The 287565-nt window shown below is 48.8% G+C and overlaps 11 protein-coding genes across 21 annotated transcripts in view; 5 read left to right on the forward strand and 6 right to left on the reverse strand.

Annotated features, from left to right (window-relative positions):
* The window catches only part of LOC133339052 (zinc finger protein 16-like), an 8512-nt gene extending 5426 nt beyond the window's left edge, over positions 1-3086 (reverse strand). The window contains exons 1-3 of one of the 2 annotated variants that reach the window (XM_061547182.1): positions 2897-3086; positions 938-1395; positions 635-712 (exon numbers count right to left, since the gene is read on the reverse strand). In XM_061547182.1, the coding sequence (XP_061403166.1) occupies positions 635-712; positions 938-1388 (529 nt within the window). In that variant the 5' untranslated portion in view covers positions 1389-1395; positions 2897-3086. Of the gene's footprint in view, positions 1-634; positions 713-931; positions 1396-2896 lie in introns of both variants that reach the window. The other variant, XM_061547175.1, reaches the window with a different exon arrangement.
* A 14628-nt stretch (positions 3087-17714) lies between these two features.
* On the reverse strand, positions 17715-27546 carry C8H10orf88 (chromosome 8 C10orf88 homolog). Of its 2 annotated transcripts, none has more exons than XM_061577859.1 (7): positions 27000-27546; positions 25349-25576; positions 24497-24566; positions 21875-22084; positions 21184-21409; positions 19984-20158; positions 17715-18951 (listed from the first exon to the last, which is right to left on the reverse strand). In XM_061577859.1, the coding sequence occupies exons 1-7, from the start codon at positions 27134-27136 to the stop codon at positions 18504-18506; spliced, it is 1494 nt and encodes a 497-aa protein (XP_061433843.1). In that variant the 5' UTR covers positions 27137-27546; the 3' UTR covers positions 17715-18503. The 2 variants fall into 2 exon arrangements, with proteins under 2 accessions (XP_061433843.1, XP_061433852.1); XM_061577868.1 differs by having other exon boundaries at positions 17716-18948; positions 27000-27544.
* Positions 27547-27598: 52 nt separating this feature from the next.
* LOC133361658 (uncharacterized) lies at positions 27599-38606 on the forward strand. Its single transcript, XM_061580640.1, has 5 exons — positions 27599-29344; positions 32220-32346; positions 33790-33927; positions 37326-38535; positions 38589-38606. Exons 4-5 carry the CDS (start codon positions 37453-37455, stop codon positions 38604-38606), a joined length of 1101 nt encoding a protein of 366 aa, XP_061436624.1. The 5' UTR covers positions 27599-29344; positions 32220-32346; positions 33790-33927; positions 37326-37452.
* Positions 38551-54281, forward strand: LOC133359460 (coiled-coil domain-containing protein R3HCC1L-like). Of its 3 annotated transcripts, XM_061577880.1 has the most exons (7): positions 38564-38685; positions 39647-39837; positions 42563-42744; positions 44075-44145; positions 46415-46510; positions 48946-49086; positions 52389-54281. In XM_061577880.1, exons 2-7 carry the CDS (start codon positions 39754-39756, stop codon positions 52442-52444), a joined length of 630 nt encoding a protein of 209 aa, XP_061433864.1. In that variant the 5' UTR covers positions 38564-38685; positions 39647-39753; the 3' UTR covers positions 52445-54281. The 3 variants fall into 3 exon arrangements, with proteins under 3 accessions (XP_061433871.1, XP_061433864.1, XP_061433875.1); XM_061577887.1 differs by lacking the exon at positions 39647-39837 and having other exon boundaries at positions 38551-38685; XM_061577891.1 differs by lacking the exons at positions 38564-38685; positions 39647-39837 and adding an exon at positions 42070-42339.
* Positions 54282-63417: 9136 nt separating this feature from the next.
* On the reverse strand, positions 63418-80469 carry GOLGA7 (golgin A7). Of its 2 annotated transcripts, none has more exons than XM_061577900.1 (5): positions 80379-80469; positions 74775-74900; positions 73462-73614; positions 65084-65185; positions 63418-63825 (listed from the first exon to the last, which is right to left on the reverse strand). In XM_061577900.1, exons 1-5 carry the CDS (start codon positions 80385-80387, stop codon positions 63775-63777), a joined length of 441 nt encoding a protein of 146 aa, XP_061433884.1. In that variant the 5' UTR covers positions 80388-80469; the 3' UTR covers positions 63418-63774. The 2 variants fall into 2 exon arrangements, with proteins under 2 accessions (XP_061433884.1, XP_061433889.1); XM_061577905.1 differs by having other exon boundaries at positions 80365-80418.
* Positions 80470-97316: 16847 nt separating this feature from the next.
* NUSAP1 (nucleolar and spindle associated protein 1) lies at positions 97317-114821 on the reverse strand. 2 transcript variants are annotated; one of them, XM_061577921.1, is made up of 11 exons: positions 114644-114821; positions 111677-111718; positions 110012-110227; positions 109708-109903; positions 109413-109511; positions 108663-108784; positions 105143-105510; positions 104626-104777; positions 101482-101592; positions 100795-100891; positions 97317-99270 (listed from the first exon to the last, which is right to left on the reverse strand). In XM_061577921.1, exons 1-11 carry the CDS (start codon positions 114743-114745, stop codon positions 99183-99185), a joined length of 1593 nt encoding a protein of 530 aa, XP_061433905.1. In that variant the 5' UTR covers positions 114746-114821; the 3' UTR covers positions 97317-99182. The 2 variants fall into 2 exon arrangements, with proteins under 2 accessions (XP_061433905.1, XP_061433898.1); XM_061577914.1 differs by having other exon boundaries at positions 109708-110227; positions 114644-114820.
* A 5283-nt stretch (positions 114822-120104) lies between these two features.
* PALS1 (protein associated with LIN7 1, MAGUK p55 family member) lies at positions 120105-159167 on the forward strand. 2 transcript variants are annotated; one of them, XM_061577943.1, is made up of 15 exons: positions 120105-120227; positions 126466-126724; positions 127835-128010; positions 129900-130108; positions 137555-137632; positions 138565-138711; positions 140183-140344; positions 141075-141152; positions 143440-143623; positions 145469-145540; positions 145816-145866; positions 147370-147537; positions 150062-150264; positions 151054-151164; positions 151737-159167. In XM_061577943.1, exons 2-15 carry the CDS (start codon positions 126531-126533, stop codon positions 151911-151913), a joined length of 2010 nt encoding a protein of 669 aa, XP_061433927.1. In that variant the 5' UTR covers positions 120105-120227; positions 126466-126530; the 3' UTR covers positions 151914-159167. The 2 variants fall into 2 exon arrangements, with proteins under 2 accessions (XP_061433927.1, XP_061433935.1); XM_061577951.1 differs by having other exon boundaries at positions 120215-120235.
* LOC133359512 (plasminogen-like) lies at positions 159153-222789 on the reverse strand. Its single transcript, XM_061577931.1, has 19 exons — positions 222677-222789; positions 221443-221578; positions 221220-221326; positions 219379-219493; positions 215969-216129; positions 215343-215463; positions 214225-214343; positions 204836-205007; positions 203228-203700; positions 201772-201898; positions 175716-175834; positions 173381-173543; positions 172152-172309; positions 170531-170777; positions 166091-166165; positions 164190-164324; positions 162989-163095; positions 162271-162416; positions 159153-160946 (listed from the first exon to the last, which is right to left on the reverse strand). Exons 1-19 carry the CDS (start codon positions 222741-222743, stop codon positions 160788-160790), a joined length of 2907 nt encoding a protein of 968 aa, XP_061433915.1. The 5' UTR covers positions 222744-222789; the 3' UTR covers positions 159153-160787.
* Positions 222790-234134: 11345 nt separating this feature from the next.
* On the forward strand, positions 234135-247136 carry PBLD (phenazine biosynthesis like protein domain containing). 4 transcript variants are annotated; one of them, XM_061578015.1, is made up of 9 exons: positions 234135-234428; positions 236920-237019; positions 239625-239720; positions 241164-241276; positions 241674-241703; positions 242715-242803; positions 245222-245438; positions 246257-246319; positions 246578-247136. In XM_061578015.1, exons 1-8 carry the CDS (start codon positions 234345-234347, stop codon positions 246314-246316), a joined length of 789 nt encoding a protein of 262 aa, XP_061433999.1. In that variant the 5' UTR covers positions 234135-234344; the 3' UTR covers positions 246317-246319; positions 246578-247136. The 4 variants fall into 4 exon arrangements, with proteins under 4 accessions (XP_061433999.1, XP_061434006.1, XP_061434014.1 ...); XM_061578022.1 differs by having other exon boundaries at positions 247024-247136; XM_061578030.1 differs by having other exon boundaries at positions 234137-234428; positions 245222-245400; positions 247024-247136.
* Positions 247137-248495: 1359 nt separating this feature from the next.
* COMMD8 (COMM domain containing 8) lies at positions 248496-257570 on the reverse strand. The gene is made up of 5 exons (XM_061578043.1): positions 257425-257570; positions 252451-252606; positions 250988-251119; positions 250102-250293; positions 248496-249568 (listed from the first exon to the last, which is right to left on the reverse strand). The coding sequence occupies exons 1-5, from the start codon at positions 257464-257466 to the stop codon at positions 249548-249550; spliced, it is 543 nt and encodes a 180-aa protein (XP_061434027.1). The 5' UTR covers positions 257467-257570; the 3' UTR covers positions 248496-249547.
* A 437-nt stretch (positions 257571-258007) lies between these two features.
* DNTTIP1 (deoxynucleotidyltransferase terminal interacting protein 1) lies at positions 258008-285700 on the forward strand. The gene is made up of 13 exons (XM_061577963.1): positions 258008-258502; positions 258630-258700; positions 273398-273494; positions 274290-274388; positions 276011-276088; positions 277770-277829; positions 278021-278082; positions 278713-278758; positions 280669-280727; positions 281589-281649; positions 282546-282617; positions 283048-283103; positions 284091-285700. The coding sequence occupies exons 1-13, from the start codon at positions 258449-258451 to the stop codon at positions 284197-284199; spliced, it is 924 nt and encodes a 307-aa protein (XP_061433947.1). The 5' UTR covers positions 258008-258448; the 3' UTR covers positions 284200-285700.
* The last annotated feature ends 1865 nt before the right edge of the window (positions 285701-287565 follow it).

A 287565-nucleotide genomic window follows, 5' to 3' on the forward strand; every position in this document is an offset into this window, starting at 1 on the left:
CAGTTGTATTTGGGAGTATTCAATATTTCTCTGATGTTCTTGCGTCTTGTGCTGATCATTCGTCCTGTTTGCCCAACATAACATTTACCACACGTGCAGTTAATCCTGTACACACCTTCTGTTGATAGCTTCAGTAATAAATATTTAGTACCAGATATTAATTTCTGTATTTTATGTACCATGCTAAATCTGACATGGATGTTTTGTTTTTCCAAACATCTGGCTAGTTTATCAGTTACTCCCACAATGCACGGTATTTTTTATCATTTTAATTACTTTGGCAGTTTCAATGCTCATATTATTTGATTTGGTATTGGCATTCAATGCCCTGTTGATTTGTGCTATACGGTAACAGAGTGTGGAGCTTCTTCGTGTTCAGCCGCTCATGTAAACATTCATCTTCCAACTGCTTCGAAATCACGAGAACTGATTTTGACACACCACCACCCAGCAAGATTTTCTGACCGGGGTTGCGAATTGCGGGAAAATAAATAATCATTGGAAATTTTTGTTATTTTTACTGCACACCATCAACGGTGTACCACCAATACGTTAAAATAAGCTCCAACCATACACGACGCGCCGCAGTGATTTACACTGCCTCGATAGAAATCCACCAATGGGTGCCGCTTACCCGGGTTGGTCCAGTCAGGAGCTTCGAAAGCCTGCGCCGATGAGGGGGGTTCAAAGTTTCCAAACTCTGCGCAGTTAACTGAGAAAGAGAAACCAACAATGCCCTTACAGTTGAAGTCTGTTCGGAAACCCACAGCACATTTCCCCAACCTCATATTAGCACGGTTGGTCACATTGGGGTGCGAAAGAAGTTTAACGCACACATATACATACATACAGAGAAACCAGAAACAGGCGCCAAATATCAATTTCCAATACTGGAACAGGACTCCGGGTGGACATGATAAAAACAGCTCACTGTTACTTGAAAGTTCACGCTCGTCCGCTTCACAGCGGTTATCCTCCGTCGTGGTGCTCCTCAACCTCTCCGTCTGCGGGGTCGTCCGGCCGCCGTCCAACTCCCCCAGCTTCTGCGCGGAGAGCAACAGCTCCCGGCCGAGTCCGCCGAATAGCACCACCAGTACGTCCAGCAGGTCGCCCAGCGCCGTCTCTGACCGCGGCCCCTCGGCCTCCGGCAGGTGCAGCGAGCGCACGACCTGGCGCAGCACGGCGTAGAAGCCGAAGGGTAGGCGGTCGCGCGCCGCAGCCAGAAGCTCGGCGCGGACGTGGCCGTCGCCCACGCAGGCGCGCAGGACTCCGTAGTCGCGGATGCCGAGCTCAGAGTCTATGGCCCGGGCTACCTCGGCATTCACGCCCTGTGCCTTCAGCCACGCCGAGAAGTCCACGCACGAGTCCACGGCCAGCGTGGAGGCCATCGGCTCACTGTGAGATGAGATGGTGCACGCACTCTGTGTATGTGGCATGTTACCTAATGGGCCATCTGACCAACAAGATTCCAATACAGCCCGCCCAGGTAGGTGGCTCAGCGGTAGAGCCAACGGCTCCCAATAGAAAAAGTTGCCAGTTCAAGTCCTGGTTAATGGTTGACTCAGCCCATCTTCCGTCCCTCCTGGGTTCATAAAACGAGTACCACTTTGTGGGGAAGTGAACAGTGGTTGTCCTTTTGGATAGACTCACCCCGCTATAGGAACATGAACTTTCCACCGCTGGCTCAAAGCTGTAAACAGGAGATGAGCACCAATGCCTCAACGCACATTTGAGCAGCAGGAGTTCACCCTGACCATCCCACCAGCAAGATAGTGACAGGCGGACTGGAGAACTACACAATATCTGCAGCGCCGATTCCAGAATTTGTGTCTTTGTCGACTCAACCGATTCCTGGAACTCACTCTGCGATATCAGCGTTGTCTGTTAGCCTCCATCACCACCTGGAGGGCCGTCCATCTCATTGGGCTCCCATGTTCAAGATCACACAATCAAGCTGCGTATGTGTGAATGCCTTTTTGGCGGTAGTGTCGCGGTCAGTGCTCTACTCTACGAACCTGGCGACCTGAGTTCGATTCGTGCTCTTGGTCAACACCAGTGACGATTATCTGAACTGGTTATGGGTCAATTCAGCCTCAAATGAGTACCTGGTACAATGTGTAAATACCGCCACTTGGGTGATAAAGACGTCCGGGCCTGGTGCTGGCCACCCACCCCCTCGTGTGCTGCACCAGTATTCATAGACGCTCGCTAAACGCACTTGATCCAAAAGTCCGTTAAGCCTATATGGCGGATCTGTCTTTTAACAAAGCATTCACTGCGGGTATAATGACGTATTGCTGTTGTGTAATAGAACCCAGTGGAGGACTCTGCGTATTTGTCCAAAGGAATGCCTCTGCACGCCTGTGGAATACCCATTCCACGCCACCCCTGGCGGGTCTGACTCTGTACAAGAATGCAAGGCCATGCACACACACGCCTCTCTCCCTAGCCTGCGTACAGGCTTCAGAAAGCAGTCCGTGCAGTGGCAGTGATTACGGTGACAATACAATAAGCACGTGACAACGATTGGGGCAACGCTAACACGTGGCACTGCTTGAAAAAATTCAAGCAAGTGACAGTTATTGTGACAATTCAAGCACGTGACAATTCTTCTCACAATTCAAGAATGTTACAGTTATTGTGACAATCCTAACACGTGATAGTTCTTGTGACAATCCTTGTGACAAGAACGTAACGGTTGTGATAATACAATTACGGGACAGTTCGTGTGACAATCCTAACACGTGAGACAGTTGTGACAATACAAACTCCTGACAGTTGAGACAAACCAATCACGTGAAGTTTATGTGACAAGCACGTGAGAGTGATTATGACGACACCAGCACGTGACAGCTGCTGTGACAATACAAGAGTCGAGTGCACGCGACCGACTCACTGAGACACTGGCGCGGAAGAGACAAAGACGGACGCTGCTCTGCGACCTGGAGGCTGCGGGAAGGAGTGGAGGCGCCTCTCTGCGACACGCGAGAGAGAGCAGGGGGAGTGCAGGGAGACAGACGAGGGAGTGTGCAGAGAAGATGGACCGTGAAGCTGTGCAGATGCCGGAGAGTAGCAGTAGAGAGAGTGGTGCGTTGAGTAGAGAGGAGTGTGTAGAGTAGAGACGGGTGTAAGAGTGGTGAGGAGTGTGTGGGGCAGAGGAGAGGGGAGATGAGTGTGTAGCGTATGTAGAGGCTGTAATGCGGCGTGTAGAATAAGAGAGTCGGATGTCGAGTCGACAGGAGAGCAGTGTGCAGTGGGAAGAGTAGATATATGTGTGTAGCGTAGTATGTGGAGGAGATAGTAGGGTGTAGAGTAGAGTGTTACGGTAGAGTGTGTAGAATAGAGGGTGTAGAGAGAATACAGTGGAGAGAGTAGAGAGTGCAGTGTAGACAGTGTAGAGAGAGTAGTGTAGAGTAGGGAGAGTACAGTAAAGAGAGTATATAGTGTAGAGAGTGTAGAGTAGCGAGCGGTGTGTGTGGTGCAGAGTGTGCAGAGTGGTGCGGATACTGTCGCGAGTACAGTAGAGCGAGTACAGTGCGCGTGGTCTCCGCCTCCGTCGCGGCGAATCCGCGCCCCGCGCTAAGGGGTCGCGGCGAATCCGTGCCCCGCGCTAAGGGGTCGCGGCGAATCCGCGCCCCGCGCTAAGGGGTCGCGGCGAATCCGTGCCCCGCGCGCAGCCCCCAAGAGGAGGCAGCGAGCCGCGGGTGCCGAGGGGGTCCCCTCCCTGGGTGGTGGTGGCCTCAGGTGGCACTGAGCCCAGGGCCGACTCACCCTCCCACAGGGGCCGTGTTATCCCATAGGCCATGTTTTTGTTGATTGTATGATAAAAAGTAATATTAAACCAAGATATATAATTAAATAACTTTTTTTATATCGCAAGGATTGGCACAGCGTTTTTTTTAAAGAGGGAGAGTCGTGACAATGTCAATCGGTTTTTGTTCATAACGTTAAATAAATTAACACCGGAGATGAACTTTTCGAGATTTGTTTCCTTGCAAAATTAGCAACAGCAGCAGCATTACCGCTGTTGCAGCTGCAGCTGGATGATTACTACTTCTGCCGCAACATTACTATTGCGGAAGCAGCATGATTACTACTGCAGCAGTGGTGTCCACTTGCTCTCTTCTCAGCTAGAGGCGCTGAGCTCCAGGCTGCCTCGAGCTCCAGGCTGCCTCCCTCGAGCTCCAGGTGGACTGTCTCGAGCTCCAGGCTGACTGCTTTGAGCTCCAGGTGGACTGTCTCGAGCTGCAGGCTGACTGCCTCGAGCTCCAGGCTGACTGACTGGAGCTCCAGGCTGACTGACTGGAGCTCCAGGCTGACTGACTGGAGCTGCAGGCTGACTGACTGGAGCTCCAGGCTGACTGACTGGAGCTCCAGGCTGACTGCCTCGAGCTCCAGGCTGACTGCTTTGAGCTCCAGGCTGACTGCTTTGAGCTCCAGGCTGACTGCCTCGAGCTCCAGGTGGACTGCCTCGAGCTCCAGGCTGACTGACTGGAGCTCCAGGCTGACTGACTGGAGCTCCAGGCTGACTGACTGGAGCTCCAGGCTGACTGCCTCGAGCTCCAGGCTGACTGCTTTGAGCTCCAGGCTGACTGCTTTGAGCTCCAGGCTGACTGCCTCGAGCTCCAGGCTGACTGACTCGAGCTCCAGGCTGACTGACTGGAGCTCCAGGCTGACTGACTGGAGCTCCAGGCTGACTGACTGGAGCTCCAGGCTGACTGCCTCGAGCTCCAGGCTGACTGCTTTGAGCTCCAGGCTGACTGCTTTGAGCTCCAGGCTGACTGCCTCGAGCTCCAGGTTGGACTGCCTCGAGCTCCAGGCTGACTGCCTGGAGCTTCAGGCTGACTGCCTGGAGCTTCAGGCTGACTGGAGCTCCAGGCTGACTGGAGCTCCAGGTGGACTGCTTTGTGAGTTTTCGTGCGGTGCGAGTGGCGTCCTCTGAAACGAAGCGAGGCTTAGCGGCGGCGGCAGCAGCAGCTGGTGCCACATAATGAAGGGGAGACGCACATGCCCGGGATTGTTTGTCGTATTCATGATTGTACAGGGAACCCTTCATATATTAGCGGGTTTCACGTACTCGCGACGAAATTTTTCTACGGTAAGTCCTCGCTTAACGCGTGTTCACGCTATAACTCGTTTCTGCTATAACGCGGGTTCACCATTAGGTGACACTTTTTGCACAACGCAAAGCAAAGACACAGACCCCCCCCCCCCCCGTGTAGTCTCCGTGCACTCTCCCCGCTCTCTCCTCTCCACAGGAGGTTCCTTCCAGTCTCGTGTCTCACAGGGGGAGAGCGAGAGACGAGAGAGCGCGTCTGCGTACGTCTTTGTCTCTCCCCGTGTCTCAGCCGCTCCGGTGTCACCAACAAAGTGAGGTGCCACCGGCTGCTGAAGAGTCACAGGGAAACTCCGAAGATCCCCCGTGTATCGTTCCCCGCGTATCGTCTAAACCAGGGGTGTCCAAACTTTTTGCAAAGAGGGCCAAATTTGATAAAGTGAAGATGCCCGGGGGCCAATAGTTCCTTCTGACATTTTATTCACCACAAAAGTTACGTGAAAATACACACTTATAAAAAAAATGCATTGTCACAATTACCGTTATTTTTCAAATGACAATGTAACCAAATATAAGCCACTCAGGCAGACGTGAACAACTCTAAAAACACAATTCTGCCTTTCATTTAGTCAGATAACATTGAACAAACTGTATAGAATACCTTACATTTCCATGAGTTAAATATCTTTGCCTCATGAACATTTTAAACAGGAGTTATGTGATGCCGCCGCCACGAAGCCGCTCGGCGGGCGTCCCATCCCCGACCTCGCCACCACCAAGTGAAGGAGCCGACCCCCGCGTCCCCCCACCTCACCTCACATGAACACACCCGCACGCATTTCCCCCCCCCTCCCCCCATAGAGCTCCGAGGGGAAGTCACCTGGCCGACCGGTTTTAATCCGAGAAACCCTTATCGGGATAACTTTCACGGTTTCCGGTGACCAGGGAATTGGACGACCTCCCCCGATGCTACTTCGCGGCGCTGCGACCGGCATTAAGATTGCAAGGTCGCAGCGAGGGGCCACTCGGCCACCGCGGGTGAAACGCACCCCACACACCCCACACACGCACGTATCGACGGGGCAGGCAGAGGGGCATAAGCATTGTGATGGAGAAGCATAATTATAATAAGCACCGCGCATAAGCATTGTTATGGAGGAGCATAATTAGAATAAACGCCGCAACTCGCAGTGCATCTGATTAGCATAGCAAAGACGCCCGGAACCGCCGCACGCGCCCTAACGGGCGCGCGCCCATTGTTAAAGAAAAACTGGGAGGGGACCACCACAGGCGGAGCAGCATCCCTTTGATGTAGGGACGATAAAAAGGGGGCGAAAACGGGAGATCTTTCTCTCTTGCTCCAGCATCAGGCCACGAAACGCTCTCCAGCCCAGCGACCCGGACGTCCGTGCGACGCATCGAGGTACGCTGCGAGCACGGGATCAACGGACCGTCGTGGGCACCTAACCGTGAGTAAGAAGGTGAATTAGGATCATAAGCAGATAAATCGGGAATAGGCATAAAGGTATCAGCGTAGGCCAGCCTCGTCGATTCATACTGACTCAACAACAAGTCCCAGGTAGCAGACAATAAATCATTAATAGCTGATCGTGGCCTCGTGTGATCTCGCTGAGAAGTGTGAACGCGTGTGGTGCTGTGTATACAGCGGCTCACCACGTGGGAGCGCTGCGCAGAGCGGCGCAAGAGTGGGTGTCGCGTGTGGAGCTGCGTGTGTGCGCGTATGTTCACTACGTAAAGGATACAGGTGCGCGATTGGTAACGTGGTTATCCGGCGTGGAGGCGAGTACTGCTCAGGGCTGTAGACGGGCATACGTATACTCGTAGCGAGTGAGTGCTGCGCGAAGCTGCGTGAGGGGGAGTATGGGGTTTGATTGATGATGCTGTGCGTACGTATGCTCGCAGCGTGGGAGCGTTGCGTGAGGCTGTAACAGTAGGGGCGTCGCGTTCGAATGCCGGCAAAACCCTAGCGGGTATTAGGGTGGTGCGGTAACGCAACCGGAATAGGGGATAGAGGCGGGGGCGACCCCGGGGGCCAACGGCCCCCACAGTTATAAGTAATGCAAAGTGGTCTGTTATCATTAAACTTTAAAACAAGTGAATTTTGCCCTTGTCTTTTACAAAATCTTTCAGAAAGCAATAGTTTGTGTCACATCTACAGGTACATAACATCAACAGTTATAACCAAATCTTATTCAAAAGTTTAATTAAACAAGTGCCATAAGTCCAAGTGTATTAGTGTGCTTTAGGCTTTTCACTGTTAATAGTGACCGATGTTACCGTTCAAAACACTCAATTTGAGATTGATCAAGGAACAGATAACTTGCTGACACTAATGAGAAGGGTGATACTGAGATCTAGATTTCAGTAAAGAGACCAGGTCTGGCTTGAGGGCAGTGGTTGAGATGCGTAAAATGTCACGCAAGTGGGAGTCACTCATCCTTGACCTCAATCGGTTCTTGTTTAAGTTCATGACTGAGAATGTTTGCTCACACAAATATGTGGAGCCGAATAAGCTCAGCATTTTCTTAGCGAATGACCGCATTTCTGGAAACTTGCTTTTGTCCAGCTGCCGGTAAAAGTCAACAAGAGAACACTGCTGGTGTTTTCCGCGGCACTCATCGTCACATTGCAGCTCAATGAGCTCTAGCTGCAGCTGTGGAGGAGCATCATCAGGGTCCACGGAGAAGGGAGAAGAGAAAAGCAATATGTCCTTTTCAATAACTGCAAAGTCCCGAAAGCTTTTGTTAAATTCCACAGAAAGAGATACGATAGCTGTTGCATAACTCTTCATTTGGGCACCGATGTCCTGTGGAAAACTGTCAATGACCTCTTTCAAAGCTAGGAAGTGTGCGGTGCAGGGCTCTGTTTGGGACAAGTGTCTTTGGAAAAGTTGCAGTTTGGTTCCAAAGGCCTTGATGTGAGCGTACAGCTGGCTCACCACTGCAACTTTTCCTTGAAGATTAACTTTCAGCGCATTCAGATGCTTCGTTATGTCAACCAAAAAAGCCAGATTTGCCAGCCATACAGGATCGGACAGTTCTTCCTTTGGTTGTCCCTTCTCACCCAAAAAATCTCCAATTTCCTCTTTGAGAGAGAAAAATCGCTGCAGTGAGGACCCCGACTTAGCCACCTCACATCGTTGTGATATATTACGTCACTGTATTCAGCCTGGATGTCACGCAAGAAGTGCTGAAACTGTCGGTGGTATAGAGCTTTAGAGCGAATAGAATTGATTTCCTTTGCCACTGGTTTCATAACATCGTCAAATTTGAGATGTTTGGCACAGAGAGCCTGCTGGTGAATGATACAGTGAAGTTTAATATCGTTTCCTGCTTCTTCGCTGACTTTATTGCAGATCAGTGTGGACAATCCACTTCGCTCACCATCCATGGCAGGCGCACCATCGGTAATGATCCCAGAAACTTTACTCCATGGTAGTTTCATATAATCAACAGCTTCACAAACAGAAACGAATACATCTGTTCCTCTGGTTTGCCCTTTAAGGCTTTTGAGGTCAAGCAACTCCTCTGTCACGTTCATGTTGTCATCAACTCCTCTTTAAAAAATAAGTAGTTGTATATTAAATTTCGATTTAAAGCTTTCGTGACTGCAGGGATTCATCTTCTTGGTTCTTTCGGTAAAGTCACGTAGAAGGGAAGTAATAAAATAATAAAAATAAAACATAATAAAATAATTCTCACGACGTTTCGGCCACAACGCAAGCAGCCGTCCTCAGGTGAAAACCAGGTCCGTCGAGGCGACAGAGTCGAGGCGACAGAGTCTCTGTCTCTGTCGCCTCGATGGACCTGGTTTTCACCTGAGGACGGCTGCTTGCGTTGTGGCCGAAACGTCGTGAGAATTATTTTATTATGTTTTATTTTTATTAGTTGTATATTGTCAGATGCATCGGTGCTTTCATCGCAGGCTAATGAGAAATAATCAAAAGCCACTCCCCTGTTCCCCAGTTGTCTCTGAATATCTGACGATATGTCCTCAACTCTCCGTGCCACAGTTTTGCGTGCCAGGCAAACATTCATAAATTCTTGCTTCTTCTCGGGGCAAATGTTCTCCACCATTTTCATGACACAGTCTTTGATAAACGCACCTTCAGTAAAAGGTTTGCCATGTTTAGCTATTAACATCGCCACTTCGTAGCTGGCTTTGGTGATGTTTTCCTTCGACTCACAGGCTAGCGTGAAGAATCGCTGTTGCGATGCCAGAACAGCTTGGAGTTGCTTCACTTTTTCAGCGCGGTCACTCCCTGTTAGCTTGTCGTATGTTGTAGCATGTTTAGTCTCGTAGTGTCTCTTTACGTTGAAATCCTTAAATAAGGCAACCGTCTCTTTACAAATTAGACAAACACAATTGCCTCGATTTTCAGTGAAGAAGTATTGTAATTCCCACCGCTCCTGAAAGCGGCGGCCCTCACTGTCAACTTTTCTCTTTTTTTTTGCAGTCGCCATGGCAGAAATTATTCGAGAAGGGTTCGCGGCACGGATGCAGAGCCAGATAGCATTACAATGGTGCTGCCATCGTGTGGTGAAAGGAGGAATTACATCTTTAAAGTTTTATGATTTATTTATTCTGACAGAGCTAGCGAGCCATAAATAACACATTATAAGACCGAAGCTGCGGGCCGTATGAAATCTGACTGCGGGCCGTGATTGGCCCGCGGGCCGGACTTTGGACATGCCTGGTCTAAACAGACTGCGGGACACGTGCTGCTGGCGAGTAGCAGCACCATGGAGGCCGGCACGGCCTGGCACACGAGGGGTGGTGGCCGGCACCACGCCCCATCATTAAACACGAAGCTCCGTCTCGCGGCTCGTGCAATGTGAGACGCGACATTTATACTTTGGGTTGGGCCACAGGATGTTTGTTTTTTGTCGTGAAACGATCAACCACACGACGTAGCCAAACAGATGGAATTGTCACGCGTGTGCACGTCTGTTTTAATAATGCCAACATTTCTTGGTTCCAGCTCGACTCGTTCGTTAGCGGTTCTCACCGCGACGTTTTACTTGCAACTGCGTCGAGAGGCCACGAAAGCCGGAATGTGGCTGCTGCATCACGACGTGTCCATCAAAATTCGCTCGAGAATCGTCCCAACACGGGCTGCAGAAATGCTGCGTGGCCGGTGGATTTCAGACCTCGCAGCGAGCACTGAAGGCAATGCACAGGGCCGCATTGGGCAGAGCAGGAATCCACAGCGCCTCTGGTCATCACGAGCGCCACTCGGTTACGTGATTGCCAGTAGAACCGCGCACACGAACACACGAGCTTGTCTGTGAGCTTGTCTGTGTATGTGGGGAGCGGTAGTGCAGTGGTTAGCGCGTGGCACTCCGAACCCAGCGACCCCGCTTCTGATTTCCGCTCACGACCAATATCTGTGGCGAATATTTGAAGTGGTGAAATGAGAGGCTGGTGCGGCGTGAAAAAACATCGGCACTGAGGAGACAAAAGGCGGCCGGCCAGGGCCGTGGTGTTCCACATCCACCGCCCTCCCCCGTGTGCCACGGTGCCGGCTGCCCTTCGTGCGTGATCGCTAACAGCACATGACCCCCGACAGTCTGCGATGGCCCATGCGGAGACATGGCGGGGGAGGAACGCGCCACTGCGGGTCGCATGGACCGTCACGTAGTGCAGGTCACAGTGGACTCTCAAAGAGCGGGGAGCCGTGCGCGCAATGGTGAAGCCAGGATTTTCAGGTAGGGGGGGGCAACCCCTCCAGCAATGAAGGGATGATGGGCCTGAGCCAACCACCTCCAACCAGGGTTTGAACTCCCCCTTTTCCATTGCGAGCTGCTCGCTTTACCGAATTTTTGTAAAATGATTACATAATTATCAGACAGTTTAGGCTGCGAAATTTTAAAATGATTTCCGAATAACGTTATTGGCAAATTACCGCTCCCTACTGCGAAAACTTGGCAGGACGCTTTTAAAAAAAAAAAATTCCAGACTGGGCAAGCCTCTCAACTTGGTCAAGACGGATGCTATAAATTATTATTATAATAACAAAGCAGTACCGACACATTAAGCATCTCATCTCTGCCCAAGAGGTAGTACAGGGCGATCCATGTACATATGCGCCAGTAAATACGGGGTAGAGAAATCATGGAGAAAACTAAATTTATCCCACCAATCTCAATAACCTCATTACACCTCTAAACTCTCCCCTCCGCAATATAGGGAGCCATCGCTTTCGCGCCATTCACTCAAAACCTGAATCAGAATATTTATTTATACTGCAGGAGGAATCCGATGAGCTATAAAGCTCTTTTTTTACAGACGTTCAGTCTGAGCACGGGGTAAGAACGTTACAACAACAAACAGTACAAAAACATGACAGTAGTGCAGAGTACAAGAAAGGTAAACAAATCACCCAAACACATGCAAATGAAACTAAACCATCCCCATCCTACTAGGCAAAGCCCACTGAGGTATTAACTTTTTTTTCAGAAGCGACCTGGCCCCAAATTATAGCTCAACAAAATGGCCAATAATATGGACATTTATAGCAGCTAAATAATGTAAATAATCTCGAGAGAGACATGCAAACTCTAAATACACAGGAGGAATCAGGGTCGGAATAGAACCCACCACCTCCTGCAACTTGGTGGGGATCACGACTCACAAGGAACATTCTCTCCCGATTTCAACCAAAATCGGTGCATTCATAGTTGCACGGTTATGGAACGGGATGGGTGAAATTCCATGGCCTCTTTCATGTGTAGCAATAGAGGAAGTACCCCTGAACCCTTCACGTTCACATCTCTTCACACACCACGTGTTGTTCAGCTGGTGCTGTTCTGTTTTTAAACCGTTTTTACAATTTTCACTTTACCAGGCAAGGCCAACTGAGCTATTTAGCTCTATTTCAGAAGAGACCCGGTCACAAATGATAGCTCAATAAAGTGGCTCATCATCACGTGGACAGTTATAGCAGCTAAATACTCTAAACCCATGTTGATTCTAAATGTGGAGCGAAAAAACGGATGACCCTGAAAAAAATCCACGCGTCCACGGGGAGAGAGACACGCAAACTCCAAATACACAGCAGCAGGCGTCAGGGTCGATAATGGAACCCACGACCTCCTGCATACCAGGCGAGGTAGTTAACATCTCATAGTCACCGTGATGATGAGAGACACGCAAACTCCAAATATACAGCAGCAGGCGTCAGGGTTGGTGATCGAACCCACGACCTCCTGTATACCAGTCAAGGTAGTGAACATCTCGCCACAGCAACGCACCTTTACTATGGTGGTCAACTCTCTCAACGTGATGGTGATTTTGGAGGCGAACATTTCGCAATTGGATCAACACATCAACGGCCATCACAAGCCGTCGGCTATTTCATTCTTCTGTCCGTGGAAAGAATTTGTCCGGATCATGTTCTAATGGATCATCAATATATCAGTCTCTTCCAACGGGTGGATAATGTCTTGAAGCTCCAGTTCCTCGCACGACACAGCCAGTTCTTGGCTCACCGGTTTAATAATTTCATCCACGAGTGCGTTGTTTAATGCGGGATATGTCGATTTTGTTGATTAAACCAAATCAATTTGCATATTTTCCCCACGTAACAACTCGTTGTGATTGGCTCTGTCTGATTGGCGAAGTATAGTTAAACCATTGACATCATAGCGACACGATGTTCTAGATGAAAATAAATAACGATGAATGGGCATGAAAGCCTAGGTACGGTGTAGAGGCTCATTGCGGGAGCCTTACGAGGGAAGTGTCCGGGACGTGTGATGGAGGTTAAACTACCGAGTGGCCCTTCTTCTTCTGGATGAATGACGGCAGATTTAAAGATGTCATTTCAGACTTGTTATCCACTTCCCCTGCCCTGGAAAGTGATTTGCCTCAATTTTACTGGCAAGAGAAAAAAGTGTACTTTTAGAAGCGTGTCGCATGGAAAAGAGCGGCTTCACACCTGGACGTTCCACCATAGACCGCATCACCACATTGGCCTCTCAAGGCTGTTTTGAACTCTGTCGACCGCAAAACTCTTTGGCTACTTTTCACAAGCATTGGATATCCGCAGAAGATGAAGGAGCTCTACACAGACACAATCAGCTGCGTTCGTGTAGACGAAGAGTTGTCCGAGTGGTGCAGTATCCAAAGCGGCGTGAGGCGAGGCTGTACCATTGCCTCGAACCTGTTACTGAACTGGACACTGCAGCGCAGGTCCACAAAGGTCTGCTGGGAGTAGCCTTAGACAATTCGGCGTTCTCCGAATTGGACTATGCAGATGATGTTGCCTTGCTGGCTAAAATGCTTGAAGTTTTACTCCTAGTCCTGGAGGTCATGCATAGTGAAGCCCTCCCATTTGGCCTGGAAATAAACTGGGGGAAAAAATAACAGACCACTAATGAGCAGCCGCACAACTGGCCTCAAGTGAAAATATCGGGCAACAATGTTGAATTGGTAAAATCGTTCACCTATCACGGCTGTGCTATTCAACACACTGGAAGTAGCGGGTTAGAAATTAAAAGGCGAATCTCAATTGCACGCGAGTGCACAAAACAGCTATACAGACACATCTGGTGCTCCAGTATTACAACAGCAACAAAGATTCGACTATACAACGCATACATCCTTCCCGTACTACTGTATGGCTCAGAGACATGGTCAATTACAGCGTCACTGACCAGTGGTGCCTGGGATGGATACTCCGCATCCACTTCAGCGAACACATCACCAATGCCGAGGCCCTCCTTCACACAGGATGCCCGGCAGTGCATGAAACGGTCAGTTCCAGAAGGCTCTTCGGACACATTGCCCGGGCGAACGCATCGACAGATCTTCGACACCACGGCCTTGGCTTGCATTCAGCATGGCGGCTCGCGCAAGATCGGATTTTCTGTTGGCGGCTGGTAGGGACTGCTACACCCCGAGGGGCATGCACATGTTGATGACATTTGTTTGTCCAGCAGCAGAGTGTATCTTGTCCATTCCTCCTTTAAAGGATTGAAGACAGCAGCGGAGTGTTTACGATGCGGTCGATGGTTTGGGATTCGTGGCCGCACACTCGCAGGCCGCCGAATATTTGATGGTGCCATTTGTATCATCAGGTGGCCGTATCGACCACACGCCCGGTCCCGATTCAGTTGATGGTCGACCATTGGTGGCGTGGGAGGTTAAAACTGTTAAAGGTTCAACAGTAGGGTCCTGTATGAAAAGTTTATTTTCGACCCACCGACTCCCTGAATGATTACAAGCTCCGTGGCGCCGTCGCTGTATGTTACAATGTCGCGTGTTACAATGCCGTGTGTTTGTAAATCGCTGTTATCACAACACGCGTTCTTCTCTTCATCAGACGCTGCTGCCGCTGCTTTAAAGCAATGCTGAACCACAGCCTCAATTGGAGGCAAGGCATTACAGCAGGAGCCAATTTCTAGGTTAGCAGCATATCGTTTGTGAAACTTGAGATACATTTTGTCTGTTTTTAAACGTGTTGACGAACTTTCCAGGTTGCAGTTTTTGGCTGGATGTCTTTTGCTGTGTGGTGCCACGACCGCAGCGCAACTCTGCAAGCGCCGCGACTTCCCCCTGGCCCCCACCCTGAGCACACACACGCAGCGCACACACGGAGTGTCCTGGGGGGATCGCCTGGCACAACGGGTTTTCATCCGAAGAGTCCCTAGGAGGAAAGTCCCGCGGTGTCCCGGTGCCAGGAGATTGGCCGACCCTCGCAGGACAAGTCACATTGCGGTGCCCCTAAATTGGCTTAAAATTGTATGGGCTAACAAAGGTTCACCGGGCCAGCCGCAATGAGTCGTGCACGACATCGGAGAGGGGGCTGGGGTGAAGTATTAAGTGAGCAGAGCAGACTATGAGGTCAGGGGATCACAGTGCCACGACCTCCCCAGGCCCCAGACTGAGTACCCACTAGCAGGGTGTGTATTCGCCAGCCGGACGCCCTTCCAGATTAAATAGGTTGAGTCAGAAATGAATGAGTACGAGTGATTAGACAATAGGCCGCCGAAGTAACCGCCGCAATGCTCCGTGTAAGGGGAGGGAAACGAGCGAGGTTCACAGGTAGGTGCACGATTGGCCGCGCGGGATAACGCGACCCCGGGTTGTTGAAGTGAGGGGGATGAAAAGGGGAACCCGGGGCATTCAAGACAAAACTCTTCTTCAACATCTTGGTCGCCAAAACTGCCCCCCCCCTGCCATCCTGCCTTCTTGAGCCGCTCGCAAGCATCGGTGTCGTGTCTGTGATTCCTGTGTAGAGCGGCTGCATGGGCAGACGCGCGGCGAGAGTGAGGGCAGAGCCGCAGCTGTGGCCGCTGCGTGCCGCGTAGTGCGAGTGGTGGGGGACACGGCAGAGTCATCGCGGAGCCGCAGCGCGCCGCGTGTTAAGAGGCAATCGCTCGCAGCTGTGGGCGCTAGCGTGCCGCTGTCCGCTTCGTAGCTTTGGCTGTGGTGTGCACGGGTGAGTGTGGGCTAACTCCGTGCGGCGGTGAGCCAGCAATTTAGCTGTGTCCCTCACGGGGGGGGGGGGGGGGGGGTGATCACCCGGTCGGCAGGGGCCCGGCGGGAGCCGATCGACGCGGTGGAGGGGGGAGTAGAGGGGACGGATGTCGCGCCCCACCTGCCCAGCGAGGGCGGTGGAGTGGACGCCGGCCCCCACAGCTGCACTTCAGTGTGAGGGTTGGTGGATCACGCAGAGACAAAGACCTCCCGTGTAGCCTTAACAGACTCTTGGGGCAAGTGATGTTAGCGGGCACCTTTTCAGGCCGGCACGATACACGCAGGGGTGGGTGGCCAGCACCACGCCCGACCGACTTTGTCTCCTCAGTGGCGATGTTTACACGTCATACCAGATACTCAAGATTTGTCGGGGACACGGCACAGTATGGGCCCGAGCAAGCACAGGGGCTTGTGAGCGTTGCTTTCCCGTTTCTGCGAACTGCGCTAGGCCATGAATTGCTTTGGCACGTGTCTTACATCGGGGGAGGGCAGCTGCCCTTGACGTTATCGCCTTCGAACACCTTCGGAACCCCACGGAATAATGAGCTTACTCCTTAGAATATTCACTCAGGTTCCGAGTGCATTCTTCATGACCTCTCTGCACTGTCACACCCTGTAAATCATTTCAATCAGCTCACTGGGCACTTTGTGAATTGCAGTAGTGCTGTGATGTTTACATCTAAAAACTCAACTTTTTAAGGCCCACTGAGCTATACAGTTTTTTCAGAAATTATTTGGCCACAAATGATAGCTCAACGAAGTTGGCTTATCACGTGGAAATTTATCGCAGCCAAATACTCTAAACGGATGTTTCTAAATGTGGAGGGAAAATCCGGAGGATTCCACGCGACGACGGGGAGACATGTTGTGTGAACACCCCGGACACGGGGTGTAGTACCAGCCCAAGTGGGGGCGGGCTCCCGTTGAGAGAGCGAGAGAGCGTCAGCCAGCTAGGGTTACGTTGGGGGCACGATACTCTGGCTGACCTGGGGACACTTGACCGGATGATACTGGAGGGGGCCACCGGTGGAGGGGGCCAATGGGTGGTCACATGGTATGAGAAGAACTCTCGAGAGCCTTCGGGCAAGGGCGAGAGAGATCGAGGTGGGCGGGGCGAGAGGTGGAGCCAGCCCCAGCCCGGCCCGATATAAGGGGGGCCCTGAGAGGGGCTTGGGGTTCTTACTGTTGGAGAGGCAGGGGATCCACGTCAAGCTTGGCGTGGAAGCGTGTCTAGTTCCGCCGTAGCGTGGTTAGTTGGGTGGTCACCACCCGAGAGTGTGTTGTGTTAATAGCCTGGAGTATGTTGTGTTCATAGCCTGGAGTATGTTGTGCTAAGAGTTTAATCAAACGTGTTACTCCCAAGACAACGTGTGCGACTCAGTTGGACTCACTACACAGGCGTCGGGATCGGGATCGAACCTAAACCTCCTCCATACCAGGCGAGGGAGTTAACATCTCACCACCGCAGCAGTCGATAAAATAAATATAGGAAACCCTTTAAAATTTGCGGGGGATACATTCCTGGGGAACAGCGCAAATATATCTGCAAATATTAATACTCAAAAGATTGAGGAAAATATGGTTATTGGGCACAAACATATTAGATTTAAATGTAAACAAAAAACCATGTATATATTAATTATTACATATATTGTAGTTATTTAATTTACCTTAAATAATTAACGGAAACATTTCTAAGTGCAAATATAAATTCATAATATAGGGTATTAAACTGACCTTCAATGATGTCACTTTTCGCTTTGGGGCCACGGTTCACGGTAACGCGGTGCGCACAGTATGTTATGCGGTGCACATACTATGCAACACGGTGCGTGGAGTGCATAACGCGGTGCGTACAGTCACTACAAGGCATTGTAAAGGAAAGCACTTGCGTGTGAACAGCGCGGCAGAGGCAGAACGGGAGGGAGAGCGCTGTGGCGTTGGGTCGACTTCGCGCACTCGCGATCCGCGCCGCTCTCCTGCGGCTCACGACTTCTTGTCGCGAACTACAGCCACGAATTTTTAAAACGCAACCCTGCAAGTGCATGTCGCACCGTGGTAAATTCGTCGCAAATAGGCAAAACCGCAAATTATATATCCAGCGAATATATTTAAGGGTTTACTTTGTGGGTAAGTCGACGGTGGTTGCTCTATGGGTAAGACTCGACCCTGCCATTGGAATGTGGAATTTCCACCACTGGCTCAGGGCTGTAAACGAGAGATGAGCACCAATGCCTCAAGGCTCAATTTGAGCAGCAGCAGATCGCCCTGACCATCCCACCAGCAAGATAGTGACAGGCGACCTGGAGAACGATACAACTGCCTGCAACGCCGATTCCCGGATACGCGTCTCAAAGCACTTTGACAAATAGGCACTGCAGTCTCGCCAAGAAGTTACACACCTGACAAGTTCACCTTTGTAATATATCCGTCGGATCCTCTTCATTTGAAGCTTCATGATAATTACAATATCCGGAGGTACTCTGCTCACTTGGAACCGCTGCAACGCTTTTTTCCTGAAGTGTACAAGGGGCTTTGTGGTTTTATATTCACTTGGAGACATACCTTGGTGAAGTTCAAGTTTATTTGTTCAACCAGGCGAGAACTCAATATACTAGAATAGCCTCATTGGCAACAGTGAATGACGTGGGGTGGGCTTTTGTCCACCGGTCTAGAAACCTTAATTCCCCAAAATACGGCAACTTTGTTCCACCGAGTCATGCCTGCAGCCTCGACTGGCTCTCACAGACGCCCCGGAGACAAGCGGCCACCTGAGCAGGGAAAACGTGTCAAGATCACCGGTGACCCGTCGACACGTGGGAGGAAGAATACACAAAGCAAATCGATGGCTTTGATACTTTTTAGGATGCACACAATACGTAGAAACATCCGTCAGTCTGAGTCACGACTGTGTTGGCTCCGTGGCACAATCCGTGACAGATGTTTAATTAGGAACGGAGTCCCACCCCGCACTCCGGGTCTCTCCGGCTGCCTTGGGCGCACCGACGCTGTCTATGATGAGCCGGCGAACGGCCGTGAACTGTGCATCAATGTGGGCCTGCAGGGCCTGCAGTCGCAGGTCCACGAAGCCCATCAGTCTCCTCTCCGACTCCTCCACTCGGGCCAGCAGCAGCCTCTCCAGAGAGCGTGCGTCCTCCGCACTGCCAGCGCCACCGCCCGGCGCCGGTGGCGGTCCTTGCTGACGGCGATCCTCCCTGTGCTGCGACACCGGGCGGGCACCTACGTTCGCTTCGTCGCTCCACTTCCCCAATGAGCTGCCGTCTCTCGAGTCCCCCCGTGTCCGCTCCGGGTCATCCCAGTGACCAGGGCTTCTCGGTGTCGCTTCTGCATCAGCCGGCTCTCCCTCCTCATTCTCCACGCACCGCTTCCTGCTGATACACAACCAAGAAACATGGCATCGCTGCTTTCGGTAAAAGTTCACCAAATATGCACTCATTTACAGAGCAAATGAGCAAGCAGAGAATATGCCTCTTTCTTCACGTATCTGTCCCTCCATGTAACTTGTAAATTTTTATTCATAATAAAGGTTATTTTGGGTTAGATTACATAAATATAAACGTGTCGTTAAACCCGCCACCACCCGACAGCCAACTAGTAAGGTTTGTCACGTAAACAAAATGCGCCAATTAGTTACTAGTTCAAACATCGGTGTGTTAGGGAGTAAAACCCACAACATTTACAATGTGAGTACAACGTTTACATAGAGGGAGTAAAGGTAATTTTTACACATCCCATCAGCCACACGGCCTCTTTCTGGAAGTGCACAAATTAAAGTATTCAAAAATTATGAAACTATTTTTATTTTACCAGGTAAGGCCCACTGAGCTATTTATCTCTTTTTCAGGAGTGACCTGGCCACATATGATAGCTCAACAAAGTGGCTTATCATGTGGAAAATGATAGCAGCCAAATACTCGAAACACATTTTGATTTTAAATGTGGAGGAAAAAACCAGAGGACCCAGAGAAAAATCCACACGACCACAGGGAGAGACACACAAACTCGAAATATACAACAGGCGTCAGGGTCGGGATCGAACACAGGACCTGTATACCAAGCGAGGTAGTCAACATCTCGCCACCGCGGGGTGTTGTTATTGGTTCTCCACAGGCAAAACTTTGGACCGGTTTCCACATTTAGTGTCTAATCAGAAGTCAGCCTTACTTGGACCTATGCCGGTGAACTTCCCAATGTTATCGATACGAATCCTAATTTATCACAAAACTAAATAATCCGACACAAAATAACCATGAGCTCTGTTGTGAAGATTAGAAGGAAAGCAATAAATAAGCTGACGATTCGCCCCCTTCCCATATCTGGGTCAAGCGAGGGCAGTGGGCAACCCTAGCAATGACAACTGAGGCCCCCGCGCCCATCTCTCAGGAGACCGGTGCCACACACACCTCTGCTGATGTGCATGGCTCGCCAAGGCCTGGCATGCCGAGGCCGCGTTGGCGTCGCTCCTTGGTGCCTGTGCGGCGTTTGGCGACGGCCGGGTGCCGTTGCTAGCGCCGGGGCCATTATCACTCCTCGTACTTCCCGAGGCGCCTTCTGCAAGAGCCGGAGAATTCCTGTCTCCTGAAAAAACAAAGTGATCGGTGAATATTTAGAAGACTCTTTTTCGTTGCGAACGAGTTTTCTTCAAGTAAATCGTTAAATCGGTTTGAACGCGTATGCCATTCCCTACACTTTGATCACGACGCGAGAATCAGTTTCTGGGTTCGAGGGTGCAAAATGCAAACGAGGAAACAAGAGATGGAGGAGGAGCGCCGACGATGGCAGAGGGAGGATTGGCGAAGGGAAAGTGCGGCGCGGGGAGCCAGAGCCTGCCTGCTCGCCATTGGCTGGAGGGCACCATTTGTCAAGGATTAACGTTGAAGTAAATCGCTTTCCGGCTCACTATACGAGCCGCACGCACAAGAGCGGGGAAACACCTCAGGATTTAAATGTAACGGTGGGCGTGAGCTTGCACGGGCCGCCTGTAACCCCCGGCGCGTTGTGTCCGGGTCGCGCTGCATGCGGAGCGTCGCTTCTCTATCAGGCTTGTGCCACGGGACCACGTGCTGGGTGTGTCTTCACGAGTTGACTTCGGCTCCTGACGATGACGGAACGCTCAAAACGGAGCCCAACTCAGAAGCCCTTGGACTTGGTTTAGTTGATTATTGCAAATGTCAGTCTCTATCTGTTTCCTTGAAAGTTGTTTTTCCTCTTATATTGTCTTCATTAACATTTTATGACGCAGGGTACATTTTCAGCAATAAACACGTCATAATGCATCAATTATTTCTGAGTCCATTGTTGAAATCTTACAGGGGAGGGATGGAGGGGGTGAAGGATGGGAGGGTATGTATGTAGAACTCCTTTCGCACCGTATGTAGCCAACCGAAGTGAGGTGGAGGGGGATATTTTTTAAATGTTCTTAACATATTGGTGTACTTAAATCGTTCTTGATGTAACTCGGGTCGCGCTTACAAACGAGGCAACGCTGTTTCATGCCTTTCAGCGGGTTCACGTCACCTCCCGGTTAAAATAAAGGAGACCGACTGGATTTGCCCTACGACTAAGCGAACGACGATCGCGGCTTTTACGTGGCGACGTCTAACCTGGTGCCGGCGGCTCGCGGCAATCTTCTGACGGAGCCACGTGAAGAGAGCGACTCAGCGCATCGCTGGGGAGGGCGCCACCGAGGGCCGGGCCCCGTGTTGCGCCCGCTGCGTTGGCGGCGGCCATGCCGAGCTTCAGCATGGAAGCAACGTCCACCCCGCCGAGAGGGGAGCAGAATCCCGCCATGAGCATGCCCTGAAGTGTGCTGCCGGCAGCCTTCCGATTCTGTTGGGAGCAGGACAAACAGATTCACATCGACTTGGGCGCGTACAGTGGCGCACACGGGAAAACGCGTCAGTGACACCTCGGTGTCAAACGTGGTCCGTAACTGCAAGGGGTTTTTGTCGCTCTCCTAAACATAGCGCAGCTGACGTTGAATGGGACTTAACACTGCGGCTGTTAGAATAATGGGCGACAGAGAGTCTTCTTCATCACGCTGTGTGGAATGTGTATCGGAGAAACCGCGTGATAAATTCATCTTATGACTGGAAGTGTCCCATTAACAGCAGGGCTCAGTGTTTGAGGGTTGCCCAGAAACACTGTGAGAGTGTAGCTGGGGCAGTGAGTGATGGAAGAGATGCGAGGGCACAAAGAGGAGACAGGAGAGACACAGGAGAGACACAGGAGACATACGAGATGCAGGAGACACGGGAGAGATGCGGGAGAGCAAGACGCATGTGACGCCCTCACCTGCTGATGCTGCTGCACCAGGCCCATGAGGCTCTGTGCGCCTGGAGACAGCGTTGCTCCCATCGACTCCATCATGGAGCACACCCTGTCCATGTCCACCGTGGGCGTCACACCGGGAATCATCACCGCTCCACCCAGGGCCCCTCGCTCACGAACCAACACGGTCAGGGTTCTGATCCTCACATACTCCTTGTCACCCAGTGACATCAACTGAACAATAAAACAGCGGTGACCGTGTTAAAATGCATTTAAAAATGTCACCAATTCACTGTTGTACCTTGACGCTATGAATAAAGGAGCAGATTTTTTATTTTCATAATTCCCAAATGACAGAGTTTCACATCACTTTGGAAGAAAGAGCTTGCTTCCCATCAACATCAGGCCCGACTAAGCCTGAAGAAGCCTAAAGTTTATCAGGCGAGGCCCGAGGAAGCCAGTTAAGGCTTCATCAGCCGAACTGTAGCCGCTGCTACTGCCACTCTACAGTCTGCTGCTTCTGTTACGCAAGCTACTGCTGCTGTTGGTGTCGTGCGTGCTGTTACTGCTATGCAAGCTACTGCTGCTGTTGGTGTCGTGCGTGCTGTTGCTGCTGCGCATGCTACTGCTGCTGTTGGTGTTGTGTGTGCTGCTGCTGCTGCTACTGTGCATGCTGCTGCTGGTGTTGGTGTTGTGTGTGTTGCTGCTGCATATTCTTAGGTTTTTTCGGTAAAGTCACGTAGGTAAAACATTAAAATTAATAAAAGTAAAATAAAATAAAAATCACGACGTTTCGGAGGCAACCCAAGTCTCTGTCATCAGGTGGGACCGTCACAGCCAGATTTGCTGCATCAAGTGAGGCAATGATTCAAGATGTAATCCCTTAAAAGTAAGTTGAGGGGGGAGGAGAGGGGGGGGGGGAGCTCATCAGAATGTGGTAGCCAATGAATGGAACGTATCGTTCCATTCATTGGCTACCACATTCTGATGAGCATTCTGATGAGCCCCCCCCCCTCTCCTCCCCCCTCAACTTACTTTTAAGGGATTACATCTTGAATCATTGCCTCACTTGATGCAGCAAAATCTGGCTGTGACGGTCCCACCTGATGACGGAGACTTGTGTTGCCTCCGAAACGTCGTGATTTTTATTTTATTTTACTTTTATTAATTTTAATGTTTTACCTACGTGACTTTACCGAAAAAACCTAAGAATATGAATCCTTGCAGTCACGAAAGCTTCAAATCTAGAATTGCTGCTGCATGTTTGCTGCTGCTGCTGCCACTTGGTCTCAAGCAAGCGGTTTGTACAGATCTATGTTTGTGTTTGGGGCGGCCACATAGTAGTTTATGCCGAAACTCTTGTAATTTTGGCATAGAATATGTGACCTAACCCAAACAATATATATTTGTTCTAATTATAACAAAAAAATCCAGCTTTTTATTATTCCTCCGGTTTTGCTGAAAAACTAAATCAATTGGTATATTTGCCCATGTCACAACTGCATTTTATTTGCTCTGTTGGGTGGTGGAGGGTTATAGATTTAAAAAAAACTGACATTACACCGACACAATCTCGCCCAAAAGAAACTAATTGTGAAACAAATACGGATCATATTGGCTTCGAAAACCTACTTTGTTGGTATAGTCACAATCTGTGAGTGCACCTTTGACGAGGACGGTTGGCTATGTACGGTGTGAAAGAAGTTCAACATGCATACATACGGCGTTATAGCCACACACACAGGTGACATTCACCCTCCTGTTACACCCCCACACCTAATTCGCTCATCGACCCCTCTGTGGTCTACGGAGACCGGGCGGACAGACGGCGACTTGAGTAGCAGCTGGTGACGAAGTCACACGCACAGTTACTCCAGAATAAAGTAGAAAAAAATACATATGTATCAATGCTGCGGAAACTTCAAACCTAAAGTTAATCCGTGCCCAAACTAACAACGATGTGGCACTCATTCTGCTAACAAGGTCAAGCAACCTGGTGGAAATTCCATAAACACGTGGCAGAGGTAACATCTCGTGATGGCGAGATGTTAACTACCGAGCCTAGCATACAGGAGGTCGTGGGTTCGATCCCAACCATGACGCCTGTATATTTGGAGTCTGCATCTCTCTCTCTGACGTGTGTTTTTTTCTTTGGGTCCTCCGGTTTTTACCTCCACATTTGGAAAAATGCATTCAGAGTATTTGTCTGCTATAAATTTCCACGTGATGAGTCACTTAGTTCAGCTATAATTTGTGGCCAGGTCGCTTCTGAAAAAAATGCCATTGTCATCTAGCAAAGCGGTCTACATTTGATCCATTTTAGGGAATAATTGGTGGTTTGAACTCACAGCCTTCCCGCTCTGAGTCGGGCACTCACCACGGAGCTGCCGGGCCGAGCGACTGACGGTCGTGCGTGGAGTGTGTGGAGAGTGTGGAGAGTGTGGAGTGTGTGGAGTGTGTGGAGTGTGACGTGTGTGGAGTGTGTGGAGTGCGTGGAGTACGTGGAGTGTAGAGTGTGTGGAGTGCGTGGAGTGTTTGGAGTTCGGTGAAGTGCGTGTAGTGTGTGGAGCTCCTAGGGAGTGGGTGGAGTATGTGGAGAGTGTGGAGTGTGTGGAGACACGGCCGATGGTCACGGGCTTTGCTTGCCTTGAGCTCGCAGGATGGCGATGGAAACTCGAGGCAGATGTGCGTCTTGTACAGGTTCACCTCTTCACCACTGCGCGCGACGACACGACGGAAAGATGCAGAATGGGGTTATTTTTTATTAAGATAATACATTTTGTGTACGCATACGTGATGAAAAAGTGACACCTGTGAATTTGTGCATATGTGGAAGTAAAAAATATACAACTATGATATATAAATAAATAGCACTGAGTCGTTATTCATAATATATTTTTGGGATAGGCCACGTAAGAATGATCTGGCCAAATGTATATTGTCAGACCCTCAAATGAAACTGTCAAGGGTACAAGTGTTTAACTCGCGCCCATCAGACTCGTCCCGGTTTCTTCAGGTCTCAAGGTTAAACAAAATAAACCTGAATGGTAACGTGCCAATTGTTTCAGCTCACCACGATAGGGTGACGAACTTATCTTAAAACATGAGATTATATCTAAGTGCTACATTTATTTGTATTATCTCTCCTCACTCAAACATCTATTATGAATCATATTGGCCACGAAAACCTGGTATGTGTTACATCAACACCGAATTCTATTCGAAACTTCCAATCGTGCCAAATGGAAACCATACAATATGATGATGTGTCACGGTGTGTCATGGTGTGTCATGGTGCATCACAGTGCGTCACGGTGTGTGTCACGGTGCATCACGGTATGTGTCACGGTGTGCGTCACGGTGCGTGTCACGGTGCGTGTCACGGTGTGCGTCACTACCCTGACGCACACCATGACACTCGAGTCAAACTGATTTGACTCGAGTGGACATGGGTGTGAGTGCCGGGGAGGGACCATGGTGGAGCCGGCTCCTCCATACTTGTCAGGATAAGGTCCTCCTCCGGGCAGGGGCTGGCCCCGCGCGCTCCCCACGTACTCCCCCTCGGCATACAGCTCCACGGTCCGCGCTTCGCTCTCCAGGCTCACGGCCGCCACCAAAAGTTCGTGGCCGGAGCAGCTCAGCTCCACCGTGCAGCTGCTACTGCTGCTGCCCTGCTGCTGCTGCTGCTCCTCCCCACAAGGCCTGCACAGCCGCACCAGCTCCACCCTGTTGCAATACAAAGACAAAGATCCCCTGTATAGCCTGAACAGACTGTTGGGGCAAGTGCTGTAGCGAGCACCTATGAAGGTCGGCACAGCGCACGAGGGGGTGGGTGGCCAACGCCACGCCCGGCTGCCTTTGTCTCCCCATAGGCGATGTTTACACACCGCACCAGGTGCTCATTTGAGGCTGAATCGACCTAGGGGAGGAGGCCCAGGACCGTTTCAGATAATCGTCACTAGTGCTGGCCGTGAGCGGGAATCGAACTTGGGTCGCCGGGTTGGTAGCGCAGCGCACTAACCTCGGCATTACCGCTCCACAGCCTGCTGCACACTCACACACACTCTCACACACACTTACACACACACACTTTCACACACACTCATACACACACTTACTCACACACACTCACTCACACACTTACACACACTCACCGGCACAAACACACAAGGACAAACTAAACCTCCATCACGGTAACAATATACATTCTATCCCATGGTTGCGTATGGCAGCGGTATCCCCAGGAGTTAGATGCCCATGTCAAGCTCTGGTGGCCCCAACCAGATGGCTTCAGGACAGAGTTGTTGTAGTTTGCCGTTCCTGCTCCGTTGAAGTACAGACTACAGTGGTCCACGGAGTCCATGACCACAAAAAAAAATCACTGTGGCTTGTCGTTCATGCATCTCTATGGGTCACGATGCATCTCTATGGGTCTGGGTCTCTATGAGTCTTTATGTATCTCTACGAGTCTATGGATCTCTGTGTATCTACATGGTAATAGTATTGGTTGCATGGTCACACTCGCAGTGGCCTGTCGCCAATGTCTCTCTATAGTTCTCTGTATGTCTCATAGTCCATTGCCACACATTCAACCAGGCACTCCGTCCTCCTTCCTCAGCATAGCAGCCCCTCGACAGGACAGCCACGTGTTCACACATCACATCATCACATCAGCCGCGTGGACTTCCATCAGGGGCTGCTCAACATAACGAGCAACGCGACTGCTTTAACGCCAGCAACGCTCTGGGACGGCTTCAACATTGAGCGTCTCACCAGCAGTGCACTCAGGCTGTATTAAAGTAAATTACATCCCGGGTGACACCTGACCTGTCAACCCAGTGCCTTCATTGTAGACCAAGTCTCATCACAAGGGAGAAACACAAACAAATAGACACAAACTCTTGTTGCTGCTGTTGTTGTTGTTGCCCGCATTGGAACGTCAGTTTCCCTGCACAAGGACAGATTGTAACAGCAACGTCGCTGTCACAATCTGCTGACAATGCCGCGTTCAGCAGCACAAGTTCGTCAGCGTGAGCTCGCCAACCACTCGGGCGGACGGCGATGACCCAGCCACGAGGGCTGGGCCCAAGTCGCCCTTCTGCACTCCGAGCCCCCCCCCCCCCACGGCTCCCTCCCTGACTCCACTCACCCGTCCCCAGGACCCCGGCCCCCCGCTCTGCCCTCCTCCTCCTCCCGCACCACCCGCAGCGCGGCAGACAGAGGGGGGCCCCGCATGGCCCCCCACGCGCTCCGCACCGCGCACGGCCCCGCGGCTCCGCCACTCATCGCGACCGGGTGAGGGGTGGGGGGGCGGCAGGAGCTGTAACTAAACTCAACTTGAATGTACTATGACATGGGGACGCACACCCATGTTGATTTTGCCGTTGCCCGTATGGAGACGGCTGTACGTCGTATGGGCCGCAAACTCAATTCCCCTGCACAAGAATGGGGGGGGGGGGTGAGCCGTGTGGGTTGGCACGGCGAGCGCAGTGCGCACAATGAGCGCGAACCCCACTGTATCACTGTACAATCACTGTACCACTGTACAATCACTGTGCACTGTACAATCACTGTACCGCTGTACAATCACTGTGCACTGTACAATCACTGTGCCACTGTACAATCACTGGACACTGTACCATCACTCGACTCGTGCAGACCGGGGAATCGATTTGTGGTGAATCGGAATCGCGTCGCGAGAATCGCTCCGCGTGGTGGGGGGGGGGCAATTAGCGCGCGCTGTGATGACGTCATCGTGAGGGAGCGCGCGCCGCGGGTACCCCCGTGACGTCATTAGAAGCGGCGGAGACTCCGCGCGTGAGAGGTCGGCGCTTGCGATACAACCACAACTACCACCACAACTATAACCACCACAACTACAACCACCACAACTACAACCACCACCACAACTACTACACCACAACCACCACAACTACAACCACAACTACTACACCACAACCACCACAACTACTACACCACAACTAAAACCACAACCAATACACCACCACTACTACAACCATCACAACTACAACCACCACCACTACTATAACTACAACCACCACCACAACTACAACCACAACTACTACACCACAACCACCACAAATACAACCACAACTACTACAACCACAACTACTACAACCACAATCACAACTACAACCACTACAACCACAACCATCACCACAACTACTACAACCACCACAACTACAACCACTACAACCACAACCACTACAACCACCACAACCACCACTACTACACCACCACCACTACAGCACCACCATAACTACACCACCATTATTACAACTACACCACTATTACAACTACACCACTACTACAACTACACCACCACTACTACACCACCACCAATACACCACCACTACTGCACCACCACTACTACAGCCACAACCACCTCTACACCACCACCACTACAGCGACTACTATAGTCACTACTGCCTCAGCCACAACAGCTACTACAATACACAGCATCACGTGCTACTACTACAAGCCACAGCATCACGTGGTACTACTACAAGCCACAGCATCACGTGATACTACTACAAGCCACAGCGTCACGTGCTACTACTACAAGCCACAGCGTCACGTGCTACTACTACAAGCCACAGCATCACGTGGTACTACTACAAGCCACAGCATCACGTGCTACTACTACAAGCCACATCGTCACGTGCTACTACTACAAGCCACAGCATCGCGTGCTACTACTACAAGACACAGCATCACGTGGTACTACTACAAGACAGCATCACGTGGTACTACTACAAGCCACAGCATCACGTGCTACTACTACAAGCCATAGCATCACGTGCTACTACTACAAGCCACAGCGTCACGTGCTACTACTACAAGCCATAGCGTCACGTGCTACTACTACAAGCCACAGCGTCACGTGCTACTACTACAAGCCACAGCGTCACGTGATACTACTACAAGCCATAGCATCACGTGCTACTACTACAAGCCACAGCATCACGTGCTACTACTACAAGCCATAGCGTCACGTGCTACTACTACAAGCCACAGCATCACGTGCTACTACTACAAGCCATAGCATCACGTGCTACTACTACAAGCCACAGCGTCACGTGCTACTACTACAAGCCACAGCATCACGTGCTACTACTACAAGCCACAGCATCACGTGATACTACTACAAGCCACAGCGTCACGTGCTACTACTACAAGCCACAGCGTCACGTGCTACTACTACAAGCCACAGCGTCACGTGCTACTACTACAAGCCACAGCATCACGTGCTACTACTACAAGCCACAGCATCACGTGATACTACTACAAGCCACAGCATCACGTGCTACTACTACAAGCCACAGCATCACGTGATACTACTACAAGCCACAGCATCACCATCACCACCACTCGCTGCTGGCACTGCCCACTGCCAATCACCGCGGGCAGAGCGCCGACTCCGCCTGTCGCGTGGACAGCAGCGACACGGGGACAGCAGCAGCGTGTGTGAGGGTGCGAGACTCAGCACTACTACAGCTACAAGCTCAACTACAGCACTACCACAACTACAGCACAACTACAGCACTACTACAGCTACAGCACTACTACTGCTCTAGCACAACGACAGCACTACCACTAACAACACACTTACAATACAGTACAACACACACGGGTCTGGTAACTGAAGGATGCCCGTTTACATGTCTCGCAGGAGTATTTGTGCGTGCTATTCGTATATAATATATATTAACAGGACCCTGCGGGGTGGGCTGGTAGGAATAATACTTAGTACCGGTACAGAGATATCGACCGGGTATAGAGGAGTTAAAGAAAAAATTACTGTATTCTAGTGTAACGTTAATTAAAAGTGTTTGTTTTGACAAGAAACGCTGTGAGATTTAAAGACTCGTAGTCTTTCATTTCCAACACCACCCTCAACACCACCCCTCCCACGGACGGACGGACGGACGGACACATTAATCTATTGGTGGTCTGGTCCACTTCGTTCCTACCAGTATAATTACGGCCTTGGTGTCACTGAATTAATGCAATGAATATCCTGTCATGGTCTGCTTTTCGTTTGCAAGTTTCAGATTTACTGCAATACACCCGTCCTTGGATGGGCAAAAGGCTAGGCCTATAGAACGGTCGATATTTAATCCACGCAGAAACGATCAAGGATCAATAATATTAACGTGTTTAAGCAAATGGATAGTGATTGCAAGCTCTCTCTCTGTGTATGTGTCTCTCTCCATGTCTGTGTTTGTCTCTCTCTGTGTATGTGTCTCTCTCCATGTCTGTGTTTGTCTCTCTCCCTCCCTGTATATGTGTCTCTCTCCGAGCTTGCATTCACACCTGATGACGGTTGCTTATGTTGCAATGAAAACGTCTTATATTATTTATTTTATTTCTACGTGACTTTACCGAAAGAACTAAAGAGTAATTCCTGCAGTCACGAAAGCTTCAAATCAAGTCTTAAATGTATTTATAATATAATTATCTTCATCTTGAGTGTATGCTGCTGCTGTGTCCTGTATAGCGCCTGAGGTCCTTATAGATGGAATTATTATTACGGCAGAACCCTTCGTTACTCAGCTAGAAATCCAAACACGTGATGTTCTCTAAATATTTCTATACGTGCGGCAAACTGCAAACCGGCCTATACCGTTGTTTTTATTCATTTACCGGTTATGCAAACAATAAACGATTCTAACAATTCCACCGGTCAGCAAGTGAGAAAGAGGTTCGATAAGAGGCTCGGGAAAGATCGCTAAAGGATCTCTACGTTTCAGTTTGTGGCTGAGGAACCCTCGTGGATGGTCATTGTGCAACCAAGTAGATGCGACTGACATGAGTGTATTTTCAGCATGCAATATATAAATCTAACATCCAAGCTTTCGTGACCAATAGGATTCATAGTTGAGTTTCGGGCCCAATCAGACAGTTGCCATGAATCTAAACTGCCTGATGATGCTGGTTGTAACTTCCAGCGAAATATATCCAATTGTTACATTTTTGTGGATCACTCTCCAACACACACGTGTGCTGAAGTGGTAATAAATTGGCCACTTTTGTTCACGTGACAACTTTATCCATTGGATTTGTAGCGTGGAGGATCTACGATACATATTTTACTGACTTGATTTGACTCAAAAATCTATTGTGAATGAATGTATGTACTTACAGTCGACCTTCAATTATCCGCGCTAATGACGGGGAGGACAGCCGCAGATAATTAAAACCGCAGATAATCCAAAAACATTCATTCTAGATTTGAAGCTTTCGTAATACAAGGATTCATACTCTTAGGTTTTTTTGGTAAAGTCACATAGGTAAAAATAAAAATAATAGACATAATAATAGATATAAAATAATAAATCACGACGTTTCGGAGGCAACACAAGTCTCCGTGATCAGGTGGGACCATCACAGCTAAATTTGCTGTATCAAGTGAGGAAAAATCCAAGAGACAAGCTCTTAAATACAAGTTAAGGGGGAGGGGGGCTTATCTGAATGTGGTAGCCAGGGTATGGAACTCTACCGAGTGTTGACATCCCCAGCGTTTAATAGTACTGCTTTTTTTGTATTTGAATTATCAGCCAACACCGGCCACAACCCCGAGTTGAGATGCACCAAATTTTCTCTTTTAGCCCCGTCCACCCCCCCCAACACGTTCCATTCCCGAGGCTACCACATTCAGATAAGCCCCTCCTTCCCTCCCCCTTGTATTTAAGCGCTTGTCTCTTGGATTTTCCTCACTTGATACAGTAAATTTAGCTGTGACGGTCCCACCTGATGATGGAGACTTGTATTCCCTCCGAAACGTCGTGATTTATTATTTAATTTCTATTTAATTTTTTTACCTACGTGACTTTACCGAAAAAACCTAGGAGTACAAAAACATTCATTTTATGTGGATCTCTGCCAAAAACCACGAATATCAATAGACCGATCGATGCGCGTGCTCAATGATAACACTTTCCTGGTCCCGCTCAGAAGACTCGGCCCACTAAGTGGACAGCAGCAGAGCCACAGCAATCAACATCAATCAAACTCCGTCCACTGTTGTAAAGATATGCAACTCCTGTGCTGTAGTAGCGATCACGTGGTTTTCGGATTAACCGGAGCACATATTTGTTCGGTTTAAGCATGTGACTTGTAATAAATATTTCCAAGAATAGCAATGTATCAATGTTTTTAGATGAGTAATTTGGACTTAAGGGAAAATCTATTATTTAATAATTAATGTGAAAATCTCTGGTGCGTGCATAAGCTGCCATTTGGATAAACCACGCGCGAATAATCGAGAGTCTACTGCATTTGGTGACCTTTAATTAAGCTGTCTAACACGTGTTGTGCTTGTTTCGTTCTGTCCGATTTACCCTAGGGGGTTTCACGCTGGCATCGTTGTACATTGATGGCACTTACATTGGACAGCACGATCGAGAATTGTTAGAAAAGATTCACCAAGACCTTGAGCTGTTCACTCAGCAGCTGTCCCTTAAAAAATACAGGTGAGAACGGAGAAGGAATGCATCTCCGCAGTGTTGTCAGAGCTGGTGAGTTGGAATGTGGGGCTCCAGTTTATATTTAATTTAACGGAGTTGCTGAGCAAGCAAGTTCTGAACCCAAAATGTCTCTCAAAGTTGTAATTGTAGAGGGTTTTATCCAATGCGTGTTTCGACTATGCACGGTTTACTTGATGAGGTCTGTTTTCCCGAACACGGGGGACGATATTTCGCCGCTAAGATACTCATTCCCTGCGCCAACAAGTAGTGTGTGCGTTCGTCCCCAGCACTCACGTGGTCTCACTCTTTAATCATGGCCCCTAAGCATAAGTTGAGTGGTGGTGATTGATACAGTCATGGGTTCGATCCCAACCCTGCCTGATGCCTGTATATTTGGAGTTTGCATGTCTCTCCCCGTGGTCGCGTGGATTTTTTTCCGGGTTCCCCGTTTTTTTTCCCCTCCACGTTTAGATTCAACATGCGTTTAGAGTATTTGGCTGCTATAAATTTCCACATGATAAGCCACTCCGTTGAACCATAATTTGTGATGGCCAGGCCGCTTCTGAAAGAAACTGTGTTCGTGTGATTTACGACACGCGACATTGGGAGAAATGGAAATGCCTGCGCCGCTTGTCTGTGGCGCTGCTCATGATGCTCCAAATGCATCGCGGATGCACACCGTGCGACCCGCACGTTGACGCCGTGCAGAGCAGGGAGCATGTCAGCACTTGCCTGAAATAACGAAGGTAGTGGCCGCTCCACGATGCTTGTGGAGTCAGCTCGGCCCTTGGAAGGGTGGAACAGTGGCATTCTGCTTTACAATCTAGAGCAGATTACGAGTTCAAATCTTGTCTGGAAAGAAACTCATTCTGCTGGCGTCAATCAAATGCATTCTGAACGATTTAATGAGAAGTTGTGGTGTGTGCGGCATGTCCATCGCTGCCAACTATGTTACGTTTGGCTCGAGTGTCAGCTTTACCCTTGGGGACATGGGAACATGTTATGCAAGCAGAGACGTCATGCTTGCTGTTAAGAAAGCCGAGTTGGCTTGGGGAGGACACATCCCTAGACACGACGATGGCCGGTGGGTCGAGGCTAACGACAGTAGCAGCCAAGGGAGGGAACACGATCCCGAGAATACATCCACCGTGGAGACGGAGCGATGAAATCAGCTCATGCGCTGGGCTTTGGAATAATTACCGCGCCGCAATACTGTGAGAGATTGCGAAGGGTTGGGGAGGTAGGCTATCGCCCAGCAGTGGATAGATCAAACAATTCTGAGCGATTTGCTCTTCTCTGAATCAGTGGTGGAAGTTCCCTATTCCTTTCTCGTGGGCACTCTCGCTACGCGAGTCAGACAGCGTGCAGGATAGATCAAGGCCAATGCGATTCATGAACTGCACCCAAGCTTTGTGGTGCGCTCTACGTGGCGGGGGGGGTTGTGTGCAGGGTGCTGGTGTTCCCACCGCTGAGCAGCCGCTGCCGGTTCCTCACCCACACGGCCGTGGGGCGCCACAAACATCTCAGCAGCTTCTCCATCGGCGTCGGCAGCCAGCGCCGCACCGTCGTCTGCCACAGAGACCTGCGGTACAGTCCCACCCCAGCCTTTACTCTGTGCTACTCCTATTAGTATTACAGTAATCCCTCGTCTTCTTGGTTCTTTCGGTAAAGTCACGTAGAAGGGAAGTAATAAAATAATAAAAATAAAACATAATAAAATAATTCTCACGACGTTTCGGCCACAATGCAAGCAGCCGTCAGGTGAAAACCAGGTTTGTCGAGGCGACAGCGTCTGAATGAAACAGCACCATGCTTGGAGCATATATTTAAGCTGGGTTGGAAGGGGGGGAAAGGGCGCCTTGACAAAAGAATTTGCATATCAAGAGGAATTTAGCATATTTATGGGAAATGCAGGTATATGATTAGAACTACTTATGCCCGTGCATTATGCAGGATTAACAGCATCAAAGGGAGGGGATATGGGAAATGCAGGTATGTGATTAGTACTACTTATGCCCGTGCATTATGCAGGATTAGCAGCATCAAAGGGAGGGGATATTGGAAATGCAGGCATGTGATTAGTACTACTTATGCCCGTGCATTATGCAGGATTAGCATGCATCAACGACGGTCAATGGTACAGTGTATAATAACAAATAGTATAAAATTCATATGCTTAATACAATGTACAAAGTAATATATAGTATCGTAATTGTATAGTGAATATACAGCAGTGTGATATACATTAGGGTGGGTAGAATAATACATAGTGTAATATTACAATGTATAAGGTATTACTTCCCTTCTACGTGACTTTACCGAAAGAACCAAGAAGATGAATCCCTGCAGTCACGAAAGCTTTAAATCGAAAAGTAATCCCTCGGTTAACGTTTTTAATCTGTTCCACGAAAACTACCGTTAACGGAAATAACTGTTAAATCGAATATAGGAATTATGTGTTAAAAGCATTAATCCGTTCCAAGACGATTGGAAGTTTACCTTTTTTTACCCTAAAAACATAGTTTATAACATTTAAACACTCAATATTAATAAATAAACATTTAAACATATTAAAGGATTAATATTAATAGAAACATTGCATTCACTATGAATAAGTTTAAAAATAAGTAAAAATCACCGAGTCTGCAAGAGAGCTGTTTCCACTGCCAAAACAGAAAACGTTATAATGTGAACAAAGCCAGTCGAGCTCTTAGGTTTTTTCGGTAAAGTCACGTAGGTGAAAAATAAAATTAAAATTAATAAAAATAATAATAGAAATTATTGTTTTTCTATTATTACTTTGATAAATTTTAATTAGATTTTTCACCTACATGACTTTACCGAAAAAACCTAAGAGTTTGAATCCTTGCAGTCACGAAAGCTTCAAATCTAGAATTAAAGCCAGTCGAGGTCTAAACGCTCATAAATGGGCGTCGCTGATTAGCTCAGGGCACGGCTCAACCCCACTTACGAGCGCTCAGATTGGCCAAAATTGGCGCCCCATGTGCATAATGAAAACTTACTGTTAGTTAAAATGTTAACGTTAGTCGAAACCATGGGGTCCTATGGGAGGCGAGACGTTAACCGAAAAAATTGTTAACCGATTATGTCACTGTTAACTGAGGGGACTCCTGTTACCGTGCTTGTTATCACGGAAGGCCTTGCTGAGTCTCAAGACTCTTGTTTCACGAGGCTCTTGTCAACGTATTTTTGCAGTAGAGGGCGACTTGGCTATGCGCAGTCCAAATGTAGTCATTGGCAGGTGATGTTTAAATACAGGAATTGTTCCCGCGGTAAGTTGCTGTATTGTGCGTTATGTATCGTGGGAGACTTCTGTATTGGGATGTTCAGCCAATAATGTCAATCACAACGAATGTGGTGGTTTTTACAGTCAGAGGAAATGAGAGAACCCCGAGGAAACCGATTCAGAACAGAGGGAGAACACACAAACTCCAGACACAAAGATGCCCAAGTCCGGAATCAAACTTTGCTGCTCCATACTGCATGGCACAAGCTCTACCACTGCGCTGCCACCCTGGCGCTCCTCAGATGAACAACAAAATGACATTTGCAACTCTCCCAGAGAGTAGTCAAGCGTGCTAACCTTTCATTAGCCAAGCGTGCTAACCTCCCATTAGCACGATTGGTTACGTACGGTGCGAAAGAAGTTCAACATATACACACCCGTATATAATGCTTCCCGCTGTGTTTGAGAAGAGAAATTGGAAGTTGTCACCGATCTACTTCTCAAGTCATTTCCCTTGTACTCTTGCGCACGTGTAGTGGGTACAGACGGAGACTCAGGCTTACTATTGGAGGCAACACATTTATTAACGTAACACCAACACTATTAACACAAAGCGGTAACTGCCCCTTTACCAGATAACCTATGGTGGTGGACCACCAGGCTAGCTACCCTAACACTCTGGTTTAGCTACAGCGGACCAAACCCCAACTCGGGTCCGGATGTGTTGGAGACTCGGCGTAGAACGTAGATTTCTTCATAAAGACAACAGCAGCCAGTTCCACTGGGAACCCAGCTTTTTATCCTGTGTGGCGGGGCTCACTCTGCCCCTAACCACGACCCCCTTCTCGAACTCTCGAGGAGGCTCTCCACTGGACACGTGGTCCCCCCAGCCCCCCCTTTGGGGGTCCCTGGGTAGACACCTCTGGTCACGTGTCCTCCAAGGTCAACCAGAGTGCCATGGCCCCCTGAAACCTCGCTCCGAGGCCGGCACTCTCGCCCCCTACCCTGTAGGGGCTGGCACTGCTCGTAAAGCGGGGTGTCATCCTTGCCTGTCGGACAGTGCTGCCCGAGCCCCGCTAGGGCCGGTACTGCATCCCCCTTCAGCGGTGTCCGCAGTGGCAATGTGTTGCATAGCGTGCCTTTCCCAGGCTGGCCACACACAGCGACGTGCAACGATGTCGCTGCACATGCATGGTGGCACATCCTTGTATTCTCACGTCCTTGCCATGCTCGTATCAGTCGATTGCTGTGTAGAGGCGTCCCTATGCCTCGTCAGCTGTGAAGGTTTGATTGACCATCCCTCGCCATGCTGGTCAGTGTGGGTAGGTGGTGAAGGAGAAGTTTCCATGACTGGTTCAGCGATCACTCGCCACTAATGTTAGCCATGGTCGGGAATCAAACTCAAGTCACCAGGTTCATAGTGCAGTGCGCCAGTCACTGCACCACTGCTCCACCCTGAGTATATCAGTTACTATATCACCCAACGGCCGTGTATTAATGAAAACCTTTGGTACCATTCGTTGAACTGGGACCCATATCTCACAGAGACGGTGCCTTGCCTTTAAAAATCGGGCGGTCCATCAACATTAGTTCAAGCCTGACTGCTGATGAGACAAGTGGGGCTGATGGGATGTGTAAAAACATTTTTTAAATTTTTTACATAAATGGAAAATGCTTGAAGGAGGCATGTTGTCTGCTTAGTTATGATGTACAAATCGGGATGTTTGGTTGGTTTCAGGTGCACTCCACAAGTCGGTGAACCGTCAAACCGCAGCGGATATTTTTGTTCAGAAGCTCCGACCGCGTCGACCCGAGCTGCCGGAGCGGGCGAAGGCGCGAGGGTTGCGGGCGGCGGTAGAATCGGCATGGAGGGTAGGAGGAGCGTGGGCAACCCGGCACGCAGGCGCCAGAAGCGACCGGACATCCAGCTGTACGTACCGCGGGGGCGGAGGCACGAGGGTGCCGCCGAGAATGGGGAGGGCGGCGGCGGTGGCGATGTGCCGGAGGAGGCCGTGGCAGGGGGGGCGGTGGTGGGGGGGCGTGCGCGGCAAGGAGGCGACGCGGACGGCACGGCTGCCACACCCGCCGCCGCAGCGGAGAGGGCGTCCACAAAAACCAAAACGAGTCGGCGGGGGTCGACACACGACCGCAGGGATGTCGCCAGGAGGAGCGCGGCGCGACGCGGCGACACGACGGTCGCGGAGGGCGCCGGCGAAGTTGCGCCAACGCCGAGCGATTCCGTGGGAATGGGCGCCGATCTCGGGGGAATGGGTTTTGCGAACGAGCACGGCTCCGTGCAGGGCAGTGATGATGATAATTCAAACGATGCCACTCCATCCTTGCCCCTAAATGTTTTACGGGTGTCAAACGACGAGGCGCCGCCCGGCTCCGTCGAGTTCAAACGCTTGCCAGGGGATACGGACGTCCGTGAGGCCGACGACGCGGACGCCGCGCGCTCCCACAGCGGCCGCCGGAGTGCCGTGGAGGCGCGAGTCGCCTGCGGTGCCGCCAACGCGCCAGGAGACAGCGACGTGGACCCTGCACTACACGGCGACCGTAGGGCATCGCCAGCCGTGCCCTCGCAGGCCGACTCCCAGTGCTCGCGGTCTGCCAATGTGCCTGGCTGTGAGAAGCAGCTTTTAGCAGCGGAGGCAGATGAAAATCCAAACAGCCCACCCATCACTACCAAAGACAACTGGGATGATGACGATGATGATTTATCGAATAAAACTCCAGCAAAGGGTCTTGTACCTGCCACACCACTGTCCCTTGCAGAAGAGTTACGGTCCCGCTGTGTGGTGGAAGTCGGCGATGCTCATTGCTTGTCGGAGGTGGCTGCCCCGGTCGTCACGTGTGATGCCGCTCTACCGGCAGTGGTGGGAGTAGCTGTGGGAGGAGAAGCGGGAGGAGATGCAGGAGGAGATGTGGGGGGAGATGCGGGAGGAGATGCGGGGGGAGATGCGGGAGGAGATGCGAGGGGAAATGCGGGGGGAGCTGCGAGTGGCGGGGATGGAGGTGAGGAGGAGCAGCAGGAGGACAGCTGGGACGCCATGTTCGATGACAGCGGAGAGTGCCTGGATGGGCAACTGATGCAGGAGGTGATGACGCACGCATGAACGCTCGCCGCACGTATGAACGCTCGCCGTATGTGCAGCGAGACGCACGTCACACGCCGCGTGTCGCACCGCGCTCTTCGGTGCAAGGGCGACCACTGCCGTACCACGCACAGTGGGTTTTTGCGGCTAGTTTACAGTACGTACACATGTCTACGGGACCTTTTTTGTCAGTATCAAAAGATGAAAATGAAGAATAAGTTTTACCCTTTCTGACAATAAAATTCCTTTTTTTCATACTTTTACACTGGCAAAAACGGCCCTATGATATAGCTGCTCAACCCAAGCTATACATGCTCTGATACGTGCATTGTCTTTGTACTGTTTGCATTTTACCGTTGTCTGGTCTGACACAGCTGAGACTAGGCCATAAGGAAGGCTTTATCTGGTGTAGGCCAATCGGTTTCAAAGACAATGCATACATTAGCAGAGCATTATGGGACCTTTCTTGCCAGTATCAAAATTCGTAAAACCTATTGTTATTAGAGGCCGACCGAAACTGAATTTCTGGTTTCGACTGAAAGTTACAGATTTACTTTCGGCCAAAACCGAAAGTTAAAAATGTACTTTCGGCCAAAACCGAAACTATGCCGAAACCGAAACTATGCCGAAAGAGGCCATTTGCCAACTTTCGGCGCCGAAACCGAAACCTACTTTCGGTCGGCTTCTAATTGTTATGTTATCTGAGCATGTTTCTTCGTGTGTTTTACCACAAGTACGTGTGGTTAATGCAGACTTTATTCCTTGAAAAAGGTATCTACTTGGTGTTTTAACATCTTAACACCTCTTTCATTGCCAGAAAGGGTAAAAAAAACTTGTAATTTTTTATAGTATGAACACATAATCTCCGTGTGTATTTTCACCACCACATAAGATCGCTTTCTATCGTCAAAGCAACCTTACCCACTATGCCTTTACTTTAAAAAGCTGTGTATCTCTTTTTCAGAAATGACCTGGCTATAAATGATAGCTCAACGAAGTGGCTTATCGTGTTGAAATATATTGCAGCCAATAAATGTGGAGGGAAAAACTGGAGGACCCGGAGACAAATGGATGCGACCATGGGGAGAGAGACACACAAACTCCAAATATACAGGGGTCAGCATCGAACCCACGACCTCCTGTATACCAGGCGAGGTAGTTAACATCTTTCTACCATGACACCCTAACAGAAAGGGTACTTACCAATAAAAGTCTGGCAGTTCTCCGGGATTGGTTCAAGCAAGCTTCATTGTTGATCATACCCGAATTTCATAATCGGTCCAGAGTTTTTATTGTGTTCACAACCAACGTTGATAAAATACGCACTCCCAGAAAGCCGAGCGGTTGATGGGATGTGTAACGTCGAGGAACAGACATGTGGAAGAGGAGGCGTATCGCCCTGCTTAGCCACGTTGCACGTCGAGTTGTTTCCATCATATGTGTAGTGACTGAATGTCACTATGTAGTGCCAGACTTGCGAAGCCACAGCGGATAATGTGTTGTCATTATGTGCAGCCCAGTTACTGGGCGTAGTTCCAGCCCTTGCGGGGCTTGGGTGAGCGCTGGTTAGTGCGGAGGCACCACGTACAGTATGCGGTGAGGGAGCGAGAGGGAGCGTCAGCCAGCCAGGGTTACATTGGGGCATGATACGCTGATTGACCAGCTGACACGTGACCGGATGATATTGGAGGGGGATCACCAGTGGACGGGGGCCGCTGGGCGGTCATGTGGTACAGTGAGGGAAAAAAGTATTTGATCCCCTGCTGATTTTGTACGTTTGCCCACTGACAAAGAAATGATCAGTCTATAATTTTAATCGTAGGTTTATTTGAACAGTGAGAGACAGAATAATAACAAAAAAATCCAGAAAAACGCATGTCAAAAATGTTATTAATTGATTTGCATTTTAATGAGGGAAATAAGTATTTGACCCCCTCTCAATCAGAAAGATTTCTGGCTCCCAGGTGTCATTTATACAGGTAACGAGCTGAGATTAGGAGCACACTCTTAAAGGGAGTGCTCCTAATCTCAGCTTGTTACCTCTACCCCTCCCCCTGGTTGTGGCGCATGTGTGTCAATCATGACCACCACACCTGTATAAAAGACACCTGTTCACAGAAGAAATCAATCATATTCCAAGCTCTCCACCATGGCCAAGACCAAAGAGCTCTCCAAGGATGTCAGAGACAAGATTGTAGACCTACACAAGGCTGGAATGGGCTACAAGACCATCGCCAAGCAGCTTGGTGAGAAGGTGACAACAGTTGGTGCGATTATTCGCAAATGGAAGAAACACAAAAGAACTGTCAATCTTTCTCGGCCTGGGGCTCCATGCAATATCTCACCTCGTGGAGTTGCAATGATTATGAAAACGGTGAGGAATCAGCCCAGAACTACACGGGAGGATCTTGTCAATGATCTCAAGGCAGCTGGGACCATAGTCACCAAGAAAACAGTTGGTAACACACTACGCCGTGAAGGACTGAAATCCTGCAGCGCCTGCAAGGTCCCCCTGCTCAAGAAAGCACATATACATGCCCGTCTGAAGTTTACCAATGAACATCTGAGTGATTCAGAGGACAACTGGGTGAAAGTGTTGTGGTCAGATGAGACCAAAATGGAGCTCTTTGGCATCAACTCAACTCGCCGTGTTTGGAGGAGGAGGAACGCTGCCTATGACCCCAAGAACACCATCCCCACCGTCAAACATGGAGGTGGAAACATTATGCTTTGGGGGTGTTTTTCTGCTAAGGGGACAGGACAACTTCACCGCATCAAAGGGACGATGGACGGGGCCATGTACCGTCAAATCTTGGGTGAGAACCTCCTTCCCTCAGCCAGGGCATTGAAAATGGGTCGTGGATGGGTATTCCAGCATGACAATGACCCCAAACACACGGCCAAGGCAACAAAGGAGTGGCTCAAGAAGAAGCACATTAAGGTCCTGGAGTGGCCTAGCCAGTCTCCAGACCTTAATCCCATAGAAAATCTGTGGAGGGAGCTGAAGGTTCGAGTTGCCAAGCGTCAGCCTAGAAATCTTAATGACTTGGAGAAGATCTGCAAAGAGGAGTGGGACAAAATCCCTCCTGAGATGTGTGCAAACCTGGTGGCCAACTACAAGAAACGTCTGACCTCTGTGATTGCCAACAAGGTTTTGCCACCAAGTACTAAGTCATGTTTTGCAGAGGGATCAAATACTTATTTCCCTCATTAAAATGCAAATCAATTTATAACATTTTTGACATGCGTTTTTTCCGGATTTTGTTGTTATTCTGTCTCTCACTGTCCAAGTAAACCTACCATTAAAATTATAGACTGATCATATCTTTGTCAGTGGGCAAACGTACAAAATCAGCAGGGGATCAAATACTTTTTTCCCTCACTGTATAAAGGAGCTCTCGGGAACCTTCGGGAAAGCGCTCGAGAGATCTAGAAGGTGGGCGGGGCGAGGGGCGGAGCCAGCTCCAGCCCAGGCCGATATAGCGGGGCCCCGTGAGGGGCTCGGGGTTCTTCGGGTTGTTGGTAAAGAAGATCCACGTCGGGTTGAAGAAGCCTCTAGCCACGCAGTCTGGGACCCAGCTCGTGGTCCGGACCAGGATAGCGGGACTGTGTCTAGTTCTGCCGTAGCGTGGTTAGATGGGCGTTCAACATCCAAGTGTAGGTTACGTTATGTTGTGTGTTGAGTTGGTGTAATAAATAGTGTTGCTCCCAAGACAATGTCTGCGACTCAGTTGGACTCACTACATATGTACTCGGCGAGCCTCGCGCAACAGCGCTACACAATAGCTAGGTCGCATGGTTTAGGTGGCGAATTGTCCGCTCGATGATGTCAACCATTGGTAGTTCACTGATCGATGTTGGGTCTCTTTCTGTTGTTTAGCTCGCAGGCAACCTGAAGCCGGAGACGGTGACGACGCTTCAGGAGCCGCAGTTCGACTACTATGGCTACCGGCCAGCAGAGCCCGGCTGGGATGATGGCGACTTTGGCCACGTCCTGGAGATCTACGGCTTCCCAAGTGGCTTCCGCACCGAGGACCTCATCTCGGCGTTTTCCGCCTTCCAGTACATAGTCCAGTAGCATACTCCTGGTCTGTTGAGTTCTCACCCGGTTAAAATGAAATTAATTTGAACTTGAACATTCCGAGTCGAAAGCCTACAGAGAATGCTTAGATTTATAATCTCAGGGTGCTTTACACCTACGGTGGTGAGATGTTAACTACCTCACCTGGTATACAGGAAGTTGTAGGTTCAATCCCGACCCCGACGCTTGCATATTTGGAGTTTGCGTGTTCTCCCTGTGGTCGTGCTGATTTTTCTCCGGGTCCTCCGGTTTTTCCCTACACATTTAGAAACAGGTATATAGAGTATTTTGGCTGCTATAAATGTCCATATGATAAGCCACTTGTGGCCAGCTCGCCTCTGGAAAATAGCAATAAAAGCCAATGGGCTTTACGTAGTAAAATAAAATATATAGTTTATGATGACATCAAACAATGGCCTGTTACTTAATTTGAATTACATCAGGGGGATCTTTAATGTCCACTGTGAAGTAGATGGCACTTAGTGTGTGATAATACATTGCAAAGTAATAACCGGGTGTCCTGCCGGAATTTGAACGGTGCACCTCTGCGAGGAGTTGCGAATGCACAACCGCTGTGCTGCAAGATTCGCGGTCATGGTGGTCACTTTCCTCGGTCAATGAATTCACCACAAGTGAACGAGCCACTTCTTATTGACAATGGTGCAGCTTCACTCAGATATATCGGGAGCATTCCTCCCTTAATGGCTGTCAGTTTTTTTTAAACCATTACCACACGAACTCCGGTCATCCTCACAGCCGCTTTTGGCTAGCTCAGTGGCTTTCTAATATCCTTGCGATATTAGTAAGCCACTGGAAGCTGTGCACTTTTAAATCATCTAGATAGAAAACTAATTTCTTATAACTGCTTTTTGTGTTTAGTTTGTTGTCCTTCTCTCGCACCTCCGATTAGCGTGGGTGGCTACTTACGGTGCTAAAGAAGTTCAACGTACATACACACATACATGTGCGTATGTTTACGCACATGGCACCAAGTACGCTCGTGAGCTTTGCCCCGGGATGTACGTGGACGTGTTCAAGCATGTCGCGAGTTTACGACAGGGCTAGGCGTGACCGAGCTGCGCGTCGGCCTGGGGCCGCTGTCACGGCAGGTTGCTGCAGCGGTGGTTCCCGTGTGCCGTGCGTACCGTGCGTGCCATATGTACCGTGTGTGCCATGTGCCGTGTGCGTACCATGTCCCGTGTGTGCCACTTGTGCCATGTGTCGTATGTGCCATGTGTCGTATGTGCCATGTGTCGTGTGTGCCACTTGTGCCATGTGTCATGTGTGCCACTTGTGCCGTGTGCGCCGCAGGTCGAGGGGCTTCGACGTGAAGTGGGTGGACGACGAGCACGCGCTCGGCCTGTTCAACAGTCCCATCGCCGGTGTGTTCCCCTCTCTCTGCCAATGTCTCTCTCGCTCTGCTTACCGGAATTTTTTTCTCTTACCGTCATCGCTGCTTGTTCGCTCGGCAAAGTCTCGTCAAATGTCAACTCTCTTTTGTCAGGAGGGTCTTGCCACGTTTTCACTGTCGGAGGCGATGTCGCTGCGTGTAATCCCAATTGAGTAATTTTTCAGCATTGGAATGTTTGGCCAATACCGGTTAATATTAATGATAATTGCAACTTATAGAGCACCTTCCATCATGATATCTCAAGGCGATTTGCATGGGTGACAAGGAGGGGAACGGGTAAGAAGTGACCAAGTTAAAATAATAAACGCCTTCTGAAAGGGAAATGATTTTAGGTGGGACTTGAAAGGTCCCGGACAGCCTTTGGCATGAGTTCCACAATCCAGGCACCACGTTTTTGTTATTGGGTGCAATTGTGAACAAGAGCCGTATCGTGCATGAGTAAATCTAATCGGCATAATCATTGGTTCACTGCAGCTCAAAGACTGAGTCCCTACAAGGCGTGTGGTGAAGTTAGGAGATGTCCAATGTGTGTGCTCAGCATTTGAAGGCCTGAAGACCAGAACAGGTGATTTTGCCAACAATGTGTTCAGGGAGGCTGTTCAGTATCCAGACAGCAGAGTGAAGAAGGGAGCTTCTGTCCAGGGAGCATGTTATGGAAACAGTTTCATTATGTGGTGGGTTTTTTTGCTATGGGAGGAAACCAGAGAACCCAGAGGAAACCCACGGAGAACAGGAGAAGAGCTCCACACAGAAAGGCGCCCGAGTTGGGAATCGAACCGAGGCCCCTTCTGGCTGCGAGTGACGAGTATTACCACTGTGCCGCCACCACCGTGCCGCGATGTGGCTGAGCGATAGAGCCTCCTCGCTGGCACATTCAGACGTGTCTCCCATCATCGTCGTCACCGTTACCATCGCCCTAGCAAGATTCCAGGGACAGAGAACTCTTATTATTTGCAACCAAGAGGGTGCTGGAGAATGCTGTGGCCTGCACGGTCAAGAAGAGGCAGCACTGCTCTCTTGTGGATCCTCAGCAATTACAAACAGGCGGGAAATTCACGTGGGTCAGGCTGCGTGTTAAAGCATTTATTCTCCTGGGCTTTTGCCATGCGCTACAAGAGTCCCTTGGTTAACGTTTCGAATCCGTTCCACGAAAACTACTGTGAACTGAAATAACTTGAATCGAATTCACTTATAAGTTTAAAAATAAAAAATCACCGAGTCTGCAAGAGAGCTTTTCCACTGCCAAAACAGAAAAGGTTATAATGTAAACAAAGCCAAGTCGAGGTCTAAACTGCTCATACATGGGTGTCGTTGATTGGCTGAGGACATGGCTCAGCCCCACTTACGTGCGCTCGGATTGGCCGAAATTGCCGCCCTGCGTGCATAACGTAAATATACCGTGAGTCAACATGTTAACGTTTGTTGAAACCATGGAATCATATGGGAGGCGAAATGTTAACCGCAAAAACCGTTAACATATGTCACTGTTAACTGAGGGACTACTTTACTTACTGCGGGCATCCTCAGGTGTGGAAGTAGGCAATCTCGCTAAGAATGTTGGCATAAAACTACTAGCTAAAGAACATACACAGCAGCAACATCGCCACCCCTATTGTGAAACAACTGCAGGCTGTGTATGTGAAACATAGCGGCACCTTCCTTTATAAAAGCCCTGTGCTATAGGAACGATGGCGGGAATATCACATGTACTCGTGATTTTATTTGATGACAACACGGATGTTTATAACAATCCACAAAGCATGACTAATGGGTTCTTCATAATCATTGTTGGGTTGGGCCACGTTACGATCTGGCTTAATGTTGTTGTGTAATCCCTCCATCACTGATGATTACATGACCTTGGGTGCCACTCAAAGTTTCTCATTCTCAAGGTCACGCCTCCTGGTTTTATTTGTTTGTCGTTAAACTGAAGCCAGTGCGAGTTTAGAGACAATCCCTCAATATATATGTACCGGGTGCTCAACGGAGTTAGACATGCATGACAGTCGATGCACACGGAATAATGGTAGAGGCATAGACCCAGAGAAGAAGAATATCAATAAATCGGAATGATAATTCTCTGCCGTTGACTTTTACACCAAAACTAACCAATTGAGTGATCCCAGAAAACAGAAATGTCACTCTGCCACATGCACAGCCTCGCCCAAAACCCACGGGGCCACACAAACGTCGCGCGTCGAGCCTAACGTGCGCTGCGGTCCGCGTGGTGCTGTGCACAGCTCAAGACGCGCTGGCGATGAAGCACGCGCTGGTGAGGACGCGCCCTCTCTGCCGGGCGAGCAGCCCGACGCGCGACAAGGCCCGCCGCAACCCTGGTTAGCAGCACCGCCGCGGAGTTCGCTCGCCTTGCCAACGCCTCGCTTAAGGAGGCTGACTTTGCAATGAATAACGATAATACTAACGACTACCTTATTACTCTTTGGTTCATATTCTTAGGTTTTTTCGGTTAAGTCACGTAAGTAAAACATCAAATAAAAATAAAAAATCACGACGTTTCGGAGGCAACACAAGTCTCCGTCATCAGGTGGGACCGTCACAGCCGGATTAGCTGCATCAAGTGAGGCAATGATTCAAGATGTAATCCCTTAAAAAGGCAAGTTGAGGGGGAGGAGAGGGGGGGGGCTCATCAGAATGTGGTAGCCAATGAATGGAACGCATCGGGAGGGGGAGGGGGGGGGCGGGGCCAAAAGACTGCACGTCGGCGTGGACGCTGTTGGTGTTGCACAACGCAACGGGAGGGGGAGGAGGGGCGGGGCCAAAGAATGCACGATGGCATGGGTGCTGTTGGTGTTGCACAACGCCAACGCATTAGACAGAGAGGGGGAGGCCTGATACACATGATAGAAAAAAAAGAACGAAAATGCCCATTTTTATACCAATTCTGGCTGAACAATGAAGAGAGTACTGTTAAACACTGGGGATGTTAACACTCGGTAAAGTAAAGTAAGATAGTGCCTGTCAGATAAGATGGTCCAAAAAAGTGTAATTAAGTCTTTTTTGCGTGGTTGATAACATCTTTCCAATGATTACTAAGTTTGTACCCCTCATCACGGTTGAAATTATGTCTGTGTTTGTATATTTGTATGGCTTCGTGTACAAACCTTTGATGGTAGCCGGGAGGTTTGCAGAGAACCTTGGTCTCGGAAAAGACAATTTCATGAGAGCCCGCCGAGTTGTAGCAATGATCGGCAACGGCCGAAGAATCAGTTCTGCCGTGTTTCAGATCTGACTTGTGCTCGCGGACACGATCAGCAACATGACGTTTTGTTTCTCCAATGTAGCAATCACCACAAATGCAACTCAATTTTTAGACTCCAGGATGCTGTAAGTCAGGAACGACATCCTTCACAGATGGAATCAGAGTTGCATTTGTGGTGATTGCTACATTGGAGAAACAAAACGTCATGTTGCTGATCGTGTCCGCGAGCACAAGTCAGATCTGAAACACGGCAGAACTGATTCTTCGGCCGTTGCCGATTATTGCTACAACTCGGCGGGCTCTCATGAAATTGTCTTTTCCGAGACCAAGGTTCTCTGCAAACCTCCCGGCTACCATCAAAGGTTTGTACACGAAGCCATACAAATATACAAACACAGACATAATTTCAACCGTGATGAGGGGTACAAACTTAGTAATCATTGGAAAGATGTTATCAACCACGCAAAAAAAAAAAAGACTTAATTACACCTTTTTGGACCATCTTATCTGACAGGCACTATCTTACTTTACTTTACCGAGTGTTAACATCCCCAGTGTTTAACAGTACTCTCTTCATTGTTCAGCCAGAATTGGTATAAACATGGGCATTTTCGTTCTTTTTTCTATCATGTGTATCAGGCCTCCCCCTCTCTGTCTAATGCGTTGGCGTTGTGCAACACCAACAGCACCCATGCCATCGTGCATTCTTTGGCCCCGCCCCTCCTCCCCCTCCCGTTGCGTTGTGCAACACCAACAGTGTCCACGCCGACGTGCAGTCTTTTGGCCCCGCCCCCCCCCCTCCCCCTCCCGATGCGTTCCATTCATTGGCTATCACATTCTGATGAGCCCCCCCCCCTCTCCTCCCCCTCAACTTGCCTTTTTAAGGGATTACATCTTGAATCATTGCCTCACTTGATGCAGCTAATCCGGCTGTGACGGTCCCACCTGATGACGGAGACTTGTGTTGCCTCCGAAACGTCGTGATTTTTTATTTTTATTTTATTTTTATTTTGATGTTTTACTTACGTGACTTAACCGAAAAAACCTAAGAATATGAATCTTTGCAGTCACGAAAGCTTCAAATCTAGAATTACTCTTTGGTTCTTTCGGTAAAGTCACGTAGAAAGAAAAGAAAATAATTACCGAAATAACCAAAGAGTAATTCCTGTCGTCACGAAAGCTTCAAATCAAGTTTGACTGCCTTATTTATATTTTACTGGGTAAGGCCCACTGAGCTACACAGCTCTTTTTCAGAAGCTGCTTGGCCACAAATGGCAGCTCAATGAAGTGGCTTATCACGTGGACATTTATACAAGTGACGATTATCTGAACATTACCTGAACCGCTCCTGGGCCTGACCTAGGTGCAATGCGTAAAGCATCGCCACTGTGGGGAGACAAAGGCGGACGGGTGGGGTGCCGGCCACCCAAACCACCCACCCCCTCGTGTGCCGTGGCGGTACCCTCCATAGGTGCTGTCCGGCTCACAGCCCTTGTCCCAGCGGTCTGCTGAAGATCTCTTCGGGGTTTTTGTGTTTGTGCTACGTTGTAGAGTTCCTGCAGCCTGTGAGGCCGCGGCCCCAGACGAGCGCGGTGCTGGCACGCCGCCTCGTGGCCGGAGCGCTGGGCGTGCGGAGCGGCGCCTCCCCCGAGCAGCGCTCCGCTGAGCGCCGCAAACTCCAGGAAGCCAAAGGTGAGCGCCACCGCTGCTGACACTCACCTGGCTCCTGATTCAGTAGCAGCAGCAGTCCTACCTGCAGCAGCGCAAGTTCACATATAAGGTCAACCCTTGTTAATTCAACAAATATGGGGCTCTGGCCTTGCCGAATTATCCAATATTCCAAATTATATACAACTAGCGGGAAGTACCAGGCGTTGCCTGGGTCTTAAAAATATTTAAAAAGTACTCTTCAAAATCTAACAGCAGTGCGTACTGACTGTGGTGGTACCTGCTATGATTACAGCAGTGCATGTGGTGGTACCTGCTTTCACTGCAGCAATGCATACTGTGGTGGTACCTGCTATGATTACAGCAGTGCATAGGAACTGTGGTGGTACCTGCTATTATTACATCAGTGCATACCGACTGTGGTGGTACCTGCTATCACTCCAGTAGTATATGCTGACTGTATAGCAGTATTTATCGACTCTATAGCACAAAGTACTCACTTGACAGAGTGGCGTGGTGAGGCGTAGTCCCGTGCAGAGCCTCCGGCCTCGCCTAGATTGTCGTGCCGGCCGAGGTGGCATCTTGGCAGGCTGGGGCAGGGCTGCTACCCCTGACCCCCCCCCCCGCCACGATGTCCCCGGCCGCTCTGCAATAATATCTATGGCCTATAATGGTAGCATCTACCGACTGTATAGTAGAAATAGCTGGACGCATCGGGGTGGGGGGGGACGTGAGACAGTGAAGAATTTACCTGAGCGTTTAGTGTATTTTTATAGGATTTATAACGCAAAAGAAAATGTCCCCCTCACTTCCACCGACGGCGTGCGACTTGGCATGGGCCGTCCTCCCCACCAAAGGCGCGCGAGTTGGTATGGTCGTGCACGCGTCATAAATAAATAAATAAGAAGAAAGCACACAAAAATCGTGCTAAATCGCAAATTAAACTAATTTAAAGTTGAAGGATGTGGAAAAGGAATAGCGCTTGCTCACCGCAGGGCTTACGGGGTGGTACCTGGCTATTTTTTTTTTACGTAAACCCCACCCTTGGAGAGCCAAGCGCGCGACCACACACAAACCCCGCCACACACAAACCCCGCCACACACAAACCCCGCCACACACAAACCCCGGCACAAACCCACACACAAACCCCGGCACAAACCCACACACAAACCCACACACAAACCCACACACAAACCCACACACAAACCCCGCCACACACAAACCCCGCCACAAACCTACACACAAACCCCGCCACAAACCCACACCCAAACCCCGGCACAAACCCACACACAAACCCACACACAAACCCCGCCACAAACCCACACACAAATCCACACACAAACCCCACCACAAACAAACCCCGCCACAAACCCCGGCACAAACCCCGCCACACACAAACCCCGCCACAAACCCACACACAAACCCCGCCACAAACCCACACACAAACCCACACACAAACCCCGGCACAAACCCACACACAAACCCCGCCACACACAAACCCCGCCACAAACCCACACACAAACCCACACACAAACCCCGGCACAAACCCACACACAAACCCACACACAAACCCCGGCACAAACCCACACACAAACCCACACACAAACCCCGCCAAGATGAAGAGATTATTATTCATCATTATTATTATTTACTTTTTTATAAGGCGCAGCAGACCCTGCAAAGGTCTTCAGAGAGGTGTACGTTAAAAACAAAATCTCTCGAGTTTATCTCACACATCTGAGGACGTAAGTTGGGTTGTCTTGTTTGTTTTCTTTCTAAATGGGAGAATCTCAGCAGTCAGGCGCAGCTGCTCAGGCCGACAGCGTTCCAAATCTGAGGGCCAAGGACCCGAAAAAACCCCGAGGCTCCGACACGTTTTTGTTGAGAGTGTGGCTGACAGAGGAGCACTCCTAGAAGGGCCTCGCCTCCTGCATCTCATCCCACCTGGCTTCAATCCACATCACTTTCTGTCCATCAACCCTTCCAAATCTCAAATTATCTTTTTGCCTGCCTCCCGTTCCTCTCCTCGCTGTCCCACCATTTCTCTACCTCCTGTTTACATGTCCCCGATTTCCGCAGCCCACAACTTTGCTGGCACCTTTGACTCTTCCCTCACCGATCACATTTCCGCCACCACTCGTGATCGCCGGTTTAATTTGTTCAACATTCGCAAAATCCCACTGCTTATTTCCACCGCTGCTGCAAAACTGCTCATCCATTCCCATATCAACACTCGTCTGGACTACTGCAACTTTATTATTCTCGGTCTCCCCATTTACTCTTTTGTCCCCCTTCAACAAATCCAAAACAACTCAGCTTGGCTCATATTCAACCTCCCCTACAATTCCCCTACCTCGACCCTCCTCGCACAACTGCATTGACTCCCTGTCTACCACCTGTTCTAATTCCTCACCCTGGTCTACAAATACCTTCATGGTCTTGCCCCACCATATCTTGCTACTCTTATATATTTCTTGCCACTCTTGTAAATTCACACATCACAGATTTGCCCCCATTGCTTCCTCTCATCTATTTATTCACCTCATCTCCACCATTACATTCACATGTACCATTTTTTATTCTCTGTAAAGCGCCTAGGTTAAGGCGCAATATAAGATACGTTAAGATAAAGCGGCAGGCGAGGGACCGGACGAGAAACGTACATAGATCAAAGTGTGCACAGCAGTGCCCCGTCGAGCCATGCTCAAGTTGCCCCTCCGCACATCACGTCACAGCGGAGGCGACGCGTAGAGCCACATGGTCAGAAATTCGTTGGGAAAGCTGCCGCTAGGCGCTGCTCCGGAGAAGCAGTGGGGATGATGCCGGTTGACCGGTTACATAAATCGGTTGTAGGGGGCGCAGCGGTGGCAAGATGTTAACTCCCTCGCCTGGTATGCAGGATGTCGCGGGTTCGATCCCGACCCTGACGCCTGCTGTATATTTGGAATTTGCGTGTCTCTCTCACCGTGGTCGTGTGGATTTTTCTACAGGTCCTCCCGTTTTTCCTCCACATTTAGAATTAACACACCTTCAGAGTATTTGATTACGATAAATGTCCATGATATAAGCCACTTCGTTGAGCTATAATTTGTGGCCAGGTCGCTTCTGAAAAAGAGCTACACCGCTCAGTGGGCCTTACCTGGTCAAATAAAAAGTTTGTTTTATAAAATATGAGCTCATGGCCAGAGTTTGACAGCTCTGCTCTAACCTGATTGGTGTAATGAGCACCAAGGTTATGCAATGTTAACAACGCCTTCGGCATATTCAACCTGAATGAGTAATTGAAAAATGTGTCAAGTTATGCTTGTTTATTTGTATTTGGCAGATAAGAAAAAGCTGGTTGCCAAGCAAAGAGAAGACATCTGGGAAGGAAGTGTCTGAAATAGCCCTGCAGAATATTTCTTTTTTATATTTAATTTAAGAGATTGTGTTTGGTACGGGGCTTAGAGAGCCTGTTTGTTAGGAGGTTTAGAGAAACTTTTTTAGCTCAAGGTTTAGAGAGACCGTGTTTCGTATGTGGTTTATGAGACTGTGTTTAGTATGGGGTTTAGACTTGAGTATGGCATTTATAGAGACTGTTTAGTATGGGGTTTAGAGAGACTATGTTAACGATGGTTGAGGTTTAGAGAAAATTTTGTTCAGGGTTTAGAGGCTGTTTAGTAGTTATGTGCATATATGAAGCTACCATCATCCATTGCAATTAGAACTGTGCCTGTTTAAAAAAAAGTTACTTTCATGGATTAGCAGTAGTACATTAGAAACTCATTCTTTTTGGGGTGAGAAATCAGTTCCCCTTTTAATTGGCGCGTACCTCTTAACACATGGATGCAGACATCTCGCGCATGCCAATGTGGCCGTGTGTTTTCACTGTCGCGGTACCGAGTGGTGGCGCAATGGGGGGTTGTTATCCACTGCTGGACGAAGGCCACCCCTGGACCGGCGGGCGCCAACTCAGTCTCACGATAAACCATCGTCACGCAAACTCCGGTCAACCTCGCAGCAGCAGGAGAGCGTCTTTTGGCGAGCCCATCGAACAAAGACGGTTACTGCATCGCGCACGTTTTTGGATGCATTTCTGCTGCCGTCTGGAATGCCCCTCCTGCTGCTATTAGGAAGCCACTGGAGCAATGCACTTTTAAATCTAGATTGAAAACGAATTTCTTTAAAATACATTTTTGTGTTTAGTTTGTCCTTCCCCCGCACGTCCGATTATCGCGGTTGGCTACGTATGGTGCGAAAAAAGTTCAACATACAGTACATACAAGCACCCATATACAAGCATCACTCCAACGTGGACAATGAAGCAGGGAGTGGAACAAAAAGAGGACAATTATACAAAGCGGCGTGGAGAGGTGCATGCTGAGAATTGCACTTTGAGACAGCAAAATGAAATTAGAAACAAAGGTGGCATCATCACTGTAAACGAAGTCTGTGGGTGTTGTAGCAGCACACATCACTGCTAGAGCGGAAGACAGCTGATGGACTCGATCAGTGTCAGGGTTGGCAGCTAAAGGAGCGATCGCGCCCCAAGAGGGCGTCTGCCGTGGAGATGGAGCAACGAGATGAGCTCGGTTGCCGTAATGGGATTGTAACATCGCAGTCTTGGGGTTGGTGACATCATGAAGCCTTCATCCAGCAGTTAATAAATGGTGGCTGATGATTGAGGCAATATTTAAACAATAATCTCCACAACCATTTGAATGTGGATATTGTAAAACTCGTGAAATGTAATATTTAAAAACCCTTAGTTGCACCTATGTGACTGGTTTATGAGTCGTCATTCCGTTTCGTATATGGAGTGTTTGTGTGTATCAGCATTGCGGCTGCCAAGATGCAGATTCTCGGTGTCAAAGCCAGGGCCGAGCACAGCGCGAGGAATTCGTACAGCTCTGCCGCCGTGACGACGACGCGCGTCCACACTCGCAGACGATCCCCGCGTTCGCCCTGGGATCACCCCGTTAGGAGGCGTCCATAAATGACGTCACGCACCTCGGGGGGGGGGTCAGACATTTGTGACGATGGGGGGGAGGGTTGAGAAATGTGACGTCACATCAAAATGCGCAACTTTAAATAAATATAGACAACACGTTCTACTTAATATACTTTTTATAAATGTTTTCTCCAACATCAGTGCAGCGCCACATTAAAAACGCACTACAATGACAATCGTTTAAAGCGATTTGAAGCATGTTTTTTGGGGGGGGGCAGCTTTGTGACGTCATATTTGGGGGGGTCTGACTTTTTGTAACGCCGTGTGACTGGGGGAGGGGGGTCAAAAATCGCGTGACGTCATTTATGGACTGCCCCTTAGGGGAGCGGTGGCACAGCGAAGTGGCACAGTGATTCGCTCTGCGCCAGGGACCCTGATGCTCGTCGGTCGTGGGGTCTGGAGTGCAGTCCGTGGCCTCGCCCCGGAGGACTTGGGGAGGGAGCTGGGTTGCGTTTCAGAGTGGTCGTGTGTAATTTCTCATGATAGCTTTCACAAAATGTCTAAATAAAGTGTTGAAATGAAGAAGCCGCTTGATTCGCCTCCACATCTTCCTCTCCTCATAAAAACGCCGAAGTATTTTTTTTACACATCCCATCAGCCACAAAGATTCTCGGGAGTGCATAATTTCAGCTGCATTGATTCAACACAAGAAAACATAAGAAACACTCCAGGCTCGCGGTTTACTCCAGTACCGATCACGAAATGATGTTCTTGCCTTAATTCAATCACTTTACATTAAGCCTTCGCCTCATGACATCCTTCCCTATGCCCCTTTTTTAAATGCTTCACTAAACTCGCTACTACGATTGCGCACCATCGCCAACGCTTCATTTTCAGCTGGGTGTTTTCTATCTTTAAAAATAGGACAAGTTTCACCACAATGTCTTAAGAAATCCAAACTCGACACTGACACGCCTGACAGTTACCGGCATCTTGCTCAACTTAAGACTCTCATTACATCTTGCCCAAACTTTTGTCGCGATAAATCTGCCTACCGTCAGACTTACTCCACGGAGACTGCAATTACCAGAGTCTTCGACGAAATTCTCTCGTTGGTCTGGACATTTCATTATCTTTTGATACTGTCAATCACCTACAGCTTACCAGTATTAAGTCCGACTTTGCAATCAGAGGATTAGTCCTAAAATGGATCTCATCCTCCTTGGCTGGGAGGACCTCTGTTAAAATAGGCGAATCCACGACCACAAGGCACTCATGCGAAGTCCCCCAGAGCTCAGTGCTGGGACCACGATTGTTTAATAGCTTCGGAATGAAATACCACTCCGGTGCTGACGACATTCTATTATTCACCTCAATAAACACCACTAATGCTCAAGGAATTGAAAATCTCTGAGTGCACAACAACCTTGCAGGACTGGTTCTGGTCACATTGATCTTTAAATCCAGCCAAATCTGAATCCATACCCATTGGCACCCAACAACGGCTCGTGTCACCCTCTCTTCCCTGCAATGACGGATTGCCGGCCACCACCATTCCCCTTACGAACCGCATCAAATTCCCTGGTGTCACTCTTCTCTCTGGACATTCACGTCAACTACATCATCAACACTTGCAAATGTCATCTCAAGGCTCTTCGTCACCTACATTCACTCGTTTCCATCGACATTACTAACACCCTCGCCTGCAGTATCGTCAGCTCTCACCTAGACGACTGTATTGCCATTCTCTACAAGTCATTAGCCTCAAATTGCAACGGTTACATAACCACCTTGCTCGTGCCATCCTTGGTGTCCACCATCTCGGACTCGACTCGGCCACCGCTCTCCATCTTCTTCATTGGCCGCCTTTCGCCGGCAGGACAAACGAGGAAGTGGCACCTGCCTTTGTCATCGCACCTTCACCGGTTCCGCACCACCACACCTGGCCTCACGACTCTCGCCTTGTGTAATAAAGGACTTCGCCACACACTGCTTGGTCTCCGTCACTCTTTATTCTGGTTGACACTCGCACCCCGCTGGTCCCGACAGCGGACCAGCTGCTCCTCGCGCGCGCCCCGCACGCGCTCTCTCGTCAGTCCTTTCGCTCCCTCCGCTCCGCACACCGCTGGCCGACGGTGTGCCGAAACTCCTCCAGCCACGTGGCTGATGGCGCGGATTCCCTCCGGCCACCCAACGTGGTCCAGCTTCGTGACTCTCCCAACTGACCCAGAGCCCTTCCGGGTTCCCCCCTATATCCCCTTCACCACGTGATCTTGTCTCCTCCCTCTGACCACGCCCTTCCGAACCTTCCAGATCCGGCCTCCCCATAGCGCCTTGCTGGCTCCGCCTTTAGGTTCCGCCCCCACTCACCTCGCTTCCGATTGGACCCGAGGTGAGCGGCGGACCTTCACATACGCCCCCATACTGGGCTCCGCCCCCAATACCCCGGGCCGTATGATTGGCCCAGAGCCCAGCAGCGAACCCCGCTTACGCTCGCATTACACTTGCACTGAAGCTCACAGTAGAACCCTACGCAGCAGCAGCGTCACTCAAAATCTGCTTCTATACACTACAAGGCCCTAGCCATGGAGTCAACATTGGGGGGACCAAATCTTCCAGGGTGTTTGGGGGTCCCAACCCAGAAAAATATCTAAATTTGAAAACTCATTTCCTGCCTAAAATTTTAAAATTTACTAACACATGGGATGGTCTTTTAATTTATTTTTTACAATAATGTCTAATAGTGCATTGTATTACATTGCTCTGTTTTTTTATTTTTTACCGTTTCTTGTTTCATTGTATACTAATGTTTGAGATTAGGGATTAATAAAGTACAACCATAACCACAATCATATAAACAGCAATCTATGCATTGATTTATATGAAGACAAGTCCAGATATTGTGGTCAAGGTTTAGCAAATTGTTGTTTTGATTTACATAGCATAGCAATTATTTTTTATAGCAATATATGTGGGGGGGGGGACATTTTAAGAATATTGGGGATGTCCCCCCCACACTATACTACTACACTAAACACTACTATACACTACACTACTATATGCTACACTACTATACACTACACTATATACAGGCGACCCCCGCACCTACGACCTAATTGAGTCCTGTATGACGGTCGCAAGTGGAGCCGTTGTAAGTCGAAGCCTCGTTTCCCATAGAAACCCATTACCATAGAAATACCAAATTTACCACGAAAATAAATGAAAATAACCCTAACAAACATTTATTGTAAGTTAACATAGCAGTCGTTGGGCGATCATAGATACGAGTTTTGGTCGTTACTGTGGGGGTCTTACTTAAAGGTCGTAAAAGCGGGATGTCGCAAGTCGAACCGTCGGAAGTCGGGGGTCACCTGGACTCCACTCTTACAGCCTCACGTCGGTTCTCTGCTGTCGCCCCCTCGGTGTGGAACTCTCTAATCACTTTGCACATCCGCAACATCAATGCACTCTGACTTTCAAGAAACATCTTAAAGGCCTCTCTATCTGTCCGGGTCAGGCTTTTGAGCAGCCCTGAGCTTGGCTCTGCACCCGAGTTGTTGACTTGTCTGCAAAATCTTGATTTGAAGCTTTTGCGACTGCGGTAAAGTCACGTCGGTATAAAATAAATCACGACGTTTCGATTGCAACACAAGCAATCATCAAGTGGGAAAACCACAGCAAAAAAAAAAATGTTTTGCTGCAAAATCTGGTGCATTATAAATGTCATTATTACCCGTCTCTATTTTTTTCAGTTTACAAAAATCCTCGCGTCACTGCAGTGCGAACAACAGCGCACAGCACAACATGACTGGGCCAAGTCCACGTCCTTTCCCAACCAGCACTCAGATCGCCCGCTGTGCGACGGATACCCGGGAAGCTAAACGCCTCCAGGGGCCTGTGTTGATGACCAGGACTCTACACGTTCATGTCTTAAAAGTTGTTGCCGACTCCCACGCTGCAGTTCAACGCCAGCCCAAGTGTGCACGCGGCAACGGTGCACGCGGCAAATTGATTACTTTGTGTTGAAACTGCATTCAGCAGTATCCAAGGGTGGTGAGAAATGGCAAAAGAGAAGTTCCATCTTCAGTGACATTCTGTAGAATATTGAATCAAAAATTATGTTTCATTCATATGAACGTAATCGTTCAATGATTTTAAACTAAAACACTATACCACAGAGCTCATGGCATTTCTGACCAACACCACCTGGCCAGTGAATTAAGACATGTACATCGGGCCCTCAGGATGAACGGATACTCTGAACGCACCATCCGCTAAGCTGTTTCTCCCACCATACAGAAACAGCCACTTGAAACTCCGATCAAAACTATCACGTTGCCATACATAGCAGGCGTGACCAAATAGATCTCCAAAATTCTAAACAAACATAAGATCCAAGTCCGATTCAGTACAGTACATAAAATCCGTGATCTAATTCCATCTGTGAAGGATGTCATCCCTGACTTGCAATACCCTGGAGTCTATAAACTGAGTTGCAGCTGTGGTGACTGTTACATTGGGGAAACGAAACGTCATGTCTCTGATCGTGTCCGCGAGCACAAGTCCGATTTGAAACACGGCAAAATTGAGTCTTCCGCCGTTGCCGATCATTGCTACAACGCGGTGGGCTCTCATGATATTGTTTTTTCCGAGACCAAGGTGCTCTGCAAACCCTCTGGCTACCATCAATGGTTTGTACACGAAGCCATTCAGATATACAAACACAGACATAATTTCAACCGTGATGATGGGTACAAACTTAGTAATAATTGGAAAGATGTTATTAACCATGCAAAAAAGATTTGAATACACATTTTTGGACCATCTTATCTAAACAGGCACTATTTTACTTTACCGAGTGTTAACATCCCCAGCGTTTAACAGTACTCTCTTTATTGTCAGCCAACACTGGTATAAACATGGGCATTTTCGTTCTCTTCTATCATGTGCACCAACAGGTGCTTGTGCACAGGCATGTCCACGTACACGTTGCACCCCGTGCTCTCTTTTAGCCCTGCCTCCCCCCCCCCCTTCCAATACGTTATCATGTGTGTAACGAGTTCCGGAGACACTTGTAGAGGTAACTTCTTTATTTCAATCCAACACTCCAACTCTCCAACACTCCTGATACTCTGTTACAGCCTAGGTACACAGCCTAGGTACACAGCCTAGATACTCTACTCTGGCTACGCTCTGGAACTCGCCCTCACAAGATCGTAGAGTCGGGAGTTCCAGAGTCCCACCACTCGCTCTCACAACATCCCAGGGTCTTCAGATGGCTGGTCGTGGGTCTTGGGTCTTGAGTTACAGCTGGCCCTGATCGTCCAGGGAGCTCCCCTTTTATAACTCGTCCCAAACGAGGGGTGGGGCCGTGTGCGCCCCCAGATCTCCCACAGTGCACACACAGCCCCCCCCTTTGGCGGCGCCAAGGCTTAAGCGCCTGGGCCACCCGGGAACCCAACGCCTGACGCCAAGAGGCTTAAGCGTCTGACCCGCCTGGGAACCCACGCCTGGCGCCAAGAGGCTTAAGCGCCTGGCCCTCCCAGGGTCCCAGAGCCCCCAGCAGCCCCTCCCTTCTTATGTCACTACATGTGCACCAACAGGGATTTGCGCACAAACACGTCCACGTCGATGCCTACGAGCACCTCGTGCTCTTTTAGCCCCCCCCCCCTCCCGATACGTTCCATTCATTGGCTACCACATTCTGATAAGCCCCCCCCCTCTCCTCCCCCTTAACTTGTATTTAAGAGCTTGCATCTTGAATCCCTGCCTCACTTGATGCAGCAAATCTGGCTGTGACGATCCCACCTGATGACGGAGACTTGTGTTGCCTCCGAAACGTCGTGATTTTATTATTTTATTTTTTATTAATTTTAATTTCATTTTTTTACCTACGTGACTGTACGGAAAGAACTAAGAGTATACAACTAAACTATACACTTTTTTATTTTAGCAGGTAAGGCCCACTGAGCTGTTATATAGCTTAGATTTGAAGCTTTCGTGACTGCAAAGATTCATATTCTTAGGTTTTTTTGGTTAAGTCACGTAAGTAAAACATCAAAATAAAAATAAAATAAAAAATCACGACGTTTCGGAGGCAACACAAGTCTCCGTCATCAGGTGGGACCGTCACAGCCGGATTAGCTGCATCAAGTGAGGCAATGATTCAAGATGTAATCCCTTAAAAAGGCAAGTTGAGGGGGAGGAGAGGGGGGGGGCTCATCAGAATGTGGTAGCCAATGAATGGAACGCATCGGGAGGGGGAGGGGGGGGGCGGGGCCAAAAGACTGCACGTCGGCGTGGACGCTGTTGGTGTTGCACAACGCAACGGGAGGGGGAGGAGGGGCGGGGCCAAACAATGCACGATGGCATGGGTGCTGTTGGTGTTGCACAACGCCAACGCATTAGACAGAGAGGGGGAGGCCTGATACACGAAAAAACCTAAGAATATGAATCTTTGCAGTCACGAAAGCTTCAAATCTAAGCTATATAACAGCTCAGTGGGCCTTACCTGCTAAAATAAAAAAAGTGTATAGTTTAGTTTTATACTCTTAGTTCTTTCGGTACAGTCACGTAGGTAAAAAAATGAAATTAAAATTAATAAAAAATACCTTGCCTTTTTAAGGGATTACATCTTGAATCATTGCCTCACTTGATGCAGCTAATCCGGCTGTGACGGTCCCACCTGATGACGAAGACTTGTGTTGCCTCCGAAACGTCGTGATTTTTTATTTTATTTTTATTTTGATGTTTTACTTACGTGACTTAACCGAAAAAACCTAAGAATATGTTATATAGCTCTTTCTCAGAAGCGACCTGGCCACAAATTATAGCTGAAGTGGCTCATCGTCACGTGTAACTTTAATACAGCCAAATACTCTAAACCAGTGGTTCTTGACCTGGGGTGTACGCACCCCCTGGGAGAGTGAGATGACCTTTCTGGGGGTGCGAGACATGGCCAGATTTTTTAAGGTAAACAATCAAAAACACAAATTAAGCACGGGCACGTCAGTACAACTACTGTGTTTCATGAAACCTATGTATTTATTAACATTGTAGTGCATTAGCGCCAGCTGGTGGACAGCAGCGGAAACTGTGGTGGACAGACAGCACACACGCCGGTGAGGGTGTGCACGGTGTGTGGGCAGAGGGGAGGAACTGGGGTAAGGGTCACAGAGGACCCCATCTGGAGGCCCCTGGAAACTGCTAGCGGGTTCGAGAAGAGAAGCGCGATCAGGGCGGAGCCAGGCCGCGCTGGGAGCATAAAAGGAGCAGAGCGGGAGCTCGAGGCTGCCGGTTCTGGGAATGGACTTGTCTCGTCGTTGTCGTCTCGTCTCCGTTATCGCTGAACGTCTCCGCTAGATGTTGCGCTACGGAGGAGAGTAGTTGGCTCAGTCAGCGCCGTCAGTATTAGACGGCCAGTGTTGTGTACAGGCTAGGCTAAGCTACTGTGGAGTGTGCGGACGAGACCGTGAAAGTTGTTAATCAAGAAAGTGCCTGCTAGAAACGGTCTCTGAATCGTTGACACTACAACATTATATACATTTTTACGATTGAGAATCAAAAGCGTGCAAGGCTGCAGTAAAGGTTAAGAACTACTCCTCTAAACGTGTGTTGATCCTAAATTTGGAGGGTAAACCCGGAGGACCCGGAGAAAAATCCACATGACCACGGGGAAAGAAACAGACTCCAAATACACAGGCGTCAGGGTCGTGATGGAACCTATGTCCTCCTATATACCAAGCAAAGTAATTAACATCTTGCTACCGTAGCGCCACAAGAAATTTTATCTCGTAAATAAATAAAAAATACTTCATCTGCTTGCATGTACTTGCCTCAAATACTGCGGTGACCGACCGGCCGAGCAAAAGCAACACTGCAAGCGGCTCCTGCGCGTTCAGTGTACACGCACGACCCAACGCTGCTCGCCCGTCCGGTCCATCCGGGTGGCGCCGTGCTGAGATGTCAACTCCCTCGCCTGGTATGCAGGAGGTCGTGGGTTCGATCCCGGCCCCAACGCCTGCTGTGTATTTGGAGTTTGTGAGTCTCTCCGTGGATTTTTCTCCGGGCCCACTGGTTTTTCCCTTCCACATTTAGAATCAACATGCGTTTAGAGCATTTGACTGATATAAATTTCCACATAAACCACTTCCATTAAGAGGGCTCCATGTTTAGAAAAAAAACGGAGCTTTGTATGGAGTGATTAGACTGTGTAGCTTGCACACAGTATTACGCAGCTGATGAAAATAAGTCACTCGACTAATTTAGCGAGACCTCAGCTATCAAATAGGTGGTCATAAACAAACTGCATAGGTACAGAAACTTCTCCACGCTCTCCACAACTGCGCATTTCATGACATAAAATACCCAGGCAGGTGCTTGGTTTTTGTGGGGTTGATTTTAAGGCTCCATCTCTGAGTAGCATGGCTCCAGGTTCAGCAGTCACATCTCCAACTCCTCCTCAGAATGGGCAGCAATCACCAGATCCGTATACATATGGTTGACCAAAAGGAAGCCATTTTTCGACTTCACCCAAGCATCGATCAACCTCCCACTGTATTTATACCAGATGGAAATTCCACTGGTCCATCCATAGAAAGCTTATCAAACTATGCGATCAAAGAAGATGTGAGTGCAGGGGCCAGAGGAAATCCCCGTCGTACCCCAAGGTGCACAGAAAATAAGTCCAACACCTGGCCATGCAACTTTACCCAGGCCTGCCCACCATCATGAAGGTCCCGAATGATTGCGAGCAGAGAGTCTGGGACTCTGAAAGCACTGGCTTCTGCCATCTCATTGTAAGTTCCATCTCGCAACCTCCGATCTCTCGAACCTGACAAGTTAACATCACTTCTCCGTTGCAGCTCCAGTCGGATGGAATTCACTTCCTCTTCTCTCAATCCACCGCATATCGCAGTCCGTGTCCCCCTTCTGTCAAAATCTGAAGACATCGCTCTTTCTCCCATGCTTCCGAATGTACTTTTCGAGTTCAATTTGTGTGCGTTACAATTTTTTATTAACGAAGGAAGAGTAGCTACATGTGGACAACTACAGTTGCAGTTTTTGAATCCGAGTAACATTTCAAATTTTAGACACAACACAACGGCCGTGGCCAATGAATGCCAACATTGCTTTAGCCTCCGGCATCCTCCCCCAGCTGAGTGTGGTGGCACCACCATGAGGCTCATTTACGGCATCGGGATGAGAGCAGGACCCCAATTGCACAATTTCCGAGTGATTGGTATCACACTCATCGGCAGGTTCCATAAGTGAGCCTCCAGAAAATACGGTTAAGCCCGATACTTATAAGTCCTCGTGGATTTTCCAAGTCAATAAATAAAAACATAAAATAAAAACATAAAATAAAAAAAATGCAGCGTGTGCTGACTTAACAGGATAAAAACATCAAACTGAAACTTGCCACTTACAATGCGCACACTGTACAAAGTGTTGCGTGTGTACACAGGCGAACCGTTACCGAGTCTTGACGCGTGCACAGGGTGACTGGCAACAGCACAACTTCGCAATACTTGGTCATGACAATTATACATATAAAATGTCACTAATGATTCCGTAAAAATGACTGACAAACTAAAAAGCTGATGCAGTGAGCACTGGGTAAATATTTAGCAAGCGTTTCTCTACTAAGACCATGCTGACACAACACCCGTAGTGATACCTTACAAATACAGAATGCGGCTGTGTTGATGTATTCCGCATGTAAACGGCCTTTACGGGAGGAGCGGCTCTGTCCATCAGTGTCTCTGGAGACCGGACCGCTTTATCGGCTGCCGCCACTGCTGCCTTTGTCTTCATAGATCGATATCTCAATCTGGGGAACAAAGGTTAAGAAATGCAACGCACAGGGCAACAACGGTAAAAATCCCCCTTGTAGCCATAACAGATGTTGGGGAAAGTGCTGTTAACGAGCACCTATGAAGGCCGGCAGAGCACACGAGGGGGTGGGTTGCAAGTGTAGTGGTGATAACTACTCGCTGTTCGCAAGCTGTGAGAGAGCGGATCGTAAACAACGTTTTCCCGCTCGATCAAACGGTCAGGGTCAAATGGGGTGAGGTAGGAATTTAAACGCCAGATTGGGAAGGAACAATCGGGGGGTTCCACAAGGTGGCCGGGGATTGGACAACCCGGCCACGAACCAGTATAAAAGCCAGAGCGCTGAGAGCTCTTGGCCAGTTCTGCTACACGAAGACCCAAGTCGGCCGAAGACAGCTAGGACCCTGGACCAAGCCCTCCAGCCCTTATCAGGGCTAGGGCTCAGTGTAACCAGTGGTCAGGGGAGATTAGGTCCTGGATAGGCAGGACCCTAGCTCCCAGCCTTCCCGCCCTTGTGAGGGCGAAGGTCCTGAGCGACCAGAGGTCGGGGACCCGCCGGGCCAGCGGTGGGTCAGTGTGCCTCCCCTAGGTTCAGCCAGAGGATGCTAGGTTAGCAGGGAGATTAGATAGCCTGCAAGGTCCGGAGGCTGTACCTCCTTAGAATAAGCGTGAGTGTGGAGCTGTACAAGGTCCGGAGGCTGTACCTCCTCAGGGTAACGGGTAAGGGGACCGTATACCCCTTTGTGTGATAGGGACTGTATTAAGACAATAAACTGTGTGCCATAAAAAAGTTTAGAAGTCCGTCCTTTACAACACTACACAAGCAACACACCCGGCTGCCTTTGTCTCCCCAGTGGTGATGTTTACCACACACTGCACCAAGTACCCATCTGAGGCTGAGTCAACCTAGGAGAGGCCTAGGACCAGTTCAGATAATCGTCACCGGTGTTGGCCATGAGCGGGAATCGAACTCTGGTTGCCGAGTTCATAGGTCAGTGTGGTAACCGCTACATTACCGCTCCCCACTAACACACACACACACACGTACACACTCACCCACTAAACCAACCACCCACTCACCCACCTTTAAAATCACTCGCTCAACCACCAACTCACACTCACCCACTCACGCACACAGACATGGGCAATCGGATGAAAACTCGCCGGGTGCCTCCCTACTCAGACGAGTGGTGTAAACCTCCACGTTCTCATGGCAAAACCCAGTCGCACGAAGGCGCTCGACGCCGTAAGGATACCACGCGGAGGCCTCTCTCGATGGGGTCAGTGATGAGCAGGCCGCGTGGCGCGTAGATCTTCTCGTTCTGCTCTTGCACGTACTTGGAGATCTTCCTGAGCACCTGCCAAGCGTCACATCGACACGTGAGGTGCGTCACATCTACATCAAGGGGTCAAGCCTGAGGGCACAGGCAAAGAACAAACGCAGCACTCGACGCTCACAAAGCACATGGAGAAAGGTCAAAGCAAAGCAGCGTGTGATGTGTACATGTAACCCTGACCCTTGCGTGAGAGAGATATGCAGTGACCCTGGCTCCGTGTGAGGCCTGGTGCTCGTGTAAAGTAGTAACTCGGCAGGAGACGACTTCACGGGTAGCACACTCTTTATTTCCACCAACTTGTAGTTACACGGATGACTAACACCCTACTTCGTTACACGGGTGACCAACACCCACTTAGCTACACGGGTGACGGACACCCACTCAGCTACACTTCGTTACACGGGTGACCAACACCCACTTAGCTACACGGGTGACGGACACCCACTCAGCTACAACTTCGTTACACGGGTGACCAACACCCACTTAGCTACACGGGTGACGGACACCCACTCAGCTACAACTTCGTTACACGGGTGACCAACACCCACTTAGCTACACGGGTGACTAACACCCACTCAGCTACACGGGTGACCAACACCCACTCAGCTGTACTGACACGGGCTCTTACGCCCCGTAGCCTTCCGGGACACACCCAGCCGGGGTGCCCGTCTCGGCTCTGGGTACCACCGTCCCGACCCACACGGGCGTCGGACTACGGTCCCCCCAGTCTCGGCTCCGAGCCACACAGGGCCCCTACCTCCTCCACCCCGTCTTCGGTCTTCAACTGGTTAACACTGACCACGAGTGCTCTCGCGCGTCCCCCTTTATACCCCTCCTGCGGACGTCGCTGAGAGTACCCACTTATCTGACCAATCACTGCGCACTCGCTACGATCCTCTTTTCCCAGCTTGTGTGAGCGCGCCTCACCACCGGCGCGCGCGTCCATGCCACGCCCACACCGCGTGACCAACCCCGCGCCCCGTGATCCATCACTGCCGGCGCACGTCAATACCACCACTACATCACCCCCTACCATATAGCTCGCAGCCGACCCGGCTGCTAATAAAATATACAACACCCCTTCACCCCTATGTGTGCCCCGTAACATAACAACAAAACCCTAACAACACAACATGAACACCGCAATCCGCAAAACCCAGCAACCGCCCCGCCCACAACAAGAACAATATGCGCAATCCGGCGAGTGGCAACGATAATGTGTATGCGGAAAGAGTAACAATAAAAATAAAAAAATATTTTTCATTTTCTCTTCTTTTCTCTCCGACTCGTGCAGCGTCCCAATGTGTCCGAGCGTCCCTTGAACGGGACATTACCCCGGCAGAGGGGGACCCCGGCAACGAGGTCGGGCTTTAAACAAAAAAGGAAAATCATCCTTTTTTTTCTATTCATGAAAAGTGTTGCGTCCTAGCCCGAGTCCGCCTTGCCGGTCCGTCGTACGGCACCAGACGCAGTTGGCCATCCGGTGGCGCCGGCAGTTCAGGAAGGCATGGGCCAGGCATCGGGGCTCCGCGCGAGCCGCGGGGTTCCGGTTCCCGACGGTCAACAGCCGTCAGGTCCGAGACACCTGGGGGTGGGTCAGGTGGAGACACGTGAGGAGCAGCCTGCGACACATCCCTCCCCGAGTCGACGGTCACATCACACGCTCGGTCGTCACGGCACAACCCGGGGTCACGCGGCGCCGCGTAGGGTTTCAGTCGGGAGGGGTGCACGTACCAACGGCGTTTTCCCCATTTAATCTGTATACTCTGGGGTCGTGCAACCCGCACAATTTCCACCGGTCCCCTCCATGGTCTCAACAGTTTGGGGGACGTAGCCAACGGTGCGTGTGGACAATGCAGCCAGGCCTTATCGCCCGGTTCCCAATTGTGCGTATGCACCTTCCGTCCATGCAATCGCTCGTTCGCGATCTGCCGAGACCGCGAATTCAATCTCGCAGCCTCTCGCGCTTCAGCCAATTTGGCGATGTTAAACTTGATATGGTCTGCCAATTTAGATTTTGCACGTGGCTGGGAAATCCCCAGTTGGACGTCCATGGCCGGATCGGCCTCCCGCCCATACATCAGAAAAAATGGAGAAAACCCCGTCGCCGCATGAGGTGCCATCCGATAGGCCGCTAGTACCCCCGGTACCTGTAAGTCCCAATCCACCTGGTCATCGCATACCTGTTGGCACAGCATAGACGTAATCGTCCTGTTCAGACGTTCAACCATACCGTCAGTCTGCGGGTGGTACGGGGAGGTACGTACTTTCTTTGTACCCAACAGGTCGCACACCTCGCGCAACAAAACACTCGAAAAATTTTTCCCTTGATCCGTCAGCAAGCGTTCGGGGGCGCCTTTGTCCAAAACATAACCTTGGACAAAGGCGTCCGCCACTGCCGCAGCCGACTGGTTGGCGAGTGGCCATGCCATGGGCCAGCGAGTGAAGTACTCTACGCCAACCAGCAGGAACTTATTTCCCCGAGGCGTAGCGGGAAAGGGCCCCAAGATGTCCAGCGTGACCAATTCGTTCGTGCGCGAAACCTGAATGGATTGCAGCGGTGGATTAGCCGCTATTGGTGGTGGTTTTCTTTGGGCGCACCCTACACATCCCTTAAGAATGTTCGCCACGTCGTTGCCCATCCCCGGCCAATAGTAGTCTCGCTGAATGAGGGCGAGCGTTTTGTGAAACCCCAGGTGCATGAGTCGTTCATGGGCAGCCAGGACGATCCTACCCCGCATAGCAAACGGCACCACGAGCACGTGACGCCGGGACATGTTGTCCCACCTCATCAAAAGGCCCTGTCTGCACACCCAGGAACCGACCCGCGTTTCCCCTCCCTCGGGATCGTCAACCTTCCGACGTAGCGTGAGTAGGGAGCTGTCGGACATTTGCAGACGGCCCCACTCGATGAGAGGCAACGCTAACAGCGAGTCCCTCCCCGTGGGAGCGTCGACCCCCGTAGTATCCGTGGCGGCGAGCACAACTTCCGCGGGGACAGCGACAGAGGGTTTACACCGCGCCGATCCTAACAGACATGCGCATTCCGTACGCGGCGGCAACCGCGACAACGCATCCGCATTCGAGTGGCGCAACCCCTTGCGGTAAATCGTCGTGAATTGGTAGTCCTGAAGGACCTCCAACCATCGGGACAATTGGCCGGATGGCTGCGCCACCCGCATAGCGTATTGGAGAGCCGCATGGTCCGTGCGAACCGTAAAATGACGGCCATAAAGATACGGCCTGAATTGCTGTATAAAAAACACAATCGCCAGCAATTCACGACGTGTCACGCAGTAGCGTTGTTCCGCGGGGGACAGAACCCTGCTACCGTAGGCGACCACCCGTTCGACCCCCCCGACCACCTGTGAGAGCACTCCCCCGATACCCGTGTTACTGGCATCCGTGTCGAGCACAAACGGTTGCGTGAAATCGGGGTAACACAAGGGGGGAGCCTGCACCAAGGCGTCACGAAGGGAGCAGAACGCGGCCTCCTCTTCCGACCCCCAGTGAAACCGCACCCCTTTAGCCGTCAAAGCGTGCAGGGGCCTGGCTATGGTGGCAAACTGCTTGACAAACCGACGGTAATAGGAGGCGAATCCTATGAAACTGCGGACTTCAGTGACAGAGGTCGGCGTTGGCCATGAGCTGACGCATTTCGTCTTAGCAGGGTCTGTCGAGATCCCTGAACGGCTAACGATATGGCCCAAATACCTGACCGATTCCCGAAGCAGAAAACATTTAGCCGGTTTAAATTTAAGCTTCGCGGAACGCATCCTGAGAAACACCGCTCTCAGTCGCTGGAGGTGCTCCTCAAAAGTCCGGCTAAAAACGATGATATCATCGAGGTAAATCAAACAGGTGTCCCATTGAAGGCCTAACAAAACCAATTCCATGAGCCTCTGGAACGTGGCAGGAGCGGAATGTAAACCCATGGGTAATCGGTTGAATTCAAATAGGCCTCCCGGTGTCCGGAAAGCGGTTTTTGGTTTAGATTCGTCATCGAGGGGTAATTGCCAAAATCCCGAAAGCAAATCGAGCGTCGAAAAAAACTGTGCTCCCGCCAAGGCATCCAGAGACTCATCCATCCTGGGGAGCGGATACGCATCGGCCATTGAGATTTTGTTTAGGCGGCGGAAATCGACACAGAACCGCAAGGACCCATCCTGTTTTTTAACCAAGACGATAGGAGCACCCCACGGACTGGAAGAGGGCGCAATGATGTCGGCCGCCAACATGTCATTAACTGCCGACTGCACATGCTCCTTCTCGGCTGGACTGAGCCGGAAGGGATTCTGTCGAATAGGGGCCGCGTCCCCAGTAGCTATGTGGTGGCGCAACAGGTCTGTGCAGCCAATATCATACTTGTGCCTGCTAAACACGTCAGCAAACTCGAGTAGCAAGCCCCTCAATGCACCCAACTGCACACTGGACAAGTTACTGGACCCGGCACACAACGAGTCCAACCACTCCGTCCCCTCCTCACTATGAGAATGCGTATCGGCACTCGAATCGGCGTGAGCAACGAGCTGTTCCTCGACGGGTAGCGGCGCGGCGTGAGCCAGCACCGTTCCCTGCGTAATCACGGCCGGCCGCGACCCCGTATTCAGGACCATAACGAACGGCTCACTGTCCCCCCTCACCATGGTCTGGGCCACCGCTAAGTCGAGACCCCCTTTAGCTCTGTTAGACGGCCCCAACAGAACTCCCTGTGCCCCCGCATCTGCCCCGAGGGGTTTCCTCAACCGAAGGGGTACCAACATTTGCGAACCCGGGGGCACCCGTACAGTCTGGGTTGCCACCGCCTGCACCGTCGCACAAACCGTGCGTATCTTAGTAGGACTCTTCAAAAACTCAACCCGCCGTCCCGACGGAAGCTCAATGCAGGCCTGGTCTATGAGAATTTTGATGGGCATTTTAGACAGAAAGTCCGTGCCTAGTAAACAAGGAACGGCCAACGAAGATGATACAAAAATAGGACCCGCCAATTTTATATCGCCAATACAAATAGTCGCCCGAATCTGGCCGATGATTCCCAAAGATCCCCCGTTTGCCGCGTAAAACGGTACGTCCACCGGCAGAAGGGGTCGACATTGGACGGGAAGAATGTTATAAATAAGGTCCGAAATGATAGTGGCCGACGCACCCGTGTCCACAAGCACCCGGACCTCGACCCCGTCAATGTACCCCGTTACCACGGACGACCCGGCCGACGCAGCCACTATCCTGTGGGCCAATTCGGACCATTCGACTGCTTTCGGGCCGTGTACGGACCCCTCTCGCCGAACCGAACCCCCGGTGCCCATACGCGGTCCCCCCACCGCTAAGCGGCGACCCGAACGTGCCGTGCATGTGGACCGAACGTGTGAGGTGCCGCGACTTGCCGGGTTCAGCTGGGATGTCTTTAGGCCCTGGTCGTCGTCCGGACGTGGTCCCGCGGTACGCTGACGTGGGGCCCGGCACCCGGACGCGACGTGGCCCCGAAGGCCGCAGTTGTAGCAGACGACGAGGGACGTCGTAGGTTTCGGTTGCTCCAGCTTGCGGTGTGAACGTGTGGGCGAACGACCTCCCGTTCTCCACTCCCCCGGTCTTGAAACGGCGAAGGCCTCCTCCCGCGGCACAGCAGGCTGAGGGCCGATGATCGTGGCGGCCGGTGCCCCGTTCCCCACCGATGCGCAGATGACCGTCGGCTTTCGCTTTAGGACTTCGTAAGCGTGAATACTTGTGGCAATCCCCAGAGAGCAAATGTCCATCTCGTCCGCCGTATTAATGGGAACTCCCAATCCGTGAGCCAACGCCAGCAGCTGCTCCGTCACCATGGCGTCCTTCCCCTCCTTGTCCATGCGGGGAAAAGCTGAGTCTGCCAGGGCGAGCAGCGCCGTGCGATAGGCGAGCGTTGTTTCTCCAACCACCTTCCGCCGATCGTAGAACTGGTGGCGACAGGTCGAGGGCGGCCCGAACACCTTGGCCAACAGGTGCAGCGCGGCCTGGAGCGTTGAGCGGGACGACCTCGGGGCAGACGTGAAGGCCGCAAGCGCGTCGTCGTCGAGCATCGCTGGCAGCGCGCGCAGGGCAGTGGTGTCGGACCACCCCGACATTTCTTGATGCGCGATGAACCGTCGCTGGAAGGCTCCCCAGTCGCCCCCGTCCGCCTTGAACACCGACAGCGCGGGCAATCGTTGCTGGAGAACTCGATCGTCGTCGTCGTCGTTGGAACGATTTTCCCGCGCGCCGCTGTGGTTGTAGAAAATGTCGGCTCCCTCTGCAGGCGCAAAATGGAGAGCTCCGGCGCTCGCCGATGACGCGGGCTGCGCTGTGTGGAGACCTCTGGCCACGTGGTGTCCGCGTTTCCCGCCAACCGGAGGCGGACCCTCAAAAATGGCGCCAACTCCCAAACTTTTGGCGCGAAACGCCTTATGGCGGGAACCCTCCAGCCGCGCCGCCTCTTCCAACCCCGCAGGCGTTCCACCGGCCGCTGGAACGGAGATCTCCGCCAAGATCGCAGCGGCGGCGAGCAGCAACTCCGCCAGGCGGGAGTGTGCGTCCTGCAGGCTGGTGTCGGAGGCGGGCGGAGCATCGGCCATTTCCGCGAAGTGCTGCATCGGCGGCAACTCCTCGTCCTCTCCTCCCGAGGGTGGTGTCACCAGTACGTCGTCGTCTCCCCGGTCTTGCACGTGGGAACGAGAAGTCTTCCTTGTGTCCATCCTCCTTGAAGACAGGTTTACTTCTGACGCCAGTTGTAAAGTAGTAACTCGGCAGGAGACGACTTCACGGGTAGCACACTCTTTATTTCCACCAACTTGTAGTTACACGGATGACTAACACCCTACTTCGTTACACGGGTGACCAACACCCACTTAGCTACACGGGTGACGGACACCCACTCAGCTACACTTCGTTACACGGGTGACCAACACCCACTTAGCTACACGGGTGACGGACACCCACTCAGCTACAACTTCGTTACACGGGTGACCAACACCCACTTAGCTACACGGGTGACGGACACCCACTCAGCTACAACTTCGTTACACGGGTGACCAACACCCACTTAGCTACACGGGTGACTAACACCCACTCAGCTACACGGGTGACCAACACCCACTCAGCTGTACTGACACGGGCTCTTACGCCCCGTAGCCTTCCGGGACACACCCAGCCGGGGTGCCCGTCTCGGCTCTGGGTACCACCGTCCCGACCCACACGGGCGTCGGACTACGGTCCCCCCAGTCTCGGCTCCGAGCCACACAGGGCCCCTACCTCCTCCACCCCGTCTTCGGTCTTCAACTGGTTAACACTGACCACGAGTGCTCTCGCGCGTCCCCCTTTATACCCCTCCTGCGGACGTCGCTGAGAGTACCCACTTATCTGACCAATCACTGCGCACTCGCTACGATCCTCTTTTCCCAGCTTGTGTGAGCGCGCCTCACCACCGGCGCGCGCGTCCATGCCACGCCCACACCGCGTGCCCAACCCCGCGCCCCGTGATCCATCACTGCCGGCGCACGTCAATACCACCACTACACTCGCATGCAACGCTTGAGACTTGTTTATTTTAACTGGGTGAGAACTCAAGAGACCAGGATCGTCTCAGTTGCAAGAGTGACCTGGTGGGATTTGCAGGTGATGATGATTGATTTCCGCACCTCTGATTTGCATGGTTGGCTACGTACGGTGCGAAAGAAGTTCCACATACATATGTAGGTTGTTACGTGCAATCCAAACTGAGGAATTTGCTAATAATTTTTGAATTTGGCAAATTTGGACCCCGATGACCGCTCACAATGACCTACCGTTGCAAATGACATGTGGTACAGTAGTCCCTTGGTCAACAGTGACATTGGTTAACGGTTCTTCGATTAACGTTTCGCCTCCCACATTTTGATGAATGGTATGTTCACGTTATGCACGCGGGCGCCAATTTCGGCCAATCCGAGTGCTGGTAAGTGGGGCTGAGCCGTGCCCTCAGCCAATCAGCGATGCCGATTTATGAGCCGTTTAGACCTCGACTGGCTTTGTTTACATCACACTTTCTGTTTTGGCAGTGGAAACAACTCTCTTGCAGACTCGGTGATTTTTACTTATTTTTCAACTTATAAGTGAATTCGATTAACAGTTATTTCGGTTCACTGCAGTTTTCGTGGAACGGATTAAAAACGTTAACCGAGGGACTACTGTATTTACATGGTCACCTACACCCACGGTAAAAATGAGGGCGGCTGCTGGATTGGAACCACAAAGCTCTGCAATGGCACAGTTATGGCGAGGAACTTGCGCTGCTGGCGAGGGAGCGGCACCTTCTCGTAGCGCGTCTCCATGCACATGAAGAGAGTGTATCCCGTGAGGCAGCCCAGGCAGCTCTCCACATACGAGTGCGCTCCAATCTTCTCTGCCTCCGTGTAGAGCTTGTTGAAGGTCCGCACGGTGTCCTCAAACAGGTTCTTCTCGATCTGCTCGCACATCGCAAAGCACACACTCGGTCAAGAATGGTGGCGGAGGTAGCAGCAGCAGAGAAGCCCAGAGAGACTTTGGCTTTGTGGAGCGACAGGAGGAGGTGAAGTGTCTGATTATTTATTTTGTATCTTATGTTCTCCACAACGACGCTGATGACTGCCTTGTGTTATCTAAACGTAAGCCTGTCCCTCATTTCGTATCAGGTGACTCATTAGCCATTTGACACTAACAAAAATACATACAACCCAACAAACTTGACTGAACCATTAAAGAAAAAACCAAAGTAAAATGATTTACTTCTTACACTGTTAAGAAAAATGACAAGAGGGCAGGGCTACACGATTATTTAATTATCAATTCCTCTTACGATTATCGCTTTGATTTGTCAACTAATTGAGTGAGGTGTTTCACACGTGTGTCGCTGGACAGGAGGTAGGGGGGGGGGGCGTCGTCGGCTTTGGCGGCCCTGTCGCGCTGAGCGTGGCTGTGGGGGAGGGGTACGGGGCCACCATCTCTAAGGGGCCGAGTAATCGTCTGCTAAAACCACAGTCATGTAAGTTCCTGATTGTCCCAGCTCTAGCTTGAGTAGAGCAACACCGCAATATGCAAATATTCGACATATGAAGTTTCAGTAATTTGGGACGAAGACCAGCACTAAATGATTAATAAATGTAGCACTAAAAGGAAGTGCGCTCCTCCTATTGTGGATGATGTAATCATTACACGTCAGGTAGTTTCACGTTACACGCCATTTCGTCGTGCGGCTTGGGTCTCTGTGTGGTGAGTCTATGGGTCTGAGTCTATTGGTCTCTGTGTGAGTTTATGTATGTACATTGAACCTCTTTTGCACGGTACATAGCAAACCGTGCTAATCGGAGGTGCGGGGGAGAACAACCTATACAAAGAGCTCACCAATCATTTGGGCAATGGTCTTTTCACATTCTGCCACAATTTTCCTCATTTCGGTAACCTAACCCGAATACCGTCGAAGACAAGCGCATTCCGTAGCAAAGCTTGCCGTAGCAAAGCTTGCCGTGCATACGAGCGCGAGTGTTCCTCCTCGGCTAACCCACGCGACAGTCGTGGTGCCTGCAGCAGGCTGCACTCTAACCAGGGCGCACGTTACGGGGGAGGGAGGGGGGAGCAGCGTAGTCACCCGGGGCTCCAGCTCAGGCAGGAACTTGATCTGGAATCGGCAGGAGGTTCCCTCCGAGTAGTCGCGCTGCACGTACACTTTGGTGAGAAGGAAGGCCTGGCGCGAAAGGTCATCCAAACTGTGTGCCTGCACTCATCACACACCGACACGCACACGTTACACTCCCATGCATCGTACTGAATTTGAAACACGAGCACGAATAGACGTTTAGCTGCCCAACCCACAGATACTTTACTACCACCACCAACTTAGATCACCATTAATCACTGCTGAACCTAGAAGCTTGGATAGCTTTTAATCACCGCCATCATTAACACCACCACCAACCGCCATTCGCCACTAAGTGGTGGTGACGTCACCACAGGGCTTGTGCCAGGCCAAGTGCACTTTGAGGCCATGTGAATTGTCAAAGGTTCGCTGACAGGAGGTCACTGGACAGACTCAGGTGCCAGGGGCTGATTGAGATGTCTGGCAGATGCACCAGCTGTGCCCCCTACTGTGCCAACTTGCTGTGTTTTAGCCGTCCGGCGCTCTGCTCTTTGTTGTGAGCGTCGCTCCTCTACTGTTGTTGGGAGGGCGACTGACTCCACCAGAGTAGCCTTCCAATCCTGCGGAACATGTCCAGTGGTCCAGCCTGTTGTACTGATGTAATATTGGGCAGTCTGCACACAAGCGCCACCCTCGGCAATTTCCTTGGGAAGATTATCTCTGCCTGGGCGATTTTGCAGGTCTGACTCTCGATCGCCTTCCGTACTTTCCTACTCTCATCACAGTGGAATAGGCCTCGGCAAGGTAAGGTAATTTACCCTTTTTACCGGGGAAAAAGGGTAAAGGTGTCGACCAAGCTAAAGGGTAAGGTCTAGGGTAGGGTAAAGGTAGCGCGGAAGAATTACCCGGTAGGGTAAAGGTAGCACGAAGTTTTAACCGGTAAATACCCTGTTTACGGCTCGCTAAAAGCTCTGTGGCGCAGTGCGTGGCCTCCATTTTAAATTGTAATCATTGATGTCGGACCAGTTGGAGACGGACCACGTTCTTGAGGGAGAGGATGAGGTCGAGGATGCCAGCAACGGCATTTTCGGGGTCGCTGCGAACAGCAATCGAAAGGGGCAGCGGCATGCGTTCCCGTGGGAGCACACGCACGATTGGAAGGAGGCTAATCCCCGTGTGCAGCAAGGAAAGCGGCAGTGCGTGTACTGCCGCAAGTGGTTTTCCTCCCACACGAACGCGTCGGGGTGGAAAGCCCACCTCAAGAAGCACAACGTGCTCGCCCCAGGCAGCAAGGTCGGGACGTCTGCGTCGGCGAGCTGCCTAATTGAGCAAACGCTGAGCCAGCCAGCAATCCCGGATCGCCTCCTGGTAAAGTTTGAGAAGGTGGTGGTTAATTTTGTTATCCAAGGTGCAATCTCTTTGTGAGCCACCGGCAGCGACATGTTCAAGACCTTGGTCCACACATTGACGCAGGGATATGAGGGCCCGTCGACCGCACTATTATTCGCAGGATTGTCGAGCATCACGCCATCATGCTGCCCATCGTCGGGGCGTTCTACTCCAACCTGGACGTTGCCATCTCGCTCACCATCGACGGGTGGTCGAACCTCAACCGGAAGGGATTTTTGATGGTCACGGTACACTGGATCGACACCAAATCTGGTGCGTCAAAATCCATGCTGCTGACGATCCTCGATGTGCAGTCCGGAAGGGGTGTCGGCAAGCACATTGGCACCACTCTGTTTGAGCACCTCCAAAGCCTCGGGCACAATGTCTCGACCAAGCTGCTCGCTGTCACCAGCGACAATGGCTCTGATGCGATAAGTGCTGTCAAGACGTTGTTCGCCCTGGTCAACGCGAACGCCAGATATGAGCAGTTGCGGGCTTGCCACCATATTCGCTGCGTGGATCATTCGGTCAAGATCGGCGTCGTCCAAGTTCTCAAACTGATAAAGTCGACCAACGCCGAACTGAGCAAGGCGCTCGTCAATATCAGGCGCAGCAAGGTTGTCCGGCAGTCGTACCGCTGTGAGGTCGAGATCGCCAAGCTCGGTAGCAAGGAGCCGATGTAGCAGGACTCGTCAACCAGGTGGCATTCGACGTTTGACATGGGCGACGCCATCAAAAAGCGTGTTCCATTGGACATTATCATGGCGCGCTTCCAGGATGTGATCGGTGTCGGTGCTTTCTCTGAACGGCAGTGGGCAAACATCGCGGGCGTGACAGCATTCCTGCGAATGCTGCGCCAGGTCATGACCTCGTTGGCGGCGGACCGCAAGTCGACATTGGATTTCGTGCCGGTGACGATGGAGCACCTGATCCGTCATTGCGATCGTGGTGAAGCCGCTCTTAGAGCGATCGATGAGCCCTTGACCGCGACGGGGATGAAGGCCGAGCTGGTGCGATACCGCCACCTACTGGTTCAGGAACCCGCCATTGTGGCATCCTACTTGATCCACAGCTGCCGAAAACGACAGACCAAGACGAGCTAGCTACACTGAAGGCCACGATCTGCTCTGTCCTGCAGCATCGCTACTCGGACGTGCTCGCGATCCCGCCGACAGCAGTCGGCAGCTCCATCTACGACGAAGTTGATCGTTTTCTGAGCATGGGCGTCACGACCGACAGCGCCTTCATTGACATAATGCAGTGGTGGTCTCTCCGCAAAGAGCTGCTCCCTGCCCACTCCAAGATGGCCTGCGATTACTTGGTAGCGCCGGTGACGTCAACTCCCTGCGAACGCGCGAATAGCGGAGCCGGGCGGGAGTTCACATTTGTTCGCCAGTCACTGTCGTCGACGCTCTTCATCCAGTCCATGTGCTTGCGCTCGTGGATCGCGGCCGACTGCCTGAAGGTCCCCGTCTAACTGGGCCGGAGCGGCGCAGGATCTTATTGCCCATCGTTCGTCCGAGGACGACGGCAATGAACTTGATCAGGTTGTTGATGAGATCGTCATCGACCAAGACAACTGGGATGAGGAGGTTATGGAGGAGGCTGTCAACGACAGCCTCAACACCCGATTCGAGAGTATTCTATATGAATAAAGCGCTCTACCTAGCATTTACCTGTTATAAACCTTTTTCATGTGTAGTACCCCAGTAATAATCCTGTAATCGGGTAATTTGTATGGGGTAAGGGTAAAAGGTAGGGTCAAGGTAGGCTCGTTGCTTTTGAACTTTTACCTTTTACCTTACCTTGCTAAAGGGTAAGGGTAGAGTGATTGTATTGTGGTAAGGTAAAAGGTAGGGTAAAGGTCGGCTCGTTGTTTTTACCTTTTACCGTTACCTTGCCGCGGTCTACAGGGGAACTCTCCACAGCAGCAGCAGCGCGTCTCACAACCTCCTCCTCGCTACACAAGAGACCAGGTCCGGCACTGCCTGGTATCGTTTCCCCGTGACAGCACCCTCCGTTTGAGATGTTAACTACTTCGCCTGGTATGCAGGAGGTAATGGGTTTGATCCCAACCCTAACGCCTGCTATATATTTTTTTAGTTTACAGGGTCTCTTTCCCCGTGGTTGCCTGGATTTTTCTCCTGGTCCACATTTAGAATCGTCACACATTTAGATTAATTAGCTGCTATAAATTTCCACGTGATAAGTCACTTCAATTGAGCTATAATTGTCGTCAGGTTTCTTCTGATAAAAGAGCTATATAGCTCAGTTGGCCTTACCTCGTAAAATAAGTTTTTAAATATAGTTTAGGTAGAAATGGGCAATTGTCACCTGAAGAAGCCACTTTGTTGGGCGATCATTTGTGATAGCCAGATCACTTCTGAAAAAAGCGCTTATATAGCCCAGCGTGGGCCTTACCTGGTACAAGTATAACCCGTAAAAACAAAGTTTTTCACTATAAATCCTTTATATGCGTGGCGGCTAGAGTCATCTCGTCCTCTGGCTTGAGATGGCTGCCCCCTATGGGTCAGATGATTGCATGGCAGCATTAAGCAATTGGTAATTAAATATAATATTTTTGTCCTAAAAAGTGTACAATTTAGGAAAAAAATTTTCAGGAACATTAATTGTCACGCACAACGAGTCTGTGTGGAAAATATCAGCTCGATTGGATCACGGGAAGTGGGTTAAAAAACGACCGAAAGATTTGCACGGTCCTAAGCAAGCAAGCAAGTGAACTTAATATAAAGGATTTAAAAATAAAAAAAGTTTAGTTTGGAACGTGGCCTTCCATCCTCCTCTCACCGCTGCACACAGAGCCGCTATTCCATCTCCACCGACTCTCTCAAGAGACACCCTGGAAGGCCCCGCGTCTCTCCCTCCACCCTCTCTCGTACTCATTTAAGGCCGAGTCTACCTAGGTAGGCCCATGACCGGTTGAGATAATCGTCACCGGTGTTCGTGGCCGTGAGCGGGAATCATTTGCACCCGTGGAATTGTTCGCGTTACTGAACGTCGTGACCACAGAGCCACCCGTACAGCCTGGGGTGGACTGCTTGTCCCAGCGCTGTGCGCCTGTGAGGGGGTGGTGTGGGCAGAACCACACCAGGCCGCCTTTGTCTCCCCAGCGCTGATATTTACGAGATACTCGTTTGAGGTTGAGTTCACCTGGGGGGAGGCCCAACCTATATGTTCGACGACAATGTCAAATGTAATTTATTTATTTATGAGCGAGAATTTAACTCGGACAGCGTAGTGCGGTCTAACCACTGCTGTTTGTACTGTACGGTAGTGCCGCTCCCATCAGACAAATATCCCCCGTGTAGCCTGTAACAGACTGGTGGGGTAAGTGCTGCTAGCGAGGAGCACCTATGACGGCTGTCACACGAGGGGGTGGGTGGCTTGCACCACGCCCGGCCGCCTTTGCCTCCCTAGCGGCGATGTTTACTCCACACCACAGCCGGGTACTGTTTTGAGGCCGAGTCGACCTAGGGGAGACCCAGGACCGGTTCAGATAATTGTCACTGGTGGTGTTGGTGGCCGTGAGCGGGAATCGACCTCGCGTCGCCAACATCACCAGCAACATCACCACCATCACTACCAACATTATCATCACCAACATCACCACTGCCACCATCACTACCAACATTATCATCACCAACATCACCATCACTACCAACATTAACATCACCAACATCACCACTGCCACGATCACTACCAACATTATCATCACCAACATCACCATCACTACCAACATTATCATCACCAACATCACCATTACTACCAACATTATCATCACCAACATCACCACTGCCACCATTACTACCAACATTATCATCACCAACACTACCAACATTATCATCACCAACATCACCACTGCCACCATCACTACCAGGAACATCATCACCATCACTACCAATATTATCATCACCAACATCACCACCGCCATCACCACTACCACCAACATCACCACCACCACCATCACCACTAACCAACAACAAACTACCACCAACATCACCACCACCGCCATCACCACCTCCGCCATCATCACTACCACCAACATCACCACCACCATCACCACTAACCAACATCACCACGAACACCAACAAACACCATCACCACCAACATCACCACTAAATAACATCACCACTTCCACCACGAACATCAACAACCACCACTACCACCACTAACAACAACCACCACCACCCACTCCGCGCTGATCACCTCCGCCATGACACGGCCGTCCCCCGTCCGGTGACGTCATCACCACCGGCGCGATGACGTCGGCTCTTGACGGGGAGACGTTCCCTCACAACGTAGTGACGTCATATACCACGATTAGCGTGTTGTCACGTTCAGCTGAGCAAGGTGACGTCATCGCGCGGGTGTGTGTCGTCATAGGTCGGGATTGGGCTCCCCCTGAAGAAGGGCAATTACCCAAAACGTCAGCTATTTATATATTGGTCATTTAAAGGCTGCAGTGTTGTTGTTGACGAATGTGTTGAAATGTTTTTTTTACTAAACTAAACTTTTATTTTACCAGGTAAGGCCCACTCAGGTACACGTTTCTCCAAATTCTTGACAAACATGCTCCGTTGGTTAGATTTAAATCTAAAGGCAACCGCCCGCCATGGTTTGATCCTTTGATTACTAAGCTCATGAAAACTAGGGACAATGCTTGGGCATGTACTCATAAAAGTAATTTGGTCAGTGACTGGCTAGAGTACAGGATTTTAAGGAATAGATGTGTCAAAAAAATACGGCATGCAAAAAATGCTTACTTTTCCTCCACTCTCCTGGAATCACATGGCAACGCCAAGTTCTTCTGGAAAACAGTAAAATGTATCGAAAAGGCATCTAACACAGATAATCTTCCCATTGCGCTTAACCGAAATGGGGACTTTTTCAAAGCCCCCAAAAATAGTCGACAATTTTAACCTTCATTTTTCTGAAGCTGGTGACCTTTTTGATAATAATAATGTATTGGCAGTCACCTCTGCTCATGCAATTTCCTACACCCCTGTCCAAACATAAAAAATGTAGTTTCCAGCCTATCCACGAAAGTAATGTTCTGAAACAACTGTCCTACCTCAAAGGGTCCTCCTTTACAAGAGCGGATAGTATTCCCATCTTTGCTCTGCGAACTGTTGGTCACCTAATATACAAACCTATATCCCATATTTTCAACCTGTCCATTAAAGAAGAATCGGTACCTCTAGAAAGGAAACATTCCTATGTTCACCCACTTCAAATAACTACCGACCTATTTAAATTTCCTACATAGCCTTGATAATAAGCATGATCTAAATTTTGTCCCCGTTGATGAAAATGTTTGAAAAATAATTGACCTACCAAATGAGCAGTTTCCTGTCCGATAACAATCTCTTACATCGAAACCAATCTGTGTTCCGAAAAAAATACAGCACCACATCTGCTGCATTAGACTCTCTGAATCACATTTACAGTAGCCTTGATAATAAGCAGTACTGCGCCAGTCTTTTTCTTGACTTGTCCAAAGCCCAAAGCCTTTGATAGTCGACCACAACACCCTGCTTAGTAAACTAAGTTGCCTCCGTTTCTCCAAACACGCAGTGGAATGATACAAATATTACCTCTCTTCTCGTACCCAAACTGTATTCATAGATGGTTGGAGGTCAAACAGTGTTAAGATAACAAAAGGGGTTCCACAGGGTTCCATCCTCGGCCCCCTCTTGTTCTCTCTTTATGTCAATGACTTGGGCACTGACCTGGATCATTCCAGGGTAAATCTGTTTGCAGATGACACCATACTGATTACTGCTGGCCGCTCTCCGGATGACGTGATTGCTAAGCTCTAGGGTGATTTCAACAAACTACAACATCAGCTAGTTGCTCTTAAACTAGTCCTGAATCACTCCAAAACCAAGGTGCTATGCTTCTCACCAGGACAAAAGCAGGAAGTTATTTTTCCCCAATTACATTCCTTAAATAATTATCAAATAGAGCAAGTCAAGCTCTATAAGTATCTTGGGGTCATCTTTGATTCAAAACTGATTTTTCAAGATCACATTGATACTGCATTCAAAAATGGGAGGGGTGGGGCTGGGTGGAGTTGGGAGGGTGCGGAGGGGCTGGGTGGGGAGGGGCTGGTTGGGGAGGGGCTGGGTGGGGCTGGGTGGGGGGTGGGAGGGGTGGGGCTGGGTAGGGATGGGTGGGGAGGGGCTGGTCACCCCGTGGTGCCCTTATAAAACTCAACGTTTAACCTACTCACGCCGGCTTGTGCCCGCCCTCACAGTCATGAATATTTGCAGAATACACCACGCCGCGGTTGACCCTGGCCATTGACCGAGCAACCCAACGTTCCTACCAGCTCCCTCCGCAGGAATGTGTTTATATTGGTAAAAAGACAAAATTAAAAAAATGGGTTTCTGTATCGACACAAGCATTGCTCCCCCCCTATGTTCCGTTTGGAATTGATAAAAGCTACCATACTTCCTCTAGATTTGAAGTTTTCGTGACTGCAGGGAACCATACTCTATGGTTCTTTCGGTAGTCACGTAGGTATAAAATAAATTAAATCAAAATCAATTATTTATTTTATACCTAAATCAAAATCAATTATTTAATTTATTTTATACCTACGTGACTTTACCGAAAGAACTAAAGAGTATACTTCCTCTACTTGATTACTGTTACATCGTATATAAATCAGCCCCCCAGTACTGTACTGAAGAAGCTTGACCCAATTTATCACTCGGCCTTAAGATTTGCATTGAACTGCCCATATATGACCCACCACTGCGATCTCTACATTGGGTCAAACTTAACATATCTTAATGATCGACGATTTGTGCATCAGATCTTATTTATTCATGATGTACTTACAAGAAAATCAGCAGACTACCTGCTGGATCTCCTCACTGTTTCGATTAACAAATGTGACCTAAGGTCTTCGCTCATTTACCAGCTTCACATTCCCTATTGGCGTACAAATAAATACTGGAGGAAGGTCCTTTGCTGTTGATGCCCCCAGGGTCTGGAATGCTATCGCCAATAAACTGCAACTTGGATCACTACCTATGAGATCTGCACTCAAAACTGCTCTTGAGGAGCTGTACACCCCACCGCTGCCACTGCTATGCAGTGGCCTGAAATCAAATGCACCGCTCCGGATGTCTGCTGCAAAGTATCTTGAGTTTCGATTATAGTGTGCTGAACTTGAAAGGTGTATTGAAAAATGTTGATGCTCCTGCTGTTATGGAGTGACTCATGCTGCCAGCTGTGGCTGCAAAGTTTGGTCGTACATGTCATGTATATCGTTTATTGTTAAATTTGAATCACAGTTACTATGATGACTGTTACATTGTTTTTATAGCTTATTTTGGTGATTTCGAAAACGTATGGTTAAGCCATGTTTGTTGTTAGCCTGATGACTTTATCTAAATTGTCTTATGGCTGTTATTGCTAGACTTGCATCCCATTGGGATTTTTGCACACAGCGTTGATATAAGGTGCTTTTTTCTAGAAAATTCTACTGGTTTTTCCTGGATGTTTCTGTTGCGCGTCGTCACTTTAAGATGTTCTTTGTTCATGTTTTGTTTGTTGCAGTTGCACCTGAGTCAAGAGCCTCATGGCTCACAGGGCTATACCTAATAAATTAAACTGAGCTGTGCAGCTTTTTCAGAAGCGGCCTGGTCACATGATAGCTCAACGAAGTGGCTCATCATCGTCACGTGTAAATGTAAAACAGCAGCAGCAGCCAAATACTCTAAACGCGTGACGTTGATTCTAAATGTGGAGGGGAAAACCTGGAGGAAAATCCACGCGACCACGGGGAGACATGCAAACTCAAAATATACAGCAGGCGTCAAGGTCGCGATAGAACCCACAACCTCCTGTATATCAGGCGAGGTAGTTAACATCTCCGAGCCACCGTGGGAGCTTGTGCACCAACGCAGCAGCGTCACAAAATGTGTTTCTCTTGGTAACGGTGAAATAAGAATTCTACGAAGAGGTCACTTAAGAGACACGTGCTCCATTATATTCGCCATTGTGGCTGCAACATTTACACGAACCCAATGTGCACACCTATCAGAATATGATTTTTGTGTGATTTATGCGTGTTTGTTGCACGTAAGAATATATTTGACACATCGGTGGACTGCTACATGGAAACAACTCTCACTGGAGGCGTAACAATTCATTCCTGCCAACGAACTGTCAGGATTCAGGGTGACAATTCGATTGAAGCTAAAAGCAAATCGATTATCCGGCAGCTTCGGGGAGAAGGGGCACCGGATTTTCAAAAACGCCGGATAATCACATTATTATTATCATTTGCTTATTGTTGCACTCTTGCATAACGTTTTTAGGTGTTGCATGTTTTTTTTATTTGCTTATATAAAATGAGTATAAACATACACAAATATCCTGTAAAAAGTTACTGTACCGTTCTTACCACTCCAATCTCGCAGACTCTGCATGCGGTGATGTACGTAGCACGACTGCACTCGTGTCAACAACTTCATGAGTTTGACGATCGCCAGACTGGTTACAAGCCTTTGGAGTGGTTTCGCCAGATCGGCCCGGGACCGCCAGATGTTGGAAGCAGCCGGATAATCGATGATCAACTATACATATATATTTTTTACACCGAAGTAAATGATAGCGGCCTCTTGCGGCTGCAAGTGTCACATGAACCCATAACATACAAGACATTGGAGTGGCGGTGCAGTTCTTAGAACAGTGGTTCTTAACCTGGGGTGCACACGCCCCTTGGAGGAGTGAGATTATCTTTCTAGGGGTGCGAGGCATGGCCATTTTTTTGAAGGTAAATCATCGAAAAACAAATTAAGTACGGGCACGTAAGTACAACTAATTTGTTTCATTAAACCCCCTATGTATGTGTAGGACTTGAAATATCACGCCCCACGCGTTCTGTTGCTAGGCAAGCGAGCAGAGTACAGTGGGAGCATCTGAGAACACGGTTGTTGTTGTCGTGGCATTAAGGGGGGGGGGTCGTTAAGAGACGCGACAGGTGTTAGGGGTGACTGAGGACGCAGGCCGGTGATTGGTCAGGAGGGTGAGTGGCTAATGACTGGCGCCGGCCTGGCGGCAATAACATGGTCACGGGAGGCTGGGGGCCTGTGGGCGAGTAGCAAAGCGGGGGACGAGATAATTGATTGGGACTGATTGGTGCGGGGATAAAGGGCACAGCGTAACGGAGAGACGGGAGTCTTGGTTGGGATTGGAGCTGGAGTGGTTGGTGCCCGGGAGAGAGACGGAGCAGCAGTGAGCAGGAATAGATACGATAAGGATAGAGAGAACACAGTGTACGGTTAGCAGTGGATAGAGAGAACACAGTGTACGGTAGCAGTGGATAGAGAGAACACAGTGTACGGTAGCAGTGGATAAAGAGAATACAGTGTACGGTAGGAACGGGGAGACATGGAGTGTTTTTAATGGCGGGTTGTGCATCGGAGCGAACGAAGAGACACGGAGCGATGATGAGGAGGAGGTGTGAACTCTACGCGTGAATAAACGAGACGAGAAAGACAACGAGAGTACGAGTCCTACAACTGGTGTCAGAAGTGATTGGAAGAGCTACGCCGATATGTCAAAGAAAGTTACGAAGAAGAACTTGCCGGCAGCCTCGTCGGCCGACAGCAGCGATGCGGACGTGATACCTCCATCGGAAGTGGAGGCTCCCGCTTCCCCGGGGGACGCGACTGATAGGGTGCCGCCGCGTGACGAGGGCAACCCGAACGACGAGGATGAGCCGAGCCCGCCTCACGTATGGAGAGCTACGCCGACGGGATCAGATCAGCGGCCGCACGACCTCGTTGCTGTGAGAGCCAGCGCTGGGACTCTGGAACTCCCGACTCTACGGCCTTGTGAGGGCGAGTTCCGGAGCGTAGCCAGAGTAGAGTATCTAGGCTGTGTATCTAGGCTGTGTAGCTAGGCTGTGTACCTAGGCTGTAACAGAGTATCAGGACTGTTGGAGAGTTGGAGTACTGTTGGAGTGTTGTATTGTAATAAAGAAGTACATCTACAAGTGTCTCCGGAACCCGTTACATTTGGCGTCAGAGGTGGCAATGGAGACAAGAAGTAAGCCACGTACCTTCAGTCCTGACGGCGATGTTGAAGAGCAAGCGGCGACGGGGCAGCCAACTCGGGCCGACAACGACGCCGCACCACCGGCTGAGCAGGCGTCCACCACACCTGCCGATCCTCCTCCAGCGTCGGGAGCAGCAATGGAGGAAACGCTGCTTCGCCTCACCGAGCTGCTCCACGCCACCGTCTCCATCCTGGGCGACGTGCGTCGCTCACAGGCGGAGGCAGGAGGGAGAGAGGCGGCGCAGCGACCGCGCCATTCCGCCGGCTCCTACACAAACACATCCGGGTGTGTCGTCACTTCTGCGGGGGGAGCAGTGGCCGCTGGGAGCGACGTCACTTCCGGGCCCAGCGTGGGCCATCCCGATGACGCCACGTCATCAGCGCTGCGTCCCTCACCGCCGGGTGACAGCTGTTGGCAACCCAGCAACGCCGCGTCATCAGCGCTGCGTCCCTCACCGCCGGGTGACAGCTGTTGGCAACCTAGCAACGCCGCGTCGTCAGCGCTGCGTCCCTCACCGCCGGGTGACAGCTGTTGGCAACCTAGCAACGCCGCGTCGTCAGCGCTGCGTCCCTCACCGCCGGGTGACAGCTGTTTGCAACCGCCGAGTGAGAGCGCTGCGAACGCGCAGCCAGCTTTAGCCGGGTTGCCAGGCAACGGAAGCTTGGCTCACGTCCAGCAACGCCTGCCGGCACTCAAGGCATTTTCTTCAGAGGGGGGTGAGTGGGCAGCGTTCGAACGCCGGTTCGTCTCTCTTATAGAGACGTCCGGCTGGTCGGAGTATGAAGCGCTCCAGGGCCTCACGGCCATGCTCGACGACGACTCCCTCGCAGCACTCCTTGCTGTGCCACGCGCGAAACGTGCCACGCTCACGGATGCCCTTCATCAGATGCGGCTGATTTATGGACCCCCATCCGAAGCACGTCACCGCTTCGATGCGAGGAGGAAGAAGGCCTCCGAGACGGCGATGGGGTACCGCAGCGCGCTGCTGGCCATGGCGAAGGTTGCCTACCCTCGCATGGATGAAGACGCTGTGGAGTCACTCGTGCTGCAGAAGCTCATGAGCTTGGCCCGCCAGCTTCGAGTTGCCATGCCGACAGCCGACGACGACGACTTCACGTCGCTACGTGCTGCCAGGTGCATCCAAGCACACCTACATTGCGATGAGGACACGACCATCGCCGCCTGCGCAGGCCCACCTGATGCACAAGCCTATGACGTGCATTCGGGGCCTCATCAGGCCTTCGCAGCAACAGAGAATCGCGGATCGTCCACCTGGCGATCCCAGCGAGATCACCACCAGCGGGACCGGCCAACCTCGCGCCAGGACGGAGCGTCCATCGTCTGCCACAACTGTGGCCTTCGGGGCCATGTGGCGTCCGGCTGCCGGGTCCCCCGACGCCGGACTTCAGGACCTCCGGCGCCTCGGCCACCACCTTATCCTCGGCATACCCAGGCGAGTCACGACACCTCGCACTCTCGGCCCCCACTTACAACAAGCACGCACCCTCACACCACACAGGGGGGTCATGCTTCAGAGGAGGGGGATTCGGGCCCATCATTGAACAACCGGGCGCTCGGACCGGGTCAATGGTCCGAATTGGCCCATAGGGTCGTTGCCGCTGCGGCAGGGTCCTCTGCCGTAGTGGGTTCCATCGAGGGCGTTGATGTTCGTATGTTGATCGATACGGGTGCGTCGGCGACCATCATTTCAGACATAATTTATAACATTTTGCCCGATACATGCCGTCCCTTGCAGCCAGTTGATGTGCCATGCTATGCCGCAAATGGGGGTTCGTTGGGCATCACCGGACGGATCAATGCTCAGATCCGCATTGCTGACGTCCAATTAGTTGGGCCCATTTTGGTCTCATCAACCCTCGCCGTTCCGTGCCTCCTCGGAACAGATTTCTTGGGGAAGATGCCCATTAAAATTCTCATTAACAAAGGGTGTATTGAGCTCCCCTCCGGCCGACGCATGGCCTTCCTACCCACACCCACTCGGTTGCACTCCGCATCTACGACGGTGCAGGCGTTGGCGGCGTGCACAATTCACATTCCTCCTGGCTCTCAGATGTTAGTTCCCCTCCGGTTTCGTAAACCCCTTGATTACGACGCGTTCATGGGGGGTGCTGTGATCGGGCCTTCGCGTTCAGCTGAGCGGGTGCCGGACCTCGTGTGTGCACAAACGCTCGTGCGAAGCGACCACGACCCCTTTATCCAGGTCCTTAACGCGGGATTGGAAACGGCCGTTATCTGTCAGGGAATGGTGCTTGCTCACGCGACGCCAGCCCCGCCAGAAGATGTGATCGTGGGTCACGTAGGGGGCGAGTTCTCTTCCGTTGCCAAGCCAGGTCCTGACACAGGATGGCTCGACGCGCTTTGCTCCACTTCTGCCGATTTGTCACCATTACAGCATGCTAAATTACGCACGCTGCTGAGCGATTTCGCCGACGTTTTCAGTCAAAGCAAATTCGACATTGGCTGCACTAAATTGCTAAGCCACCACATCGACACGGGTGATGCCGCTCCAATTCGTCAAAACCCATTCCGGTTGAGCCCGGCCGAAAAGGAACATGTACGGGTGGCCGTCAACGATATGTTGGCGGCCGATGTCATTGCGCCATCAAATAGCCCATGGGGGGCGCCGATTGTTCTTGTTAAGAAGCACGACGGGAGCCTCCGCTTTTGTGTTGACTTCAGGAAACTTAATAAGATTTCTGTGGCCGACGCCTACCCGCTTCCCAGGATGGACGAGTCGCTCGATGCCTTAGCAGGTGCGCATTACTTATCCACCTTGGATCTCCTCTCGGGGTTTTGGCAGCTACCCCTTGATGACGCATCCAAACCAAAGACGGCCTTTCGCACGCCGCAGGGACTGTTCCAATTCAACAGACTTCCCATTGGTCTTCACTCGGCCCCGGCGACGTTCCAGCGCCTGATGGAGCTGGTCCTCGCTGGGCTCCAGTGGGATTCTTGCCTAATCTACCTCGACGATGTAATCGTGTTCAGCAAAACTTTTGATGAACACCTCACGCGATTGAAGGCAGTTTTCCTTAAAATGCGAGCGGCTAACCTCAAATTCAAACCGCAAAAGTGCCACCTCATGAGGGATTCTGTTCGTTATTTGGGCCATATTGTCAGCCGCTCGGGAATTGCCACGGACCCCGAAAAGACAAATTGCGTGCGCTCATGGCCAACTCCTACCTCTGTTGGGGAGGTGCGGAGTTTTATCGACTTCGCCTCATATTATCGACGATTTGTTGCGGGATTCGCATCCATCACGAAGCCCCTCCACGCATTAACGGCCAAAGGGGTCAAATTCCGCTGGGGAGAGTTAGAACAGGCATCTTTCAATGCCGTCCGAAAAGCACTGGTCGATGCTCCTACCCTGTCTTATCCAGATTTTACCACTCCGTTCATTCTGGATACAGACGCCAGCAACACCGGAATTGGAGGGGTGCTGTCGCAAATTGTCAATGGAGTGGAGCGCGTCGTCGCCTATGGCAGCAGGGTGCTGTCGCCCGCGGAGCAACGTTACTGCGTGACGCGCCGCGAATTGCTTGCTATCGTTTTTTTCATAAAGCAGTACAGGCCATACGTGTATGGCAGGCATTTCACAGTACGCTCCGACCACGCGGCGCTACAATACGCCTTGCGAGTGGACCAACCATCTGGACAGCTCTCGCGTTGGCTCGAGATCCTCCAGGACTTTGCGTTCACTGCCATTTACCGCAAGGGGATTCGACACGGGAACGCCAACGGGTTGTCGCGACTGCCGAACAATGGGCGCTGTGCTTGTTTTTTGGGTGCGGGGCGTTGTAGGCAGCCTGACGGGGTATCGCCCCCATCCCTTGCGGCCGCGGCCGGGGATGGGGTCGGGGACCACGGGGCTCCCTCCACGCAAGTTCCGCAGGACGCATTGCTGGGCCTCGGGTTGGACGACTGGGGACGTCTTCAGATGGAAGACGTCTCCCTCCTCAAATTGAGACGCCGCGCTAGGGATGCCGAGGGTCACAGGGGGCAGGGGGGCCCCGTATCATATGTCATCCGGGAAGGCGTCCTCATGCATTGGGATGGGGGGTCCCAATCCCACACATTGGTGGTGCCCACCTCCCTGCGGGGGCGACTTGTGTGGGAAACCCACAGTCGCCTCTTGCACTTGGGTGTTCAGAAAACACTAGCTAAAATCCAATTGGAATTTTTCTGGCCGGGCATGGCAAACGATGTGGCTGACCTTGTGCAAGGTTGCACAGAATGTGCACGGCGGAAACCACCTGCTAGGCCGTCTTGCCCGCCGCTCCAATCCATTAAAGTTTCCCGGGTCAATGAGATCGTCGCATTGGATATTTTGGGTCCGTTTCCTGCTACTCCTCGGGGTAGTAAGTACCTTTTGGTTGGGGTCGAATATTTTACCCGATGGGCCATGGCCTGGCCACTCCCCAACCAGTCTGCAGCAGCCATTACGGAGGCCTTTTTCCAGGGCTACGTCCTGGACAAGGGTGCTCCCGAACGCCTGCTGACCGACCAAGGGAAAAATTTCTCTTCCACGCTGTTGCGGGATGTGTGCAACCTGCTAGGGACACACAAAATTCGCACCTCGCCATATCACCCCCAGACTGACGGTATGGTCGAGCGATTACATAGGACACTTACCTCCATGCTAAGCCACCAGGTGTCTGAGTCACAGACTGATTGGGATCTCCACATACCTGGTGTCTTGGCCGCCTATAGAATGGCGCCCCATGCTGCCACGGGGTACTCGCCATTCTATCTTATGTATGGTAGGGAGGTTTGCCCCCGAATCGACGTACAATTGCACATTAAACAGCCCGCACCTAAGGCTAAGATTGCCGACCACATCCGTGCTAATGTGCGTCGTCTCATGGATGCCCGGGAGGCTGCTCAAAATAACTCAGAAGCCCGTCAGCTTGCCAACGAGCGGTTGCGGAATCTCCGCACATCCCGCCACGTTTGGGTGGAAGGGGACCGCGCCTGGCTCCACTGCCCTCAGGTACCATTGGCTACTTCCTCAAAACTGCTTAAGCCTTGGAGAGGCCCGGTTGTTATTATTCGCGTTCTCCGCCCGCAGTGTGTCAGGATCCAGCATGGCAAGCGACGTTGGTTCGTGCACCCGTCACGTCTAAAACCTTACATTCAACCCTACACACCTCCTTCACTTCTCCGGGGCCGAGAGCGCGACATGTCTGACGAGCCGCGCCGCGATGATGCTGCTTCTAACTCTCGGGCAGGTCCCGCTGTCCCGCCCTCAGGTGGCTTGGGAATGAAATCCGCCACGGCCGACCAAGCGGGAACAAGCTTGCCCGTGGGATCAGTGACCCAGGACACAAGCGCAACAGCGGGTCGTCGGTCCCCTCCCGCCTCCGTCACGACCGATGGACCTGCCACTCGGACTCGCTCAAAACTCAAACGATTTTCATGACCCCCACCCACGAACTCTCGTCCCAACGCGACGCCACTCACCTTGCCATCATGTATAGTGGGCGATTGGGGCATGCGTTCATCCTGCATATATGTGTTTATACAGTGTTGTTCTGCATCGGTGACCACAGGAGGGGGAGAGGCGCTTTCTTCTCATTTTTTTTTCTTGATTGTCACACACTCATTCTGATGGTTAACAAATAATTTCTTGTACAATTGTATTTTTTTTTTGACAGCCGGGTCGGCTGGAGGCTACGTAGAGGGGGGTAATGTAGTGACATAAGAAGGGAGGGGCTGCTGTAGGCTCTGGGTTCCCAGGTGGGTCCAGACGCGTAAGCCTCTGGGCACCAGGCACTGGGTTCCCAGGGGGTCCAGACGCTTTTAAGCCTTTGGGCGCCAGGCGTTGGGTTCCCAGGTGCTTAAGCCTTTTTGGCGCCGCCAACGGGGGGGGGGGGGGGGGGGCTGTGTGTGCTCTGTGGGATGTCTGGTGGCGCACACGGCCCCACCCCTCGTCGGACCAGGCATAAAAGGAGAGCTCCCTGGACGATCGGGGCCCAGTTGTAACTCAAGACCCAAGACCCACGACCAGCCATCGGAAGACCCTGGGATGCTGTGAGAGCCAGCGCTGGGACTCTGGAACTCCCGACTCTACGGCCTTGTGAGGGCGAGTTCCGGAGCGTAGCCAGAGTAGAGTATCTAGGCTGTGTATCTAGGCTGTGTAGCTAGGCTGTGTACCTAGGCTGTAACAGAGTATCAGGACTGTTGGAGAGTTGGAGAACTGTTGGAGTGTTGTATTGTAATAAAGAAGTACATCTACAAGTGTCTCCGGAACCCGTTACACATGGGGGAACTACGGAGATGTCTGGTGGGAAAGTAGAAATTACGGTTGTTAGAAGGGTTTAGTATTCATATTAGTTAACTGCATAATCTCGCCAATGAAGAAGTGTTTCTAGTCATTCAATTTCGTTAATTGCATAATCTTGCCCATGAATTTATTGAAGTATACTTGCTTTTGCATACTAGATTGTCCTGTGTTTGTTTAGAATTAAAATTGCTTAACACCAAGTCTCGAGTGCTTCTTTCCAAGTCCATGCAAAACTGTCTTATTCTTGAGAACTGTAGCCTGTGATGAGATATGAAACTGGAGACCAAAAAATAACATAACACACACTAGGATAATCGGTAAATGTTTAATCAATGATAAGTGTGTTATCCTGATTGATACGACTCTGGATAAACGAAACTAAGCCTAATTATCATAACTGCACACATTAACATAATCGCAAGCATCCGCATAAATCACTACGATAATCTTCGTGATGATCATAATTTATGCATATAATTACACACATTAACATAATTTATGCGATGTGTGCATTTTTCGGAAAATTATTAAATTTTATTATTTTTATCAAAATTTCATAATACAACACATACAACACCGTGTATAGCGGCAAATGAGGGCAGTTTGGGAATTTTGGGTCAAGTACTTGCAACGATACAAGTCGGGGAGGTGTGCGTAACTGGATACATTTTGGTTTCGTCTGTTTTGGCTGTACCTTGTTTGTTAGGCACGGATTTTTTGCAAAAGATGCCAATTAAGATTTCGATTGAGAAGGGACGATTGGAATTGCCATCTGGGAAGTGCCTAAAATTTTTGGGAACTCCGTCTAAATTTGCTCATGTCAACGCCGTGGTTCAGGCGGTGGTTAGCCGCACGGTGCGCGTTCCGCCTGCGACGCAGATGCTTGTGCCGTTAAGGTTGAAAAAAGGGCTGTCAGTGGGTAACTTGGAGGAAGGCATTCTGTTGTCTCCCTCAAATGCTGTGGCACGAATGCCCTCTTTGGTGGGTGCTTTTACGATGGTGCCGGCGATGGCCGAACCGTTCATTCAGATTGTGAACACGGGGCACGAGCCGGTCGTTATTCAAGAGGGGACTACGTTGGCGCATGCGTCGGTCACGCGGGGTTCGGAAGGAGATGCGTGTTTGGCAACTGGGAGTGGTGACACGCTGCCACGGGTGGAGGAGGAACTGAGCTGGTTTCGCGATTTGTATAAATTCCACGACGATTTGACACCCGAGCAGCGGACGCGGTTAAGGGAGTTGCTTTGGGAATTCAGGGACGTTTTTAGCTCAGGGAAGTTTGATGTCGGTTGCACGACCTTATTGCGACATCACATTGATACTAGGGATGCGCCCCCAATTCGATTGAATCCTCACCGTGTGAGCCCGCTGGAAAAGGATTGCATTCGGAAAACGGTTGACGAGATGTTGCAACAGAATATTGTCTCCCTTCTTCCAGCCCATGGGCAGCTCCGATCGTATTGGTTAAAAAACGAGATGGTTCTCTACGATTTTGTGTGGATTACCGCAAATTGAATAAGGTTTCAGTGGCGGATGCATACCCGCTCCCGCGCATTAACGACTCATTGGACGCATTGTCCGATGCAAAGTTTTTTTCCACTTTGGATCTCTTGTCTGGCTTTTGGCAATTGCCTTTGGACGAGGAATCTAAACCGAAGACGGCCTTCCGCACGCCGCAAGGGTTGTTCCAATTTAAAGTGCTACCGATGGGGCTGCACTCCGCGCCAGCCACCTTTCAAAGATTGATGGAACTTGTTTTGTCTGAATTACAGTGGGAGTCATGTTTGATATACTTTGACGACGTCATCGTGTTCAGTAAGGATTTTTAGGGACATTTGCAGCAGCTACGGGCTGTGTTTGGCAGGGTGCGGGACGCCAATTTGAAATTTAAACCCCAAAAATGACATTTGTTGAGAACGTCTGTTAAATACTTGGGGCATGTGGTCAGTGAAGCAGGGGTCGCCACAGACCCGGAGAAAACCAGTTGTGTGCGTGCATGGCCAGTACCTAAGACAGTGTCAGAAGTACGTAGCTTTGTGGGATTTGCGTCATACTACCGTCGATTTGTTAAAAACTTTGCCACAATTGCGAGGCCGCTGCACACGCTGACTGCTCGGATATCCGAATTTTGCGGAAATGTTTATTTTGGACACCGATGCCAGTGATACAGGCATCGGCGCTGTATTGTCGCAAACGATTGACGAAGTTGAAAGGGTCGTCGCGTATGGCAGCCGTGTACTGTCCCCGGCAGAGCAAAGATATTGTGTAACACGCAGGGAATTGTTGGCGATTGTACACTTTGTGCAGCTGTATCGACCATACTTGTACGGGCGGCAATTTTTGGTCCGCACCGACCACGCGGCACTACAGTACTCCTTTCGGATCGATCAACCCTCGGGCCAAATGGCCCGCTGGCTTGAGGTCCTGCAGGGATATTCATTCACGGTCCAGCACAGGAGAGGGACGCGTCATGTTAACGCGGATGTTCTTTCCCGATTGCCTCAATCATCGGGCTTGTGTAGATGCTCCGAGGGATCGCTGCGCTGCGGGCCGCCGCTGCAGGGCATTCCGGCCATGGCCGCTGCAGCCGATTCAGACCGGGTTGACGAAGCACCGGTTAAAGAGCCTGGGTTGCTGGGATTGTCACGGGATCGTTGGGCGCGCTTGCAAGTGGACGATCCTTCGCTCACCAAAATGAGGCTTCGGGCCTCTCGTTCCAAACAGTCGGATGATCGGGCTTTTCTTCGACTCGTTGACGACCTCCTGGTCAGATGGAATGTCGTCTTGCAGAAGTTTTGTATTGTGGTACCACTATGTTTGAGAGGGGAACTTATTCGCGACACGCACAAGCGATTGATGCACTTGGGGGAGATAGAAAACAGCTTTAACTCTGAGTAACGATTTCTATTGGCCGGGATTACAGAATGATGTTCATTTGCATGTTAAGGCTTGTCACAAGTGCGCACGGCGGAAGGCGCCGGCACAGCCATATCGGGTACCATTGCAGTCGATACGTGTTTCGCGGGTGAACGAGATTGTAGCCCTTGATATTCTGGGACCGTTCCCCGTTACCCCGCGGAATCACAAATACCTGCTTGTGGGGGTCGAGTACCTCACTCGGTGGCCTATGGCATGGCCGCTAGCGGACCAATCGGCAGGATCGATCGTGGAGGCCTTTCTGCAGGGTTACGTTTTTTACAAAGGTGCCCCGGAGCACCTGCTTACGGACCAGGGAAAGAATTTTTCATCCCGCCTATTGAAGGAAGTGTGTGACGCATTGGGTACAAGGAAAATTCAGACATCCCCATACCACCCGCAAACCGACGGGATGGTCGAGCGTCTTCATCGAACATTGACGTCTATGTTGTGCCAACAGGTTAATTCGACTCAGACAGACTGGGATCTTCATGTCCCGGCGGCCTTGGCCGCTTATAGATTAGCCCCGCACGCTTCAACAGGGTATTCACCCTTCTATTTGATGTATGGTCGTGAACCAGAAGCCCCGGCCTTGGTCAGGCTGGGGATGAAATCTAAAGGAAAGTCGCCAACGGTGCCTGTCCCCATGCGTGAGGCATTGGATCGGTTGAAAGAGGCCAGGGAGGCCTCGCTGGGAAATATGGAACGAAGGCAGGTGGCTAATGAGTGCCTGCACGGTACACAGCCTCCACGTGAACCATGGCAGGTGGGGGACAAGGCCTGGTTACATTGTCCGATGGTGCCGGTAAGCACATCACCGAAATTCCATCGGCCCTGGCAGGGGCCCGTTGAGATTGTGGAAGTTCGTCTGGATCAGAGTGTGAGGATTCGATACGGTCGCCGATTATGGCACATTCACCCGTCGCGCTTGAAGAGATATGTGGTGCCTTATAATGGGTCATCTCCCATCCCAGAACGGCCTGTATTGGATGTGTCCGACGAGCGTACTGTGCGGCGACGGAAGGACGCACCTCAGCAGTCTGCCTCCCGTGTGTCTGCAGGATCGCCATTTTTGAGTCAGGGGACACCCCGGGACACACGAGGCCACGTTGGGGTCTCATCGGGGAATGGCCGGTGTAACGACGATGGGCGCACCGTTTCGGGCAGGACGCTGCCCCGCACCCACGGACAGATGCCCTGCCCCCTGTTCAGTCGAGCCGGGGTGACGGACCGGTTGCAGGAACCCACTCAAGACGATTGACTTTTTCTTAAAACTTTGGGAGTTGGGGATTGTGTACATTCTGTTGTATATTGTTTTCCTTGTATGCGGTTTCCGCGTGAGGCGTTGTGTTTAGCCGGGACGGCTAAACACACTCACGTAGTATTATTTAGTTTTTATTCAACTGAAGAAGTTTTACAAACCACAGCAACAAAAAGTAATAACTATGACATGACCCACGAGAGCAAACGTCTCTGTTATCATTGTCCTGGAGCTGAAAAAAGCGGAAGCGGGGGAGGCACCCAAGACCGAGCTATTTAAGGTCAGCAGTCATAGCCAGATACCACTTACAACAGTGTTCAATAAACAAGCACTTGAAGCATACTCCCAAAGAAATAGGCATGTGCAATAACACCAAATGTTATTGTTGGGGGACAGATTGAACGGAATGCCGATGTGTATAACCATCACGACTCGTGGTCACGCTGATTAAATAAAGCAGCACTTGCACAATAATCCAATGATCTGAGCAATGTATTTGGCCAATGTATACTGCCAGCACATCAATGAGGACTAACAAACTGAGTGTTACGTTAACGGAAGGAAAGCACAAATTGGGAGGGAAGGTTAGAGAACACAAATTTTATTGTGGTCATTACTTATGAAATTGGTCAAATAAACAGCGGCACATGCACAGGTTACAAAAAAATCCAAATTCGTGAAGAACGCTGACCTTAAAGGTTTTTTTTTTAATAAGGTACATTATTGGGAATGGCCCTTCTGGGTACTAAACCCTAACCTCAATGAAGGGCCATTGGCTGAAAATTCACCCCTTATATATTTGAATTAAGGCAGTGTTGTTGACAATTGAAGGCAGGCGATACACAGATTACGTGGCAAAATAAGCAGTGCCGCTCATGGCCATGCAGCAACGGACGGTATTGACAGACTTCCCCTTGCAGCAGCGGATTGAGGCAAATACAGTCTTATTTTCAAGCACGTTATTGAAAATCAGAAAGCACCATGTAATTACGTAAGATTAATCATAAAAAATGTATATTAAACAAAGCTTTTAATAAAAATGTACCTAGACTAAAAGCGTATTTATCAAAACATTACCAATAGGTTTCAGTTCCCAATAATTTGGCAAAATGAAAAACCTATTTGGAGAGGTCAAAAGGAAAACATTTTATTTACACTTACCGAAAGCCCATATGTAGCGACGGAAACTAATGCTACGTTGCATACGTTGGTCATTTGCGGAGGGGGGGGGCAGTGACAAAGCGTAGTCTTCCTTTGAGCAGCCATTGTCTTCAATATATGGGGTGGGGGGCGCTAAACAAGGGGGTCACCTTCCCCCAGTTGATATTTTCTCAACAAAACGCCCCACAAAGACCAAAAACACATCACAAACACAGTCATACATCGGTATACAACCGCTTTGGAATATGTCGAATTTGATATACGTCGTGTTTTTACGAGAAAAAATGTCTTGGGATACGTCTTGCTTGGGATACGACACGCTTGCTAGAACTTGTATGTGTCGGGATGAGTCACCGCGTACAGTATTGTGGAATGACCAGACAATGTCACACTTCAGGAACATTCTTAGAAGGCAAAAACAAACTTCAATGGACAGGTTTTTTGTAAAACTGAAACCTGGCGAGCCTCAACCAGGTCCAAGTCAAGAAAAAAAACAGAAAAGAGAAAAAAACCCAGAATAACAGCTTCCTGAAGTTTTAATGGAAGGGGACTCTCCTTCCAAAAAATAACATCTATTCTAGAATTGTCGTTTGCTATGCTGTGCTTCGGAGTACTCAAGAAATATATCGAGAAGCTGCAGTATGTACAAAAACTCAGCTGCCCAGGTTTTAACAAGGTCCTAGTGTTTCAAGGACAGGAGTTCTATCTTAAGATCCCTGCCGTGCACCGTGGAGGCCATCACCAGGGATACAGACCGGGCCATATCATCATCATGTGATGTCCTGATAGTGGATAAACATATCCATAAACATATCCACCATCAGGACATCACATGACAGAACAGACCTTTATCAAGTTGACAAATGTATTTCAGAAAGTTTCAATTACAGTCAAACCTTGTATTGCGAGCATAATTCGTTCCAGAAACGTGTTTGTAATCCAAAGCACTCATATATCAGTTGTGATCACGTGATGCTCGGCAGACAAAGCGTATACACGTACTACTCGTATTGCAAACCCTCGCTCGTTAATCAAATTAATAATTAATTAAAATATGCTCGTCTTGCAAAACACTCGCAGACCAAGTTACTCGCAATCCAAGGTTTTACTGTATATGAAATAAATTATATATTTTGAAGCTATCTTATACTGTTTGAAATGTAATTGTATCAATATACACTACTTTTTTTGTTTCTTTAAATATGCATTATTTTTCCTCCACCGAGTTGTAACGTGTGTGACATTAGTAGGTGATAATCCAAATGCCGATAATCCCGAGTGCAGGCCAGCTTATTTCACGGCAAATCCTCGCCTGGCATTGCATGCCTGCTCCTTTCTATTCTTTCTCTCCTCCTCAAATTTCTTCCGCCGGTCGTCTCTGCAGCCACAGGAAGAAGATAAAACACAAACGACACGTGCAAAATGGATTAAAGAATAATTTCACCAAAAATAGATTTGTATAAAATTGTAAATTATGCTGGTCTCGCAAATAATCTCCATGAAAAAAAGTTGCTCAAAGTCAGTTTAACGTGGAGACAAAAGTTAGGATGCGAGTGTAATCTTTCATATTTATTATGCGTGGCCAATTTTTGCAGCCAAAACCCCTGTCCAAAAAAACATTAAATGTAACTGTGCTTGGCGAAACATCCCAATGCTGAAAATGTACCTGTAAATTAATCAATTGGAATTACACACGGCAGCAACATCGGCCCCTAACTGCAAAAACGTGACAGGGCCTCCTAAAAAAGGTGTCTTGATGCTCAGAGGCTTTCCAGAGTAAACAATACACTCACTCATCTTCCCTCGGTGAGACTACTCCAACTCCTACTTGGTCTCCTAGTCTATGCATTCATTCCACTACAACAGATTGAAAATAAGTCTGCATGTTTAATTTGCAACCTACCACACTGCTCCCGCACCTCTGCCCTTCTTAAAGAAATGCACTGGCCCCATCTACTACCAGTGTCAATTCAAGCTCCTTACACTGGTAATTAAATCTCTTCATGGCCTTGCCCCACCGTTACCTCGATTCCCTTGCCTCTCGTTCTACGTCCCCTCCAGCCCGCTCCGCTCAATCTCTCCCACCACTCCTAACCGTTCCCCTCTCTCCTTATGCACAATCCCCTTTCCGCTCCTTTTCCCTACTAGCCCCCTTGCACTCGAACAAACTTCCCCTCCACATTAAGCAAGCACCATCTGTCTAGTTTCCGCTCCTCCCTCAAGACCCACCTCTTCTCCCTGGCCCATCCTTCCCTCCATCCCGAGGTACCCGCGTAATTCTCGTACCCACGAACCTCATAACACCATCCCTATTCACGATATCACTTTTAGCTACCCTAATTGTACCACTCATAACCCTTGTAAAGTGCCTTGGTATAAAAACGCTATATAAATATAAGACAAGTGTACTAATAATAATACAATTATTATAATTAAATACTTTATTCATACAACCTAGATTAGGGGTTAGCAACCTGCGCCTCCGGAGCTGCATGTGGGTCTTTAAAGACCGCTTCCTTCTGATATTAGGAAGCAAACTCATTTATTTAGAACTGCTTTTTGTGTGTTTAGTTGTCTTTGCCCCACACCTCCGATTAGCACGGTTGGCTAGGTACCGTGCGAAAGAAGTTCATGCTACCAAACCTCTCTACTGTCTTTTGCTAGAGCCCTCAGCCGTACACTCAGTCAACACCCGACCTCACAACTGGTATTGTATTCACATTTGCTTTTATGTCCTCCTTTGACTGCCGACTTTTAATGGGGCACGTCGATACCTGCCCTGTTAAACTACGCTCCACCATCCAGCACACTATTTTTTTTTTAAACCACCAAACTCATGTTTGAAACTATATTTGGTCAGTAGCTTAAGGTTACAAAGCAAACACTGAATGATGGCCGTTACCTGGTTTGCAACTTGGGCTGCTTGTAGCCTGCACGGTCTGGCAGTGAAGTGGTGCCGTTCTCCTTCGCGTCCCCAGCATTCCACGGTTTCAGCTTGCCTGCAACCGTCACACACATTTCAACATATTCATTACATCACCAAATTTAAGACAATCACGATTAACACGTAGTAGGCTTTCACGACCAATGTTATCCGTAATAGAGGTTGTTTTGGCTAAATAGCGTAAATATAAATGTGTCGTTAAACCTGCCACCACCCGACACGGCCAATTCGTAAGGTTTGTGACATAAACAAAACATGTCAATTAGTTACTGTTGAAGCGTCAACCCACAAGATTTACAATTCACAATGCCAATAGGCATGCTTTGTTTACATGATAAACCTTACTAAATGGCTGTGTCAGGTGGTATTTATATTACGCAATCCCAAATAAAAACCTCTATGATGGAAAATCATAATTACTACATGTTAGTGAGCCTGGCACTGGTTACTGAGAAATTCAAACCAAACACTTTTTGTAAACGATGAGAAAACCCATCACAAAGGAGAAGAATGTGTGCAGGCAGAGGTACAAATTTACACAAGGTGCATTTCCACTTCTGTTGTAATCCTACTGGTAAAGTTAATTTCCACCCAGCTTGTAGCGATCCCCGTGCCTGCGCTAAATGTGTAGCTTAAGGATCTCACCTTTGTGAGGTTTGTAGCTCAACGGTTTGCCAAGGCTGGCTTGCAGGTTGAACGCCGACTTCCGCTTGGCTCCAGCAGGAGAGGAAATCCCGTCAAACCTGAACGGGGCAACTGGTGCACATTTTGATAAAAAAATCATCCACCGAATGCAAAATATGATCAATGTACATTTCCTAAAATACGTAAAAGATCTATCTTACCTATAAAAGTAATTTTTGTCTGTCGCTCTGTCTGTCTGCGCAGGTACCTTGTGACGTTTTTAACTGACAAACTGTGGGGTTTACGTATCAAAAAAGTACCCAGATACCACACGATAAGCCCCGGAACGAAAAAGCGCTATTCGTATTTCCCATACGTCAACTTTCAAGTAGTTAAATTATCAATTTATTCCTTTTATAAGCAGTTCCTATTCTTAGGTTTTTTTCGGTAAAGTCACGTAGGTAAAAAAATAAAATTAATAAAAGTAAAATAAAATAAAAATCACGACGTTTCGGAGGCAACACAAGCTTCCGTCTTCAGGTGGAACCGTCACAGCCACGACAGCTGTATCAAGTAAATGAGAGATTACAAGAGCTACCACTCCGTATATATAATGGTTGAAGAGGGGAAGGGCCAAGTACGGCACACTTTTTATTAATATGGTAAGGTGAGGCTTAAGACTAAGAATAGACTGCATAACAAAAGACTGAGCCTTTGTTATGGAGAGGTACAGTTTGTGACTACGCCTAGCCTACAGAACAAAAGTATGAAAAAAGAAAAAACTAAACCTGGTAAAACAAAACTGGCTGTTCCTTTTATAAGCAGAGGGCAGCGCCAAAGCACGCATCTGCGCATGCGCGAGAATGCTGACTCTGTGGGGGGGGGGGAATTCTCATTCGCGTTCAAAATGCAACAAAAAACACAACGCGCAGGTAAATTCTTCAAAGTGTGATGTCCTCTTCTCCCCCCCCACTCCAATGTGTGCATTTACTACTATAGAGTCGATAGATACTACAATAGTCCTTAGATACGAATACTGCAGAGGGGGCTGGGGATTAGCAGCCCAGCCCCAGCCGGACCAAGGCGCCACCTCGGCCGGCTGGGCAATCTAGGCGAGGCTGGATGCTCTGCATGGGACTAGGCCTCACCACGGCACTCTGTTAGGTTAGTAGTTAACAGCTATAGAGTCGATGGATACTATTATAGAGTCGGTATATACGACTATAGACTAGGTAGATACTAGGTTAGTAGTTAACTACTATAGTGTCGATAGATACTATTATAGAGTCAGTATATACGACTATAGAGTAGGTAGATACTCCTGTAGAGTAGGTAGATACTACTGTCGAGTTAGTAGTTACTGCTACTGTAGAGCTGGCAGGGGTGGTGGGGGGGGTAGCATTGCAGCCCCAGCCGGCAAAGGTGCCACCTCGGCCGCCTGGGCAATCTAGACAAGGCTGGGGGCTCTGCAGAGGATTAGGCCTCACCACGGCACTCTGTTAAGTTTGTAGAAACTATTATAGAGTCGATATATACTATTATAGAGTTTGTAGATACTACTGTAGAGTAGGTAGTTTGTATATACTGCTATAGAGTCGGTACGTACGACTATAGAGTAAGTAGATACTACTATAGTCCGTATATACTACTGTAGTGAGTGATAGTAGATACTACTATAGAGTTAGTAGATACTGCTAGAGTTGATAGATACTATTATAGAGTGGGTAGATACTACTAGTCAATAGATACTACTATAGATTCAGTATGTACGACTATATTCAGTAGATACTACAGCAGAGTCAATAGATACTACTATAGTCAATAGATACTACTATAGAGTTACTAGATACTACTATAGAGTCACTAGATACTACTCACTCTATTGTATGTAGGGGGTGTACCTATATACGCCTACGGGGGGGGGGGGTAAATATATATTTTTAGGGGGGGGGGTGGGGGGAGGTCGACAATTTTCAGAAACCTCTTAGATCAACTATTTACCCACCACTTTCTATTACTTCTTGATTCAGGACTTCTGCATGCCTCTTATAATTTTGTTGACGGACAAATGGACAAACTGAACGCCGGGCTTTCACAATAGCTTCGTATTTGTGTATGTATATGTTATGTTTTTAAGATAAGTTTTGAAATATATTTTTCCCCGGGCAACGCTAGGTACTTCCCACTCGTTCAACATGTGTTGTCAAGTGCTGGTTGCCTAAACGGTTTTTAGTGAAAGTGTGCAGCCAACACAGCTGAATATGAACCCAGTATTGCAGCAGGCTTATACAAACCCGCTCCTCTCCCAATAAAACTAATTGTCACGCTCAGCGATTATAATTTTTTGTATTCCTTCTTTATGGGAATTGTAGCAGCCTCTAGTGGCAACATGGCTCATGTGAACCTATTAATTACCGCGCATATTAATCAACCAGGTGGTTGAGCGGTAGAGCGAGTGGCTCGCAATCGGAGAGTCGTAAATTTTAAATCCCCTTTGGGGATTGAATCAACCCATCATCATCCCCCTAGGGTTAATAAAATATGTATCACTTTGCGATGAAAGTCAACAGTGCATTTCCTATGGATTGCTGCCCCCCAACATATGGTGAGATTCACACCACAAGCCCAGGGTTGTAAACAGGAGATGAGCACCAGTGCCTCGGTCCTCATTTCAGTGGGAAATCACCAGTGAGGACAGTATTTCCACATTATTTGCGAGAGGATACATTCCGCAGATGCTCATGAATAGCAAATTTAGCGAATGATTTTGGCCTACAAAAAATTTTCTTTTTTTATTAATTCACTTAAATAAACACATAAATAAGCTATCAAATACATGAAAATTAGAATAACATATCAATTCATCTCACATTACTTTATCTCTCATCACATTATCTCATCACTTTCTTTCTTGACGCAGTAGTCGTGTAGAGTTCCAGATGTGATTCGCGGATAGCCAAAATCGCGGATAGCAAGTTCGTGAATAACGAAGGAATTCCATTCCACTTTGCGGGGGAAGTCAATAGTGGATGTCCTATTGATTGCTGGCCCCCACCATATGGTGGAAATTCCACCACAGGCCCAGGATTGTAAACAGGAGATGAGCACCAATGCCTCAATGGTCATTTGAGCAGGAAATCACCGGCGACTGTATTTCACAATCACCTGAAGACTTGTCAAGTTGGGCACTGGCAGTGGGATGCTGGCGCACAGCAGGGGAGCTGCTCTCTCTTGCGATGGACAGAGCAGCGTGCTTGGGGGTCTTCACGCTGCTACGAGGGGGGTTGCTGCGTCTTCCGCCGGGAGCCTCGGTGAACCTGCGCAATCAGGGAGCACAATGGAAAGGGTCGTTAAACCACGCCCCGCAACCTCCTCCATACGTGACACGTTGCGAAGTTGACAACTGTGATTTAAACCAACAAAACCATAGCTGCTTGCGAGATTAATTATTTTCAGTCTCAATGAGTTCATGGTGTATCGAAATCATAATCACTGCACTCAAAACCTGGCATTGAGATGTCATAGCTAAAGCCCGATAACGTATTCTCCGGATTTTAAGACACTGCAACCATCTCAAGCAAAAGTTGGGGGTGCTGTGATGACTTGCACACAATGTAACACTTCACTTGAAAGAATGTATAAACGAGCAATTACGGATTGCGGTAAAAGTTGTTTTGTTTACCGAACATTCATTTTGGAAGTGGACGTGACGGGCTTGAACACGGTGGGTCTGGATTTCGCCTCCTTCTGCGCCATCAAAAGCTGGAGGCGAGGAGAACGCCGCTCCGCCGACTTGGGCATGGATTTGCGCGAGCTTGCTGCGCGCACGGCGGACCTGGAAGCCGCCGTGACGCCGCTGCCTTCCACGGTTTTGCGAACGGCCGCGTTGGCCAGGCTGCTGCTGCCGGACGCTGTGGTGTTCAGAGTGGTGAGGGGCTTGGAAGCTCCTGGCAATGCCATGTTCCGTTTTGGAATGCGGCTTTTTTTGTCCTTGTCGGTAGCTCCCGTCAAAAGCACCTTGTCTGGACTGAAGAGCCCGTTCCTTGTCATCTAGCAAAGAGGCAGTTTTATTAGAACCAGGTGGGAATTCATGGCCCCAGGTGAGAATCTCATTTGTAAGAGTGACGTGGGGGAAATCAAAAAAATTACTAAATCGAAATATTACAAAATAAAGCACAGCAATTAAGCAAGTATAAATCAGGGTGAAAACAACTGTCGCATGATTAATCGAAAATATTGCACAAATGTAGTAAACTCTCGCTATGTGCGAGTTTAGGATTCGCGAGTTTTGCTTATTCGCCGCCTTCGCCCGATCATTGCGCGGCCGGACAGTAATTGGCTCTCTCGGTCGACGCCGTCAGTGCAACGCGGACAGGGTCGTGTCTGGGCCGGGCTGTACGGCAGCATGGTCGTGAGAAAGGAGGCCGGAGTTGGTGGTGTGAACGAGATAATAAAGAGAGACAGTGCCTCCTGCAACTACCTCGTCTCCGACTGAGTGTGTGCGCCGCACACCACACGCACAGACAAGCCGCGAGGAAGGAGAAAACTGCAAATGTATACCAATTCCCGATTCGCGACCCGCCAAACTCCAGCATTTGTGAGTGTACTACGTCATGCCAGACCACCAACACCGGGGAGGTGCGCCGCAGAACGTTGTTAAGTTTGAAACGGTCTGCGATGATTGGGCACACGCCCTCAGCTGCCCGCTCAGTCCTCAGTTTCGAAGTTATACATTTTGGTATAAACGAGTCGACGTGGAGGCAATCAGGGAAAGTGGTGCGGCCAGCACTCCCCAGTGATAAATAATAAACACTGTGCGGCGTTGTTATCAAGCACTTGCATCTCCCAAGTCATCCTCTAAAAATCAAGTTATCGCACCGGCTTCCATTGCACCCACCGTGGTTATGCTTACGGTTGGGGTTATAATATGGTTGTTGTGATTAAGTGGTGGTTATGATGAAATTGCAAAGTTTTGGTCATGATTGTGATTAGGTGGTAGTTATGGTTGTAGTTATGTGGTTGTGCTTATGTAATTGTGAATCTTAACTTAAAGCTTTTGTGACTGCAGGGATTCATATACTTTTTTTGTTATTTTCTTTCAACCCATCTATGTGACTTTACCGAAAGACCCAAAGAATATGTAATTGTGGTTTCAGTTGGAGTTATAATATGGTTGTGGTTATACTATGTCATGAGACCTCCTTTGCCAGTATTATATTATGATAATGGAGTTTTCCATTTCTGGCAATAAAACAGGTGTTAAGATCTTGATTTGAAGCTTTCGTGACTGCAGGAATTCATACGCTTTGGTTCTTTCGGTAAAGTCACGTAGGTATAAAATAAAATAACATCATGCTTATCTCTCAAATCATAGCTACTTCTGTGCCCAGTTACATGCTAATTTCTCACTTTAACATCATGCTAATCTCTCACATTAACATAGCCACTTTCGTACCCAGTTACATGCTAATTTCTCACATTTCCATCACTAGACCTAGCCACTTCTTTATGACCCTTGGGCTACAGCCATTTCAAACCTTTTAAAAGTCTGCATCAGCAGCAGACCATGCTTTCCCACCTGATGACGGCCGCTTGTGTTGCGCCCGAAACGTCGTGATCTATTTTATTCTATTTTATACCTACGTGACTTTACCGAAAGAACCAAAGAGTATAGGTGTTAAGATGTTAAAACACCAAACTGAAACCTTTGCAAGGAATCATGTCTACATTAACCACACATACATGTGGTGCAAATGCAAACAAACAAAAAACATGCTCTGACAATATTTGCATTCATAATCAACGTTTTTGGGTTTAGATCGCGTTATTTATAAATGTGTCGTAACTCTCCACCACCCGACACGGCCAATCAGTAAAAAAAGTGTCACGTTGACAAAAGACAAATAGTTCACTGCTTTAGCCCGCCGGTGTGTTGAAGCGTGAAACCACAACATTTACAATTTGAGTACGACGTTTCGCTGGTAATTGCATCCAGCATCAACGTGACACTTTTTTTACTGATTGGCCGTGTCGGGTGGTGGAGGGTTACGACACATTTATAAATAACGCGATCTAAACCCAAAAACGTTGATTATGAATAATATTGGTCGCAAAAGCCTACGTGTTAAATATTTGCATTGTCTTTGAAACTGATTGGTCCACACCTAAATAGTTTTTGTGGTTATATTCTAGATGTTGTGGTTCCGGTTATATGGTGGTTATGCTTGTGGTTATTTAATTATAGTTGTGGTTATGCGACTTATGGTTGTGTGGTTGTACTTAAAATGGTTGGTTATATTGTGGCTTCAGTTATGGTTGTAAAATAGCTGTACAGGTGTTGCCGTTTACACACATGGTATTGATGATATTAACGTTGTTACGTCAATTGTTGTTAGCCATGATGCTATATTATTGTTGATATTGCGAGTTGGCCAGCAAGTGTCATTGGGAAACGAACAGCAAGAAATCAACATCACTTACAATTCACTTAAGTTACATCCCATGCGAACCCGCAGGCAGTGCTACTTGTAAACATAAAAGGATATATGTCAAATACAAACTAGATGCGTAGTTTTTCATTCACCTGAATGAATATATCATTGCTTGGGTAATCTTAATTAAATTGTTGTATTGCTTCAAAAACGCACCAAGTAATTTTACACTCTGACATGCCCTCTGACAAACACTTTTGGAAAAAAAACTACATCGCCCAATGAATTGACTTCCATATGCTGAAGAAACAGAATTGAAGTAAACAAAAACTGAACAATTTTCTATTTTAACAGGTAGGCCCGTGGAGCTATATAGCTATTTTTTTTCATAAGTAACCTGGCCACGAATTATAGCTCAACGAAGTGGCTCATCACGTGCAAATTTATAGCAGCCAAATACTCTTAACGCATGTTGATTCTAAATGTAGAGGGAAAAACCCAGAGTACCCGGAGAAAAATCCACACGACCACGTGGAGAACATGCAAACCTCAAATATGCACGCCTCAGGGCTGGGATCGAACCCACGACACTGCATACCAGGCGAGGTATATAACATCTCACCACCGTGGCGCCCAGAGAGATGGTGATGTGATGGAAGTGGTAGCACAGCAAATTAAGTGCGAGAGGGCTGTGAATGTCGATATAACATCCCTGCATCCAGATTATAACCAAGTTAGGTCAAAGAGAGGTAATCACATTGAAATCCTTACCTTGATCACTTTTGCAGAGTATGCCATTGCTTCTCTGCGTTTACGTTTCCTTTCCACGTAGTCGTTAAGAGATTCCATTTTTCCAAAGTGCGTTGCATGAATCTTGGACCAATCCGTGCCACCTGTATTCACGTAAAATACATTCAGTAGCATAATGTATGACTCTAAGAAATCATGCCACACAGAGCACTTCTCTAAAAGAGTGTGATTTTAGTTTAACAAGTAGGCTTGTGTGATTATCACAGAAAGATTATTCCATGACTGTCAACTGATACAAATTTTATATATCTTGGAATCAAAAACTTTTATTTTACCAGGTAAGGCCCCACTGAGCTATGTAGCTCTTTTTCAGAAGCGACCTGGCTGAAAATGATAGCTCAAAGCAGTGGCTTATCATCATGTGGAAATTTATAGCAGCCAAATAAATCTAAACTCGTGTTGATTCTAAATGTGGAGGGAAAACACGGAGGACTCGGAGAAAATTCCACCTGACCACAGGAACAGACATGCAAACTCCAAATATACAGCAGGCATCAGGGTCTGGATCGAACCCACGACCTCCTGTATACCAGGCGAGGTTGTTAATGACTCACCATCATGGCACCCGTGTGACCCAGTCTTGCCATATCTCCATTGACAAGGAGTTCTGTGTGTATGGCCAAACATAGGATCATGACTGGATAAAGCAACAAGCCTCGCAGCGTATAATGATGCCCATTAATTTGTGGAAATTGAGAAGGCAGCCCTCACCTGTGCCAGGTGTGGTATTCTTTGCTTGAGGAGCTGCTCCTTCTCTTGGAGTCTTGCACCACAGAGGAGCTCTCTTTGCAGATGTGGGATCGGTAGGGGCTGGGCAGGCAGACCAACAATCACCAGACAACACGATTACAAAGGGTGCATTTCAATATAGAATCACATAATACTGTATTGATTGCTAATGACATTTGCATTATTTTCATATAGTAATAAAAGTATATGCACAAGAGACCAAAATATGAAAACAAAAAAAATAAAGCGTGTTTAGCAAGTGGTATAACTGTGTTACCTCTATTTTTGAGTCTTGTTTCAAGTTCAGCCATGACCAATTCTCGCATGTCAACGGTATCTTCAGATTCCTGAAGAGCGAGAGCGCCCTGACCTTGATGTTCCTCTTCCTTCTCACAGCCACGCGACAATTCGCTGCCCTCGCTTTGTGCCAACCCTGGCGTGGCCTCTTTTCGCACCTCCACCACAGCATCATTCTGTCCGCAAGATTCCGCATGCACATCAACGTCCGCATCCTCGGCTTGTTGTTGTGGAGCACATTCATTCATGCTATTTGTTAATTCTAAGTCACATGGCTGCAGGACCTCATCCGTAAGTTTGATGCTATCATCTTCTTGCTCCAACTTGTCTGGTTCCATGCCCCCTGCATCCTGCTCCATGTATGTGGCTTGCTCCACTTGGTCTGGAACACAGCAGTCCTCTTGCTCTGCACTGTGATTAGACCTCTTGCGTTTTGGTTCCTCAACCTCCACCGCTGCTGCATCGTCATCAGAGTCTTCCTTCTCCTCCGCTGGAACGGACTTTACAAAACAAACACAACCATTGTGTCCAAATGCTGCCTCAGTTTTGGAGCATGCAATGCAAGCGTAAAAAGCCTCAGAAATTCTAAGAGCCTGCCTCCAAAAATGTATATATCTTTAGTAGATTCGTGCTGTTATTTTTTAAATGTACTTACTATATCAAGGTACAGTGAATGTGACACATACCATTACCTGATATTTTAGTCGTCTGTGTAAAGAAATGAATCATTATTACTCGATATGTTGGCGTGTGCAGACAATAACACGGTGACATGTCTCTCTCCCAATCAACAATTTGGTTTCTATGAAATCAATGGGAGATATTGCCAAGTGTCTTGATTTTTGTTTAGTTCTTAAACAAGTCTTATAAGGTGTGGCTATCTAATCAGCAGATAACTGAAGTACGCTATTATGCTGGATTACTGGTGCATACCTTGGATTTTTCCATAGACAACCCAAGACAAATGGGATTACATTTTGAAGTAAGCTTACGTGTGTATGCAGGCCTGGGTTTGCTGTTCCACCTTTAAGATTCACATACGCCCATTTGAGAACCCCTATCAACTTTCTACTAGAGCTCTTCCCCACTAACACATCACATTTAGCTGCATGTCATTCATAGAGGTGACACACATGACATAACACTCAGGATACAGTGCATAAGCATTTATTGTGTTCATAAACTGTAAAATATATATGCACAAGAACTCGCTTCATCTGCCAAACATCTTACTCAACAAAATCATTTCCAAGTGACTCCAACACCTCTCGGTGGGGTTCTTTAGGGTGTAGCCACCTGTACCTCGTGACCAGAAGCAATTGGCCTATCATACAAAGATCCCCCGTATAGCCTGAACAAGAGAGTTTTGGGAAGTCCTGTTAGCGAGCACCTATGAAGGCCGGTACGGTGCGCGAGGGGGTGGGTGGCCAGCCCTACGCCCGGCCATCTTTGTCTCACCAGTAACAATGATACATCTAACAAGGTACTCGTTTGAGGCTGAGTCGACCTCGGGGAGGCTCAGGACCGGTTCAGATAGTCGTCGCCGATGTTTGCCGTCAGCAGGAATCTAACTCGGACCACTGGGTTCGCAGCGCAGCGTGCTAACCACTGCTGTACCATTCCCCACACGCCTAAAGAATGTAAATAGTTATACATTTACAAATATATTTATGTTATATATTTTGTCATGATATATGTATATACATATAATGAAATTTGTACCATATTTACTCTCTATATTTAGTATTTTGTACTTCACGTCTTTAAAGCGCAATAAGCCACGTGGTTCGTGTGGCTCCCTCGGCCACGTGCTAATTAACCACCGCGTGGCTCTCTAGGGCAAACGCTAATTAACCACCGTGCGGCTCGCTAAGCCACAAAACATTTCATCTAAAGTAGGCACAGTACAGGAGTTTGTTAGACTATAAATATGGCAATAAGAAACTTACATTTGCGAAATACTCTTCCAGTTCTTTCACGAGCTTCTCGGCCTAGAAAAGAGAAAATACAAATTGTTGCATCCAATATAACCAAACACACCCTGCTCACGTTCACATTTACAATGCCTGGGAGGGTAAAACACAATTAGTTTATTCATGTGGTCCACATTAACATAAGCTAAATTAACATAAGCACATTCAATTAGTGCTAAGGAAGTTCAACATAGACAAATTCGCCATTTGAAATGTATAGGGACAAAAAAATGCTAAGCAATGCTCCAGCATAGGAATGAATACCACTGGACAACTTAAAAGGCAATGGATGCATTAAATAAATAAAAACTCACACTCGCAGGACCTGTACTGTCTTAATATAAATAGATATAATCGGTAACATTTCGTGCAATTACTCTTCTTCACAGATCATATATATAACTTTGAGGCAATGCGTTTCAATTGTGCACATCTAAACAATTAGTTGAGGAATGTAAACAAAAATAACACATTGTATAACGTTTGATATTAAACCATCACGAAGTTATGAACAATGCTATGCATGTATGTTAAACTTCTTTCGCACCGTACGTAGCTCACCATGCTAATCGGGAGGTACGAGGTTAGGACAACAAACTAAACACCAAAAACTGTTAAAGAACTTAGTTTACAATTTAGATTTTAAAGTGCATATCTAGAGTGGAATTATAATGTTAAGCAATCGTTTTGAAAAGACAAAACGTGACATAAAAAAATATTCGAATATATGTGGAATCCATATGAAATTATTCCTTTATCCCATTTCCCCACCGTGTTGCCCGCGTCCACGGGCCAGCGAACGAATTGCACGTGCTGCGCTCTCCCCTAAGCCCCCTTGAGCGGATTCTATTCTTGTGTACGGCAGGCAATGTGTTCGGAGGCAGTGGCTGCCAATGTCGAGGTTTGCTAGCCACGAGTGCTCCAGGAGAGTTTGTGTAGTGTGTGTTGCTCTTCCTCCGTTGAAGAAGCGTAGAGACCACAAGTGGTTCAATGTGGGTGCAGTTTGGGATGCATGGCTGCAATGGTAGGACTGTGGCTTGTGTTCTTAAATGTCCCAATTATTACTAAAACTATATATATTTTTTTTTACCAGATAAGGCCCACTGAGCTATATAGACTATTTTTCAACAGCGAGCAGGCAACAAATGATAACCAAATAAAGTGGCTTATCGTGTGGAAATGTACAGCAGCCAAATACTCTAAACCCCGAGGACCCAGAGACAAATTCAAGCGGCCACAGGAAGAGACACGCAAACGCCAAATATTCAGGCACCAAGGGTTGGGATCGACCCCACGACCTCCTGTATACAGGGCGAGGGAGTTAACATCTAGCCACCGTGGCGCAACTTTCAATGTAGGAGATAGTGGGGGACATCGTTGTGTTGATGTTGCGATGCGGCCGATGGTTAGAGCGGCGCACGAGGGCTGTGGTAGTGGTCAGGAGTCAACCAGCACGCACACCAGATGCGCTCCACGGTAACACAAATCGGGATGTTGACTAAAATAATTAAAGAGAACATGGAGTCCATACTCTTTGGTTCTTTCGGTAAAGTCACGTACATGCTAATTTCTCACATTAACATCACTAGCCCCGGCCACTTATTTATAACCCTTGAGATACACCCATTTCAAACCTTTTAGAAGTCTGCCTCAGCAGCAGACCATGCTTTCCCACCTGATGGACGCTTATGTTGCGCCCGTAACGTCGTGATTTATTTTATACCTACGCGACTTTACCGAAACAACCAAAGAGTATGGATTCCTACAGTCATAAAGCTTCAAATGAACCATGGAATGTCCATCAACTATAACAATCAACCTGTTACCCCATTAGTGTAGCGTACATTCTATGGGCAAGTTTCTCTTTCCGTCATCCATATCAGTCTCTCACACTGAAGCCACGGCGTACTGAAACCCACGACAAGCAAGACACTTTGGCTTGTACCACAAATGACCTTCACTCGTAATTAAATTACCCTGCCTTAGAATAGTAATAAATTACCAGCGATGCTTCGGGCAACGGACCTTCTTCATAGCCTGTTGCTTTTTCAAACTCCACACGAAACAATCAGAATGTATTCATACTGGAGGAATCCGATGAGCTATAAAGCTCTTTTCCACAGATGTCCAGTAGCTGCGGCTAAGAACGTTACAAAAACGACTACAAACACACGATTGCACTTGCAGTGCAAAGCACAAGAAAGGTAAACAATTCACCCGCACACGAGGTGGGCACAAAAACCAAGGGCCATTTCCCGAAAACGTCGCCCATTATTTTCTTTCAAGGCCAGTTGGCATTGACGAACGCGTTGAGTTCGCTGTTGTTTTCATTCTGCTTTTGAGAAAGCAGCAACACGCGGGGATGCCGCGCCGTGTTTATCCCCCCCCCCACCGACCACCTGCTCAAGGGCACCGCGCTCAGAAGTCACCCGAGTGCGAGTGGGGCGCGTCGCGTGCGATCGCACAACAGCGAGGAGTTGGGGGGGGGTCTCTGCGAGGAGTTGGGGGGGTCTCTGCTGCGGGGTCTGTGGGGTCTCTGCTGCGGGGTCTCTGCGAGGAGTTGGGGGGGTCTCTGCTGCGGGGTCTCTGCGAGGAGTTGGGGGGGTCTCTGCTGCGGGGTCTCTGCGAGGAGTTGGGGGGGTCTCTGCTGCGGGGTCTGTGGGGTCTCTGCTGCGGGGTCTCTGCGAGGAGTTGGGGGGGTCTCTGCTGCGGGGTCTGTGGGGTCTCTGCTGCGGGGTCTCTGCGAGGAGTTGGGGGGGTCTCTGCTGCGGTGTCTCTGCGAGGAGTTGGGGGGGGGGGTCTCTCTGCGTGCTGCGTTCACGCCGCGCGGGACACGCGCGCGAGCGACACCGCCCCGGTCCGTCGTGGTTCCCGCGCGCCTCTGCCAAGTGAACCCGCGCGCGCCGTGCTCGTCATGCCGTGCGTCCATCCCACCGTCCCCACCTTCTTGTTGGCCTTGATGCCGCAGCGCTTGGCGAGTTGCTGCAGCTCCGCGTACTTGAGGTCGCTGCGCAGCGCGGCGCGACACGGCCGAGGCGCCTCCATCGCTCGTCCTGCACAACGGTCGTGGCGGCTCCCGCGCTTACAATCAAACTGGCCAATCAGCGGCCGCCGCCGTTGCCGCTACGTCACTTCCGTCTCCTCCCGAAGCCGTTGGGACGTGTCACTTCCGGCTACGAAGAAGGTGGGGGGAGCGGGCAGAGGGGGGAGCGGGGGGTGCGAGGGGCGGGACGACGGAGGCTGTGGGTGGAGAGGGGGCGGGGGGCGGGGGGGTGGTGGGGATCGAGGGGCGGGGCTACGAAGGAGGTGGGGGGAGCGGGCGAGGTGGGGCGACGGGCCTCGCAACGGCCACCGCCCCACTCGCCACTCGGTGACGTCTCCACGGCGCTCGTGCCAGGCTAGGTACACATTCATAATAGAGGGGTTTTTTGGGGTAGATCGCGTAAATATAAATGCGTCGTTAAAGCCGCCACCGCCCGACACGTAAACAAAACGTGCCAATGAGTTACTAGTTCAGCACAACGGTGTTGGAGAGTAAACCCACAACATTTACAATTGGAGTACGTTTCACTGGCAATTAGAACAACCAAGCCTCACCAGGCGATAGCCAGAATAAAGCTGATTGTTCAGGATCGTTTTGAATGTCAGGTTTGAAGGGTGGCGTGGCAGGACAACCGGCATCCTGTCCTGTGTATTCTGGTTGACCACTTGCATGGCTGTTTTCTGGTCTACTGAGTAGGGTTGTGTCTGCTGCCTCTTCAGGGTACGATTTCGTTGGCGTTATTGAAATCTGCAGAGACATCTCATACAGATACACTAAGCTATGTTTTAACTAAACTATGATTTATTTTATCAGGTAAGGTCACAAATGATAGCTCAATGAGGTGGCTTATCACGTGGAAATGTTATCACTCAAATCCCCTCTAAATGCATTTTTCTAAATGTGGAGGGAAAACGCGGAGGACCCAGACAACAATCAACGCGACCACGGGGAGAACACGGGGAGAACATGTATACTTTAAATATACAACGTTAGGGTCGGGATTTAACCCACGACCTCCTGTGTACCAGGCGAGGTAGTTAATCAGTCCCTCCAGAAAAACGCGGAGTTTTTTGGTGATTGTTGCGGGCAAAAATCGTTGATTATGCGGCACGTTTTCTTAAAAAATGCGATGGAATATGCGGGATATTTATGCAATTTTATGCGATTAAATTGCGGGAACTTGCAAAAACTGCGGTTTGATGAAAAAGAGAAAAAAAAGTGATTCCCCCAACACCCTATTCACTAGGCTACTACTTTAATGTAAAGAGTCATTTCTTATTACTTCCTATGATAAGCAAGCATACTACATCACAGAAAGTGCTGGGAATATTTAAGTTCTCATCTTGTTTTATTTCAGACCTTAACAAACAGATGGCTCAAACTTACAAAACATTGAGTCGAACAAGTTCTGTAGCTTTACAAAATGAATATGCTACAACTTCTGTAAAAATGAATAAATAAAATATTAAAAAATAAAATGTGTGCTTCCTGTTTTACAGAGGTAGCTATACAAAACAGACATCTTCTGTTAAAATAAGTGTTTTCAGTGCACAGTAACGTAAGCAATACAGTAACAGTACAGTCTTACAGTAATGTAAATTTACATACTACTAACAAAAAAGTGCAATCTTACAACTGTAATGAGTGACGTCACTTCATAACGTTCCCATGGCAACAGGGGAAATGGCTGCGCTTGTGTGAAGTAAACGCAACATTTTTCAACTTTCTGCTAAGATATATGTGACTTTTTGCAACGAAAATGCGGGGATTATGAAATCATGCAAGCCCGCATATTTTGCACGCGGAAATCTGCAATTTATGCGGCGAAAGTGCGGCGTATTTGAAAAAACGCGCCCCCCGCATAAATATGCGGACTTTGGCTGATTTTGCGTGGAATCTTGCGATCGCATAATTGCGTTTTTCTGGAGGGACTGGTTAATATTTCTCCACCGTGGCACCCCAATATATCTAACACGAAGATATCTCAGAGACATTTTATTCCGAGACAGGGACATTTCAAAGAAACATATATCTCACTCAGAGACATCTAACATGTAGACATCTTAGACACATTTCATTCAGAGACAGGGATATCTGAGAGCAACAGACAATACACCATACAGAGGGACATCTCACACATACACATACATTTCACATAATCTAAATCGGAGACATTTTACGCAGATATCCTGCACAGAAACATCTCACTCAGAGACATTTCACTTTTAGATCTTAGAGAAACAGACCTGACACAGAGACAGGGAGCAAAGAGAGTTGATATGTGGAACTCTTGAAACTTCACAGAATGGCTTCTTAAGCCAACCCAATAATTGGCATCTTGTCCACAATAGGTTGCTCACGTCTTCATATACTCCACCTCGAGTCTTTATTCTATGGCAATTCACGATAAGAATTAGGTGAAATATCAAATGACACGCCATGGCTTTTGTGGAGTCATAGCCAAATCTAGTCGTGGGCGGCTGCCCGGATTTCCATGCAGGATGTCTCTGACATTGGCTCAGTTGCTCTCACATATTAGTCGTAGTCAGCTGAGCCACCCAGCCACGTCTTAAATCCGCGTTAACATTGATCTGCAGTGCTGTAGTACAACGAATTTAACGTTTCCTTCTCGAAAATACATTAAATGCTTCAAGTAACAATGCCTGGTATTATTTGTGACATCTCCACACCTTTCCTATTTTCAGTTTGTATAGCATTCTTGTTTTCCCACTGAGTCGTGTACGTGGCCCACCACCATGTAAAGCTACACAGCATGTTAAGAGAATGCGGCGTAGAGATTTGTGACGTTCGCATTGCACACGAGGGCGGGGGGACGTTTTATTAATTTTGTTAGAAACCCAATGGCACCCTCAAGTGCCTTTCCTAATTCTGTTCTCAAGTGGGCACCTCCCTTTTAAAAGCCCAAGGCCATATACTCGCGAAAAAGATGTTCAAGATAAAACGTCACATTGTGTACGCGAAATGGTTCTGTCATAATAGTATGTTCTCACGTAATTATACGTCACTACCAGTGTACACGACACTGCATTATGACCACAAGAGGCCTCGTGGACATTTAAAAGTCATAACATGAATGTGCAGACCATATTGCAATGTAAATAATATAGTAACACTCAACAAATATTCTTGGGTCTTTCGGTAAGTCACGTAGATAGGGTCAAAGAAAATAACAAAAAACTACGACGTTTCGATCGCAACACAAGCGGTCGTTTTTTGTTATTTTCTTTGACCCTATCTACGTGACCCAAGAATATGATTTCCTGCAGTCACGAAATCTTTAAGTCAACACTCAACAAAGTTGTGACGTCTTGACCTATGATCAAAATCCAGATATTACCAATAATATGGATGCCACCTTTTGCACAGATAAAACCCAAAGTTCTACACAATAGCGATACCAGATCTGTATTATGTTGAACTTCTTTCGCACCGTACATAGCCAACCGTACTAATCGGAGGAGCGGAATAAGTATATTTTTGCCACATGAACGCAGATGGAAATCCCCAAGCTGTCCGGGTCAAACCCGGACAGCTTTGGGATTTCAAACCCGGACAGCCTGGACAGGTTGCGATCATGAGCGATAGTGATGCTTGAAATCGTCAACAATTGTCGGTCTCAACGAGCATGCTCAAGTTAGTACAAATAATAACAACACTAATGTAATTACTTTCTGGCACTGACAGCTCAGCAATCACTGTCTGCTTCTGTACACTCCACTGGCAGTGCTTGTGGCTTGCTGAGTGCTGGACACGACACGAGCAGCACTTACACGCCAGCTGGTTTTGGGCTTTCGATCCCCGTGTGCGGTGGGCCCTAAAGAGGCAACTTTTTAAACGCACACGGTTCATTCAGCACTTTAACATGATCGGGGTCATTGTCACTTTTAGACAACGTAAATAATCCATGTGCTGTGATTTAAAACTCGTTCAGCACCATAGAAACACCATCACTCAGGAGTGGCTCTGCACTTGTGCATTGCCTCCCCCGCTTTAATGCCTACGTTGTGTAACATATGCATGTGCGATGAATGTAAACTGTTATTTAAAAAGTTAAACCTTATAAAATATCAACTTGTAAAGCGCGCTGTATTGTATGTATGCATGTTGAACTTCTTTCGCACCGTACGTAGCCAACCGTTCTAACCGGAGGTGCTGGGAAGGACAACAAACAAAACACACAAAGCAGATTCAAAGTGCATAGCTCCAGTGTCTTCCTAATATCGGAAGGAAGAGTGTTCCAGACGGATCTGAAAGCGCTGCGCGTGATGGTCTCTGCACTCAAGAGGGAAGGCGGCCACGTGGTCAGCCAGTGACAACAATCGCTCTCAAGCGCTGCAGTCGAATATTAATATATCTGTTGAGGTGCTATCGGTAAATTAAGGAGAGTTAATACGTGGGAGGAACCCGGAGAATACCCACACGTGCGAGGAGAAACACTCTTTCCTGGACAGATGAAACAGGTGTGGGGCACATTCGCAGTGTCACCTCCTGCTGGTAAGCAAATGTCCCCTCGATGCCCACGGGAAGGGAGTTTCACATCCTTTCTATGCATAGCCACCACCACCCAGCAACACTTCCAGAATAAACACGTGCAATTAAATGCAACAATTGCTGTACAAACATTCCTAATGCTCATCTTTTTACAGCTCCGATCCAGTGGTGGAAAATATTCATTTGGCAAGGAAAAGTCATTCATAAACAACTGAGGATCCGTGTCGTCCTGAATAGTAGGACTCATCAGCAAAGTACATTCACCAATGGGGTGGACGCTTTACCGAATCGGATGTAAATGGTTTAGTTGAATTTTTATGCCTTTGCAGTGATTTGTTTACTTCTCTTGTACGTTGCATTGCTATCGTGCTTTTGTATTTTGTTGTTGTAACATTCTTACCCCGTGCCCCTACTGGACCATCTGTGAAAAAGAGCTTCATAGCTCAACGGATTCCTCCTGCAGTGTCAATAAATATTCTGATTCTGTGTGCTGAGACGACCTCGTTATGTATTTGAGGTTGGGGGGGGGGGGTAGAGTGTACCCCGGGGGCCACAGTGGCCCCCTCGCCCCCCAGTGGCAAGGAGTCCCACTGCCAGTGGGCGGGGAGAGAGGGCCCGGGGTATTTTCTTCCCCATGAGACGCAACGACAACAACAACGCGAATCGATAATCCGATTTTAAACCTGCACACGATTAACCCCCTTGACTCCAGCGTTAGGGGTAGGAATTGTTGAATCGATTCCATCGCGGCTCGCCCCGTGCACCACGAGTCAACCACCTACGAGGCCGAATCGCATAACAACGATTCTCGCGTCGCGATTCCGTTGCTTTGTGTCGGCCAGGAGAGAGAATCGATTCGCGCGAGGAAACGATTTTCTCCTGCCAGGCTCCATTTGCCGGGGCGTCACTGCGCGCATGCGCGGTGTGACCCGCATGACGTCACGGGGAGAGGTGAGGACGAGGAGACGAGAGGTGAGTTGGTGAGTGTGAGTTGGTGAGTGTGTTTAGTGGGGAGCGGTGGGTGAGTGTGAGTTGGTGAGTCTGTTTAGTGGGTGAGTGTGTGTGGGTGAGTGTGAGTTGGTGTGCGTGAGTGTGAGTTGGTGAGTCTGTGTGGGTGAGTGTGAGTCGGTCGTGGGCGAGTGTCAGTTGGTGTGGGTGAGTGTGAATTGGTGGAGTATGAGTCGGTCGTAGGTGAGTGTGAGTTGGTGAGTGTTAGTTGGTGTGGGTGAGTGTGAGTCGGTGTGGGTGAGTATGAGTTGGTGAGTCTGTGAGTGTAGAGTCGGTGAGTGTGAGTCGGTGAGTGTGAGTTTGTGTGGGCGAGTGTGAGTCTGTGTGGGTGTGTGAGTCTGTGTCAGCGTGAGTCAGTGTGGGTGAGTGAGTGTGAGTTTGTGTGGGTGTGAGTCAGTGTGGGTGAGTGTGAGACTGTGTGGGTGTGAGTCTGTGTGGGTGTGAGTGAGTGTGAGTCTGTGTCAGCGTGAGTCAGTGTGGGTGATTGTGAGTCTGTGTGAGTGAGTGTGAGTCTGTGTCAGCGTGAGTCAGTGTGGGTGAGTGAGTCTGTGTGAGTGAGTGTGAGTTTGTGTGGGTGTGAGTCAGTGTGGGTGAGTGTGAGACTGTGTGGGTGTGAGTCTGTGTGGGTGTGAGTGAGTGTGAGTCTGTGTCAGCGTGAGTCAGTGTGGGTGATTGTGAGTCTGTGTGAGTGAGTGTGAGTCTGTGTGGGTGAGGCTGGGTGAGTGTTTGAGTGTGAGTCTGTGTGTGGGTGAGTGTGAGTCTGGGTGGGTGAGTGGGAGTCTGTGTGTGGGTGAGTGTGAGTCTGTGTGTGGGTGAGTCTGTGTGGGTGAGTCTGGGTGAGTGGGTGAGGCTGGGTGAGTGGTTGAGTATGAGTCTGTGTGTGGGTGAGTGTGAGTCTGTGTGGGTGATTGTGAGTCTGTGTGGGTGAGTGTGAGTCTGTGTGTGGGTGAGTCTGTGTGGGTGAGTCTGGGTGAGTGGGTGAGGCTGGGTGAGTGGTTGAGTATGAGTCTGTGTGTGGGTGAGTGTGAGTCTGTGTGGGTGATTGTGAGTCTGTGTGTGGGTGTGAGTCTGTGTGTGGGTGAGTCTGTGTGGGTGAGTCTGTGTGAGTGGGTGAGGCTGGGTGAGTGGTTGAGTATGAGTCTGCGTGTGGGTGAGTGTGAGTCTGTGTGGGTGATTGTGAGTCTGTGTGGGTGAGTGTGAGTCTGTGTGTGGTTGAGTGTGAGTCAGTGTGTGGGTGAGTGTGAGTCTGTGTGGGTGAGTGTGAGTCTGTGTGTGGGTGAGTCTGGGTGGGTGAGTTAGTTGTTTGGGGAGCGGTGGTGTAGCGGTTAGCGCGCTGCGCTACGAACCCGGCGACCCAGGTTCGATTCCCGCTCACGGCCAACACCCAGCGACGATTATCTGAACCGGTCCTGGCCCTCCCCTAGGTCGACTCAGCCTCAAATGAGTACCTGGAGCGATGTGTAAATTTCGCCACTAGGGAGACAAAGGCGGCTGGGCGTGGTGTTGTCCTCGTGTGCCTATAGGTGCTGCTCGTTAACAGCACTTGCCCGTACAGTCTGTTAAGGCTACACGGGGGATATTTGTCTTTGTGTCTGTGTGGGTGAGTGTAGTGTGCTTATGACTAGCTCCGGTTTGACAGCAGGTCTCACTCCGCATTAGTCGGGGGAGGCATCTTACATCGGCTGCACAATGCTGTGTGGAAGCTACCTGGTCTGTCACTCCACACAAAGCTTTGGGTTTTCTCGGCCACAGTCACAGTCATGCCCTCCCTTCTCTATGCTTGTGAAACGTGGACCTCTCTAGTAGAATATCTGTACCTGTCAGAAACATTCAGGCAGGCCTATCTACGATCTATCCTGGGTTTAACCAGGCTGGATTGTGTAAGGAGCTCACACATCCTTGAAAGATATGGACACATTCCCGTCGGTGAGTTCCTCCAGCAGGCGAGGCTGTGCTGGGTATGTCACCTTGCCCGCATGTTCAAGCAGCTTCTGTTTGGCTGAATCGAGGGGACTTTAACGGGCACGACACAAGATGGATTAGAGATGGACTGATGTCGTGCGGGAGGATGTGAAGCTGGGTGGACTTTCCGACGACTGGTACCAACGGTGTCAAGATTTGCCTCTGTGGAGGAGGCTCGTGAAGGACGCTGCTGCTGGGCAATTGGAGGCAGTCGCCCTCCAACAACAACGGAGGGCAGAGGAGCGATGCTCACAACAACGAGCGGAGTGCCAGGTGGATAAAATACAGCAAGTTGGCACAGGAGGGGGCACAGGTGGTGTATCGGCCAGTCATCTAAGTCGGTCAACCCATGGCACCTGGGTCTGTCCTGTGACCTGTCAGCGAGCCTTCGACACTTCACGTGGCCTCAAAGTGCACCTGAGCTGGCACAGGCACCGTGGTGACATCACTGCCACTTTATGGCGAATGGCGGGTGTTGTTGTGAGTGTGAGTCTGTTCATAAGTGTGAGTGACTGTTGTAGAGTGTTGAGTGAGTGTAGGGTAGTGTGAGTCATTATGAGTGAGTGTTTTGGAGTGTGAGTGAGTGTAACTGTGGTGGGTGAGAATGTGTGGGTGAGTGTTGGGGAGTGTTTCTGCCAGATCGTAATACTGTATACTCATTCAATGACAGGTCAGATGAGATTGTTGTTTTAAGCAGATTCATGGTTTCACTATGGGTCAGTATGTAACTTTTAAATATGAAGGGATGAACTGTGGATCTGTCAGTCGTTTATCATATAGTTGAATGGGTTTTATTAGTTGATCGTGACCAGATTTGTGTCAATGCAATCAAGAATTGTGTTAAAGTTGGTGGTGATAGTGAAGGATCGGCACAGTGGGCAGCTAAATGTCGATTTAGCTTGCGATTTGAATGAGTTTGATGCACGAAGTCTACCATCGTCGGCAAAGGAGTGGGTTATGTTGTTAGAGGAAGATAATGAAGAGAATACAATTATATGGGAGACAAAGTAGCCTTGCGGAACACCATAGTGAATGACGAATGTATCAGACTGACCCTGATCAGCTACTTTACTGCTGAATGTATTGATGCATCAGACCGCTAAAAACCCGAGCTTGTAAATTCCAGTGTATGCCAAATGATGGTAGCTTGGCAAGTAGTGTGGGATGCCAGACACGATCCGATGCTTTACAGATGCCAAGGGCTCTGATCGTAGACTCTTCTCAAACGTTCAAAACTTCAACTCTCCAAACATGAGTTACGCAAGCTGACGGGCCACCGGTGGATCATGCTTGACGGAACTCATGTCGATGATCACGAAGACATGATTCTGTCTGCACGTGATGGAGGAGCTGATTGTTGATTATAGAGTAACTAGGTTGTTGGGGGGCGCCATAGGTGCCCCCCAACAACATAGTATGTGGTGACATGCTAATTCGGATGATACCTCACAAAATGGACAATTGGTTAAAATACTAACGTTCATTATTCATACATCTATTTCTCAGAACCATTTTGGGTCCAGGCAAGGGAGGGTACTACTCTGTTGCAACCAAATTCAACAAGGTGGTTGCAGCAGTAGCCAAAGCAGGTGATGAGAACCACTGCTGTAGAGCCTTAAAAGAGCTGTGTCAAGTTTTGGAGCTCACAATCCAAATCACAAGACACGGTTTGCCATCGAAACCACAAAACTCGGAGGTTATACATTTGGACAGTTAGCCGATGTACATCATGCGCTGGTGAATTGTATTTACTTTAATACACAACCGTTGTAAGGAATCGCTGCAGGTGAAATGTTACGTTGTCATCAGGGGTCGAATTGTCCAACATAAAAAGATGAGCCACAGAGATTGGCCTTGTCTTTTTTGCGTGAAGAATTTTAGATGCAGGTTAATTACACATCGGTGAAAAGTTAAGTTTCGCTCAATTATTTTGAAACAGCTTTGTCAATTGACAGCGTGGACGAAAGCTAACTGGGTGAGGCCAACAGTTCCACTATATGCTGTTTATGTAGAAGAGACTGCTGCTGGGGAGTTGGGGTTAAAGTTAGGGTTTGAACCACGGTGGTAGTTAGTTTTCCCATTCAGTGCTGAAATTGGGGATACATGTTCACAACGCCCAGTAGTGTAATTACAGTAACAGCTGAGGCACATTGATGCATCATTTGCCTTGTTAATTTTTACGTAAGTGGATGTAGGGCTTCCCCTACAGTGATTAGACAGTGGTCAGATGTGACGATTAGTGCAGTAACGTCAACTGTGTGTGTTGAAGTTGGGTCAGAAGTCAGGAAGATATATAAAGATTGTGCAGGTCTGAGACAGCATCTGGTATGCGAATAGCGCAGTAAGCCAATTGTTCAAGGTTGCGGAACAATTGGTTAACTGTGCCGGTGGTCTGCGGATATGTTGCAGATATTACGAGTAAAAAATACATTTATTTTGTACTGCCCGTTGTACTTGTGTTTATAAAAACAAGTCAATCAATTTATGGATTTTTTAAAACATATTGGACAGCACTTTTGGAGTCGTTTTAATATTCAATAATATGTTGTTCATGAATGGTGGTCTGTCAGAATTGTTTTGAGGCTGGACTATGGTTCCACCGATCCAGGAATGTCGAGAACCACTCCTGTAAATCGCATAAACAGACTGTAAACCAAGCCCTGTGAAGCAACTGCATCACCCCCTCCACACACAGACCCCATAAACCATTGAGAGCGCCACTCCAGAACCCCTATAACACAGCTCTTGGTGTCAGAGCTCAGCCCAGCGCCTGCTCTCCGCCCCAGCAAGTTCACGAGAGGCTCTCACCTGAGCACACCCCCCCCTCCCCCTGCGGTTCCCCCAACCCACACTGACGGGACCCGGATCCCATCTTTGTGTCTAGAGTATTTCCACGATATCCCCTTGGGGACCCCGAGAAGTCGGGGAGATCCCAGCACCAAGCGGAATATCACAAGAGCGGGGTGGAGCTCTCTAGCGTTGGTGGCTCTGGATGTATTTATGTTGAAATTCTTTCACACCGTATGTAGTCAATCATGCTAATTGGAGGTGCGGTGGAAGGACAACAAACTAAAAACTCAAACCAGTTATAAAGAAATGAGTTTTCAATCTAAATTTAACAGTGCAAAGCTCCGGTGGTGTCCTAATATCAGAAGGAAGAGCATTTTAGAAAAGCATCTGAAAGCGCTGCGCGATGCAGTGAATGTCTTTGTTCCATGATTAGCCAAAAGCCCCTGCGAGGATGACTGGAGTTCATGTGAAATCATGGAGATTGCAGATTTCTATGGCATGACCAATCAATCCACAACGGAATAAATGTACATGGATATCATTATTCACGTTGTTTCAAGATTAACCATCCCTGGTTTATGAATTTATAGACACTCCACCGATTTCTCATGACCGTGTTTCTCAATTGGTGATTTAATATTGCAGAGGCGGATTGCCCCGTACCTTACAGAGGGGAGAATTGAATGACATTGATGGGAGACGTGTCGAGGCTTTCAAATCAAATTAGTTTTCTCTGATTCCTCCAGATTATTTACAAGCGTATCTGGGCATGGATCGCCCTGTACATCTTGCTGGGCATAGTAGAGATGCTTAACGTGTTGGCATGACTTTATTATTATTACCATGCTTGTTTACCCAGGAAAGCCTTGGCCGAGTTTCACCTTTTTTTTCTAGAACGTCCGGCTCGGTTTTGGCAGTAGGAGGCGACGATTGCTACGTGCTTCCCAATGAAGGAGTTTGCGAGTCATTTTTCAAATTCTGACCATGACACCAGGAAACGATGGCCCACTTACTCGTCTCTTGAATGACGCCACGGGCTCGTTAACCAGGGCAGCCAGTTGGACACAAAACCCCCGCAACCTCTGCAACAAGTGGTGGACACGTTACCACAGGGCCCACATCGTGGAGAGAATTGCATGTTTGTGGAAAAAATACCTTTGAAGAAATATCAGCTTCAATATTGTTTTCTGCAGAATACCTATTCAACTGCACACAGAGGTCGTGTCAGTTGATTAGCCTTTATGTAAACCATATCAAACTTGCTCCAGGAAGTTATGGAGGGAGAGGCGATTGGCACGGCAGGACAAGATGATGCTTTTAAGAATTTCTGTGAGGAGATTAAAGATGTTGGCACTGCCTTGCAGGGTTCCGAGGAGCCCGCGCATGTTTTGTTTTGAGAATGTTGAGTGACATTTAATAAAAATGTGGATTCAATGTTGACTTTTTCCAGGAGTGGGCCCAGAAAGAAAAAAAGAGCGTGCTTCTTGAATCCGGGCGCGTTGCGAACCGCCGAGGATGAGCACGGCGCAGCTGAATGGCCACCCTGGGGGGGCCGACGATGACGACGCGGTGGCCGGGGGGGCCGAGGGACACCGTGAGATGGCCGTGGACTGCCCCGCGGAGTTGGGGCCGCGCACCCACGCGGTGCAGCAGAGCTTCCGCTCGCTGCAGCTGGAGCGCATCAAGCAGCAGCAGGACGACATGCGCCGGTAACGAGGATGGCAGCGGTGGCGGGCACAGTGGTTAATGCTCGTGCCTCCATGGCAAGGAGGGCCTGGGTTAGCTTCCTGATTCGGCGCCTCTCTGCATGACGTTTTGTATGTTCTTTCTCCCCTCGTTCTGCATGGGTGTCCTTTGAGTTCTCCGGTTTGCTGTCATAGCTTAAGAAAACACGATGTAACTGGTGTTGGCCAAACGTCCCAATGCTGAAATATTACCTGCAGATTACTGACTTTTGACTACACACATTGCAGGATTGCCCCCCCTACTTACTGCTAAACCTGACAGGACCCTCCAAAAAAAATGTCTTGAGGCTCGGTGAGGATTCCCTGGATTGACAAGCGGAATAATAATAAAATGTTACATTTAACCACCAGGGGGGCAGTAGTTTGCCATCAGTGCAGTAGGGCAGAGGGGTTTCCAAAGTTTTTGACTCACGACCCACCTAAGTCGCAACATCATTTTCTGGGATCCATGCCCAGCGAAACGGTGGTGTGAAAAACATTGGCAGCTGCTGGTGACTTCTCAGTGACAGGAGGCACGAATACAAACCCTAGCCAAGAAATGGGGTAATCTTGCACATTCACGAAGGCCTGTGCCAGAGGAGCCTAGCTTCGTATGAAGGTGTTAGAGTGCAGCTCACAGAGTGTGATAATGCAGCTCACAGGGTGGTGGTATTACAGTGCAGCTCACAGACACACAGATGTAAATATACTCACATACAAGACATGGAGATGTCACCACAGCGCTTGTGCCAGGCTAGGTGCACTTTGAGGCCACGTGAAGTGTCAAAGACTCGCTGACAGGAGGTCACAGGTCACACCCAGTTGTCATGGGTTGGCTGAGACGACCGGTAGAGATGAATCACCTGTGCTCTCCAATGACACACACAGATTCGCACACACACGGAGACACTCACAGAGACACGAACACACAGACACGAACACACAGACACGAATTGCAGCGCAAGATGACTCGGCACCCGGCCTGCACGCAAGCGGGCATTGGGTTTTCCAGGAGGGCGCAATGACTGCCGCATGCTATCCCGGACTTGAGTAATTTATTTAACGACGAGAATGTGCGCGCATGTGCGGCGACAGTCGGCGTGAGGAAGAGGAGCGGAAGCTGCGGGAATTGGACATCAATGCCTCGATCCGTCTAAAGCATCTGGCACAAGTTCCGCCCAAGATCGGCATCGACAACCCCAACTTCGACCAGGAGGAGGAAGGCGTTGTCCTCTCCACCTCTGCTGGTTGGAATGCGGCTCACATCCTAGGTGGGTGCAGCTAACAGTTCTGGATGATATCATGGGACCTTTTTGCTAATACCAAAGTATGAAAAATAAGAATAGGTTTGACCCTTTCTGGCAATAAAACAGGTGTTAAGTCTGCATTAACCACACGTACTTGTGGTGAACATGCAAACAAAAGATTGCTGTTTCTGGTGTAGGCCAATCAGTTTCAAATACAATGCATATATTATAAGAGGATGGTTGTTTGCATGTTGTTTGCATGTGCACCACAATTGCGTGTGGTTAATGCAGACTTGATTTCTTGCCAAAGGTTTCTATTTGGTGTTTGAACATCTTAACGCCTGTTTTATTGCCAGAAAAGGTAAAACCTTTTCATAGTTTCCGGATGACTCGCCGTGGTCCATCGCCGGTGTTGATATTTCTGTCACCCACTTTTGCCACGAGTGGTTCTTAAAGGGAATTGGCCTGGGCCATACTTTGTAACGGGAAGTTATTTTTATTCAGGATTATTTATGTGAGTGCACTGTTTTAGATATCTTCTGTCACGTGGTTGTTTATTTGGTTCTGATTTCTATTGAGTTGATTTTCGTACTTGCTGTTGTATATTATGGCTTTTATCATTTTGGTCACCCGTGTCAATCTCGTCCATGTGAACATCATTGTCTGTTGAGTTTTCACTGGTTAAATAAAGGAAACTTAAAACATTATTATGATGCATGTTTACCCAGGAAAGCCTCGTGACTTTTCTTCAAGAGGGTCCAGGAGAAGTAGTCACAGTTTGGGGGAACTGATTGCTGTGCATACTCCAATCGAGTAATTTGCCATGATATTTCATATTTTTTGGCAAACTTGGTCGGTGACGCCGGCACACAATGGCCTACTCATGTAGAACGACATCACAGGATCTTTTAACGCATGGATTTTCTTCCCCCACATTTATAAACGTGCGTTTAAGTGTGTTTGGCTGCTATAAATTTCCAAATGATGAGCCGCTTCGTTGAACTATCATTTGTTGCCAAGTGGCTTCTGAAAAATAACCATATACAGTAAAACCTTGGATTGCGAGTAACTTGGTCTGCGAGTGTTTTGCAAGACGAGCAAATTTTTTAAATAAATATTAATTTGATAAACGAGCGATGTCTTGCAATACGAGTACTGTAGTACGTACAGTATACGCTTTGTCTGCCGAGCGTCACGTGATCATAACTGAGCCAATGGTTCTCTCTCTCGCTTCGGGATTGTGGGTAAACGTCTCCCATGCTCGGTCTCAGTCGGCGTGCCTCACTCGTATAGTCAACATCCGTGCGATCGTATACTGTTTACTATAGTGTTGTGACCACGTGTGTGTGCGTAAAGCATTTTTTTTTATTTTGTGTCCAAGTGTAGCGACTGTTCTTTAGTAACTGTACTGCAAGTGAAAGTCGTCCTACACAATAACCCTCCTCTCCTCTCTCTCGTCTCCCTCACACCAGCCACGATTGCATTTAATTAATACATTTGATTACTTTATATTACATTTAAATAATAAAAAATATATAAATGTATTTTGTAGTAATCATTTTTATATGAGTACAGTATTTTTGGGTTGTGGAACGAATCATCTGAGTTTACATTATTTCTTATGGGGAAATTAGCTTTGATATACGATTGCTTTGGATTACGAACACCTTTCTGGAACGAATTATGCGAGCAATCCAAGGTTTTACTCTAGCTCAGTGGGTCTTACCTGGTAAAATAAAACTAGTTTAATTTAACAACCACACTGAAACAGACGGCACGTACTTTTTCAGTTTAATCCACCCACAATATTCACTTGGGCTGCCTGCCGGAATTAAACCACTCGGCCTCCTGTAACAAGCGGAAAATGCGCTCCGCCCCCCCACCAAACATATGCTTGCGCGCTGTTCTCCCAGATTTGGACGAGCTGCAGACGTCGGTGCAGCTGATGCAGAACCTCTTGAAGGACAACCAAAGTGCGCAGGACCTGGACGTGCTCAGCCAGCTGCTGCAGTCGGCCGACTTCCGCAAAGCGCTGAGCATCCACAACGCGGTGGCCTTCTACATGAAGCGGCCCAGCCCACCCTTCCCCCGCTGCGGAAACGCCCAGCAGATCGCCCAAGACGTGAGTTGCATCTGTACAAACAACGCGCTCCTGCCGTACGTAGTCTTCTCCTCCTCCCACCCTTTCAGAAAATCTCATGAGTACAATAATATGCAGATATATTGGCACGTTCTAAAAGCGCAAGACCATCGCGAAGGAAGGCGCTTTGTTTCGCAGGCAGTTTGTGCTAGTATAGCAATAGGGGGCGATGTTGCTGTGTGTAATCTAAATGTAGTCGTGTGCAGTCAATCATTCAAATTTTGACCCTGACGCCGGCACGCAGTGACCTCATTTGGAATGATGCCGTGGTGATCTTTATCGTGCACAGCATGGAGAATGTTACAGTTAATACATCTGCAGTAATGACCGGGGGGGCCTGCCGAATTCGAACTGCAAATCCTGTCCAACAGGCGGCAAACATGATACAGCTGCACCTCGTAGCTGCCTCCGTGGTCTCCAGGACAATCAAAACAAAGTGCAATCTGGTTTCCGCCAAGGCTGTTGTGGATGCAGATCTCCTTTGTGCGGTCAATGACCTCTCCTCTGGCCATGGATCCTGCCCACTCCCAAGTTCTCCTGATCTTGCTGCTGCTTTTACACACCTGAAGATTTCCAATACTTTATAACACATGAAAGAAACCAATCATTCACGTCATTGTGACGACGATAATAAAAAATGGAAAGCCGGACAGTGGTGGCGCACGCCTGTAGTCCAGCACTATGGAGGCAGCGAGGGTTGGTGGATAACACAAAATGTTGTGAAACTCCCTTCCCATGGGCATCGAAGTGCCATCCCCTGGTTTTCCAGGAGATGGCGATACAGCAAATGGGGACTTGACTTATTCCGTTTGTATGGGAGTCTTGCCAACTCGCATACGTGGGAAGTATGCACTCATTAATTGGCTTAAAACATTTCGTTTTAAAGCTTTCGTGACTGCAGGGATTCGTCTTCTTGGTTCTTTCGGTAAAGTCACGTAGAATGGAAATAATAAAATAATAAAAATAAAACATGATAAAATAATTCTCACGACGTTTAGGCCACAACGCAAGCAGCCGTCCTCAGGTGAAGACCAGGTCTGTCAGGGAGACAGCGTCTGAATGAAACAACACCACACTTGGAGCGTATATTTAAGCTGGGTTGGAAGGGGGGAAGGGCGCCTTGACAAAATAATTTGCATATCAAGAGGAATTTAGCATATTTATGGGAAATGCAGGTATGTGATTAGTACTACTTGTGAAATGCGTCGGAGGTGGGTGGGGGGGTTTCAAAGTCATAATTGGTTTAGCATTAGAAGAAGCTACAGCAGCAGAGGTTAGTGTAAATGCGATTGGTATTACCTTAGAGTCGCGGCATCTCTTCAGAAAGGTGAGAGACTCGATTAGCTGAGCCTTCTTATCACGGAGCTTGTTGAAGGCTCTTAAAGTTTTATGGAATCCCACCCCGTAGTGGTGGTTAAATTTCGATTTAAAGCTTTCGTGACTGCAGGGATTCATCACCAAGAAGATGAATCCCTGCAGTCACGAAAGCTTTAAATCACCAAGAAGATGAATCCCTGCAGTCACGAAAGCTAAATTTAACCGCCACTACGGGGTGGGATTCCATAAAACTTTAAGAGCCTTCAACAAGCTCCGTGATAAGAAGGCTCAGCTTATCGAGTCTCTCACCTTTCTGAAGAGATGCCGCGACTCTAAGGTAATACCAATCGCATTTACACTAACTTCTGCTGCTGTAACTTCTTCTAATGCTAAACGAATTATGACTTTGAAACCCCCCCGCCCACCTCCTACGCATTTCACAAGTAGTACTAATCACATACCTGCATTTCCCATAAATATGCTAAATTCCTCTTGATATGCAAATTATTTTGTCAAGGCGCCCTTCCCCCCTTCCAACCCAGCTTAAATATACGCTCCAAGCGTGGTGTTGTTTCATTCAGACGCTGTCTCCCCGACAGACCTGGTCTTCACCTGAGGACGGCTGCTTGCGTTGTGGCCGGAACGTCGTGAGAATTATTTTATTATGTTTTATTTTTATTATTTTATTATTTCCATTCTACGTGACTTTACCGAAAGAACCAAGAAGATGGCTTAAAACATCTTAATACATGGAAGAATGCACGGCTTGGCCAATTGTTATCACCAGTTCACCACATGGCTGCTGCCTTCCTGCTTGCCTCTGGTTCCAGGCACCTCTTGAGTCGTTCTCTCTATTCGAGAGTGAGTGAATATTGTTACGGCGGACGGCGTGTTGCAAGTTGACATTATTATTATAATTAGACAATACCCTTTCACATATCTGGCCCTGCACGTAAAAATACAATCAGGCTAATTGCCATTCTGGGAGTGTATACTTTTAGCAGCATTGATTCAATACAAGCAATTTCTGGACTGTGTTTTGGCATTCAGTGTCAGCAGTGTCAGGCTTCCTTGAGCCGATGCAAGTGAACTATTTATAGACAAGGACCCCCTCTATTAAATATGGGTCCTAGTGTAATGCAAAACTCTGTAATGCGCAAGACAAAAATATAATCACGTCGCCGGAGACTCCAACGTACAAGACTTTGTACGTGTCTCCAGTACCTCGTCTCTCCAGCTTCTCCGCTGATCTCTCAAACCGCTCCTTCTACATCATCTCTCGTGCCGTCATCACAGTGACCGGCCAAGCCAAGGTCATGTGACTGGTCTTCCTTTCCTAATGGAGAGATTCGTCGTTTCCAACTTCCACATTTTTTGGCAGTGACACAAACACTTAAACTGTTTTAAGCTTAACCACTCCTCATCGTTGGCGCATTCTGCAGACCCTGGTGTGCTCCTAGAGCGTAGCATACCACAATCATTGTCCTTTCTGGTCGTTGATAAGATTTGAAGTAAAAAAAAAAATCTAATTTTATATTCTTTGCTTCTTTTGGTAATGTCACGTGGATAGAAAAATAATAATACAAATTAAAATAAAGTGAATAAAAATATCACGACGTTTCGATCACAACACAAGCGGTCATCATTAGGAAAAGGGTTAGCCTCTAAAGGCAAACTATAAAGGTTTAGAGATGGGCATAGCCCAAGTGTATCAACTGCACCAGCAGTATGGGTGGGGCAGCAATGCCAATGCAGCAGCAATGCCAATGCAGCAAAGGCCCACCAGGAAATCACTGCACCCAGCTCCACACACTACTCTGCTGATGGGGGAGGTTGATTAACAAGAAAACACAAGTCAAGTCATGACCCAAAGTGGTTGATATGGATGGCTTCATGAACAAATCTTTGTTGATAGCCACTAGGCTTGCAAAGTACCATCGTCTTAGAGAAATCTATTTCATGTGAGCCAGCCGCATGAAAATAATGATCAGCCACGGCAGAAGTATTGGTCCTACCATGTTTCAAATCTGTATTATGTTCACGAACACGGTCCGAGACATGTCGTTTAGTTTCCCCAATGTAACTACTGCCGCAGATACAGCTTAATTTGTAGACGCCGGGCTATTGCATGTCAGGAATCTTGGCCTTCATAGATGGGATCAGATTACAAATATTATGTACTGTGTTAAATCGGACCTGGATCTTGTGTTTGTTCATGATTTTGGAAATCTCTTTCGTTACCCCTGCTATGTATGGCAGGGTAATGGTTTTGATTGGATCCTCAGGTGGCTCCTTCCTCATGGTTGGGGTGATGGCTTTGCGGATTGTGTAGTCAGAATATCCATTCGCCTTGAGAGCTTGGTGTACGTGTTTGAGTTCACTGGTTAGGTGTTCATGGTCAGAGATACATTGAGCTCTGTGGTGTAGCGTTTTGATGAGGGAATTCTGGGATGGATGGTGGTGGGAATCAGGTTTTAGGTAGGCGTCAGTATGGGTTATTTTCCTGTAGACAGAATGGCTCATTGAGCCATCTGGTCTCTTTTTGATTAGGACATCCAAGAAAGGTAGCATGCCATCCTTTTCTACCTCTATGGTGAATTTGATGGCTCGGTGTATGGAATTGATGTGGTTGAGGAATTCGTTTAGAGCCGGTCGGCCATGTGGCCAGATGACAAACGTGTCATCCACATACCTCTTCCACAAGGACGGGCGTAGAGTGGATGCCTGGATGGAGTCCGTCTAAAATTTTTCCATTAAAATATTGGCTACAACCAAAGATAATGGAGAACCCATTGGAGTGCCTTCAGTTTGTTTGTCGAATGTTCCATTCCAGGTGAAGTATGTATTGGTGAGGCAGTGTCTCACCAGGGCCGGTACATCAGCATTCAATCCTTGTTGGACCAAATCTTCAATGATTGCGATGGGATCAGGCACAGGAACTTTGGTGAACAAAGAAACTACATCGAAACTGACATAAATCACCTGGGGACAGTGAGATGTCTTTAATTGACGATACCATGTGAGCTGAGTTAAGTACAGAAGAGGTGGTCCTACCAGTGAATGGCTGTAACGTCTCAGACAGATATCGGAACAGTTTGTAGGTGGGAGAGCCAAAGGTGGAGACGATGGGATGAAGGGGTGTACCTTCTTTATTGATTTTTGGTAAGCCATATAATCTGGGTGGTCTAGCAGCAGAAGGTTTTAAGGAGAACCGTTTGGTCTATTTTAATGCGGCTGGCTCACACAAAATGTATTTCTCTAAGATGATGGTACTTTGCAAGCCTACTGGCTATCAACAAAGATTCGTTCATGAAGCCATCTATATATACAGACACAGACACAATTTCAACTGAGAGGAAGGTTATAGACCAAGCAATCATTGTATAGATGTCATCAACCACTTTGGGTCATGACTTGACTTATGTTTTCTTGTCAATCAACCTCGACCGTCAGCAGTGTGGTGTGTGGTTCAGGGTGCAGTGATTTCCTAGTGGCCCTTTGCTGCATTGGCATTGCTGCTGCATTGACATTGCTGCTGCATTGGCATTGCTGCTGCATTGGCATTGCTGCTGCATTGGCACTGCTGCCCCGCCCATGCTGCTGGTGCTGCTGATCCACTTGAGCTACGCCCATCTCCAAACCTTTATAAACAGTTTGCCTTTAGAGGCTAACCCTTTTTCCTAATGATGACCGCTTGTGTTTCGATCGAAACGTCGTGATATTTGTATTCACTTTATTTTAATTATTTTTTCTATCTACGTGACTTTACCAAAAGAACCAAAGAATATGAATTCCTGCAGTCACGAAAGTTTTAAGTAAAAATGTAATATCTAATCTTATTTAAATTATTTAGAATTGTTTACAGTAAATCCCTGTTTAACGCTGTATATGAATTCCCCAAAAAGTGGTGCGCTAATTGAAAATGCATTTCCCGAAAACTATTTCCCCATAAGAAATAATGTAAAAGGTGGGGGTTGGGTTCCACGCCAGAATTTTATAAGGGTCACTTTAAAAAAATGCTGTGTGTGTGAGGGAGAGGGGGGGAAGAGAGAGAGAGGATGGAGATTTAACAATTATATATTTTTATAAATAAAATTCTTTAAATATTTTAAAAATAACATTAATGCAACAAAATTTCACTTAGCTGAGGCAGTGGTGGTTGTTGCTTGTTGTTGTGGGGGTGGGTTGGGGTAGAGGGGTGAGTGGTGGCGTTACACTCTGGGTGTTACATCATTCCGTGCATCTATTCCAGAGTTCCCATACCACTGAGCCCCGCAGCTCAAGAAAGTAGTTCATCATTGACTGCTCCAAAACTGCGTTATAACAGACGCGCGACACAGTGGATGTGCTTTACAACGGACGCGCGTTCCGCGATGCGCACAAAAGTCTTCCCCCGAATAGAAAACGTGTTGCGTGAAAACGCGTTAAAGCGAAGACCCACTGTGGTTGGTATTGTGCGCTATGGAATTGTTACAACATTAAGTCAAGAAATATCTTAAGTCTCTGCTCTCCAGTTGCCTGGGTGAAAAGTGGGGCTGTGTCCTTGCCCAATCCTGGCCCAGCCTGGCTCACAAACTCAATAAACAATAGAGAAAGCTGTGCGGCGGCGTGCACTGTGCGTCCTCACACCGACTAATGCCCGCGTGATTACAAGTGCACTAATGATCATGTTACGTAATAATGTGATTTTAAAAACAAATCACTTCATCCCCATAGGTTTGTGTGCATATCGACGCATTTGTGTGACCTCCCCCGCCTTGGGGAGACTGGTTAGGCGTTGTGGTGACAAAGAACATTGCCAGTGAGGATGTCGGCCGTGTGGACGTGTCTCATCCAGTGCGTGTTACCTTAGCAGGACCAAACGCAAGCCTAACAATACGTGAGTGCATGCGGTGGCACTATAAGTGGTGTCACTGTTGTATTGTATGTATGGTGTCACTGTGTATTGTATTTTATGTGTGTTGTGTCACTCTGTTGTATTCTATGTGTTGTGTCACTCTCTGTTGTATTGTTTGTGTAGTGACTGTGAATGTCACTGTGTGGTGCCGGGCTTGCGAGGCCACGGCGAAGAACATGTTGTCATTATGTGCAGCCCGCTTACCTGGGCGTAGTGCCGGCCCTAGCGGGGCTTGGGTGAGCGCTGGTTAGCGCAGAGGTACCACGTGCAGTGTGCGGTGCGGGCTCCTGGTGAGGGAGCAAGAGAGAGTGTCAGCCAGCCATCGTTACATTGGGGCATGATACGCTGTTTGACCTGCCGACACGTGACCGGATGATATTGGAGGGGGGCCACCGGTGGATGGGGGGCGCTGGGTGGTCACGTGGCATAAAGGAGCTCTCGGGAGCCTTCGGGAAAGGGCCAGAGAGATCGAGAAGGTGGACGGGGCGAGAGGCGGAGCCAGCCCCAGCCCGGGCCGATATAAAGGGGGCCCCGTGTGGGGCTCGGGGTTCTTGACTGTTGGTGAGTGAAGATCCACGTCGGGTTGAAGAAGCCTCTATCCACGCGGTCCGGGACCCAGCTCGTGGTCTGGACCGGGATAGCGTGACTGTGTCTAGTTCTGCCATAGCGTGGTTAGATGGGGGTTCAACACCCCAGTGTAGGTTACGTTATGTTGTGTTGAGTTGAGTTTATGTAATAAATAGTGTTGCTCCCAAGACAACGTCTGCGACTCAGTTGGACTCACTACATATGTAGTGTCGCTGTGTTGTGTATGCGTGTTGTCACTGTGTGGTCTGTGTTTGTTATGTGTGGTCTCACTGTCTGTGTGTATGTGTGGTCTCACTCTCTTTGTGGGTATGTGTGTAGTGTTTATATGCGGCATCACTGTGTGGTATCTGTGGTCTCACTCTGTGGTCTGTGTGTTTATTAAATCCCTCCGACCGAATGTCCACTCAGCAGTAAAAAGACTGGTGTGCCACAGTCGATCAGGAGATAAGTGTATGGCGGGGTAAACTGGGGGTCCACCCACCCCTTCCAAGGTCTCTTTAATCTTTCTCAAATGAAGGCCCTTCATGCTGCAGTGGTGTGAGGTCCACCTCCATTACCTGTTGTTCTGAGTGCACATCAAATAATGATAACATTTAAAAACTTCTTGTGTTTTTGTCTTTCACTAGGTCAGAAATCACCTGAACACGTCCCATCAGAAGGAGGGACATGAGCTGCGGTCCTTGCTGGGAGGAAGTGACTTCCAGGTACACACAAAGACAAAGATCCACCGCATAGCCTGAACAGATTGTTCGGGCTCGTGCTGTTAGCGAGCACCTATGAAGTTCGCACCGCACACAAGGGGGTGGGTGACCAGCACCACGCCTGACCGCCTTTGTCTCCCCAGTGGCGATGTGTACACACAGCACCATATACTCATTTGAGGCTGAGTCGATTTAGGGGAGGCCCAGGACCGGTTCAGATTATCGTCACTGGTGTTGGCCGTTAGCAAGAATTGAAACCGGGTCGCTCGTACGCACAGGCACGCCCTGTCAGGTTATTCAGACAGCCATTGCACACCGCGGTGCCTTGAGCACTGGGTGATGTGGCCTGGAACATCTGTGCTGTTTGTGCCTCGTGTTTTACCTCCATAATAGCAAAGGAACCCATTCCCACAGCGTTTTAAAAACTATCTCAGTTCCCTCCACTGGCTTCCCATTGCCACAGAAAGTTCATCTGCAAGATCGCCTGCCTATGCCACCGTGCCTCTACTTTTAGTCATCCACTGCATCTCTTCTCGCTCCTGTCACCCTGCACTGCAGCTCATGGTAGAACTGTCAGCAGCAGCAGTGCTACTCGCCACATCCTCCTCCTCTTACAATAAGCACCAGGACCACCGTCACTGTTGGCCGTTGTTTCTCCATAGCAGACTTCTCCATCTGGAACGTGGCTACTATATCCCCCTGCACATTCACAGCAGCAGCGATCAATCTACACCGACCTTTAAGAGACACTGAAAGGCCCCGTCTCTTTCGCCCGGCTTGTGAGCGACACCGAGCCTGCCTCCGCTTCTCAGAGTCATGGTCACGTTTGTCGAACAAAATATTGTGCTCATTACAAATTATATTTTCGTTATTATCATTGTCATCATCTCCGTGATGTGATCGCACTACGAGTCGCTGCGTGTTTGGTTGCGCAGGCCATGCTGTTTGTGCACGACGCAGTGGCCCAGCGGGAGATGTCCACCGAGGCGACGTTGGCGGGCGAGTGGACAAAGCGGCTGTCCCAGCACGGGGAGGAGACGGTGCGCGTGGTGCGCATAGACAAGGCGCGCGACGTGCCGCTGGTACGTGCACGTGGCCGGGTATGGCCCTCCTCAAATCAGGCCACGCTCCGATCTATAAAGCGTGCTCCACAGCAAGAAGTGCCTGGGTTCGATTCCAGTCTCAGGCACCTTTCTATGGCTGAGTTGTTTGTTCTCCCCCTGTTCTGCAGCATGAGTGAGTGAGTGAGGAGTGTGTATGTTCTCCCCCTGTTCTGCAGCATGAGTGAGGAGTTTGTATGATCTCCCCCTGTTCTGCAGCGTGAGTGAGTGAGTAAGTGAGGAGTGTGTATGTTCTCCCCCTGTTCTGCAGCGTGAGTGAGTAAGTGAGGAGTTTGAATGTTTTCCCCCTGTTCTGCAGCGTGAGTGAGTGAGGAGTTTGTATGATCTCCCCCTGTTCTGCAGCGTGAGTGAGTGAGGAGTGTGTATGTTCTCCCCCTGTTCTGCAGCATGAGTGAGTGAGTGAGGAGTGTGTATGTTCTCCCCCTGTTCTGCAGCGTGAGGGAGTGAGGAGTTTGAATGTTCTCCCCCTTTTCTGCAGCGTGAGTGAGTGAGTGAGGAGTTTGTGTGATCTCCCCCTGTTCTGCAGAGTGTGTGAGTGAGTGAAGAGTTTGTATGTTCTCCCTCTGTTCTGCAGCGTGAGTGAGTGAGGAGTTTGTTCTTTCCTTGTCTTGCATGGTTTCCTCCGGGTTCTCAGGTTTCTTCACATAACACAGTTGATATTTGCCAAAACATGCCAATTCTGAAAAAAAAAAAAATTACAAAATTTGGATGACACATGGCAACGTTGCCGCTTACAGCGGAAACATAGCAGAACCTTCATGAAAGAGAGTTGAGATTTGGCCTTTACCCTTGCTGGGTAACCGAGTGTAATGAATTCAAAATACAATTGCCCTGTCCACTTAGCTGTCCACTTAACTCTGTCCCATTCCGATGACGGACGTATACGTCATCAGTTTTTCTTCCAATTCCGTTCTGGTGACGTACTTGTTTGTCATCGGAAATAAATAAAATTATTTAATCGGTTCCGAGGCTCCCACAAGGCCATACAGGAGGGCGTGTGGCACAGTTTGGCGCCAGCTGTGGTCATGTCGCTTTGGTCCTCTGCGATGAGTACAATGTCTTTATAAAACAGAGGCGCTTTTGCGCCTCTCTAAATAAAAATGAAAGCTAATCGCTGGCGCGTTCCGAGATTCAGCAGTGAACGGGACCCCCACCCTGCAACTTGCAGATGTCTCGGAATGGGAAAAGGTTCACATTTTGCTCGCAGCAAATATTCTTCAGAGCACTTTACATGTGATGAGCGGCTTAGTATCAACATCTCATCTTAAACTTGAAAAGGGGACCCCCCTGGTGGCAGCTGTCCCTGTGTGACACAGGGTGACTCAGCGCCCCGGCCTGCGAGCGGGGCGGTAGTCTGCTGGTAGGGGTGGGGGGGGGAACGACGTTGCCGCACGTGACCCTAAATGAGCGGCGGTGGCCCTGGTGGACGCAGGGGGCGACGGTGCGGAACGACGGGGAGTCCGTGGTGATCAGCCGTGTGGTGCGCGGGGGCGCAGCAGAGAAAAGTGGCCTCCTGCACGAGGGAGACGAGATCCTGGAGATCAACAACATCCCCATGCGGGGCAAGGACGTGAACGAGGTGTTTGACTTGCTGGTAATTCACCCGCCTCCCTCTACTGCGCAGCGTTTGTCTCACGGGCAAGAGGTGCCGCACCGATGGGTGGGCGTGAGGGCATTGTCAAAGGCAAAGTGGTCTCCTGTTGAAATGAACTTCGAACCGTTGGTGCTCATTTCCTGTTTACAGCCCTGGATTTTCTCCATTCCTATGGTGGGGAAGAGTCTATCCATAGGACAACTACCCTTTATTTCCACAAAGTGGTCATCAATATTATCTATCCTGGGAGGGATGATAGGTTGAGTCCATCTCCAACCAGGATTTGAACTCACGACATTTAAATTTGAGCAGCTCGCTCTACCCTTGAGCCATCTGACAGGAATTGTTGCTTAATGAGTAGGGTTTTGTGGATAGGGTTTTGTGGGTAGGTTTTGTAGGATAGGGTTTTGTGGGTAGGATTTTGTCGGGTAGGGTTTGTGAAAAACCGGGGGTGGGGAATGTGTCTTTCGTTATCTGGACAACTATCGGATGAGGTTCAATCTTAGAATAATATCTGATGAGGTATTTTGAGCAGAGCCGGGATCCGCAGCCCAGTACCCAAGTGTGTTTAACCGGTGGAGGAAGGGTGATGCACACGGGGTGTGGGGGGGTGGCGGCGGTGAGTGCTGTGCCAGCGGCGTGCTGCGAGTGGCGACGCTGAGGAGCAGCGTCGCTCGCGTCGAGACAATGGTGGAGGGTGGCTCCAAAGCGGTGTACGTGTCCTCCGCAGGCCGAAATGCACGGAGTTCTGACGTTCGTCATCATCCCGACTCGTTTCCACAAAGCTACACAACCCAAAGAAACTGTGGTGAGCATCGTTTAATTACTTTTGCACGAGCACATGAACACATTGCAAAACATCAGAGCTATTGTGTTATCCAAAAGTCTTTCTTGGTTTTGTTTGGTATGTTGGTTATGTTTGGCTACTCTGGAATGTTTGGCGCTGGTTTGCTCAGTATGTTTGAAAATCGGCATGAATATATGGCAGGTGCTGGTTTGGTACAGGTATGTATATTCAGTCTTGGCTCAATATTGGCAACCATGAATGTTTGGTGGTGGTTGTTGCCGGCATGCCTGCCAAATGTTAGTTTAATACTGGCATGCTTGCATGTTTGGTGTTGGCTTGGTATTGGTATGCATGTATGTTTGGTGTTCGTTCAAAATTGTCATGCATGTGAGTTCGGTGTCGGTTTGGCAGTGGCATGCATGAATGTTCGCTGTCGGTTTTGTACCTGTAAGTGTTCTCTGTGTTGGCTTCGTATTGGTATGCACGTGTGGCCGGTGATGATGAGGTTTGGTGTCGGCATGTTCGCATGCCAGTGTTTGGGATTGGACCGTATGTTTGGTCTTGGATTTGGCATGAGCATGTGTGTACCATGCTGTTTTTGGCATTGGTATGCTCGATGTTGGTTTGGTAATCGTACGATTGTATGTTCGGTGTTTGTTTTGTGCTGGTACCGCATATGCGATATTGGTTTGGCGCTGCATGCATGTTCGGATGTTGGTTTGACATTGGTATGTGTGTATGCTGGGCACTGATTTGTTATTGCTACGTAATACGGTCATTGGTATGTGTGCTCGGGGCTAGTGTGGTATTGGTTCGTATGTTTGGCATTCGTTGGGTTTTTCCATTTGTGCCACTGGCCCTAATCCTGCGGGTGCGTTCAAGTGGGCAAGAGCACTCTGCCCTGGCACCACGAGGTGGGAGGTGCCTCTTATTGAATGGCGTGTCAGGAGGGTGCTTTGTTTTTTTTTATTTAAATGGGGGAGGAAGCCACGCATTGTTTGCGAGACGGCTTAACCGAGATGGACGCATGCTAAAAATGAATTAGCATGGGCGCCCGCTGCATTGGTCGTGAATGTCTGCCATCTTGACACAGTCTGACATGGTGCCCCCACCTCATGCTCGGTGTGGCAGCTCCCCTCAGATGCCGCACCCTGGGCTAACAGCTCGTCCAATAGAAAAGCGCTTTTCCCATTGAACGCACCCCTGGTGAAAATGGAAGCTCTTATCTGTTTCAATATTACCTCCTCGCCACTGTCAGAATTTCCGTTGCCTTTTCAGTGTTTCTGCATTATGTTTAATTTTTTTAAGTTTAGGTTGAAACAGTCACATGACAAAGAGCTACGCTTTCCAAACTTGCAGCACCATCTAATCACCCTTCAACACATGTTTTTAAACGATGAATGCTAGCTGATGTGTGCAAACATCACAGCGATACACTCCATTACTCCTGAAGTGGTTATCTGGCTTGACCACCTGAATGTGAATTTTTTGTTGTTGCTCTGCATCTACATCAGTTAATAAAAATAAATTTGGGAAACCTCACAATGCTCTTTTACGCCAACGAGTTGCATTGACATGTAAACTTATCTTCTGGCTACCAACCACATAACTTCTCTGTGGCAGCCTTGGGCAGAAGGACCTTATTACGGTCGCCCCATGTGCACCTGTGCTTCCGTGTCTGTTGTTTTACTATGAAAATCAGAACCCGACTTACGGTTGCCATGCTGTTGCACTCCACTAATTGTAAGGGTCAGTGCCCGTAGCCCTCATTTTGAATGACGGAGGATAGAATGCGCCAAAGAGGATGACGCCTCGGGAGAGGCAGCGATGAAATGGGACCCGTGCAGGAGTGGGGGATGGATCGTGGTGGCACAGTGAGAGATGGTGATGGCGTGGGGAGAGAATTATTCAGAGGCTTGGAAAGCTACGCACGAGCGAGAAGGCAGTCGAACCTGGCGCCAACAAATGCCCAAGCTCTGCCGTCCTATATTGGGATCTTTGGACAACTCCATTCGTGAGTGTTCTATACTTATGGGAGGAAACCGAAGTACGCGGAGAAAACCCACGCACGCGAGGGTGGCCTTCACTCAATCTCTGTCTGGAGGGAATAACAATGGAAATCAACCCACTTGCTGTACTGCCGTACCCTGATGAGGGGCAAGACATGGCAACCTCGACACCTACGGGTGGGGAGGGAGTTTTTTACGAATGCGCGCGTGATCCACCAACCCTCGCTTGCAACACAGGAGCGCGGCATGACCAACCTGCACCCAAAAATTTGTTTGGGTGTGCCACCGTGTTCGCTCAGGTGCACATGAAGGCCCTGTTTGACTACGACCCGCTGGACGACCCCTACATCCCGTGCCGCGAGCTGGGCCTGTCCTTCCAGAAGGGCGACGTGCTACACATCATGAGCCAGGAGGACCCCAACTGGTGGCAGGCGTTCCGCGAGGGTGAGGAGGTGAACCAGCCACTGGCCGGCCTCGTGCCAGGTAACGGCACCTTCCCCTCCGCGGGTTCACAGCACCGACCGCTTGGGGGTCCCGCTCGTTTGGGTGGCCTGTGTGGCCGGGTTTCTCGAGGCCAAGTTCCGGAAAGGCTCTGTCCAACCGTCTTGACATCCGCATGTCAGGCAGATGGACAAAGCCTAACGCATTAATGCTTACAACCTTCATTGGACAGCAATAAATGAGAACATTTACTATTAAGCTTTGTATTTGTGTCCGACCGGACAACCGAATGAGTGGATACAGTATTCAACAATATTAAATACATAAGTAATATTAAAACATATATAATTTAAAAACACACTTTATTGAAATATACCATACTAGTAATGGAAGAACTCCACGACTCCAGGAAGTGGCCCCGAAGCTTGCCATAACGTAAGAGACCGTGGTGATTTACAGCCAACGTCAGTTGAGCGTGGACAATTAGACCCAAGCCGAAACATAACATATAAAAAATAATGTTGGTAAAAATATCTATTTTTCATTTTTAATGATAGAATATAGTGTTGTCATCAGTATGACATAAGTATATCAAGTTTGCAGTCGACACCACATTGGGAAGTGGGTAAAAATTTAGTTACAAGATTTGAGGATACAACAGAGTGAGTTAATAAAAAGCGTGTAATAAAAACATGCTGTTTGTTGCATTAAACGTAACGTTTTGAGCTTTTAACTGAGAAAGGAAGCTAGCGGCCGTGCTGTTTGATTTACCGGCGTGGCGGTTGAAGCAATGGGGCAAGCTTCTCATCTCCCACACCCCTCCCCCCACCGTCTCTCCACCCAGCAGCAGTATAAATCGTTACACCACAGTCGATCGACAGGTCGTGTGGTGGAGTAAAGTGTGGGTACATCTCCTCTTTCCTCCTAAGAATCCACTGGAATCGATGACCAGTTCCTGAATTTTGGAACCGGTAATATCAGTTAACTAGCCCAGTTTATGATCCATATTTATTTCTGGGTCAGGGCCACTACATAGCAGTTTCATATGACATTTTTTGCCGTTAACCCTCCACCATGACAGAAATATTGGCATGGACTGGCCTCGCCCAAATTCACATGTGGATCATGTTGGTGGTGGCTACGAAAGCCTACGTTTTGAGTGAACCCAATATTTATCATTCATATTGTAGGCTTGAATTTCATGCAGCCGCCCCTGTGTGCCTTAGCAATGGATCTTCTATGTAACTCCCTCTGTGATTTTGCACCACTGCCAACCCCAGCTTGAGCTGGACAGCTGCAAAAAGAGCTTCGTAGCGGTTAGCGCGCTACACTACGAACCTGGCGACCCGGGTTCGATTCCCGCTCGCGACAAACACCAGTGATGATTATCTGAACCGGTCCTGGGCCTCCCCTAGGTCGACTCAGCCTCGAATGAGTACCTGGTGCGGTGTGTAAACATCGCCGCTAGGGAGACAAAGGTTGCCGGGCATGGTGTTGGCCACCCACCCCCTTGTGTGCCGTGCCGACCTTTATATGTGCTCGCTAACAGCACTTGCCCCTACAGTCTGTTACAGGCTATACGGTGGATCTTTGTAATGGTTGGCGCGCTGCGTTACCAAACAGGCGACCCGTGTCGATTCCCACTCATGGCAACCACCAGTGAGAATTATTTGAACCGGTCCTGGGCCTCCCCTAAGTCGACTCGGCGTCAAATGAGTACCTGGTGCGGTGTGTAAACATCGCCACTTGGAGTGGTGCTGTCCACCCACCCCCTCGTGTGCCGTGCCGGCCTTCATAGGTGCTCGCGAACAGCACTTGCCGCATCAGTCTGTTAAGGCTATAAGGGGGATCTTTGTCTTTGTCTGCGATTGTGTGGATGATTTGTAGGGAAAAGCTTCCAACAGCAGCGGGAGGTCATGAAGCAGACGGTGGAGGAGGATGACAATATGGAGAAGTCGGGTGAGCGAGCAAGGAAACAGTGGCCCCTTCTCTTCACTCGATCACTCATCCCTGTTCGCCGCGCTCTCTACGCGTCCCTAGACCGGAGAGGCAGCCTCGATCCTTGCGCTCCGTCGTCACCGCGTCTCCACTGCGCAGCACCTGCCACCTCACGCGGTTATCGTGGCTTTTTAAAGCGCACGGCGAACGCGAGATGCGCGCGCAGTCGATCGGGGTGCGTCTGGAGAGCCGGGCACCAATGAGTCCTGCTCACCTGTGCTGCACATTCCCTGCAGGAAAGCTGTGGTGCGCCAAGAAGAACAAGAAGAAGAGGAAGAAACTTTACGGTACGGCATGGCACACGGTGCTCACGGGGCCGAGCCTCGCTCATCGTCACCGTCTCTCACCGGGCGGCAGCGTAGCGGCGGCGCAGTGGGGTGACACTCGTGCCGTCTCCCAGCAACAGCGGCCTGCGTTCGATTGCCAACTGGGGAACCCTGCTGTGTGGAGTTTGCTTGTTCTCCTCCTGTTCTGCAGAGTGAGGGAGGGAGTGAGATTGAGTGAAAAAATGGTTGCCTTAGTAGCGAGATGTTATTTCCCTACCCTAGTGTAGGGGTGTTAAAGAGAGGGCCCGTTATGCATGGCAGCCTATGGAAAACAAACACAGTGGGCGGGGCTACGTAAGTGCACGAGCAAGTGCCCTCTACGACGTCCGAGCCAGACACCCTGGGGGGGGCTGGTTCGAACGTTATGATCCCCCGGGGCCCCACCCCTCAGGGAGGGGTTGGGTATAAAAGGGGATGTTTCAAAGGGCTCGGCAGTTATGTTTAAGCTAAGGGAAGAAGATTGAAGACGTCTTAGATAGAGCCCTGGACTCCCCTGGTTCGATGTCCTTTTCAGGGCCGGACAGGATTGAGCCAGCGGCGTGGTCCCGAAAGCCAGAGCCGGTGCTCTTGTAAGAGCTGGTCTGGAACTCCGGGTACCGGGCCCGACTTACCAGTGTCGGGCCAGTTAGCCTCCCCTAGCCCATTAGTGGAGGATTCGGGGCTAGGACAGAGTTAGCTAGGGGTGTATCCCGAGTTATACGGGTGAGGGGGCCGATACCCCCTCGAGTGTGTATATGCCCACTGTCATATTGTGAATAAACATACGTGTGCCTCAACCTCGGCGTCAAGCGTCCTCACCGGTACTTCACTAGTATGCAGGAGGTTTTGGGTTCGATCTCGACCCTGTCGATGCCTGTATATGTGGGGTTTGCATGTCTCTCTCCCCGTGGTTGCCTGGATTTTTCTCCGGGTCCTCCGGTTTTTCCTCCCAATTTAGAATCAACATGCCTTTAGAGTTTTTGGCTGCTATAAATGTCCATATGATAAGCCACTTTGTTAAGCTATCATTTATGGCCAGGTCACCTCTGAAAAAGTGGACTTAACCTGTAAAATAAAGAATAGTTTAGTTTAGAATGTGGGTGAGTGAATATGTGAGAGTGTATGAGTGTGTTAAAGTGAGAGTGAATGTGAGTGAGTTTTCATAGTTTGTATGTTCTCCATCTGATCTGAATGGGTTTCTTTTGAGTTCTCTGGTTTCCTCCCTTCGCTAAAAAAAAAACATTGTAACTGGTATTGGCCAAATATCCCAAACCTGCAAATGACTCGATTGGGATTCGACACAGCAATATTGCCCACCACCACCACAAACACCTGGCCAGTCCCTCCTGAAAAATCGTCACGAGACGCAGTGAGCCTACCCTGAGTAAACACGAGCAAGGGGCAAATAATGAACAAATGGTCATCTACGGTTGACACGGAAGGTGAAAAAGTCTGCGCTCTTGTCCGCTTGTGCTGCGTGTGCAGAGATGGATGCCGATGAAATCCTGACGTACGAGGAGATGGCGCTGTACCACCAGCCTGCGAACCGCAAGAGACCTATTGTGCTCATCGGGCCTCCCAACTGTGGCCGCAACGAGCTACGAACGAGACTCATGGAGAGTGACGCGGACCGTTTTGCTGCCGCAACGCCCCGTACGGTCTCGCTCACTCACACATTAACACACTTGCTCATTCACATACACTCGCTCATTCATTCACATACACTCGCTCGCTCACTCACGCGCTCACTCGCACACTCGCTCACTCAAACACTCGATCACTCATTAACTTTCTCACACGCTCGCTCATTCACACACTCGTTCACTTACTCACACGCTCCCTCATTAACGTGCATTCACTTGCTTGCTCAATCACACACTCGTCATTCACATTCTTGCTCACTTGCTCACTCACACACACTCGCTCACAAACTCGCTGACTCACTCATTCATGTACATTCGCTCGGTTGCTCATTCATACACTCAAACGCTCATTCACACACTCGCTCATTCACACACTTGCTCATTCACATACTTGCTCATTCACACACTCGCTCTCACACTCAACAACAACATCACCACGACGCTTGTGCGAGGCTATGTGCACATTGAGGCCACGTGAAATGTTGAACGCCCGCTGGCAGGAGATCACGGGGCAGACCCAGGTGCCACGGCTCGACTGACTGAGATGACTGGCTGATGCACCACCTGTGCCCCCTGCTGTGCCAACTTGCTGTGCTTTAGCCACCCGGCGCTCCGCTCGTTGTTGTGAGCATCGCTCCTCCGCCCTCTGTTGTTGTTGGAAGGCGACTGCCCAGTAGCGTCCTTTATGAGCCTCCTCCACAGAGGCCGATCCTGACACCGCTGGTACCAGTCATCAGCAAGTCCACTCAGCTCCTCCTGTACCATGTCACTCCATCTCTTCTCTAGCCCGTGTCACGCCCGTTTAGCCCTCTCTATCCGGCCGAACAAAAGCTGTTTAGGCATGCAGTGACTGGGCATGCGGGCAACCGATGAAAAGATAATGCCGCTTGACTGATTCGGAGTGAGTCCTTTGTTGTCAAAACGGAGCCAGTCATGAGCACACTGCCCAGGTATGGGAAACTCCACTCTCTCCACAACTGCCCCATCACCAATTGGGAACTGTGGGGTGGAGTGTCCGATGGTATAAAATACCCAGGCAGGTGCTTAGTTTTGGTGGGGCTGATGGTAAGGGCCCCACCTCTTAGTGGCACGCTCCAGGTTCAGCAGCAGCACCTCCAACTCCTTCTCTGAGTGAGAGGCAATTACCAGATCATCGGCATACATAACATGGTTGACCAATAGGAAGCCATCCCTTGACCGCAGCCGGACATCGATCAGCCTCCTATTGTATCTGTACCAGATGAAAATTCCCCTGGTACAGCCATCGAAGGCTTCACAAACTTAAGTGGAGGAGCCCCGAGGGTAAAGATTCAATCTCTTGGCTCTGCCAAATGAGGTTTGGCCAGGAGATGTCATAGACGCCTGTCTCCCTGGGGCCTCTGGCACAAGCTTATTAATTAGATATTTTAGAAGTGGTTTTGTGGTAATTAATTGAAGGTGGTTATAACCGCCATGAGGGGGAATGGCCAATCTAAATTGACCCTCCCCCCATGGCACTGCCCACCACAGCGTTGCCGTCCGGCACCACGAGGAGGTAGGGGGTTGTTTTTGCCGGGCTCACACACTGGCTCACAGGCTTGCTCAAACACACACTCGCTTGCTCGCTCAGTCACTCACATATACTTGGTCACCGACTTGCTCACTCGTTTGCACTTACTCATTCACACTTGCCTCGATCACTCACAAACAGTGGTGCAATAGGCAAAGAGCCTCCTTATAGCCTTCACAGACTGTTGGGGCAAGAGTTGTTAGCGAGCACTTTTGAAGGACGGCATGGCACATGGGATGGGTGGTGAGCACCACACATCGCACTAGGTTCTCAATTAAGGCTGAGTCAACCTAGGGGAGGCCTAGACCGGTTAAGATATTCGTCACTGGTGTTCGCCGTGAGTGGGAATCGAACTTCGGTCTCTGGGTTTGTAGTGCAACGCGCTAACTGCTACACCACCGCTCCCCACACACACGCAATCACACACACTCACTCGCACGCACTCACATGCACGGACTCACATACTCACTCACACACATGCACTCATTACACTCATGCTCTCTCATTCGCTTACTCACACGGTTACACACACTCATTTACTTACTCGCTCACACTCGCTCACTCACATGCTCGCACGCACACAATCATTTATACTATTGAACATTTTTAATACTGAATATAATCAACATTACGAACACAAATCTACTCACCTCAGCCGCTGATTGGTTGAAGCGCATGGAGCGATTACATCTTGTCGTCTATGTTGCATGGGGGACCTCAAAGTGCCTTAATGTTGCATGCGAGGTTGTCTTCTTGGCAGCTGCTTGGCTGGTGCAGTGGGAGTGATGACATCGTCCCTAGCAACCGCTGTCATGCCAACAAGCATTGCCGTCTCACTAGGACCCAAGTATGCCCTTTTTAATTTGTATGTTTTCTCCAACGGCTCTTCAGATCTTACGACGATCTCCGCCCGGCGGACTTGGGACGAGTGTTCGGGGTCGCTTTGTGTACTTGGGGCCCCTAATCGTTGTGTGTTGGCTCGCAGACACGACGCGTGGCATGAGGGACAACGAGGTGGACGGGCGCGACTACCACTTCGTGTCACGGCAGGTGTTTGAGGCGGACATTGGAGTTCACAAATTCATTGAGCATGGCGAGTTCGAGAAGAACCTCTACGGCACCAGCATCGACTCGGTGCGACAAGTCATCAACTCGGGCAAGATCTGCGTCCTCAACCTGCACACCCAGGTGAGGCACACGCGGTGGTGGCGGCGTGGAAAAAGTTTGACCATAATCGTCGTCATCGTCATCATCGGCAACTCAAGTCAAGAGTGACTTCCTGCTGCTCAAATGAACATTGAGATATCGGTGCTCATCTCTTAAGAGCCCTGCACAGCCCAGTGGTGGAAATTCCAAATTCCTTTTGTGGGGGTCAATGAGTCTTGTCTCAGAGGATAACCACCGTCGATTTCCACACAAAGTGGTCTCCAATACCATGGACCTGGAGGGTGGGATGATGGGCCGAGTCAACCCCCAACCAGGACCTCACCTCGCGTAATTTTCCGATCGTAAGCTGCTCGCAATGTTGCAGAGGGTCACGGTCCGAATGTGTAGCCCCTGCCGCCCTGGTTCCAAATTTTCTGACTTTGAAGAATTTTCTGAGGGGGTATTAGCCAAAAAAAAAGAAAAATACACAGAAACTGCTGCACAGTGGACGTTAAAAGATCCCCGTGACATCATTCGCAAGGGTAGGCCTTTGTGTGCTGGTGTCATGGTCCAAATTTGCAGACTTAGCTGCAAATTGCTAGATTGAAACATAGGTGTCAATCATTGCCCCCTGACTTGGAAAACTTGGCAGGACATTCCTCGAAAAGCCATGAGATTCATCAGTGAAGCTTACCTGGTAATAATAATATAAACCTACGGGATGGCGTGTAAGTCCCGACACCTTACTGCTCAACTTGATGTCTGAAGATGTGCCTCATGCAGCACTAGAGATCACTGCAATGAGAGCCTGTGTTTGTTTTTTGTTTTCAGTCTTTGAAGCTGTTAAAGAATTCCGATTTGAAGCCGTACATTATTTTTGTGGCACCGCCGTCACAAGAACGACTCCGAGCCATGATGGCAAAAGAATCAAAGAACCCCAAAGTGAGTGCACGTTTCTTGGGAATTATATTTCACTTACGTTGGCAATGAAGCAACAGGTGTTTACCACTGAGGGCTATCATCATAACCATCGCTGACCCGAACTCGGTGGCGAGATGTTAACTACCTCGCCTGGTATACAGGAGGTCGTGGGTTCAATCCCGTGTGATGCCTATATATTTGGAGTTTGCACATTCTCCCCGTGGTCGCATGGACTTTTCTCCGGGTCCTCCGGTTTTTCCCTCCATATTTAGAAAGATGCTTTACAGTATTTGGCTGCTATAAATTTACACGTGATAAGCCACTTTGTTGCGCTATTATTTGTGACCCGGTCAGTTCTGAAAAATAGCAATATAGCTCAGTGGGCCTTACCTGGTAAAATAAACAAACAAAAAATGTAGTTTTAATGGTATAGTTTAATTAGACAAGACAAAAGTCAAAGCGATTTTCTGCTCAATGAGCTTATTTCAAGGCATTGCATGAACCCTGAAATCTCCGCATTACATTGCACTCGCTTTGCATTCTGGAAATTGGCGATGTACGTGGTGATGTTTCTGACGGCGTGCGATGTGCAGCCAGAGGAGCTGCGGGAGGTGATCGAAAAGGCCCGCGAGATGGAGCAGGGCTACGGCCACTACTTCGATGGCATCATCGTGAACGCCGACCTGGACAAAGCCCACCAGGAGCTGCTGCGGCACGTCAACAAGCTGGACACTGAGCCACAGTGGGTGCCGTCCTCGTGGCTGCGCTGAGCATGCCCTCGAGACCCCCCCCACCCTCCCGACTCAACCGTGGATAGCTGTCGATGCGTGTAATGCGGTGTGAATGGCTGTCGAGAGTACGCTTTCACGAAAATGCTGCTGGAATTCGAGTTGTGCATTGCGGTGCCTTTCAACAGCACCGGCCGTTCACTCACTCCCCCCATTTCCCACTGCCCAAGCTCCGCTGTTGGCCTTAACACGGCTGCTGACAGCAAATTTCACGAGGCCACACGAGTCTAAATCCCACGTAGCGTCGCAATATCGTTCCGTCAATGTGAAGGGTGCTCATGTTCATCCTGTTCACCACGTAGATCAGAGGAGCACCGCGCTTGGCTTTTGCGCAAGCACAGCGCTGCCGCGGAGGACTCTTTAATACAAATTTACAGAGTTTCTGAGTCGTTGGCATACCCACGATTCAACCGGATATTACAATGTTCGTTGAAAGCGCTGCTTGGCTTGATAGTCATAACTTGATATGAGGAAAAAAATGTGTATAAATTGGCTCGTTCTGTGGAGTCTGGTAGTAATCTTGGGATATCATAGGGCGACGTGTTTTAATACCTTAGGCCGCGGAATAATCTGAACAAATTTGTTGCGAAGCTCGCCAAATTGTTACGTAGCCTAACCCAAAAATCTATTATGAATCATATCGGCGACGAAACCCTATGTAGCAAGTTCCCATGATCTCAATCTTCGTGTAATCATCATCATCCCGTCTCCTACTTGCCGGTGCAAACGTGGGCTCTATGCAAAATTGGCCGCACTTAAAATATCAACACAAAGGCCTATTATATTACACCAGTACAGATCGTAGCACCGGTGCGCGTATCATATCAGCATTTGCGTGTATGACTCGGGCGTAGACATCACACCGCACCGTCGGTGTAGGATGATGTTCACCCGCATGCTTCCTGGTGATGCTCAGCAGCCCCGGGAGTCACCAACCCAGAGAGGGGCTCCGTGGCCTTGATGGTTCCTTCAGAAAGCGTCGTGGCTAAGGCTGTTGATGCCACCCACATTACAACACCGAGACTGATTTGTCAATTTAACACCAGCTGAGAACCAGCTGACATTCTTGCTTTTTTTATTATAATCGATTGGATGATTAAACGTTGATCAATATCTTTTGGACAAGTAACTTGTTTTAAAATTTGCTATGATGACATAATGCCTTACAATTTTGAATGGTGAAGTTACAGGTTATAACATCCACTTCACATTTGGTAAATGAGAATTTCTCACTGAGACCATTAAGCAACACCAGGAATTGAACCAACTACAATTAATGTACCAGAACCGTTTCACTTCCATGAGAGGTCTTCTGTGCAGCATTGTGTTGCCAGGAGAATTCTAAGTGAGCACAGTTATCTTGTACTGACGATCGGTAATGGTTTTCTTGTACTGTTGATCGGTAATGGTTATCTTGTACTGATGATCGGTAGTGCGAATTTATACACGGTGCTCCGCTACGTTGAAACGTGGAGATACCACGCGTTGTAGAGCCCTCATCCTGGCAGCAAATATCTATCAATGTCCTCGTCGCTCAAACGAGCAATGGGGTGGCACTCGTCTCCTTTGGTGGCTTTGAGCCAGTGGTGGAAATTCCACCTTGCCCTGGAGGGGTACAGTCTCTCCATTGGATGATCACATTGCTGGGATTCTCACAGGACTGGTGCTTATCTTTACCCTGGGGGATGATCGGCTGAGTCGAGCAACGCAGACGTCAGCGTCGTGGAGAGTACAAGTAACAGAATAACTAAACGGAAGATGTGCCCCCTTTCCATATCTGTCCCTCCACATAAAATACAAGTAGACTTTACTTTGTATGTATGCATGTTGAACTTATGTCGTAGTCAGCCTTGCTAATCGGAGCATTCCACCAGCCACACGGCCTTCTGGGAATGGTTAATTTAAGCAAGATTGGTTGAACTAAATGCATATCTCGGACCGAAATCTAACAAAGAGTGTCTTTGCCTATAAACATCTGACAGTTTATGAGCTTTTTTTCAAGTAAGCCCGATGACACACTGAATGTCGAAACTGGCCCAGAGTTTGCTTGTGTTGAACCATTGCTAAAAGTCTGCATTTCCAGGTGGATCTGTAAAAAATTATATATTTTTGCATATGTGGAGGAGGCATATGGTTGCTTATTGGTCTTGTCTCTTGAGTCAGCTTTGGCGAGCATGTTGGTGGTGATAGTGGTGGGAGTAGTGTAGCGGTTATTGCTGCGCTGCGCTACGAACCCGGCGACCCGAGTTCGGTTCTCGCTCACGGCCACCAACAACATTGACGATTATCTGAACCAGTCATGGGCCTTCCCTAGGTCGACTCAAATGAGTACCTGGTGTGGTGCATAAAAACATCGCCACTGGGAAGACAAAGGCGGTCTGACGTGGTGCTGGCCACCCACCCCCTCGTGTGCTGTGCCGGCCTCAATAGGTGCTTGCTAACAGCACTTGCCTTAACAGTCTGTTAAGGCTATATGGGGGATCTTTGTCTCTGCTAGTAGAGAGTGCATGGTGGCGGTGGTGGTTGGGATGGTGGGGGTGGTGGTGGTTGGGGTGGTAGTGGTTGTAGTGGTGGTTAGAGTGGTATTGGTAGTGGTTTGAGTGGTAGTGGTGACAGAGGTGGTATGGAGGTTAGGGTGGTGGTGGTGTTGATGGCGGTGGTTGAGGTGGTGGTGGCGGTAGCGGTGGTAGTTGGGGTAGTGGTTGGGGTTGGTGGTGGTGACGGCGATGGTGGTGTGGAGGCCCCGCTGGGCTGATGGCCGCTCCATGATGCTGTGTCCGCATCCTCTACCTTGGCTCACAGAGCTGACGTTCCGCGTTCACACGATTGGCAGTGGCAGCAGCAAGAGTGGCCGATATCCGGCAGCGAAACCGCCAAACGTGATTGTACGCTACAGATTTGCAACATTTTCCTGCTGCTAATAATTGGAATGCTTCGACAAGACACAGTTTATCTTGCACCATTGCCACTGTATGCAATGAACATTTTGTGGAACAATTAAATTTTTGATATTTTGGGTTTCGGGCATCTGTAAAATATTATTTTTAACGGATTACCTAAAGAAAGATGTATGTATATTTTTGTCGCAGAGGATCGTTTATATAAAAGAATGGTAAATTATGCAAAATGTGAAGGGTTTGTCTAGCCAGATTTTAAAAGCATTATCAGTCCGAGTAAAATCACGTGGCCTCGTTGGTCGCTTGAGCGACCATCACGCCGCAACAACGAGCAGCAACAACGAGCAGCAACTGCGCAGTGCCGTGAATACGCAGTTGGTGAATAGCAACTGCGTTGTACTCGCAAGTTCAAACTCATTTATTACAATAGGTTGTTACGCATCCTCGTGTGTCTCAATTCAGTTTCAGCCGTAACTTTAATAACAAGTGATAAATGGTAGGTAAGAGGTGTCATTGGAGTTCCCCCATGAAGCCTGCACCAGGTGCTGGACAGAGCAAATGTGCCTGGAAAACCTGGCCTTCACGATGGCCATCTTCAGGCTATGTAGGCCCGTTGTATTGTTTCACCAATTTACACGAACGAAGTTATTGTTGTTGGTTTGTATTACCATTGAGGTTAGTTCTCTCCTGCGCCAAACTAATATAAACTGACTAGGAGCATGTGCTGGATAAATGAGTCGGGTTTTAGATTAAGGAGCCACTTCCATGAAGTAGGGCTCCCGTACCATGATTTCACAGTGTGCCGTGACGTTTCAGTACTTGGCGACGGAGCAATATACATTACCTGTTGATCCATTCAGTGGGTTTCTATCGTCACGGACATTGAATCCAGCCTATTGATTCCCTCTACAATGAACGACGTAATCTGGCGGCAAACAACGATGTACATAATACAAATGTATTGCGTGTTAAAAACAAATGTCATCATAATCGGAATTACAAGTCAAGCTTATTCTAAATCACATTCTTGTCTTAAAAAAATATTTTAATATTATAGAAAAATCCACTCTACACACACGAGTACAGTTCACACCCGTCCATTACATTTTTGTCATGGTCCATTCTAAAAGCTTGCGACGGCTGTTGAATGCGCGCCTATTGAGTCCGTCTAGTCTCCTCGCTGTCGATTCCGCAGGTAGTCTGGCAGCTTTCTCTGTCTGCCCGCTTAAAACTTCTTCCCACCGATGTTTATTTAGCATCGTGCTCACATCGGCCTCTGTAGGACATTCTCATCAACACAGCTGGGCCCACTGTCATCGCCGCATTTTATTTCCTCGACAAGATGCGTTGGTTGGAACAGCTCTAGCCCAACCGGTCAGCGGCCAACGCCTGCACTGAGAGGGTTAAACAACTCCATATCACAATACTTGAGGTGGAGACGTGTGGATAGTGCTACAATAATGTAATCATTGAACACAGAGATGATGGGGTTTTTTTAACGAAATAAATATCTGGAAATAATTAGTGGGTGGTTTTGACGAAAGTTTTTAGTTGCCGTTTTGAGTTGTTAAAAACAGCCGAGTATTTCCCAGACCACAAGGTTAACAAAAAGACGTGCACTTTGGTGCAAAGTATAAACACAGAACGGCGCCCCAGATGACGGCCCCACAGTCTGTGGCGTGTTCCTTTCCCCCCGCCATCATCTGCCCTCTCGCAGCCTGCAATGTTTGCCCCCCACCATCACTCCCCCACCACCCCTACCACCCCCACCGCCGTACAACAAGTCTCACTACATCCCCTCACTCCCCCACCGACTTCTCTAAGTAAAGCGACTCTAACCCACCTTGAAGATGCTGCCTGCATGTGCCGGTCAGGGCAGCCGCCCTGGGGACCTTGGGAGTGGCTGTATAAGTGGCCACGGACTGCGACGATTTGTTCTGCTTCGAGTTCCCCCCCACCGCCACCACCCCCACCACCCCCGGGCGACGCGCGATCGGTTCGATCCACCCGCATTGGGATGTGAAGTCGTCTCTCTGGCTCACACATTGTCTTCAACATTAAACCGATTGGCATCTTCTCGACGTGAAGCAGTCACTGTCGTGTTTAGAGTGGCAGGGTGGAAGCGCAGTTGGACGTACGTCGAACTTCTTTCGCGCCATACGTAGACAACTGTGCTCATCGGAAGTGGGGGAAAATGTTGCGGCATTTGTGCCTCGCGGTAAGAATGGACCGAGGTTCGAATCCTGCTGTCCGGGAATCGGCATCTGTGTTCGGATAGCAGAAATGTATTTGTGCCGAGCTGTGGTACAGGTATTGTGGTGAACCTTTTGGCAGTTTACTGCACCGTCTTAATACACTTAGGCTGAGAAATTCGTCCTGGTTTGGCTGCGCTCGTTGTGGGGGTTAGAAATGGCCACTTGACTCAGTCGCCTAAGGCTTCTCACAGAATCACAGTTGCAGCGCTGTTTCAAACGCACCAGGAGTGATCTGTAGAACCTTCTTCTCCAGTAAAGGATTTAGGAACGTGTGGAAATGTCTCCGTGGAGTTGGATTGACGTGCATACCGATGAAGATCGACCGTCGGTGACTGTTAAGTCCTGCAGTGAGCGTCTACAGGAGGCTTCACTCTCAGCCGCGCTGAACCTGCGTGTAGCCAAAGCCTGGCCACTACCTTCTGAGGGCTTGCCGCGGGCTCTCGCTCGGGCCACACGATGGATGCTTCCTTGGCACCTTAGCACTGTGTCGCTCACGGCTGGTTGTTTGCAGATGAGGCGATGAGTTGAAACCCACAGATGCGTCACCTTTTTGACCGTCGGGAATATCGCAACCAGGCAGTTCGAGCAATAACCGTGCATAGCTGTTAATATTGACTGTAGACACGTGTTGTATTGAAATAAATATGATAGACTGGAGGAACCATGTTTGTATCCTTTAATTAATAATATATTTTTGAGTTAGGCAACTTAAGGATCTGGCCAAATCTGTACTATAAGACCCTCCACCACTCAAAATGGTCCAACAGAGTACGATTATTTCACGTGGCAATTAATTATTGTCGTGTCAGCTCACCGGTGATTTGGAGAATAATTTTCACATTTAAATTTGGAACTGTGCCAAAGCATCTTCACGACAAAATCCAGTAACATTTGTTGAGGGTCTTACGTCACAGATTTGGCCAAATCATTTCACGTCCTACCCCCAAAAGCAACTATGAATCATAATACCGACTACGAAAACCTGCTTGCTAAATTTGTTTGATTTGTTGTTGTTGGCTGACATCGGTTAACTACAACGCTGTTGTTTTGGAATAATTATTTCCCCGCGAGTAGCAGTGCTTATATTCAGAAAGCATTGCTTCCTCGTTTTGTGAGAGCAAAGAGCACCCAGGACTTAGCGCGAGAGCTTCATGCAGCTCCTGGTCGTGGACGTAGACCCGCTCGTGTCCGCATCCCCATCGCTGGTTCCATCTCTGGTTCCATTGCTGGATTCATCGCCGGTTCCCTCGCCGGTTCCATCGCTGGATCCATCGCTGGTTCCATTGCTGGATCCATCGCTGCTTCAGAGGATCGTGCACGAGTCGTACTGCCACGAGCGGTCATCTAGGTTCACTTCCTTCGTGTAAAATCTTTATAGAATGTAAGTACAGTGTATAGCAATGTTACTCTCGAGTCTCTAATTTGAAATATATTGCAAAATAGTGTATATTGTACTTATTCATAAAGTGTATTCTTACTATTGTTTAGACTTACATATTATAATTCCTGTTCATATTTTTACGTAGTCGCGTCTCTTGCATTGTCTCATGACTTCTCACGAGGCAATCGTCAAGAGCTTCTGGAGTTGGATAGACGGAATGGCCGTAGACGGCTTTGATATGAATCCCGGGACGCTGCGATTCTTCATCGAGCGTCGTTTGCCGACGAAGCGGAAATTCGCACGTCACGTCCGACGTGTGAAATGGCATCAACCGACTTATACTACTCGTTCATTGGACACTCGTGAGTGAGGCTTGCAGCGGTTTGGTTTTGGAATGAACATTTTATCGTTGGTTACCGCATACCGAGGGGCATTTGGGAATGTATGTTTCCTTTGTACAATGTTTTAAAAACTAGAAATGTAAACGAATCAGTATTACTGTGTAAAGGGTTGTTGTTAGCACATTGTGTGTTTTGTAGTGAACGTGTTCCATTAAGGTTGACGCTGTAAATCCGTTCCGAACCTCTCTGCGCTGCTTCATCATTCCACGGTTCCAAGCGATTATCCAGCTATGCAGCTCTTGAGAGAATAACTCCTTTGGAAATTTCACAAATGAAACAAATAAAGTATTCCCGTTGTTTTATTCTGTGTGCATTGCCTCGTTGCCGTTGTGCTGCACGTGGTGTCTGTGCGTGTGAAGGGCAGCTCATGCCTAGCTTGTCCCCACGTCACACACCCCGCAATGCCCAGCTTGTACCCACGTGACACACCCCGCAACGTTCAGCTTGTACCCACCTGACACACCGTAACGCCCAGCTTGAACCCACGTCACACACCCCGCAACGTCAGTTCCCACAAGCCCTCAGGAAAATGGCAGCCACGATCACAATCAAAATGTATGCATGTTAAATGAATACATATATTGTTGACAATAAAAATCAAACAGCATATTAAATCAAACAGCAACAAATAACAATAATTATGAACTTGTATTTAGCGGCGCTGTTCATGTAGCTTATAATTGGAACACCGCTGTCGAGTTTGCACGAACGTGCGGGAAGGGGCAGCCAGAACCAACAATACCAACAATTGCCCAAGACTAAAACAGCAACATCGAGCGCTACCATCCCCTAGGGCACAATATGAAGTTGTGCTCGCAAACGTGAGTCACTTCCTCGTTCATTCTCATGGACTGTCACTGAAATATAACGGCGTTTGTAAATGTTCGACGCTTGTTGTAGAGGTTCGGTGGTTTTGAATTAGGCAGGCCGCCCCGGTTATTACTACCAGGTTTATTATCAAAATGGGACCTTTTTTGCCAGTTTCAAAGCATGAAAAAATAAGAATAGGTTTTACCCTTTCTGGCAATAAAACAGGTGTTAAGATATTATTGGTTCTTTCGGTAAAGTCACGTAGCATATGAATCCCTGCAGTCACGAAAGCTTTAAATCAAAAGGTGTTAAGATGTTCAAACACCTATATAGAAACCTTTTTCAAGGAATCAAGTCTGCATTAACCATACGTCCTTGTGGTGAACATGCAAACAAACATGCTCTGATAATATTTGCATCGTCTTTGAAACTGGCCGACACCAGAGACAGCCTTCTTTAGGGCCTCATCTCACCAGTGTCAGACCAGAGAACACCAAAAGGCGAACAGTACAAAGACAATGCACTATGAGAGCATTCATAGCTCGGGGTGAGAAGCTACAAAATGCCAATATCAAAGTATGAAAAAAAATAGGTTTGACACTGGTGAGACAAGGCCCTAAAGAAGGCTGTCTGGTGTAGGTCAATCAGTTTCAAAGACAATGCATATATTATCAGAGCATGTTTGTTTGCATGTTCACCACAAGTACGTGTGGTTAATGCAGACTTGATTCCTTGCAAAAAGTTTATTATCCATAAAAAAAATACTCTGCGCTGTCCGCTTCGAAGTGGAGGTTAAAGATCCCCCGACGTCGTTCGAGACGAGTGCAGCCATTTGTGCCGGCGTCACGGTCCACATTTTTCATTCGCAAAAATGACACTGCCCATTACTCAGTTGTGATCACACGCAGTGGCGACATTGCCTCCTGCTGTGAAATTACAGCAGACTCTGAAACTACAGAAAGCTTGGCGCCTTCCTTCATAATAACCCCCTGGTGTAACAACGATAGTGCCAATACCAAGTGTGCCAGGTGATGGGGCTTTCGTGCTTTGGGACCAGCCCCTGGGAGTCTGGTAGTGCCAAGTGTGGTCGCGGGGGGTGGGGGGGGTGGACCCTACTGGTTGATGACGCGCTCGATCCACAACATGAAGGGAGCCGTGCGCGTGTACACGCCGGGTTTTCCCACGTCTCCGCAGCCGATGCCCCACGACGTCACTCCCTGCAGCACCCAGCGCTCGGCCTGCATGCACACCAGGGGGCCTCCGCTGTCTCCCTGCAGCCAGCAACCACGCGGGTTCGAGTGTACAGTTGATTTTGTTTAAACGCACAGCCATTCTCCCCTTGCACTAGAGACATTGCACCGGAGTGTGGAGTGGACTCAACGCGGTGGATGATTGTTTCGGTCACGTGGGATTACGCTGCCTGTTCCATGTGTGGGAGTGGATAGGCTGTTTCCTGCACGTCTGTGCTAGTGAGTGCAACACATAGTTGTAGGATTTCACGGCCAATGTTATCCGTAAGAGCTTTTTTTGGGTTAGGTCGCGCAAATATGAATGTGTCGTTAAACCCGCCACCACCCGACACAGTCAATTAGTAAGGTTTGTCGCGTGAACAAAATGTGCCAATTTGTGACTACTTCAGCACACCAGCGTGTTAGAGAGTAAACCCACAACATTTACAATTACTTGCTGTGTCGGGTTGTGGCGGGTTAAATTACATTTATATTTACGAAATCTAACCCAAGAAAAACGTCTTATGTGGGTGAGTGCATCTGCTGGTCATCTCAGTCAACCCATAGCATCTGTACGTGGCCTCAAAGTGCACCTAGCCTGACAGGAGCGCCATGGTAATGTTACTGCCCCTTAGCGACTATTGTTGTGTGTGTGGGGAGTGGTAGTGCACTTGTCGTGATTCCATCACAACCGAAAATTCCTGACGTTATGGACACAGCGTGCATGACACCGACAGGAAGTAAAACAAGGCCCCTGATTGGTGCTTAACGGGCCTGAAAGGGGATTGGTTAGAGGCAGGAAATTGAAGGGATTGGAGGAGAAATACAACATGGAAAGTGCGAAAAACGGAGGATGATTGACAGGGAGGATATTTGGAATCCATTAGGAAATGTGGAAGGTGATTGACTGTATGAATAACAGGTCAGGGAACTTTTGGGAATGGGGCTTCATGGATATATAAAGGGAAAGCGAGAGAGTTCGGAACGCTTGATGAAAAGGGAATCCTTGGAAGAAATAAAAACTCCTATATTGAATACGACTGTGTCGGATGCCCACTACACACTGGTTCGCGAACTGCGCTACGAACCCGGCGGACCTGAGTTCGATTCCCGCTCACGACCAATAACAGCGACGAATATATGAACCCGTCCTGGGCCTCCCCTAGGTCGACTTGTCTTTCAAAATGAGTACCTGGTGCGGTTTGTAAACATCAGTACTAGGAAGACAAAGGCGGCCATGTGTGTTGCTGGCCACACACCGCCTCGTGTGCCATGCTGGCCTTCGCAAGTGCTCGCTTGCAGCACTTTCCCCAGCGGTCCGTGAGGGCTACGCAGGGGATCTTTGCGTGCGAGTGGAGAGGCACACCTGGCAGGAGTCGGTGCCGCCCTGCTCGTAGCCAGCGCAGAGCTGCGTGTGCGGCACGCGGTTGTTGAGGAACTCCTCGCGGTTGCAGACGTCTCGGGAGATGATGGGCAGCAAGGCCTGCTTCAGCACTCCCTCGTTCCCAGTTCCTGCACAAAACGCAACAAACGCACGCAGCGCATTTGCCAAGCAGTGGCCTATAACACATCAAGCGGCTTGCAACGTACAGCACGATCAGAGTTGGAATAGATTGAATATGTTAATTGAATTGAGGAAGATTATTATTATAAGAACTTGGGAAAAATATAGACGATGGCAAAAGATTCCAAAGTGGAGCAGTGCGAGGGAAGAAGCAGAGAGAGAACTGTTGAGACCGGCAGTGTGGCGAGTGAGAGGGTGAGTGGGTTAGTGAGTGTGTTGTTGTGACCTGCAGTGTGGTGGGAGAACACAGTGTGATGGAAGAGACAACAACAGTGTCTGGTAGACCGTGTCCTCAACACGGGAGGAGGAATCAACGAGTGAAGTTCACAGCAACTGTAACCATGGTAGTCGTCATAGGAGAGTGACGTTAAGCACTTATAGGCATTGCCGTTGTACAGCGGACAGAAGAGCTGGCAACCTGACTTGCTTCACACAAAAGTTAACGTGGCAAACAGCGGGAAGCGGTGCCGGCTGAAGGGACCACAGGGTGCGCGGGCGCTCCGGGGCGATCTGCCGGCACCTTTGGTCTTCCCCCACCCCGTGATGTAGCACATTGTGCCATGCACCAGCTGTTGGTCACGCTCCGGCAGGCAGACGGTGTTCACCTGATCCGTCATCCTCACCGGGCTGCACGGAAACAACAACAACAACGGTGACGCACGGCACGTGCCGGGAGCAGCGAGCGCCAACGATGACAGCAGACAATGCCAGCTGTCGGAGAGTATTGGCCACAGCAAGTACTAATGACTTCGCGAGTACTAATAATGAGAATAATGTTTGTTTATAGGGCGCTTTTATTACCACGGGGTTCGAGGCCACTCTTCTACACAAGTTAAGGTGAAACTAACATTTACAAGAGATGCACGTTTTAAAATATAAATACGCCTCAAGCCTTGTGTGGGCAAAATCTCTGACACGATCCGGTGGAGAGTTCCACAGTCGCAGAGCCCGAACACAAAGAATGAGAATATTTATACTGGAGGAATCCTATGAGCTATAAAGCTCTTTCACAAATGTCCAGTAGAGTCACCTCCTCTCCTAATGAGCCCGACCCTGGCAATGCAGAGCTTGATCCGCTCCTCTCAGCTGACCTCAGTGGTTGCTGCGGCCGATGTGGAGACAATAACTCTAATGAGTGAACCTGGTACCATTCCACTGAGTGCTTCAAACATCAGTGATAGGATTGTAAAGCCAGTGCAGAATTGCCAGTGCTCCCTCTTGTTTTATTCTGGTGAGAACCCTTGCAGCTGAATTCTGCTACAATCCGTAATCGTGATAAGGAATGGCTTGTAAGCCTAGCCACCATGGCATTACCGTAGTCAAGTCTAGATTCTAGTCTATGGTTACGTGTGGCGGCAATATGTCCAGGAGCTAAGTGTTAATGTCGAGGTCTGTAAGCCACGAGATGGCTTCGGGAAAGGGTTTGTGCAGTTTTGCTATTCCTCCCTTGAAGGAGTGCAGACCAGTGGTTCACTATGCGGTCCATTGGGTAGCATGGCCACAATCTCACGACCGTGACTTATCTTTAACGTATCTTTGTGTATCTTTATGTATCTCTCCGTATCTCTATGGGATTAGTTTGTGGTCTCTGGTTCTCGCCATCGACTAATGACACACGGGACCTAATCCGACGATATATTTCCCTAGGTGGTAGAATGACTCCTGCCCCTCTTCAGCACTCAACCAGGTCGGAGCCGGCCACCCGCGCTGATCGTCGTGACCTGGAGAGCTTGATGAGTGCGATGTCCGCGTGACCGGGTTCGACCACGATCCTCGAGATGGACGCCGTCTGCCATGACGGCTCAGGGTCGTTGTCCTTGTGTGCTCCCAAGTAAACCTTCATGAGGTATGCAGGCCTGCACACAAAAACAACGACGACCACAAACAAGAATTACTTCAAGTTGGAACATGCCGCCACCGCAGTGTTTTCTTGCTCTGGAGAAGAGAGAGAGAACGACTCAGAGGCACCAGGAGGAACCACAGACAATGTTATTTGTGTACGTTGAACTTCTTTCGTACCGCACGTAGCCAACTGTGCTAATCGGAGTGTGCGGGGAGGCAAGCAGGAAAGGCAGTGGTGAGCCAGCGCCCATTTCCCCTCCAAGCTCTGCGTTCCTCTATATATATGTCGTGACAGAGAATCGGTCACGTAGCAACATAGTGCTGGCTGCTGGCAGAGAAGGGGATTTGCAGCTTACAGCAGCACTGACAGCAGGCCACGTGATAAACCAGAGAGGGATCTAGGGCAAAGGTTACGGAAGGGGCACATCAAGAAGCCACTCGTAGGTTCCAGAAGGGGGCGTGGCCGGGGGCGGAGCCAGGCCACGCTGACAGTATAAGAGTGGCCCCTGGAGGGGACCTCGGGGCTGTCGTTTGGAGTGGGATCCCCGTCGTGCTGCTGGAGTCTTCACCGTCGTCTCCGTCTTCACCATCTCGGCGTCGCCAGTCAGGCAGTCTACCAGCTGTCCTGACTGGGAACCGTAGTTGCCAAGTGTTACTGTCAGGCCGTGTTAATAAACAGAGTGCCTCCTACTCTTAGTGTCTCTGAGTCAGTCACTACATATATATGAGTTAGCCGCAAATTATGATTGTTTACATGTGGCAGGAAACCAGAGAAAACTCTCGCGTTTCTTTTTTTAAGACTGAAACAGGAAGACTTCTCCACAATTCTGGCAAATCGCCTGATGAGGCCGGTTGTTGTGATTACCAGCGACACCTCGTACTCAATAAATGTTGTGGGTTTACTCTCCAACAAGGGTGTGCTGAACTAGTAACTAATTGTCACGTTTTGTTTATGTGACTACCTTACTAATTGGCTGTCGGGTGGTGGAACGTAAACGACACATTTATATTACGTAATTCAACCCAAAAAAAACTCCTTTATCATGGATAACATTGGTCGCGAAAGCCTACTTGTTAAACTGAGGGGCAACATTTTATGCCATACAGATGCAACAGATGGTGTTTACACATTGCTGTACCACCTTCTCGCAAACCAGGGTATGGCGGCACCTGGACGCCCACGGGAAGGGAGCTTCACGATCTCTGTGCGATCCACCAACACTCGCCGCCACCACAATACTGGACCACAGGCCACGCGCGTGGCCGGTTTGCCGCCTGGCACCGCGAAGCCACCGGCGCGTGTGTGTAGAGTGTGTGTGTGTAGCATGCGTGTGTGTGTAGCACGTGTGTGTAGCACGTGCGTGTGTGTGTAGCGCGTGTGTCTCACGTGTGTGTAGCGTGTGTGTGTAGCCACTGTAGCGTGTGTGTGTGTAGTGTATGTAGCTCGCGTGTGTGTGTGAAGCGTGTATGTATAGCATGTGTATGTGTAGCATGTGTATGTGTAGCATGTGTGTGAAGCGTGTATGTATAGTATGTGTGTGTGTAGCATGTGTGTGTGTAGCATGCGTATGTGTATAGTGTGCGTGAGTGTAGCATGCGTGTTTGTGTGTGTAGAGCGCATGTGTAGTGTGTGTATGTAGCGCGCATGTGTAGTGTGTGTGTGTAGCATGTGTGTGTATCGTGTGTGTGTGTAGCACGTACGTGTGTGTGTAGTGCATGTGTGTGTGTGGAGCGTGTGTGTGTGTAGCGTGTGTGTGTCGTGTGTGTCTGTGTAGCGCACCGCTTGACGCAGTGCTCCGCCGTGATGACCCACTCAGGGGTGATGAGGGCTCCGCCGCAGTCGTGTGAGTAGTCCCTGCAGCCCACAGCGGACAGAGCCGGCCGCCAGCGTGCAGTATGTTACGTGTATCTGGTGCGTGTTGCGTGGGTGCGCGTAGTTGTGAGTTGCGTGAGAGATGGAAGCAACCCCAAACTAAAATCCAATCCATTGAGAATAACTATAATTGGATTTGAATTGGAATTCAGCGGAATACTTAAGCAGGTGTTGATATTCGGCCAAAGAGTAAAATTTGGAATTGGCTCTACCTATAACTGCCACTGAGTCGATGTAAACGCCAAAGGCTCCCGGACGTATCTCCACCACCGACTCCAAGTGCATCTGATGCTGTGAATGGGATGCTTGTGAGTGTCTGTGTGTATGTGCGTGTGTGTGTTTGTCGTTGTTGTGTGTGTGTGCGGCAAAAACAACCCCCTACCTCCTCGTGGTGCCGGACGGGTAACGTTGTCGTGGACAGTGCTGTGGGGGGGAGGGCCAATTACAATTGGCCTTTCCCCTCAGGGCGTTTGTAACCACCACAGCGGCTAAATGGGGGCTCTGGACGGGTGCGAGGGGTTGGTAACCCCTTCACCTTCAATTAATTACCACTAAACCACGTAAAAAATATCTAATTAATAAGCTTTAGCCGGAGGCCCCAGGGGGACAGGCGTCTATAACGTCTCCTGGCTTAACCCCATTTGGCGGAGCCAGGAGATTGAATCTTTACCCTCGGGGCTCCTCCAGAAACAACAAAAAGCCACTACGGATGGCCACATGGAATGTTCGAACGCTCACTGTGGAGGAGAGGCTGCCACTCCTCTGTTGGGAGCTGGACCGGTACTGCCTGGATCTCTGTTATTCAGGAGATCCGGTGGACCGGCTCTGGCTCTTGCCACCATGAGGGGTGGACAGTCCTCTACTCGGGGCAGGTGACTACCAAACAACAGGGAGTGGCTCTTCTTCTGAACAACAGAATGAAAGGGGCGTGGGAGCGTGGCGGTGAGGTGTGGGAAGCGGTAAGCCCCAGACTACTTTGGGCTCGCCTTCCCATCAACCAGAGGCGAAGAGTGGTAGTCGTGGTTACTTATGCCCCCACCGAAGAAGAACATCCGAGGAGGAATACAGGCAAGGCCAATGAGTCAGATGGCTTCTATGACCTCCTGTCACAGGTGCTAGCTAAAGTGGCCCCTCGGGATAGAGTCATCCTGTTGGGCGACTTCAATGCCAGAGTTGGTCATGATGCTGGCACCTGGTTTGGAGTGATTGGAAAGCATGGGCCAGATCAGCTCAATAACAACGGTAGGAGGCTGCTAGATTTTTGTGCAGCCCATGGGCTTGTAATTACCAACACGCTGTTCCGGCATCGGCGCATCCACACAACATCATGGATGCATGCCAGGTCCAAGCAAGAACATCTGCTGGACTACGTAATGACGGAACAGCGGATGCAGGCCCATGTTCTTGACACCAGAACCTACCGTGGAGCTGATCTGCCCACTAACCATCGACTTGTCATCTGTAAGATGCGCCTGCCATTATTCCTCTCCGGTGGTGGGTGTACACCCAGGACCCCATTCAAGCCCAAGGTGGTCTGGTCTCAGCTAGCTGATGAAAGTTGCTAGCGAGAATTTCATCATCGCTTGCGGCTGGGGTTGGCATCGTCCCCCTCTTCTCCAAATGTCGAGGGTAAATGGGTGAGATTTAGGACTGTGACTCAGGCAGCTGCAGTGGCTGCTTTGGGTACGCGATCTAGACCTCCCCAGAGACCCTGGCTGATAGAGGAGGTATTCAGGATGGTTGAGAAAAAGCGACAAGCCCACTCTCATCATCTACAGCATCCCACGTCAGAGAATGAGGAGGCTTACCGCAGCCTTTGCTCGGAAGGTTCGGAGAGCCGTGAGGTGCTGGAAGGATGGGTGGTGGTCGCGGGTTGCTGAGGAGATGGAGTCTGCCTCAATGGCCCGCGATCACAAATCCCTATTTAACTCCATCAAAAAAGTAACCTGCAGCGCCACACCTATTACCATCATTCGGGGAAAAATGGTGATCCAATATCTGACTCCCAGGGACAGGTTTGCAGATTTGCAGACCATTTCTGTGAAGTCCTGGGGGAGGGAAAATCCCTCGACATGGGAAACATCGTGGGACAAAGTGGGGAAGACCCTGCTGAGGCTGCGGTGCCTCAAATATTGGAGGAAGAAGTTACCCCCTGTGAGTGGCTGGCTGAGATGCCATCTATTTAGGAAGTACTAAAGGCGATCCAGAGTCTGAGACCAAGAAAGGCACCGGGCAGAGATGATCTCCCAAGCAAAATGCTGAGGGAGGGTGGCGTTTGTGCACAGACTGCCCTACATGGTATCATAACAACATTCTGGAACACTGGACGGGTTCCACAGGATTTGAAGGATGCCCTTGTGGTCCCCCTCTTTAAGAAGGGGGACCGCACAAACTGTAACAACTACAGGTGCATCTCATTCCTCAGTGTGCCTGGAAAGGTCCTGGCAAGGATTATTAAATATCGCCTTGCCAGACACGCTGAGGAGAGGCTTGCGGAGCCCCAAGTTGTTTTCTGGATGGGGCGGTCCTATGCAGACGTTTGCTACAGCAGAGGTGTAGGGAATTCCAACAAGACCTACATTTCTGCTTTATTGACCTGGTCAAGACCTATGATACCATCAGTAGGCCTGGGCTCTCTGGGTTGTTCTTCGTGCTTTCGGAGTCCCTGACCCTCTGCTCACGATCATTAAGGACCTTCATGATGGTGAGCTGGCCTGGGTAAAACTACATGGCCGGGAGTCGGAGCAATTCCCTGTTCACCTTGGGGTGCGACAAGGATGTCCTCTGGCTCCCACATTATTTAATATATTTTTCGACCACATAGTTCGTGAAGCCTTTGATGGCTATACTAGAGGAATTTCCATCTGGTACAGATACAATGGGAGGCTGATCGATGCCCGGGTGTGGTCAAGGGATGGCTCCCTATTGGTCAACCACGTTATGTATGCTGATGATTTGGTAATTGCTGCTCACTCAAAGGAGGAGTTGGAGGCGCTGCTGCTGAAACTGGAGCGTGCCACTAAGAGGTGGGGTCTTACCATCAGCCCCATCAAAACTAAGCACCTGCCTGGGTATTTTGTACCATCGGACACTCCACCCCCACAACTCCCAATCAGTGATGGGGCAGTTGTGGAGAGAGTGGAGAGTTTCCCATACCTGGGCAGTGTGCTCATGACCAGCTCCTGTTTGACAGCAGAATCAGTCGAGCGGCATTATCTTTTCATCGGTTGCGTAATACTGTGTGGAAGCTACCTGGTCTGTCACTCCACACGAAGCTTCAAGTCTTCTCAGCCACGGTCGTTCCCTCCCTTCAATACGCTTGTGAAACATGGACCCCCCTAATGGAGCATCTTCGCCGATTGGAAACATTTAGGCTGGCCTGCCTACGATCCATCCTGGGTTTAACCAGGCTGGATGGTGTGAGGAGCTCACAAATCCTTGAAAAATCTGGGCAAAGTCCTATTGGTGATCTCCTCCGGCAGGCAAGGCTGCGTTGGCTGGGTCATGTAGCCCGCATGCCAAATCACGTATGCCTAAACAGCTTTTGTTTGGCCGAATAGAAGGGGCTAAACGGGCACGGCACGGGCTAGAGAAGTGATGGCGTGATGTGGTACAGGAGGATGTGGAGCTGAGTGGACTTGCCGATGACTGGTACCAGCGGTGTCAAGATCGGCCTCTGTGGAGGAGGCTCGTGAAAGACGCCTCTGGGCAGTTGGAGGCAGTCGCCCTCCAACAAGAACGGAGGGTGGAGGAGCGATGCTTTCAACAACGAGCGGGGTGCCGGGTGGCTAAAGCACAGCAAGTTGGCACAATAGGGGGCACAGGTGGTCGACCTGTGGCACTTGGGTCTGCCCTGTGACCTCCTGCCAGCGGGCGTTCGACACTTCACGTGGCCTCAAAGTGCACATAGCCTGGCACAAGCGTCGTGGTGTCGTCACCGCCACTTAGTGGCGAATGGCGGTTGTTGTTTTGTGTGCGTGTTTGCGTGTGGTGGGGAGCGGTAGTGTCGCGGTTAGTGTGCTGCGCTACGAACCTGGCGACCCGAGTTTGATTCCTGCTCACTGCCAACACCAGTGACGATTATCTGAACCGGTCATGGGCCTCCCCTAGGTCGACTCAGCCTCAAATGAGTACCTTGGTGTGGTGTGTAAACGTCGTCACTGGGAGACAAAGGCAGCCGGGCGTGGTGTTGGTCACCCACCCCCTCGTGTGCCGTACTTGCCTTCATAGGTGCTCGTGAACAGCACTTGCCCCAAAAGTCTGTGTAGGCTATACGCTGGATCTTTGTCTTTATTTGTGTGCGTGTATGTGTTTTTGTGTGTGTGCACGACGAGGAGGAGTGAGTACCGGCTGAAGGCCGTGAGCTTGACTCGCAGGCTGATCTGCCAGGGCCACGAGTGGGGCCGAGCCTCGCAGCCCCCAACGATTCGCTGGCGGCAATCGGACAGAGCCGCGGCAGCGACGCCGCAACGATGAAGCCCCGGGGCAACATGGGCCGGCGAGCCGGGGAGTTGTGGCAGGCCCGGCCCTCCCTGCGGCCACAGTGGCTGGGAGTCTTCAGCAGGCCACGGTGGCCTCGGCACCAGAGACGGCACTGTCCGAAGGCCAAACAAATATAAAACGACATTGCATCATCACTGCCACCACTGTCTCACCTGTCCTGTGTTAAGGCCAGCGGCGGATCTGAGGAGTATTGTTATTTGCCAGAGACAGGACATTGGACGTTTTTGTTGTTGTAATGAGTATAGGGTCCTGTTTGAAGAGCTTTAAACATCATTACCACCCCCCCCCCCCCCCCCCATGGATCTGCCTCTGGTTCAACCACCACACTGCAGGTCACAATGCTCACTCCCTCACTCACTCACAGACACACTGCTTCACTTTGGAATTCCCTCTCCATAATCATCATCTCTTATCATAGTAACCTTAATAAATGTAATCAACTTAAGACATAGCCGTGTGTTGTTGGCCGCCTGACATTCTAAGCCTTTGGGCCTGCGCTCAGCAGTATGTGTATACTACTCTTTGGTTCTTTCGGTAAATTCACGTAGATGGAAAAATAAATAATAGATCACGACGTTTCGATCGCAACACAAGCAATCGTCTTCAGGTGAAAAAATACAGCAGGCGGACTGCTGAGGCAGGAAGAAATATAGCGAGAGCTACTGCAGCCAAAGGTTATATTGGTTTGAGGTGGGTAGAACCCAAGGGTAAGTGGGCGGGGCTAGAGATATAATTTGCAAGTAAATGTAAGATCGCAGAGCTAGGCTTTGTGTACAGTCTGGAAGCTACCCACATGCCAAATTTCAAGTTTGTTGCATGTCGGGAAGTATGCTAAACATTTCGAACAGACACATTCACAAATTTCCCTTTTATATATATAAGACTAGCTTTACTACTCGGCTTTGCCCGGGACTTGGTTTCACCACGCCCGGCCGCCTTTGTCCCCCCAGTGGCGATGTTCACACACCACACCAGTTACTCGTTTGAGTCGACCTAGAGGAGACCCAGGACCGGTTCAAATAATCGTCACCGGTGGTGGCCGTGAGCGGGAATCGAACTCGGGTCGCCAGGTTCGTAGCGCAGCGCGCTACGAACCTAGCTCAATGGGCCTTACCTGGTAAAATAAAAATAGAAAATAGTTATTATGATTGTTTACCCAGGAAAGCCTCAATGAGTTCCAGATCTTCTTACAAATCAATTCCTGCCACCGGAACAACAACAGAGGTGCAGAGGAGCGACGCCCACAACAATGAGCAGAGTGCTGGGCGGAAAAAATAAAGCACAGTAGACAGGGCAGATGGTGCATCTGTCAGTCATCTCAGTCAACCTAAAGCACCTTGGTCTGTCCAGTGACCTGTCAGCAAGTTTTTGACACTTTACGTGGCCTCAAAGTGCACCTGACCTGGCACAAGCGCTGTTGTTGTGTGAGAGTGCGAAGTGGTGGCGCAGTGGTGAGTCCGCGTGCCTGGTTCGCGGGGGTCGTGCGGCGGCGACGGCGGCTCCGGCGCGGCGGGGCGGCAGGGCTGAACGTCGCAGTACTCCCAGCGCAGCGCCGCGCTGACCGTGTAGCACCAGGTGCCATTGTTCCCGTCCGGATTGCGGCAGAAGTTCTCCTGCAGCCCGCTTGCAACGACCGAGGACGGCACGCACACAGACGGACGGAAGATCAAGGTGCTGCGGGGCTCGTTGCGTGTGCAAGCGCTCGCGCACACGCGGCATTGCAACTGCGAGGAGTGGAAGCGCGCCCGATGAAACCCGTTGCTCGTGTAGCTGCTCACGTTTGCCGCCGCTCCGTGTTCTTTATTGATTTTTTTTTGTATCCAGGCAAGGCCCGCTGAAGTGACCTGGCCACAAATTATAGCTCAATTATAGCTCAACGAAGTGGCTTATCAAATGGAAATGTATTGCAGCCAAATGACTCTAAACGCATGTTTATGAATGATCCAAGAAAAAGATCCCCTGTGTAGCCTAAACAGTTAGCCCAGCAACTATGGCAGGTCAACACAGCACACGAAGGGGTGGTGTGGTTATCACCACGCCCGTTCACCTTTGTTTCCTCAGTGCATATCGGGCCGGGCACTCATTTAATAGTTATGATCTAGGCCAGGGGTGGGGAACCTTTTTTCTGCCAAGGGCCATTTGGATATTTAAAACATCATTCGCGGGCCATACAAAATTATCAACTTTAAAATTAGCCCGTTATATTTGGTCAATCATTTAATTAACTCACCCCTAATGTGATGGCTGGAACTGCTTCTCTTTGGCGAGGCGTGTGATGTTAGCTGGTATTGATGATGCTGCTACTCGCAACTGCTTTTCCAGGTTTGCTCCTAGTTTGAATGTGTGTCTGTTCGGTTGTCTTGACAGGGCCAGATCAAATGATTTCACGGGCCTCATACAGCCCGCGGGCCGGACGTTCCCCACCCCTGATCTAGGCGAAGCCCAGGATGGGTATGTCATTGATGTTTGGTGTTGGTAGGAATCGAACTTGTGTTGCCTGGTTCGCAGAGCAGTGTGCTAACCACTGCGCCACTGCTCCCCACTCTCACGCAGACACTAAGTGGTGGCGATGTAACCACAGCGCTTGTGCCAGGTTAGGTGCACTTTGAGGCCATGTGAGGTCTATTATAGGCCACACGGTGAATATTTGTCTTTGTGCGTGTCTCCTTCCGGGCGGCTGTGTGCACTGGTTACCTGCAGGGGTAGTTCTCTGGGGTGCGGCTATGCCTGTGCGGGAACTGCGAGTCCCACCGCTGACACCATTTCCCCGAGAGAGTCACCGTCCTGGAGCCCCGGTAGCCCTCCCCACGGCCTCTGGCGCACACGGTGCTGGTAGAGGTCGTTGGTGGCGGCGTATCTGCTGGGTGGAAATCGGAGTCGTTCGAATCGTTTCCTTTGCATTCCCAAACAACCGTCTGAATCGTTGACTACAGCGTGAGTTTATTAAATCACCCACCCCCACCTCTGACCATCCAGCAGTCGTATTATGAATGGATTCACCGCAATCGATGGGCGAGTCACAAATATGTTGAGGCAAAATGTGAATACTCCCGCCTCTAGCCAAGACGTTGTGCAGCGTGGAAGATGAAGCCAAATATTCTCTACAGGGGGCTCTCAATAACTCTATCTCGTGAAGAATGCTCTTTCGCAATTGGAGGTCTGCAAATTTACCTGTTCACCATCATAGTTCTCACCATCCTCGCTCTCATTCACAATAACCATCGGTAACACTACTCTTCATATCGTCGTACACATCACGGACCTCATCCTATGCCTCTCCAATGTCACGGTGTTGGAATAATCATGTTAATAGTATTGTTCTGCAACGCACAATGCTGCGGCAGAGTTTGTAACGTGCAGAGTTTTTGCACCAAAGTTCGGCAATCCACAGACAAATGGGAGGGCAACCAGTACCAGTGCTTCCAACAATTGTCCAAGCTCTGTGTTCCTATATTGGGATGTTTGGCCATGATCGTGACAGATGATGGATACCTGGTAAAATAACAAAAAATCGTTTAGTTTAAACAGTTTTAGGATGTTTGGCTAACTCTGTCATATCGGTGTAGTGATTCATTACAACCGGAAACACTCACCAAACGTTATAGACACGGCGTGCATGACACGGATAGTCAGGAAGTAAAACAAGCCCTCTGATTGGTACTTAACGGGTGGAAAACTGAAGATGATTGACAGGGGGACGGTTGGAATCCGTGAGGAAAAGCAAAAAACGATTGGCTCGAGAAAAAGCGGAAGGTCAATTAACCTTCGGCAAAGGGCTTGAGGGGAAAGATAATAATACAGGTAGGAACAACAGTTCCACACTGTCCACCAGGGATTATTTGCCTGTCTGTCGTGCATGGCCCCGCCCCACCAGAGCCCTCCCATTGGCTCGGGGGCGCCGACCAATGGGAGCGGTGGGTTGGGGTGGGGGTGGGGTTGGGGTTATTGGTGGGGCGGGGGGGCACCGCCTCGACTCGGGCCAATGAGGAGACGGGCGATGTTTCATTCACAAAATGGAACTGGGGAGGGTGGCTCCATTCATAAAATGGAAGCCTTGAAAAGAAAAAAGCAGATCTTTTGCCTCGTGTTTCTTTCAACATTCCCAGCCTTAAGGTAATTAAGTTGGGGGTGGGAGGGGTGGGGCTGGGACTGGGTGGAGAGGGGAGGGTGGGGAGGGGCTGGGTGGGGAGGGTGGGGAGGGGCTGGGTGGAGAGGGTGGGGAGGGGCTGGGTGGGGAGGGGCTGGGTGGGGAGGGTGGGGTGGGGCTGGGTGGGGAGGGTGGGGCTGGGTGAGGGGTGGGAGCGGTGGGGCTGGGTGGGGTGAGGCTGGTCACCCCGTGGTGCCCTTATAAAACTTAACGTTTAACCTACACACTACACTATACACTACACTTATACAGTAGGAACAACAGCTTCCACACTGCCCACCAGGGATTATTTGTCTGTCTGTCGTGCACGAATGCGCTGTCCAACCAAGTTCCTACCTGCCCACTCCGAAGGAACGTGTTGAAGCGAGGAAATTTGTGACGCTTGGAGAAAAGGGAATCTTTAAATACCTTGTCTCGTGTTCGAAGAAATAAAGACTCCTATTATTGAAGACCGCTGTGTTGGGTGTGACTACATAAAGCCAGTGCCAAATTATCCTAGTAGCAAAATTAGTATATGCTACGGGCCCCGCACTTTCAAGGGCCCCGCGCTAAATGCTTTATGCTTTCAAGCTATCAATTCCGGTTCAGTGATTCTGCACTTGCTTTATTACTATAGTACTATACTGCCTTCAACTTTTATGAACGACTGGGTATTTGAGGTTCGCGATTTGTCGTATTATCTGGCTGTGTAGCAAATTAAATAATACAATTACTTGACTATGCAAGTTAAACATTTACGTGTTTTAATATTTAGGATTTTTATTTTATTTAGGGCCCCTTTATAACATATGTTACAGGCCCCACACTAGCTTAATCCGGCACTGTATACAGCAGATGAAGGGGAGAGGGCTGTGAGGGAAAAGGGGTAATCGGGGGACGCACTGCAGCGGGGAATGGTGCAGGCCTCAAGGCGCACGCTGGGGTCTGTGGTGTAGCACCACGGCCGAGGCTCCAGGTTGGGGTTTCGGCAGTAGTTGCTCCGCAGATCTTTGTCGGGAAACCTGGAACATACAGATTCCTGAGGCTTACTGGCAAGTTTCACACCGTGGTTATGGCTCCCGTGAGCTTTTATCGTTCATCCCTCCATGCATGTTGAGGTCTCTACCAGACACTGACTGTTTCGTCTCATCCACACTGTGTTCAGTCACTACGCTGCAAGTGACAACACACTCAGCCACGTATGTACTCCAACTATAATTTACTAAGCCACTCGCTCACCCACCCATTCACCCACACACTCACCCACTCACTTAACCACTCACGTATGCATCCGCTCACTCATCAGGCTCACTCTTTCATCCCATCCACACTCACCATGCTGGCGGCCACAACACTTCTCGTTCTGCTTCTTCACTCCCACTGCTTCACTTGAGAATTCCTTCCCATTATCTTTTCCCCAAAGCTCTCATATCCACAATTCTAGAAACATATTAATGCTTATCTATCATTGAAAGCACTGTTTGCTGCTGGCTGCTTAACGTTTTGAGCCTTTGCGTCTGTGCCCATTATTCAAATCCATGAGTAACGCAGGAGAAAGATGACAACCTGCTTGTGGTCTAGCCGGCTGCGAGGGAAAGCACAACGAATGTCATCGAATCGGCAACCGAATGCCCGACGAAGGTTTTCCAGCCTGATAAGCAACCAACGGTACAAAACGATCCTTCCCAAGGATGAACAAATGTGAACATTGTTCCCGTCATGAACGTCGAGTGCACCTCCGGTGTGAATTGCGATTATATTGAGAAGATCCTCAGGGTTCAAGACATCGATGTCCCGGCACTGGAAGAAACCCGCGTGGACCAAGAGTGCCCTCGCTCAAATATAAACGGTTACACCGTCGTTACCGCAAGACCATCCACAAACGTGGCCCTTGCAACGTGCGTAACGACCGACCTCGAAGGACTTCGGCACGAGCAATGCCAACATCTCACCACGCTATCTATAAGAGGTTTTGTTTTTTTGGGTGAGATCACGTAAATATTAAATGTGTCGGTAAACTCCCCACCACCCGACACATTAAGTAAGGTTCATCACGTAAACAAAATATTCACACTATGAGATCTCTTTTACCAGTGGCAAAATATAGTAGTAGGTTTTTACTCTTTTAAACTGGTACAAAACTGACACCTTTATTCAAGGCATCATGTTTGCAATAACCACAACACAAGTAGTCAAAAAAGCTAACAAAAAGAAGCAACTCTGATAATGATAATAATATGCACTGTCCTTGAAGTTGATTGGTCCACACCCGAGACGGCTTTCTTTAGAGCCTAGTCCCCATTGGTGTTGGACCAGATGACACCAGAAGGCATACAACTCAAACACAGTGCAATATCAGAGTATTGAGAGCTCGGGGTAAGCATTTACACTATGAGATCTCTTTTACCAGTGGCAAAATATAGTAGTAGGTTTTTACCCTTTTAAACTGGTAAAAAACTGACACCTTTATTCAAGGCATCATGTTTGTGTAGGGGTGTCAGGGGAAGGATTCCCACCAATAGGTGGGTTAGTGGGAGGGGTGATCGAGGAGATATAAGAGGAGAACGGGCGGGAAGAGGGGGCTTTGGTGGGAACGATATTGGGACGGCTGGGGACAGGTGTGGATGGAAGAAAAGGAATAAAGGACGAGACCCCTGCAATCTGGTGTCGGCTCCCCCTTTACATCTGGTGGCAGCGGTGGGATTACAATGGCTACAAAAAAGAATCCCCGCGGAAAAGAGCCAAGGGAAGAGGAAGCAGGGGCCGGGGATCCTTCCCATCCCGGGCAACAAGGGGGCCTGCTATCAGAAGCAGCAGCAGGGGGCCCGGATCGCCTGGAGGACCCCATGGAGGACCGCATGGCCCGCGTGGAGAGGGCACTCCAGGAGCTACTGCAGAGGCTCCCTATGGGGGGCCCGCCAGCACCGGGACCCCCACCCCCACGCGTACTACGGGAGGAGAGGCCACGGGACCCGGAGGCCGACCAGCCGGCCGGGCAAGAGCCGCAACCAACCTCGTCACGCCAGCCGCCGCTAAACACCCAACACGGAGAGCAAGTGGCCGGACGGCCGCGTCGGCTGGGGCCCGTCGACAAGTTCGTGGCTGAGGAAGAAGATTGGGAGGGGTTTGTCCACCGATTCGAGGCTGCCTTCCATGCTCTCGAGTGGACAGACGAAGAGGCACTACGAGCGCTGCCATCCGTTCTGGGCAAGGAAGCACTCTTCTCTTACACCTCCCTTCCCTCGTACAGCAAGACCACACTACAGGCGGCCTACGAGGCTTTGGGGGAGATCTATTGCCCGGTGGAAGGAGCCTTTAAACGGTTCTAGGATCGCCAGCGAGGGGCTAAAGAATCCCCTTTAGCCTACAGGGGTGCGCTGCTCGTGTTGGCGAGGAGAGCTTTCCCTCGCCTGGCTGAAGAAGCGCTCGAGGACCTCGTGGTCGAGCACCTCATCGCCTACGCTTGCCGCGCCGGCGTTGTAATGCCCGTGGTGACGCCGGGGGAACGCACCTCGCTGTGGGCTGCCCGGACCATCCAAGCCCACGAGCAGGTCATGGGCCGGGCGCCACCCGTGGGCCCGGTGGCTGGCGCGGCGGGGGGGAACAGCCGAGCCGTTGCCGCGGCGCTACTGGGTCCAGCGACACCAACCGCCGAACCTGCACCGTCGCCACAGGCTGCCTGTGGGGCAGCTGGGAACAGACCCCCGACGTCTGAGACGGAGCCATCGCTGCGGGAGGTGTACGCGGCGATCCGGGGACTGGCGGAGCAGAGGGACCAGGGGCGCGACCAGCTGCCGCGTCGCTGGCAGCCGCCTCTACAACATCGCGCCGAGCCCCCCCCGATGGAACGCCCCGTGGGTCTGCCACCGTTGTGGTCGAGAGGGGCATGTGGCGAGGGGGTGTCGCACGGAGCCGGAGGCCACCAACGTCACCTGGAACCCGCCGGGGCCGAACGCCAACAGGATCCAGGCGAGTGACGCCATCCCGCCCGGCCTCTCGGTCGGGCCGAGCAATTACAATTCCGACGCCGCGAACTTACCGGGAGTCTCCTCGGGGTGGGCGCCGTCAGTGTCGTTCCCCGGTTCCCATTGTCCGGGTCGGGGGAAGGGGATCGCGCCGGGGATAGCGCCGGGGCCGGTGATTGCGTCGCGACCAGAAGTGGCGTCGCGACCCGGAGTGGCGTCGCGAACGGACGTGACGTTGCATCCGGAAGTGACGTCGCGGCCAAAAGTGGTGTCGCGGATCGCGCCGGGAATTGCGCCGGGGCCGTGGACCGCGCCGGGAATCGCGCCGAGGCCGGGAGGGACGTCGCGGGCGGAGGTGACGTCGCGGGTGGACGTGACGTCGCGGGCGGAGGTGACGTTGCGGGCGGAGGTGACGTCGCGGGCGGGCGTGACGTCACCAGTTACCTGCGACGCCGGCGAGTTGCCAGGGGCAATGGCCCTGGGGCGGAGGCAGCCCACAAGATTGACATTGCGCCCTGGAGCAGTTCCACGGCCCGCCTCGCCACCGCTTTGCGGCAGAGCGAGACGGAACCAGGGGGACCACGCCCCCATGACAAAGGAAAGGGAGGGGAGAAGGGAGGGGCTCACAGGAAGGCCCACCCCCAGTCCCCACCGGCCCCTACAATGGGGGGGCCCCCCCACACCACAAGGGGGGCCCATCCTACGTCACCAAGGGGGGGCAATTTGCACCACATAGAGAGCCCAGCCCGCAACCCACACTATGTAACAAGGGTGCGTTCACCCTGCTGCAACGCACTCCAAAGGGAGGAACCCCATCTTCGGTCCATTCACATCCATCCCCCATCATCTCACCATGCACCACAGGATAACGAGACTGCCGCCTGGTCAGTGGTCGGACTCAGCCACACAATGGAGGAAGCTGGCAAGGCGGGTGGTAGCGGCCACGTCAGGAACCTCGGTCCTGGTCGGTGAAATCGCGGGAGTGTCGGCACGTATCTTGGTGGATACGGGGGCATCAGCCACGATCATCTCGAGCACCATGCACGAGATGCTGCCGGATAAAATTCGACCTTTAGTCCCCGTCAAGACAACGTTCATTGCAGCAAATGGAGGCAGCATGGGCTTCCTGGGCCAGGTTGAAGCCCCGATACAGATTGGGCAGCTTTCGGTAGCAGGACCCATCCTTGTCTCCGCAACGTTGCCCGTACCCTGCCTGTTGGGGACGGACTTTCTGAGGCGGATGCCAATGAAAATCGATCTGGCCAATGGGCGGGTGGAAGTCCAGGGAACGCATCTCCATTTCCTAAAGGTGGAGGGGGCCAGCCGGGGTGTACCCTACGTGCAGGCTCTGGTCAGTAAGTCTGTCTCCATTCCCCCGGCAGCCCAGATGCTAATTCCGCTGCAATATCGGTCCCCCCTCGTGACAGCCCGACCAGACTCACCCATCCTGGTGTCTCCGGCGTCAGCTGCCATGGATCGCCATGCGCTGGTGGGAGCCGAAACTATTGTACAGAGGAACCAGCATCTGTTCATTCAGGTGTTGAACACCTCCGATAGAACAGCGACGGTGCAGGAGGGAACAGTTCTGGCCCACGTTAGTCCCTTGTCACTAGGAGCCCCAGGGACAGAGCCCGAGCTTGTAGGCAGCATCAGCCAGTCCGAGGACAGAGGGGCCGAATCGTGGATGGACCAGAAACAGCAGCTGCACTCGTTATTGCAGGAGTTCTCGGACGTATTCAGCCGGGGACCGTTCGACCTAGGGCGCACAAATCTGTCGCAGCACCACATCAACACGGGAGATGCCGCACTCTTGCGCCAAAACACATATAGAATGAGCCCAATGGAAAAAGGGCATTCAACAAGCGGTGCAGGAGATGCTGCGGGCCGACATAATTTCTCCATCCTCGAGTCCCTAGGGGGCACCGGTGGTCCTAGTCAAGAAGTCAGATGGATCACTGAGATTCTGTGTGGACTTCCGACGCCTCAATGCCGTCACGCTGGCCGACGCATATCCCCTACCACGTATCGACGACTCATTGGATGCACTGGCGGGAGCAAAATTTTTCAGTACGCTGGATTTATTGTCCGGGTTCTGGCAGGTCCCACTAGACGCAGACTCCCGGCCTAAAACAGCGTTCCGGACACCACAGGGCCTGTTTGAGTTCAACTGCCTGCCTATGGGCCTCCAGACTGCGCTGGCGACGTTCCAACGCATAATGGAGTTGGCCTTAGCAGGCCTCCAATGGGAAACGTGCCTCATCTACCTGGATGACGTCATTGTCTTCAGCCGATCATTCGAGGAACACATTGACCGATTATGTCAGGTATTCCTGCGGTTCCGGAACGCGAACTTGAAGCTCAAGCCGTCGAAGTGCCACCTTATGCAGTCGTCGGTACGCTACTTGGGCCACGTCGTCAGTGAGTCTGGAGTGGCTACAAACCCGGAAAAGACGGCCTGCGTGATGGCCTGGGCTGTTCCCACAACGGTTCCAGAGGTACGCCGGTTTGTGGGTTTCGTTTCTTACTACCGTCGGTTTGTGCCCAACTTCGCAACCATTGCCAAGCCCTTGCACGTGTTGACGGCGAAGAACCAGAGGTTTTATTGGGGCCCTCTGGAGGAAGAGGCATTCCAGCAGCTGCGCTCATGTCTGACAGATGCACCACCATTGGCCTTTCCGGATTTTGGCCTCCCCTTTATCCTGGACACGGACGCCAGCGATGTGGGCATTGGCAGTGTTTTGTCGCAAGTCCAGCAGGGTCGGGAGGTGGTTATCGCCTATGGTAGTCACGTGCTTTCATCAGCGGAGCAGCGCTACTGCGTCACACGTAGGGAACTCCTAGCAGTCGTTCACTTCGTGCAGCAATTCCGACCCTACTTGTATGGTCGCAAATTTACGGTCCGCACTGACCATGCGGCCTTGCAGTATTTGCTCCGCATCGACCAGCCTTCGGGCCAGCTGGCCAGATGGATAGAGCGCCTGCAGGAGTACAGGTACCAAGTAGTGCATCGCAAAGGGACCAGACATGCCAACACAGACGCATTGTCCCGACTGGCGCCCCAGGGCCCTTGTGCATGCACCACAGGCGGGGCACGCTGCAAGGAGGCGAGGCCGGAGGGGACGGTCATCGCTCCCGTACGCACGGCAGAGGGCGCACAGGGTGAGGTCCAGCTGACCGACCACGACCTGGGGCTGACCTTGCACGATTGGAGACGGCTACAGCTGGAGGAAGCCCCACTGCGAACGCTACGCGCCTCAGCAGAGGCAGGGGGGGAGGAGTACATCGTATGGGAGGACCTCCTCATGCGATGGGACCCGACAGGGCGCCGGCGATGCCTGGTAGTTCCGGAGTCGCTGCGTCAACAATTGGTTATGGACATACATGGCCGTCAGCTGCTGCACTTGGCGGGGCGGAAGACACTGTACACATTACAGGGTCGGTACTTTTGGCCAGGTATGACCGCTGACGTGCATCGATGGGTCGCTACCTGCGTCGAATGTGCGCGGCGAAAGCCACCACCCCGGGTAAGCCGGGCGCCCCTACAGCCCATCACGGTGACCAGGGTCAACGAATTGGTTGCGTTGGACATCCTGGGACCACTGCCGGTCACGCCACGGGGAAATAAATACCTGTTGGTTGGAGTCGAGTACTGCACGAGGTGGCCGATGGCGTGGGCCCTCCCGGACCAAACGGCACAGACCATCGCCGATGCCTTCGTGGGAGGCTATGTCCTTGATAAGGGGGCACCGGAGCGGTTGCTCACAGATCAGGGCAGGAATTTCTCCTCACAGCTATTGAAGGACGTCTGCTCTATCCTGAGCACTAAAAAGGTCCGAACATCTACGTATATCATCCCCAGACCGATGGGGTGGTAAAGCGACTTAACCGCACCATAGCGGACCATGCTGTCCCAAGTGGTGGACGAAAACCATTCCGACTGGGACCTTCACATTCCATCGGTCTTAGCGGCGTACAGGGTGGCCCCGCACGCGGCGACGGGGTTCTCGCCGTTTTTCCTGATGTACGGACGGGATCCCGTTCCGCCTATTGAGGTGCAGCTGACGGACATTCCCGCAAGAGCTGACGCATGGCCGAAGGCATTAAAGACCTCCCTCATTTATTTGAGAGAGGCCCGCCAAGCAGCCGAGGCCGCATCGGCCACGAGCCAAGAGAGTAATGTACGGATACGGGAGAGGACAGTGACAGCCAAGCCCTTTAAAGTCGGGGACCAGGCATGGCTACACTGTCCTCAGGTGCCGGTTGGTCTCTCACCAAAGCTGCACCGACCCTGGAAAGGGCCGGTCGAGGTCATTAAAGCACTCCGACCGCAGTGCGTTCAGGTCCAACTGGGTAAGCGACGATGGTTTGTACACCCCACCCGCCTTAAGCCATACATCTCTCCACCGTCATCTTCACCAACATCACCACCAACATCACTGCCAACATCATCATCATCCCTACCCAGGCCAAGGTCGCCGACCACCACGCGCCGATCGGCAGGGGGTTCGGTGCCCTGTTTTCCCTTGTCACCTACAGCACCCCATGTGAGACCTGACGGAGCGGCGGCACGAGCGGGGGCCGGAGAGACAGCGGCGCCAGGCAAGGCGACACCGGCACCACCGAACCAGGGACCGCGACGAGAGGGCCTTCGAAGGAGCGGGCCGCCACGGTCATCTGCTGCCTGTGGATGTCCGGGCTGTTACGGGATGCTGGCTGGAGACCTGGGCAGGCCGCGCAATTGATTTCGTTATGTTATATTGCATTGTATAGTTGTGGGGGGGTTAAGGGCTGTCGTCACTGTCAGTGGTGGGAGGCATGGGGAGACTTAAATGGTCCATGGGGGAGGCAGAACCGAGGACGGTTATTTTTTCTCCGGGGGGGGGGGGGGGGGGGGGTGATGTAGGAGTGTCAGGGGAAGGATTCCCACCAATAGGTGGGTTAGTGGGAGGGGTCATCGAGGAGATATAAGAGGAGAACGGGCGGGAAGAGGGGGCTTTGGCGGGAACGATATTGGGACGGCTGGGGACAAGTGTGGATGGAAGAAAAGGAATAAAGGACGAGACCCCTGCAATCTGGTGTCGGCTCCCCCTTTACATTTGCAATAACCACAACACAAGTAGTAAAAAAAGCAAACAAAAAGAAGCAACTCTGATAATGATAATAATATGCACTGTCCTTGAAGTTGATTGGTCCACACCCGAGACGGCTTTCTTTAGAGCCTAGTCCCCATTGGTGTTGGACCAGATGACACCAGAAGGCGTGGTTATTGCAAACATGATGCCTTGAATAAAGGTGTCAGTTTTGTACCAGTTTAAAAGGGTAAAAACCTACTACTATATTTTGCCACTGGTAAAAGAGATCTCATAGTGTAAATGCTTACCCCGAGCTCTCAATACTCTGATATTGCACTGTGTTTGAGTTGTACGCCTTCTGGTGTCATCTGGTCCAACACCAATGGGGACTAGGCTCTAAAGAAAGCCGTCTCGGGTGTGGACCAATCAACTTCAAGGACAGTGCATATTATTATCATTATCAGAGTTACTTCTTTTTGTTTGCTTTTTTGACTACTTGTGTTGTGGTTATTGCAAACATGATGCCTTGAATAAAGGTGTCAGTTTTGTACCAGTTTAAAAGGGTAAAAACCTACTACTATATTTTGCCACTGGTAAAAGAGATCTCATAGTGTAAATGCTTACCCCGAGCTCTCAATACTCTGATATTGCACTGTGTTTGAGTTGTACGCCTTCTGGTGTCATCTGGTCCAACACCAATGGGGACTAGGCTCTAAAGCAGGGGTCCTCAAACTTTTTAAACAGGGGGCCAGTTCACTGTCCCTCAGACCGTTGGAGGGCCGGGGTGTCATCTGGTCCAACACCAATGGGGACTAGGCTCTAAAGCAGGGGTCCTCAAACTTTTTAAACAGGGGGCCAGTTCACTGTCCCTCAGACCGTTGGAGGGCCGGACTATAGTTTAAAAAACTATTAACAAATTCCTATTCACACTGCATATATCTTATTTTGAAGTGAAGAAACAAAACGGGAACAAATACAATATTTAAAATGAAGAACAAGTAAAGTTAAATCAACAAACTTGCCAATGTCACTGCTAGTCGTAACAAGTGATGCAAGTGTGCATCCGTTAGTCTAGATCTGGTTGGAGATTTCAAATGTTTCATTCTGGAAAAAGTCTGTTCACAGACATAAGTGCTGCCAAAGATGGTTGCCATTTTGAGTGCATGGTTCCTGAGATGAGGATATGTCTCAGAGAGGAGAGATCCATAGAAATTATGAAGGCTGCTTGACTTGAATGCGTCTTTCAGAGAGTCGCAATTCTGCAGTTCAGCCAGTTCCATTTGGTAAATTGTATCCACATTTTCAATGTCAATAGAAAATGGGTTACAGAAAAGCTGTATGTCCTGTTCATGGAGATGAAGCTCTTTAAATCTAAATTGGAACTCCTTTTGCAATTTTTCCAGTGAATCCACACATGTTTTGTTTGGGAATGCAACCAATGGTTTTTCTGCTAACAGATTTTGAGTTGTGGGGAGATGGCAGAAGTTTTCCTCCTTCACTTGTTTGATGAGGAGGCCTAATTTTACTTCAAATGCTTTGACATGTGATTGCATATCACAGATGAGCTTCCCCTTTCCTTGAAGTTGCACATTGAAACTGTTGAGTAGCTCTGTTACATCTGTCAGAAAGTCAAGGTGCCATTTACATTCTGCATCATTGAGCTCTGGTACTTCTTTGTTTTTTGAAAGCAGAAAAGCTGTAATCTGTGGAAGTAAGTCATAGAAACGTTTCAAAACTCTCCCTCGACTCAGCCAACAGACTTCTGTGTGGTACAGAACATCTTCATAGTCAACATTTAGCTCAGACAGAAATTCCTGAAATTGTTTGTGGTTTAGTGCATGAGCTCTAATGAAGTTAACAGAGTCCTACTTCAGTGATTTACTACACAGCACTTGTTGGTGGATGAGGCAGTGTATGGCTATTGGATGAGAATGGTTATGTTTGTCCATCTCTTGGTTAATGCGAGCAATTACTCCTTTCTTAGACCTCACCATGCTAAAAGCACCATTAGTTGTCACACTGGCTAGTTTAGCCCAGTTCAGCTCCAAACCATTCACAGTTTGGCAAACCTTTGCATAGATATCCTCTCCTGTAGTTGTTCCTTTGATGCTTTGCAGTGCAGCAAGCTCTTCTGTGACTTCGAAATAGTCATTCGTCCCACGAATAAAAATTAGAAGTTGTGCAGAATCACGAACATCATTGCTTTAGTCGAGTGCCAAGGAAAAATAGGAAAGTTTTTTTTGTGGAGTTTTGCAAATGCTGATGCAAATTCTCTCCCATTTCTTCAATCCTCCGTGTAATTGTAGGTCCTGAAAGACTCACTGTACTAAATAAATCGGCCTTCTCTGGACACATCTCTTTGGCAACAGAAAGAAGGCATTATTTAACAAATTCTCCTTCCACGAATGGTCTGCCAGTGCACGCTATTAGCTTGGCAACTTGAAAACTTGTTCGCAGTGATGAAATATTTAGCTGCTTCTGCTTCACAAAAGTATTTTGCTGAGTTGTTAATGTATTTTTCAGTTTTAATATTTTATCTTTTTTCACTTCTCCGACCAAACAATCATATTTATCTTCATGTTGAGTTTCATAGTGTCGACGTAAATTGTATTCTTTGAACAGACACTATATTTTGGCATATCAGACACACAGCTCTTTCCTTGTACTGCATGAAAAAGTAATCATAAGTCCACTGTTCTTTGAATATCCTACACTCCGAGTCAATTTTTCTCTTTCTTGACATCATTGTTTCCTAGGGAGTCAAAATTTCTATTAGTAAAATACCAATATATATACAGCGCTACAAAAACAATATACCAGCAATAACTTTGCCCAGACATACAGACTGCACTGCCCATCAATGCAGTCTGATTGGGGGAACTCCGCTTTTACCCCAGGCTCATACTGGTGCAGTTTTGTTCACAGATCGCAGTGCGATCTGTGAACTCGCATATGAATCTGATCGCATGGGGGAGAAGACCCATGCGATCCGATTCCACTGCAGGAAAAAAGAAGGCACATGTGCCTTTTTTCTTCCAAATCTAATGCAAGTTCAGCCATACAAGCATATGGCTGAACTCGCACTGCTCAGAGATCGCAACAGTATGAACCGGGGCTTACACAACATACAACATATATTTTCTTTCTTCTTCTTTCTTCTTTTCTTTATTTTCTTTCTTTTCTTTTTCTTTTCTTTCTTATTTCTTTTTCTATATAAAAGTCTCCGTGTGCTCGCGCTTGCGGGGGATTTGGCTCTCGGACGGTGGTGTTTAACACTGAAATAATTTGCCAGGCGGCACGCCCTAAGCCCCGTGGTGGGTATAGGCTATTCCGTTTTCCCGTCCGTAAACTTTAAAGTAGTTTAAGTAACACATTTGTGCCTTTTCTATTATTCATTATTTACTTATTGCACGACATCGACTGTACCAAGTGACGCCAATTGCGTGGGGGGGGGGGGGGCGGACCCTGCCAAGTCATGCGCGTTCGCTCCAGCTCACGGGAGACATTTTCTTTTACGCGTTTTACAGTCAACACATACACACATGACGCTGTGGATATTTCTTCACAGTGTCATGTCCTCTTCGCCCCCCCCCAACACGATGCGTTCAGTTTATACTACAGACTCCGTAGATAATAATATTTTACTGCTTACATAGCATTATTCTTGCACGGGCGGCGGATGTTGGAGAGGGGGTAGCGGCCCAGCCCCAAGCCTGGCAACGTGCCAACTCCGCGCCTCGCCAATGTAGGCCAGGATGGGGGCTACGCATCGCACAAGGCCTCAACACGCCTATGCTAAGTACAAATTTCCTTGCTTCTTATGCTAACAACTCAAGTCCATTATTTATTATTGTTAAATACATTAGTTGACAAACATTACAATAATAATGTTTGTGTGCAGATAAAAACTCAGCTTCATTGTTTACCATTATGAAACAAGTTCACAGATGTTACAATAATTCTGTTTTTGTGAAGATAATTACTTGGGTTCATTGTTTACCATTATGAAACGAGTTGACATGTTACAATAATTATGTTTGTGTACACCAAACTCTTTTTGGATTTTTGGGTTGCTCAATTTCCCCTTTTTTTATGCGCTTTTATAACACTGCCACGGTCTACTGCCAGTCTGTGATTTCTGCTTATTTCTTCAATGCATTTCTATTGTTTTCATCGCTCACGTCACGCTATTTACTCATACGTAGTACTGCGATACTGATAGCTGTGCCATCATCGGGGATTGCTGTGCCCGTCGATGTGTGTGTGTGTGAGTCCATGTGTGTGTCTTTGAGTCCATATGTGTGTGCGTGTAGAGCCATGCGTGTCTTTCACTCCATGTGGGTGTCTTTTTCGAACGGACGTCAAAAGTGTTTATGTGTGTGTGTTAGTCCATGTGTGTGTGTCAGTCGATCTGTGTGCGTGTACGTCGATGTGTATGTCAGTCCATATGTGTGTGTTAGTCCACATGTGTGTGTAAGTCTATACATGTGTGTGTGTCACTCGATGTGTGTGTGTAAGTCAATGCGTTTGTGTGTTAGTCCATATGTGTGTTAATCCATGTCTGTGTATCTAAAGTAGATATCTGTGTGTCACAGTCCATATGTGTATGTGTGTGTAGGGCTATGTGTGTGTCAGTCTATGTATGTGTAAGTTCATGTGTGTGTGTCTTAGTCCATGTGTGTGTGTGTGAGTACATATGTGTGTTTACATTAATGTGTATTTTAGTCCACGTATTGCTGTGTGCGAGTCGGTGAGTGTGTGTGAGTCGCTGTATGTGTGTACGTCGATATGTGTGTGTAACTCCATGTGTGCGTATCTCAAGTACATGTCTATGTATGTGTGAGTCCATATGTGTGTGTCTGTAAGTCGATGTGTTTGTGTGTCTCAGTCCATGTGCGTGTGTGTTAGTCGCTGTGTGTGCATGCCTCCATGTTAGTCAGTGTAACTTCATTTATTTGCGTGTCTGTAGGTCCATGTGTGCATCTTAGTCCATGCGTGTGCTTTATTGACCTGCTCAAGGCCTATGATACCATCAGTAGGCCTGGCCTCTGGGTTGCTCTTCGTGCTTTCCGAGTCCCGAACCCACTCATCACCATCCTTAAGGACCTTCATGATGGTGAGCGGCCCCGCGTCTTAACTACGTGGCCGTGAGTCAGAGCAATTCCCTTTACACCTTGGGGTGCAACAGGAATGTCCTCTGGCTCCCACATTGGACCACGTAGTTTGTCGAGCCTTCAATGACTGTACCGGAGGAATTCCCATCTGCTACAGATACAATGGGAGGCTGATCGATGCCCGGGTGCGGTCAAGGGATGGCTCGCTATTGCTCAACCACGTTATGTATGCCGATGATCTGCTAATGGCTGCTCACTCGGAGGAGGAGTTCCAGGTGCTGCTGCTGAACCTGGAGCTTGCCACCAACAGGTGGGGCCTTACCATCAGCCCAACCAAAGCTAAGCACCTGCCTGGCTATTTTGTACCATCGGACACTCCACCCCCACAACTCCCAATTGGTGATGGGCCAGTTGTGGAGACAGTGGAGAGTTTCCCTGGGCAATGTGCTAATGACCGGCTCCGGTTTAACAGCAGAGGTCTCACTCCGAATCAGTCGAGCTACAGTATCTTTTCATTGGCTGCGTAATGCTGTGTGGAAGCTACCTAGTCTATCACTCCGTACGAAGCTTCAGGTGTTCTCGGCCACGGTCATTCCCTCCCTTCTCTACGCTTGCGAAACTTGGACCCCCCTAATGGAAAATCTTCGCCAGTTAGAAACATTTAGGCTGGCCTGCCTACGATCCATCCTGGCTTTAACCAGGCTGCATTGTGTGAGGAGCTCACAAATCCTTGAGAGATGTGGACAAAGTCCCATCGGTGACCTCCGGCAGGCAAGGCTGCGTTGCCTGAGTCATGTAGCCCGCATGGCCAGCCACCACATGCCTAAACAGCTTTTGTTCCGCCGGATCGAGGGGGCTAAACGGGTGCGGCATGGGCTGGAGAAGACATGGGAGTTATGTGCTACAGGAAGACTTGGAGCTGAGTCCACTTGCGGATGATTGGTACCAGCCGTGTCAAGATCAGCCACTGTGGAGGAGGCTCCTGAAAGACGCTACTGGCCAGTTGGAGGCAGTCACCCTCCAACAACAACGGAGGGCGGAGGAGCGACGCTCATAACAACGAGCAGAGCGCCGGGTGGCTAAAGCACAGAAAGTTGCCACAGTAGGGGCCACAGGTGCTGCATCAGCCAGTCGTCTCAGTCAGTCGACCTGTGCCATCTGGGTTTGCCCCGTGACCTCTTGCCAGCGGGCGTTCGACACTTTACATGGCCTCAAGGTGCACATAGCCTGGCACAAGCGTTGTTGTGACGTCACCGCCACTTAGTGGCGAATGGCGGTTGTTGTTCAGTCTATGTATGTATGTGAGAGTCCATTTGTGTGTGTAACTCTATTTTTGTGTATCAATGGATTTGCGTGTATAACTACATGTGTCTGCCTTTTTCACCCGGGCAACGCCGGGTACTCACCGCTAGTAACCTCATACAACTGAAAAGCAATCAGAATATAAATGCACTTACTGTAATTTAAATTGGGTTTCCTACTCCTCGGCTGTCTGTCACTGACCAGCACGGGAAAACAGCAGGCAGCCCCTCCAGAGATCAGAGATCACTCTGTTATTACCCCTCTATCATTTACTCAGCACACAGGAATATCACTGGGAGTGGAGCCGAGGGGCAAGTGAGGGAGCTGAGGGAGGGAGAGCCAGTCAAGCGCAGCCAGGGGAGGGCTGGCAGTCTTAGGCCTGGGGGGCAAGTCCAGTCAATTGGCCCATTGAACCATTCACCAGCGCAGCCCAATGAGTGCCCACCGCCGCAGCTCAATCAGTGCCCACCGCCGCAGCTCAATCAGTGCTCACCAGCGCAGCCAAATCAGTGCTCGCCACCACAGCCCAATCAGTGCCCACCACCGCAGCCCAATGAGTGCTCACCAGCGCAGCCCAATTAGTGCTCACCAGCGCAGCCCAATTAGTGACCATGGGCCGGATAAATGTCCTCGGTGGGCCGCATGTGGCCCGCGGGCCGTAGTTTGAGGACCCCTGCTCTAAAGAAAGCCGTCTCGGGTGTGGACCAATCAACTTCAAGGACAGTGCATATTATTATCATTATCAGAGTTGCTTCTTTTTGTTTGCTTTTTTGACTACTTGTGTTGTGGTTATTGCAAACATGATGCCTTGAATAAAGGTGTCAGTTTTGTACCAGTTTAAAAGGGTAAAAACCTACTACTAAAATATTCACAGTTAGTTACTAGTTCAGCACACCGGTGTGTTGAATAGTAAACCCACAACATTTATAATTCGAGTACCGTGATGTTTCGCCGATGATTACAACAACCAGCCTCAACCGGCAACAGCCAGAATTGTGGAGAAATCCTCCCTGTGTTTCAGTCTTAAACATTGCCAACGGCTACAAGCCCCCACGCGTGGAACGACCGTGTCTCAGCGCTACCACCGGCCAAGCCACCCCTACTCTGTTGGCGCCTTCAAAAGCCGCCCACACCCTGTGGGTCAAGCGTGCCAACGATCGGGGAGGTGAGCAACTGACATCATGGGGCAGTGGCAGAAGACCAACACCTGCTCTGTGACTGAAAAAGACGGTGGAACTTTCAAGTCAGCGCGGCGGATAAAATTTTTACGCGCCTGATTTATGTTTATTATTGCGGAATAAGTACGGTGATCCAATGCCGTAAATGTAAACCGACCTCGACGATTTTCCAAAAACAGTAATATCCCGATTAACTTCTCCCCTTTTTACGTTGTTTTGCAGATGTCTTCACTTTATTAGTATTACCACTACCGGATTTGCGTCGCCTTAACCTACACTTACGTCGCTGACAGCATCATCCGTCCTTTTTCGTATCCATCGCCTCCTCAGCCTTCGCTCCCACCTACCCTGTACACAAATTACTTTGCTTCGTGCATAAAGAAATGTACTGTACTCTACAGTTCAACATATTATTCACTTATAGTATTTTCGTGATTTTATAGTGTACTGTATCTTATTGTACCCTTTATAATTTTTTTAAAGTTTACTGCTGTACACTAGTGTTGAGTAAGTATTTTTTTGTAATTTAATGTAACGTTAAGGGTACGTCTGGGATGAATATGCCCGCATTAACACAGCTTCACCATCGTTTCGATATCCGTCGTCGCACCATTCAGGAACGCATCTCTGACGTAAACTTGGGTATTACCGAATACAACTTAGGCCCTGTAGAGAATCACATCGGCCTTCAGATTCCACTCATCCACTCTGGAACCTGAGAACGATCGTAGGCCCAAATTACTCTTCGGCCATGGAGGATCCTGTTGGATTGATTCCCTCTCTTGCGGGTCAACTAGCATTGTTTCGCTCGTCTTGTCGAGCTGCCAAGGCCAACATCACAAGGGAAGCCTTCACTCACTGTCGGTCTCCAGAAATCCAACAACTTTTACCGATTGATCAATGCTGATCAGACACATGAGACGACAAGACGACAAAGGCAGCGTGAAACGGTAGAGGCGCTTGACTCTACAAAAAACGAGCCAGAAAGCCTGGGACCTCCTAAGGCTTGCTGAGAGCAGTAGTGACACCAGCCTATAAACCTGTCCACGTCAGCCCTGACGACATTGCCGGACAGCAGATCAGCAATTCATGAGCGAGGATTGACAAAAACACAAGACGGCAAATTTACAACTCGACCGCACTCTTGACCCATGCCAACAAACCTCCGCATTCTCCGATCCTTTCTCAATGGGGGAAGTGGACCCTGGTATTGCCCAGATGAAAATCGGTGCAAGCTGTGCGTCTTGATGGTATTTATCCAGAATTCATCAAGAACTTGGGACCACAAGTGGGAAAATGGCCGGCCACTTTCCTCACCGACATGCACTCCTTTAGGTGTGGTACCAATGAAGTGGAAAACGGATAAAATGATAGCCGTTTTTAAACCTGGCAAGGACGCATTGTATCCTCAAAAATACCGCTCGATTTCCCACTCCAGCATCTGGTACAAAGCTGATTTGGCGACTCCTGCTGCATAGGCTGAAGCCTACGCTTGAAGATACCATCCCCAAGGAACAAGACGGATTCAGAACCGGACGAAATGCTGCCATCAAGAACTTGCTTTAACAGGCCACATTGAGACCAGGCTTCCAACATCTGCTCAAAACAGTAGCAGCGTTCATTGAAGTTCATTGTGGTGCAGGTGTAATGGGTTCTGGAGACACTTGTAGAGGTAACTTCTTTATTACAATACAACACTCCAACAGTCCTGATACTCTGTTACAGCCTAGGTACACAGCCTAGATACACTGCTCTGGCTACGCTCTGGGGTCCTCTGGCTACAATTACTCTAGGGGAGGCTAATCTGACCCGACCCAGCCAAGGTGCGGTTCTGGACTCTGGCTTCCTCGGAACTCGCCCTTACAAGGACGTAGAGCCGGGAGTCCCAGAGTCCCACCACTGGCCCTCACAGCGTCCCGGCCCTTACAAGGACAAGCGGGACGAGGGGGTCCAGGTTCCCTAAGCTGGCTGGTCTTGGGTCTTGGGTCTTGAGCTGCGACTGGCCTCGATCGGCCAGGGAGCTGCCCTTTTATGCCTCGTCCCCAACGAGTTGTGGGGTTGTGTGCGCCCCCAGGTATCCCACAGAGTACACACAGCCCCCCCCCCCCTGTTGGTGGCGCCAAGGGGCTTAAGCGTCTGGGTTGGCTGGGATCCTAGCGCCTGGCGCCGAGGCTTATCTGTCTAGGGTCCCAGAGCCCCCAGCAGCCCCTCCCCTCTTATGGCACTACACAGGTGCACATTGTTGTGGGCGCCACGGCGGTGAGATGGTAACTACCTTGCCTGCTATACAGGAGGTCATGGGTTAGATCCTGACCCGAATTCCTGTATATTTGGAGCTTGTTTGTTCTCACCGTGGCCGTGTGGAATGTTTTCTGGGTCCTCCAGTTTTTCCCTCCACATTTAGAATGAACATCACACGTTTAGAGTATTGGGCTGCATTAAATTTCCACGTGATAAGCCACTCCATTGAGCTATCATTTAATCCTTATGGCGGTACCCCAGGGTACCAAATAATACAAAATGGCCGAGGAAATTAAATATTTTATTTCTGGGACACTATTTTTTCCAGGGGTGTACTTAACTCCGCGACTTGGGTACCAATCAATCTGAAATCAGTGCTACTCCGCGATGTCAAAACGCAGCGAGGACGATTTCACTGAAACCGTGAACGCTCGTATGTGAAGTATGGGAATTGACGGCAGGAACTTCTTGACGGGAACACACTTTTTATTAAATCTTTACGTGTCAAAATACAACGTGTGGTCTCCTTTCTTCCGACTTCACACTCCACTAATCTCGTGTAAACTCTAGGCCTCTGGCTACACACGATACCCTTCACTCGTGTAGACCCTATGCCTCTGGCTACACAATACACTCGACTCGTGTAGACCCTATGTCCCTGGCTACACACAATGCATTCGGCTCGTGTAGACCTTATGCCTATGGCTACACACACTACACTCGCCTCTGGGTTACACAGAGTCCCGGTCCCGTTAGGACAGCGGGACTAGGTACCGCAGGGCCCTAGGTCTTCATCCCCGTCTTCATTCTTCGCTGGTTACACACTGCTCTCACGCCTGTGTGCATCCCCTTTTATAGCCCCTGCTCACGAGAGACGGAGCTGATGCGTACGTCGACGTGAGCATCGCTCCTTAGTGAACCAATCACGACGCACTCTCTCTACGATCCGTTTTCCCCAGCGCGTGTTAACGCTACCCCGCCAATCACACCACGCTGCCACCCGGTCACTCCCTCTCAGCGCGTCACCGGCCCACAGCCAATCATTACCCCGTAACCCACGACCCCGCGCTGACCCCTGATCCTCCACCGTCAGCGCGCGTCACCACATACACAGCCAATCATTACTCGCTGGCATACGATCCCTCATCCCAGCGCGTATCACCTCTACATCACCCCCTCCCACATAGCTTGCAGCCGGCCCAGCTGTTAACCAACAACACAACCTAACGTCAACGCAGTAATAAAGAAACCCCACCCCCCCAGTGTGCCCCGTAACGCAACAACAACAACACAACAACAACACTTAAATAAGAAGCAATATACAGCCCGACGAACAATACAGTAAAAGCGAACACCGTAAAATGAGCACGCCAAGTGTCACTCCGACTAAACGCAGTGCCGAGGCGCTCCGGCTGCCTCGACTCCTCACGTGGTAGGTCACACAAAGTAGCGCGACCTAGCGCGAGTCCGTCTGGCCGGTCCGTCGTATGGGACGGGACGTTGGCGACCGTCCGGTGGCTCCGGCCGCTCAAGATCCGGCCGCCGGTGGTCGGCAGCTGTCAGTTCCGAGACACCTGGGAGCGGATCAGGCGGAGACATGTGAGGAGCAGGCAAAGACAATTCCCCCTCAGGGTCGCCGGTCACGTCACATGCTCGGCCCTCATGACACAAGGGGAGGCCATACGGAGGCGAGAACGGTTTCAGTCGGGAGGGGTGGACGTACCAACGGCGTTTTCCCCATTTTATCTGAACGCACTGGGGGCGTGCAACCCGCACGACCTCCACGGGTCCCCGCCACGGCTTCAACAATTTAGGCGACGTAGCCAAGGGTGCCTGAGGGCAATGCAGCCAGGCCCTGTCACCTGGTTCCCAATTGTGCACGGACACCTTCCGTGCCCGCAACCGCTCGTTTGCAATTTGGCGAGCCCGCGAATTAAGCCGTGCGGCCTCCCTTGCCTCTGTCAGCTTATGAATATTAAATTTAATATGCTCTGCCAATTTCGAATTAGTTCGTGGTGCGGGCAGACCCAGCTGCGTTTCCATGGGCGGGTCGGCTTCCCGACCGTACATCAGATAAAACGGGGAAAATCCCGTAGCTGCATGGGGGGCCATTCTATACGCGGCGAGGACCCCAGGGACCTGCAGGTCCCAATCAACATGTGCCTCACACACCTGCTGGCACAACATAGAAGTCAATGTCCTGTTAAGCCTCTCCACCATCCCGTCCGTCTGCGGGTGGTACGGGGAGGTACGCACCTTCTTGGTACCCAACAGGTCGCACACCTCTTGCAGTAATTTACTCGAAAAATTTTTCCCTTGGTCAGTCAGCAAGCGTTCGGGAGCCCCCTTGTCCAGGACGTAGCCCTGGACAAAGGCGTCCGTCACAGCCGCCGCCGACTGGTTGGCGAGTGGCCACGCCATAGGCCACCGGGTAAAATATTCGACCCCCACCAACAGGTACTTATTACCCCTAGGCGTGACCGGAAAAGGCCCCAGAATATCGAGTGCAACGAGCTCGTTAGTGCGCGAGACCTGAATGGATTGCAGCGGTGGATTAGCTGCCACGGGCGGTGGTTTCCGTCTGGCGCACTCAACACAACCCTTCAGAATATTCACCACGTCACCCCCCATTCCCGGCCAATAATAGTCACGCTGAAGCAGGGCAAGCGTTTTGTTAACTCCCAAATGCAAGAGGCGTTCGTGTGCGGCCAAGACAACCTTCCCCCTCACAGCAGAAGGCACCACAATCGCATGCCGCCGGGACAAACTGTCCCATCTCATCAACAGGCCTTGCTTAAGCTCGTAGGAGCCAGTTCGGTCGTGGTTACCTTCGGAACCCCCCGTCTTGCGGCGCAATGCCAGCAGGGAGCTGTCCGCCATTTGGAGACGGCCCCACTCAATCAATGACAGTGAGAGCAGCGAGTCCTGACCCCCAGGGGTAGCGGGACCATCCCCAATTGGTGTGCTCGCGGTCGCAACCAACGCCTCCCTACCTTCCGTAACCGGCGGTTTACAGCGCGCCGATCCCGATAAGCACGCACATTTGTGACAAGGCAACAACCGCGACAGGGCATCGGCATTTGTGTGTCGCAACCCTTTACGGTACGTAGTCGTGAACTGATAGTCCTGGAGGACTTCCAACCACCGCGACAATTGGCCCGAGGGCTGGGCGACCCGCAATGAATACTGGAGCGCCGCGTGGTCCGTCCGGACCGTGAAATGACGACCATAGAGATATGGCCTGAATTGTTGTACAAAAAAAACAATGGCAAGCAGTTCGCGACGGGTGACGCAGTAGCGCTGCTCTGCCGGCGACAACACCCTGCTACCATAGGCGACCACTCGTTCGACCCCTCCAACAACTTGGGACAGCACTCCCCCAATGCCCGTGTTGCTAGCATCCGTGTCTAGCAAGAAGGGACTCGCGAAGTCCGGATAGCGCAAGGGTGGGGCCCTAACCAAGGCGTCCCGGAGGGAGCAGAATGCAGCCTCCTCCTCCGGTCCCCATCGGAACTTCACTCCTTTCGCCGTTAGAGCGTGCAAGGGTTTTGCAATGGTGGCGAAGTGCTCAACGAATCGGCGATAATACGAAGCAAAACCGATGAAACTGCGTACGTCTGACACTGACGTGGGCGTCGGCCACGAACTGACACAGTCCGTCTTCGCAGGATCGGTAGAAATCCCCGAAGAGTCGACAATGTGACCCAATTACCTCACGGATTTACGAAAAAGGTGGCATTTGGCCGGTTTAAACTTTAATTTAGCCGATCGCATTCGCAAGAACACCCCTCTAAATCGCTGGAGGTGTTCTTCGAACGTTTTACCGAAAACAATGACATCGTCAAGGTAAATGAGGCACGTATCCCACTGCAAGCCCGACAAAACCAATTCCATAAGACGCTGAAACGTCGCCGGAGAGGAGTGAAGTCCCATGGGTAACCGGTTAAACTGAAACAGGCCCCCTGGAGTCCGAAATGCAGTCTTAGGCTTAGACTCTTCGTCGAGTGGCAACTGCCAGAATCCGGATAATAAATCAAGAGTCGAAAAGTATCGCGCACCAGACAATGCGTCGAGAGACTCGTCCATCCTGGGGAGCGGATACGCGTCGGCCACAGAGATCTTATTCAGGCGACGGAAATCGACGCAAAATCGCAGGGACCCGTCCTGCTTTTTAACGAGCACAATAGGTGCTCCCCAAGGACTGGAGGAAGGCGAAATAATGTCGGCTTCTAGCATATCGTTAACTGCCGACTGAACAAGTTCCTTCTCAGCAGGACTCAGTCGGAAGGGATTTTGCCTGACCGGTGCCGCATCGCCCGTTTCAATGTGGTGGCGTAGCAGGTCCGTGCACCCAATGTCATACTTATGTTTACTGAAGACATCCGAAAATTTAATCAGCAACCCGCGCAGCGCACCCAACTGTACCGCTGACAAATCGTCAGAGTCCGCGCACAGCGAATCAACCCAATCGAGGTCCTCCTTCAATGTTACGTTTTTCGTGGGACTCGGATCAGCCTGCGCAACCAGCCTCTCCTCTGCAGGGACCCGCGCCGCGTGAGCTAGCACGGTGCCCTGCTGAATGACGGCCGGCCGCGCCCCAGCGTTCAAAACCATCACAAACGGATCCCTGTCAGCCCCCACCAAAGTGTGAGCCACCGACAAATCGAGACCTCCAACAGCCCTATTAGAAGGACCCAAAAGCATGCCCTGTTCCGAGGCCTCCTTCACCCATGGCTTCCGCAACCGGAGGGGAATTAACATTTGTGAACCCGGGGGCACGTGCACGGTCTGTGTCGCTAACGCCTGTATGGTAGCGCACGCCGTCCGAATTTCATTAGGGCTCGTCAAAAATGAAATACGGCGACCCGATGGTAGTTCAATGCAACGCTGATCAATGAGAATTTTGATGGGCATTTTTGCCAAAAAATCAGTGCCCAATAGACAAGGGACCGCCAGGGAGGACGAAACGAAAACGGGTCCCGACAATTTGATATCACCAATGCAAATGGACGCCCTAATCTGACCGATAATGCCCAACGATCCCCCGTTAGCGGCGTAAAATGGCACATCCACCGGAAGAAGCGGACGACATTGTACAGGGAGAATATTATAAATGAGATCCGATATAATAGTCGCCGATGCCCCCGTGTCCACTAACACCCTGACCTCGACCCCATCAATAGATCCGGTAACGACGGATGAACCCGCTGAGGCAGCCACTATTCTGTGCCCCAACTCCGACCATTTAATGTCTCCCCGGTCCCGGCCGAATCCCCCTCTCCGAACCGAATCCCCGAACTCTACTCGGCTCTCCCCCGCCGCAACGCGACGACCCATATGTGTCGAGTATGCGGGCCAAGCATGTGAGGTGCCGCGACTTGCCGGGGTTTGCAGGGACGACTTGGGGCCTTGGTCGTCGTCCAGCCGAGGTCCCATGGCGCGCTGACGTGGGGCGCGGCAACCGGAGGCCACGTGGCCCCGGAGGCCGCAGTTATAGCAGGTGATGACAGTCGTCGGAGATCTCGGTTGCTCCAGCTTGCGGGCCGCTCGCAGAGGCGAACGACCCCCCGACCTCCAGTCCCCCGGTCGTCCCGCGATGAACGCCTCCTCTCGTGGGCTGACGACTTGGGGCACGGTGACAACTGGGCCCGGAGTTGAGGCCACGGCAGCGTTGCAGACGACTCCCTGTTTACGTTGAAGGACCTCGTGCGCTTGTATGCTTGTGGCGACCCGTAAGGACGAAATATCGGTCTCATCGGCCGTGTTGATGGGGACCCCCAGGTCCTGCGCCAACTTGAGCAGCTGCTCCAAAACCATGGCATCTTGGCCCTCCTCGTCCATACGAGGGAACGCGGCGTCGGCGAGAGCAAGCAACGCCGTGCGGTAGGCGAGCACGGTCTCCGTGTCCGCCTTCCGTCTTGCATAAAAATGATGGCGGCACGCCGAGGGAGGACCATAGACCTTGGACATGAGAGCCAGCGCATCCTTGAGCGTGGAGCGGTCCGACCTGCGTGCGGACGTGAAGGCCGCGAGCGCGTTGTCGTCCAGCATGGCAGGCAGTGCCCGCAGTGCCGTAGCGTCGGACCAGGCGGACATCTCCTGATGCGCCAAAAATCTGCGCTGAAATTGGCTCCAATCCCCGCCTTCCGCCTTGAAGGCTGACAACGTGGGAAGGCGCTGCTGAAAGATGAAGTCGTCCTCCTCCTCGTGCTTCCTCTCTGCCGCCCCGTCGGTGTGTAAGATGGCGGCCCCAGCGGCGGGTGTGTGATGGCGGTCCGCCGCGCGCGTTGGTGACGTCAGCGGGCGCGCATGGAGAACCGCTGCCACGTGGTGATGGCCGTTCCCGCCAAAAGTCGGTGCAGATGAAATGGCGGGAATCGCCAAATCGTTTTGGCGGGAATCTGCAGGGCAACCCTGTAGAACGTCGGCCGCCGTCCCCGCTCCTCCCGACGAGCTGATCTCCGCCAGGATGGACGCGGCGGCGAGCAGCAGCTCCGCCAGACGGGAGTGCGCTTCGCGAAGCACGGCGTCAGTCCCCCGTCGCTCGTCCGGCGCCGTCGGCGGATCCTGCCCCGTGGGCAACTCCTCTTCCTCACCCCCCGATGCCAGCTGGCCCGCGTCGTCGAGGTTGTCCCCGTGGTCAATCCCGTGGGTCCGACGGCTCCTCCTTGTATCCATGCTTGGAAGACCGTTTCACTTCTGACGCCAGTTGAAGTATGGGAATTGACGGCAGGAACTTCTTGACGGGAACACACTTTTTATTAAATCTTTACGTGTCAAAATACAACGTGTGGTCTCCTTTCTTCCGACTTCACACTCCACTAATCTCGTGTAAACTCTAGGCCTCTGGCTACACACGATACCCTTCACTCGTGTAGACCCTATGCCTCTGGCTACACAATACACTCGACTCGTGTAGACCCTATGTCCCTGGCTACACACAATGCATTCGGCTCGTGTAGACCTTATGCCTATGGCTACACACACTACACTCGCCTCTGGGTTACACAGAGTCCCGGTCCCGTTAGGACAGCGGGACTAGGTACCGCAGGGCCCTAGGTCTTCATCCCCGTCTTCATTCTTCGCTGGTTACACACTGCTCTCACGCCTGTGTGCATCCCCTTTTATAGCCCCTGCTCACGAGAGACGGAGCTGATGCGTACGTCGACGTGAGCATCGCTCCTTAGTGAACCAATCACGACGCACTCTCTCTACGATCCGTTTTCCCCAGCGCGTGTTAACGCTACCCCGCCAATCACACCGCGCTGCCACCCGGTCACTTCCTCTCAGCGCGTCACCGGCCCACAGCCAATCATTACCCCGTAACCCACGACCCCGCGCTGACCCCTGATCCTCCACCGTCAGCGCGCGTCACCACATACACAGCCAATCATTACTCGCTGGCATACGATCCCTCATCCCAGCGCGTATCACCTCTACATATGCACCATAGTGCATCGTGTACAGCTCGTCGAGATGAGTCGATTGTCGCAACGCCGACCATCAACAGACTACTACATCACAGACATTATGCGAGAGCCGGGGTACTGTGGTACCCCGGGGTACCGCCATAAGGTTAATTTGTGGCCAGATCGCTTCTGAAAAAGAGCTATATAGCTCAGTGGGTCTTACCTGGTAAAAATACAAATAGTAAATGGTTATTATTGTTGTTTACCCGGGAAAGCTCAATGATACTCAAGACTCTTTTTCAAGAGTGTCCTGCCAAGTATTTGGAGTGGGAGGAGGGGGCGATGTTGCTGTGTAATCCCAATTGATTTAAATTGTCGAATATTTTTTTGCTTTGGGATGTTTTGGCCAATGCCAGTTGCAGTCTATGAATCTTCAGCGATGAGGGAGAAACTAACCTAAGAACCCAGAGGAAACCCATACAGAAGAGGGGGAGAACTTACAAACTACACGCAAAAAGACACCTGAGCCAGGAATCGAACCAAGGCTCTTCTTGATGTGAGGCAGGAGCATCTCCGCTGTACCACCTCCGTGCCACCCAGGGCAGAGATTAGGGTCGCAGCTGGAAGCTGGAACGGTGGTGGTGGTGGCACTGTGCATGGAGTGGGGGTGGTGCGCACCTGTCCGGCGTGTGGTTGTGTTGGTGAGGACTCTGTGCCGCCCAGTGCTGGCATTCTCGCCCAGACTCCGTGCGAGACACTCTCCCTCGATAGCCCCCTCCGTTGCAATGCATGCACTCCTCCTGCTCTGCACAACCCAGCACACCACTCTGTGAATTGATACTAAATGTTAAGCAATGTAAGTAATATTCACATCGAATATTTGCACTTATATGCTACTTGCTCACATGCCTCAGCAAATCAAATTAGCTTGCATGACATCTCATCTCAAACATTTGGAGTGGCAGCTGTCCCTGTGCAGCACGAGGTGACTTAGCACCTGGCCTGCAAGTGAGCATTGGCCTGAGAGTAGGGGGCGATGATTGCTGCTGCTGTGTATAATCCCAATTGAGGTTCTTGTTTGGGTAATTTTTCTAATTTGGCAAATGTATTGAATACATTAGATTGAGAAAACACAACACTACAAAATTAACACAACTTTGATTAAGTGATGCTGCATCAACAGTGGTACACATACACAAATAACACCACATTTGTCTATAACCCTGTGGCCTTAAAATAACAAGAATATATATAAAATCAGTGACATTTTGTTTCAGGCTTTCCCAAAGCACATCGTGTAGGGGTTGCCAACTTTTCCAAAGACCAAAGCCCGGACTTATATTTCTCAGTCAGCCCAAGTCTGTCTTCTTGGTTCTTTCGGTAAAGTCACGTAGAAGGGAAGTAATAAAATAATAAAAATAAAACATAATTATTTTATTTTATTATGTTTTATTTTTATTATTTTATTACTTCCCTTCTACGTGACTTTACCGAAAGAACCAAGAAGATGAATCCCTGCAGTCACGAAAGCTTTAAATCGAAAAGCCCAAGTCTGTTTACTCTGCAGTTTGCTGCAATAAAGTTCAACACGATACCGGTACAAGATCTCGGTAAAACATATCATTCCTGCCACTCGAACGCAGATTATACCAATTCCTGGACTATCAGGATCAATTCCAGAGCAGTGCCAACCCTAGCCTCCTCCATACACAAAAGGGCTTGCTACTATTCACGGATAAAGGAGTATTGTTTATCGCACCGATTATGATTCGTTCAGCTCACTTGCCAGTGAGTTGTAGAAGTTGCAACACGATTAGCTTGAAACTGCCTTAAGCGTTTTCAATTAAGGATATTTGCTTAATCAGGTGATAATTCAAGAGACCAGGATGCGTGACGTTCCCAAAAGGCCAAAAGCATAAAAAATCGAATTAAGCGATGGGGTAATTGGAGCAATACAGCTGCACTACTTCAACAATATCGCGCAGACAAGTCAACGCTAAACTACAACTCTCCTGTTGCGTAAGTCAGCTCGAACGGATTGCTCAATTACATCGGAGAAACATTAATCAGATGTAGGGTGACTATTGTACGAAAGCGTAAAGGGACGAGGACGCGCTTCGAGCGAGGGACCCACCACTCTGTGGGACGTCGAGGTGAGGCAGCGCCGGCAGTGGAGCCAGGGGGGGTAGGGGGGCGAGAGGCAGCCCTGGGGGCAGGGAAGGCTGTGGGGGCAGGGGGCCGAGAGGCGGCCATGGGGGCAGGGGGGCGAGAGGCGGCTCTGGGGGCAGGGAGGGCCGAGGGGGCAGGGGGGCGAGAGGCGGCCGTGGGGGCAGGGAGGGCTGAGGGGGCAGGGGGGCGAGAGGCGGCCGTGGGGGCAGGGGGGCGAGAGGCGGCCGTGGGGGCAGGGAGGGCCGAGGGGGCAGGGGGGCAAGAGGCGGCTGTGGGAGCAGGGGGGGCAGGGGTCCCCGCCCGGCCTCTGTCAGGGTTCGGTGGGAGTCGCGGCACTTTGGGATGTCGCAGAACTCGAGGCGTGAGCTGGGGTCCATCGTGTAGCACCACGGCGAGGCCGCTCCGTCCGGGTTCCGACAGAAATTTTCCTCCAAGCCCCTGCATGGGGAATTCGCCATCAGATCGTTTATTTATAAGACTCTACACCTCCGACAATTAATTATTTTACCTATTTACGCAGGAAAGCCACGTAGGGTCCCACTGCATTGGTATGTTTGGTCAATCTCAGTTACATTGGGTGTGTTTTTTAGCTATGGGAGGAAACCAATAAAACGCAGAGGAAGTCTGTGGGGAACGACGGCAGAAAATATAAATGTGCCGTTAAACCTGTCATCACCCAACACAACCAATTATTAAGGTTTGCCACGTAAACAAAACGTGGCAATTAGTTACTAGTCTAGCACACCGGTGTATAGGACAGTAAACTGACAACATTTACAATTACTGGCTGTGTCGGTTGGTGGCGGGTTTAACAACATATTCATATTTACGTGATCAGACCCAAAAACCTCCCTCTATTATGGATAATATTGGTCGCGAAAGCCTGCGACGCGTTATATAGAAACTCCACACAGGAATCGACCTCAGGTCCGTCTTGCTGTGAGGCACGAAGTATTACCACTGCGCTGCCACCACCCTGCTGCCCAACAATTGACGTCAACTTTAGATGTCACGAAAAAAATATATATCAATCACATGAATGATACAAATACATCATCAAAAAAGTCTAAAGTTATTTTCTGCTCAAATGAACATTGAGGCGGTGCTCATCTCCTCGTTATGGCCCCGTAGGAACCAGTGTACAGGACAACCACTGTCGACTTCCCTATAAAGTGGTACTCAATTTTATCGACCCCTGAGGGATGATGGGCTGAGTCGCTATGTGTGATCCCAATTGAGTAATTTGCGAGAAATTTAAAAACAAACTTGATGCCGGTACACGATGGACCTACTTATTTCAAATGAAATCACTGTTAAGCGGACGGCGCCTTCGGGTGTTATGGTGAATATGCTCGCAGTATTAACCAGGGCAGCCTGCCGAACTTGAACCGCTGAACCTCTCTGCGACAAGCGGCAAATATTCTACCAAACAGGCCCGCATCACCGCCCGAAAATTCCGTAATTATGTGCATCATTGTCGATGGTCGTGAGGAGGAGGTAAAGATGCAGTGGGCAATTCGGGCTGCGCACACTGCGGCACGGTGCCTCGCTGGTGGCACAGCGGGTGACTCACCTGCAAGGGTAACTCTCCGGCATTACTCCATGCTTGTGAGGGTACTGGGAGCTCCAGGCTTGGCACTGCTTGCCCGAGCGAGTGGTGGACTGGGTGCCTCGGTAGCTCGCCCCACTGTCCTCCACGCACCGCTGCGAGGAATTCACGGCCGGCAGCATCGCAGGCACATGCTCTGGAAAAACGGCAAAAGTCGGCGTGATCTCCTGCTGCTTAAATGAGCTCAGAGGCGTTTGCGCTCAATGTCTCGTTTACAGCCCTGCAGAGCCAGTGGTGGAAATTCTACATTCCTATGGCGAGGGGCGTGAGTCTGTGCATAGGACAACCGTGGTTGATTTCCCTACAAAGTGGTACATATTTTAACGACCTCTGAGGGATGATGGGCTGAGTTACCACCCGCCACCTTCACAACCTTCCGATTGTGAACTGCTCGCTCCAAAGCTGAGCCACCCAGCCGTATGTAATTGGTTGACTTCCCTACAAAGTAGTACTCATTTATATTTAATTAAGAGATGATGGGCCAGGTCAACCGACAACCAGGATGTGAAACTCACAACTTTCCGATTGTGAGCCGCTTGCTTCGCACTGAGCCATCTGGCCGGTCGTACCAATATATTGGATATCACTCCTTGTTATTGGTGAAAAAGAGCTTCATAGCTCATTGGATTCCTCCAGTATAAATCCATGAGCTGATTCTGTTGTTGAAGTTGCCCAGTAAGTTAAACAACTAATAAATAAAATAATTGTAACCGTTCTGATAGCTACAGGCTTAGTGCTGTGTGGAAGCGTATTATTAAGTAATACTACACTGTTTAATTGCATGCCTATACAGGTCACCATATATTCTATGGGTCTTTTGGTAAAGCCACGCAGATAGAAAAATAATAATAAAAATATCACGACGTATCGATCGCAACACAAGCAATCGTCTTCAGGCGAGAGAGAGAGAAAACTGCTGAGACAAGGTCTTAAATAGGCATGAGATGGGTGCATCAAGGTAGGTGGGTGGAGCTAGAGATGGTCCAACCACAGAGGCTGAGGCAAGTGGCCTTTGTATTGTGAGAGATTAGCCTGTCGGGCGCCACCAAAGCTGTGGAGGTGGTCATTGTATTGTGTGTAGCCCAAGGGTAAGTGGGCGGGGCTAGAGATGGTATTTGCATGTAAATGTAAGATCGGAGGGCGCCCTGAGGCTGTGGAGGTGGCCATTGTATTGTGAGAGATTAGCATGTCAATGTAAGAGAACCACCGCAACGTTGGATGTGCTCGGTTAATAACGTCCTTCCAATGATTGCTCAGTTTGTACCCATCTTCTCGGTTGAAATTGTGTCTGTGTTTATATATCTGGATAGCTTCATGAACTAATCTGTGTTGTTAGCCAGTAGGTTTGCAGAGTACCTTCGTCTGGAAAAAATCAATTTCATGTGTGCCCACAACATTAAAACAATGATCAGTCATGGCTAAGGTATTGGTTCTACCGTGTTTCAGATCTGCCTTATGTTCACGAACACGGTTCGAGCCATGTCGCTTAATTTCCCCAATGTAACTACTGCCGCAGACACAGCTTAGTTTGTAGATACCCGGATATTGCATGTCAGGGATGACATCCTTCACAGATAGGATCAGATCATGAATTTTATGTACTGTGTTAAATAGAACCTGGATCTTGTGTTTGTTCATGATTTTGGAAATCTTTTTGGTAACCCTTGCAATTTCGATTTTTCCACTGTCATCATGGACAAAACAGAATACAACAACAAAATCCAAGAACTACTCAACGATGGCAGCTATACAAAAATAAAAAGAGACCCCACCAACAGCCTTGTCTCAAAAACCAGCAAATCATTTCTGATTCAACCGCATTAATTGATCAGACCAAACAGTTCTCGTTGAAACCTTCTGCAGCCAGGCCACCAAGATTATACGGCTTGCCAAAGATACATAAAGAAGATATACCTCTTCATCCCATTGTCTCTACTATCAACTCCCCCACCTATAAATTGGCTCGTTTTTTGTCTGAAATCCTACGGCCTTTCACTGGAAAAACCACCTCTGCGGTACTAAACTCTACTGACCTGGTATCGACAATCAAGGGGATTGCCCTGTCCCCAGACGACCTGCTTGTCAGTTTTGATGTGGTTTCCTTATTCACCAAGGTTCCTGTACCTGACACCATCGCAATCATTGAAGACTTGGTTCATCAAGGACTGAATGCTGGGGTACCCCCCTGGTGAGACACTGCTTAACCAATACATACTTCACCTGGAATGGAACTTTCTACAAGCAAACTGAGGGCACCCCAATGGGCTCCCCCCTATCTCCGGTTGTAGCCAACATCTTCATGGAGAAATTTGAGACTGACGCCATCCAGACTGCCACTCTACGCCCGACCTTATGGAAGAGGTACGTAGATGACACTTTTGTCATCTGGCCACATGGCCGGCCTGCTCTAGACCAATTTCTCGACCACATCAATTCCATACACCCAGCCATCAGATTCACCATGGAAGTCGAAAAAGATGGCAAGCTACCCTTTTTGGATGTCCTAAATAAAAGGAGACCTGATGGCTCAATGAGCCACTCTGTCTACAGGAAAGCCACCCATACGGATGCTTACCTAAAACTGGATTCCCACCACCATCCATCCCAGAAGAATTCCCTCATCAAGACTCTATACCATAGAGCCCAATGCATCTCCGACCAGGAACACATTGCCAGTGAACTCAAACACGTACGCCAAGCTCTTAAGGCTAATGGTTACTCCGACTACACAATCCGCAAAGCCATCACTCCAACCATCAAGAAGGATCCTGTTGAGGAGCCTTTCAAAACCATCACCTTACCCTACATTGCTGGGGTCACAAAAAAGATCTCCAAAATCCTGATTAAACACAAGATCCAGGTCCGATTCAACACAGTACATAAAATCCGTGATCTGGTCCCGTCTGTAAAAGATGTGGTTCCAGACATACAGTACCCTGGCGTCTACAAACTAAGTTGCCTCTGTGGTAGCAGTTACATTGGGGAAACCAAACGACATGTCTCGGACCGCATCCGTGAACATAAAGCAGACCTGAAACACGGTAGGACAAATACCTCAGCCGTGGCAGATCACTGTTACAACTCAGTGGGCTCACATGACATTGACTTCTCCAAGACAGAGGTTCTCTACAAGCCATCTGGCTATCATGAGAGATTCGTTCATGAGGCGATCCACATATACAAACACAGAGACAATTTCAACCGAGAAGATGGATTCTGGCTTAGCAATTATTGGAAGGACGTAATAAACCATTTCGGATCTTAACTGATTGTGTTCACGTTTACGGTGACTTTCAGACCGCGTTCCACTCACTGGCATTGTATTCTCTGCAGGGAATGGATTCTTTGCTCCGCTGCAAGTCATCCCCCCACGACTCACCGATTGACACGACGATCAATGGTACAGTGTATAATAACAAATAGTATAACATTTATATGCTTAATATAATGTACAAAGTAACATATAGTATCGTAATTGTATAGTAAACATATAGCAGTGTGATACACATTAGGATGGGTAGAATAATACATAGTGTTATATTAAAATGTATAAGGTTTATAGCAATACAGTATATAATTTAATGTTGGGTTTATCTATGGCAGTATATTGTACGGTGTATGCTCGTGTAATGTAAAAGAATAAAGTTTAGATGGAAGCATATTATATAATTTTTACGACGTAGAATTGTAATGTATTACTTGCTGTTAGTAACTCAGCTTATTGTAGAGTATAGTAAATATACTGATGATGCTATGCAGTTTATACTTTAGTTTTTTATGTAGTTTATACTTTAGTTTGCTACGTGGTTGTTTAGTAACTGCAGCTACATACTATTAACATTCCTTTCCTTTGTTAATGCTACTCCCTGCACCCTCCCTTGGTGCTGCTGATCCTGCATAATGCATGGGCATAATATGACTTTGAAACCCCCCCGCCCACCTCCTACGCATTTCCCATGACTATGCTAAATTCCTCTTGATATGCACATTATTTTGTTAAGGTGCTCCTCTTCCACCTCTTACCCAGCTTATATATAAGCTCCTAGCTTGGCAGTGTCTCATTCTTCACCTGAAGACGGCTGCTTGCGTTGTAGCCGAAACGTCGTGAGAATTATTTTGTTTTATTATGTTTTATTTTTATTATCTTATTGCTTCCCTTCTACGTGACTTTACCGAAAGAACCAAGAAGATGAACCCTTGCAATGTATGGCAAGGTGATGGTTTTGATTGGGCCCTCAGATGGTTCTTTCCCAACGGGTGAGGTGATAGCTTTACGGATTGTGTAGTCCGAATATCCATTCATCTTGAGGGCTTGGTGTACGTGCTCCAATTCACTGGCTAGGTGGTGATGGCCGGATATACAACGAGCTCTATGGTGTAGAGTTTTCATGAGGGAATTCTTCTGGGCTAGATGGTGGTGGGAGTCAGGTTTTATGTAGGCATCTGTATAAGTGGCTTTCCTGTAGACAGAGTTGATGTGGTTGAAGAATTGGTCCAGCGCTGGTAGGCCATGTGGCCAGATGACAAACGTGTCATCTATGTATCTCTTCCACAAGGAAGGACGTAGGATGGATACCTAGATGGCATCTGTCTCAAATTTATCCTTGAAAATATTGGCTACAACTGGAGATAAGGGAGAACCCATTGGGGTACCTTCAACTTGTTTGTAGAATGTTCCATTCCAGGTGAAGTAAGTCTTGGTGAGGCAGTGTCTAACCAGGGCAGGTACAGCAGCATTCAGTCCTTGTTGGACCAAATCTTCAATTATTGTAATGGTGTCAGGCACAGGAACTTTGGTAAACAAAGATACCACATCGAAATTGACAAGTCACCTGAAGATAGTGAGATGTCCTTAATTAGAGATACCAAGTGAGCCGAGTTAAGTACCACTGAGGTGGTCTTGCCAGTGAATGGATGTAAGGTCTCAGACAGAAATCAGGCCAGTTTGAAGGTGGGTGAGTCAATGGTGGAGACGATAGGACGGAGTGGTGTACCTTCTTTATGGATTTTTGGTAAGCCATAAAATCTGGGTGGTCTAGCAGCAGAGGGTTTTAGAGAGAGCCACTTGTTTGGTTTGATTAAAGATGCCGAATCAGTTATGATCTTGTTGGTTTTTGTAACCAGGCTGTCGGTAGGATTTCTATTGATTTTGGTATAGCTGCCATCATTAAGTAGGTCCTGAATTTTGTTATTGTATGTGGTTTTGTCCATGATGACAGTGGCATTTCCCTTGTCGGCTGAGAGGATGACTATGTCATCTCTCTTTTTTAGTTGAGAAAGCTCAAAGCGCTCATCCTTGCTGATGTTGCTAATAGGTGTCTTAGCGTTTTTGAGGATTGCAGCGATTTCAGATCTTGCCACGTCTGCAGGAATGTGTCACAAACCCTTAAGGACTACGTCGACCTGGGCAATGATATCATCAACTGGGATGTGTTTAGGGGTGACTGCGAAATTCAACCCTTTAGCTAGAACCGAATTTAGGCTGTTGGAAATTGGGCTGTTACTCTGATTGATCACAATCTTGTCATGTCTAACTTTTTAATGTGTGGATCTGGCTTTGGACCCCCAGACCCGCTGTCCTTCTAAGAGTCGGGACTGAGTGGGCCAGTGGCCAGGACCCGAGGATCTTGGCTGGTTCGGGTCAAGATAGCCTCCCCTAGGGTCCCTAGCCAGAGGGCTGAGAGTTCGTGGTCCCAGTGTTAGGAGGCACGATAGCCCGGACCTTGTATTGAGTTTATTTGTTATATAAAAGTGTTACCTCAAGTACCGGCTCTCCCTCGTCTTTGGGCTCACTACACATTCATCTTGAGGGCTTGGTGTACGTGCTCCAGTTCACTGGTTTAGGCAGTGATGGTCGGAAATACAACGAGCTCTATGGTGTAGAGTTTTGATGAGGAAATTCTTCTGGGCTGGATGGTGGTGGGAGTCAGGTTTTAGGTAGGCATCCGTATGCGTGGCTTTCCTGTAGACAGAGTGTCCCATTGAGCCATCTGGTTTCTTTTCGATTAAAACATCCAAGAATGGTAACTTGCCATCCTTTTCCACTTTCATGGTGACTTTGATGGCTGGGTGTATGGAATTGATGTGATTGAAGAATTGGCTCAGCGCTGGTAGGGACAAAACCACATGCCGCGACACTAAGGTAATACCGATTGCCTTTACACTGACATCTGCTGCCGTCACTTCTCCTAATGCTAAACGGATCTTATTCAGGGCCGGCCTAGCCCTGATTTCAGAGAGAATAAGATTGCTCCGATTTGAACTAGATAATTTAGACAAGACTCTCTTACAATCACACTTAACATTGACAGAAAAAATGTCTACATCTGATTGGGACCATGTATATAACATGACAGCCTCTTCAGCCGCCTCAATGTCAGCTAAATGCAACGTCCTGTCCAAGAAGAAGCCAGATCCACACTTTAAAAAGGTAGATGGTGACAAGATTGTGATCAATCTGAGTAACAACTCAATTTCCGACAGCCTAAAATCGGTTCTAGCTAAAGGGTTGAATTTTGCAGTCACCCCTAAACACATCGCAGTTGACGATATCATTGCCCAGGTCGATGTAGCCCTTAAGGGTTTGGGACACATTCCTGCAGACGTGGCAAGATTAGAAATCGCAATCCTCAAAAAGACACCTATTATCAACTTCAGCAAGGATGAGCGCTTTGAGCTTTCTCAACTTAAAAAGAAAGATGACATAGTCATCCTCTCAGCCAACAAGGGCAATGCCACTGTCATCATGGACAAAACCACATACAATAACAAAATTCAGGACCTACTTAATGATGGTAGCTATACTGAAATCAATAGAGATCCTACCAACAGCCTGGTTATGAAAACCAACAAGATCATCACTGATTCGACATAGCGGCTCTCTCTAAAACCCTCTGCTGCTAGACCACCAAGATTGTATGGCTTACAAAAAATCCATAAAGAAGGTACACCACTCCGTCCTATCATCTCCACCATTGACTCACCCACCTACAAACTGGCCTGATTTCTGTCTGAGACCTTACATCCATTCACTGGCAAGACCACCTCAGCAGTACTTAACTCAGCTCACTTGGTATCTTTAATTAAGGACATCTCACTATATTCAGGTGACTTGCTTGTCAGTTTTGATGTGGTATCTTTGTTTTCCAAAGTTCCTGTGCCTGACACCATTGCAATCATTGAAGATTTGGTCCAACAAGGACTGAATGATGATGTACGTGCCCTGGTTAGACACTGCCTCACCAACACTTACTTCACCTGGAATGGAACATTCGACAAATAAGTTGAAGGTACCCCAATGGGTTCTCCCTTATCTCCAGTTGTAGCCAATATTTTCATGGAGAAATTTGAGAGAGATTCCATTTAGGCATCCAGCCTACGTCCTTCCTTGTGGAAGAGATACGTAGATGACACATTCTTCATCTGGCCACATGGCCTACCCGCACTGGGCCAATTCTTCAACCACGTCAATTCTATACACCCAGGTGGAAAAGGATGGCAAGTTACCATTCTTCGATGTTTTAATCGAAAAGAGACCAGATGACTCAATGGGACACTCTGTCTACAGGAAAGCCACTCATACGAATGCCTACCTAAAACCTGACTCCCACCACCATCCAGCCCAGAAGAATTTCCTGATCAAAACTCTACACCATAGAGCTCGTTATATTTCCGACCATCACCACCTAGCCAGTGAACTGGAGCATGTACACCAAGCTCTCAAGACGAATGGATATTCGGACTTCACAATCCATAAAACTATCACCCCAACCATTGGGAAAGAACCATCTGAGGACCCAATCAAAACCATCACCTTGCCATACATAGCAGGGGTTACCAAAAATATTTCCAAAATCATTAACAAACACAAGATCCAGGTTCGATTTAACACAGTACATAACATTTGTGATCTGATCCCATCTGTGAAAGATGTCATCCCTGACGTGCAATACCCCGGCGTCTTCAAACTAAGCTGTGTCTGCGGCAGTAGTTACATTGGGGAAACTAAGCGACATGTCTCGGACCGTGTTCGTGAACATAAGGCAGATCTGAAACACGGTAGGACCAATACCTCGGCCGTGGCTGATCATTGTTTTAACGATGTAGGCACACAGGACATTGTTTTTTCCAAGACGAAGGTACTCTGCAAACCTACTGGCTATCAACGAAGATTCGTTCATGAAGCCATCCAGATATATAAACACAGACACAATTTCAACCGAGAAGATTGGTACAAACTGAGCAATCATTGGAAGGACGTTATTAGCCAGTTTAAGTCATAACTGACTATGATGGTTCCATCCTACCTGCCGATGTTAGATGTTATTTCTGACTCTCTGAGTTGCCTTGCCAGGTTGGATGTCTTTGCATTGACAGGCTGGATGTCTCACGAGCAAATCCACCGTTGCGGTGGTTCTCTTACATTGACATGCTAATCTCTCACAATACAATGGCCACCTGCACAGCCTCAGTGCGCCCTCCGATCTTACATTTACATGCAAATACCATCTCTAGGCCCTCCCTCTTACCCTTGGGCTACACACAATCAACAGGCTGAATGTCTCACTAGCACATCCACCATGGCGGTGGTTCTCTTACATTGACATGCTAATCTCTCACAATGCAATGGCCACCTCCACAGCCTCAGGGCGTCCTCCGATCTTACATTTACATGCAAATACCATCTCTAGCCCCTCCCTCTTACCCTTGGGCTATACACAATCAATGGGCTGAATGCACATCCAATAACGCCGCGCAATGCAGTGACTGCCAACACGTCTGTCCTCTTAAAGTATTTATTTGGCAGTGAGTCACAACGTGTACAGAGCCGCAATCTGTGAGAATTACAGATATAACACTCACAGGTGACGTTCACCTTCCGGTTACACCCCCACTCCTCATTCGCCCTTCGACCCCTGTGTGGTCTACAGAGACCGGGTGGACAGACGACGACTTGAGCAGCAGCCGGTAACGAAGTCACACGCGCAGTCGGACCTTTACAGCACTGCATAGTCAGAGCTGTGGAGCGGCGGCGTAGTGGTTAGCGCCATGCGTTTCGAACCCATCGACCAGAGTTGGATTCCCGCTCACAACCAATTAAAATGGTGAATATTTGAACCGGTCTTGGGCCTCTGCTAGGTCGACTCAACCACAAACGAGTACCTGGTGTAAAAACATCGCCACGAGAAAGACAAAGGTGGCCGGGCGTGGTGTTGGCCACTCACCCCCTTGCGTGCCGTGCCGGCCTTCATAGGTACTACCCGCTGACATCCCTTTCCCCAACAGCCCGTTACAGGCTACACGGGGGATTTGAGGATGAGCGGTGGCGGGGAGGGCGAGCGGCATGGACTCACGGCATTTGGGAACCGCGCAGAGCTCCCAGCGCAGCAGTGGGTCTGTGGTGAGACACCAGGGCCTCGGCTGCCCGTCCGGGTTCCGGCAGAAATTGTGCCTCATGTCGTTGCCCGGGAATCTGGAGAGAAGCCGTGAATTATGTCTGCTTTGTGCATCTGGTATTCGTGGGATGCATTTTTTTTAATGTACATTAATGTGTGTGTTTTTGGTACAAGGTAATGGTGGTGTGGTGTGGGGCCCTGCTGATGGAGAGGCCTCCGCTAGAGCGAACTGACACATGCAAGGTTCAGTTGACAACACATCCGTGTCACTTGGATATGCTTTGTAGGATTGATGGAGCTATGACTGGCACGCATCACAACCGTGTGCGCCAGTTGGTCGGCGGTGGAGCAAGCATCTCACAATCAGAAGAGTTGCGAGTTCGAATCCAGGGTTGGGGCGTTGACTCAACCCATCATCCTTCCCTCCTTGGATCGATTAAATAAGTACCACAGTGGTGGTCCCCACTGGCCAACGACTGGAAACCGATTATCAGATTTAACAGCACACACACGGGTGTGCAGCGTTGCAGGCACAGCGCTCACATCCTTGTCCAGACCATTAACTCAAAAATAACTGAATGTGTGGCCACGTTGGCGTTTAGAATCACCCCCTCAAAGAGTTGACAAAATGTGGCCATTCTGGCTAGAGGTGACCACCGCCGCAACGCCCAACTGAGTGGGAATTCATTTTGCATGATCAAGAGCCGTTAGGGCGCCGTAGTGGTGAGATGTTAACTCCCCCGCCTGGTTGTGGGTTTGATCCCGATTCTGACACCTGTAAATTTGGAGTTTGTGTGTCTCTCTCCGTGGTTGCGTGGATTTTTCTCCAGGTCCTCCTGTTATTCCCTCCATGTTTAGAATGAACATCACACATTTAAGAATATTTGGCTGCTATAAATGTCCACGTGATAATAAGCCACTTCGTTGAGCGATAATTTGTGATAAGCAGGTCGCTTCTGAAATAGAACTACACAGCTCAGTGGGCCTTACCTGGTAAAATAATTTTTTTGTTTAGTTTTAATAGTTTCAGATTAATGGAGCTGGTGTGTAGAGTGGGTGCTAGAGGCGTGTGTAACCTGTTGGCTGTGAAACTGTGAGTGTGTGGAGATTGAAAGTCCCATCGCTGGCATTCTTTCCCCGATTGCGTTTGAGAAACATTTCCCTGATAATCTTCCCCGGAGCACTGGTAACAGTTTTCTGAAACGAGGAAAAGAAAATATTAACTTTATATGTATGTTGAACTTTTTCGCACCGTACGTAGCCAACCATGCTATATCCCATGATATAGTGGGGCAACTATTTACAGCAAACAGTCTGAACCATATCTTTGCACCGATTCCTACCGCATGCTAAATATTTTAATTTTTACATTCTCAAAAAAGCATCAATGTATAACGTACAAGATACCCATTCGTATCATACACTCTCGGTCCAATAGGGCCAGTACAAGTAGCGCTAACACGGACGTCTCAAGTTCAAGTTGACTTTGTCTGACCAAGTGAGAACTCAAGAAACGAGTCTCACTTGCAAGAATGAGCTGGGTCACAAAATCGTAAAAAGCAATAACGCGAAAACTAAGTACACCAATGAAGTGCAGCCGCTTGCGTTGTATATATTGTCTACGTTGTACCCACGCCCATATTATGGGTCGTCCAACAACGAGCGCGTTTGCGCTGGTGGGATGCGGAGAGTTTCACGTTACGTGTGTTTGGCTGAGACGGATCCCGGCAGGCAGGCACACCGCAGACCTCCCACCGCCGGGCTGGGTCGGTGGTGTAGCACCAGGGCCCTGACACGCCGTGATCCGGATTCCTGCAGAAATTATCCTCTAGCCCTAACTCGGGGTGAGTCCAAGGCGTGAAGCTAACACAGAGCAAAAAACACTCAAAGTTGATTTTGGCCTTCCAATCAAACGCGGAAACAACTCGGTTAAACGTCGTAGTAGGCTTTCCCGACCAATATTATCCATAAGAGGTTTTTTGGGTTAGACCTTGTAAATAGAAATGTGTCGTTAAACCAGCCACCACCTGACACAACCAAATAATAAGGTTTCTCACCTAAACAAAACGTTGCAATTAGTTACTAATTCAGCATGTCGGTGTGTCTTATCAGGCGACAGCCAGAATTGTGGAGAAATCCTCCTCCTGATGAGGCTGGTTGTAATTACCAACGAAACGTCACACTGAAAATGTAAATGTTGTGGGTTTACTCTCCAACACACAACCGGTGTGCCAATTAATAATTAATTGGCACGTTTTGTTTACGTGACAAACCTTACTAATTGGCTGTGTCGAGTCGTGGCGGGTTTAAGGACACATTTATTTTTATGCGATCTAACCTAAAAAAAACCTCTATTATGGATGAAACAACCGCTCGGGGTTTCTGTTGAATATCACAACAGTGTAGGGATGACCACATTTTCTGGTTCTAACGGACAAAATGGCCACAAATTCTGTTATTTTGAGTTGGCGGTCTGGAAAAAGCTGAGTGTGTTTGTGCATGCAAATGACGCATGACTTTATGTGTTGTTGATTCTAAGTGATGTGAAGGATCTGACGCACACGTAAACACATGGAGAGGTGTGTGTGTGCAGCTTGCATAAACATTCTGCCGAGTATGTAGCCGCTGGGAAAATTGAGAAGCCAGTGCACAAAAGTGCAGCGCGAGTGAGTTAAACCAACATGGAGTGTCATCTGTGCTTGGCAGGACCTTGCTTAATGTTTCCAAACCCCCTCTACAAATATCGAGGGCTCAATGAGTCACCTTGTGTTTGGGTGAGCATCACAAACAAGTGAAATGTAGCTGACCTGGGTGAACCGCGCAGGGTAATGATTAAGTTAAAAACGCTGGAATATAAGGTGTAACACAAACATTAGCGTCGTTTACACCATTGAAACCTCATTTGCCAGTAACAAATATGATAATTCTTTTTTTACCCTTCTATCTGGCAACAAAACTGACACTTTTTTTTACAAGGAGTCATGTTTGCATAGACCACAATACCTGCAGTTATGTTTTTTGTTTGCATTATGACTGCAGGTATTGTGGTCTATGCAAACATGACTCCTTGTAAAAAAGGTGTCAGTTTTGTTGCCAGATAGAAGGGTAAAAAAACAATTATCATTAGCGTCGTTGTTGAGGAAGCAAGTAACAGTATGTATACGCAGACACTACGCTTCCATTCCACGTGTGAATTTCCACGTGAAAATATTCCATGTTCTTCTTTCCCCATTTCATCAGCCACATAGCCCCATTCTGGGAGTGGAGAATTTTAGCAGCATTGGTTCAACACAAGTAAAACTCTGGATAGACCGGTTTTGACATGCAGTGTCTGACCAGTGGAGTCAGGCTTGATTAAACCAAAGCTGATGAAGTGCCAGATGTTTATAGGTAAGAAATGGGTCTGCTGGGTTGTGTGGAAATATATATTTAAAAAAATGGAACATTTGTGTGGAAACGTGGATTTTTCACAGTTGTCTCATGGTTGGCATTGCAGATGTCCCCATGCTTGTTTGAACACAGACATGATAATTAGTTTTTTACCCTTCTATCTGGCAACAAAACTGACACCTTTTTTACAAGGAGTCATGTTTGCATAGACCACAATACCTGCAGTCATAATGCAAACAAAAAACATAACTCTGATAATGTATGCACTGTCCTTGAAGTTGATTGGTCCACACCCGAGACAGCTTTCCTTAGAGCCTAAAAGGCTTTCTTTAGAGCCTAAAAGGCTCTAAGGAAAGCTGTCTCGGGTGTGGACCAATCAACTTCAAGGACAGTGCACCTTTTTTACAAGGTGTCAGTTTTGTTGCCAGATAGAAGGGTAAAAAAACAATTATCATATTCTTTACTGGCAAAAGAGGTTCCAATGGTGTAAATGCTTACCCCGAGCTTTCATACTCTGATGGTGCATTGTCTTTGAGTTGTGCGCCTTTTGGCGTCATCTGGTCCAACCCATGTGAGACTAGGCCCTAAGGAAAGCTGTCTCGGGTGTGGACCAATCAACTTCAAGGACAATGCATACATGATCAGAGTTATGTTTTTTGTTTGCATTATGACTGCAGGTATTGTGGTCTATGCAAACATGACTCCTTGTAAAAAAAGGTGTCAGTTTTGTTGCCAGAGAGAAGGGTAAAAAAAAATTATCATATTTTTTACTGGCAAATGAGGTTCCAATGGTGAACACAGACACTTGGATATTGGCTTCTTGACTTTAAGTAGCATTGTCAGTTACCGCTGTGCATTAACTGTTAAGTGCATTAGGTGGGCAGTTGTGGAATCATTAAATGTGTGACATCACTTTAACATCCACGAACATGCTGCATTTTCTTTCTGGTGAAGAAATACACATATCTAGAAACACGTAGTAACGAATTGGCACGTTTTGTTTACTTGACAAAGCTTACTAATTGGCTGTGTCAGGTGGTGGCAGGTTTAACGACACATTTTTTTAATACGCGATCTGACTCAAAAACCTCTGTTATGGATAATATTGGTCGCAAATCTTCCTACGTGATGAACTGACATAGATGCTGTCTGAAAATAATGTGCACATTCTCATAAAATGGCATTTCTATCTCTATTTGGATGAGGAAAGGCATGACACATTACGCATATATAATTAAGTTGGAATGCATGCGATGCAAATTAAATGAAATCACCAGCAACAACGACCGCCCACCTATCAACTGTTATGCGATTTCATGCAACTTCGCTGTAAAATGTGAGACAGAATATTTGGAATATTCACAGCATAAAGGCTTTTGGAAAAATGTCATACTCAATTTCCATGAATTTAAGTGGAATAGCTGGCGGTGGAGATGTGCCAGGATATGCAGCTAACGCCACACCGGCACTTCTCAGAACACCAGATACGTGCATTGAAACTTTACAGAACGACTCCTATTGCTACACCGCGATGTCTCCGCTGCGGAGAAACGGCAGTGACCACGGGCTGCTGATGTGTGAATGTTTTATATCTGGAGTCCTACATTTAAATTTCAACCACTGGACATGAACATTACACATACGTTTAGGTGATTGCTGAAAACATAATCAACCGTCATTTATCTTGCGTTAGTCCACTCGCATCGAGAGAAAGGGAAATACTTGGGGCGGTGTGGCTTGTTCGTGCTCCAGAATTGGCACTGGCGTCCCGATGTTGTTTTGGAGACCGTTCCTCTGTAGGAAATGCCAAGGCCCACCATGCAGTCTTGCAAATAAACTGAGAAATGTTAACACAAAGATACGTTAATCCCGTGCACCTTGCGGGTAGTTTGTAATCATATCCATAAGGTTATACATTACTACATTAAATTTGGATTACACACAGCAACAACAGTCATAGCCCCCTACTGGCAGACCGATGCCGACTTGCAGGCCGCGCAGTTACCTCGTGTCGCAAGGGACAGCTGCCACTGGGGGTGCCCTTTAAATGTTTTAAATGAGATAATAATTTAAATTTATAAAGCGGGCATAAACATGTGATGTAAGGAGCTCTGAGTTGTTAAAGCATTTAAGAAATGCATATACATTCATATACATTCATATTATTATTATGTACTAGTTGTTTGTGTAACTTATCAATGATATAGCGTCACCAACCACCCATGGGTGCCACGGTGGCGAGATGTTAACTACTTCGCCTGATATACAGGAATGTGTAGGTTCGATTCTGACCCACGTGTCTCTCCCCGTGGTCAGATTAATTTTTCTCTGGGTCCTCTGGTTTTTCCCTCCACATTTATAAATATGCATTTCGAGTACTTGGCTGCTGTAAATTTCCACATGATAAGCTGCTTCGTTGAGTTATAATTATAATTTGTGGCCAGATCACTTCAGTGGGCCTTACCAAGTAAAATAAAAAAAGTTTATAGTTTAACTTAAACTCCCTGCCCTTGTTCAGGCATGGGCTCAAGACCTTCCCTTTGCCTCTGTCTATGACTGCTTCTCTACATCCAGTAAATATTCCAGGGTAATTCTGTTCAGCACCGTGCAATGCACTCACATTATTTACACGCTGCTTCAATCCACACGCATTGCAGTTTTATTGTGACCCCGTTGCTAGATGGGGGTTTTGTTTCTCTGTGGATGGAGGCTTATCACAAATGCACAGAACGGAGGTTCAAGCCCACGTCTGGATTTCGCCTGGACAGTCGGGGAACTGGCATCTCTGTTTGGGTAGCAGGTATTGATTTGTACCAAGATCTGGTGCTGGTAATTGTGTGTAACTTTATCACAGAAAATTCCAAAGTTTTGATAGACCTGGGCAAACAAATATGGAAAAGGTGGCAGTCTTTAAGTCCGGAATGAGTCGCCACCACAAATGCCCAACTCCACGTTTCCATCAGTGGCCACACTCCCACGTTTTGATTCTCTGGGATTTTGGCCCTGCACTCGTTTGACGTGTCATGGCAGTTGCGGGAAGCGCCATTGGTTATTTATGTATCTATTTCTGCCATGCCTCTCGCACCACTCCCACTTCATCCATTTTGCCAGCGCACAACGGCGGAGTGCGGTCTGGCAAACTGTGGAATTGCCATTCCACCCCCCGATGCATAACAAAAAAACAATTTTCCACTAAAAACAGCCACCATATCACCAAAATGTGGAGGAATCTCAGCACAAACCCACTGAATAAATTCTACCCTGTGTCTCAAAATACGTCCAGAGAATTTTGTATAAAAGTTTAAACGTGTGATTTATTTTATTTTATACCTACGTGACTTTACCGAAATAACCAAAGAGTAAAACGTTTAAACGATAAAGCCTTTGGTGGCTGCGCAATGGGCTCGTGAATTCCAGATTAAAATACCATGCAAACACCCTGCACTTATATTCGATTCCGTTATTATAAGACAAACATCTTCAAAAATATATATTTATCCAACATGAAAACAAGGCCCTTTTTAACGTTGAGTTTGTCTGAAAAGTCTTTCTCATGAACGTACCGATTTTCTCGTAGAGTGAGGAGCCAGGTTTGGCAATGGCTGTTTTCATGAGGCTGTTGACTGGCAAGGTGGCGCAGTGGTTACTTTCCACATCGTATACAAATGCCCTGCAAACGTGAACAAAAAAAATGGTTATAATCATATTAACAAGAAACAGCACAGTACATGAAGATTCATATGAGATGTTTTTATAATGTCAATGTAAAAGTACGATAATACTGACCTGCAAGTGAACGTGGTTTCGGCATTGCACACTTTGGCACACTTTTCCCAAGTCTCAATGACATACGACAGCTGTGTGATAGATTGAAGGCTCGAGTCTGGAGTTAATTTATACGCTTGAAGTTTGCTCGTGAGATCTGTAAAAAAAAGAATTTTGACATTTTTTGTCTGGGTAATGGTGGAACATAACGTCATGACGCTGCACTATGAACCCAGAAATTTGAGTTGTATTCCTTGATTAACATCAGTGGTAACGTTGCTGCCTGTCTACAAGTTTGACTCGGACAGTCGAGGAATTGGCATCTGTGTTTTGGTGACAGGTTTTTATTTGTAAAGAAATCTGCTGCCAGTATTTTCTTGATCTTTATTGCAGTAAACTGCACACGTCTGATAGACCAAAGGCTGATTGAAAAATACGTTCTGGATTGGTCTGCAGTGGAAAAGTTATCAACCGTGGTGGGAAGTGAAATCCGAACTGCTCCTGGGCTCTCCACCTTCACCAACCCGCACGGACCAGCAGAGTGAAGTAAGCTCAAACAACCCCCATGACCCACAAAGACAATGATCCCCTATGTAGCCTTAACAGATCGTTGGGGCAAGTGCTCTTAGCGAACATCTATGAAGGCCGGAACGGCACACGAGGGGGTGGGTGGCCAGCACCACGCCCGTTCGCCTTTGTCTCCCCAGTGGCGATGTTTACACACCGCACCAGGTACTCATTTGAGGCTGAGTCGACCTCGGGGAAGATGCCCAGGACCGGTTCAGATAATCGTCACTGGTGTTGGTCATGAGTGGGAATCGAACTCGGGTGGCCGGGTTCGTCGTGCAGTAGGCTTAACCGCCGCTCCCACTCGTGATAATATAGTGGCTGTACCGGTTATCTTTGGATTTCTTTTGGTGAGAATATATTTTTCCAGAGGCTCCTTCCATATGAACGTCACCCACAGGATGCAGTCTACATGGTCAGCTGCCCACGCAGCTTCAATGTCGCTCTCACATGCGAGTTCGCACACCTCGCTTTCAAGTTGCTTTACTTAGAATACCTTTTTTATATATATAAAAGCCTTCTCACATAAATCTAGCTAACATTTATAGCACGTCACATTTGCCAGGATTTGACAAGTCAAAGTACAGGAGGAGTGTGTCACATTATAAACAGCAGACTCATTTATACAATACTACATGGTATTAAAATTAACACGATGCAGCAAAGATAATATTATTGACATTATTACCTTGCGCGGCGCTCCAAGTTTCAAATGTGAAGAGACAGAGCAAGGAGGAGAGGATCTGCCAATGCATTTTGCCTGTAGCAGAGCCCAGCTCCGAGATGAAGATTCATCTAGAGTCTGCTCAAAGTCTGCTAGGATTATTGATTTTTTTAAAATAAACGTTCTCTTAATATTTAACAGAACCGTGCTGAGTACAGAGCATTGCTTGAAAGGGGTGACCAAACTGTGTTAAACTAGGAATGTTATTATTTGTGTTCAACTGTCTGTGTGTGTGTACAATGTAGTTGAGGAGCGGCAGTGTAGTGGTTAACCCGAGTTCGATTCCCGCTCACGGCAACCAATACCAGTGACGATTATCTGAACCGGTCCTGGACCTCCCCTAGGTCGACTCATCCTCAAGATCCTCAAGATGAGTACCTGGTGCGGTGCAAGAATAGGTGAATAAAGTGTAAGCAGGTGACCTGTTACGACGTATCAGTCTGAGTGATTTTACAAAACACTACATTTGGTGTTAGAAGTGCCAACAAACCTTCACCATCATGCCCAAGTCTGCTGTGTCGTCCGACGATGACGACGCCGAGCAAAACGTCGTCCCTCCAACAGCTCCAGATGCCTGAGCACCCGCTCCGACGACGTGCTGCAGTTGGCACAGGAGTGCATGGCGGGTCCAGCCCAGCCTCCTCCGCAGAGCTGGCTGGACATCGCCGGTCACCTGGGGAGATTGCTGTCGGCTGCCGCTCATCTCTTCAAGCGGATGACTGCAGCGATTTCCACTGGATGCCAAGACACACTTCCCGCCACTGTCATGACCGAGGCGTCGGGAGCGCTGGACCTTCCTGTCATTTCGGGGGCTGCAGCCATGCTCCACGCGTCCACCATTTCGTGTGATCGGCCCATGCCGCAGCAGCATCTGCCAACTTCCAAGGTGGAAGTCGTTCCCAAGTTCCGACGGCTGCCACCGGTGCATCAGTTCACTGCTGCAGGAGGAGATTGGAGGGCTTTTCATCATCGATTTGAGGCCGCCTACATCTCGGTAGGATGGACATCCCAGGAGGCGTTTCAAGCTCTTTCCACGGATAGAACGACCTTCGTGCACGCCTATGACGAGATGGCTGCTAATTTTGGTCCCCCATCTAATGTTAAAAGAAGATTCAGGCTGCGGCGACGGGACGGGAAAGAGACGCCGCTGGCATATCGCAGTGCGCTCCTTGCTTTGGGGCACTCGGCTTTCCCTCGCATGGACAGAGTCGCCTTGGATTCCCTCGGCTTGGAATGGCTCAGGAGTTGGGGCTCACCCTCGCAGTGGCAGAGGAAGATGACCTGACTTCTCTGCAGGTGGTCCGCGGCATCCAAGCACACCTCAATCTTAAAGACTGGCCGGCGGTGGCGACCAGTGCAACGGAACCGGCCATGTATGAGCAGGCGTGTGCCTTCTTCACCCGGGGAGCGGAGGGAAGGAGCGCTGGCCTGCGCCCATCAGCACGGGAATGGCGCCCCAGGCTGAGCCAGCCACCTGGGCGTCCTTACCGTACCTGCTACAGGTGCGGCTGCCTGGGCCACATCGCCATGGACTGCCACCGCGGGACCGGAGGATTCCCACTACATCCATCATCTGGCTTAAACATCTCCTCTTCCCGCAATATACAGGTGAGTCTGGACGCATCAAACACACGGCCGTTTTTGTCCCATCATCCATCTAGCATAGGTCACATGCGGACTCATCCTGTGGTATCTCATCCCGTCGCAACTCAGAAACAGGGTGCGGGGTTGTCAGTGTGTTGGCCACAGGCGTCGAGCAGTGGAATGCACTGGTTCATCACATAGTGGGTGCCGTGGCGGGTTCCTTTACAGTTGTGGGGCTAATTCAGGGGATCCAGGTTCGTCTCTTGATAGACACAGGGGCCGTTGTGACGATGGTCTCCGGGGCTGTGTTCCGCACGTTGATTTCGTTGTTCGATCCTCTTACCCTCGTGGAGAGCGCTTGTGTGGCGGCTAACGGAGGGAGTCTGGGCATTATGGGTCAGATCTTGGCCTCTGTGCAAATTGGGGAAATCTGTTTGGAAGGAGAGATATTGGTCTCACGGACGTTGGCCATGCCTTGTTTGCTGGGCACCGATTTTCTAGGCAGGATGCCCTTGGAAATTCTCATTGACCAGGGGTGTATTGAACTACCATCGGGACAGTGGTTGCTTTTCCTGAACTCTCCTGGTCAACAGCCATCGCAGAACGCTGTCATTCGTGCGATGGCTAGCCAAACCGTTAAAGTACCTCCGGGTTCTAAAATGCCCATGCCGCTGCGATTGCGCAAAGACTTGCCTTCACCGGGGCCAAAGGACAGGATCCTGCTGACCCCTTCTAAGGCCGTGTCGCGATCTCTTTCCCTAGCGGGGGCTATGGTTATTGTGTCCGCCGAGCAAACGCCGTTCCTACAAGTACTTAATGCGGGGCATGTGCCGGTTGTGATTCTGGCGGGTACTGTCCTGGCTCACGCATCGGCGGCCCAGTGTTTTGATAATGCGGAGCCAGCCCCTGGGTTCGCGGGAAGCATTGGTATACCTGATGAGCTGGATTCCACATGGTTGGAATCTCTGTGCTCCGAGAAGCTTGCACTGAATGAGGTTCAACGAATTCAACTGTGCTGGCTCTTATACGATTTTTCCGATGTCTTTCGCACCAGCAAATTTGATATTGGACACACTCCTCCACCATCATATCAATATGGGCGGTTCGCCCTCAATTTGGATAAATTCGGAAAGACTTAGGCCCGTGGAGAAGGAACAGGTTTGCCAGGTTGTTGATTAGATGCTGGGCAGCCGATATTATTTCCCTCTCCAACAGCTCGTGGGGGGCGCTCATAGTCCTAGTGAAAAAACGTGATGGGAACTTACGGTTTTGCGTTTATTCTCACAAGTTAAATAAGATATCAGTGGCGGATGCATATCCCCTCCCTCGTACAGTGAGGGAAAAAGTATTTGATCCCCTGCTGATTTTGTACGTTTGCCCACTGACAAAGAAATGATCAGTCTATAATTTTAATGGTAGGTTTATTTGAACAGTGAGAGACAGAATAACAACAACACAATTCAGAAAAACGAATGTCAAAAATGTTATAAATTGATTTCCATTTTAATGAGGGAAATAAGTATTTGACCCCCTCTCAATCAGAAATATTTCTGGCTCCCAGGTGTCTTTTATACAGGTAACGAGCTGAGATTAGAAGCACACTCTTAAAGGGAGTGCTCCTATACAGGTAACGAGCTGAGATTAGAAGCACACTCTTAAAGGGAGTGCTCCTAATCTCAACTTGTTACCTGTATAAAAGACACCTGTTCACAGAAGTAATCAATCAGTCAGATTCCAAACTCTCCACCATGACCAAGACCAAAGAGCTCTCCAAGGATGTCAGGGACAAGATTGTAGGCCTCCACAGGGCTGGAATGGGCTACAAGACCATCGCCAAGCAGCTTGGTGAGAAGGTGACAACAGTTGGTGCGATTATTCGCAAATGGAAGAAACACAAAAGAATTGTCAATCTCCCTCGGCCTGGGGCTCCATGCAAGATCTCGCCTCGTGGAGTTGCAATGATCATGAAAATGGTGAGGAATTAGCCCAGAACTACACGGGAGGATCTTCTCAATGATCTCAAGGCACCTGGGACCATAGTCACCAAGAAAACAGTTGGTAACACACTACGCCGTGTAGGACTGAAATCCTGCAGCGCCCGCAAGGTCCCCCTGCTCAAGAAAGCACATATACATGCCCGTCTGAAGTTTGCCAATGAACATCTGAATGATTCAGAGGACAACTGAGTGAAAGTGCTGTGGTCAGATGAGACCAAAATGGAGCTCTTTGGCATCAACTCAACTCGCTGTGTTTGGAGGAGGAGGAATGCTGCCTATGACCCCAAAAACACCATCCCCAATGTCAAACATGGAGGTGGAAACATTATGCTTTGGGGGTGTTTTTCTGCTAAGGGGACATGACAACTGCACCGCATCAAAGGGACGATGGACGGGGCCATGTACCGTCAAATCTTGGGTGAGAACCTCCTTCCCTCAGCCAGGGCATTGAAAATGGGTCATGGATGGGTATTCCAGCATGACAATGACCCAAAACACACGGCCAAGGCAACAAAGGAGTGGCTCAAAAAGAAGCACATTAAGATCCTGGAGTGGCCTAGCCAGTCTCCAGACCTTAATCCCATAGAAAATATGTGGAGGGAGCTGAAGGTTCGAGTTGCCAAACGTCAGCCTCGAAACCTTAATGACTTGGAGAAGATCTGCAAAGAGGAGTGGGACATCCCTCCTGAGATGTCTGCAAACCTGGTGGCCAACTACAAGAAACGTCTGACCTCTGTGATAGCACTCCCTTTAAGAGTGTGCTCCTAATCTCAGCTCGTTACCTGTATAAAAGACACCTGGGAGCCAGAAATATTTCTGATTGAGAGGGGGTAAAATACTTATTTCCCTCATTAAAATGCCAATCAATTTATAACATTTTTAACATGCGTTTTTCTGGATTTCTTTGTTGTTATTCTGTCTCTCATTGTTCAAATAAACCTACCATTAAAATGATAGACTCATCATTTCTTTGTCAGTGGGAAAACGTACAAAATCAGCAGGGGATCGAATACTTTTTTCCTTCACTGTATGGACGACTCGCTCGATGCATTGTCAGGCATACAATTTTTTTCGACACTCGATTTACTGTCCGGTTTTTGGCAATTGCCCATCGACGACGAATCAAAACCAGCCACCTTTCAGTGATTGATGGACATGTTCCTCGCAGGATTGCAATGGGATTCTTGCCTAATTTATTTGGATGACGTCATCGTTTTTGGTAGTACCTTTGATGAACATTTACACCATATGCGTGCTGTCTTTGAGAAAGTACAAGCGGCTAAGTTGAAATTCAGATATTGGTTAAATACTTGGGCCATATAGTTAGTGCAGCCAGGGTTGCCACAGATCCGGAGAAACCCGCGTGCATGCGCACGTGGCAGGCGCCAAAATCGGTGGCGGTAGTCCGCAGTTTCATCGGATTCGCTTCTTACTACCGGCGTTTTGTTAGGGATTTTGCCACCATCACTAAACCACTATACACCCTCACGGCCAAGGGCCAGAGATTTCAGTGGGATAAGGCTGAGGAGGATTCCTTCCTCGCCCTCCGCAGCACCCTTGCCGATGCTCCCCCCCTCCCCCGCTCGCTTATCCCGATTTTATGAGGCCCTTCATATTGGACATGGACGCCAGCGATACGGGCATCGGGGCAGTCCTTTCCCAGCTTATCGAGGGCACTGAGAGTGTAGTGGCTTACGGCAGGTGAGTCCTGTCTCCTGCTGAACAATGCTATTGCGTCACGCGCAGGGAGTTACTGGCCATGGTCCATTTTATCCAGCTCATCAATATTTGTACGGACGGGACTTTGTTGTCTGCACGGACCATGCTTCACTCCAGTACTCACTGCGCATCGACCATCTGTCCGGGCAGTTGTCACGATGGCTCGAAGTCCTCCAGGGATTCTCATTCAAAGTGGTGCACAGGAAAGGCACTCGGCATGTGAACGCTGACGCCTTGTCCCGCTTGCCGCCCCATGTCACATGCACGTGCACCTCGCGGGCGTCGAGATGTAAGCCCTCGCAAGGGGATGTGCCCATGGTGCTTGCGGCAGCTAGGACAACGCGGGAGGCAGGCATTCAGTTGCCACGTGATTCTGTTTTAAATCTTGACCATGGTGCGTGGGCTAAGCTAAAGATTGATGACGCCTCGCTCATGATGTTGCGCCGTCGTGCTTCTCGTGGGCCGGGCCCCGCGGTCGCCCATCCATTCTGCTATGTGAGGGACTCCTCATGCGTGGGGAAGGGGAGTCCCAGCGTTATTCCTTGGTCGTACCTATGGTCCTTAGGGGTGAACTTACTAAAGCCGTACACGAGAAATGCATGCATCTGGGTGTTCATAAAACGTTGGCGACGCTGAAAAAGGACTTTTACTGGCCCGGGATGGAAAACTATGTATTCCGTCTGATAAAAGGATGTGCCAATTGTGCGCGTCAGAAATATCCTGCCCTGTGACCACAGATCCCGTTGCAGTCCATTGTTGTGTCACGGGTCAATTAATTGGTGGCCCATAACATTTTGGGGCCCTTTCCGGTCTCACAGAGAGGACACAAGTACCTCCTTGTTGGTGTTGAATATCTAACCCGTTGGCCTATGGCCTGGCCTCTGGTTGACCAATCGGCTACGTCTATAGCCGACGCCTTTTTATATGGCTACAATCTTGATAAAGGGGCCCCTGAACAACTCCTCACGGATCAGGGCAGAAATTTCTCCTCCAAGTTGCTCCAGAAGGTCTGCGGTTCTCTGGGTACGTGGAAGATGCGCACCTCACCGTATCATCTACAACAGATGGGATGGTTGAGCGGTTGCACAGAACCCTCACTGCAATGCTATGCCAGCAAGTGACCATGGGTCAGTCGGACTGGGATCTTCACATTCTAGGGGTCCTCGCTGCTTACAGATGTAATGAGAGAGCGCCATCCAAGGGGTGCCGGAGGATAACGGGTACAGCCACCATTACGTAATCAGCATCCAATTCTGAGGGGGGATATGATCTGGGCCAGAGAGGACGGGCGGGGTTGCTGAGAGAGGTTCGGGAACTATCGAGAAGGTTCCCCGAGGGGGCGTGGCCAGAGGCGGGGCTTAGCTCCGCCAAGTAGGATATAAGGGAGATCGGGGAAGGACTCTAGGTCGGTGTGGGAAGCCTGGGTTCCGGACCGCGTCGCTGCTCATCTCCTCCTTGCCACAGGCCACGTGGCGAATCCTCCCTCAGAGCTCACCTCTGCTTCCAGCGCGCCATCAGCCAGCGGCGAGGCCGGGAAAGTGGAGTGAGGCTCATGGGAGCTCAGAGAGGGATGCCTCGTCCACGGGGTTGGAAAGAGGGAAAATACTGGAGGGGGAAGGAGCAAAGCAGTGCTGTACTACCGTTAATAAAAGAAGCACTCGAACAAGCATTGCCATGGAAGTCTTTCATTACACAGACTTGCTTTTCATGCCTCAACGGGATTCTCGCCATTCTATTTGATGTATGGAAGGGAGCCCGAACCCCCGGTGCAGGTTCAGTTGGAAATGCGCCCTCCTCAGAAGGGGTTGGTAGTGCCGAACCCCATGTCGCAAATGCTTGAGCAGCTGCGGTTGGCTCGCGAGGCCGCTAGGAGCAACTCGGCCCGCAGGCAGGCTGGGAACGAGCGGCTGCGGGGACAGGGAGGGCCGGGGGTGCCTTGGAAAGAAGTGGGCATGGGGTGGTTGCATTTCCCTCAAGTGCCCGTAGGCACATCCCCAAAACTGTACCGTCCTTGGCAAGGACCAGTCGAGGTCATTGAGGTCCGGCGGCCGCAGTGCGTGCATATTCGGTTGGGCCAGCGGCGCTGGTTCATGCATCCATTGCGGTTAAAGAGATACGTCTCGTCCGGTCCTGTTGATTCATCTTCACGTCCCTTGCGGCCAATGTCTGATGTGTTCGGCGCATCGACCGCCATGTCTGAAGAAACGGGACGTGAGGAGGATTGTTATGTACCGCCTACAGGACCGGAGAGCCTAATGGCCTCGGACGGAGCGATGAGGACTCCTGCAGCGGACCATTCATCACGCCAGAGCAGAACCGTCTCTACCCACAGGGACGATCCTGCTGCACACACACATTCGCAACGCGTCACTTTTAGTTGATTACAACGGGTTGTTCTCGCCGTGACTTTTTCCCTGTTCTTGTTATTGTTGTTGTTCTTTGTTCTTTCACGGTCACTGCTTACAGTTACGTTAGTCATGGGTCATGTTTGTATATATTGAAAGCCGGGACGGCTGCGTTTTATTCGTGGGGGGGGGGGGGGATGATGTAGAGGAGTAAAATATGTGGTGCACACTGTTAACCGAGGGCTACCGAGGGCAAGCAGGTGTGCATGTGCAACATGGGGTTGCACTAACAAACCAAATACCTAAATAAGGGGCTAAGCAGGTGCGAACCGGGTCGACCGGTTGTGCACGCTGACACCGGAGGTGTTGCCAGGGAGATAGGAGATAAGGGTTGATTAATGGATGGACAGGCACCAGCCTGGCTAGCCTTAAAGAGACACACGAGAGCTCTCGGATAATTGGCCGGAGGATAAACGGACGTGTGTGTGAGCGGAGCGAGAGAGTTGTTGCTGCGGACACGAGTGAAGACATCTCGCCACTGCTGCTCGAGCCGTCAACGGAATCTCAACCCTCACGCGTCGCCGGGCGGGTGATGGCTGATCCCCCTGCCCGGGACAGACGGGTGAGCAGGTCAGAGGGAACGTAGGTGAGGGCAGCGGTGGAGTTGTAGAAGCTGTTGTATGCTGAGACGCTGTGTGCGAAGAGACTGTGCGGAGTCGCTGTGTGCGAAGAGACTGTGCGGAGTCGCTGTGTGCGACGACGCTGTGTGCGACGACGCTGTGTGCAAGGACGCTGTGTGCGGAGTCGCTGAGAGCAGAGCTGCTGAGTGCAGGCTAAGTGAGGTACAGAAGAGATAGGAATGGGGAGAAGTTGAGTATACGTGACTGTACCGATAGTTGTAGGTGCGCCTACAACTGGTGCAAGAATAGGTGAATAAAGTGTAAGCAGGTGACCTGTTACAACGTGTCAGTCTGAGTGATTTTACAAAACACGACACGAGTAACTCATTGGCATGTTTTGTTTACGTGAAAAACCTTACTAATTGGCTGTGTCGGGTGGTGGTGGGTTTAACAACACATTTATATTTACGCGATGTAACCCAAAAGAACCTCTTATGGATAATATTGGTCGCGAACGCCTATCTGGTAAATAGACTATGTGATAAAAATGGGGTTAAATCTGTTTAGTGTTTCATTAGTACTGTAGATTCATTAGTAAACAGTCGCCTTCCCATTCATCAGGACTTCAATAACGTCTCGATTTAAAGCTTTCGTGACTGCAGGGATTCATCTTCTTGGTTCTTTCGGTAAAGTCACGTAGAAGGGAAGTAATAAAATAATAAAAATAAAACATAATAAAACAATTCTCACGACGTTTCGGCCACAACGCAAGCAGCCGTCCTCAGGTGAAAACCAGGTCCGTCGAGGCGACAGAGTCTGAATGAAACAGCACACGAGCTTGGAGCATATATATAAGCTGGGCGCATTGACAAAGGAATTTGCATATCAAAATGAATTTAGCATATTTATGGGAAATGCAGGAATGTGATTAGTACTGCATATGCATGTGCATTATGCAGGATTAACAGCATCAAAGGGAGCTGCAGTTACTGCTGCTGCAGCAGTTGCTGCTGCTGCAGTTTCTGCTGCTGCTGCAGTTGCTACTGCTGCTGCAGCTGCTGCTGCTGCTGCACTTGCTGCTGCTGCTGCTGCACTTGCTGCTGCTGCTGCACTTGCTGCTGCTGCTGCACTTGCTGCTGCTGCTGCAGTTGCTGCCTTATCCATTTTAATATAACACTATGTATTATTCTACCCACCCTAATGTGTATCATACTGCTATATGTTTACTGTACAATTACGACACCATACATTACTCTGCACACTGCACCATGCCAGTGAGTGGAACGTGGTCTGAAAGTCACCGTAAACGTGAACACAATCAGTTAAGATCGGATCTTAACTGATTGTGTTCACGTTTACGGTGACTTTCAGACCGCGTTCCACTCACTGGCATGGTGCAGTGTGCAGAGTAATGTATGGTGTCGTAATTGTACAGTAAACATATAGCAGTATGATACACATTAGGGTGGGTAGAATTATACATAGTGTTATATTAAAATGGATAAGGCAGCAACTGCAGCAGCAGCAGCAAGTGCAGCAGCAGCAAGTGCAGCAGCAGCAGCAAGTGCAGCAGCAGCAGCTGCAGCAGCAGTAGCAACTGCAGCAGCAGAAACTGCAGCAGCAGCAGCAACTCCTGCAGCAGCAGTAACTGCAGCTCCCTTTGATGCTGTTAATCCTGCATAATGCACATGCATATGCAGTACTAATCACATTCCTGCATTTCCCATAAATATGCTAAATTCATTTTGATATGCAAATTCCTTTGTCAATGCGCCCAGCTTATATATATGCTCCAAGCTCGTGTGCTGTTTCATTCAGACTCTGTCGCCTCGACGGACCTGGTTTTCACCTGAGGACGGCTGCTTGCGTTGTGGCCGAAACGTCGTGAGAATTGTTTTATTATGTTTTATTTTTATTATTTTATTACTTCCCTTCTACGTGACTTTACCGAAAGAACCAAGAAGTTCAATAACGTCCTTCGTTGTCGCTTGAAGTCACGCCGCAAATGCTTTTGGACCCAGGCGCTTGACCTTCAGCAATGTGAGTTCAACCCCGATGAAGCTTGGACAGCTGAATGAAGTTCAAAAGAACTCATAAACACCTTGTCGTAAAACATCCAACGCAGAAGATCCCCTGGGTCTGATCTTCCACGGAGCTCATGGGCCACCCTAAACCGCATACACCACGAGCCCCCCCCTCCCACACACAGCGCAGCTGCTGAAGAGCTCCGGGCCATGCTGTGCCCCCTGCTGCCACGAAACTTTCGATCGATACTCGAACATTTTCTCGTTTTGTGAACAAATTCGTTTAGATTCACATTGCTCGTAATAGCGAGTTTTCGTACAAAAAACGCTCGTGAAGGGAGATACACTTGTAGTGATCACTACCGTACCTCGGGTTCCTTCTTCATGTTTATATTTCTCATATCGATCTAGGAAAATCTGTGGCGATGCAGATAAACATTTTTGTATTGGTAAGAGGTAGGACACTGAAGGAACGAGGTGGCAGGTTTTCAGGAAACGTATCACCAAAGTGAAATAAGTAAAATAACTTTCTCTTATAATGTCCCGCGAAATACAGATGTGTGTGTGTCGCTGTTCGCACCACAGTACTGGTGTTGGTCATGAGCGGGAATCAAACTCGGGTTGCTGGGTTCATAGTGCAGCGCACTAACCACTGCCCCACTGTTCCCCACACACAGAGCACTAACACTGCCCCACCGCTCCCCACACACACACAGTGCGCTACCCACTGCACCACCACTCCCCCCACACACAGTGTGCTAACCACTTCCACACCGCTCCCTACACACAGTGTGCTAACCACTGCCCCACCGCTCCACACACACACAGTGTGCTAACCACTGCACCACCACTCCCCACACACACAGTGTGCTAACCACTTCCCCACCGCTCCCCACACACACAGTGAGCTAACCACTTCCCCACCGCTCCCCACACACACAGTGTGCTAACTACTTCCCCACCGCTCCCCACACACAGTGCACTAACCACTGTCCCACCGCTCCCCACACACACACACACAGTGCGCTAACCACTGCCCACCGCTCCCTACACTTCTCTGTTCGTCTCTTTGTTGTGCAGTCGCCGCCCTCCCTCTGCCCGGGGCCACGCAGGCGCCCAATGAGCAATGGGGGCGGCTCCACGGTGCCCACTCAGCCCCCAGCACCCCCCTCTCTCTTCAACTGTGCATGCTAAACAATTAGACACTTTCACAACTCACTCAACTAACCATTCAGTTGCATCTTCGTAAGTGTTCACCAATCACACACACATACTCAAGTGCATCAAAAAGTAGGAACGCATTTTTACACGCTCAAGTGACAGAGTGAGCGCCATCGGGAGGGATGGAGCTGCCCGTGTTCGTGGTGGACGCGTTCACAGGCGTGCCTCTGAGCGGGAACCCTGCCGCCGTGTGCCTGCTCGGCCAGGTGAGCTTGGAGGTCGCCTCTTCGGGACCGCAGTCACTCAAAGGTCGTCGTCGTCGTCCTCACCAAGTCTGACACGTTCGCCATCGTGGCGCACGCTCGTCGCCGTATGGCACAGGGGTTTGCGTGCGGCTACAGCAGAGGCAGCAGAATAATCCGAATATTTATTTAGACTGGGGGAATCCATTGAGCTATAAAGCTCTTTTTCACAGACGTCCAGTAGCACGGTTACCGTGGGCTGCGTTGTGGAGAATATAAGTAACTACATTAATAATCGGAAATGCCTCCTCCCTTACATAGCTGCCCCCCCACATACGACACACACGTGTGATATTTACACATCAGCCACACACATGGCCTCCTTTTTGCGAGTGAATCCTTTCAGCAGCTTTAATTCAAGCGAGCCTGAATCTGCCGTCGAGACACCGAGTCCAGAGTGTTTCTTGTGTTGTACCAATGCTGCTCAAATTATGCATTCCCAGGTCATGTGGCTGATGGGATGTGCAAGAAATACATTCTTGCATTCATACTCTTTGGTTCTTTCGGTAAAGTCACGTAGATAAAAAATAACGAAATTAAATCACGACGTTTCGGAGGCAACACAAGCTTCCGTCATCAGGTGGAACAGCGACAGCAAAATTACCGTAGTGATTACGTGACTTTACTGAAAGAAGCAAAGATCCTTGCAGTCACGAAAACTTCAAATCTAGATGATTGCATTGTTTATATGGGACATGTGTGCAGGAGACGTATTATATGTTTATTTATATATTTTCACCATTTGTGGTTTTCAACTCTCATTTCCTCGATTTCTTAAAAAAATTATATTCATTATTTTCACGTCTTTGCTGGCTATTAATTAGAAAAGATGCTCCTCTCTGTTGTTCCAATGGCAATCCTACTACTCACAACTTTGATGCTGGTGATGAAGTCGTCTCTCTGGCCGATGTGCTATGAAGGGCCATTGCTCTGAACTTCACCTATTTATATTTTTTATTTTAATGCCACAATGTTATTGACTGTTTATTTTTTATTTTTTTGTACATAGTGTTTTAACTGCTGCCAATGCAGACGCAGCATCACCAAATAATTATTTAGAAGGTTGGTTAATACCCTTATATATTACAATGTTTTACTTGTTCATTATCATCGCTTGTTGTTGGAAAATATGTTGAAAGATACAATTATTTAACTCGATATGAAGAATCAACCCGTGTTTGCCTGGGGACAGAATTGAGATAAATTAATTGTAGACAGAGTTGGTATCAGTGTGATGAAAAGAGTTGAGATCGCCAGACTTGTGAAAAGCGACAACAATTTTTTTAAATCACAAAGGGAGAGTTGATGGTGATCATGGAGAGTGAAATTGTCAAGTCTATTTTTGGCCTAGTCACAAACAGTGTTAGACTAGAGAACGCCAAAAGGCAAGCAGCACAAATTTTATTTAGAGAAGCATAGCGCCATTGTTTTTAATCACATTGTGCTGGTAGCCTTTTAGCATTCTCTGGTCTAACACTTTGAGACGAGGCTCTAAAGAAAGTTGTCTCTGATATGGACCAATCACTTGCGAAGACAATGCATATATTTACAGAGCATGTTTTTTGTTTGCATGTTCACCACAAGTATATGTGGTTAATACTGGTAGGAACCTCCTGGTTACACCAGCCCACAGGAGATTATTGTGTCCATCGTGCAGGGAGGGGCTGGGTGGGGAGGGGCTGGGTGGGGAGGGGCTGGGTGGGAAGGGGAGGGTGGGGAGGGGCTGGGTGGGGCTGGGAGGGGTGAGGCTGAGTGGGGAGGGGCTGGTCACCCCGTGGTGCCCTTATAAAACTCAACGTTTAACCAACTCACGCCGGCTTGTGCCCGCCCTCACAGTCGGGCATATTTGCGGAATATACCACGCCGCCGTTGACCCTGGCCATTGACAGAGCAACCCAACGTTCCTACCAGTTCCCTCCGCAGGAATGTGTTGCAGACCTGATTCCTTGCAAAAGGTTTCTGTTTGGTGTTTTAACATCTGAATACAACTGTTTTATTGCAGGAAGGGTAAAGCCTATTATTATACTAAGGGGCCGTCCATAAATGACGTCACGCAATTTTTGACCCCCCCCCCCCTAGTCACACGGCGTCACAAAAAGTCAGACCCCCCCTCAAATATGACGTCACAAAGCTCTGCCCCCCCCCAAAAAAAACATGCTTCAAATCGCTTTGAACGATTGTCATTGTAGTGCTATTTAATGTGGCGCTGCACTCTGTTATAGGAGAAAACATTTATTAAAAAGTCTAATTAATTAAGTAGAACGGGTTGTCTATATTTATTTAAAGTTGCGCATTTTGATGTGATGTCACATTTCTACCCCCCCCCCCGTCGTCACACATCGTCATAAATGTCTGCCCCCCCCCCCCCCAGGTGCGTGACGTCATTTATGGACGGCCCCTAAGACTTACTTTTATTCTGCGGGTTTTTGTCTCTTGGCCACCATGTCTCCTGCAGGATCTGGCAGAGGAGATGCATCAGAAGATTGCGGCAGAGATGAACCTGTCAGAAACGGCGTTTGTGCGCACGCTTTCTCCAATGGACGACTTCAGTTCAGGTCAGCAGCCCCAAACGTCAGTACAAGTTCAAGGTGCAGCCCTGCAGTTGCTCGCTCACGCCACTGCTGGCGGAAGGGCCTCCCACTAGAGTGAACTCTGGGGCATACTTGCTCTACTCCTCCACGCCGCCCACACCGTGTTGTAAGAGGTGGGAGTACACCCACACTGACCCCACCACGCGCAACCTGCTCCATCGGCTAACTTTGGTGAATCCGTTCATACTGCTGCTGGGTGAATCGAGGCGGGAGGGGGTGATTTAAGAAACTTGCTCCCACGTTCGACCCGAATTGAAACATTGACCTCTGGATTGCAAGTTCAGCGTGGTAACCATTAACAAGCCTCTGGCAGTTGCTTGCTTAAATCGCACCACACTTGCACATTTCCACTCAATGCGTGCTCGCGTACACCAGTGCGAGGAGTGGTTGATAGCAGGGAGGCAATCCGGGAGTCGTGCGTCTGTAGTGACTGAAGCAGCAGAACGTGAGCTCGAGAATACCGTAAGGCAATGCTGCTAGTGGGTTATTACTGTACACATCATCAATAGAGTGGTGGCGCAGTGGTTAGTGCACTGCGCTACGGACCCAGCAACCCGAGTTAGATTCCTACTCACGGCCAACATCGGTGAAGAAGAATATCCGAACCGGTGTTGGGCATCCTCGAAGTCGCCTCAGTCTCAAATGAGTACCTAGCGCTGTGTTGATGAAACATCGCCACTGGGGAGACAAAGGCAGTCGGGCGTGGTGTTGCCCACCCACCCACCCCCTCGTGTGCCATTCCAGCCTTCAGAGGTGCTTGCTAACAGCACTTTCCACAAAAGTCTGTTAAGGCTATACGAGGGATCTTTGTCGTTGTAATAATATACATTACCAGGCGAGAGAGGAGTCAATTGAATCCAGTGCAAACTCTGTATTTGAACTACATTTAAACACACTCTATGTAGAACCAAGCAAAACTCAACCTCCCGCCCCCCCAAAAAAAAATCCCACGTGTAGCTGTTAACAAACCGTTGGGGCAAGTGCTGTTAGTGAGCACCTATTAAGGCAGGCATGGCACACGATACGGTGGTTGGTCAACACCACGCCCGGCCGTCTTTGTCTCCCTCGTGGCGATGTGGCAGCGACACCACCGTCTTTTCTGCCACCCCTTCACCTCCACTTCGGTTCCTCACTGAAACAAAAATCTCTCCTCCACGATTGGCTGTCTGCAGCACCACCTCACTTTCATCATATTGTCCTCCTGGCCCAAACTTATCTCCCATTTAACAATCGCTTCCAACACGTATTGGTTGTTGGACCTCGGTCAGGCGGTAGAAAAACTATCCACGACATCAAAATCGTCGACAGCAACGAGTGGAATGCACTGGTGAAATAAAAAGCACGCTGCGTTATACTACCAGTTATGCTACCGGTTATACGACCGGATCGCCACGGGGCAAAACTACCAACGGGGAAAAGTATTGGCATAATGGGCCCATTACTTTATTTGCCCTGCAAATATTTCCCTCTTCCTGGGCAAAGTGGCAGCCCCCTGAGCTCTTAACTGAATAACAGGCCCTGTACCATGCATTGAATGTGGTGGCGAGATGTTAAATACCTCGCCTAGTATATAGGTCCTATAGGAGGTCGAGTGGGTTCGGTCCCGGCTCTCACGCGTGTATATTTGGAGTATTCATGTCTCTCTCTCCCCCTGTGGCCACGTAGATTTTTCTCCAGGTCCTCCGGTTTTCCCTGCACACTTAGAAACATGCGTTTTGAGTATCTGGCTGCTATAAATGTCCATGTGACGATAAGCCACTTTGTTGAGCGATCATTTGTCATAGCCAGGTCGCTTCTGAAAAAGAGCTACATAGCTCAGTGAGCCATACCTGGTCAAATAAAACAAATAGTTTAGTTCATAGTTTAAATGAACACAAAACAAACGATGCAAAACCACGGCAATGGTTCCAACAGCTGAAACGCTTCTGCAAGAGAATTAAAGTTAGGAAACAGTATCATCAGAAAATCAATTAGACCACAGATTAGAGGAGCCCCAACTCTCGAACCCTGTACATTCCAGGCATTGTGGAGTCTGGCGACAGCCACTGCTTACACTCTGGTGTCCATCCCCAGTCATCTCTCAGGGCTTTCTGTGAGTTTAAAGGACATGGTTCCCAGCCAATTGGCTGCAACAATCTAATGCAACCGAATTGGCGGGGTGTATGAGTTGCATGAGATGCATCTGACACCTTTTAACCGATTAACTGTTGCCAGGCCATTGTGCAGTTTGTATGTTCGTTCCAATTGGTGGAGTCATTACGGTACTAATATTCCACTGAAAACAGTTACCGCTTCCTGCATACTTTCAGAACTGGTAAATCGATTGTGATAATGGTTACCGGTTAACAGTTTACCGGCTACTGTTTAACAACCTTAGTTTTGAATGCACTCGGCATGCAACTGCAATTACAGAATACTTTGATATTGTCTGCTGGCAGAGTCACCCTTGAAAAATTAGCTTCTAAGCTCAATGGGCTTTACTCAGTGGGAAATAAACTTCTGATTTCTGAACGCGTCTCGTATTGCAATGGCACACAACATTTACCGCCCGTGGTGCGTCTCTTCTCAGCCACGCAGTTCGGTCTGCGCTGGTTCACGCCGAGCCGAGAAGTGGCGCTCTGTGGACACGCCACCCTCGCCACTGCCGCGATCCTGCATTCTCTCGGCAAGTCACAATTTGGTCTCCAACCACACGACACACACCACCCGTGCACACACGCACACCAAATTGCTCAATTGCAATTACTGTACTGTATACATAAAGCAGTCATTGCCCCCAATTAGCAAACATAACCCAGGTCTCTTATACTTTCGTATGCCTGCTGTAGGTGCAGAGCAACAACTACAATTTCACATTCAGGTGGTCAAGCCAGATAACCGTGTCAGGAGCAGCGGAGTGTATCGCTGTAATGTCTCCTTCGTATTTGTGGGCATTGCGTCATTATACGCCATGAGTTTTCTGGAATTGTCAAACCCAGGGATTTTCTGTGTAGGGTCTATGCCCTAGGTCACGATTGGTCACTTGAGTTCTCACATGGTTAAATAGGATAAACTTGAAACCTGTAATTTCAACACAGCAAGAAACATCAACACTTGTGACTTGAGTCAAAGTGGACAGGGTTAAGACTGAGCGAGACAGAGCGTTATGCAGTTTTTGCGATTTAAAAGAAAAGGGTTATCACCTGCTCGGGTTTGATCCAGACGGTCTGGGAATGGACATCTGTGTTCCAGTGGCAGGAGCTGATTCGTACTGAGATCTGGTGATGGTATTGCATTGAACTTTGTTGCAGTAGAATGCACACTTCTGATTGATCTGGGTCAGGGACCTTTCAAAGAAAAAGGAGAGCCATTTTGTTTTGTTTTTGTCTTTGACCAAAATAGTTGGAGAGCCGCATCACACGCAGAGCCACTTGTACACAAACACAGACACAGCAGCGGGTATGCAGCAGATAACAACAACACACATTCTGACTTAAACAAAATTGATTATGGAATAAACTGTGTATATTTAGTTCATTCCCCCCCTTAGTTATTCTTTAACAATACGGTTTTACAAAATGTTGTTGTCACCAAGACATTCCATAGTAACCCATTTCCTGCCATATGTAATCAGTTATCTTTACGTTAGATTATGTTGAAGATTCAAAATATTTTTTTTAAACGGCTGCCCGCAAGGTTACGGCCAAAGAGCCACCACATGCGGCTCTGGAGCCGCAGGTTGCCGACCCCTGGTCTCGACAGACTGAGGAATGTGTCCGGGTTTGGATTTTGGAATAGGTGCCGATCTGCTACCGTTGGCTCAACTCTAAACCCACCCGCTTTTGGGTGATTCTGCAATTGTGATGCGAGAAGTAGGGGAGTGGGTGTGTGCGTATGTGCGGAATGGGCTGCACGTGAGGTGCAACTTGTGATGTGAGGCTGTTTTTACACAAATTCAGCCAACGTTCCGTCAAAAAAGTTTTCCATCGATGGCCAAATATCGCAGCACGAATCAGGCTCATCTGTTAATGCAAAGACTACTTAAAGACAACTTAAAGTGCCGTACTTCCACGGTCTGTCTCGTTGATATGGCGGTGTCTTTTGCGCGTCCATTTCTGTGTTGTGGCAGGCAACACCAACGCACGGCTCGTATTCCATACGCTGAGCGGCGAGCTCGCAGCTTGGCATGAAGGGGACCACATCGCGCTGGACCTGCCGCTCAACCCCACCGAGCCGCTGCAGGTGAGGAAGACAGAGAGGAGACTTGTACCTCGAGCATTCTGTGCTGGCTGTGAGAGGCACACGATGCTCTGCCATCGCGGGTGAACCGCACACATCCAAAGGACTGTGGGGTGAAGCCAGAACACATCATGGCACCTTATCGGTGCTCAGCAGAAATATAAACTCTAATGATTGTGTTCGCCATGGCATGTATGGATTTACGAGCGGAAGAATCAATTCTAGTTGATATTCGGTGCATTGTTACGTGCCTAATGTGTGACAAAAAGGTTTTGTCTTAAAAAAATTGCGAGTGGTACTTTTAAAAAACATTTTCACCATCACTTATGCCATCAGAGTTTTCTATGGCGGGAATGTTTGATTTTTTATACACTAAATAATTATTACGTGTCTGTTTTAGGATAGAGATGAATTTAAGACACTGATTCAGGTAAGGCTTATTATTATGTCTTTGTTTCATTTGAACGTGTTGCATAAGTGTGCGTGCTTTGTTGAGCTATTTTGACAAAAGAAGCTCATGAATATATATATGTGACACGTGGTGACACCCTGGATACCCTGCAAACGAGATGTTACATATCAAGGGATTGCCATTTGCAATATCTTAATACATCGAATCTAATTTATATTTACAGAGCGCCTTCACTCAAGGCGCTTGACATAACTTACACGATGACAGAATGGAACGATGTCGTTCATAGGGGTATGCGATACAAGGATTGAGGAATGAGTGACAGCACTAGAGGGGTAACTTAGGGATCACGAAATGACGGGAAGGAGTGGAGGGGCGAGGGGAGCGGAAGAGAATGGGCAATATAAAAGAGGTAAAATTATACTGTCAGACACTTGAGTAATTGTACACCTAAAGAGCACATTCTGACCAGAACAAGGGATATGTGTTGTTGAAGATGACTATGAATAACCTGACCTTTGTCCTCGGTAAAAACATCTTGCGAATGGCAAATTGCACTAAATGGTGTATTGCCTACTTGAAAAAAACCCCCCATTAAATTATTTAATTTCTGATGATTCCACGCATAGTTGTTGAGGATTGCCCATTGCCCACAATCCCAGAAAGGTCGGAAACCATTGCCCTAGACGCTGTACCAGCGCTTCTAACCAGCGGCTGTGGCATGGATAATGTGCAGGAGAAATTACAAATGTGAAGGATTGTTACACGAGTGTGTTGTCATTGTTGCCGGGTAATTTTTGCACGTGTTCTTATCGATAGATTTAAATTGCAAGAAACTCTCACGTGAAAAAAGAATGCGGTCCTTTAGCTGCACGTGCTTCCTCTTGTGCGTTATTTCACAAACGTGATATAAGAGAGTGCTTTGTGATTGGTCAGTGTCACCATGCTGTAGAGCACCACAAACCCTGACGTGCTGCCCCCGTTGCTGGCTGGGTGCGCTGGGGGGTGTGGCGCTTGGCGTTTGTGCAGGTGGCGGTTGGAGAGATGAGCGTGCAGGACGTCCGCTATTCACCTGGCACTTGTAAACTGCTCATCCGGTTGAGCGACGTCTATACCAGGTGCGCCCAGCTGGACGGTTTTGTGTTTCACCCGTCATCACGTGACCTTCTTGTATATGGGGGGCGGTGACGTGGACCCGGGCGGTAGCGCATTCGCTGCTTGCTGCAGAGGTCTGCAGTTTGAATCTAGCCGGCCCCGGTTAATACTGCGGGTGTATTCACCTTTCAAAATACTACGTGGCGTCTGCTTCACGGTAGATATGGAAGATCCTGTGACATAATTCAAAGAGTACCGTATGTCATTTGACACCGCCGTCGTGGTTCAATTTGGCCAAATTTTAAAATGACACCGCAAATTAGTTAATTTCAGGGAACAAATAGCAATTGGCACCCCCTACTGCAAAAACCTAGGAGGACCCTCCTGTCAAAATCTCAAGGTTTTTGTCCTGGCAACAAACGTATAATAATAATAATAATGCTTCACACAGCATTATTATCCTTGTACTTTAATTAAACTACTAGCTTGTTAGCCTGTCCTAGGACGGAAGCTGTAATGTAAAAATGTAAATTAATGTTTTATTATGAGATTGTTAATTTTATTAGGAAATATAGCACGTAAAGACATTTTTCTTAACTTATTAAATGGAATGAAGGACTTTGGAAGATTTCTCGGTATACGATATTTTGTGTGAATCTCTTATCACTGTTCAAAAGGTTTCCCTGCAGTTGGCTATCCTTGATGAACACTTTGATCCGCTGAGGATATTTAGATCTAGACAACGCTTATTAGACACTCTATAGGGGCAGTGTCATCTTCAGGGTGGCCAAATCTAGCTAGCATACAGGCAAAAGAAGCATTAACATTGGTAAATGTTTTGACCAGGGACTCTTTGGTATCTTACGCAATAGGCAAAGGTAAACAATCTCTGTGGCTGTATAATTTGACAAAACCCGTAACTTCACTTTAGCACTGTTTTCAAATCACCTGAAGCTGTTAACTGACACATTTATCTTCACCGATGGACGCTTGATAGCGAAGAGTGAAGAAAGTAGAGTGCTGATACTGTTTGAAGTAACTTAGCAAATAACGAAGACCAACGGAAAGCATTAGAGTTACGAATACATTGATCAGAGTATAATTTTAAATGTAATGGCAGGGAATATTGAAAAAAAGAATGTCATCAAACACTTCACTGCATTTCACTGTCGCACTGTATTAATGGCAGTGAATGGTTCACAAAGGAAAGTCATACAACACCTCGCAGCATTTGACCACAGCATTGCATTAATGGCAGTGGTTGTTGCACGCAACTATGTCATGAAAAGCCTGACGTAACGTTACAGTAGCACTATTTAACGGACGTTCAATTACTTGCAATTCACTGCTCTGATATGTATCTTCTGCTTTCGCTCACTGGGGTTGAAAACAATTGGGATTCGATACAATGTCTGCAAAGTAGCAGAGAAATGTTTATTGTAGCATATTTTGGAAGCGTAAAGTCAACTTACCTTTTGTTGGACGTGCCGAATAAATAAAGGCACCAAATGCACTGTGATGCGGCGCAGAAGTATTTATTGCCTTCCCTTTCTATAAAGATACTGAAAATCGAAAGCGAATTTGCGTAAAAAAATTCTCATAGCCGCTCGACCTTCTTCTGCATTAGTCAAAAAATCCAGGCACACGTGAATAATAATGAGGGGGAGGGCCGCATGTGGAGTGTCGTCAAGCGCGGGACACACACGCAGCTTGTTTTGGCTCGTTATATAAGTTGCTGCGTTGATTTCTTTATTAGCTTTACTTTCCATAAAGACAGGTCAAAATTAAAGCTAATTTGCGTAAACAAATTTTTATTTCCGCTCCACGTTCTTCATGCGGAGGGACCCCACCTTTTCATGATCATCAATGAGGGGGGCTGGTCAATGTGAGTGACGTCACGTGCGTTACACACATCCATTCTTGGCTCATAGTAGTGATGAGCTATTAGTATGTTACCGGTGTCCCTAAAGTAGAAACATGAACAAGCACACTCTCATTTAGAAACAGAGAGCTGCTTCGATATCTAATGAACTCATAGACACTCTGACATGTCCCACCGATCTCAACTTATTTAAACCTGTTTAAAACCGACTTGCACATGGTTTGCAACTATTACGAGCGAGCGTACATCATTCTACATGAGCCGACGGTGTGCACTCGTTAACTATTTGTTATTTATTTTATTGGGTGTGATATTCATTGGATACATACATGCTGTATGTTATAGATTTAGCATGTTTGTATGTATGTGTTGTTATTGAGCAGAGGCCCATAACATCAAGTGGCAAGTCAAGGAGCTTGGGAAAAAGGGATGAGAGGGAATTCCAACGCCGAGCAGTGTGGTGCTTCAGTTAAAAAGAATAGACACCGTCACGGACAACGTTTTTCAACCTCAAGCAATTTCCCAAGCGAGGCGTTTTGACGAGTAGCGATGTTCACAGGCAGGATCTGGAGCGGCTGCCGATCGATCCGGGCTCACTGTTGCGCGTCGAGCGAGCCAGTGGGAGCCCCGACGTGATGGGCGTTATCGTGACGCTGCGTGGCTGCGGCGGGGATCGGATTAACTTCTACTCTCGCTACTTCGCTCCCTGGGTGGGCATCAATGAGGACCCCGTCACTGGTGAGCGAGCATGCGAGCGCACGGGACCAGGGGAGAGGGTGAGTGCTTTGTGATAAGTTATTATTATGAGATGGCTTGCTTACCCTCGCCAATTCTCAATATTTCTTTTTCAGGAGGGTCTTACCACGTTCTCTCATTAGGGTGGCGATGTTGCTACGTGTAATCCCAATTGAGTAAATTGAAAGGTAATCTTTCAGCATTGGAAGTTTGGTCAATAGCCATAATGTTTCGCTTTGGCAGGAAACCCATGCATAACAGGGGAGACAACACAAAAACACGACCCACCAAAATGCCAAAGTTGGGAATTGAACTCCGTTCCTTCTTGCTGTGAGACGCAAGTGTTACTACTGTTGCCACCCTACCACCCAAAGTTACAAAAGTTAATATCATCATATCAGCTGGCACATGGGCATGTGTAGACCAGATATGCTATATGCTGTCAAGATATGTCAAGGCCCTTTGAAGGCTTTACTTTAAATAGGAACTAGAAGCAGAGGTCACGAGCCAACAAGAGATCTTAGAAAATCTTATTGAGTACAGCGCAATGGATAAAGCATTAAGCTCAAAGAAGTCGAAGTGATTTCTGGTCATATGACCATTGAGGCATTAGTGCTCATCTCCTGTTAACAGTCGTGAGCCAGTGGTAGAAATTCCACATTCCTATGCCAGTGGCGAGTGTCTCCGTAAAATAAACGAAATGGGCCGAGTCATTCCACAAACAGACCTTCCAATTGCTTGCTCTGCCCGAGCCACCTGGCTGGTTTACGCACGAATCTGCAATTTATGAAGTGTTACTATAGCAGTTTATTTATTCCGAACCGAGCAGAGTACGAATGCACTGTTAACTTATTCTCAGGATCTGCGCACACAGTGCTGGCAAGCTATTGGTCTAAGGAGCTTGGAAAGCAAGAGCTAATGGGTGAGTCATGACACCACTGCAACAGGTTAATTTATGGTTAATAAACCTGCAGTATTAACCAGGGCGGCCTGCTGGGTTTGAACCGCAAACCTCTGCAACAAGTGGCAAATATGCTACAAACTGTGCTACATCACGGCCGGAAAATTACATAATTACGTGCACCATGTCGGTGGTTGTGAGGAGATAAAGATGCATTGCTCTTTCAATAATCGTTTGCTCACAATGCACAGCTGACTCTTGTTGTTGTTGTACGTACAGCCAGGCAGTGCTCCCCGCGTGGCGGGGAGCTGCAGCTGTCCCTGCAGCAGCAGCACGGGCGGGTGAGCGTGTCTGGGCAGAGCCGCATTGTGCTGCGCGGGTCGCTGCACCTCTGAGCCTCTGCTGCCCTGTAGATCGTACCAATTATCTTCACTCGTGCCGCTTAGTTCCACCAGCGCCGCTTAGTTCCACCAGCAAGCCACCCGTTACGATGCAACAAAATCATCTAAAAAATAAAATTTTATCACTCAATTATATTTTCACTGCCTATTTCCTAAATCTCATCCTGAACTCCATCTAATTTTTGTTCTCACCTTAAACACACTCAAGAGCTTCAAGTACAGCAATGAGAACATGTACAGGCATTGCATGTGTATTTGTGTGAATGCCCAAAAAATTACAAATGTGGTCTCGTTTAAAGCAAAATGACCTATATATTTTCACAGGACATGAGAAGACTCCAAAGTAAATGGCACACCATAATGCAATGTGATTAATTATCATCGTCACTGTCAAAATCATGATCTTAATTATCAAAAATAAATAACCAGACTTCTGAGTTGAACTACGATGAAAATCTAACAAGAGGGTCCTTGCCTCTAAACATCTGGCAGTTTACCAGCACGTCTCCAAGCAAGCCTGTCTGCTGATGAGACACTGAATGTTGAAACCAGTCAAAACTGTGCATTTGTTGAACATATGCTCCTGAAACGAAGCATTGTCAGATGGCTGTGTGGTTGACGGAATGTGTAAACAATACTTGTATTTTTTAATGGATGTGAAAAAACTAATTGTCTGTTTATCTATTTTGTTATATTCTCCACAATGATGCAATTATCTACATATATAAAATGATTCCGTTGTATATCTCTGTGTTTCCGGCACTTTGAACAAACCTTATACAAATCCACATTTTGCAAGCCATGTGTACAAATATGGTATAGATGGGCGTGAAACAAAAATGTGCTCATGTGGAGGACAAAATTCAAAACCCCGGAAATATATCATGCTTATGTGCATTACAAAATGTAATGTTTTGCTGCTGGATGTGAGGACCATCAGCCTAGCAACAGGCATCCCTAGCAACGGCACCCATAACAACGGCACCCTTAGCAACGGCACCCCTAGCAACGGCTGGCCCAGGAAGTCATGGGGGTCATCAGGGAGGACAGCCAGTGGGTCTGCGCGAGAGCCTATGGGCAGTGCGGAAGTGTGTGGATTAATGATTGGAATGATTGAATTGAGTAACAATGAGAATGAATGAGGGAAGTGTAATTTTGCTTCAAAAACGTAAAAAAAAATCTGCTTATATGTACTGTGGAATACATCAACTGCACCGTAATGTCAAGAGTGTCGCTGCTGCTCGCCGAGTTCCAAGAGAGTAGTGTCTGGTGAGTGTCTACCGAGTGGTGGTATCAGATTTGTCTGACTGCTGAGTGGTGTGGGAGTGGTGAGGTGTGTCGTTCGTGATGTTGTGCGAGTGGTGAGGTGTGGTGAGATGTGTCATGAGTGGTGTTGTGGGAGTGGTGAGGTCTCTCGTGAGTGGTGTCTGGTGAGGGTCAAATGTCAGTTGTGGTGGCTGGCAGTGGTGTCAGGTGAGCGGCGACTCGTGACACCATCAGGCGAGTAGTGTCGGGTGTCTGGTGACCGTTGAGTGGCAGAATTGGGGCCGAGACAATGGTGGAGAAACTCGGATGTGGAGTATATTTGAGGTTGACTGAGCTGATGGGGAAGATAACCTCGTCTACAAGAAGGGCTGCCCTCTCATTTTAATGTGACTTCGCATGGTGCGTTCAGGAGTATTTGGCTATTATCCATTTCCACATGATGATAAGCCACTTCGTTGAGCTATCATTTTGTGGCCAGGTCGATTCTGAAAAAAATAACCCGTAAAAACAAAGTTTTTCACTATAAATCCTTTATATGCGTGGCATCGGTTTCATTTTATTATTCATTTCTGTTTTTCTTGAGTAAGCAAACAAGCAAGTGAAGTTAATATAAAGGATTTAAAAATGAAAGATCACTTCTTGACATGCCCCGTATATTCCCGAGGGCACTAGCGTTGACCCGTTTTACCACTTTCAAGAACCTGGCGGCTTCAATTTAACTGCTCTATAAATAGTCTCCAGTGTACAGCGTGGGGGCAGGGATTTCATGCCATGTGGTTAGTCAACATTTGCGTCATCATGAAACGGGCGGCTAGAGTCCTCTCGTCCTCTGGCTTGAGATGGCTGCCACCTATGGGTCAGATGATTGTCTGCCACCATTAAGCAATTGGTATTAAAATATAAAAAAAAAATTCCCTAAACAGTGTAAAATTTTGGAGAAAAAAATTTCACGAAAATTAATTGTTACGCACGAGTCTGTGTGCAAAATGTCAGCTCGATTGGATCACGGGAAGTGGATTAAAAACGACCGAAAGATTTGCACAGTCGTAAGCAAGCAAGCAAGCACGCAAGCACACAAGCAAGCAAGTGAACTTAATATAAAGGATTTAAAAAGAGCTGTATAGCTCTGTGGGCCTTATCTGGTAGAATACAAATAGTTTTAGTGCACAGTGGGAGACCGCACTGATGGAGTTTAAGCTGTAGAAGGTCAGTGGTTTCTGATTAACTCAAATAGTGATGAGGCATGTGGCTCAATGGGAAAGTGTGTAGTAAGCTCAGGGGTATAATAATGAAGACTTATTTACCCACAAAGAGTCCAAATACATTTTCAGGAGGGTCCTTCATTGTGCATTTTCATAATTTAATGTGGACAATGTTTGAGAATATTACAATGGAAATCAATTGAAAGTGAAATGCTATAAACATGTTTTAAAACGTATTCGCAATACAATTATCACAAAGACCAGTGTCAGAAGGGTTTGACAATTGGCTGATGATTACTTTCATTAACTTAATAGTACACAGGTTGGTGTAGGAATGCCGGCCGACGTGTGGAGGGGTTATCTTCAAATCATGTCCAGGTTCACTTCAGCTGTTGCACCACCTAAAGGACAAACACACATGCATATTCACAATTTTTTTGCAATGTTTCCCAATTTTATTCCCAGCATGCTATTGACATGTAATGAGACTGAATTTATTTTAAAACGCTCAGTGAGTATTGCACCTGCGATCCTGAGAACGACTAAGCAAGAGACACACAGAACATTTGAAGTGGTCTTTTGTCTTCCAACAATAGGGGGTTTACTCTCCCATTTGAAATGCCAGTCAAACCTGATTTTATCCTCCGAGCTGCTCAAATGAGCACTGAGGTGATGCTCATCTCCATTTATAGCCCTGAGCTAATGGTGTAAATTTCTGCAATTCCATGGTAGGGGTAATTCTATTCATAGGACAACACTTGTGGACTTTCCCACAATGGTACTCATTTCATTTAATCATGGAGGTATGATGAACTGAGCAACCCCCAAACAGGATCTGAAATTGCAACCTTCCGATTGTGAGCCGCACACTCAAACCACTGAGCCACCTGGCCGGTGTTACTGCTGCAGGAGGAGGAGGAGGTAGAAATCACACCTTGCTGGCGTTCTCCAGGGCCGTGATGAGGGTGCCCAGCTCCGCGGCAGAAAGCTCCACAGTCACAGCATCACGTGAGGTGTCGCAGACCGCACGGCGCGGATCGTGCGGAGGGTCGTGACGTTGTACGTCGAGTGCCAGCGCCAGCAGCGGTGTCTGCAGTGCGGAGTGGCGGTCACTTGAGAGCGCCAGCTACACACACGGATACGCACACACACCACGGTGTTCATTCAGACTATCTCGTCAAGGAACATAAACCATCACGTGAACTCCGGTCATCCTCGCAGTAGCTTTTGGCTAGTCCTTCATCGCGCGCTTTCAGATGTGCTTCTGTGGTCCTCTGGAATGCTGTTCCTTCCGATATTTTGAAGCCACTGGAGCTATGCACTTTTAAATATATATTAAAAACTATATTTTTACTGCTTTTTGTCTTTAGTTTGTTATCTTTCTCCCGCACCTCTGATTAGCACGGTTGGCTACATATGGTGCGAAAGAAGTTCAACATACATATATCACCAGTGAAGTTACATGGGCTCGATTAGGATATTTAAACGAAAATGTTTTTTGAATCTTATTGTTCTTTAGAGGTTAAGCCAGGACCCATATGGAGAGGGTCCTTGCGTATAAACATTTGCCAGTACACAAGTGTTGGCTGACGCAAGCCAGATTTTGCTGATGACTCTGAATGTCAAAACCGGTTTTGTTTGCTTGTGCTGAACCAATGCTGCTGAAATTATTTCCTCCCAGAAGGACTTTGTGTCTGATTGGATATGAATAAAAACACTAAAACTAAAATTATATGGAGGGACAGATATGTGAAGGAGGCAAAATTATCCGCTTAGTTATTTCGTGATGTATTTGACTTCGCTCACTACGCAGAACTCACCTTGAGTTTCCAATCAAAGTCGCGGAGCTGCACACTCCCCAGTGCAAGCGATGAAAATGTCACAGCAGATCGGAGCTCATCTCGGCGCACGCCGACGCACGCCTCCACGCTGCGCGGCACGGCTGGCTGCTCCTGCAACAAGCCGAACACAGCAAACGCTCGTTACATTTGTCCTAAGTCCGCCAAGCAGAGATCGTCGTGAGACCCAAAATGCCTTGAGAGAAAACACTCCTCCGATTAGCACGATTGGCTACGTATAGTGCCAAAGACGTTATCCAACACAGTGGGCATTGTAGTGGTTGCTAGGGATTATGCCATCACTCCCACTGCACCAGCCAATCAACTGCCAAGAAGACAACCCCCATGCTACATAGCTGGCATGATGTCATCGCTTTGGTGGCTGATGTGAGTTTATTTATTATTTATCTGTTTTTAACATTATACTGTAGTTATTAATTACCTTTAGTCGATATACGAGTAGTCCTGTAAGTGCTCTCCTAACTTTATGGCACCTTGTACGGAATTCAGTCGAACTGCGCTGACGATGCAATCTGCACCATTCACCCACGTGGCCCAACCCCCAAAATCAAACCATGAATACTAATATTGGATGCGAAAAGCTATGCATTACCCTTCAGTTTCTGCATTGCCAGATGGTTTGAATGCATTACCCGTTTATACAGCCCACATACGAACCATCCGGCCAAACATCTCAGTGGTAGAGAGAGCTGCTCGCAATCAGAAGACTATGAATCAGAAAGTTGTGAGTTCATATTCACGTATCGGCGGAACACCGGTGAAGTAAAAAAAGAACACACATTTTTCGTTCTAAATTTTTTTTTTTACATGCGATTCACAACCTTGGTTAGAAAATATTGTGGGGTGGTGGTGGTGGTGCGTCAAAATCAGTTCTTGTGATGTCGAAGTCACAGTTTGTTGCCGTATAGCAGCACCCAGCCTGATGGCGATTGGCTGCTCCGTGTCCCAAGGCAGATGTGACTCCTTGTGTCCTAGACTTGGACGGACAGTTCCTCGATTCAACGGACCCAAATCATCGGTCAATGTTGACCTTCTTTAGCAAGTCTCAGTAGACTGAATAAACCTTCGAATCGCGTCAAACTTGGCGACAGGGTCAATTAAAGACTGATAAACCATATTTGCCGATTCAAATTTAGATTTTAGACTGTTTTATGAGGACCGGTGTGTTATGCTGCACCGGTGTACCGCCAATACGTCCATATACCGTTTGGGGCTTGACTTGACCCATACTTTATATCGGCGAAAGTCAACAGTGATGCTATGGAGAGACTCGCTGCCGCTGTAGAAATGTGGAATCTTCCACGACTAGCTTTGCATGGCTGCAAACAGGAGATGAGCACCAACACCTCAATGTTCACTCGAGCCGGATCACTCTGACTTGGCATGCTCATAACAGCGCAACACACAGCCACCGCTGCACGCACCTGCGGTTTGCCAGGATCGTCCTGCACGGCTTGCAGCAGGGCGCGCTGCGTTTGCTGCACCACGGAGAGCCACTCGCTCGGGCTCCACACGTGCCCATAGTCCACGTACCGCGGTGACGCCCGTCCACACAGCCCATCCGCTACTGCGTGCACAAACTGACAACACCATGCCCCATCAGCACCAGTCTCCACACACAGGAGACACTCTCCAACTCGCCACGCAGCAATGCATAACCACACACACAGTACACACCACAACTCATCACACACACAGGACATGCTCCAACTCACCACACAGCAATGCATAACCACACAGTACACACCATAACTCATCACACACACAGGACACGCTCCAACTCACCACACACAGCAATGTATAACCACACACAGTACACACCATAACTCATCACACACACAGGACATGCTCCAACTCACCACACACAACAATGTATAACCACACACAGTACACACCACAACTCACCACACAGAACAAAGATCCCTAGTATAGCCATAATGACTGTTGGGGAAAGTGTTGTTAGCGAGCAGCACCTATGAAGGGGGTGGCCTGCACCACGCCCGGCCGCCTTTGTCTCCAGAGTAGCGATGTTTGTACATCGCACGAGCTACTCGTTTGAGGCCGATTCGACCTAGAGGAGGCCCAGGACCGGTTCAGAGAATTGTCACCGGTGTCAGCCGTGAGCGCGAATCGAACTGGGGCCGCCGGGTTGTTAGTGTTGCAGGTCAACCCCTACACGACCGCTCCCCACGCCACACACACGAACCCGCCACACACAACGCAATCTCATCCTACATAGCAAATACATCAATAACCACCGCTCGCCCATAAGCTATGGTGACGTCACCGCGGCGCTTGTGCCAGGCTAGGTGCACTCTGAGACCACGTGGCAGGTCACGGGACAGACACAGGAGGTTCCCTTGGGCTGACTGAGATGCACCAGCTGTGCCCCCCCCCCTACTGTGCCAACTTGCTGTTTGATCCACCCGGCGCTGTGCTGGTTTGTCGTGCCCTCCGTTGTTGTTGAAGGGCGACTGCCTCCCAGCTGCCCAGTAGTCTCAAGTTGCACCTAGCCTGGCACTGCCCAGTAGCAGCAGCGTCCTCCACGAGCCTCCTCCTCCTCCACAGAGGCCGATCTTTAGAACGCTGGTACCAGTCATCGGCAAGTCCACTTAGCTCCACATCCTCCTGTACCACATCACTCCATCTCTTCTCCAGCCCGTGCCGCGCCCGTGTAACCCCCTCATACCCTGCCAGAGATGACTGGCAGATGCACCTCCCCACTGTGCCAACCGGCGACCAAATGTTCGCAGAAACTTGCAAGCGAGTTTACGCGGTGGTCTCACCACCTACCCATCAGCCACGGCCTCAACAATCTCCCTCAGCTACGACTCAATGTCGGATCCCCCTTCTGGGATCGAGCTGCTGCTGCTGCTGCCACCATCCCAGAATCGCACCCAGAGCCGGAAGGACGCTGGCGGACGGTGGAAAAACGCGGACGTCCACAGCAATAAACGCCTCAATCCCATCCCGAAAACGTCGCACCCTCCCCTCCTGGCTTCATGGCAGTCCTCCTCGAAGACGCCGGCCGATGCGCACGCCTCCTTCATGAATGGGACATTAAAGCCGCAAGCCGCGGTGAGGAGGTAAACCAAACTATGGACCACGAAGTAAACCGTTGTCCAGTATTGGACTGCGCTCCTTCGATGTCGGGATTGCAGAACGACACCAACGTCCCTCCTGAAGCCCCAGCAGCATCGGCATCGATCTCTACTGCACGTGTGTGTACACTGTGTATTACACACGCCGTCGAGTTCTCATGCACGTGTGTGTACACTGTGTATTACACACGCCGTCGAGTTCTCCTGCACGTGTGTGTACACTGTGTATTACACACGCCGTCGAGTTCTCCTGCACGTGTGTGTACACTGTGTATTACACACGCCATCGAGTTCTCATGCACGTGTGTGTACACTGTGTATTACACACGCCGTCGAGTTCTCCTGCACGTGTGTGTACACTGTGTATTACACACGCCGTCGAGTTCTCATGCACGTGTGTGTACACTGTGTATTACACACGCCGTCGAGTTCTCCTGCACGTGTGTGTACACTGTGTATTACACACGCCGTCGAGTTCTCCTGCACGTGTGTGTACACTGTGTATTACACACGCCGTCGAGTTCTCATGCACGTGTGTGTACACTGTGTATTACACACGCCGTCGAGTTCTCCTGCACGTGTGTGTACACTGTGTATTACACACGCCGTCGAGTTCTCCTGCACGTGTGTGTACACTGTGTATTACACACGCCGTCGAGTTCTCCTGCACGTGTGTGTACACTGTGTATTACACACGCCGTCGAGTTCTCATGCACGTGTGTGTACACTGTGTATTACACACGCCGTCGAGTTCTCATGCACGTGTGTGTACACTGTGTATTACACACGCCGTCGAGTTCTCATGCACGTGTGTGTACACTGTGTATTACACACGCCGTCGAGTTCTCATGCACGTGTGTGTACACTGTGTATTACACACGCCGTCGAGTTCTCATGCACGTGTGTGTACACTGTGTATTACACACGCCGTCGAGTTCTCCTGCACGTGTGTGTACACTGTGTATTACACACGCCGTCGAGTTCTCATGCACGTGTGTGTACACTGTGTATTACACACGCCGTCGAGTTCTCATGCACGTGTGTGTACACTGTGTATTACACACGCCGTCGAGTTCTCATGCACGTGTGTGTACACTGTGTATTACACACGCCGTCGAGTTCTCATGCACGTGTGTGTACACTGTGTATTACACACGCCGTCGAGTTCTCCTGCACGTGTGTGTACACTGTGTATTACACACGCCGTCGAGTTCTCATGCACGTGTGTGTACACTGTGTATTACACACGCCGGCCCATACGCAGTGTGCACTGGGCGTGCGGTTCAAGTTCAAGTTCATTTATTAGGTATAGCCCTGTGAGCCATTCAGCTCTTGAATCGGGTGCAACCGCAACAAACAAAAACAAAAACATGAACAAAAAAAACATCTTAAAGTGAATATGTGACAAAGTGCAAAGAGAAAATCCAAGAAAAGACAGCAAAAATATTGCAGAAAAAACACCGTACACCAACGCTGTGTGCAAAAATCCCAGTGGGATGCAAGTCAAACAACAACAACAACCACAAGACAACTTAGATTAAGGCCATCAGTCTAACTCTGTACTACAACAACACAAACATGGCTAAACCAATACACTTTTCGAAATCACCAAAATAAAGCCATGAAGGCAATGAAAAAGCAATCATAGGAACTGACGGAATTTTAACAATAAATGGCATAAACAACATGTACTACCAAAACCCTGCAGCCATAGCTGGCTGCATGAGTCACTCCACAACAGCAGGAGCATCAATCGGAGTATTGTAATTTTTCAATGCACCTTTAAGATCAGCACACTAAATCAAAACACAGGTCATACTTTGTAGCGATCATCCGGAGCGAAACATTTTATTTTAGGTCACTGAATAGCACTGGCAGCTAGGGGTGTACAACTCCTCTAAAGCAGTTTTGAGTGAAGATCTCATAGGTAGTGACTCAAGTTTCAATTTATTTGCAACAGCATTCCAGACCCTGGGGGCATCAATAGCAAAGGCCCTTCCTCCAGTATATGTACGGCAATAGGGAATATTAAGCTGGTAAATGAGTGTAGACCTTAGGTCAAATTTGTTCTTTGAAACAGAGACGAGATCCAGCAGGTAATCTGCAGATTTTTTTGCAAGTACATCATGAATAAATAAGATCTGGTGCACAAGCCGTCGAACATTCAGAGATGTTAAGTTTGACCCAATGTAGAGATCACAGTGGTGAGTCCTATATGGGCAGTTCAATGCAAATCTTAAGGCCGAGTGATACATTGAGTCAAGCTTCTTCAGTACAGTACTTGGGGCTGATTTATACACAATGTCACAGTAATCAAGTAGAGGCAGTACGGTAGCTTTAATCAATTCCAAACGGAACATAGGAGGGAAGCAGTGCTTGTGTCGATATAGAAAACCAATTTTAATTTTTGTCTTTTTCCCAATATAATCAATGTGATCTTCAAAATTCAGTTTTGAATCCAGGATGACCCCAAGATACTTATAGATCTTGACTTGCTCTATTTGATCATTATTTAAGGTATGTAATTGGGGAAAAATAACTTCCCGCTTTAGTCCTGGTGAGAAGCATAGCACCTTGGTTTTGGCAGGATTTAGGACTAGTTTAAGAGCAACTAGCTGATGTTGTAGTTTGTTGAAATCACTCTGGAGCTTAGCAATCACGTCATCCGGAGAGCGGCCAGCAGTAATTAGTACCGTGTCATCTGCAAAAAGATTTACCCTGGAATAATCCAGTTCAGTGCCCAAGTCATTTACATAAAGAGAAAACAAGAGGGGGCCGAGAATGGAACCCTGTGGAACCCCTTTTGTTATCTTAACACTGTTTGACCTCCAACCATCTGTGAATACAGTTTGGGTGCGAGAAAAGAGGTAATTTTTTAACCATTTTACTGTGTTTTCGGAAAAACCGAGGCAACTTATTTTACTAAGCAGGATGTTGTGGTCTACTGCGGTGGGTGGAGCGGTGGCGCAGTGATTAGCGCGCTGCACTGCGCTTCGAACCCGGCGATCCGAGGTCCGAGTTTCGCTCACGACGACCAATAACATTGACGGCCAATAACATTGACGGCGAATATCTGAATAAGCCGACCTCGGTTCTACCCCCGGGGTGGATTAGCCATAAATGAGCACCGAGTGTGGTGTATGCAACGTCAGCATTATAGGGAGACAAAGGCGGCCCCCGCAGCTGTCGCCACACCACCACCTCGGAGGTTCCCGCCAGCATAGGCGATGCTCGCTAGCAGCAACTTGCCCCAGAAGGCCGCGTGGACTACCCGGGGCCGCTTTGTCTGCTCCTCACCCGCTGCCGCTCCTCGTCTCGCAGCCGCTCCAGCAGCGACATCGCCTCGCGTGACGCCTCCTCACGCGCCTCGTATGACGTCACCGCGCACGCTCACACTTCCGCGTGACGTCACCGCGCACGCTCACCACTCAGCGTGACGTCTCCGCACACGCTCACCACTCCGCGTGACGTCACCGCGCACGCTCACACTTCCGTGTGACGTCACCGCGCACGCTCACCACTCCGCGTGACGTCACCGCGCACGCTCACACTTCCGCGTGACGTCACCGCGCACGCTCACACTTCCGTGTGACGTCACCGCGCACGCTCACCACTCCGCGTGACGTCACCGCGCACGCTCACCACTCCGCGTGACGTCACCGCGCACGCTCACCACTCCGCGTGACGTCACCGCGCACGCTCACCACTCCCCGTGACGTCACCGCGCACGCTCACCACTCCGCGTGACGTCACCGCGCACGCTCCGCGTGACGTCACCGCGCATGCTCACCACTCCCCGTGACGTCACCGCGCACACCGTAAACACTCACCACGTGCGTGATGTCCCCACACTCCGATTCAGACGGCTGGCTACGTACGGTGCGAAGAAGTTCAACATACATAATGTACATACAGTACCATGTCAGGCAACACGTACGTCAAGCGCATGACGTCATCGCGCCCGAGCACGCGCGTGACGTCACCACAAAACGTGACGTTCTTGTTATTGCCTGAACGTATCGTCCCTCGAATCATCTTTGTGTGAAACATCTTCCCCTTGAAAACATCTTCCCGTTTAACACATAACGTTATTCGTCTTTCATCATAATCGTTACCCCTCGGCAATATTAGTGGTCGACTATTATCGTAGTTTGTTATGGTATCGTACGAACATTGACGCGTTGTCTTGCGGAGGCCTCACCCAGACCCCCGCGCTTGCCTAGTCGCGCTGCCGTGGTAGGCCGCCCCCTCGGCCGATCTCCGCGATTACACTTTAACATTACTTGTCGATAGGTTCTGAAGCCACCACGACAACGTTGTGATGCATCCTGTAGAGGACACTGCGTCGACCGAGCAAAAAACTTCATTCGAAAAGGTAAGATGCCGTTCAGTCGTCATTCCTTGTGATAAGGCGTCCTTTGTTCAACCAGGTACGAGCACATTGAGAGATTCTCGTGATTGACCTCTGGTGCCTGCGACGGGCTCCTGTTGTTTGTGCGCAGAAGCCGTGGAACATTATGATCAAGCATCGGCAGATCGCACGGAGGGGTCGGCGATCTCAAATTGGGCTCAGGTGAGAGGGGGGGGAGGCTGTTGGGGCGGTGTCGGGTTTCCCGACTCCCCGACTCGACTCACGATCGGCTACCACATCGTTTACGAGCGCTGAATCTACTTGAGGGGCTCGCGGAGGGATAATACAGAGATATCCCCCGTTTAGACATCGTCACACTCGGCATGCAACGTTGGGTCTTTCGGTAAAGTCGCGTAGATAGGTTCAAAGAAAATAAAAAGAAACTACGACGTTTCGATCGCAAAGCAAGCGGTCGTCATCAGGCTGAAATAAACTCCCTAATTTTTTTTTAAACGAACGTTTTTTTTAAGTGCACTAAAAAGTAACAAATAATTGTTTTTCAGCCGTCACCAGCTGATCAGAATATTTTTGGACATTTGTAACTCATACATAAAACCGTGGAGCGCTCCTTTAGTATTTTATGCATAATGAGTTGCTTTAAAATTTTTGATTTTGATAAAAGTTTATTTGTGTGATACAATGTACGTCAAAATTATTGTCAATTGTTAGTAGTAGAAGGGCAAATGTTGATAATGATATCATTTAAGTTTGCCATAAAGTGTAGAACATTTGTAAGTGTTTTGAGTATAATTACTAATTTAGTATTAGCGCTTTCTACTCGTATCCGTGTTGAACTGCTTTTTTAAGAACAGTTGACTGCAAAGTGATGAAAAGTATACCTAAACCCATTATTTGTTCTCACCTTCCTATGGCAACTTCTATTCTTGGTGACAGTATATTAGTCGAAGGGAAGATGAGTACATAAATTACTTGTACATACTTGATTTGGAGCTTTCGTGACTGCAGGAATTACTCTTTGGTTCTTTCGGTAAAGTCACGTAGAGAGAAAAAATAAATTAAATAATAGCATATGACATTTCGATTACAACACAAGCAATCATCATCAGGTACAAATGAAAGAGAAAACAAAACACAGAGTCGGCTAACACGAGTCAACACCCTACGTGGTTGATTACGTTCTTCCAAAGATTGCTAAATTTGAGAGAGAGACAAAACACAGACATGGAGACACATAGACAGACACATAAGCAGAGAGAGATAACAGAGACAGAAAAAAACACACATAGGCACACAGAGAAACAACGCCTCTGTGTCGAGGCCTTAAATACTGAGAGAGGGGGGGGGTAGAGAAATTAGCATGTCAATGAGAGATTTGGAGCTTTCGTGACTGCAGGAAATACTAAAACACGAGGACAGAGAGAGAGAGAGAGAAAACACACTCAATCAAACAAACTTAGTAAAATTTGGAAATGTAATGCATGTGAAGTATGGGAATTGACGGCAGGAACTTCTTGACGGGTAACACACTTTTATTAAATCCTTTAGGTATCACAATACAACGTGTGGTCTCTCTTCTTCCTCCGACACACTCCACTAATCTCGTGTAAGCTCTAGGCCGCTGGCTACACCCGATACCCTTGACTCGTGTAGACCCTATGCCTCTGGCTACACACAATATACTCGACTCGTGTAAGCCCTATGCCTCTGGCTACACACAATATACTCGACTCGTGTAAGCCCTATGCCCTGGCTACACATAGTACATTCGGCTCGTGTAGACCTATGGCTACACCCACTACACTCGCCTCTGGGTTACACAGAGTCCCGGTCCCCTTAGGACAGCGGGGCTAGGTACCGCAGGGCTCTAGGTCTTCATCCCCGTCTTCCTTCTTCGCTGGTTACACACTGCCCTTACGCCTGTGTGCATCCCCTTTTATAGCCCCTGCTCGCGAGGGACGGAGCTGATGCGGCGTCGACGTGAGCGTCGTTCCTTAATGACCCAATCACGACGCACTCTCTCTACGATCCGCTTTCCCCAGCGCGTGTTAACATTACTCCACCAATCACACTGCGCTGCCACCTGATCACTCCCTCTCAGCGCGTCACCGCCCACAGCCAATCGGTACCCCGTAACCCACGACCCCGCGCTGACCCCTGATCCTCCACCGTCAGCGCGCGTCGCCACCTACACAGCCAATCATCACGCACTGTGCATACGATCCTTAATCCCAGCGCGTATCACCTCTACATCACCCCCTCCCACATAGCTTGCAGCCGGCCCGGCTGTTAACCTACAACACAACATAACGCAACGCAGTAATAAAGAACTCCACATCCCAGTGTGCCCCGTAACACAACAACAACAACATAACACAACCTTAAATATGAAGCAATATACAGCCCGACGAACAACACAATAAAAGCGAACACCGTAAAACGAACGCGCCAAGTGTCACTGTGACCCACGCAGTGCCGAGGCGCTCCGGCTGCCTCGACTCCGCACGTGGTAGGTTACACAAAGTAGCGCGACCTAGCGCGAGTCCGTCTGGCCGGTCCGTCGTATGGAACGGGACGTTGGCGACCGTCCGGTGTCTCCGGCAGCTCTAGACGGCACGGGTCGGGCCTGGAAGGACCGGCCCCGCCGTGAAGATCCGGCCGCCGGTGGTCGGCAGCAGTCAGTTCCGAGACACCGGGGTTTGCAGTGATGACTTGGGGCCTTGGTCGTCGTCCAGCCGAGGTCCCATGGCGCGCTGACGTGGGGCGCGGCAACCGGAGGCCACGTGGCCACGAAGGCCGCAGTTATAGCAGGTGATGACAGTAGTCGGAGATCTCGGTTGCTCCAGCTTGCGGGCCGCTCGCAGAGGCGAACGACCCCCCGACCTCCAGTCCCCCGCTTGTCCCGCGATGAACGCGTCCTCTCGTGGGCTGACGACTTGGGGCACGGTGTCAACCGGACCCGGAGTTGAGGGCACGGCAGCGTTGCAGACGACCCCCTGCTTCCGTTGAAGGACCTCGTGCGCTTGCATGCTCGTGGCGACCCGTAATGAAGAAATATCGGTGTCGTCGGCCGTGTTGATGGGGACCCCCAGGTCCTGCGCCAACTTGAGCAGCTGCTCCAAAACCATCGCATCTTGGCCCTCCTCGTCCATACGAGGGAACGCGGCGTCAGCGAGAGCGAGCAACGCCGTGCGGTAGGCGAGCACGGTCTCCGTGTCCGCCTTCCGTCTTGCGTAGAAATGATGGCGGCACGCCGAGGGAGGACCGTAGACTTTGGCCATGAGAGCCAGCGCATCCTTGAGCGTGGAGCGGTCCGACCTGCGTGCGGACGTGAAGGCCGCGAGCGCGTTGTCGTCCAGCATGGCAGGCAGTGCCCGCAGTGCCGTAGCGTCGGACCAGGCGGACATCTCTTGATGCGCCAAAAATCTGCGCTGAAATTGGCTCTAATCCCCGCCTTCCGCCTTGAATGCTGACAACGTGGGAAGGCGCTGCTGAAAGATAAAGTCGTCCTCCTCCTCGTGCTTCCTCTCTGCCCCCCCGTCGGTGTGTAAGATGGCGGCCCCAGTGGCGGGTGTGTGATGGCGGTCCGCCGCGCGCGTTGGTGACGTCAGCGGCCGCGCATGGAGAACCGCTGCCACGTGGTGATGGCCGTTCCCGCCAAAAGTTGGAGCGGATGAAATGGCGGGAATCGCCAAATCGTTTTGGCGGGAATCTGCAGGGCGACCCTGTAGCACGTCGGCCGCCGTCCCCGCTCCTCCCGACGAGCTGATCTCCGCCAAGATGGACGCGGCGGCGAGCAGCAGCTCCGCCAGACGGGAGTGTGCCTCGCGAAGCACGGTGTCAGTCCCCCGTCGCTCGACCGGCGCCGTCGGTGGATCCTGCCCCGTGGGCAGCTCTTCTTCCTCACCCCCTGATGCCCGCTGGCCCGCGTCGTCGAGGTTGTCCTCGTGGTCAATCCCGTGGGTCCGACGGTTCCTCCTTGTATCCATGCTTGGAGGACCGTTTCACTTCTGACACCAGTTGAAGTATGGGAATTGACGGCAGGAACTTCTTGACGGGTAACACACTTTTATTAAATCCTTTAGGTATCACAATACAACGTGTGGTCTCTCTTCTTCCTCCGACACACTCCACTAATCTCGTGTAAGCTCTAGGCCTCTGGCTACACCCGATACCCTTGACTCGTGTAGACCCTATGCCTCTGGCTACACACAATATACTCGACTCGTGTAAGCCCTATGCCTCTGGCTACACACAATATACTCGACTCGTGTAAGCCCTATGCCCTGGCTACACATAGTACATTCGGCTCGTGTAGACCTATGGCTACACCCACTACACTCGCCTCTGGGTTACACAGAGTCCCGGTCCCCTTAGGACAGCGGGGCTAGGCACCGCAGGGCTCTAGGTCTTCATCCCCGTCTTCCTTCTTCGCTGGTTACACACTGCCCTTACGCCTGTGTGCATCCCCTTTTATAGCCCCTGCTCGCGAGGGACGGAGCTGATGCGGCGTCGACGTGAGCGTCGTTCCTTAATGACCCAATCACGACGCACTCTCTCTACGATCCGCTTTCCCCAGCGCGTGTTAACATTACTCCACCAATCACACTGCGCTGCCACCTGATCACTCCCTCTCAGCGCGTCACCGCCCACAGCCAATCGGTACCCCGTAACCCACGACCCCGCGCTGACCCCTGATCCTCCACCGTCAGCGCGCGTCGCCACCTACACAGCCAATCATCACGCACTGTGCATACGATCCTTAATCCCAGCGCGTATCACCTCTACACATGTAACACAGAGAGTCGGTCAACACAACGCATAACCTGGTTGATTACGTTCTTCCAAAGATTGCTAAAGTATAAGTTAAGTGTGAAATTGAGAGAGAGAGACAATACATTGTTTTCTCTCTGTGTGTGTCTCTGGGTTGGCTCTCTCTGCTTGTGTGTTGGTCTTTGTGTCTCCGTGTCTGTGTCTTGTCTCTCTCAAAATTTCACACTTAACTTCTAATTTAGCTCCCCCCCCCAAAAAATGTTTAGCTCCCCCCCCCCCCCCCAAGTGTATTTTTAAAATTTTTGCATGGTGTACAGTCTGGAAAGTACCCACATAGCAAATTTCAAGTTTATTGTATGTCGGGAAGTACACTAAACATTTTTAACAGACACATAATCACAACTTTGCCTTTTATATATCTATATATATAAAATCGTGAATCTGTCTGTCTGTCTGTGTGTCGCCGGACCATACGCAGTTTCATTGGACGGCGGTTGCCCCTGGCAACGGGTAGACGCATTCGCCGCGGGGTGGACGCCATTTTTAATTCCCGTTAAAAATAGGCGCACGCATTAACACGCGACTCTGAGGTAAATTCATCAAAGTTTCACGTCCTCTTCACTCCCCCGCCACCACAATGTGTCGAATTACTATTATAGGGTCGGTAGATTATAAAATTATAGCGATTAGACAGTATTATTGTAGCGCGGGGGGGGGGGGGGAACGGCACCCGTACCCAGCCTCAGCCGGGTGGGCAATTTAGGCGAGGCCGGAGGCTCTGCACGGTACTAGGCCTTGACACCCACCACGCGACTCTGAGGTAAATTCATCAAAGTTTCACGTCCTCTTCACTCCCCCGCCACCCCCAATGTGTGCAATTACTATTATTGGGTCGGTAGATAATAAAATTATAGCGATTACACAGTATTATTGTAGCGCGGGGGATCGGCGCGCCTCACTAAAACCCTACAACGGATCGGCGCGCCTCACTAAAACCCTACAACGGATCGGCGCGCCTCACACAAATCCTACAACGGATCGGTACGCCTCACACAAATCCTACAACGGATCGGCGCGCCTTGCACAAACCCTACAACGGAAGCGTAACGCATTGTAGTGTCGTGGTTAGCGCGCCGCGCTACGAACCCGGCGACCCGAGTTCCATTCCCGCTCACGGCCACCACCGGTGACGATTATTTGAACCGGTCCTGGGCCTACCCTCGGTCGACTCAGCCTCAAAACGAGTAACTGGTGTGGCGTATGAACATCGCCACTGGGGAGACAAAGGCGGCCGGCCGTGGTGGAACCAAGTCCCGGGCGAAGCCGGGTAGTACAGCTAGTATGGAGATAAAATATATCTTTGGTTATCCCAAAATATGATAAAAGCGTAGTAGATTTGTTAAAAAAAAATTCAAAGGTATTTGTCAAGTGTTTGTAATTGTAATTATTGTATCTATTATTTATGGAAAAAAATGTCCCTATCATAATCAAGTCGACATGTGCGTTTCAATTGCTTCAAATACGTATTACTTATGTTGTTAAGTTTTCACTTCTGATAAGTAAAAATTGGTCATCAAAATTTGTAGATAAATGGTAAACTTTTTATTATAATTTCATACGAGGCTTTTTAATATTGATACGTGATAGTCCATATCACTCATATTCTACATTGCCTAAGACCTTACAGCTTACCTTTTTATTGTCAAATCAGATACCACTCCTTTCATTCTAGATTTGAAGCTTTCGTGACTGCAATGATTCATATTCTTAGGTTTTTTCCGGTAAAGTCACGTAGGTAAAAACATTAAAAAGTAAAATAAAATAAAAATCACGACGTTTCGGAGGCAACACAAGCTTCCGTCTTCAGGTGGTACCGTCACAACCACGACAGCTGTATCAAGTAAATGAGAGATTGCAGGAGTTACCACTGCGTTTATATAATGGTTGGAGAAGGTGGTGGGGCAAGGGCCGCATACTTATTATTAATATGGTAAGGTGAGGCTTGAGACGAAGAATAGACTGCATAACAAAGGCTGAGCCTTTGTTATGGAGAGGTGTGGTTTGTGACTCAACCTGTAACAAGAAGACCACCACTAAACATGGTAAAACAGTAATGGTTGTCTGTCAAATAAGATTGGCAAATAAGTGTAGTTAAATCTTTTTTGCATGGTTAATCACATCTTTCCAATGATTACTCAGTTTGTAACCGTCATCACGGTTGAAATTATGTCTGTGTTTGTATATTTGTATGGCTTCGTGTACAAACCTTTGATGCTAGCCAGGAGGTTTGCAGAGAACCTTGGTCTCGGAAAATACAATTTCATGAGAGCCCACCGAGTTGTAGCAATGATCGGCAACAGCCGAAGAATCAGTTCTGCCGTGTTTCAGATCTGACTTGTGCTCGCGGACACGATCAGAAACATGACGTTTAGTTTCTCCAATGTAGCAGTCACCACAAATGCAACTCAATTTGTAGACTCCAGGATACTGTAAGTCAGGAACGACATCCTTCACAGATGGAATCAAATCACGGATTTTATGCACTGTACTGAATCGGACTTGGATCTTATGCTTGTTTAGAATTTTGGAGATCTTTTTGGTCACGCCTGCTATGTATGGCAACGTGATAGTTTTGGTCGGAGTTTCATGTGGCTGTTTCTGTATGGTGGGAGAGACAGCTTGGCGGATAGTGCGGTCAGAGTATCCGTTCATCCTGAGGGCCCGATGTACATGTCTTAATTCACCGGCCAGGTGGTGTTGGTCAGCAATGCCATGGGCTCTGTGGTATAGCGTTTTGATGAGATAATTCTTTTGTAGCAAGAGCTGAAATAGCTACTATTCTTAAGAATGCTAAGAAACCCACAAGTAACATCAGCAAAAACGAACGCTCTGAACTCGCGGACCTAAAAAAAAAAAGAGAGATGATATAGTCATCCTCTCGGCAGACAAGGGCAATGCCACGGTCATCATGGATAAAGATTCATACAACAACAAAATCCTGGACCTTCTTAATGATGGGAGTTACTCCAAATTAAAAACGATCCCACTAAAAACCTAACGACAAAAACCAACAGTATCATCACGAGTTCGACTTCCCTAATCGAACCAAGCAAACGTCCCTCTCTAAAACCATCGGCGGCTAGACCTCCCAGACTCTATGGTCTTCCCAAAATCCATAAAGAAGGCACCCCGCTACGACTCATCGTGTCGACGATAAACTCTCCTACGTACAAACTAGCCCGTTTTCTATCAGATACTCTGTTCCCCTTCACAGGCAAGACCTCTTCGGCAGTACTCAACTCAACTCAACCCAATTAGTCCCTATGGTTAATGACATGGTACTATCTCCTGATGACATCCTCGTCAGCTTTGATGTAGTATCTTTGTTCACCAAAGTCCCAGTACCGGACACCCTAACAATAATTGAGGACTTAGTCCAACATGGATTGAATTCTGATGTACCTGCGCTGGTTAGGCATTGCCTCACCAACACTTATTTTACCTGGAATGGCACCTTCTACAAACAGAATGAGGGTACCCCTATGGGCTCCCCCTTGTCACCAGTTATAGCCAACATGTTCATGGAAAAGTTTGAATCAGACGCCATCCAGACATCCACCCTGCGTCCTTCCTTGTGGAAGAGGTATGTGGACGACACTTTCGTCATCTGGCCACATGGCCTCCCAGCATTGAACCACTTCTTGGACCACATCAATTCTAGACACCCATCCATCAGATTCACCATGGAAGTGGAGAAAGACGGTAAACTACCATTCTTGGATATTCTGTTTGAGAGGAGGCCTGACGGATCCTTGGGACATTCTGTCTACAGGAAAGCCACCCACACAGATTCCTACTTGAAACCGGATTCCCACCACCACTCATCTCAAAAGAATTCTCTCATCAAAACGCTATACCACAGCCCATGGCATTGCTGACCAACACCACCTGGCCGGTGAATTAAGACATGTACATCGGGCCCTCAGGATGAACGGATACTCTGACCGCACTATCCACCAAGCTGTCTCTCCCACCATACAGAAACAGCCACATGAAACTCCGACCAAAACTATCACGTTGCCATACATAGCAGGCGTGACCAAAAAGATCTCCAAAATTCTAAACAAGCATAAGATCCAAGTCCGATTCAGTACAGTGCATAAAATCCGTGATTTGATTCCATCTGTGAAGGATGTCGTTCCTGACTTACAGTATCCTGGAGTCTACAAATTGAGTTGCATTTGTGGTGACTGCTACATTGGAGAAACTAAACGTCATGTTTCTGATCGTGTCCGCGAGCACAAGTCAGATCTGAAACACGGCAGAACTGATTCTTCGGCCGTTGCCGATCATTGCTACAACTCGATGGGCTCTCATGAAATTGTATTTTCCGAGACCAAGGTTCTCTGCAAACCTCCTGGCTACCATCAAAGGTATGTACACGAAGCCATACAAATATACAAACACAGACATAATTTAAACCGTGATGACGGTTACAAACTGAGTAATCATTGGAAAGATGTGATTAACCATGCAAAAAAGATTTAACTACACTTATTTGCCAATCTTATTTGACAGACAACCATTACTGTTTTACCATGTTTAGTGGTGGTCTTCTTGTTACAGGTTGAGTCACAAACCACACCTCTCCATAACAAAGGCTCAGCCTTTGTTATGCAGTCTATTCTTAGTCTCAAGCCTCACCTTACCATATTAATAATAAGTATGCGGCGCTTGCCCCACCACCTTCTCCAACCATTATATAAACGCAGTGGTAACTCCTGCAATCTCTCATTTACTTGATACAGCTGTCGTGGCTGTGACGGTACCACCTGAAGACGGAAGCTTGTGTTGCCTCCGAAACGTCGTGATTTTTATTTTTATTTTACACTCCTTTCATATTGTGAGACTTTAGTTTACAAAGGAATGCTAGAACCTATTTCATATAATACTTTGTTCCAACTCTTCACAACCTAAATCAGGGGTCCTCAAACTACGGCCCCCGGGCCACATGCGGCCCACCGAGGACATTTATCCGGCCCATGGTCACTAATTGGGCTGGAGGGGCTGCCTGCTGTTTTCCCGTGTTGGTCAGTGACAGACAGCCGAGGAGTAGGAAACCCAATTTAAATGACAGTAAGTGCATTTATATTCTGATTGCTATTCAGTTGTATGAGGTTATATGTTGTATGTTGTGTAAGCCCCGGTTCATACTGTTGCGATCTCTGAGCAGTGCGAGTTCAGCCATATGCTTGTATGGCTGAACTTGCATTAGATTCGGAAGAAAAAAGGCACATGTGCCTTCTTTTTTCCTGTAGTGGAATCGGATCGCTTGGGTCTTCTCCCCCATGCGATCAGATTCCTATGCGAGTTCGCAGATCGCACTGGGATCTGTGAACAAAACTGCAGGTGTAATTAACTTTTTAATGGCACCCGAACCAGTGTGAGCCTGGGGTAAAAGCGGAGTTCCCCCAATCAGACTGCATTGATGGGCAGTGCAGTCTGTATGTCTCTGTGTGGGCAAAGTTATTGCTGGTATATTGTTTTTGTAGCGCTGTATATATATTGGTATTTTACTAATAGCAATTTTGACTCCCTAGGAAACAATGATGTCAAGAAAGAGAAAAATTTACTCGGAGTGTAGGATATTCAAAGAACAGTGGACTTATGATTACTTTTTCATGCAGTACAAGGAAAGAGCTGTGTGTCTGATATGCCAGAATATAGTGTCTGTGTTCAAAGAATACAATTTACGTCGACACTATGAAACTCAACATGAAGATAAATATGATTGTTTGGTCGGAGAAGTGAGAAAAGATAAAATATTAAAACTGAAAAATACATTAACAACTCAGCAAAATACTTTTGTGAAGCAGAAGCAGCTACATATTTCATCACTGCGAGCAAGTTTTCAAGTTGCCAAGCTAATAGCGTGCACTGGCAGACCATTCGTGAAGGGAGAATTTGTTAAAGAATGCCTTCTTTCTGTTGCCAAAGAGATGGGTCCAGAGAAGGCCGATTTATTTAGTACAGTGAGTCTTTCAGGACCTACAATTACACGGAGGATTGAAGAAATGGGAGACAATTTGCATCAGCATTCGCAAAACTCCACAAAAAACTTTCCTATTTTTCCTTGGCACTCGACGAAAGCAATGATGTTCGTGATTCTTCACAACTTCTAATTTTTATTCGTGGGACGAATGACTATTTCGAAGTCACAGAAGAGATTGCTGCACTGCAAAGCATCAAAGGAACAACTACAGGAGAGGATATCTATGAAAAGGTTTGCCAAACTGTGAATGGTTTGGAGCTGAACTGGGCTAAACTAGCCAGTGTGACAACTGATGGTGCTCCTAGCATGGTGGGGTCTAAGAAAGGAGTAATTGCTCGCATTAACCAAGAGATAGACAAACATAACCATTCTCATCCAATAGCCATACACTGCCTCTTCCACCAACAAGCGCTGTGTAGTAAATCACTGAAGTGGGACTCTGTTATGAAAATTGTGGTATCTTGCGTTAACTTCATTAGAGCTCATGCACTAAACCACAGACAATTTCTGGAATTTCTGTCTGAGCTAAATGTTGACTATGAAGATATTCTATACCACACAGAAGTCCGTTGGCTGAGTCGAGGGAGAGTTTTGAAACGTTTCTATGACTTACTTCCACAGATTACAGCTTTTCTGTTTTCAAAAAACAAAGAAGTACCAGAGCTTAATGATGCAGAATGGAAATGGCACCTTGCCTTTCTGACAGATGTAACAGAGCTACTCAACAGTTTCAATGTGCAACTTCAAGGAAAGGGGAAGCTCATCTGTGATATGCAATCACATGTCAAAGCATTTGAAGTAAAATTAGGCCTCCTCATCAAACAAGTGAAGGAGAAAAACTTCTGCTATCTCCCCACAACTCAAAATCTGTTAGCGGAAAACCCATTGGTTGCATTCCCAAACAAAACATGTGTGGATTCACTGGAAAAATTGCAAAAGGAGTTCCAATTTAGATTTAAAGAGCTTCATCTCCATGAACAGGACATACAGCTTTTCCATAACCCATTTTCTATTGACATTGAAAATGTGGATACAATTTACCAAATGGAACTGGCTGAACTGCAGAATTGTGACTCTCTGAAAGACGCATTCAAGTCAAGCAGCCTTCATAATTTCTATGCATTTTTCCCCTCTGAGACATATCCTCATCTCAGGAACCATGCACTCAAAATGGTAACTATCTTTGGCAGCGCTTATGTCTGTGAACAAACTTTTTCCAGAATGAAACATTTGAAATCTCCAACCAGATCTAGACTAACGGATGCACACTTGCATCACTTGTTACGACTAGCAGTGACAAATATGGAACCGGACATTGACCATCTCATTAGCCAAAAGCAGGCCCATAGTTCCCATTGAAATACTGGCAAGTTTGTTGATTTAACTTTACTGTTCTTCATTTTAAATATTGTATTTGTTCCCGTTTTGTTTTTTCACTTCAAAATAAGATATATGCAGTGTGCATAGGAATTTGTTCATAGTTTTTTTAACTATAGTCCGGCCCTCCAACGGTCTGAGGGACAGTGAACTTGGCCCCCTGTTTAAAAAGTTTGAGGACCCCTGGTTTACAGGTTCTTGCGGCTGATTTTGCTCCACTGGTTGTTGAGCAGGAATAGCAACTGAATGTACATCAGTGATGTTTGCTTCTTCATTGATTGTTACATCCCGATAAAGTGGATTGTTTTGAATTAACCAGTTGAGTGCATTGTAAACTCGTTAACGATTTATGGAGAATTCACGTGTGATGTTGAGATTCGTTAGATGTTCTGTGATGACAATCATTCCAGTATTATCCATTGCTCGTGGAAGTGTGTCAGTAACTTCAAAGATGTCCATAGTAAATAGCACTGCGTTTCCAGGGAAGCCATATTGACCGAAGACTGCACTGAATTTGATGATCTTCACAAATGGTATCACTCTTGATAATAGACGTTGTTCTGGCTGTGTTAAGACTCGAATGACATCTGGAATTTCACCAGGATCCAAATTATTCGAGTGAGCTTTTGGCGGTGCAGCTCTTTTATTACGGATGTGTGTTTTGCAACGTGAACACATTTCCAATGTTTGCTTTGATGACAATTCGTTTGGTAGATAGTTAAATGCATTTTCATTACGTCGTACTCTGTAAATCTGATTTGGATAGCATCGTTTGGTGCAGACTTGACAGATGCAATCACAGAATGTATTGATTGCATTGTCAAATGTTGTCATGTCAGCATTGAGTGCTTGAAGACGTTGCGATTGATATTGAATGTGAAATCACGAGCTTCTGGTGTTTCTTCATTTCTTGTTTGTATGTGATGTTCACGGTCTCGTTGCAATTGGACATTACGTGCTTCTGGCATTTCATCATTCAAACGATTGCGTCGTTTCTCAACTCTGGCGCGCTTTGCCTCTTCATCTTCATTTGCACGCTTTTCTTTGTACTTTTTCGGAGCCTTTTCCAACCGTTGCTTTCGTTGCGTTGCAGTTTCTTTTTTATTTGCGTTGCCATGATCCGTTGTTTACTTAGCATTTGTCGTCACAGTAGTGCTTTGATTTGTGTTTGATTTCTTGGTTTCCATTTCGATAAGTTAGGGCTTGAAGTGTGGACCTGAGAGTTGAAAATGGTAAGATAAAACTCAAATTGGCAAAGCTCAACCAACTTATCAGCCACAGCCAACTGACTCTTAAATACGGTAGAGTTGAAACATCTATATAAAGTTCTTTAAATCTGAATTTGTGAAAAACAATTTTCACACCCGATAATTGAACCTTTGACCTTTGGATCGAAAGGCCAACACTGAAATGATGTGTCCAGCACAACCAACTTAAATTGAAAATGTAAATGGATAAAACAAAGAAAAATGTTAGAAGTTAACTTTAAATGGGGTTTGTGCAAAAATGACATCACTGACCCTATCCATGAATTGTCCCATTCGATGCACAACATAATAAATAAATTAACAAGTTTTGTAAGACGCCAAAGCATTTCATGTTACTCTTTACCTTAAAAAAAAACATTTTCCGGGCGAGTTTCGAACTCTCAACTCCTACGTTGGTATTCATTTTTTTGATTTCACGAAACCTGTTGGCAAACCACTCGTCGAATAAGGCTTGCACACAAAATATGATTTGCTTTAAACGAGCGAATTAATTGATTAATTGATGCCGATTTTCATACAGGCATGCATTGTCTCCGGATGTGAATGCGTGTGCAAAATTAGGGATTGATTGGACAACGGGAAGTGGACGAAATTTAGATTACAAAATTTGACCACTACAGAGGAATCAAGTTTAATAAAACCGTTGAGAAAGAGAAAAAAGCTGCTGAGGCAGACTGTTTTAAAGGTTTGAAATGGGTGTAGCCTACGGGTCATAAACGAAGTGAGCGGGGCTATTGATGTTAATGTCAGAAATTAGCATGTTAATGGGAGATCCGAGGACGACCTCCACGACGAACGGGCGGAGGTGGCTATCTTAGGTGGGAGTGGTTCAGGATGGTTTGGGTAAGCCTGGTCGTAGCTGTTGGCCGGGGGCAGGAGTAGCAGTAGGATGGGCTAGAGCAGGGTTCGGCATCCTGTGGCTCCAGAGCCGCACACAGCTCTTTAAGGACTCCTTTGTGTTGTTATTTATGAAGTACCACGTTTCGTATTCATATGCATTGTGCCTCTTGAAATATTTTACCGAATTCGAAAAAAAAATATCTTTGTTATTTTGGTTCTCGACTCCTGAGCTTGGGAGAAGAGATGGGGGTTGTTTTAAGGGAGGAATGGGAGCAGGTTAGTGAAGGTGATTGTTTTACGTGCGGTGGGAGTTGCTTTCAGTGAAGGAGAGCAAGAAGGGAAGAGGAACGAAAGCATGACTGGGGGAAGGGCAAGGGAGACACAGATGTGATGTAAGGTGTTCGGAGTTGCCAAGGCATTTAAAGCGACGCCTTGATATTGCAAAGGTGACTTGCATTGTTGTTGGTGTTGTCGTCTGTTATCACTTTCCGAGTTGTTATAATTACCTGGACTTCCAGGATCCTTTGTTGTGAGTGTGAGATCTCACCGTGATATCTTCAACGTTTCTCGTGTCCCCAATTCCGGCCACAGCTTCACTGAGCCGGCCACCTCCATGGAACTGCTGCGCATTGTGCTGCAGCCGTACATCAACAACGACATCCGTGCTGTGCTCAACAAATACTCTCACGTGAGTAGACAGCCACAAAGCCACCCGCCTCTTGTCATGATATGAGCAATTTCCACCACTGACTGAGATCCGCCAAAGGAGATGATGCGCTTATCTTCCGACCACCCAGGATTTGAACTCGCAACATTACAATTATAAGCCGCTCGTACCATGGCTGAGCCAACTGCCCATCTTTATTATGATGAATATATTTCCCATATCTGTCACGTAAATGCATCTCTGTCGTATCAACTCATCTGAATGCATTTCTTCTGTATCATCTATGTCATCGGAATACATATCTCTTGCATCTAATATGAATGCAACTTTCTTTTCGTTTCTCTTTTATGTCTTGTCTGGATGCATCTCTCTCACCTGTTATCTTTACTACCTTGTCTGAACACTTATTTTTTCACCACATTTCACTGTCATTACATCTTAATCTGCCTCATCGTTTATCTTCGGTTGCACTAAACATTTGTTTTTTTTATCTCATCTTGCTATTTCTCTATTATCTATAGTTGTCTTCTCATCTCAGTCCCCATTTCTCATCTATAATCTCACTGCATCTCTCTCTTGTCTGCATTTTCTCATTTCACTACATCGTGATGCCTCTTCTATCTCCTGGAATGTCTGATATCACACCAGGCCATAGCTTTGTAGACCAGTCTATCAGCCATCATGGGCCACAAGTTGAAGCATATTGTCAGCTGAATATAGCTTCCATAAATGACTGGAGGAATGTTTAAGATACTTGCTTACCACTTTGTTTGGATATTTGTGCGTTGCTAACACGTTTACATTTTCCCCACTCAGTTTGTGCAGAAAGCAGCTCAAAATGTGCGTGACAACGTGGGAGAGGGGGTAGATGCAGCTCACCTGGTGAGAGATACAATACGCAACTGCCTCGAGCAGGTGGGTTTCTCTTCATTGTCGTGATTCCACACTTCCATTGCTTTTCCTACCAGTCTTGATTCCAGCTGTGCGGTTCACAACGTCACAGTGAGTTTCTGCTCAAGTGAGCAATTGAGGCCCTGGTTTACAGTCCTCCAGAGAAAGTGGTGGAAATTCTAAAATGACTAGCCTGTTGCCCAGTCCAAGGATGGGTATATTGCAGTAAATCTGAAACTTGCAAGCGAAAAGCAGACTGCGACATGATATTCATTTCATCCATTCGTGTGCAATTTGTAAGGCTGCGGTGACACAGACTTTTTTCATTTAGAGGTTATAATCCATTGTTCATTATGACGTCCTTTTTACTTTGATGTCTCAATAGCGTTACGGAGATCGCGTGACGTGAGGGTTCTGCCTTTGTACTGAGGGTTGTAAGTTGACGCTGAGGAGGGGGGAGGAGGCGCCTCGCCCCCCCCCCCCATGTGGAGTGACGTCACCCGCTAATTATTATTAATGGAGGGGGATGTCCATTTGGAGGACGCCACGTGTTCATTATTATTAATGAGGGGGGGTTGGTCGACGTGGAGGGACGTCACGAGCGTTAAGGACATTCCTGGGTGATTATAGTAGATATGAATATTGTCTTGAGATGAAAACAGGTCTATGTGGCAGAAAAACTACGATTGACCCCCAGAGATTCGATTAATTATCCCAATTTTGTCGCCATGGTGGCAAGAAGTCAACTACCTCGCCTGGTATACAGGAAGTCTTGGATTCTATCCTGATGCCTGCTGTATATTTGAAGTTTGCATGTTCTCCCTGTGGTCGTGTGGATTTTTCCCTAGGTCCCTCCATATTGCGAAACGTGTTTAGAATATTTGGCTGCTATAAATTTTCACATGATAAGCCACTTTGTTGCGCTATTATTTGTGGCCACGTCAATACTAAAAAGAGCAATATAGCTCAGTGGGCCTTAGCCCATAAAAATCATTGTTTAGTTTAGTTTGTCATTGTGATTCAGTCATTGCCATCATCAACCATGGTCAATTTACTACTGGATGAAAGTCTCCCCAAATTGTCACCGCCTGTCACGATTTATTGAGCACCTCACGAACTGATCTCATCCTTCCATCTCGTCATTAATCAATTCACTTTTTTGCGTCGTGTTTACTGCCTTATTCGTATTGTCTCATCTAAAGTCAGTGCCCCGTTTTCCGAGGTGTTGGAGGGTAAAGGATGGCCTGGACAAAACAATATATAACAAACATTAATCATTAAGCGTTATTGTGGAGAATATTAATACGATAAATAACGCCTCCTTCCTATATTCGTTTTTCCTGCACAAAAGTAACGAGCATTTTTTTTGGTTCAACACAAGCAAAGATTGGGGTTGATTTTGACATTCATTCTCTCAGCAGCAGTCACGCTTATTTAAATAAATGCTGGCGAATTGTGAGATGTTTATAGCCAAGGGTATGATAGGTTGTGTGATTTTTTTATGGGAATATGGAAAGTTTTGGTTTCCTGGCTTTCTGTACTATTGTCAGTTAATGCCATACATTAAATGTCAAGTGCATTGTTCTCAAAACAATGATTGTGTATGTTAAGGAAGCCATCACTGTGCGTGTATGTGTGTTCTGCAGGCCAAGATGATGTACCAGGAGCCAGGCAAAGTCAGTGTTAAACACCAGCAGCATCATAAAGAATCTACTGCAGCCAAGGTAGGTATGTATGTGTGTGTGAGTGTGGGCAATATGCAGGTAAATCCAATGCGTTCAACTTATTTTGTACCGTACGTTGCCAACGGTGATAATAGGAGGTGCGTGGAAGGACAACAAACTAAACAAAAAAAGCAATGTGGAATCACATACCATCAACATGGCTTCTCTCATCATCTCCACCACCATCATCATGAACATCATCATCATCACCACCAGCACTATCATCATCATTCCAGTCATCTCCACAATTATTACCCATCATCGTTACCACCACCACTATCTTCATGACCATCATCACCACCATTGTCAAAATTATCACCAGACTCTCCTATGTGCGACTGCAAACTCCAAATCCTGGACCTTATCACGTCGCACTTCCTGACATGTACATGCAGTGGGCTAGTGTATCTGAAATTCAACATTTCCGATAAACCAACTGAGTGGCTAAATGACTTAGAGCTGAGTCTCTAACAGGTGCTCTACATAGGCCATGCAAAATAAAGTTATATTATCGCAAGTAGAATCGTCTCCATCATCATCCATTGTCTCTGCAATGCTCGATCAAGGTCCACCCGTGCCGTCTACATCATTTCTACAATGTCATAACATGTCTCCCGCACATTAGCCGATATCATCGCTCTTTCTCCATGGTGGTTGTCTGCCGTCCGCTCTCTTGGTCAATGGTCGAGACTAATGATAGTGGCAGCCCATAGAGGGAACATGAACGAGAGGGCATCTGTCGCGGAGGTCGAGTGATGAACCATGACAGATGGTAATGGCTTGGGGAGGCCTTAATCCAGCAGTGGATACAGCATGGCATCTGCTAACAAGGTATTGGAGCAATTTAGCCTGCAGATAAATCAGAGTTTGTGTGGATAGATTCTGGTTGTGGTTTTGTGTGTATGTATCTACACAGGTTTTTGTAAAAGAACGGGCATGTGTGTTTGGGGTGGAGTGGTGACGCAGTGTTTTACCGAATTCGAAAAATGGCGCTTGTTATTTTGGTTGCCGACCCATGGTATATGTATGTATGGATGTATTATTTCTTATATGAGGAGCTGTAGTTTAGTAGTTGCACTATGCTCTATGAATATGGCGACCCAGGTTATATCCCCGCTCACGGCTAATATCAGTGACGATCATCTGAACCGGTCCTGGGCCTCCCCTAGGTAGACTCAGCCTCAAATGAGTACCTGGTGCGGTGTGTAAATATGGCCACTTGGCAGACAAAGGATGGCTGGATGTGCTACTGGCCACCCACCCCTTATTGTGCCATGCCAGCCTTTATAGGTGATCGCGAACAGCACTTGCCTGAACAGTCTGTTTAGGATATAACGGGGATCTTTACCTTTGTGTTATTATTTATTATGGATCAGGGTACTGGAATCCTTTGATGGAGAATATATCTACCTTCAATGTTATCAATTCCACATAATGTTGCAGGATGATGTCATAGGAAACCAAATCCAATGTAATTTGTGATGTAAGGAGAAAGCACAATGGGTGGGGCTGAGTTGTGGGTCCCAGGCTGGGACCTGTAACGTCACAAACTTGTGAACCTGTGTGTTAGACCCATAACAATCTCTTAAAATAGTTATTGTTAATTTTCTTTATTAAATATATTTTACTATAGACCCATATCATCTTGATGTGTTTTCTAACATTTGTTTTCATGCTTTAGAGGCCAAAGCTGAGCAATGATGTCCAGGAGTCTGTGAAGTCAGAATCAACACCCAGGAAGGTAAGTGTCACCTCACCATGGTGGTGATTGTGAAGGGGGTGGTGGTGGTGGTGTTGGTGGTCATAGTATTTGTGGTGACAGCGGTGGTGTCAGTGGTGGATTTGGTGATAATGGTGATGATGCTGTCGACACAATTCATGATAGTGCTGATGATAGTGCTAATGATGCTGATCATGATGATGTGCCCACAGAGAAAGGGGCGTCCTCCAAGCCACTTCACATCGTATGAGCGCAAGGCACCCAGCACCTCTGTGTAAGCTCAGTGTGTGAGCTGTGTCGGCTGTAGATGGAACAACTAACATGTAATGCAGTGTTCAGTGTTAAACAAATACAGTATGTGAGAGTTGATTGTGTGTTATTCTTTATTGGGGAGCAGTGCCACAGTGGTTAGTATACTACTCTACATACTCGCAACCCAAGTTTGATCGGTGATGAATATCTGAACCAGTCCTGGGCCTTCCCTAGGTCGACGTAGCCATAAATTAGTACCTGGTGTGGTGTGTAAACATCAACAACGGGGAGACATGCGGCCGGATGTGTTGCGAACCACATCACCCCCTTGTGTGTAGGCCTTCCAAGGTGTTCGCTCATAGCACTTGCCCCTGTGGCTCATAGAATACTACACAGGAGGTCTTTGTGACAATTTCAACACAGATCTACATATGCTCTTTATTCACCTGAACAAAGCCTATATATCGCATCAAGAGGCCAGTAGGTCTGTGTAACTATTGTATTTTTTTACATATATAACTTTATATATGTATATAAATGTGCCTGTCATGTACGTGTATATTGAACAAGGGATGCCAGCTGTTTTATATTGTTTTTAATATTGAACGTGTGGTCAGTGATGTTTGAAACCTTGCTCTGTCTCTATGTACAGCTCAAAAATCAAACTGAATGAGCCCGTGCGCAAGGAAGGCCCCAAGGTATTTTTTATTTTCTTGTTTATTATGACAGAGATTTGTTAAATTTAGCTATGTCAGCCTTGATGGGTGTTCTAAATTAGCACTTGGTTCTGCACTACTTGTTGTCTGTGTGCCTTTGTGTTTGTGCACCTGTGTATGTGGTGATTGCTGTTCACTCTGAGAAGGAGTTGGAAGTTCTGCTGCTGAACCTGGAGCGTGCCACTAAGAGCCCTACCAAAACTAAGCACCTGCCTGGGTATTTTGTGTCTTCCAATATTCCACGCCCTCAACTTCCCATGAGTGATGGGGCAGTTGTAGAGAGAGTGGAGAAGTTTCCATACCTGGGGAGTGTGTGCATGACCAGCTCTGGATTGGCAGCAGAGGTCTCGATCCAAAATAGCCGAGCGGCATTACCTTTTAGTCAGCTGCATAACGCTGTGTGGAAGCTACCTGGTCAGTCGCTCCACATGAAGATTTGGGTCTTCTCGGCCACAGTCACGCCCTCATTTCTCTATGCTTATGAAATATGGACCCTTCTAAAAAAAAAATCTGCGTCGGTTTGAAACATTCAAGCTGGCCCGACTACGATCCATCTTGAGTTTAACCAGGCTGGATGGTGTGAGATCACAAATCCTTCTCATGAGTGAGCTGCTCCGACGGACGAGGCTGTGCTGGCTGGGTTATGTAGCCTGCATGCCCAACCACCGTATGCCCAAGCAGCTTCTGTTTATCAGGATTGAGGGGGCTAAATGGGCGCGGCACGAGCCGGAGAAGAGACGAACTGATGCGGTATAGGAGAATGTGGAGCTGAGTGGCCTTTCCAAAAAACTGGTACCATGGGTGTCAAGATCAGCCTCTGGAGGAGGCTCATGAAGGACACTCCTGAGCAGTTGGAGGCAGTTACCCTCCAACAACAGTGGAGGGCAGAGGGAGCAATGCTCGCAACAATGAGTGGAGTGGCAGGTAGCTAAAATGTAGCAAGTTGGCACAGTAGGGGGCTCAGGTGGTGCATCTGTCAGTCATCTCGGTCAACCCATGGCATCTGACTCTGTCCTGTGACTTCCAGTCAGCGAGCCTTTGACACTTCATGTGGCCTCAGTGTGCACCTGGCCTGGCACAAGCGCTGTGGTGACTTCACTTTGACCGAGTTGCGAAAGGCGGCTGTTGTGTCTGTGTAGTTGCATGCCTGTTTCAAAGTCATAGTGATTTATTGTTTAAATGACCACTGTCAGGTGGTTCATCTCCTAGGCTATGTGTGGAAATGGGGCCTCCCCTAGGTCGACTAAGCAAGCCCTAGATGAGTACCTGGCGCATGACCGGCTCCAGCCTCTTGCGGTTGAGGGGGCCAGTGAAGCTGTTGGGGGGGGGCACAGTAGCGGTGAATCACCGCTAAGCAGAATCAACTTGGGTGGGTCAAAGGGACGTCTGCGTGTGCAGTGCTCACCCTAGCACCCTCTAGCACCAGTCCTGACCTATTGTGGTGTGTGGTGAACATCAGCACTGGGGACACAAAGGCGTGGTGCTTTATACACCACCCTGTTTTGGCCCTCGTAGGTGCTCTCACTTTCCCCAGCATTCTGTACAGCTATGTTGCTGTATACACGTGCGTCTGCATATCTGTGTTTTTGTGTGGAGGGGTATTACTGGTAGTTCGCAAATTTCACGCTAAACCCAGTGACCTGCATTTGACTCCCACCTTTGGCCAACAGCAAGTGCTATCTGAACCTATCCTGGGCATCCTGTTGGTTATTTCAGTTTTATATGAGCATCTGGTGCATTGCTTGAACATTGGCACTGGGGAGGAAAACGGTTGTGGTGCCGACCTTAAGAGGTGCAAACGGTTTTGGTGCTGGCCTTAAGAGGTGCTCGCTAACATCACTTGTCCCAGCAATTACTGATGCTGTGTGGGGGATCTGTATTTGTGTCTGTAGTGGGACTCCTCTCGCCTGGTGGAATCGACCACATTTGTCCTGGGATCTCGAGCTAACAAGTATAACTGGCTACAGCAGCACATACATCATCGCATCCATCATCAATACAAGCAGTATCAGCAATCGTTGCACATAGCTGCAATACAAGCCGTAGTGGCAATGCAAGCGGCAGCAGCAACAGCAGCAACAGCATCAGGTACAGCTGCAATACAAGCAGTAGCAAAAGCAGCAGCAACAGTATAAGAGTAGCAGCAGTACCAAAGACGGCAACACCTGCCACAACAGTAACACCAGAAGCATCAGTAGTAGCACAAGCAACAAAATTAGCAGCAGTAACAAAAGCTGCTGCAGCAGCAATAACAGTAGTGGCAGAAGATGTTGACTGCAGTTAGAGGTAATTTTCATGTAAGGATGTACATTTCTAATCATAATGTATTGACTATAGTGAAGACCGTTACATGTGTACTGACTTGTTATTATGCTTCTTTACCTAGTGAAAGCCTTAGTGAGTTTCAAGACTATTTCTCAGGCGGGTCCTGCCGAGTTTTCGCAATAGAGAGTGGTGTTGCTATGAAACATCCGAATTGAGTAATTTTCAGGTTATTTTTCAACATTGGGAAGTTTTTGTGAATATCAACTACGTTGTATCGGTTGTTTTAGCTATGGGGAGGAAACGGGAGAACCTAGAGAAAACCAGTGCAGAACAAGGGGAGAACATCATACACATGCCACACAGATATGTCTGTGCCTGTGTATGTGTAAATCTGGCCTTTGATTTATGTGCTTTGTTGAAGAGCCATTGCCTGATATATCACCTGCTATATATTTTACTTTTAAGACCATAGTGTTATTTACAAATATTTTGAGGTTGTATTTGTTTGACATACACGTGTGTGTGTGTATCCTTGTGGTTGTATCAGAGCTCTAGGTATGGGTGGAACGAGAGGCCGTATTTACATAAAACATCCAGATGTGTTTAAGGTAAGCATCATCCTTATAAGAAGAATGGCAATTATTTATTTACGTCACAAAGGGATGTCTCCCTGAGACTCAAGACTGCTGTTCATTATGTTCCTGCCTTCGGGCGTTTGGTCATTTCCATGAATGAGTTATGTGAGAATATCCCAGAATATATACCAGAGAATATACCAGAGTACCCTGAGAAACCCTGTGCACGATGATGATTATGGTGATGATAATTATTTCACTGCTCCTGATTGTAATAATAAATGCAATGGTGACCATTAGATTTATGTATATAGTATCGTCGTTCTTGCGAATTTGCAAAGACAACACTGCAGTAGAGCTTGTAACGTGCGTAGTTTTTTGCGTGGAGGTGCGGGAATCCACAATTAAGTGGAAGTCAGCCAAAAGCCGCAATACCAACAATTGCCCAAGTTCTGTGGTTCTATATTGGGATGTTTGGCCATGATTATAATTATGAAAATGGATGATTGATAATGATTAACAATAATGATCGTGATGATGATAATGCTGATTCAGATTGATATTGATGATGATGATGTTTGAATGATGACCATAACAGTTGTCAAAAATCACACTTCCCAAATAGTGGGGGAATACATTTGATCAACTCGAGAGAAATGATGATGACAGCTAAATCAACGGGGATTTGAAGTCACGAACTCAAATTGTGAATCAAGTGCTGTGACTATATGCTACTCCCCTAAGTCAACTCAGCCTTAAAGGGTTAACTGGTGCAGTGTGCAAATATTAACACTCAAAAGACAAATGTAGTTTGCCATGGTGCTGGCCAAACCACCCCCCTCTGGTGCAATACTGGTCTTAATCGATATTCACCAACTGCACTTGCTCACCAGTACGTAGGAATTAACAGAGATCTTTGTGTGTGACAGTATGCAGCGGACACGCAAGACAAGCACTGGCTGGCAGAGAGACATCACATGCCAGCTACAGGGGGAAAAATGGTGAGATGCTTGTACAAAAACGGACATACACTTACAGGCACAAAAACAAAGACCCTCTATAGCCTTTAACATGTTGTTGGGGCAAGTGCTGTTTGTGAGCACCTATAAAGGCCAGCACGGCAAATGAGGGGGTGGGTGGCCAATGCCATGCCCACTCGCCATTGTCTCGTCAGTGCTGATGTTTATACACTGCACCAGGTACTCATTTAAGGCGAGGTCGACCTAAGGGAGGCTCAGGACCAGTTTAGATATTCGCCAGCGATGTTGGCCGTGAGCGGGAATGGAACTGAGTTCATACAGCAGTGCGCCAACCATTGTGCCACCACTCCCCATGTACACACACAGACTGCGATGCAAATATACACGTGTACAGACACTGAGATAGGGACAGACTGTTAATTTTTGTGTGCATGTCTGTGTGTGTCTTTAGGCATATCTGCTTCTGGAACAAGATATCCGTGAGTTGGTCGAGAGTGATGAGTACAGGTGAGTGTTCCCCGGGGCTCTAGACGGCCTGAACCCTAACTCGTATAACATTGACATCAACACTAACCCTGAGACTGAGTAGACACCTACCCTACAATGCTAGCTCATAACCTGAGCACCACCCCATATGAACTCATAAGACTAAGTCTTCAACAATTGGAATGTTGCAAGTTGAATCCTGATTGGTGGATTCACTCAGCTCATCATCCCCGTGGGGTCAATAAAATGAGTAGCTCTTTGTGAACGAGTCAACAGTGGTTGTGTCTATGGAGAGACTCGTTCCTGCTACTGGAATGTTTACAGCCCTGGCTCTGTGGGGCTGTACGCAGGAGATGAGCACCATGTGCCTTAATTCTCATTTGAGCTGGCAATCACGGTGACTTGGTCTTCAGATGCAAAACGTCCCCCTGTCAATGTGAGTCTGCTCAGCAGCTCCACGCCCCACTCACGAGGTGGCTCACTGCTCGGCCATGCCCAGGCTCTGCGTGTTGATTGTTCTCGCATGTTGTAGATACTGGAGCAATACAAAAGACTTTTTTTCCCAGTGGTTCCTCATTTGGTGGAATAGCATCATCCATAACCATAACCCATTAAGCTAAAGTAAACACTCGCTAGAATCCTAACTTCTAACATGACTAACTCTAACATTAATACTAACGCGAACACAACTTTAACACTATCTCTGTAATGATCTCCAACCCTAATGATATTATGAACGCTAACTGCAACACTAACCCTAATATGACTAACAACAACCACTACTGTGATTCGAACACTTGCCTAATATTGACTGTCGCCATTGCTAAGATTAACACCGGTGCGATCCCTAATACGAACACTAACCTTACGCTTACCCCAGATCCAACACACGTTACTAGTAACACATCCTTAAAGTAACACAGCACTAGCGGTAACTACATAAGCATGTCCCTACTCCGTGCCGCTTCACACTAAGCGCCCTTACTCCTGTCTTTGTGCCCTGTGTAGGAACTGCCCGGAGCTACTTCCGGACGAGATTAAACCATTCTCTGTGCCAGTTTGGATGCTGGACAAGATGGGGCGCTGCATGGAGGCTGCGCGCACTGACCGAGATTAGATGGAGTGCAGGGCACGGGATCGAGCAAATGAGACAAAGTGCAGGCACACAATGGACAAGGGAACCACTGCAGAGATGAGACAGTTCAGAGATGAGGTGGTCACAAGGTAGAAAGGCGAGATATGAAAGTATTCACTCTCCTCCATGCAGTGATGCAATTGTCGCTAATCAGTTCACGATGCACATCAAGAATCGATTCTTTTTTTGCAATATTGTATTGTCTCGTTTGTATTGTTTCCACATTTCTTCCTCTTGTATTGTTTCCCATACACAGGGTTGCCACCTTTTCTGCAGACCAAACCCAGACACATTCTCAGCCAGTTTAGGCCTATCAAAACTGTGCAGTTCACAAGAATAAAGTTCAATATGACACGGGTTCGAGATGTCATGCAATCAATTCCTGCCACCAGAACACAGATGCCGTTTCCCAGACTGTCTGGGCTGAACCCGAGCAGGGGCAAATCTGTCTATACATCTCTGCACTGAAACTTGAATTCTCAGAAACATATATATACACCATTCTATATCATAATCATTTGCAGTTATTACGAACCTTCACAATGTCTCAAGGCGCCATATAGAGCTAACTAACACAAAACAAAGTAACACTGGTAAGCGAAGACGCGTTAATACACACGACGAGCAGTGGTTTACAATCGGTGTGCTATGGTGCCACGCTGGCTTTGGAATTAAAGAAAGGGAAAGAACCTCAAGCCCCCACTCCTCACCTCCAGCCCCCCCATTGGTAGTGGCAGAGAGCAACAGACAGCTGTCATCCTCCACCCCCAGACCTCTCAACCTCTCATTCCCTTTGGTTGTGCATGCGCAATTGTGCAGACACAGAGACGCACACAGACGTGGAGACACAAATACATGGAGTCACACGCAAAGATATAGACACATGCGTGAATACTCAAGACACGGAGACACGGTAATGGACAGTGATGTAGAGACAAACGAGACACAGACATGGAGACACAGACATGCAGAGACACGGAGATGCACAAAGACTTTAATACACCCACACAAACATTAATATACCCACACAGACACAAGGACACACAAAGATAGCAAGATGCACAGAGACACTTTCAGACATAGACACACCGATACAAATATACTTGCAGACACGGAGACAGAAACGCAGAGCATGGAGACTCGTAGATACGAAAACACACAGACATGAATACACTCGCACCAAGACATGGAGACGCAAAGAGACGGACAGGAATATACTCAGACACGGAGGCGCGCAATTGCGCACATTTCTGTCAAAGATTTCTGATGAGATTAAAAGCCAGGGATTCTGAATTCTCTCTCCGCTACAGCGCTTTCCCACCCATCCACTCGGGCCCACAGTGACGTTTTTGGTTCGGTGTGTTGTGAAGATTGAGTGAGCTCGAACGTGAGTGCCGTGGAATAAGTTTGAGAAGCGCTGCACTCGAGGATCTGGTGTCTCAATTCCCGCAACAATAAACAAATGACTTCTTCAACTTCTGAATCGCTTCCCTCTCACGGACTGCAGTCTCTATCACGGTGTCTATGGGTCATCTTCTGTCTTGCACGTGCAGCCCTGGGGCCTGAGTACAGAATAACTTATGCAATAATAGAAATGGCTTAAGCTAAGACTTGTAAATTACAATTCCTTGAGGGAGTTAAGATAACTCGGGAAATAACTTTGAGGCGGTAAGGACCACTCGGTGTCCATTGTCAATGTAAAACAAAATTGAGTGATAATGTAACGTAATTTATATCAATATGTATAATATTTAATAACATTACCAAATATAAACGTTAATAAAACATACCTAATCCACAATTCAGCTGAATAGCATGGAGCGATAACGCCATACCAGCCATTTTGCATGGGTGACTTCATTTTGGACATGCTGCTTGAGTAACATGCCAGCCATGTTGCATGGGAGTTGCTTTCCTGACAGTTGGGCTTGGTGCAGTGTCAGTGAAGCATGGGTGAAAAAAAACCGATTTTTCCAGCGGCAGGCATCGGGTTTTTTCTTTAATACAATTAAACCCGATTTCGGGGAATTAAAACCTGGTTTAATGCATACGGAACTGATAGGCTTAGGCTGCTTCCTCGTCGGTGCTGCTATCGTACTCGGGGCTGTCGGGCACGGGGTAATCGTAGAATGCGGGCAGGTTGGTCTTGATGAACACGAGCTTATCCACAATAGTGGGCGCCAGTGAGTTCCTTAGCTTGGAATGGATGAAGCCCATTGTTGAGAAGTGCGGTTCTGCAATTAGAACCAATTAAACCGGATTTCTCCCAGTCTCAGATCGGGTTTAATATAAAAAGACAAACCCGATTGTAAAGACATCGTCCCTCGCAACTGCTGCCATGCCCACAGCGTTGCGATCTCTCATGCGCCCGTATTCACTTTATGTTTTACATTTTGTCTTGCTGTACGACATTAGATATTGCGACAATCGCTGCCTGCCGGACTTTACGATAATTTTCTGTACTCGGGCCCCTCGATTTAAAGCAAACGTGAAAGATTGAGGTGGCCTTGACCATGGGTGTTGCATACAATACAAGTATATAGCTTTACAATATAACACGTAGTAGGCTTTCATGACCAATATCCATAAAGGTTTTTTTGGGGGTTGGATCACGTAAATATACGGGTTGTCATATAAATAAAACGTGGTCGCGAAAGCCTACGTGTTACTAGAATGTTGATTAATGGAATAAATAATCTTAAAGATACTTGAGGGAAAATCTTTGTATATTTTGATCAGGGAGGGGCTGTAGTGATCAGATCGTTCAAGTTAGAGAACAGTTGGGAGTATGGGGAGGATGTTTGGATATGCCTTGTAGACTGAGCAAGCCTATGACTTGACAGCAGGAGGGTCTGTGTGAACTGTTGGGTTATGACATCCAAAGAAAAATAATTATGGCTGCCTGAAAATGTGTGTGGTGAGATTCAGGCCTGTTTACCAATAAAAATGTACACATTAAGAATGCGATGTTGCCATGACGGTCCATGAGAGTTGTATTTTGGCTCCTACTTTTAATGTTCTTGAATATGTATTCAACATAACTGTGAATGGGGTTGGCACAGTCGAAACCCCAGGAGTCAATGCAGGTATTAGCGATCTTCAGCACAGGTCAGGCATTGTGGTCTGATGTTACACGCTTTTCCAAGAAAGTTGTTTGCGGCAGAAACGAGGCGACTGCAGTAGGATTGCAAGTCATGGTAGGAGTAGAGCAGCTGGTCGAGGACTGTGTACGTAGAGACAGTCATGTCTATAATGTGAGACGGTAAAGATGTGCATTGCTTTAGCAGGGCATGTTTTTCATGGGCTCTGGAAACCACTTTGGAAGAAAGATGAGTCCAAGCGTAAAGA

The sequence above is a fragment of the Lethenteron reissneri genome, chromosome 8 (assembly GCF_015708825.2).
Source record: "Lethenteron reissneri isolate LAM-NWPU_2019-01 chromosome 8, ASM1570882v1, whole genome shotgun sequence".
NCBI classification, from domain to species: Eukaryota; Metazoa; Chordata; class Hyperoartia; order Petromyzontiformes; family Petromyzontidae; genus Lethenteron; species Lethenteron reissneri.

Bases quoted from the DNA above. Each gene is read 5' to 3' on its own strand.
- GOLGA7 (XM_061577905.1), bottom strand. From the start codon at position 80,418: ATGACGTCACCGGACGGGGGACGGCCGTGTCATGGCGGAGGTGATCAG. The intron at 74,901-80,364 runs GTGGGTGGTGGT...TGATGAGTGCAG, and splicing joins GCGGAGGTGATCAGCGCGGA to GCACACAGTTTGGATGACCT. The intron at 65,186-73,461 runs GTGCCGCTCCCT...GACGCTTGGCAG, and splicing joins TGGAGACGCGCTACGAGAAG to GTGCTCAGGAAGATCTCCAA.
- LOC133361658 (XM_061580640.1), top strand. From the start codon at position 37,453: ATGGAGGGTAGGAGGAGCGTGGGCAACCCGGCACGCAGGCGCCAGAAG.
- C8H10orf88 (XM_061577859.1), bottom strand. From the start codon at position 27,136: ATGAGTGGCGGAGCCGCGGGGCCGTGCGCGGTGCGGAGCGCGTGGGGG. The intron at 25,577-26,999 runs GTGAGTGGAGTC...GTATTGCAACAG, and splicing joins GGCCGGGGTCCTGGGGACGG to GGTGGAGCTGGTGCGGCTGT. The intron at 21,410-21,874 runs GTGAGGGCGTCA...TGCTCCCAACAG, and splicing joins TGGTGCAGCAGCATCAGCAG to AATCGGAAGGCTGCCGGCAG.
- COMMD8 (XM_061578043.1), bottom strand. From the start codon at position 257,466: ATGTCGCTGCTGGAGCGGCTGCGAGACGAGGAGCGGCAGCGG. The intron at 251,120-252,450 runs GTGCGTGCAGCG...GGCTTGTTGCAG, and splicing joins ACGATCCTGGCAAACCGCAG to GAGCAGCCAGCCGTGCCGCG. The intron at 250,294-250,987 runs GTGAGTTCTGCG...CCGTGTGTGTAG, and splicing joins ACTTTGATTGGAAACTCAAG to CTGGCGCTCTCAAGTGACCG.
- LOC133359460 (XM_061577880.1), top strand. From the start codon at position 39,754: ATGCGACCATGGGGAGAGAGACACACAAACTCCAAATATACAGGGGTC. The intron at 39,838-42,562 runs GTAGTTAACATC...TCTGTTGTTTAG, and splicing joins CCTCCTGTATACCAGGCGAG to CTCGCAGGCAACCTGAAGCC. The intron at 44,146-46,414 runs GTGTGTTCCCCT...TGCTGTGCACAG, and splicing joins GTTCAACAGTCCCATCGCCG to CTCAAGACGCGCTGGCGATG.
- LOC133359512 (XM_061577931.1), bottom strand. From the start codon at position 222,743: ATGCATTGGCAGATCCTCTCCTCCTTGCTCTGTCTCTTCACATTTGAA. The intron at 219,494-221,219 runs GTACGTTCATGA...AACATTTCTCAG, and splicing joins CTCACTCTACGAGAAAATCG to TTTATTTGCAAGACTGCATG. The intron at 162,417-162,988 runs GTGCCGGCAGAT...CGTTTTGTGCAG, and splicing joins GGGGTGGGGGAAGACCAAAG to GAACTGGGAACGAGGGAGTG.
- NUSAP1 (XM_061577914.1), bottom strand. From the start codon at position 114,745: ATGGAGGCGCCTCGGCCGTGTCGCGCCGCGCTGCGCAGCGACCTCAAG. The intron at 109,512-109,707 runs GTAACACAGTTA...CTGCCTGCCCAG, and splicing joins AACAAGACTCAAAAATAGAG to CCCCTACCGATCCCACATCT. The intron at 100,892-101,481 runs GTGAGATCCTTA...TGACGGTTGCAG, and splicing joins GAGCTACAAACCTCACAAAG to GCAAGCTGAAACCGTGGAAT.
- PBLD (XM_061578007.1), top strand. From the start codon at position 234,345: ATGGAGCTGCCCGTGTTCGTGGTGGACGCGTTCACAGGCGTGCCTCTG. The intron at 241,277-241,673 runs GTGAGGAAGACA...TGTCTGTTTTAG, and splicing joins ACCCCACCGAGCCGCTGCAG to GATAGAGATGAATTTAAGAC. The intron at 246,320-246,577 runs GTGAGTCATGAC...TTGTACGTACAG, and splicing joins TGGAAAGCAAGAGCTAATGG to CCAGGCAGTGCTCCCCGCGT.
- PALS1 (XM_061577943.1), top strand. From the start codon at position 126,531: ATGAGCACGGCGCAGCTGAATGGCCACCCTGGGGGGGCCGACGATGAC. The intron at 137,633-138,564 runs GTACACACAAAG...TTGGTTGCGCAG, and splicing joins TGGGAGGAAGTGACTTCCAG to GCCATGCTGTTTGTGCACGA. The intron at 150,265-151,053 runs GTGAGGCACACG...TTTTGTTTTCAG, and splicing joins TCCTCAACCTGCACACCCAG to TCTTTGAAGCTGTTAAAGAA.
- DNTTIP1 (XM_061577963.1), top strand. From the start codon at position 258,449: ATGCATCCTGTAGAGGACACTGCGTCGACCGAGCAAAAAACTTCATTC. The intron at 276,089-277,769 runs GTAGGTATGTAT...TTCATGCTTTAG, and splicing joins AAGAATCTACTGCAGCCAAG to AGGCCAAAGCTGAGCAATGA. The intron at 280,728-281,588 runs GTATAACTGGCT...TGGTTGTATCAG, and splicing joins CTGGGATCTCGAGCTAACAA to AGCTCTAGGTATGGGTGGAA.